General features: G+C 46.9%; 1 protein-coding gene across 1 annotated transcript; it reads right to left on the bottom strand.

The window, feature by feature from the left end:
- Positions 1-95,430: 95,430 nt before the first annotated feature.
- PLAGL2 (PLAG1 like zinc finger 2) lies at positions 95,431-220,438 on the bottom strand. The gene is made up of 4 exons (XM_069651012.1): positions 220,326-220,438; positions 132,372-132,476; positions 105,695-106,017; positions 95,431-105,522 (listed from the first exon to the last, which is right to left on the bottom strand). The coding sequence occupies exons 3-4, from the start codon at positions 105,958-105,960 to the stop codon at positions 104,304-104,306; spliced, it is 1,485 nt and encodes a 494-aa protein (XP_069507113.1). The 5' UTR covers positions 105,961-106,017; positions 132,372-132,476; positions 220,326-220,438; the 3' UTR covers positions 95,431-104,303.
- Between the last annotated feature and the right edge of the window lie 67,920 nt (positions 220,439-288,358).

The raw sequence follows: 288,358 nt of genomic DNA, 5'->3' as shown, positions 1-288,358 counted from the left end.
GGCCAGCTGGGCCCATGTGAGCCTGGAGCCGACGAGCGGCTCTGGACATCGCCCTGTGTGCAGTGCCTGACCTGTCAAGCACAGTGTTTAGAATGAGATTCATGCCCCCCCCCCCAAATAACCGGGATCCCGATGTATCTCAGAAGTAGGCTATTGATATCATCGAAGAAGTCGGGGGTGTCTATGCTCGGGGCGTATGTGTTGACCAGGAGGCACTCCGTGTTAGCTAATAGACAATGGAGGATCACGTATCTACCCTCTCGATCTATGTGGCTAGTGCGTGAGGAAAATTCCACTGATTTGTGAATCAAGGTTAGAACACCCCTGGACTGAGAGGAATATGCAGTGTACAATTTATTGGCGCCCCATGCCGGTGCCAGAGAGGAAGAGAGATGTGCAAGTGCGTGGGTTTCTTGTAAAAGGAGAATATTGGCCCCATGCCTCTGAGCGTATGCCGTTATCCTGCGGGCCTTTGTGAAATTACTGAGCCCCCGAACATTCCATGACATTAGCCTAATAGCCATGTTACGCCTTTATGGGACATCCCAGCATCGCATAGCTTTGATTGTTGACCATGTGATGATTACCGATGCAGTGACACCTTTCCACCCTCCAAGCCACACTCTCCTTGCCATTTTTGAGATAACATCCCTCAACCTTGCCACCCCCCACCCTCACTGCCCTCCCCAACCAAGCAGTGCATAAACCCCCCCCCCCCCAAGACCCAACAAAGGCGCGCCCAACGGAACAGGGGCACACCTGCATGCGCGCCCAACTGAGGCGCATCCAACGGTCATAACATGCCAAACTCGGCATTGCAGCTGTAGCGGGGGTCGCTGTTACCGTTAATCCAACTTGAGTGTGAGATTGGTGCAACGCACCATGTATCATGTAGCGGTATCAATTAGTGCAATTCAGGGAGCCAAAACAACAGGTTACACTTTGCAGAGGATATAGAGAATGCAAGGTTCATGAGTACAACAAGGGAGATATAGACGATGCATGTGTTAGCAGCGCATAGGGTGGACCACCTGTGCGGGTCGACGTTCACCTCTTCAGCCATCAGCTATTGGCTCCTCGACCAAGTCGGGAAGCGGGATGCCAAATCACAGGCCGGAGGGGCCACAAAGTCCAGTTTATCGCCCCGGGCCTACGGTTCCGCAGCAGTTTGATAAGTATAGGGACCCCAGATCCGGTGGGACACACGTTGCAGGCAAGCCCAGCGCGGGTTAAGCACACAGGGGCTCAGCACAACCAACCGCAGCCCCCCACCTCCTCACCTGCTGGCACAAAGTTCAAGTCTTTCAGCCGCGGCCAAGGCCTCAGCCGTCCCAGACCACTCTCAGGGGATCGAGAAGAAGATATGCGGGTGGGCCGCAGTGTCCAATTTCGTGGCGTGTGGCCGCAGTCAGCACAGCACCATAGGCACCTCGTGGGGAGGGCGGACGGCGGGCCGGGCGCAGGCGGGGGAGGCTGTGTTATCTCTCCGGGACGGCGGTATTGCCTCGGCAGCCCCAGTGGGGCTGAATGAGTGGATGAGTCAATGGGGCAGCCAACAGCCGTAATCACCACCACACCACCGGTCGCACCCGCCGCGCCCACCCGTCCTCAGGGCGAGCCAGCAATGAGGAGCCGCTCGGGACAGCAACAACTGCAGGCACCCCTCGCCTCAGGGGGGACAGGACCGGGAGAGAAGCACCGCCCAAGCGACGCGCAGAGGTTCAGTTACGCAGGCGGCCAGGCAAGGAGGAAATATAGTCTGCCGCTCCAGCGGCCTCCGGAGGGCCAACCCTGCGGCGATAGTGTGCGGCTCCACAGGGCACCAGAGGCAGACAGCCGCTCCTCCAGGTTTAGGAAGTCGAAATCGCAGAAGCATACAGGGGCCAGGCCCGCAGCAACAACACATGGCCCGGTAGGCCTCAGTGAGCGGGAGGCCAGGTCAGGAGAAAGAAGGGTCCTGCTCGGTGATAAAGTTACGTTTTTCACCCCGACATGGATCAATATGTCGCTCCGAGGACGGCAAGCACGATCCGCTCACTCCCAGCGTTGGATGGTGCAGGGAACCGCTGATGCGGGCGGATATACAGCAGTCGGGCACGGAGCTTGAAAGCTAGGCAGCCATCTTGCAGGCTTCTCAACAGCGCCTGCCTCAGATGTATATCTTTCTTACCACCACAACAGGTTGATGACAGATGAAGAGTTCCCTGTTGATTCCCCAATGATCTGGCAGGATTATGAAGGCGGTGAGCAGCAATCCAGGTTTCTACCCAGACGGCATGCGGACACCTAGGTAAGTCCCAGTTGTATCCTCAAACCTATCCCGACAGCATGAGGATGCCTAAAGCACCTTTCATCAAGCGTCTCAAGTCCTGGTGCTAGGTAAGTCCTAAGTGTGAGACAACCAGGTGGAAGGAAATTGAGAGATGATGGAACAGGCATCTAAAAAGTGGCAAGATGAAATGTTCCTTGATATGATAATAAAGACAACAACAGTCCGATAGGTCTTTCCAAGTATGACAACGTGCGAGCAGCGTAATGTACAGAACGTGTGTCAGTAGCAATCTGTGTAGCACTCCGGGCCAAGTAACGTGCAAGCAATGAAGAGTTCAGGACGTGTATTGGTGGCAATCCGTATAGCACTCTGGGTCTGGTAACAAAAGAAGGTTGTTAGGGTTTCCGGGTCTGGCGTTGTGCTGGGAACGTAAGGAACAGATACGGGTGGCGGGGGCAATCCAGTAGCGGTCCGCGTCGGAATCCGGGAAGTCAGACAAGAGTAGGTTCGTAGAAGGCAGAGGAGGGAAAGGCACAGGATACGAGGTCGGGAATCAATAACGAAACAAAAAAAGACTGTGCGAGGGATAACAGACAAGTCTGTCGGTCAAAGCCAAAGCAAGAACCAAAAAGAGGTCTAGTAACTTTAATCAGAAGCACCGTTAGCTGCAGGGGGTGGGTTTACATAGTGCACTGCGTGCGTCTTTGTGCAGCGCGACCCACAGCTGATGAATTACTTCCGGAATCATGACGGAAAGCGTTCTTTGTCTCCATGGCAACCTGTACCGGGACAAGAACGGTGAACGCTGTTGGAGCAAGGAACGTGCGTGATTTCCAACCGCCCTACCTTTGATAGCTTTAGCATAGCTCTCAACCATTTGTGTCGCAAAGGCGGGTGAAAACACCCGATTTTATTTTTGGCGGGTGAGAGGCCCATTGAAACGAATGGGCGTGCAGGAGGCTTGGCGGGTGAGTCAGCTGTTTACAAGGCGGGTGACACCCGCCAAAAGCGTGTGAGTTGAGAGCTATGGCTTTAGTTTGATCTTTATGCCTGGAGCGGACTTTCTCTTGTGAATGGAGGTGTCGAACCCGATTCCTGACACAGAGGAACCATTACTTGTTCATCCACTGGTAGATAGGGACACTGACTTGGGATAGGGTACAACCAAGGGAACACCTCAGATGAGGCACCAGCTGTTCTCTGCCGTCCCACAAGGGAGAGCAGGCCTGTTATGAAATTAAAACATAATTCACAAGTGGTCAAGAGTGAGGTTCCCATTTCCTGTTCCTCCTTTCTTAGAGCAGATTTCTGGGAATTCATGAGTACTGTGGGAGGTGCCTGAGACTCAGGGTAGTGGGTGGTAACTAGTGGCCTCCAGATCGAAATCATAACTATATAGATTTATTGACCTGGCCAAGGCTATCCTCAGGGCGGAGGATAGCTCAAAGGGGACGGGGCATGCAACCCCCTTCTATGGGGCAAAAAGGAGTGAAGGACCCCCGCCCCGGCACGTGAGACAGGCAGGGGACCCTTCAAAGCAAAACAAAGAGCACCAGGCATGGTGCAAGTGGAGCGCTGTTGTAAACGGTTGATGAATGCCCACACCTCACACTGGAGCATCAAGCTGTTACTCCATTGAGGGCTTTCGAAAAAAACAATACCTGGTTGATCCTGCTGTCAGTTGTCTACGGCTCCCTGTGGCCAGGAAGGGCAACACATAAGACTACACCGAGCGGCTCAGGTCTGTGCTTTCATGGTGGCCCATTGAAAGGAGGGGTGCTGTGCTTCTCTACCACCACCGAAGTCCCTGGCTCACTGATTGGTGTTCCCCATGGGGATGGGGAACACCCACTGTCACTGCCGCCTGGCTGGCAGCTCCTGTCTAAAGGGTGCTCTCCATCAAGGAACGGGAGCTCCACATGAATACTGCTGTGCCCACCCTGGTGAAGGTAGTCCCATTGACTCCCTGGACCACTGCTAAGCCTGGGAAATTCTCTTTTATTACGCCTTCCCGGTTCCCCACAGATCATTACTCCAGGATGTTTCTGAATGGTCAAACTGGACATATCACACTTAGACCTTTTGACAACATTAGGTGCTTTTAACTTTGAACAGTCTTTCTCTAACCCCTCGATTCCTGTTCAAGATTCTATACAGGATTGCGAAATACGGATAAAAAGTTTGTGGTGCCACTGACCCCTGCCAGGAAGAGAGAGGCCACACAGAAGGTAAGTATGAATTGTGGCACCCCACGGTTTATTGTAACGGTCTACAGCACTCAAAACACGAACATTCTCAGCCAAGCGCGCGCACACACGTTCGCAGACACGCACGCTCTCACCCGATGCTACCACACACCTCCCTCCCTTATTGCATCAACAACTAAATAACTGGGAAGGAAAAAGGCAGTGGGGAGAGGGGAAAAACAACTAATGAAAGGAACAAGAAAACATTTCAGTAAAACCAACATGGAGCAAACTTGTCAACACTTTGAAGGAAAACTTGTCAACCTCTATGTGACCTGGAACGGAAAAATGTTAATCTCCAATATAATTATCCAACTTCCTTGACGGCCTTCTGACCCTACTGGAACAACGTACGCCCGTCACTGCAGTCGCAGAGTCCCCACTGACAACTTCCCTGCTGACAGCTGCACGCCCAAAAGATGCCCGACTACCGCTGCCGGCATCATCACCCACCTTTGGTCCATGCGCTCCTCAACCCTATCAAATGCAGCTACTGGACCATCACTTTATTTATTTATTTGTAGCAGCACGCTAAGCCAGTGGGCGTCAAGGCGCTAGTTACAGATGAGAAGGAAGGAGAGGAGCAGAAAAACGAGGGGATAGATAAGAAGGAAGCCTGTTAATTAAATAAACCATATCTTCAGATGTTTTCCGAAGATGATGTAGGATGGCTCCATTCGCAGGGAAAGGGGGAGTGAGTTCCAAAGCGTGGCAGCAGTGACAGGGAAGCTGGAGCCACCGGCTCTGCTGCGCTTGAATCTTGGAATGATGGGAGCCACCCGCTCTACTGCGCTTGAATCTGGCAATGATGGTTGTGATTAGATCGTAGAGGTCTGGAAATGCAGTGTTTCGTGAGTCTCTGCGAGAGGTAGGATGGGGCAGTTTTAGCGAGTCAGCGGTGGATGATGGAAAGGAATTTGAATTTGATCCTTTCTTTGATATAGAGCCAGTGGATATTTCATCTGCCATCAGGGACGTGGTCATGTATGCCAAGGTTGAGGGCAGCAAGGAGTGCATTGTTCTGGATAATTTGACGCTTGTTGAGGTTTCCTTTGGTGGAGCCACATAGGAGTGTGTTGCAGTAATCAAGGTTTCAGCCTATGATGGCGTGGGCAATGTTAAGGAGATTTTCAGTGGGGAAGAACCGTTGCTGGCATTGATGAGCTTGGTGACATAGGCTGCAGTGGAAGCAATGTGGTGGACCTGCCGCATCATGCTGGAGGTGGCGTCTGGGTAGATGGGCCATCGATGGTGAATGCCTTATTGGCGGGAGCAAGTTTGGCAAGATGGGCTGGAGTACCAACAAGTAGGATTCCTGTTTTGTCATCGTTTAGACAAAAGAGGTTTGTGGCCCTCCAGGTTAAGATAGCCACAAAACCTTCACAGACTGCCCCACCCATTTTGTCAGACAAGCCACCATCTGTCCACCAAGCGCCCAACACATCTTGGATGGCAATCCTCCTCTTGCTTTGCACAGTCCCATCATAAAAACCAACATAATCTTGCCCCACTCCAACCACCTTATTGGAGAAGGGGGGGGCAAGAAAACTGGTAACCCCTTCTTTACAAAACGGGGGCTCCTCACCGGCACCACGCCACCCAAGCCGACAGCACACTCCACACAATGCCTGTTTTGTCACTCCGCACATGCTTTCTGCCTTTCCCTTGCCAAAGCTACTATAGCCCCCCAGATCCACCTTCGACGGTGTGCCACCACCCCACCAACAAAACTGGAGTTTATTGCCTCTCCGCCTACCCCCTAATAAGTTCAAAAGGTGCACACCCTGTGAGCCTGTTTGGAGTGTCCCTGCTCACCTTGACAGCGTCCACCAGAATCAATCTCCAATCCAAACCATTTGCTAGGGACAACTGGATCACTTCCTTGACCAATGTGTTACCATGTTCAACTAACCAATTGGCGCTGGGATTATGTAACACTGTCCCATGGTGCTCAATCCCCCTTTCACTTAGGAAATCCATCATCTCCTGCAAGACAAACTGAACACCATTGTCAGTGAAGATGCTTTCCAGTGCCCCCTCACTATCAAAAACTTCCTTAACCCTTTAAGTGCCATGGGTATTTCCCCCAGTGCCAAGGCCTTTTTTGGTGATTTCAGTATGTGGCCATTCAATGCCTTGTAACTTTTTTGTTACATGAGATATCTTGGTCAAATTTGGCCCCTTTTTTTCCCACATGTAGGCGGTCGAATCCTAGGTTGCTGTAGGGTGGTGAGAGAAAATAACCAAAAAGGGCGAATATTTTGTGTTTTTTCAAAAAATGCGAATAAAATGATGTACAAAGCAGCCTGTGTTTTTTTCCTTGTAAGAGCTAGGAACAAATGGTTTGCTGTGCTGAATTCCCCAATTTCCTGGCTTTCAAGAACAGGTTGAGTGGAATCGAAAAACATTATTCTGATGTGGTTATCAACCGTTTTGTGAGAGGTAGGCGATTTTGGCCATTTTTGCCAATTGGACATGCATGGACGGAATGGAAGAAAAGGGTAGGAAAGCCGAATTGGAGGACAGAAAGACATACATTTCTGAAAAGTAGCCATAATTCCAAGTTTAGGAAGGGGTGATTTGCGTAGGTCAGGCAAGAACTAGGTAGGGGAAAATGCTATAGATTGGGGGAAAAGCGGGAAAATGACCGAAATAAAAGGTATGTGGTGGGCATGGTTGGCTTGGTATGGCAATGGCTTCTATGAATTTCGAGAAAAACAATGCTCCGCTACATTCCCCCGACTCTTGCAATTAGGAAAGTACACATTTTTTGTATTGTTTCACAAAACAAGCAATACCACAAGCCAAACACTGAGCCATGGTACACAGGAGTCTTATGCTTACGGCCTGAACAGAAGTACTTAGCATGTGTAAATCAGGAAAACCAATGTGGTGAGGAATGGCAAGCATACATGTTGTGAAAGAGCACAGGCAGACCTTTTCAAGGGTAGGTGACTTGAGCAGGTTACAAAAGTGTATGGTGCTTAAAGCAGCGACTAAATGTAGGGCACATTTGTGAAATTGTCAGGAAAGGAAGAAGGTGATGGATATGGCAGGGGAAATGTGCACAAAATACACAGTAAACAACCTTGAATATAACAACGTGCATTCAATACCCAAGACTCGTGTATACCACTATATGAAAAGGAATGTAGGGTAAGCACTTAGAACCTCCTTATGACTGAAAGGAAAGTCGGCAAACTCCTTACCCACTATGCTATTACAGATACTGACAGCGCTAAGGCCACGTAGAGGGCAAGCAGTGACAGAATCTGTAAGCTGACACTCTAGACGGTACTGAATAAAGAATTTGGAAACAGTACTCACAAGGACCGGAATGACCACATGAATGCCAGTACTCACGAAGACCGGAAAGACCACTTGGATGTCCGTATTCACGAGGACCGGAAAGACCACTCAAAAGTCAGTACTAACCCACAACCCTGTAAATCAAACAAGAACCCAGAAGGCAGTAAAGGCAAAGATTGAGGATGACTAAATACCTAAGCCCAAGTCAAGAGGCAAGAAGGAATAGTACAGTGTGGAAAACAAAAGATAATCACACAGGAGCTAGTTATAACAGCTTCCCACACCTAATAATAAATAGGAAATAAATGTAAAAGTGTAAAGGAAAACATGGCATGGATCCCAATAGAAGGCAAGGATCAGGAGCAGTGAAAACGATATCAAAAGGGAAACTTTCCCACCCATCCAAGGTGAAAAGGCAGGAAACTAAACCTGTAAAGGAAAGATTAATGCAACAAGTCTTTCAGTAGCAAAGGACAATTTCTAGGAAACAGTGAACACAGGCAATTGGGCTACAGCAAAAGGAAAGCTCAGAGAAAGGCTGCCTGCAGACAGAGAAAGGGAGAAAGGGATTTCCAAACGGCAGAAATCAATTAGGCATACAAATACGAATTCCAGGACAAGGAACAAGAAACACTAACTAGAAACTGGGCACAAAAACTAGGAACCAGGAACAAGGGACCAGTCAAGACAGGAACGCTGCAACAATGACCAGTGCTGGACTGAAGCAGACTGAGGCTTTTAAAGCTGCTTAACGAGCACACCCCTCAGGCGTGTCGCCTGCTGCACCTGCAGCCACAGGTGTTGCCTATCCTCCACCCAGCCTTGTCCTGCAAGGGAGGAGGTGAGGCAGTGAGCCAGGCATTCTGGGAAGCATAGTCATTTGATTAGAGTAGCAGTAGCATGCTGGCTGCCAAAAACCTGGAATGGATCCGGAAGGGAAGTAATTTGGGAAATAAGGTTTTAGCGCTCCCAATTCATCAGGACACTGTAGCATAAGGTTCGGAGGAAATGTCCAGTAGGGAAGAAACCCCAAAACATGCCCCCAAGTGGCGGGAACGGGAGCGAAGGGAGCGAGCCGTGACACTATACCCCCTTCCACGGCTGACTCCAGGCGGCCGTTACTCGCACAAAACATCTTCTTTCCATGACAGGAGCGCTTTGTCTTCAGAAGTGGCACTGACGGAAACGATGACCCACGGGCAGAAGCAGAAGGACTGGAATGAATAGAATCAGGCCGCAGTCTATAAGAGCCATAGGTGGGTTTTCGGTGAGGAAGAGACTCATGGGTCGAAGAAAGGCATGAAGGACTTGCAGGACCCGAAGCAGAGTTGGAAGGTCCAGGAAGCTTAGTCACTGAAAGAGGATATGCATACATCCTTGAGGAGAGAGGCAGGCTGGTGCTACATGCCTTAGACAACGCTAGAAGTTCTGTTAGCCTCACTGCCAAGAGTGGACACACAGGAGGTGAGGAAACAGCAGGTTTCAGGAAATGTTTATGTTCGGAAGAGGAAGGTGGCGGCTGAGGTAGAGGTTCGGATACTCTGTCATCCATCTGGGTAAAGGTTTGTGGTTGAAAGTGACAAGGATTCGCCTGCATAAGTTCCTTGCCTTGGAGGTCTGGAGATCCAATGGGTTGTACGAGGCTGGCACTCCCATTGACAGTCATGTAGCCAGTCAAGTAGCCACCTTGTTGCACGTGGGATACAACCGCAGGAACGTTTGGCATACTGATAGGAGCGTTAGACACAGTACTCGGAACATCAGGCATACTAGCAGCGGGAGCAAAAACAGGCACATCTTGAACTGCAGCAGACATTCCCCTCCTTTGGCTACTAGCACCCAACTGGCGCTGCGGCTGGAGGGCTGTGCCCGTCCCTTCCCTCAGGCTCATGTGGGATCCGGCAACAAAAGGGTTGTCAAGCGGTTGATCCAAACCGGACTCCAAACGCGGACCGTCCAGCCCGCTATCCTGGTCGGCTACTCGTTCGGTGACTGGGCCGTGGTGGATGGCATCCGTTTCTCTCTCGTAATACTCCAGGCAAGTCCAGCGGCCTCGCATGTAAGGCCCTCCCGAGTCGTGAGCCGGCTTGATGTTTCTGAAGAGAGAGCTGGCAGAAGTCTCAGGCTCAGATGTTGCATATTCGGGAGGCGCTGATGCTACAGTCAAGTAGTTGGGAGAATTGTTTTGTGTACAAGGCAGACATTCTGGTGATCCCCCTGAAGCATAAGAAGGGCAAGATGGACGTTCATCAGTAAATGGTTGGGATTCAGGAGGAATCTCTGGAGCAGAGGAATATGCAGCAGGATCTGAGCGTGTAGACAGGTACACCTCCGATATTGGCAGCGAGGCTGAGCAGGATACAGGTCTCCCATGAACTGAAGCCAAACTAGCAGTAGGCTCTGGGACCGAAGACATGCACTTAGAATGTACTATCGGAGGCTCCATGGCTGAAGGATAATCTGCTGGATGAGTCACTGTAGCCGAAGACAAACATGCCAGAGGAAATTCTGAGGCTGAGGGCATGCAAGTTGGAGCCGCCTTGTTAGCTGAAGACAAACTTGTCAAGGTCTTTGGCTCCGACTGCGTACATGGTGAAGGCTCTTGGGTGACTGGCAGACATAGCACTCCTTTATTGATCGAAGATACGTGTGCCAACGATGACTGCAGAGCTGTGGACAGGATTATTGAAGAGTCAATGGTAGTAGGAGGACAGTCTGAAGTCCCAGAAGTTGACAGACACACTTGTGGTTCAGGAATGGAAAGCCCCTTTAAGGCAGTTGACCCTTTGGCACCAGTAACCAAAGTCTGAGCTGTACCCCTGCCGTCCCTCTCCTTAGTGGAAGACACAGAGTCTCTTCCTTTGTAGAAGTCAAAATCAACCAGAGGAATCACCATAGTAAAGTCTCTGTTAATCAGGATTTCGTCAATTGACCATTCCTCTGTCTTAGCTTCTGAAAGTGGCTGATTAACAATCAACAGTTCAGGGATCGCCTGCCGGGTTTTTGGTTCAGTAATCTGTGGAATGAGTCCATCAAAACATGAATCCTGCACTGTCTTTGACTGCTCGTAGTGACCGAAATTGGCAGAAGGAAGAGCGAACACAGAGGTAGCATCGTTTTCCACATCAGCTTGAATGTCTACTTCAGTCTCAGCAGCTAGATCAAGGGCAGAACCTAAGCCTACAGTTGTGACTGATTCTGTGTATGCCACCATTGTGGATTGTGTTTGGAAATCAGAAGCATGTATGTGTTCAAGCTCAGAGTTATGACAAACTGCTACACAGGAAGCTTCAGGTAAAGGAGTGGCTTGTGAATCTTCAGCTAACAGCAATTCCTGACAAACGGTAGGACAGTTGTCAGAACCTGTGCCCTGAATAAGCGCTGTGCTTAAAAAAAGACTTTCACTCCCATTAGATCTTACATATTGACAAGTATCATGATTTACAAAAGTCTCCGCACTCAGGGACTGAACAGTATTCACTTCATCAACGGATAAAGTTGGAGGTGTATTCAGAAAAGACTAACATCTTATTCTCCTCTTTTAAGGAAATGTATTCTTGTTTTAACTCCTCAAATTCTCTTTTAGCATGTCCCGCATTAACTGTACATCCCTATCAGTAGGCACAGGGGAAGGCATGGTGGCATCAGGGCTGGATCCTGCCCTAGCCATCTGGAAGTGCATTGATTGTATATTGTCATCTACTGCTTGCAGGTCTTGTGATCTATACTCACTCTTACCGACGTGGTCTGTGTTTCTTTTAAGCAGACTATTGGCATCAGACCCCTTGGCATTAGTGACCACAGTAAGAATCTGTGCAGAGGAGTAAGCTGTAGACTGAGGGCAGAAAACAGAAGATATGCAAGGAACCCCTCCATTCTTCATGCTTGAATCATGAAACTGTTCAATCTGAGGTAAAGCACAACCGGAGTCATGGGGTTCAATAACAGAGGTACTTGTGTGTATAAATTCTAGCAGTGTGTTGTTTTCCACTGCTAAGGCTTGTGCGGACAGACTCTGGATCAGAATTAAAGACAGAGCTAGGATCAGGCAATGTACGATGGGCCACCCAGTGGGAAAAATACTTTGCACGTAAATACCCATTCGTGTCAAGGAGTTAATTTAAGTCAGGAGCAGAGATTCGATTTTCACAGGTAATTTTAAGGGAAGCTTTCTGTATAAACTTGTTAGAGGCCTTGCTGCCTTTCCTTCGTAATCTGGCCATGTTCAAACGGGAACAACGGCTGGTCATTCTGTCAGGAAAGGAAGAAGGCGATGGATATGGCAGGGGAAATGTGCACAAAATACACAGTAAACAACCTTGAATATAACAACGTGCATTCAATACCCAAGACTCGTGTATACGACTATATGAAAAGGAATGTAGGGTAAGCACTTAGAACCTCCTTATGACTGAAAGGAAAGTCGGCAAACTCCTTACCCACTATGCTATTACAGATACTGACAGCGCTAAGGCCACGTAGAGGGCAAGCAGTGACAGAATCTGTAAGCTGACACTCTAGACGGTACTGAATAAAGAATTTGGAAACAGTACTCACAAGGACCGGAATGACCACATGAATGCCAGTACTCACGAAGACCGGAAAGACCACTTGGATGTCCGTATTCACGAGGACCGGAAAGACCACTCAAAAGTCAGTACTAACCCACAACCCTGTAAATCAAAAAAGAACCCAGAAGGCAGTAGAGGCAAAGAGTGAGGATGACTAAATACCTAAGCCCAAGTCAAGAGGCAAGAAGGAATACACAGGCAATTGGGCTACAGCAAAAGGAAAGCTCAGAGAAAGGCTGCCTGCAGACAGAGAAAGGGAGAAAGGGATTTCCAAACGGCAGAAATCAATTAGGCATACAAATACGAATTCCAGGACAAGGAACAAGAAACGCTAACTAGAAACTGGGCACAAAAACTAGGAACCAGGAACAAGGGACCAGTCAAGACAGGAACGCTGCAACAATGACCAGCGCTGGACTGAAGCAGACTGAGGCTTTTAAAGCTGCTTAACGAGCACACCCCTCAGGCGTGTCGCCTGCTGCACCTGCAGCCACAGGTGTTGCCTATCCTCCACCCAGCCTTGTCCTGCAAGGGAGGAGGTGAGGCAGTGAGCCAGGCATTCTGGGAAGCATAGTCATTTGATTAGAGTAGCAGTAGCATGCTGGCTGCCAAAAACCTGGAAGGGTTCCGGAGGGAAGTAATTTGGGAAATAAGGTTTTAGCGCTCCCAATTCATCAGGACACTGTAGCATAAGGTTCGGAGGAAATGTCCAGTAGGGAAGAAACCCCAAAACATGCCCCCAAGTGGCGGGAACGGGAGCGAAGGGAGCGAGCCGTGACAGAAATGAAAGGGTTGTGTGACAAAGGGCACCAGCAAATGTGTCAAAACGTTATGAAAACCACACAAACACAACAAATGTCATACCTTCCTGCGTTCCCACATGTGTCCCGATGAAAACAGTACCTCACATGTGTGGGTGCACCTACCTGGGCGCCAAGGGGAAAACCTAAACGACCCCTACCCCCAAGTCTGTTCCGACAGCTGAATTTCACACTTTTTCCAGACGGGCACACCATACAGATATGGGCCTCGGGTGTCCAAGCCACCAAGGAAAACGGGGAACCCCATGCATTTCCGAAAAAAGGACACCCGTGAGAATCCGCAGAGGTCTGACTTGAACAAACCGGCCCAGAATGTATTACCCAGAAACCCCGGCAAAGACCCACATTGGAGAAGGGTGCCCAAGGCCAAGGATATTACCGCCGACTTTGCTGGAGCCCTGGCTGCCCTGCGTTACAGCTTCTCCCCACCAGGGAGTCCCAGCAGTGTGCCAATACCTCCCCGAAGGGAAAAGCTGTAATGCAGCCCAGCCGCAACTCCAGGACGGTTGGAGGTGATGTCCCTGGCCTTGGACATCCATGTTCCATATGGGTCTACCGTCCCCTAAGCACAGAAGCAGCTCCAGGGAGCCCCGGCAGGATCCCCATTCCTTCCCGTAGGTGACATCTGTAACATAGCACAGCCAGAGGTGGAGCCTGGGCTTGCAGACGGACAACCCACATGGGAGGGATCCGTTCCCAGGGAAACACCAATGTTCTGCTGGCATGGGGGGCAATTTGTGGCCTGCCCCTGCAATTGTGTTCCAGCCCACCAACAATCCAGCACCAGTCTCACCCACCCCACTGACAGTGGGCCCTAACCATAAAATAATAAAAAACAGTACTCACATAACGTTCCAGCTGCTCGCGTAGCAAAAGCTGTAAACAAAACAAAAACCTTGTGTTACCTACGGTCCCACCAGCAAAAACAAATCATTTTCAAACATGCCCCCCCTTGCAAGCCATCCCTGATGGTCTGCTGAACCTCACCCCCCCCCCCCCAGTGAAACCCCATATGCCCCTTCATACGGGTAGATATCTGCCTCCAGGGCTCCAGGCAGATTGGTGTGCCAATCTGGCCCCGGGGTGCCCAAACCTTACTGCCCCACCCACTGGGGAGCCTGTCCCACATTTTTTGGGGGCCCTCTCTCCACTCACCCCAAATTGGTGGCGGGGGCATGTCATGCAGGCCTCCATGGGCCTCCTACAAACGGCTGCTTGAGGTACACCCCCCTCCATTTGGGGTGGGGGGAAAGGGCCCCTGAAAATTGGGGGGCATGCCCCCCAGTGGGTGGGGCAGTAAGGTTTGGGCACCCCGGGGCCAGATTGGCACACCAATGTGCCCCTCTGCGCCAAGGCAAGTTTAGTAAACAAAGAAAATAATTCAAAATGGTACACTACACTTAAGCAGGGGCTGAGGGGCACCCTACACCGCTGGGGAATTTTCTAATGTGAAGGGGGTGCACCTCTCCACCCCCACCCCAATTGGAGGGGATGCGCATCTCATGCAGCCCTCCCTGGGGTCAGATGCCCCTTCCAAGGAGCAGATATCTGCCCCCAGGGAGAGCTACAAGGGGTGCTCCAATTTCCCCTTGGGGTGAGGGGGAGATGGCCACCCCCTTTTCTGTAAAATAAATCCCTGGTGGCTAGTGGCCCCCCCCACTCCGACCCAAAATTCCCTTTTTTCCCTTCTCATTTTGCCCCCCTCCCTGCAGGCCCCATCCTTTGGGGGCCTGCACACTTATTCCTGGTGGCACTCCCCCCACCCGCAATTGGATGGGGGGCCACCTCATGTACTCCTGCCTGGGGCCATAAATCTGCCCCCAGGGAGGATACAAGGGATGCCCCCCCTTTCCACTTGTTGTGGGAGGGGGAGGGCCACCACCCTTTCAGGGGAGCAAAAAAAAAAAAATCCCGGCCCAACCCAACCCCCATCCCCGTTCCATTACATTTTTTTTAAATTATTTTTTTTGCCCCCTTCCCTGGGGGCAGATGATCAGCCATCTGCCCCCAGGGTTGTGCACATATGTGCCCTCATGCTTTGGGGGCTGGTGGGGGGAAAGGGCTACTTACTGTAAGCAGCCCTCCTATCCCCCCACATCACAAACGTATCCCTGGTGGTCCAGTGGCATTGCTGGGCGCGAATCGAGCGCTCTGCGCCAGATCTGCGCCCATCAATGCTGTCACAAAGGGTGTCGTTGGAAAGGGGAGAATCTTCCCTTTCCAACAACACCTCCCTCGATCTCTGGCTTGAAATACAGCCGTAGATCGAGGGGGAGAAAGGTGAAGACTCGCCTTCTATTTTCACCGCAGCAGCCCGAAATGGCTGCTGCGGTGAAAATTACTTTCACTTCGGCGTGCTTTACGACCTGCTTTGCAGGGATCGCTCAAAACAACGTGCCAAAAAGGACAAGCTATCTAGTCCTTGGCACCCTGGAGGGAATTCCAAGGATGAGATACCTCCTCCTTGGCACTGAAGGGGTTAAAGAACCCACTCACTCTCTCAGTAATCACTGTCCTTACAGGCACAAACTCAATCCACCTCGACATGTAATCTATCAGAAGGGAGTAGTTTCTTACCTGTAACTCCCTTTCTCCAGCATTGGTATCTTTCAAGGAGATCCGAGAACCACGGCTGCCTGGCCCAGAATGGAGCCACCAAAATCACATGGCATGGGTATCTCCGAATCCACTGGAGGGTCTGTCGAAGGAGCGGAAACAGAGGAAACGCATAAGCGAACAGGTCTGTCCAAGGGAACGAGAACGCATCCCCTAGAGACTCGGGATGAGCCCACCTGCTGGCAAACGCCTTGCACTGTTTGTTCTCCCTCGTTGTGAAGCGATCCAACGAAGGACGGCCCCATTTCCGGAAGATCATGGACACCTGTTGCTCCTTTGGCTGCCATTCGTGGAGCTGGCCTACCTCCCTGTTGGGCGCATCTGCCTGCACATTCAACACTCCCGGCAGATGAAACGCCACAATGCCAATGTCGTGCAACAGAGCCCAATGCCAAAGTTCTTGTGCTTCTTTCGACAGCACCCTGGAATGCCTGCCCCACTGCTTCCTGAGGCAAAACATTGTGGTGGTATTGTCCGTCAACACCCTCACCACCGAACCACGTATGCACGGCAGAAACAATTTCAGGGCCCAATGTACCGCTCTCAACTCGAGCACATTGATGTGGAACCGCAACTCCACCAGAGATCACAGGCCATGAACCTGCGAGCCCCCATCCTGTCTGAGAGGCATCTGTCACAATTGTAAAGTGAACTCTGGTTCCAGCAACAGCATGCCCCGAACCAGATTGTCCGAACACTGCCACCATCGAAGAGCTTCCACCAGACCGCCGTCGATCACCACCTTGTCGGACCATGATCCAGGCTTCTGAGCCCACCGGTCGGTGAGGAACTCCTGCACCGGCCTCATGAAGAGAAAACAGTTTTTCACCAGCGGAATGCAGGACGTCATGGCCACCAGCAGTGACATGTAGGTCCGGACCGACACCCTTGTACCGATCTTCCACTCTGCCACTCTCTGCCGGAGCTTCAGAACCCTCTCGCCCGAGGGCCTCATAAGACCTAGCTGAGTCTGAAACTCGGCCCCCAGAAACACCAACTCCTTGGAAGGCGACAGAACGGACTTCTCGAAGCCTAGCCATTGCAACAGCTGCATGGTAGCGCCGAGACTTCCCTGCGCCTCCCCCAGACATGAACCGCAACCAGCCAGTCGTCCAAGTATGGCTAGACGTGATGACCTTCCCGTGGGAGCCACGCCGCTACCGGTGCCAAACATTTAGTAAACGTCCTGGGAGACGACTTTAAACCGAACGGGAGCACACAAAACTGGTACTGATCTTCTCCTACGACAAACCGCAGAAACTTGCGGTGCCGTCGACGCATGGGAATGTGGAAATACGCATTCTGTAAATCAAATGAGGCCAGAAACTCGCCCGGCTGTACAGACCGAATGACTTCCCGAAGCGTGAGCATCTTGAACTTCAGGCGTTGCAGAGTCTTGTTCAACGCCCGAAGATCCAGAATGGGTCGCCACTTGCCGTTGGGTTTCTTCACCACAAAGTAACGGGAATAAACCCCTTGGCCTTTCTCGGCTACTGGAACCAATTCTATAACCCCTTTCTGTAGCATAAGTACAACCTCCTGCCGTAGGATGTGAAGGTGAGGTTGCACGTTATACACAGGAAGAACGGGAACAGGGTAACCCTGGAACTCCAGCGAGTGGCCCAGCCGCACCGTGTCCAAGACCCAACTGTCTGGCGTAATCTTTCACCACTCGTCCATGTGCAGTGCTACCCGGCCCCCCAGCAGATTTCCTTGATGACAGTCATTGCTGTGGCTTAGCCTGTCTCCCCTTGGAGGAAGAGGCCTGCCCACCTCTTTTCCTGGAGGCCTGAAAATCCTGTCTCTTCTGCGTCGACTGCGCCGACCTTCTATACCCCCCTGTGAGGAGTAACCAGACCAACCATAACCACGGTCTCTGGAGGAAGTAAACCGGGCATTTCCCGACGCCCCACGGAAGGGACGAAAGGAGCGAAAAGAGCGCTCACTCTGCAAAGCTCCCAACCATTTAGCAGTCTAAGAGTCCTCCTTTATACCGTTGAGGGCCTCATCAATTTTCTCACCAAACAACTGCTCCTCCTCACAGGGCATGTCCAGAACCTTATTATGCACCTCCGGGTGAAAGTCTGTGCTCTTAAACCAGGCTTGTCGATGCATCACAACGCTGTTGTTTATTTGTTTAAAAACAGACTCCAAGTCCACGGCAATATTAATACTATGATTAATACTCCCCTTCGAGTACCAACAGCATGGCAGCTTTACAGTGTTCCTCTGGCAGATGTTCCAACAGAGGCGCTAGCCGATGCCACATCTCCCGATCGTAGCGAGCCATGATTGCTAACGAATTGACCGCTTTCACCGTCGCCGCCCCATCAGTCAAAACTTTTTTCCCAAGGCATCCTGTCTCCTGGCGTCACTGTCTGGAGGGGTAACACTTGTGCTGACTGCTGGCTTTACGGCTAGCCGCCGCCGACACCACCAACTCAGGCGTGGGCTGCAACACTAAGCACTTTGGTGTAGAGTCCAGTGCCTTAAACTTCTTCTCCAGCCTCCCTTTGACAGCCGATTCCATGAAGGGATGTTGCATCGTGCGCAGGCCCTCATGCCACACGTGGTCCAGGATAGGCATGGCAAACACAGCTTTCCATCTCTTGCCCATGTGGTCAAACAGGAAGCACCCCTTCCACTCTTCCTCAGGAGCCAACCCAAATTCCACACACGCTTTCGCCATCATAGCGTGGAACGCCCCAACATCATCGGGAGGAGACGGTTGTGCCAGGCTACGATGCAGTTCCACCTCAACATTCGAATCCCAAGCCGATCCCTCAATTGCGATGAAGAGCCTGTAGACATGGTCTCCCTAGGCACACTGTCCGACTCAAGAGTCCAGCAGCTCACCATCTTGAGGATGGGAACATGGACAATCTTCACTCACCGGCAGAGCCTCCTGCAACTCAGCCGCAGCCGTCAAACATGGAGGAACACCTGCAGCGTTGACGATAGGCCCCACCAGAGCCACATTCAGAGGAGGCAACCTGGAATCCAACTGGGCCAACAAGGATTGCAGCATGGACAGGACCTGGAGCGACAACATCGCCTGCGGATTCACCAGCGGGTAACTGGATGGACCAGCTCACACACCCATCGACGTCAATGGACCAACACACTGCAGGCCCAGGGCCGACGGACCCAACACCGGCTCTTGTTCGTCCTCCATCTACGATGACAGCGAAAAAGCAGCAGTCTCTTGATGTAGAAGGGTGTCAGGCAGAAGCGGGTCAAAAGTAGAAGACTGCCACGCAGCACTCGCCGGTAGCAAGCTATCTGTATCCATCCTTGAGAACATCAGGCCTTTATCTCCTGTTGTCGTTGGAGCCGATGACACAACCGTCGATGATGGCATCAGAGCTGGCAGAGAAACCGTCGAGGACGGGACTCCTGTCGACGATGACGTAGTCGGAACCGCAAGCTGCGGTGTAGATTTTCCTGCCGATCCTGCCTGCCTGGCCCCACTGGACCGGTCTTTAGACGCTCCCTGTTAGAGGACGACCTGTGATGGTCCCCTGAAGAGGAGTGTTTCGACGACGAGTTCTTCTTTGCCTTCACCTGTGACGCCGACTTCTCTGGCCTACCTCCAGACCCTCGGGACTGGTGCTTGGATGAAGACACCCCCTTCGACAGGTGTTTACTCGAATAGGAGCGACCACTCTTCCCGACCTCCGCCTGAGGGGCAGGCCGAGACTTCTTAGCCGGAGGCTCAGCCGACGCCACCCATCGATGATCCGCCGCTTGAACAGGCCTTTCAGATGCCAGGCTACGAACCGACCCCACCTCCGAGGTAGGGTAGGTACCCTCATTCAGCCAACATACCAACCGCTGATTGCGGTCCTTAAACGTCTTCTGCAAAAACCCTTTACAGATCTCGCAAGAATCAGCTGAGTGATGGGGGTAAAGGGAATAGAGGCAGTCCATATGCCCGTCCCCCTCATACACCTTCTTCAGCCCGCAAGTCGCACAGGACCAGAACAGAGACTTCTTCAGTCCTGAAGACTTTGCAAAAATCAATAGCACAAGCACGTGCAAAAACCACAAAGAACACAAGGTGATCCCAACACTTTGGAGACGGTTGAAATCTGAAGGGAAGCCACGGGGTGGGGGGGCTATTTATACCCTACGTCCTATTGGTGGTGGTTAAAGCACCAAAAAAAGGACATTGGTAGGACACTGAAGTGTCAAGGTTTTCCATAGGAAAACGCTAAGTTAAAATGACCGAGGTTCCCAGCCTGACGATGGGGAATATTCACAGCTTGTGAATCCATGAAAGATCCAATGCTGGAGAACAACGATTAATCTATTTCCCCCTCCTAACATCTCAAACTGCCCCATTATATCCAAAGCAACTTTTCTCTACACTTTGTCTCGAATAAGAACTGGGAGCACAGGCTGCGCCCGGACCACTTGGCTCCTATCACTCACAGCACAAGGTACACAATCCCTAACCACATGTTCCACGTCGCTGTCCATGGCAGGTCACCAATATAATACTCTGAACCTCTTTTTGATTAAAGTCTGCCCCAGTTGCCTCTCATGGGCTAAAACTACCAACTTCCCCCATACACACACAGGGGGTACTTTATGTTCTCCTCCAAATCCTTGCCTACGGCCCACCTCTGTCTCAAACCCTTCCTTACCCAGGTTAACTCTGGGTTCTTTCTAGTCTCCTCCCGCCACTCCTCTTTGTCCATCACTGGTATCACGCATGTACACTACTTGCCTCTGAACTTCCCCTACTAGCCTATGAGACTCCCCCACAGGTGCTGGCAACTGGGATAAACAATCATCAACCTCGTTCCTCTTACCGGGTGCATACTCCACCACAGAGTTGTATTCTTGCAGTTCCACCATCCAACGTGCTATCCTAGTGGACACAGAACCTCAACCTCTAATGGTAAGCGCATGAACCAAAGGCTTATGGTCGGTCTTGACCAAATAGGGCAAACCCCACAGTAATGTACAGAAATGCTTGGATGCCCAACACATCGATGGCACCTCCCTCTTGATTACAGAGTACCTTGTCTCTGGATCACGCAGCACCCTGGAAGCAAATGCAACAGGACTATACTCCCCTCCTTTCAACCGTGCTAACATGGCTCCCAAACCAATTACACTGGCATCGACTGTCAACACAGTCTTGGCCTTGACATTGAATGTCGCCAAGGAGGGCGCTTAATCCACACATTTCGACACTGTATCAAACGCCACCTGACACCGCTCACTCGATTTAAACACCACATTCTTCTTGAGTAACTCTCTCATGCAGACGGTCTCCGCCGCATACCCTGTAATAAACTTCACCTAATATTCAGCCATGCCCACTAAAGTCCAAAGCTGATCCTTGGATTCCGGAGTAGGCATATTCTTAAACACATCCACTAAACTCCCCTGCCCATCAATGGTGTGCCCCAAATAGGCGACGCTCTGCACCTTCAATTTACACTTACGACAACTTCGCAGTCAACCACTTCTCTTGCAACACCTTCAACACACAATGCACTCTCTGGTCAGGTTCCTCCTCAATTTTGCCAGACACCAGAATATCATCCTGGAAATACAGGCCACCAAACAACTTTCATCTGATGCTGACAAACTGGTGCCGCAGATGCCAATCCAAATGGCATCCTGCAGAACATGTATGCACCAAACTGCGTAACAAAAGACGTTAAATGTTAAAAGTCCTCATGCAGTTTGATCTGATGGTAGGTTGAGGACAGGTCATACATTAAAAACTATGTTATCTGCCCAATGGTGGTTAACAAATCATTGATATTAGGAAGAGGATGCCTGTCCACTAAGATGTTTGCATCAATGTCACGCAGGTCCACATATTTCCCCAGTCCTCCATCCTTGCCAAAACAAGAGGAGACAATTCAATTGACACAATTATCCCTTCACACGTTAGTCTGTCCAATTACGCCTTGGGCCCTTCCTGGGCAAGCACAGGGATGTTCCTTACTTTGTGTGCAACAGGTTTCACCCCCCCCTCTTTAACACAATCTTGTGTGCAAAACCTTTCAGTTTTCCTAATTTGTTACAAAACACTACTGGATGCATGCTTTTGAGGCTCTTGCCTGACCCGCATAGAATGGGCACAGCCCTTCCCGGGCATATCTGAATGTCCAATGCCACCTGCTCATCCCAACCAAGTACACTGGCCCCTTTGTGTGTTATGTATAACTTCCCTCTTGTTTGTCTGCCCTTGAACTGGATATCCACCCATTCATATCCTATTAAACAACCAATAGCGGGAACCGACAAGACATAGCCGGCCGCTCGACAAGACGCCCGTCTAGCCTGCTTATTTCACTTCAAATACTGCAGTTCTGGGGGCTGCACCCTAATTTCCTCCAATGTTGTCAGCATTGTGTGTGGGAACGGTGAGCAGAATCACCGGATAGTACAAGGTAAGCCCACCTGAGCCCCATTCCACAGTGCAACCATGTGCACATTGAAGATGGCTGCTGTCAGATGATCGCAGCATTGTTTCTGTCTTCATCAGTGCCCTGGTGCCTGGAATCTGCCTATGATCCATGATTGGCTCATTCTCTGTTTAAACAACCTATCGCAGGAGGCAGCGAGGTGAAGCTGCCACCCTTTCGACAAGGCCCCTCTCTGGCCTGCTTATTTCATTTCAACTACTGTAGTCCTAGGCCCTGCATCCTCATTTCCCCCCATCTTGCCAGTATCGTGTATATTGTACCTGATGGCACAAGGTAATCCCACCTTGGGCCCCATTCTACAGTGCAACCATGTCGACATTGAAGATGGCCACCACAAGATGATCAGAGCATTGTGTCTGCCTTTATTAGTGCCCCGGTGCCTGGAGCCCACCTTAGAACCATGGTTGGCTCAGACACTTTTTAAACAAACAATTCACAGGAGATGGCGAGGCGTAGCCAGCCCCCCTGTCCACAAGGCCCCTGTCTAGCCAGGCCGCACAGCTCCTCTGCTGGTTCTTCTTTCCTTTCTGCCCTGAACTTCCTCTGGCAGCCACACTCTGCACCTGGATCGATCTGGCACACTGGCGCCCGATTCCTATGGTAAGAGCTGACGTCTACCGCCTTACCTTTCTTATGGCTACAGTCTTGGAGCCTTGGTTCACTGCAAGCCAATTCTAACCCTCTCCACCTGCAGTTTGACTGTTGGCACCTTTTCCCCTGTAGCTCACCCATTCTGTTTGGGCTGTCACATTGACTGTTAAAATTGTTCTGCCTCTGCCATTATTATATCTCAAATGCTGGCTTTTCTCATGTGTGAATTTCTAATGTTAGCATCTTGAAGGTACACTTGAATTTCAGATCTGGTATTTAAAGCTACTGCCCTGCGCGATTCCGGTGTATAGCATCCGCTTAATCTGCGCCTGCTTGGCTGCTAGGTTGTCTGGTGAGTTCTGTGCCCTGTGCAGCTCTCCCTCTCCTGGGCATCCTCTGTCCCGCCCTCACCCCTCAGCTCCCCATTATGCTCTCCATCTCCCCTATCTATTCCAACTGCTACTCTATTACCTATCCTCCCTCTCATCCAAAGTCTGGCAAGAAGAAGTTTAAAAAGCCTCCTGGCCTCCAACCCAGGCCTGCTCATTGCAGACACCTACATCAATGCATCCCCCAGGAAAACTATCACTGACATCCTCTTTCTCACTCCTTCTCCTAACCTATGGTCTCCCCATATGGTTTCTGTCCTTTACCCCTTCTCTTCCTCACCCTTTAATGATTGCACCAGATGGGAAGTGCTCTTGGATCACTTCTAATCATGTAGGTGCATCATAAATGTCTATCGGAATGGCACTGTCATGGCCCAGGGCTCTCAGCCCAATCTCCTCCTTCTTGATAGGTGTCTCCAGTCTCTCATTAACTTCCTCCCTTCTCCTTCAACTCCTACAGCCAACCTCCTCCTGGCCACTGTCCCCTCTGAGGGTGGTGCCCCACCCCTGTACACCCCGCCTCAGAAATCCTTCAAAGGGAGAGGGGGGCCAATCAGCTTCACTTAGCTACTCTCAACTCACGATCTGCTGTTAAACACTCCTCCAACATCTGTCACCTCCTTGAAGAGCTTGACGTGCTAGCTCTCACTGAGACGTGGCTCAAGGCCAGCTATGTCATTCCTTTTGACACTCTTCTCCCCGATGGCTACAAGATCCTCTCCAATCCTAGCCCAACCGGGCTGGAAGCGGTGTGGCCCTGATTTTCCCAGAATGGGTTCCTGCTACTATCATTCCCACTCAATCCTATTCCTCCTTTGAATGCCTCGTCTCTAGGCTGGATGTCTCACCCACCATCTCCCTCACTATCGCCACTATCTATAGGCCCCCTGGACCTACCCCCCTTTTCCTCTCTCGTTGGGATGAGCTCTCCACCTCATACAAACTTCTCTTCCTTGGGGACTTTAATATCCATCTCGACTCTGCAGATATGGCCACTGTACTTTTCTGTGACCTCTAACACTCCCTTTCCCTCACAATTCTCCCCTGCGGCCCAACCCACCCTACTGGTCAGAACTTTGGATGTGCCTCATCTCCATAGACAACCATCTCCCTAACCCCCTCTTTTCTCCTGGTCTGACCACTCTCTCCGCTCCTCCCATCTGGAGCCTCCGAGCCTCCCGGCAATGCCGCTACCCGCACTGCCAGTCTCCTTCTCCGTCATTCAACTGATGAAGTGTCAATCGCAGCTTTTGCCGCTACCTTCATTCCTCCGGCCACCTCTTCTATCGACTGTCATACTGACGCAGCTCTTGCTAACCTCCATCTCTCCATCTCCAACACTGGACATCATTGCCCCTGTCATGAGGATCCGCATGAATCCTGCCTCAAAGAGCAACTCGTGGTATAACTCTGACTTGGCCACTCTGAAACACAAGTGCAGCGCTGCCAAGCGGAAGCGGCAGGCCTCAAGCACATCCTCTGACAAACTGGCCTGCTGCCTGCTCCAAAGGCAATACCGACTCTACATCTAATCGAAGAAGAGGGCTCATGTCCAAGACCATATTTCAGCGGCTTCGAACTGCACAGCTGAGCTTTTCAAAATCTGCAAGGAACTTGACAATCCTACTGCAGTCTCCTCCTCCCCTCTTTCCTCCCAGGCCCTCAGCATTGCATTGGCCTCCCACTTCTCCACTAAAACTCTGGACATCTTGTCCTCACTCTCCTCTACCCCCCTCCACATCACCCTCCTCTACTGCTTCCCTTGGCCACCCTCTTACTCCCCTCTCCTCCTTCTCTCCCATTGCACCGGATGCGGTCTCTTAAGTAGTCTACTCTATGAAAGTCTCCTCCAAACAGGTACTCCCCTGCTCTTCCAGAACTATTAAGAACATCTCCTCTCTCGCCCCTGCCTTTACTGACTCGTGTACTCATTCCTTTGCCACTGGCTCCTTCTCACAACCCCTCAAGCACTCCTGTCTGCTGATTTCTCCTGCCTGGCTAACTATCGCCCCATCTCCATCACCCCTTTCCTGTGCAAACTCCTGGAGAAGTTGGTCTTTCCCCAGCTGTCCTGACACACTGAGTTTGCTGGCTGTCTCCATGACCATCAGTCTGGCTTCAAAGCATCCAGGGGTACAGAAACTGCTCCCAACTCTAGATTCCAACTCCCCGTTCTGATCCTTCTTGATATTTCCTCTGCCTTCGACATGGTTAATCATGCCATCCTCATAAATTGCCCCTGTGATACCCTAGGCATCACAGACCAGGCACTGTCCAGGCTGACCACCTTCCTTTCGAACCAACCTTCTCAATTGCAACAGGGCCATTTGTTTTCTTCAACCTCACGCTCCACCTGCAGCGTCCTCTTCTTTATCTACCTTGCCCACTTGATCTCCACCTTCTCTCCTCACTTCCAGTGTTTATGCGGATGACACACAGCACTCCTTTAAGCTTCCCTCCTCTCACATACCTGACTGCTATTCAGGCATGGTGCTCTGCCAATGATCTCTGCCTTAATGCCAGTAAGACCAAGCTCCTTATTGGGACACTTGCTCCCTGTTTGCCTCCCTCTCTCTGGCCGCACTCCTTGGGTCCCCTCCCCTCACCCTCTTGTGAGGCAAAAAACCTTGGGGTCATATTCGACTCCTCTCTCTCCTCCTCTCCTCACAGCACGGGCCTTGCCAAGAAGTCCAACTTTCAGCTCCAACTCAGAGGCATTCTCCCTTTCCTCACTTTCCCCAGAAACTCAATGTCTCCAGAGCCCTTGTTCTATCTAGGCTGGACTACTACAACAGCCTCTTCCTCAAACTACCTGTTTTCTCCCTTCATCCTCTTCAACTAATCCAGAATAAGGCTGCAAGACTCAGCCTTGGCCTCAAGCCCATGGACTGTATCTCTCCAGCCCTAAAATCTCTCCACTGGCTCCCGGTGGCTGCACAGATCAAACTCAAGACCCTCTGCATCATCTACAAGGCTTTTTGGGGCCTGGGTCCCCGCTACATTCAGCTTTCTCTCCCTAAATACCTCCCTGGTAGAGTCCTTCAGTCCTCTAGCTCCAACTCTCTCCAGATCAGACGTTTCTCCAAGCAGAGAGTGGGAGGTAGATCTCTTTCTTGGGCAGGAGCCTCTGTCTGGAATGGCCTCCCTGCCCCTCTCAGATTTGAGCCGGAGCCCCTTAAGTTCTGAAAACTTCTTAAGCGTTTCATTTTCTCCTCCCCCTTCCTCCTCCCCCGCTAATGTCCCCCTGCTGCCGAGACCGGTGCCTGAGGCCAGGCCCTCCTTGCCCAGTATGACTTAGCACCCCATAACCAGCACTTCCCCGGGCATCCTTTCCCTTACTGGTCTTAACCTCGACCACCCCGTCCTTGCATTTGTTGACCGGTATCCCTTTTTCTCCACTGCACTTGCCCTCCTGGGCTCCCCTCAGCACTTGCCCATCCATGGGGCCCCCTCCCTCCCACACTTCTCCTGCCCCTTATCTCACCCTGACCAGCCCCCGTCCCCTGCACTCATTGTCACTGTGCTTGCACGGTCCAAATGCCACAATGCGTAGTAGGACCGTTTATGGCCGTTTTCTCTTCTGCTCCCTACCCCCATTTTTTACCTTGTGGCGCCTGGAAATACTTGTGTATAAGCACCATACAAATGTCTAATTTAAAAAAATGCAGCATTAACTTTTCTTCCACTTCTGGTGTCTTGCTCCCCTCCAGCTCTTCCACCATGTTCACGTTTGCTCTGGCAGGGGCAGAACCCTTCCCTGTCCACCTTGCACTGTCTCACATAGTGTGCCCTCACACCACAATGCCTGCACTTCCCCACCAGAGATGGGCATTCTCTAGCTCCTGTAGGATGACTACACCACCCACACTTGGCAAAACAGGATTTGGTACTTGCACTCGCCCTTGCCTGCCCTTTTCCACCGTGTTCCTACTGAATCTGCCACCTTCTGCTTCTTTGTTGGGGTATACAGCTTACACGGCCAAGGGAATGCCTACACCACTTGATACCACATCCTTGTGGGCAGGGCCGGCCTTAAGGGCAGCAGCGCCCTGGGCGAACTGACGCCCCCCTGGTTAACAGGGGGCAGGGCGGAAGCGGGCGGGGCCAGGATGGGCAACTTAATTATTATTATTTTTTTTATCCTCGCTCAGGCGAGGAGGTCAAATAGGTGCCGTTAGCACCCCATTGTCATTGAATGAGCAATGAGGCGCCTGCCACACATTCTGCCACCACGCCAGCTCGGGGGAGCGCTTGAAAGACTCCCCGGAGCTGGCGTGGTGGGGGGCTAATGGCGCCTTTTCTTGTGAAAAGTGTCCACGGCGGAGGGGCGCATTTAAATGCACCCACCGCGGCGGGCACCTTTTACAGTAAAAGATCGCCTGCTGCACCTTGTCCCACAATGCCAGCTCGGGGGATCCTTGAAAGACTCCCCCGAGCTGGCGTGGCAGGGGCAAAGGGCGCCCTGCGGGGGGGGGGCACGTGGCGCCCCAGGCAGTCGCCCAGCTCGCCCCCCCTAAGGCCGGCTCTCGATACTCTTGGCAGACACCTCAATAGCCCTGGCCAGTTCCAATGCTCTCTCCAAAGGTGGGTCCTTATCTATCCACTTCTTCTGTATTTTGGCCTGTTCCCATCATTATGCAGTCCCTGATGTATTCACCCAAAACACCAGTAAAATTGCATGTCGCAATCAGTGTCCTTACTGTGGTAACATAGGTGTCCATAGATTCTTCAACCCCTTGCACTCTGGGGGGGGAAATGGTATCCCTCGACTGCGACATTCAGCTTCTTGCCAAATCTTTTGGTACGTTTTATTTAACGCAGTTTCATAGACACTGACAACACTCTCACCCTCCCCATATAGCTGCACAACCACATCCTCGCCAGGTTGGCTCTCGGTCCCTAAGCAAATCAACAGGGCTGCCTCATTCTGGATGTCTGTGTAGCTTGCCCCTCCTGCCACCCTGATATACACCTTGAATGAATCCAGCCCAACTCCCAAGGTATGGATGGGTTCCCCAGGGACAGGCAGAAAAACATGGTGAGTTTTGCATGGGTGCTCTGCATGCTGTATCAAGTTCTGGTTTGCGTAACACCTGCTAACTCTTGTGGAGCACTACTGTTCCTGAAAAAGGCCACCGGGTGCCAGCAAGCTCACGATACAGGCCTTATGGTACCTTCAAATACCACTGGGTGTCAGCAAAGTCTCCGTCTTGCAGTCCATCCCCCACATTCAACTTCCGTTGTAATGCTCTGCCTCCTGCGCAACCCAGCACAGGCCAATGGCAGATCTCTGGAATGGTTTCTGGCACCACAGTGAAGGCCGCCGCTCACCGGCTCTCCACCCCGTACCACTGCCGGGCCCAGGACAGACACAGCAGCCAAAGACGCACCGGCAGTGGGTCTGCTGCTGTGGAGTGCCTTCCCGTCATCGTCACGATGTGGTGACATCCCCTCCTCCCCCTGGACGAGGCCTCACAGAAGGATAGTCTGAATCATGGCACCCCACAGTTTACTGTAACCATCTACAGCACTCGAACATAAAAGTTCTCACCAAACCGCACACAGGCGCACACGTTCGCGGACCTGCACACTCACACACGACGCAACCACAAAGTTACCATTGTTTAAACTTTGCTCTTATTAATTGTAGATCAATAAATAATGCAACTAATATAATTATGACAAGGCCAGCTTTGTCACCCTGTAAAAGGGGGTGGGGAGTTGGGGGGCGGCCCAAAGCAACACAGGTGCCTGAATGCAGGCAGGCCACCCCACCCCTACTTACCTGCAGTGATGGTGGCTTCGAGGCAACCAAACAGGTGACATGAGCACCGCAACACCAGCCATCTAACAGGATGTGGAAAGGAACTGCAGAAAACCAAGGAGTGCTGGAGCACCCACAACATTGGCTGTCACAAAAGCAAGGCTACAAGGGAGCATGCACTGGAACAAGCTTCCACTAAACCATCGAGAACTATTCTTTAAAATAAAGGACTCCATGAAGGCCTTTACCCACTATGCCACCAGGGATGTTTTCTAAGGTAGAAAGGCCCTACAACTCAGTGCCCCACTCAACCACGATGGCCTCAGGGAGCCGGTATAGGCTCCATGTGAGAAATGCAGCAGGGGCCATGTTGGAAAGGGGCAGGGCTTAACAGCCCTTTTAAACCCTCCCATTACCATTCCCTGTCACATCCCCTGGAGCCAGGTAAGTGATTGGACAGGGTGAGTATCCAATCCTGGGAGTGGGTGGGGTATTTAAGGAGGAGTGCATGAGTACAAATGTGAGCTTGTTGGATGAAGACAGGAGGCGATGGAGGACAAGGGGAGGCGAGAGCGATTAGAGTGCAGATGCTATTGTTAAGGAGTGTGTGTGAGAGAGGGGAGAGTGTGAGTTGCAGAGGTAGAGTAGTGTAGTGGTGGTAGTAGTCGGGAGTAAGGATAGTCGGCAGGGCCAGTAGTGAGTGAAAGAATGAGGGGAGAGGAGGGGGGGTGGGCGGAGGGTGTGTGTGTGTCAAAATATACCATTTTATTAATGAAACGATATAAAGAAAACCCCTTGCATGCCCTACTCTACAGAGGAAATCCTTACTTAGTCTAAAGACTAAAGGGACAGTCTCTAGCATGGGAAAACTGACCCTAACACTAAACAACACACATACAGAGGAAATTATAGAACACCATATAATGACCATCTCCTGTCCTGGCTAAGATCCCTTCCCCAGGATTCAAAGTAAACTCCAATATGTTCAGCAAAAGAAAAGAAAAGTTTTGAACCAGCTCTTAAAAGTTCAGTCAATGAAAAAGTTGATCAAACAAAAGTCCACCGGTAACAACTCTTTGTTCCTGGATGAAAATATCCCATTCCAACTTCCAGAAAAAGAAATGGCACCTATGATAATTATTGTTATGATATTGTGTCTCTTCCTTCAGATAAATTGCCACAGTACAAAAGAAGGTGCACTATTTCCCCAATGTCAATAATACACAATTCTTCAGGACTTCTTCAGTTACAACTTTACATTTGGTATATTTGTCAGGATGCTTTCTCTGTGCTGCTGCTTCTATTTGCCAACAACCACACTTCTATTGTTGGTACTATGAAAACAGTCACCTTTGTCCCATAGTACGTTACTGCTTCAAACCACTTCAATGTGACATCTGCTGAAAACTTAATATACCACCACAGTTCAAATACTACTACTGCTGCTGCTGCTGCTGCTGCTCAATACTTTGGAATGGTTAGTCAGGCTCTGACAAGGCACTTCCACCTCTTCAGGTAGGCAAGGCACTCTTCCTTTTAATGACTTTCTAAAAAGGGGCCTCCTCTGTCTGACTGCCTTAAGAACAACCAGCTTCTTCCCACAAGACTCACTTCCTTCTAGCTTCAGCAGACTTTAGCACCACAGGTTGTATTTTACTTCAAGGTATTCTACACAAGCATTTGTTTCCCCTTGCTAAGGTTTACTCCCACCTTTCTGCCAGTCATCAGCCCAAGTAATTATCCAGAAGCCTATGTGCCACTCTCTTAGCTTCATGTAATAATGGTATACTGGTTTCTTAGGCCACTTGACTGTTGACAACTCCACAGTATACTTAGATAGCTCTTAAACTCTCGGCAAGACTGGTTTCACTATGAAAAGGGGTTGCCTCTTGGCTTGGGTAACACGTGTTCTTTTCAATACTTTAGACTCTTTAATTCTATGGAATGGAACCATTGTCCCTTCTGGATACAGTATATGATTCAGTCTTTCAAGTGAAAACACAATTGGGCACACGCAACCTCTATTTAAGGCGCATTTTAAGGTTTAATATTGAATAAAGAACCGTATTCCCATGTTATGTTATAAAAGATGAGATTCTGTCTTCCTTTGGGAATTACAGATAGGCACGCAAGACCTCCTTTTGATGTGCGTTCCCTCTCGTTAATTAGGGACATGCGACCATTCCGTTAGGTAATAACAGTCTTTAAATGTTTAAACAATGGTTTTCAATCATGTTAGCTTCTCGCACAAGTGCTCGTCTTCAACGTTATATTCGCATGCTACAAGTCAATTGTTAATAGGAGTTCAGATAGAACGAACAGCTTTCGCTCAGATTAGGCAATACGCTAGTCACTTAGGAGCTGGCTACAGTTATCGGCAAGGCTTGCGCAGTGTATTTGAATGCCGTGCTTCACTGACCGGCCTCATTGACACTGGTTTTGCAGGTTGCACCGATTTCCTGACTTCTACTGCTTCTGGCTCTCTAGGGACCCAAACCCATCTTCAGCAAGGGTGTCTTCAGTCCGGTCACTTGATTTGTGAGTTCCTTTTCCTCCGGGGACCCTCAGCTTACGTTCTGATTATGGCCTTATTCTCCGCACGGTCACAGCTCTGCAACCACAGCAATCAGGCTCACATGGGGAAAACACAGCCTCCTGCACGTCAGGTTTTGGGAGAACAGGACTTGCTCAGAACTCGCAGGTGAAATCTGCTGTCTCCACATTCCGGCGTCCCTTTGTAGAAATACATCCATTCTGTATTGTGTTATATTAGCCTAAGTGCACACACATTGAATCGTGCTATTGCGCCTTTCGAACTCCACATCTTGGTTGTTTTGCTCACTTTACCGGGTTTTCATTCCGAACGCAGTAAAGATTCACAAAGTAACCACTCCGAAAGCTCTTCAAACATGCCCCTGCACAGGAATGCTAAATCTGCTGAGTGCATTGTTTGTCTTTAACTTAGAGCCTTGAAGAACTAGCACTAACGTAGCTAATCTGTAAATTAGGCGTCTTCCTGACTCTCTTGGCTTTCCGCAGCTAATTATGAATGTGCGTCTGGCTGTTTAAAGGAAGCACAATTCATGGCATGTGTAGTTCTGAAAGACCGAGCTACCGAGTCCAAATGCAGACTGACCTTTTATTCTAGGAACAACATAGATAAAAAAGCATGAGGAATGTTACCCTGTGTTAGGAACAAGATATACTCCTACACCCCACTGTGCTCTGTTCCCAGACAGTAAATTATCTGAGAGATGACGCAGAGTGCTGGTGAATGTTTCAAACTGACAGTACTTGATATTTGTTTTGTTAAATATCCTACACGTAGGATATTGGGCAGGTAAAACTGTCTTTTTAAGAAATTCCTGGTTTTAGTAAGTTGTCATCTTGTTGGGCAACGCTTTGTTGCAGTAGAAGACAACCGAATGGTTTGGAACATAGTCAAACGACGTCACCCGCAGGGTCGCCGGCATATGACATCTACATAAAGTTTGGTTTAGGATCTACAGTGTTCAATAGTATTTGGCATTGTCAAACCAGACATGAACCAGAACTTCAATGGCCAGAATTGGGAAGTTTTGAGTTGGCTAGAATTCAACATCTAGAGTCAGTATTGTTGCACAAGAAAGTATGCAAGGCCTGATGCATTTGACGTCGTTAGGGATTGGCGAAAGGAAGCCACCCACGCCTCAAAAGCAGAGAGAAATACGCACGTAGACACATTACTCAAGACGGAAAAGCTTTAGCTCATGACCAGCAAAAACAAGAAGAAGCTATTAGGAGTATGGATAGGGGGTTTCAATTAGAAGTGCAGAAGATATACCCGTCAAAAGAATTGCATGCATCCGATGAATTGATAAATAAGTTATTAAATGAAAGTCAAACATTCCCTACTGCACTGCCTCCATATGTACCGTCACAAGCACAGCCGCCATTACCTGCACTAACCACACATTCTGAAGATTTTCCTTTTCCGCCTAGTGCACACAACTTACTCCTACTTTCGTTACCGTCTGCGTCTGCTACTCCACTTTTGACGCCTGACAATATCGCTAGCGATCAGAGCATTGTAACACGTAGCATGATACCTCCTGCATGTAAGAGGGAGTTGCGGGATTGGGCAGAAAGGTATATAGAAGAGGTGACAAAGCAGCCACTCTGGCTTCTCTAGCAGACCTTGGGGGGATCCCTGAACAGAAAATATTGATAGAACAAATAGGATTATACATAGCCGAGGTTTGGGGCGATTTAACCGATTCAGCTGTTCTGCAGGGATTGCAGGATTTAAATTTCTTATCCTGTACTCGAGATACCGCATTGAAAGTGCGTGAACTTATGAAAATAATTTTTCTTTAAACATGAACTTGATCGCTTACTCCGAATAGAATTGGACAAAGGTACACGACATTGTATGTGCAGAAAAGCTTTTTGCCTCCACCGAAACCAGTTAGTGAAGAAATGCGCATATGAACAAGAAATACTCTTAGATGGATTTCAGGTGCCTCCATTTCGCCTATTGAGGTTCATGACACGTTTATTCAATATTCTCCACTTAGGCAAAGAAAGGGGTTACAAGTTATGGTAGAATATTTACAGGATGAATGTAAGAGGAGAACATTGTGTGTCCAGCTGATATTATGGTAATTTACAAACACAGGTTTTCTGCTGACACTGCGCTAACTTCATTGTCACTTGATTTGGCTTTATTGCTCAATAAACGTTCAGAACTTCCCACTGTACAGTTGCCTATGAGAGAGGTTCCTCCGACTCGTGTGCCGAAGGTAGAGATACCTGGTACCGATGGAGCAGCTGCAACGACTATTCCAGCGCATTATATTTCACAGTTTGTTCATGTTCCGTTCTCATGGCAGGAAGTAAACACTCTCAAGCAATCTATTCCAGACATTAGAAAGAATCTTACAGGGTTCTACAAAGAAATAGAATCTGTTCTGAATTAGTCGGTTTTTACTTTAGGTGACATCGACTTATTATTCCCTGTGATTTTGCCAGCAGATTTGTGGAAACAAATTAGAACCGTAGATGATCAACCTGCTATGGGCGATACTTGGGTTGCATTAGAACTAGCAGATAGATCTAGGAAGGCTGGTGAAAAACCGCCTCAGAACATATGAATTCAACAAAGGTAGCAGGCGCCCCTCTCTCGGAAGAACAAGGCATGATAACCTGTTCAGTGGTTGTTAACCACATTGAGAGTTCGCAGCCATCTGCTTTTTGCTCACTGTACCTTTCACAGATGGGAAATATACATTTGCATATCAGTCTTTGTCCCGCCCACACGGGCAGTCCAGCACTGAAATGCTATGGTAATTCCTCTCTGAACAAGAGTACCAACAGCAACCCCATACACGTGTTTCAGCCTTGTTGGGCATCATCAGTGAAGGGAAGCTGAGCCTCTCTAAGCACAGTGAGCAGGGAGTCCACGTCTGGTTGTCCCCAGGTAACCTAGGGTGACCAACCCCAAGTTCCTTCAAAGAATTCAACAAAGGTAGCAGGCGCACCTCTCTCAGAAGAACAAGGCATGATAACCTGTTCAGTGGTTGTTAACCACATTGAGAGTTCACAGCCATCTGCTTTTTGCTCACTGTACCTTTCACAGATGGGAAATATCCATTTGAATATCAGTCTTTGTCCCGCCCACATGGGCAGTCCAGCACCGAAATGCTATGGCAATTCCTCTCTGAACAAGAGTACCAACAGCAATCCCATACACGTGTTTCAGCCTTGTTGGGCATCATCAGTGAGGTGAAGCTGAGCCTCTCCAACGACGCAGACTCTGCTACCACTATAACTGTGTAGTACAGGCTTGTACCAAAGGTGAAATTGTAATGTCACTTGTAGTCTTAATTGTGTGTGGTGTTCCCAAAGGGTACTGCATATAATTCTTCTTAACAGCTAGAACAGAGAAACAAAAACAGAGAAAAAAAAACATTGAACATTTAAAACAATAGCTATGGGGATGGGATAAAGGGGTTATAATGGGTAGAAACAGGGGGACTCCCCCCAACAAAACAAAAAAATATGAATTTAATATTTATTCACTTATTTCTTTCGCGGAAAAAAACATTCCGTTATGTATTCTCTGTATTCACATGGAACACTCCCACTCAGGTGGCCACTGCCTGGACCTGATCCTCAGTAGAAACCTTGATATAAACGCAGTTCTCACATTCACAGTCTTGTGGAGTGATCACTTCATGACAGGTTTCCAATTTTCTAAACAGCTAATTCTTTGCCTGTAGCTGTTTCTTCTCAGTCCACTTACAGGTCAAAACACACTTTCCTGAACATTTCCCCAGCCACATTTGCGGCAAAAAATTCTGTATTGTAATGCAGAAGTAGACTGCAACACATATCTTACCCAGTGTTGCCTTAGCCCGTATCCTATCATTGAAGAGTATGCCCCTTTGAAATTGGCCAAACCTAAGAAACCCCCAAAACCTTGGTTATTCCCTTTCTTAATGGCATTAAAAAACAGGCCAGAAAAGCAGAGTAAATCTGCCATTGAACGCAGAATCCCTCTGGTTTGTCTTTTACTCAAGAAGACCAGCACAGCTAAAGAAAAGGGATAATTGTAGTCAAATCTCAATATATTCACAATCAAATCTTAGCTGCCAACAACACACCCAAAGAACTTTTCACTATTATTAGAAATTTCACCCTCTGCCTTGTTTATTGCCTGTTGTTAACCCTCAATTAAATTGGCACATGTCTTCAGCTCATTTCGCATCTCTAAAATAACAGATGTCCAAAGCAACCCATCTGCAGCTTGTGACCTGCCTACGGTCAGCCCTAACTTTGCATTAGTCTCATGTTCTACACCTTTTGGTGATTCTATCTTACCAACCCGGATTGATTGGGTGGTAATCCCTGCAAAACCTGCTGCTTTCACTTTTCAAAAAGTGTCAGAAGATGTAGTACTCCCATTACTTCAGAAACTTAAATCCACACAATCTAAACTGAATGTTCTTCCAGCTATAGTTGCCTGCCAAGTGGCCCCACTCCTAGACAAGATAATCATGCAGATAACCAACTTCTCGCTCATGCAAGGCAAAGTACATGTTTTGAAAAAATGTTTTAACCACATCCCTCAGGAAAAAAAAAAGAAAATCTTCACTGGACCCTTTTCTGATTAACAGCTTCAGGACTATTGCTAACTCATCATATTTGGAGAAGATCCTGTCACCTCTCAACTCCAACAGAACATCGAAGACAACTCCATCTTGGATCTTCATCAATCTGGCTTAAGCCCCAAGCACAGTATGGAGCATGAGGAGCATGGAATGCAATACAGACACAGGGGACTCATGGTTTTGGCCAAAAACTTTTATCAAAATTAAAAGTGGTTGGGAATTGCCTTTCTGTCCCTACTCTAAAGGATGTTTCCCTACCTAAAACAAAACTAAGGGTCTGTACAATGTCAAGATGTCCAAAGCAAAACATCCTGTGTGCAAAGTACTATACTATTCTGGGCCTCACATTCTAAAAATCAACTCTTAGGTGAAAAGGAAAATATCTTTGTATTGGAGTTGCATATTTCCCTTTTGAACATTTGTACACTACTTCAAGCCAAAGTTTCCGGAAGGATAGAGTTCCTTGTTCTAGAGGGTGGTTCCCTTTCCTTGGATCTCTCTTCACTCTGGTTTATACGTTCCAGAACATCAGTTCCTAACGTTTCTCTTGATCAACAACACAACTGGTATACAGAAAAACTTGGCTGTAAGTCTGTGTCTCGGTAGGATACCTGGTGTACTCTCCTGTCAAGCCTTCTCTCCTCTTTATCATGCTTCAACACAGCTTTTTGCTAGTCTTGATGTATCCTTATCAGGACTTCCTTAGGGGATGTATACTCTCCTAAGAATCTCTTACATTTATTCCATTCTGTCTCTAAGAAATATTTGCCTACTTGTTCTTTCTCATATACTTCATTCACTGTTATTTGCTTTCACCAGGGTTGCCAATATGCGGGCGCGTGTGTGTGCGTGCGTGAGTTTTTTTTTTTCTGCCGCGGCAAGCTTGTGGTAGCTCTTCGGTGCTCCGTTCTCTCTCGCCAACTCTGCTTTCCAGCTCCTGTGCCTCTCGAGGCTCCCGCTCATCTGTTTGTCATTTGTGCAGGCTTTGCCGGTGTAGAGGCTGCCTTTCGGTACCTGCAAACGATCTGAAGCCTTTCCTCTGCTTCTGGCATCCTTGCAGCATGCCCTCCTCTGCAGCCAGCTCTCCTCTGCCTCTTTGGTAAGCTAGTTGGCTGCACGGAACTCGCACCAGCACCACAGTCCCTCGGTCGACACAGAGAGCATTGAAGTTCTACAGCTAGTGTCACCTTGTCAGCTGGATCACCTGTTTAAATATCCTGGCATTAGTCCTGTTCCTGCAACAACTAGAGTGCAGCTTCTGCTCTTGGCCTTCATTGATCTTCATTACTCGGCTCATCTTCTTCATTACAGTATTTCATGTTTAAGGAAAGGGAAGTCAGTGCTTGATGACTTATATGAAAAGACTGTGAAAGTGTTCCCTGTAGTCTTGAAAGGCAAATCTGGTTTTGATGACCTGTATACAGAGCATGGGAAAAGGTTTTCAGCAGCCTTCCTAGGTAGGGGAGGGAAGGTATGACAATATGCCATTAAGGCATGGGGAATGGGGGGTATGTTCAAAAAGAAAAGGGGGATACCATGTCTCGTCTGATGTCATGTCACTCCCCCAAAGGTCCCCACCATGCCCCTAATGTGACCCTCCCTTGTTAGCCACCCCAAGGGTCAGGGGGTGGCTGCCTTCTCCTGGCCACATGGGGAGGAGTTACCGCTGGGAAAGCAGCGATTTCACCCTCGGATTCATCACAGGAATTTGCATTGGTCATAGGTTGAGACAATATTTAATATTTTTATCGCAGATGGCAGCCATCTCATTGTCCATAAAGCTTGAATTGTCAGCAGTGTTTGACCCTTTGAATCATGTAAACCTATTGGGTCATAAAAAACTGACTGGGATAAACAACAATGTCCTTAATTGGTTTGAGAGCTTTCTTACGGATCGTGTCCAAATGGTACATTTGTGCCCTTTTACTTAGGGCCCAATCAGCGTATCCTGTGGTGTTCCTCGTGGATCTCCTTTACATTCCCGCCCCTTTTGTTCAATATTGGTAGTCAATCCAGGATGTGTATTTTAAATTTAACTTGCAGAACCATTTGTATGCAGATGATACTCAAATAATAGTCAACGTTTCTGGCTCTTCGGATACCTTTCTCCCTCTTGTTGTGGGCCTCTCAAAGTGCATGTATAGTTGACTAGTAAGGGGTTACAATTGAACCCCAGCAAGACTGAGATTTTCCTGTATTGGCCAATGCACATACTCAGAGATCTGCAATGGGTCCAGTCAACCATGCAGCTTTTTGGCCTCCCTTCTTCTTGGGCAACTAAAGTTAGAAATGTAGGGATCACCTGGGAATCTTATCTTGGACTCCTTAAACAGACTGTCCCATTCATCTCAAGGGATGATATTCCCTCCTTGGTTGGTACACTTGTGATGAACTCATTTCTTGACTTTGGTAATGTGGTCTTCATTGGCCTTCCTAAATGTCTTGTGCATAAACTTCGAAAGAGTCAGAATGAGGCAGTGCTTCTCATCTGCCATTTCAACATATTGTCACAAACAACGCTGGTTTCCTCCCCCAAAGGGTACTCATTAAAATACTATGCCTGATCTTTAAATGTGTACATGGCCTTGCTCCCCATAACTTACCTCCGTTCTCAATTGGTAGCAGCCATGTAGAAATCGCAGATCAGCTACAGGCAACTTGATGGTTTTCCCATGGTAGCATTGCATCTTCTGAGGCGAATCATTTTTCTGTAGCTGAACCAAAATGATGGAACATTCTGCCCATCAATATACACACAGCAGGCTCATTTGATATCTTCTGGGGGAACACTCGGAACGTACTTGTTCCATTGATGGTTGTTCCATGAATTCTCTGCAGGTATCAATACCAGCCCCTGGCATACACAGCCCGACCAGGACTTACTAAAGGGTCCTCCCTCGCCCTCACTATTGCTAAACAGGTTTCCTGTGGTATACATAAAAGTACTTTGCAGCCCACTCCACACTGCTGCTGTCCTGCCTGCCATGTATAAGACCTAAGACCAGAACAGAAGATCTGACGCAGAAAGGATCTTGCAGCAGTAGCCCTAGTCAGTCTTCCCCCAAGGTTTTTGTATATAGTTTGATGATGTAAAGTGTACTTTATTCTTTTTGAAGGACTTCTTTAAGTTTACTGCAGACATGTAGGAATAGTGTTAGTGTTGTATAGTTTTATTGTGATGCCCCTTTTAATAAATCAAAAACAGGTGGTATACTGAGACAGAGGCAAGATATCAATATTCAAATCAGTAACTCAACAAACCCGTACATCAGCATTCCTTTGTCTGCCTTTCTTCGTGTGGTATATTTTTCCTCTAACCTATTGTTTCTTCCTAGGGGGTTTGGGGAATCCTTCCAACTACTGACTTTCCTGACTGCATCCTTTTTCTACAGTGGTACACCCAGGGTGATCCGGACACTCAGGTAATTGGGGGTTGTCAATGACAGTTAAGAGCCGTTTTAAGTATTTATGAGTAGGAAAAAGTGTGCTGCCGTGCCCGCCAAGACCGGTCTCCCACCAAGTGAGTAAGATGCACCCCCTACCCATCTACAAAAAGCACATAGGAAACTTGTGGCAAGGCACAACCTGTGCCCAGTGAGAGACCAGATTCATGATGTGTGAGTAGGCCATTTCACCAAACAGTGCAAATTGAGAAGTCAGTTCCATGAAGCAGCAGTTGATCACAGGTCCGACGTATAATAATCCAATATAACGAATTGGGTTAAAGAACAAGGCTAAATGTAAATCTGCACAACCATACTGCAAGATCAAAATAGAAGAGAAATTAGTCAGACAGCGAACAGAGCCAGCATTGGACAACACTATCGTCATGGTGAGATCTTTGGTAAAACATGGCAAAAAATGTATCCTCTCAGGAGTGTGCAGGGCTGCCCAAAAACGTGTGATAGGTTACGTGTAGAGTTTAAAAAGAGATACAAACTGGGGAACATATGCGCAAATCGGAAGGGTGTTTCATTTCTGTGAAGGAACAATCAGAGAACAGAGTTTCAAATGAAATCCCAATGAAGGAGAACAAGTTTTGATAGTGTCCACATTGTGACAAGGTTACATGCTGGGTTTGGGTAGTGCCAAGCAGGGTGACCATAACACCCTCCAGATCACCTCTGCAACACCCCTTCCTCTTAGTTACATAGCTCACATGATAGCAACTGATCCATGTAAAAGAGCCCCACACTCAATTAGCCAGGCCATACAGGGGGGCAGATTAGAAAAGAACACTACTTTTCCCAGAATCCCCCTCTGGGTCAAAGTGAAAACCTGGACTGGATCCAGGTACGACAACCTTTGATACCAGTTAGAAGACACCATGCGGAATGTCCAGCATGCACACAGAAAGCCAAAAGAACACAGACCTTCCCCCACCCAGGGTTTTTTAACAGGCCAGCAGGAACAAAATCTCCCATAATCCTGCGAGTTTGCTACACAGACTGGACTTCAAAATCGCAATTATTGTTACAGGGAAAAGAGAGCTGCGTGAGAGTAAGTCAACCCATCAAGGTGCTTCAGACCGCAAACGCGAATCCGCACTCCCTGCCTGGAGAAAGGGCCTCACCTCCCCTTTTTAAAACCAAAGGGGGAATCCGTTACTTCCACCTCCATCTCTGTCCAAAGGAGCTCATGTTAGGACTGGGCTGACTAAAACAGGAAAAAGGTAAAAAGCAGTTTCAGGGGAAGAGAATCTTCCAGAAACAGGCAGGGAGTGAGAGCTGCAAGCGGACAGAACGAGGAAACACAGAATAGTGAATACGATGCACTTCCCCCAATTCGTAGAGCCAATTTTATTTATTTTTACATTTGTAGAGGGCGCTAAGCCCAGGGGCATCAAGGCGCTGATTAGTACGTTCAAACATTATAAGGTTAGGTGGTTAATCACCACGGTTAGTGTGGGATGGGAACGCATATGTTACTTTAAGGTGGAGCAAGGGAAAGCAATGGTGTTTGCAAAGGCAGTTGGTGCAATGTTATTTCTGGTCCTGGTTGAAGAGCCAAGGTTTTAGGTGCTTCTGGAAGGTTCCATAGGAGTGTTCTGCTCTTAGCGTAAGTGGGAGGGCATTTCAGTTTCTGCTGCCTCCTGCTCGTTGCAGATTAAATCTGGGGATGACAAGACGATCCATGTACATGGTGCAGGTAGGTCTGGTAGACTGCATTTTGTTGTTGTTGTTGTTGGAGAATAAGTATCTGGGGGCTGTATTAGAGCGGCATTTGTGTGCGATGGTCAATGTTTTGATCAAGATACGCTTGCGAATAGGCAACTAGTGCACTTTTTTCCTTGCAGCAGAAATGTGGTTATTTTTAGGATATTCAGTGTGGCTCGTAGGGAATTGTTTTGTATGATTTGTTGATGTTTTGAGTACTCGTGCCTGCGAAAATAGATTTGCAATAGTCGAGTCTAGATACTATGAGGGCTCTGGTGATGAAAGTGCAACTATCTTTGGATAGAAAGGGCCTGCAGGCATTGATACATTTAGTGGTGTAAGCTGCTGATGAGGCAATGGCGCGGACTTGTATCGATAAAGAGTGGCTGGAGTCTAGATAGACGCCAAGAGTTTTGACTTCCTGAGATACTGGTATAGGAATGACGTTAATGGAGAATTATTTGTAGGAAGTCTCAAGTTTGTTGATCTGGGACTGTGAGTCGACCAGGAGCAGCTCTGTTTTATCATTAAGACACAGCAAGTGATGTGCCGTCCAAGTCTTTAGTGTTGAAGATTGATTCCAGTGAGAGTCTGATCTAGTTGCCTGTGATGGCTAGAAGGGTCTGTGTCATCTGCATAATTTGTATGGGCGATTCCCTGGGTGTCAAGTAGGTGGAAGAGGGGCTTAGTAAAGAAATTGTACAGTTGGAGACACAGGAGCCTTGAGGTACACCACAGGTGACATGTGCTGGATTGGCTATGGCTAGCTGGAAGAATACTATGGATCTGTTAGAGGAAGGAAGAGATCTAGACAGTGGCTTTGTCAGAGAAGTGGGCTGCCATGGTCAAGTGCTGGCACAGGATTTGGTAGTCCACCAAGTCAATGGCAGTGGAGAGGTCTAACAGTAGTAGGAGAGCCATTTTTCCGGCATCCCCGAGTTCATTCATTTGATTTTTTAGCTCATGGAGTGCAGTTTCTGTCCAAAAGCCAGGCCGAAAACGAGACTGGCGTGGGTTTAGGAGGACATTGTATTCAAGGTGATGCTGAATTCGAAGGTACCCTGCTCTATCCAGAATTCTGAGGAGGAACAGTACTGTGGTGATTGGACAGTAGTTAATAGGGCTATTAGGATCTAGAGTTGTTTGTAGTAGGGATAAGAACTATGCATTCTTTAGGGTATTTGGTTCAGTGCTGGCAACAAAGGATGAGTTGATGAGTGAGATAATGAAAGGGACCAGTGCATCTACCAGTCTTTGATTACTGTGGCAGAAAGGATGTCTCCTTGGCATCTAAAGGGTCTGAGCCCTTTGATTATTTGCGTTACCTCCATCTCAGTGACAGATTGAAATCAAAGAGGTGGATGTTTTAAGTGTGATTACAGTAAGGAATAGCCTGAGGGAGTGCTGTATTACATTTCTTTAGTGATCATTTTTGGAGGGCGTTTAATTTGTCAAGCAGTGCATTTTATATGTTGGTACACAAGGTAACATTGCAGTTGTCAATGAGAGGGACTGGGAGTTTCCAATTCAATTCCCGGAGTATGGCAAATAGTTTGCGGGTGCTAGAATTAGCTTTGCTTATGCATTCATTAGAAGTGGTATTCTTAGTCAGGAGCATGGCTGACTTGTCTTTTTTTGCGAGGGTAACGAATAAGGTTTCGTTAGAGGTTGTAGGGTCATTTCTCTGTGATTTTTCAGATGCTCGTTTGTTTAGGCAGATTACTCGTTCAGGGGTGAACCACGTGTTATGGTGTGCAAAGGGTTGGCTTTGTGTTTCCTCAGTGGTGCTACTGTGTCGATGGCGTGCTGAAGGGCCCGATTATAAGTGTCTACTATCTGGTTTTGTGGTTGGTGAGAGCCTTCAATAGTGGCAAGATACTGGTAGGTGTAATGTTTCTCGTATTTCTGGTCGAGGTGGCAGGTGCAGGCCTGGGTTTGGCTACAGATAGGTATATTGAAGGTAATGATGTTATGATCTGACCAGGGGCAAGGTTCGTTAGATAAAATAGTGGTGTTGCAATGGAGGTCGGTCACCAGTCAAGTGTCCAACCTTTATTATGTGTTGGACTGGTGAAACATTGCTTGAAGCCAAGGGAATCCAGATTGTTGGATCATGTTAGAGCATTGTGGTCAGAGCCATCATTAAGGCCTAGCTTCACATCGCCCATGAGAAGGGTTTTAGTATTTGGTTTTGCTTAGGTGGAGAGTAGATGGATAATGTCATCCTCAAAGGATAGGGTAGGGCCTGGGGGGTCAGTAGATCACATGTATGTTCAGCGTGAAGGGGTGTGTGGGTGACCACTTGATCGACAGAAGATCTCCTGATGGGAAGTCATGAGATTTGCTTCTCTGCATCCTAGAGTCTTTAGTGATTAAGGCCACACCTCCTCCTCTGGAGTCAAGCCTGTCTTTGCGGAAGATGGTGTAGTTGGTTGGGACTGCCAGAGAGAGCAAGGGCCCAGAGGCTGCAAGCAGCCAAGTTTCTATAATGGCCAATAGGTTGGCTGGTTTTGATTAAATCACAAATGTCTAGCGCATGGGTTGGAAGGGACCTAGTGCTGATAAGGGCACCTCTGATGGGTAGATTGGGTGAGTTGATGGTCTGGCTGTGTGTGATCCTTGGGCTGGGCGGGGGGGACTAGTCAAGGTGTCTTGTGTAAGGTCCATGGCTATCCAGCTTGACGTTGCTAAGATGCGAGGCTGGCTATGAGCAGAGGCTGTAGCGAGGGGTGTGTTAGCAATGGGCAGGAAGTGCTGGGGAGGCATATGTCATGGATGTTTGAAGGCATTAGGGAGGACATGGTAGTAGGTTCTTGAAGGCTTATGACATCAAGAGAGGTCAGTGCATCATCAGAGGGCATATGGGCACCAACCAGGTGTTCGTCATTGGGGCATGTCGCAGCATAGTATTGGTTGCTGTGTATGGAGTAGTAGGTAAATGACAAATGTTTTGATTGGTTGGTAAAGGGGTGTGGTGCGCTGCTTGACTGGAGCAGCTTGGAAGCATGTGTAGTGGCTGAGCCCTTACTGGTGGGGTGGTTGACTAGACTGACTAAGCTCCAGTATGTAGGGGAAATTCACCTGAACGAGTAGTAGATTGTGCATACATGATGTTCGTTGCGGCAAAGGAGAGGGAGGGCAGTATGCCGGTCTCGTTCGCAGCGAGTGCTGCTTAGGCTGGTTCGTGAATGGATGCTACATTTGTTGGTGGGGAGGGAGTGGTGGCCAGATAGCAGTTGGGAGGAAGGTAGTGGGGGGAACAGCATTGTCTAGCGGCAGTACAGAAGGGGTAAATAGCTGGAAGGCATATTTATGTGAAGTGATCTTAAGGAGACATACCATGCAGCGAGAAGCGTCAACCTTCCACGGCCTGACAGGAGATGAAAATGGCATTAGCAGTTGGCCTCTGCAGGGGGGGAGGCGTCGCCATCCGGGTCCCTGGGGCTTGGCCATAATAGCAGAGGCCGCCCAAACGGCAGTGTTCAGAGGCAGGCTGCCTGCCTGATTAACATCCATGGAGAAGCTAGAGTGATTTAAGGCGGCCATTTTGGAAGGGCTGATTTCTGCATTTGGCATAATCTCATCTGGGGGGGCATTTTGCACCATAAATCCTGGGTGGCACCAAATGTGGGCATTTTGGTTTTGGGTCACCCAACAGGGCCAATTTCTGCATTAAGAATCTTCACATCTGGGCAATTTAGACTGGATTCATGGAAAAGGTCACATGTATGCATTTCATTCCTTTGTGGTTGTTGATGTGCTTTCAGCGCAGGCTCCACATCTCAGGGTGCAATTGGTGGATCCCTGCCCTGCAGTCAGAACTGCAGCCTATTGATTTGGAAGCCAGCCCAGAGGTGAGGTCAGAACATAAAAGCTGCTCCAAATCCAGTCAGTTTGTGACTTGCTGTAGAGGAGCGCAGGAGGCATTTGTAAAGTGTTAGAAAAAGAGCAGTGTGGAACAGAGGAGGAGTAGGCTCGGAAATCAGTGTGTGGTGGAGAACTTGCATCATCTTAGAGGGGAGACAGGATAAGGAGGTTGGGGCAAAGTATTGAAGGGGAAAGAATTAGCATCAAGGGGGTTGGAGAAGCTTAAGAAAAGAAAAGGATGGGGTGTGGCTATCCAGGGAATCCAAGCGGATGCTTCCACTGAGAGATCTGTCGCCCATGGCCTACCAGAGCCCCGATATCTGTCAGACTGGAGCCCCTTTAACAAGCCGCTTTGATGAAGGTCTGGTGAACCTCTCTGGAGGCATCCTGACCAAAGAGGATCAACCTTTGAGCCTGGAGTGAATGGTGGTGCAGGTCCATTCACTGCCTGAATAAGGATCCAAGATGGTGGCCACGGCTCGGAACCCACAAGGCCAAAACCACAGACTGTCGGGCTGTAAAGGATTCCAAGCATGGTCGCACTGAGCCCTGCACAGGGAATTCACTGCCTTCACATCAACCCACGCTGAGTACCGGAGTAGTCCATCCTCAATTAGACATGAGCCACAGGTACAGAGAACAGTTAAAGGAGGAGAGTGGTGTCAGGGACACAGCTGGTGAGCCCAATTATGGTCAGCAGAAGAACAAGTTACTTTCTTACCTGGTAACCTTCTTTCGATGGGATGTTCCTCCGATGTATTCCACATCTATGACAGGTAATCACCAAAGCTGTGCTGCTTCGGAAAATTTTTCGCCGTCTGTGTCCTATGTTGATACGCTGTCCCTCGTGGGCCTCCGTCGAGAGCCGACGTCACCGGATGTTATAAGTAGGACGCACAACGCCTCTAGCCTCAGTTGTAGTTTTTTTCCCAGAACGTGTGGGACCAATCTTTTGCCAGAATGACTACAGAAAGCCTTGCGGAAACGTAAGATGCAATCGCATAAAAATTCTGTAGAGGGGCAGGCTGGGAGGGTGCGATGTGGAATACGTTGGAAGAACATCCCATCGAAAGAACGTTACCAGGTAAGAAAGTAACTTGTTCTTGGAAGGGATTGTGTCCTCCGAAGTAGTCCACATCTATGACAGACTCCCAAAGCAGTACCAACGTATGGAGGAGGTAACAGAATTTAGAATTCCCAATCAAATTGAAGAATAGAGGACTGCCTTACCAAAGGCTAAATCTTGCCCATGGATGGAATCCAGGGAATAGTGTCTGACAAAAGTATGGAGAGGGGCCCATGTGGCCGCTTCACAAATAGTACGAATGGGAACACCCCTCTGCAGAGCAGTGGAGGCAGCCACACCCCTATTAGAATGAGTCCGTAAGCCCACCGGAGGGTCCTTACCCGCCAGACAGTAGCATTCAGAGATTGTCAAGATGATCCAACGGGACAAGGTCAGCTTAGAAATAGCTTGACCTAAATGCCTTCCAGCGTATCCTACAAATAGCTGATCGTCCACTCCGACACGGGACATGCGTGAGATGTAGAAACTTAAAGCTCTCCTAGGATCCAACCTATGGAGCCTCTGCTCTTCCTTACCAGGATGCGGAAGAGGATAGAACGCCGGAAAATTACCTTCTGGCTCAAATGAAATTCTGACACAATCTTCGGAAGAAAAGAAGGACAAACCCTAAGGACAACCCTGCTCTTATGGAAGACCGTGCAGTGTGGTTTGGCGGATAGTGCCTGCAACTCACTCACTCCGCGAGCGGAAGTAACCACAACTAAAAATACAGTTTTAAAGGACAACAGTCTCAATGGACAAGAATGTAAGGACTCAAACGGAGCCCCCATCAGGAACTTTAAAACTAAAGTTCAAATCCCAACCGGGCACCTGGAAAGGTGATGGAGGAAACACATTAGTTAGCCTTTTCAGAAACTGAGAAATCAAAGGAATCTTAAAATAAGAACACTCCTCAGACGAGCGCTTAAATATGGACAGCGCTGCCAGGTAACCCTTAATGGTACCAACTTACAGGCCCTTGTGGGCTAAGGAAAGCAAAAAAGACAAAACCACAGGAATGGCACATGAAAAAGGATCCACATTCTTCACCCTGCACCAGTCACAGAACTTTCTGCAATGGCACCGGTACAGGGATTTTGTTGCTAGCCTTGAGAGACTTGCCCTCTGGATGGAGAACCCTCCCCCCCCCCCCCCCCAACACCGCACCCCTCTCCCCCACACCCTCCCCACAACCCCGCGCGGGCAGATCGTCTCGGTAGGGAAGACGGCGTGGAGGGCAGATGGACATGTCGAGAAGGTCCGGGTACCACGCTCTCCTGGCCCATGCCGGGGCAATGAGGATAATTCGGGAACCGAACCTACGTAACCTCTGCAGCACTTGCGGAATGACGGGGACTGGAGGAAACACGTACAGCAGTGGGAAGGACCACTCCACTACGAACGTGTCTTCTAAGGCTCCACTTGGAGGAAATTCCGCAAGCAGAATCTTTTGCACTTCCGGTTAACACTGGTGGCGAAGAGATCCACTTGTGGGGTCCCCCAAATGGCGAAGATCTCCAAAAGAACTTCCTGAGCCAGCTCCCACTCGTGAGAGACCTTGCTCTGCCTGCTCAGAGCGTCCGCCGCCTCGTTTTTGTCTCCGGCTAGATGAAATGCCGAGATCGAAATTTCCTGCTGGATTGCCCAGAACCAGAGCTGAATCGCCTCTCTGCACAGAGGGAGAGACCCTGGTCCCCCTTTTTGTTGAGGTAGTGCATGGCCACTGTATTGTCCCTCAGAATCGGGACATTCTTCCCCCGCACAGACGGCAGAAAAGCCTTCAGGGCTAGCCTGACAGCCCTCCGCTCCAACAGATTGATATGGAGTCTGGACTCCGACGGAGACCAATGACCGCTGACTGTCAACTCGTTGGCATGAGCTCCCCATCCCATGAGGGATGCGTCTGTCGCAATCGTCACCTCTGGCCAGGGTAAAAAAAAAATGGAGCTACTTTAATCAGATTGCCTTCGATGGCCCACCACAGAAGATCCTGAGCGACCGAGGGCAGCACCTGAAATGGATCCAACATCCTGCCCGAGGACTGCGACCACTGCATCTTCCGAGCCCACTGCAGAGATCTCATCCGCAGCCTGGCCTCTGGCACCAGTAGAATGCAGGATGCCATGAGGCCGAGCAACTTCAAGAACTCTAACGCCGGGAGACTCTGGGCATGTTGAAACTTGTCCCTCCCCATCTGCAGGATGAGATGAGCCCTCACCTGGGGAGGCGAACACTGCCCCAGGGATGTGTCGAGCACTGCTCCAATGTACTGGAGCCGCTGGGTAGGTGTCAAGTGGGACTTCTTTAAGTTGAGGGAAAAGCCCAGCCTGTGAAGGGAGTGGCAGGTGACTGACAGATGATCCAGGACTTGCTTGGGAGAGCGCGCCCTAATCAACCAATCGTCCAGGTAGGGGTAGACGTGAATCCCCGCTTTCCTGAGATACGCTGCCACCACCACCATTAGCTTGGTGAAGACCCTCGGGCGGAGGTCAATCCGAACAGCAGGACCCGAAACTGAAAATGCGAGTCACCAACCGCGAACCTCAGGTACTTCCTGTGCTTGGGATGAATCGGCACATGAAAGTAAGCATCCTTGAGGTTGAGAGACACCAACCAGTCGTGAAGTTGAAGGGCCTGGAGGACTTGAGAGTAACGTAACCATCTTGAACTTGTCCTTCCTGAGGAGCTTGTTCAAACCACGCAAGTCCATGATGAGTCTCAATCCCTCGTCTTTTTTCGGGATTCAAAAATATGGGGGAATACCATCCCTTGTTCCTCTCCGCTACAGGCACCAGTTCTATGTCGCCTTTCTCCAGCAGGCATTTGATTTCCTGCGCAAGGAGCGGATCCAGATTCTTCAAAGAGAGCTTCCCCAGTAGATTGTCGTGAGGCCTCTGCCGGAAAGGAAGACAGTAGCCGTGGGCTATGATCTCCAGAACCCCCACATCTGAAGTAATGGCACGCCATTCTACAAGATGCTGCGCCAGCCTTCCCTCAACCGGCGAACTATGGGACATTGCCTCATGACTGAGCGGAAGCGGCTGCGGTAGTGCCTGAAGGCAAAGAGGCAACTGCCTGTGCGGCTTTGGCACCTCAAGTACCTTGTTTTCCACCTCTGGTACTCCTACGTTGCCCCCTTTGACTAGCAGCCCCCCCCCCCTCGATCTACCAAAGGAAGAGTAGTATCGAAAGGAACCTCCCCTCCATTGCTGTCCCCTAGGACGAAAAGGCAGAGGTTGACGACTTTGCTGCAGCTTCGGAGGGCTGCAACCTCTCAATGCTCTCGTCAGCCTTGCTGCCAAAAAGATGGACAGCATCAAAAGGGCATGTTGAGAAGCCGGGACTGTACATCAGGAGCAAATCCCGACTTCAGCAACCACGCAAACCTGCGCATCACGGTGCTCACCGACATGGACCGGCTGACACAGTCTGCCACATCCAGACCCGACTGAACGGATTCACACATGGCATCCTTGCCATCCTGAACAAGGGCAAGAAAACCATCCCGTTCCTCCCCTTCGGGAATATGTTCAGCCGCCAAAGATACACAGTTCCACAGAGTGTGAGTGAATCTTGCTAAGGCACAAACACAGTTGGCTTCCTGTAAAGCCATACCCCCAGATGAAAACACTTTCTTCGCCCAACCGTCAAAGCAATTGTCGTCCCTATCCGGAGGGATGGTAGGGTATGCAGCCTGCTTTGCGGGGGCCGTAGCCGCCTGCACCACCAAACTCTCCGGAGTGGGGTGTTGTAGACAAGTAGCAGGAGTCACCACTGGCTGGACGGTATTTTTTCGGTAGTGACTTATTCACTGCCGGAAGACTCTCCAGAGCAGTCCAAGCTGCCGCCGCCACCCTTCTCTGTAGCAGCACCTGGTCAGTGGGTGGACCTTGGTCCAAAATATCTGTCAGGTCATCCTGCAGAAAATCCACAGGTGGAACAGACCACCCCAAGTACTCGGTCACCCTCGACATGAGACGCCTGTACAAAGACTTGGCGTGTGTACCATGCTCAGGCCTGCCAAACTCAACCTCCGGAGAGGTATCCAGACCACTGGTGTCATGTAAGGATTGACGCAAGTCTTCCATCTGGCTATGACCAGATAACAGGTCATCAGGAACCTTAGGAGGAACAAACCACTCCACATCTGACTCTTCATCCATCTCCCGAGATGTAATCGAAAGGCTGGAATAAATCCCTGGATGAGGGTACAGAAAAAGGCTCAAACACAGGCCTCACTGATTTACTCATTGCCTTCCTCGGAGTGTCCACCGTCCTCCGGGGCACCTCCGATAAAGCCTCCTCAAAAGGCGTTGACGGAATCGGCATTGAGCGAGGCACCAATGACTTCGACAACGGCTTTGAGGCCGGAGCCCCGAGCGTGTCCTTAGACTGCCTTTGCGCCGATGGAGTCGACGACTTCCTCGAGGCAGAGCCTCGAGAGAATCTCTAGACGAACATGATGCAGACAGCATCAATGCCTTCTTAGAAGGCCTCACAGGCTCCAACGGTCTCAAGGGCGTCGAGGACCGGGACCTGGCACGGCTAGTGCGATCAACCTTTTCCGATCGGGACCTCGACGGCTCCCGATGATCGCGCCGACTGCCCGAAGGCGTGCGAGCAGCGGCCCTAGCGCGTTCCTTGCCGGCTTCTCTCGAAGGTGTGGACGGAACAGTGCCCTGCGATTCAAAAATCGCCATAATCTCCTTGCGAAATGCATCCCATTCCGCCGGAGATGAATGCTTCTTGGGACAAGCTACCCGCCGTCTGGCGGAATCCTCGGACGAGGAAGGCGACCGGTGATGGCGCTTCCGCGAATGCCTAGAAAAGGCAGAGGAATGGCAGGAATCATTCTGGGACAGAGATCCCCTAGATTTACACCGACGCAGAGAGTCACCACTCAAATCGTCCGTCGAAAGCCCCGCAGATTTTGACTTACGAGGTTTGGAAACCCTACCTACAGACAACAACTTCTTCCGCTCCTGCAACGCCTTCGACGTCAAGGACTGGCATTCATCACAGTCATCGGTGGCGTGGCTCTCGCCGAGGCACCACAAGCAGATGTCGTGCGGGTCCTTAAGCGACATCTTGGAACCGCAGTCCCAGCACTTCTTGAAGCCCGACCTCGGGGTAGAAGAAGACATTTTTCACAAATAACCAAGTACAAAGAACTGATTCAACAGGAGAAGAACCGAGGCGCGCCGAGATTCTGAAGCGAACACGTTCACAGAAAAAATGGAACTGAGGCTAGAGGCGTTGTGCGTCCTACTTATAACATCCGGTGACGTCGGCTCACGACGGAGGCCTTCGAGGGACAGCGTATCGACGTCATCGATGTAGGACACCGACGCTGAAAAAATGTCCGAAGCAGCACAGCTGTGGTGATTACCTGTCATAGATGTGGAATACATCGGAGGACACAATCCCTTAGAACATCACAATATGTTTCAATGTTTCAAGATTTTCCTGCGAGGCACAAAATCTACATTTGGAATCTGGTACTTGTCCAAATAGTTTCAAAATGTGTCTCGTTGGTTGGGTGTGAAAACGAAACCTCATGAATTGCAATCTGTACCATTCCGATGGGAAATGTTTCAGGTAGTTGGGAAAGGAGTCATAGGCCTTCATTTCATTCTTCAGGTGACTTTGACAAAGGTATGATCCCTTTACCTTCATAGTCCCGATCCAGTCATCTTCTTTGAAAAGTTTTTTTGAGTTTACCCAGGTATGTTGAAAGGGTGTCGAAACAAGTACCAAAGGAGTCCACAAGGCATAGACATGTTTAACCCCATTTGTCTAGGAGCTTGTTATATTTCAAATTTTTTTTGGTGTTAAAATTAGATAAGGACTGGCCGCCAGGGGGCGCACGGATGCAGAACCCCTCCGTGTGAGCTCCGCTCCCCTAACCCCCAAAAGTGCTTTGAGCCCCCACTTTTGGCCCCCCCACCCGAGCAACAACGACGGACGGAGCCCCCTGAACCTGGCCCCCGACTTCTGGGCGAAACTCCAACGAGAATCGGAGCGTTGTTTTTCCCACTGAAATCGCCCCGATTTGGGCCGCCCCCTTCGGGCCTCCTGCGCAGCACCTCCCCGGAGCACTGAAGCCGCGGGAACTCGTGAACGGCCTGCTCGGCCTCCCGCACTCCAACGCACCACCCCCGCCGGCCGCCCCCCCCAGGATCACAGAACTCTTGCGGACCCCACGGACTGGCTACAACCGGGTCGGGTGAGTGTTTTCCGCCCGCATTACGCGCGGGCTTCCCAGGGCCCCCGAGAGGCGCTCCCGCCCCCGAGTACAAGGGCTGCCAGCAACGCCACCCTGCCTGCGGAGACACGGCGCTCCCTCCCCCTGGGACCACAACAAGTCGCCTCCTACCCGCGCCCCCCCTGAAGTTACAACAGGCGCCGACCAAGGAGACCAGGAGCCCCCCTCCTCCATCGACATAGCGGAGGCGGACCCCAGAGGCGCCGAGTAGGACACGAACTCTCGCGTCCCGCACGAGGGCCCCCAGGGCACCTGGAGGATACGAAATTCTTTGCTTCCCCCCACTCAGTAGGGAATGGCTCCCCCCACGCTACAGAGCTTGGCCCACACATTGAGGGCCTAGCGCGGAACTCCCTCAGCAGCCAGGCAGCATTTCGAATGGGGCCCTCCCCCCACAAGCCTGATCCGGGCCTCCTCTAGCCCCGAACTGTCCACACCGGACCCCCACGAGCTCAGTACAGTCCAGACAGGCCCCAAAGGCTACACCAGGACAGTGCAGTGGAACCTGAGTGCCAGAGGATACCAGACTGGAGACCACCACCGGAGACGTACTGTGCGAACGGAGGGTAGTGCCCCTGACCCCAGGGCGTGTGCCTCCTCTCGTCGCCCACTCCAGTTCACCGGGACACCTGAGTCACCATCCCGCATCCTACGCCGGCAACCAACCAGAGCCACGGTGCAGAGGGAAAGGCCCCCCATCATAGGGGCGCGTGCCTCCTCGCACCCACACATCGCATGAGCATCCGCAGCAAACTCGCCAGATTCGCATACGTCCCCCCATACCCGGACCCCGATACCAACGGAACGATGTCAGCTGAGCCCCCCGAGGCGGGTGCGGCAGCCACCAAGGGGGACATAGCCGCCCTCCTAAGCGAGATCAGAAGCATGGGCGCGAGCTTAGGAGGCAAGATCGACAGAATGACCCAGAGGGTCGATAACATAGAACAGAGGCTTGAAGGAGTTGAAAACAACCAGGTCTCGATCGATGTAATGGAAGCCCAACTGAACCTCAGAATGAGCAACATGGAGAAAAGAGAAGAGGACATCCGGCTAAAAATTGACGATTTAGAAAATAGGGAGCGCCGTAACAACCTCCGCTTTTTTGGGATCCCGGAGCGCGAGGGTGAAACAGAGTCAGATCTTAAACACACCATACACGATATCATCAGGATATTAGTCGCAGATGAGAATGTGGACGAACCCGCAATTGAGCGAATACACAGAGCCGGCGGCCCATCAGGGGGCCCAAGATCCATCCTAGCCAAGTTCCACAGGTACCAGGATAGAACAAGGATTCTCACGAAGGCTCGATCGGCAGACTCCCTCACCCTCAGCGGGGCCCAGATAACCATTTTCCAAGATCTTTCATCACTCACGTTGGCTCTACGGCGTCTCTGCAGCCCCCTCACGAAGTGGCTCACGGACCGAGGCACAAGGTATAGGTGGGGATACCCCTTCTCCCTCAACTTTGAGCATGAGAGCAGGCGGATAACGCTCCGATCTGAAGATGACATCCGGAACTGCATTGCGGATCTCATGGGCCCGGACCCACGGGAGGAATCACACGGCGACTCGGCACGGGATGGAGCGAGGAGGAGACCCCAGGGCCCAAAGCGGAATAAAGTCAAGGGAGCGAGAAAATATAGACGACCGAATGACTCCCCGGACGTAAATGGATGAGGCAGCACCCACCCGCCATTTGCCCTGGGGAACCTCACTCGGGACCCATGGGCCAGGGAATTGGTACCTAGCGGTGGGACGTCGTCATGGACCCGCCGGACACCCCACATCGTGCGCTTTCCACTGATGTCATAGCTGAGGGTCGACCGGCGAATGACGTCCCTCGAACCCATACGTATCATTGCATTTTTTTTCTATCTTTTACCTGTAATAACAGTTCTTGTTGCTTGTTATTCTGTGATTGATGTTCAGCAATCAAATTGGGGGGGGAGGGGGCTCAAAACCATAATATGCTACCATGTGGGGGGGGGGGGGTTGCGTGGCTATAACCCTCACGGGCGGTCCGCTGAAAGGCCGGCTGCGTACATCTGGTCCAACGCAGGCGCCATCACCTTTAAGACTCAGTTCCACATGGGTTTGAAAGATGCAGGACTCAGATTGAAAACGGGAACACTGGGTATGATGACCAATACCCAAAGGGAAGGGGAGGTGGGTGGGACGATCGCAAATGCAATGCCTCACGAGGCACGAAACACTTATCAGTGTACTTCCACTGTGGCAACTAATCCTCGAAGACGACGCGACACACACGACGAACACACTATGTGCAACAATGTCCACGTAACGTAACAGGCACGGCACCCTTAAAATCGGCACCCTCAATGTCAAGGGCCTCAATTCCCCCACTAAGAGATCTCTAGTATCCCGCGAATTCAAGAGGGCAGGCTTTGATATCCTCTTTCTACAAGAGACTTGATACTCCAGAGGCGAAGAACGGAGAGTTTTACACCCCAAACTAGGCTCCGAACACTGGGGTTCTGGCCCCCTGAAAAAGGCGGGGGTGGGCATCCTGATTAACAAGACCCTACAATTCGAGATGAGATCTTGGTCCGACGTGAGCGGTAGAACTATTGTCCTTGTAGGCAATATACAAGGCACCACCGTCACGCTCGCATCCATTTATGCACCAAACACCGGCCAATCTCGGTTTCTTCACCAAGCGATCCCCAAGGTTATGACTGAGGCACAAGGCGAAGTAATCCTGGGTGGGGATCTCAATACGTGGATGGACCCTGAACTCGACAGGCAAGCCGGCGACCCCTCCGCAAGCACCCCAGTCACCAGCGCACGCTCGAGGGTGGCAGAACTGATGGATGTATACAACTTAACAGATGCCTGGAGACATCAGAACCCGTCACACACAGGCTACACCTTCTATTCGACTCCACACGCCACGTACTCCAGGATAGACTATATATACACCTAACGCCTGCACTCACAACGGCAATGACGGAAACCAGTATATCCCCGGTCTCCTGGTCGGACCACGACGCGGTGACGGTCACATTGGATCAAATGGCCCTTCCCCAGAGGTCGACCAAATGGCGTTGCAATGAATCGCTTTTTAGAGACTCGGTCTTCCGTGAGCAACTTGAACAGGACATCACCCACTACTTTGAAGAATACAACACAGGTGACGTCTCCACGAACACAGTCTGGGAGGCGGGCAAAGCCACCTGGAGAGGGGTGCTCATCAGGGAGGGTGCGGCCAAAAAGAGGGAACGACAACTCAGAGTAGGCTACGGACCGAAATCACTCAACTGGACCAATCGGCGCAAACCGCGACTACGGAGAGGCTACACAAGATAGAACAAGCCAATGCCAAAAGGGAGGAACTGCGCCGGCTCGAAACAGGGGCCATTGAGCACCGACTCCAATGCCTAAAGCAGAGGCACTATGAACATGGTAATAAGGCGGGGGCACTACTCGCTGCTAGACTCCGAGGCCAGCGTCGCGAGAGGTGGGTGCCCACTATACAAGAAGAACCACTCCGAGTCCGTTGCCCCCCCCAATATCCCTGAAGCCTTTGCCACTTTCTATGAGAAGCTCTACACCTCGCAAGAAGCCCCCGGCTTGGAAGCAATTACGGATTACTTGTCGGCGGTCTCCATGCCTTCTCTTCCGGCAGATATAGCACAGGCACTGGACTCCCCCATTACCGCAGAAGAAGTAGAAAACGCCATTAAAAGACTCCCGACAGGGAAGGCCCCCGGGAATGACGGCTACACGGCAGGATTTTATAAGACCTTTCAAAGTGCCCTCCTCCCCTTTATGGTTGAACTCTTCAATAACATTCTTCTCTCCGGAGTGGCCCCCGCGTCCTTCTCGGAGGCACTGATAGCAGTAATCCCCAAAGAAGGAAAGGACCCGAAGTACTGTGCCTCATATCGTCCGATATCACTGCTGAATACCGATGCCAAAATATACACAAGAATCCTCACAGCCCGCCTAGAGACGCATATGCCCTCGATAATTCATAACGATCAGGTTGGCTTTATTCTGGGTCGACAGGGCGCTGACTCCACACGCAAGACCCTCCACCTTATACATGAATCTAGAACATCTCCAGATATGCCAGCATTGCTGTCAATTGACGCGGAAAAGGCGTTCGACAGGGTCGAATGGCATTTCCTAGAAGCCACGCTGAAGCACATAGGCCTCGGCCCTGTCCTCCGCCAAGCGATTAAAGCTGTCTACTCGACCCCGAAAGCCTCAGTAATGGTGAATTCCCAATTTTCGCGCTGGTTCCCACTAACCAGGGGAACGAGACAAGGATGCCCCCTTTCGGCGATACTCTTCGCACTGTCCCTGGAACCACTTGCCAGAGCTCTCCGGGCGGACTCCACCGTGGAAGGTATCCGAGTGAACAGTAGGGAATACAAGTTGGCCCTGTACGCAGATGACATCCTGCTGCACGTACTCAACCCCCTGTCGTCAGTCCCGCGGGCGATCCATCTCACTGAAGAATATGGAACACTCTCCGGCTTCAAAATCAATAGAACTAAGTCTATCCTCTTCCCGCTCCACGTACCCTCCTCCGAAGAACAAGGAGAGCTGGCACACCTCGGCCTAACCATACAGGAATCCACACTACGCTACCTGGGGATTAATATAACAAGATATCTTTCACAGCTCTACGAGGCGAACTTCCCCCAGCTCCTAGCTGCCCTAAAGGCTGATTTACTAAAATGGAAGCCACTCACAATCTCCTGGATGGGACGCTTGAATGCTATCAAGATGGTGACCCTCCCACGCTTCTTGTATCCATTTCAGGTCCTTCCCGTCATGATCCCAGAACACTTCTTTAGACAGGTCAAGAAAGTTATACTCGATTTCCTCTGGGATGGAAGAAAACCACGAATAGCATATGACATCCTGATACTACCGAAGGAGCTGGGAGGAGTAGGTCTTCCAGATATAGAAATATATTATCAGGCAACACAATTGAGGATTCTGGTCCCACACCTACGAGACAGGAAGGACCTCCAGTGGGTCCAACTCGACAATGACTTCCTACGCAACGTGACCCTCGCAGAATGGCTATGGGTTCCAAGATCGAAGCTTGTAAAACCACTGCGCCAACACCCGATATTGGGCACCATGTGGAACATTTGGAAGAAGGGAAAGGGTATGACAGGAGTTACAACATGGCCCTCACCCCTGAGCCACCTCTGGTCACCTGGCATCCGTGAGAGGATCCCCGAACACGCCAGATATCAAACCTGGTTTGATGCAGGTCTAGAAAGAGTCGGTCAGCTGTGGAGGAAGGAGAAATTTATATCAATCTCAGAACTGGAAGATGCCCTCCAAATCCACCCGATCCCGATCTTCCTGTACCTACGACTGAAAGGGGTGCTGTCAAGAGAGGAATGGAAAGCCGCCACACGCAGAGAATTAACGCCCTTCGAAATGATCCTTGACACGACCAACGCGACCAAAGGGTTGATATCCCGGATGTATAAAGCTCTGATCACCAAGGACCACTCCCCGATCCTCCGCCTCAAAGGAAAATGGGAAAAAGATTTCGGCAGGGAATTTGACCAGCAGGCCTGGGACCGAATATGCGGTACGCCCGCCAGAGTGTCTATTGCTACCCAATACAAATTGCACGCTGTAAAGCTACTCCACCGTTGGCAGTATGATCCGCATAGACTTTCAAAGATGTTCCAAACCTCCAGCCCCAGATGCTGGCGCCATTGCGGAGCGGACGCCAACTACTGGCACATGTGGTGGGGGTGCCCCAAAGTGCGCATTTATTGGCAGGAGGTCCTAGGGTGGATTAAGCGTCTAGATGGCATAGACAGAGAATCCTCTCCCCTTTTGATGTTGTTCGGTCTTGAAGAAGACGATGACGAGCTGGTGCATGTGAGAGGACTGGTATCCCCCCCCCCTCCTATTAGCGGCCAGGGCAGCCCTAGTTACAAAATGGAAATCTCCACGGCTGCCAAACGAAAAAGACTGGCTGAAAGTCGCCACCAACATCTACACTATGGAGAAAATAACGGCAGCCCTGCACGACAAGGCGGCGAAACACGAAGCGTGGAGTGACTTTGCAAGCCATTACATGTCAAGACCGAACGCCCACCCAACATCTAGTCAGTAAAAGCATTCACCAACTGCCTTTCATGATGTATGAAAATTGAGATCCTTATCACTTAAACGCCTGTGCCTGTCACACACCCGATCACATTACTAATGATTTACGATCCATAACGACAACGACCTTCGGATGTTGCCGCGTCGCAAGTTTCTTCAGACTACAGCAATCATCATGCCACGGAAGTGTTATGAGCAATTAAAAGGGGAGGGAGGGAGAGAAGGGGAGTTATATAGTTCACTCGTTAGGAGTGGACCCATGCTTGACTGTACTGTCATAGTTATGCTATTTGAATCTGAGTTGGGGAAAGAGGCAGAAGCGATATATGGTTCCTATGTATGCTCGACTGTGCTTCTAGCTCATGATTCACTTTTGCTGTTTAAAACCAATAAAATTGAATTTGGAAAAAAAAAAAATTAGATAAGGCGCAGGCTTTGGTTCCCAAATGCATTTTCTGAATTAATGATAGTCATTTCCAGACTGAGCTGGTAGAGATCAATATCAAGGCAAGTTTGTATCCGATCACCACTATTGGAACATTTTGAGGTAATCTCAGTATTTTACTTCAAAATAATGCCTCTAGTTTCCCCCAGCTTTTCCATAGAGTAATGTGCAAGCCTCTGCTTCATTGATCAATCATGTCACAACCTATGTTTTGTAGAAGGACAATATCAGTAAAATGGAAAATCTGCAGTATTTTTTTTATATATCAATCCGCCCTGGGCCGCGAGAGCTTTTACTTTTATTTTCAGACCTTTCTGGCGCAGAATATCTGCCAAGCTAGAATTTATTCATATGCCAAGGTACATTAAGTAAGAGACCTGGGATAAAACCTGGTTGCCCAAGTACCATTTAAAGGATTGCTTTGGTCTACCCTTCCTTGAGGTGTAGACTAGAATGTTCATTTTGGCAACATTTATTTCTAGGCCATTCCTTTCCATGTATTTTTGTAAATCGGTTAGTGCTCTCTGCAGGCCTATAGATGTTTGGTCCTTAAGTACTACATCATCTGCATATACAATACACAATATATATTTTATGGCCATCTATCTGTGGGGGGAGGTGTATGTTGGTCCCTGTTGGCCCTTAAATTGCTAGAAACAGGTTAAATAAGGTAGGGGTTAGGGGGGCTCCCCGTTTTAATCCTGGATAGGTGGAGATTTCTTTGGTTAATGTTCCCTGGTCATTCAATCGAATTTGAACTCTAGTAGAGGAATACAGGGCTTTTATAGGTCCAAGTATCTTCTTCAGGCAATTACAAGCCTCGTTTTTTGCCCATAGTAATTTCCTGTCTATCATATCAAACGCTTTTCTCAGATCTATAAAAGGGTGTTATATTTTCATTACAGTTGCTACAGCTCACCCTTTCAGGATATTTATCAACAATGGGTTTCGCTCCGTCCCCACTCCTGGGAAAAACCCAGATTGACATGGGTCTGAGCTATTAGTCTCTTCGATCCAATGGTTTTAGCAACAGCGCCACAACAAGTTTCCCCAAAACATCCAGAAGGGCGATAGGCCGGTAGTTCAAAGGATCGGTCCGATCGGATCGCCCTTCTTAAAGATGGGGGCAAATAATAGCCACATCACGACTCCAGGATCGTCCCTGATATCATAACCAGAGTAAAACGATTAAAAAAAATAAAAATGGCAGCCAAGCCTCCCTTTATCATCACATTCATCAGTCCATCCGGACCCGATGCATTAGCTTTCTGTATTAAGATCTCTAGATCAAGCATGTCCCTAGGACGATTCCAAGGTAAATTCACATCGATCTCAACTTGCATCACACGGCAGTGTTCCAGCCCATAAAGTTCTTTGTAGAATTTGCAGCATGCCTCTTCGGTCACCACATTAATTAAGGCAGATCGATTTGCGGTGGTAAGGCTATTTAGCCATTGCCAGATCTGTTTAATGTCTTTCTTCGCTAGGGCCCCAAGCATTGCTTCTGCATCTTTTTGAATTGGCTCCGCTTTATAGTCTCACATCCAGTTCCTGTAGCTAGATTTTTCTCTTTTTCAGTAGGTTAAAACATTGTTGCCAGCTTCCCTATCAGTTTCAGATCTTTGTTTACAAGTTTTTTTCCTACATAATCTTTCCGTGGTTCACGCGATTCTGGGGAGGCTGCTGAGCCCTTTCGACTGGAAAATTTCAACAAGGGAACATAATTTATGTCCGCTAATTGTTCCCACGGTCTGTCAAAATTTTCCATCAAGGATGGGAATACCTTCAGATCTCCATCTGGTTATTGTGGTGGTGACCACCACCCTATTTTCCCATTTTTTTTTCTTGCTCCCGTCTCCCTCCCTCGCCATGATAACCTCAAAAGGGTGTGATCACTACTTTGTTTTGGTACCACCTCCATTAGATGGATATCTAATAATATATTTGAGGAAACATATATAATCTAGGATAGAGGATTGGGTGCCATTTGACCAGGTCACCTTTGCCAGCTGATCTCACTTGATTTGGCCACTAAGCAAGTAAAGGTTTTTAGAATACCTTGTCCTAAGCCATGTTGTAGCTCGTTACATTCGTCCATTAAGACGTACTTCTTCAATTAGTCCCCCGTTCATCAATACAAGGAATGTTTAAATCACCTCCCAATATCACAAATGTATGCTTTTTAGTAAGTCTAAGGTTTCAGTTCTCTCTTTCACAAGGGCATCTGCTTTAATCACCAGGGGGTTCCAGCAGACGTTAATAGCCCCATGGAAGTCGTTTGGCCTCACCATCCTTTATCGTCACTTGTACTATCTGCAAGAAGGGGTTCGGATTTCTGACCTTAACTACACTCATGCCAGGTCTGTTCTTTATTAAAGTTAGAAGGCATGCTGCAGGTCTACCCTTCCCACTACTACAGGCTGGGTTTAAATAAGAGGCGCAGCCATCTAGGGGTTCCCTCAGCCACGTCTCTTGGAGGCATATCATGTCCATGTTCTCCCCATCAATATCCTTGTCAGATAATAAGTGTCTATTGCCCCCCCCCCCCCCCTTTGTATTCCAGCCGCTTAACTGCCATGCCTTCTTTCATTGTTAATGGGTATGCCTGGAAAGGAGGTTTATAGCTCCAAGATTTGCAGTTCTCTGCGATTCCCCATAGGGTGTGTCATCTATTTCTCACTTCATGTTCGATCTTTATTAGTTTTAAAGGACACTTTAAGCAAGCCCTTTTGGCTCCACTTGGTGGTATTATGCAACTCACTAGTCTTTCCCTGTACATTGTCTGTCGTTTCTGTTCTCATGTTAACTCTGTTCTTTCCTGCTGCCGGGCACTTTAACATAATTTCCATTAAATACTAGTGCATGGGTTCTTTCCTCCAGTAAGTGTCATCCCAATCTCTTGGCTTTTCGTACTCAAACCAGTCTGATAGTTCAAAGCCCAATGGCAGCAATAAATGCACGATGTCCAGTAAGGCTGCCTTTAGCAATCCTTTCGAATGTGTAGGATTACTTAATCTTTGACCGATTCCTTGGGAAGTCAACTATTTTTATATTTTCCGATTTGATGAACCTTGATATGTTGGAAGAGGTTCATCACGTTCAAACGATTGCGGATCGATCAATCAATCCTCCCCTGGGAAGAGGCATTGGAGTTGTACTGCATGGTCACTGGTGTTCTTTTTCTCTTTATCACTCATACTCTCATAATATTTTTTTCTCTCTCTCAAAAGCGTTATCCCCACTATTCTCCAAGATTGCATATTGCTAGTTTCAATTTATCTCCATGATGTCAATCTCCCTGTTCCTATTCAGGTGGACACAAACGGTTTTCCGTTCCAACGTTAGAAAGTGGGTCGTTACGGTCGAGTTATAGGTCTTTTTCTTTCTTTCTCCATCTCGTCCATTGTACGATGAATCAATTCCCAATCCCTTTGATTGGTTTCTTTTACTTCTTCTATATTGTCATTTCCTTCTCTTTACTTGGCCGAAGGCCAGAGTATAGTTCATTAGTGTATATTGAAGGGTCCAGTAAATCTATGTCCTAGTCTACCAAAAGTGTTAACCCTCTGAAAAGAACTAGTCACGAGTGTTCCATTCTTGTAGGCATTCCTTAGTTTCCACTACTTTTAGACTTGTTGACGGGAACCCTTCCATTTTTAGGGCGGTGGTGTTGTAATGTTACTTACAAAATTCTTTGCCCTGTTCGACTTCCTTTTTTTTAGCCAACAGGAGATTTTTTGGGCCCCATGAAATTAGGCCTTTTCTCGTTAACTAAGTTCGAAATCGAAAACAGACAGGACTTCTGGGGGCAGAGACAGGCCTTTTGTGTTCTCGAAGATTGTGCCAGTTGCTGTGGATGACACTTCCGGGATCCACCCCCATTTAGTCTTTTGTTAGGGTCTCCATTTGCAAGCATTTATCTTGGGATGTTCCTTCAATTCCTGCACTCCAAGGCCTCGTCACCAGTGTTTCTCCCATCCCCATCAGACTATTGGCTTTTTGATGCATTTCACCCTCCACCATCTGCTTTCCTTTCGTGTTTAGCGAAGTGCTTAGTTGCCTATGTGAAACCTGTAACGTTATGCGTGTGGTGGTTGAGGTGATTCACTTTTTTTTTCTGTGTCATTTTCATCAGTGATGTTAAGACTGTTTTTTGTCTTGGCGTTGCACTTCCAATGTCACCTGCATGATCCTTTGTACTTGGTTTGCTGTTGCTGCCTCTTGGTCGACCCATGTCTGAATTGAGGTAATAAAGGCCTCAATGTAAATTACTTTCTAATGGACCATTGCAAGTAGGGTGTCTTGATCTTTAAAAGCTCTCCTGCATTGCTTCTTATCATTTTACAAACAGTGCAAAAGATATAATTAAGGATGACATCAAGCTGTTTTGAGTATTTATTGTCGGTGCTGTTAATGGATGTAAGCAATCCTGATTTTCTTTTTTGGCGAGAAGGTTGTGGAAGAAGGAGCAGGTCTAGTCCTTTCCACGTCTATGGACTCTGTAACTTATTAGATTTAAAGTTGTAGAAGACATCTGGGTCATTCCTAGGTATTCCTTGTTAAACGGGACCTTGCTCGATGATTTATCTTCACTGACTTCTTCTCTCCTGCTGGACTGTGCCTGATCGGCGACTTTTATCTTCCAGCCATTAGGGGCTGCAGGTGGTGGGTATAATTTATTTCCCAACAAGTATTCGATGTATGCCATGTCTCTGGCTAATCTTTGCGCTACAGGTGCTCGTTTTCCTTCTGACTCCATTGCTTGTATTGCTCCTGAAGAAGGATGTCTGTTCTGGCAGGAGTAAAGAGTTCTCAGAGGGTACCAGACTTCATCTTATTCAAAGGAGTGAAAAGGATAACGCCTAGTGGTTCAGGATTTTTCAATACTTGTGTCTCGATAAACTCGGGATTTTTAACTTGGTAACATTTCAGCATCAGTTAAGACCAGGAGTAGAAGTCCTCACCTTCTTTTCCTCTTTTATTTCCTTAAGATGTCTGGTTAAATTGCCTGTTCCTCCCTTGCCGGCAGTAAAGAGTATTTCCGGTATCAAACATGAGGCTGAGTTTAAGGGTCATTTATTTCCTTTTCAGTACTTTTGCCAGTCCACCACAATGCAGACTCTGTTGGGTCAGCTTTCCACCTTATATATCTTTTCTATCCGTGTTGAAGTTTGAGTCTATCCCACAACACCTTGGCCCTAAGGCCACTAACGCCAATGGGTGGGGAAGTTTGCTGTTTATTTTTAAGTTTGCCTTTCCCTTCTGCAGAGCGTTTGGGTCTACCTTCGCAGGGTTGTCGGTCCTCCCTTTCCCTTGCGGCCTGACAATCGGCAGCAATCGCCGGCAAGTTCCAAAGAGGAGTCTCAGGGGTTAATAAAAGTGTGCTATGCGGGATGGAGATCGCACTGGACACCTTCACTTATATTCTATATGAACAGTGTTTTCTTATGTCTTGCAGACTTACCATTCACTGCAGGATCTTGCAAAAGCAGCAGTTGTCAGTTCCCTCACCTTCTGCACCAGAATTCCTGAGGCACTCTGTGACAATGTTTTAACAGTTTCAGGAACGTCACAGCAGGCAGTAGGTGGTGAGGGAAGACTGCAGCAACGTTTTCCACAGCGTTCCCAACACAAAACACTCTGTATCAATCAGCTAAAATAGCGCTATACGCTGATATGTTGTTGTTCCTGGAAGACAGTGAGAACACTACCCTTGGTCTTGGGTATTCTGGAGGAATTCAGGGAGGACTCAGGATTTCAGATACATTATAGAAAATCTAAAGGGCTTAATGTGAATGATAAGGAACAAGTTACTTACCTGTAACTGTTGTTCTCCAGCATGGGTCTGGCATGGATTCACATGCTCATGAATATTCCCCGTCGTCAGGCTGGGAATCCTCGGTAAAGAAAAAACCAGTATCAGTTTCGTTTCTGATCTGTCTTTCGTAGTAATAACCAATCACTGGTCTCTGCGTCATACTGACCACAGCCAATGACTGCCCTCTACCTAAGCACCGCCTCTGGCAGCCATCTTCAGATTTGGAAGCACGTGAAGTGGCAGTATGACCAAGTGAAGAGCCGCAGAGGGGTAGGCGGGAGGGTTCGCATGTGAATCCATGCCAGACCCATGCTGGAGAACAACAGTTACAGGTAAGTAACTTGTTCCTTCTCCAGCATGGGGTCTGGCATGGATTCACATGCTCATGAATAAAGAATACATAGCAGTACACACATGCACAACCACGGGAGGTGGCAAAGGCTCAACATTAAGCATCACATCAACTCAACATTAAGCATCTTACCTCCTCACCAGGCTCACCTCAGGCGAACAGGTTGCGCAGCACTGCTTGGCCGACCCTGGACTCCTCCCTGGAATCCCGGTCGACGCAGTAGAATTTCGTGAAGGTGTGCGTCGACCTCCACGTAGCAGCCCTGCATATGTCCAGCAGGGGCACACCAGATAGGAACGCCGTGGTAGCTGCGATCGCTCTGGTGGAATGGGCTCTCGGACGGCCAGGCAGCGGTCGGTTTGCCAACCGGTGACAGTACATGATACAGCCGGAGAGCCATCTGGAGATGGAAGCCTTCGAGAGAGCCTTCCCCTGATTGACAGGTCCAAAGTTCACAAAGAGTTGTGACGTCTTCCGAAACCCCTTCGTGCGGTCCACGTAGAACTTCAGCGCTCTAGCTACATCCAGCGAGTGCAAAGTCCTTTCAGCCGGCGACGAAGGCGACGGGAAGAACACAGGTAACACCAAGGGTTCGTTGAGATGGAAGTCCGACGGTACCTTGGGCATGAAGGAGGGGTGCGTCCTGAGCACTACCCTCGTGTCGTGGAAAGTCAAGTACGGGGCCTTGCAGGAAAGGGCCTGGATCTCTCCCACTCGTCGTGCGGAGGTGATGGCCACAAGAAAAGCTGTTTTCCACGATAGAAACTTCAACGGGGCCGAGTGCAGAGGCTCGAACGGAGGTCCCATGAGCTTGGTCAGCACCACGTTGAGCTCCCACGCCGGGGCCGGAGCCTTCACCGGCGGGAACGATCTGAACAGTCCCTTCATGAACTCTTTCACCAGACGATGAGACCACAAGGACGTCCGCCCCGTGGTTCTGGTGTATCGGTAGATCGCACCAAGATGAATCTTGATGGACGCGTGTGCCAAACCAGCTTTGGCCAGCGTCAGCAGGTACGGCAGTACTTGGGGAGCCGTAATCCGTAGAGGGTTAATCTTCTGTGCGTGGCACCAGACAGAGAACCTCTTCCATTTGTGTCCGTAGCATTTAAGAGTCGAGGACGCCCTGGCCTTTGCAAGAACCTCTCTGCAATCGGCCGGTATGTCGTATCCTCCAAACTCTAGCGCTGCAGGAGCCAGGCCTGCAAGTTCAGCGACTTCGGGTCGTGGTGGAGGATGGCGCCTCCTTCCCTGGAGAGTAGATCCGCGTCCGCCGGCAGCTTGATCGGCGGGGACGCTGACAAGTCCAGAAGGTCCGGGAACCATATCTGCCTCCGCCACGCAGGTGCGACGAGGATCATCCTGCACCGTGACCTCTTGAGCTGGTTGACGAGCCGGATTAGCAGAGGCAAGGGAGGGAACGCGTAGAGGAACAGGCCCTCCCAGGGGAACGAGAAAGCATCGCCCATGCTCCTCGTCTGGGGAAACCTGCTGGCGAACCTCCGGCACTTGGTGTTCGTCGCCGTCGCGAACAGGTCGATCTGGGGTGTGCCCCACCGTCGGAAGAGGCGATCCACCAGATCCTGCCGTAGTTCCCACTCGTGGCACGAGCGCAGCTCCCTGCTGAGTGAGTCGGCGATGGTGTTTTTTATCCCTGCCAGATGAAACGGCACCAGAAAAATCCCTTGGGCGACGGCCCAATGCCACAGGTCCTGCGCCTCCTTGGACAGCGCTGGGGACCTGGTTCCGCCCTGTTTCCTGATGTAAAACACGGTGGTGGTGTTGTCGGTGAAGATCCTCACCACCTTGCCCTTGAGGGACGGAAGGAAGGACCTGAGGGCCCAAAACACTGCACGGAGCTCCAGGACGTTGATATGCAGGGACTTCTCCGTCGGGAGCCAGAGTCCCCTCGCGTGCAGATTTTCGGTGTGCGCTCCCCACCCTTCCAGGGAGGCATCCGTGGTCACAGTCTCCTGGTGGGCTGGGGTCTGGAAGTCCATGCCCGCCGTCAGATGCGCGCGGGTGCCCCACCACCGTATCGCTCGTCGGAAACTCTCGTCGAGCTTGATCCTTTCCTCGAAGCTGCCCGTCGTCTGGATCCAGCGCGCATCCAGGAATTCTTGCAACGGGCGCATCCGGAGCCTGCACATGGGAATGAGGTAGATGCAGGAAGACATCATCCCGAGGAGGGACTTGATGGATCTCACTTTGGCCGCGTCGGCCACCAACATCCGTTGCACCTTGCCCAAAATGGTCCTGGTCCTCTCCTCCGACGGGGAGGCCAGAAGGGACACTGTGTCGAGCCTCGCTCCCAGAAACAGTGCGACTTGTGCGGGCACCAGGTGGGATTTGGCGTAGTTCACGGAGAATCCCAGGTCCGTGAGGAGTTGGACGGTTCTTGCCGTGTGGACCACGGCGAGCTCCTTCGTCTTGGCGCGGATGAGCCAGTCGTCCAGGTAGGGGTAGACGTGAATCCCCTCGCGGCGCAGCTGCGCCGCCACCGGTGCGAGGCACTTGGTGAATACCCTGGGTGCCGACCGTAGTCCGAAGGGAAGGGCTTTGAACTGGTAATGACGCCCTTGGACCACGAACCTGAGGAATTTTCGGTGCCCCTTTAGGATGGGAATGTGGAGGACGTGCTGGAGGGTGACCATCCGGAACTTCTGCGCCTTGATGAACTTGTTCAGCCGTCGCAGGTCCAGGATGGGGCGCCATCCTCCCGTCTTCTTCTTCACGAGGAAGTATCGCGAGTAGACTCCGGAGCCCCGAAGCCTCTTTGGGACGAGTTCGATGGCGCCCTTTCTGAGCATCGCCTTTACCTCCAGGAGAAGTTGAGGGACGTGAAGTTCTTTCCTGGCCACGGGGGGGACGCGTGGGCACCTTCTTTGAAACTCGAGCGCGTGGCCCCGGGCCAGGGCGTCCAGCACCCAACGGTCGGTGGAGATGGACTCCCACACGCTGACGAAGCCCGCCAGCCGGCCTCCCACCGGGGTGCTTCGGTGGGGGCCCGACCCCACGGCCGGTTCAATCCTGCTTGGACGCGGCCTTGCCGCCTTGACCTCCTTGGCGACGACGGCAGGGTCCGCTAGACTTGCCTCGTCCTCTGTAGGCCTCTTGCGACGACGAGCGGGCCGCTTGACGGTAGGAAGCGAAACCGCCGCCGGAACCTTTGGAGGCGCCCTTGCCTCCGCCGCTCCGAAAGGGCGTCCGTCGTTGCTGCAGGACTCCAAGGGCCCGGGCCGTCTCAGTATCCGCCTTGATGGCCTGAAGGGAATCGTCCACTGTCTTCCCAAACAGGTTGTTCCCGTCGAAGGGCATGTCCAGGACTCTGGTCTGGACGTCCTGCCGAAAGTCCGTAGCTTTGAGCCATCCACGACGTCGAAGGCAAACGCTGTTGCCCAGCTGGCGGAACCCAGTGTCGGCGATGTCCGTCGCCACGGTGATGGCGTGGTCCGAAGCCACTTCACCTTCCTGGAGGATCTCAAGGGCCTCCGCCCTCTTGTCGTCCGGCAGAAAATCCAGCAGGGGAGCTATCTTGTACCAGAGCTCCCTGTCGTAGCGGGCCACGATAGCCAAGGCGTTGGCCGCTTTAATCGTCGTCGCTGCCGACGAGATGACTCTACGTCCCATAGCATCCAATTTCTTTCCCTCGCCGTCCGGCGGGGAAGTCGATGTGGAGGCCGCACCCCCCCCCCCGCTTTCTTCCTGGCTGCCGCGGAGACGACGGAGTCCGGGGTAGGCTGCGCCCGGAGGCATAGGGGGGCCGTGTCCGGGACCCGGTACTTTTTCTCGTACCGGTCTCTTCTAGCTGGCGTAGTGGAAGGGTTCTTGAGGAGGGAAAGGCCCTCATCCCAAATGTCGTCCAACAGAGGCACTGCGAGGACCGTCTTCCTCTTGGCCTCGCGCCGCTGATAAAGGAAGCCTTCCTTTTTCTTCTCCTCAGGGCAGAGTTGGAAAAGCTCGGAAGCCCTGGAGATCATGGAGTGGAAAGATCCGATCTCGTCGGGCGGAGAAGCCCTGGTGGGGGGCGACGACGGAAAATCCTCGTCGTATGCCTCGTCGTCCGTACCCGTCGCTGCCGTGTCAGTCCCCGTATCATCCCCTCGGGTGGACGGGGAGGAGGGCTGGACGGGGCGCAACGGTTGAAAAGGAGGTGGAGGATGGATCCTTCTTTTCTTGGTAGGGGGAACACCAGAAGGTCCCGGTTCTGGATCCCCCGACGGGAGAGGTTCCTCCGTCGGTAACGGTAGCCTCGTCCTTATCTCGGTGCATAAGGACTGTATGGCCAACAAAATGGCCGCCGAGTTGTCTCGCGGCGCTGGCAGAGGGGAATCCGACGGGCGAGCAGGGGCCCCGTCGGTATCCTCGACGATGTCGTCGTCGTCACCCGCGTCGGGGTCCATTCCGACGGGCTGGCCTTGTTCCACGCCTAGGCCGTGGCTTAAGACCTCGATCAGCTCCTCTTCTGAGGTAGAGGCCGAATCTACGACGACGCCCTGCCCCCCCCTTCTTCCCCACGGAGGGTTTCACGGGGGTCCTATCGATGGGCACAAAAGAAGACTCCCTCCGAGGAGGCAGGGAGATTCTGGGCCCTGAGGTCGCCACCACTGGCGCAGCCTCCACAGGCTGAGCCAGGGCCGCCGCGACCGTTTCGATAGAGGGCTTGGTCGGATGGATCAAGGCCTTCACCACCTTAGGTGCGTTCACCGCCTTATCCTTGAGGGAGGGGGCACTGCCACGCTCCTCCTCTGCCTTAGAGCTCGACCGGGGCCTCTCCAGGAGCTTCGCCGGGTGCTCAGCCTTCCTCTTACCCGACCCAGAGCGTTGGCTCGTGGTTGATGGTGCCGGGGAGGGTGCGCCCTGCCTGGCGCCCGTAGAGCCCGACCGTTCGGCGCTCCCGGTGCCAGCGGACTCGCGGTGCTTGGCCTTATGTTGGGCCCCCGTCGCCGGGGCGCCCTCAAAGGTCTTAGAAGACCGCTCGGATTTCTTCTTCTCGCCAGACGGGCTCTTACTCTCCAGCCAGTTGGCGAGACGTTGATGACGGTCCTTCATGGTCCGTTCCGACATGTTGCCGCAAAACGCACAGTCCTTCTCCACGTGCGTTTTGTCCTCATGAAGGCAGTAAAGGCAGAAAGAGTGTTCGTCTTCCTTAAAGACGTTCTGCAGCTGGCATCCAGGGCAGACCCTGAACAGCTTTCCGGGCGTCGAGCTTCCCTTCTCCTGGGCCATCTCCGAGACCGGGCCTGAGAAGCTTCTGGAGTCCTCCGAAGTGTAGCTCGACGAAATCTTCACCCTTGAGGGGCACAGACGAATCCGACACGGGTCCCCGTTGATCGGATGTAGGATCGGTGGAGCTTGAGGCTCTTTTGACCGAAAGAATTGAAGTTTTTTGTGAAAAAGCGCGAAAAATAGCACTAACGCTCGAGAGCAATAGCACGAGGATCCCAACACATGAACGTGCGGTAAAAATCTGAAGATGGCTGCCAGAGGCGGTGCTTAGGTAGAGGGCAGTCATTGGCTGTGGTCAGTATGACGCAGAGACCAGTGATTGGTTATTACTACGAAAGACAGATCAGAAACGAAACTGATACTGGTTTTTTCTTTACCGAGGATTCCCAGCCTGACGACGGGGAATATTCATGAGCATGTGAATCCATGCCAGACCCCATGCTGGAGAATCTGGATTTAGTGGAGCAACTACCCAGAAAATACACCCTAAATTGACTATTTATGGGGTTAAGCTATCTGCATCCTATGAGGGGCTCTGCAGTGCTAATACCCCAGACCTATTGAGAATGAGGACCTAAATATATGGGACCTACAAGAACTCACTTAGATGGCTAGAGTAGCCACGATAAAGATGACACTGCTGTCAAGAGTTTTATATATGGGCACTCCCAATACCAATGGGAATGGTCAAACGTTTACTGGGGAAATAGTTTGTTCCAATGGAATAGGAAAAGACCTAGGAAAGCATCTCCAGGGCCCCTCTTCTAGAAGGTTTGGGCAGGCCACATATTAATAAGTATCTGGCCACTAGGCAAATAGCACCCATGCTGGAATAGACATTGAACAGGGAGTTATATGACATAAATACGTTGAAAAGAGCACATCTATCTGCTAGCACAAACTTCCCTTCTTGGATGTGGTTGGGAAAAATAAAGGAAGGCAACTTTTAGCTTCTACGGCGTGTTCATGAACATATCGGTACAGAGCCTTGCGCTCTCGAGGCGCACCACTGGGAATTGGGCCCATCTCGCCACACAAACCATAATCCTGATTTCACACCAGAATTTGAAGGCTACCTACTTCAAGGGATGGGAGCGGAATGGGACGAGTCGCCTTTCAGACTTCTACATCAAGGTAGACCAGTAACATTTGAGGAATGCAAGAAGAATGATAACATTGGGGAACAGGAATGATTCCACCATTTCTAAAGCTAACGTTGGATCACAAACAGAGGGGTAAAGCAGGCAGGAAACAGCCCTCCAGTGGGGATGGAAATCTCAATGAAAGAGGGCATAGATCAGGAATGGATCTCCAAACTCTACCAGCTGCTTGATGATACCCTGGGAGAAAAATGACCCCACACAACACATCGGTAAGCGGAACTTGGGAAGGATATTTCGCAGGAGGACTGGGAACACATATGGGAGAGAGCAGCCAAATCCAAACACAGCACAAAAGAAACAATGTATAAAATATGCTTTCGTCAGTAACTTACCCACCAGAGTTAGCAAAATGGCACTGCTGGACAGAATATGGCAAAGTAGGAACCTGGGGAAACATGTTGAAGTTGTCGGAAATCCAAGTCTTTTGGAAGAAGATCCCGGGTCAAATCAAGAACATAATCATATTGTTGCCCATGCCCCCAATAGTGGTGTTTTTGGGGAATGTGCTGGAGGGGTCATATAGCAACCTCGATTACACACATACTTAATGCAGCCGGTTAATGCTAAATTCTGGAAGAATGTGGAAGGTCGAATCATTGGGCAAAGGTGGGTCAAGGTATGGGGGTATTCACAGGAGAGAAAATGACTGCCCTGGCCTTGGGAGGGTTTCCAACTTTTGTTAAGACTGTGGTTCCCCATATAAGGAATTTGTGTGAGAAAGGGAACAATACTATAATAAACCAGGTGTAGTGAGGAATTTCTCAATATGGAGAAAACCCTTTCCTAGGTTATGGTGGGAAATGGAACAGTTAGGGGCTGTAGGGACTCCCTCAACTTGAGTAATTGATGGAGGGGTGTGCTCCATGGGACAGCACCTATAATAACACAAAGTTAATGCTTCAGGGAAATGGCTGAACCCAAATCTCATAGTCACCAGCTGAACAACAACTCTACGGGGGCCTGGATTCAATGCAAACACAATGGCAGCTCTATCCACCATTATGGTCCCATTTACAAAATTGCATGAGTCGATTAACGACGAATTAAGCAACACTTATGGCTATGACGCATGCCAAAATGCTTTTTAGAAGGCTTCAAGAGGAAGAGGTAAAACGGCAGCAAGGGTCTTCTGTGTGCCTTACCTTTGTTGGAGACATCAGAAACTTTGGGTACGACTGCTCAGAAGCAACTCCAACCAATTATTAAACCTACTACTCGGGAAAAGCCATGCGATACCAAAAACAAAGCGACCCAGACGTACTATGCTCCAGCGACGATGGAAAGGTCGCATAGGAAGACAAATAAGTATGACATGGTGAACCTTGCAGATGTTTCACTAGCTCTAGAGTTTACCAGACAGCCTCTCTGCCCTGGTGGAATGCCAGCTGGCAATTATTTACTACCTCTGATAATGACAAAAGCCCACTTGGATACAAACAACCTTCTAGGGAGTTGGAATCGTCAAACATTCAAGCTGCCAACATGACCACGAATCAATATCCACAAGAGAAGCCGCCAGCCCAATCATCTACAAAGGCCCCACACGCTCACCCAGATGTGAGTGAAATCCAACATGAGGAAACGTTGGAATGGAGATATCGAATAGCCCCGCTCCCATCAAGTATGGGAAGGGCTCAAGCCCTCAACAGCAATGGGAGGTCTACAGAGGGCAGTAAAAGAAAGGAAGAAAAGCCAAACAACTAATGAAGAATTAAAATATGCCAGCATTGCACCAGAAAAGGAGTAACTCAGCAAGAAAATGTATAAACAAACTATCAACAACTGAGCAAACCTTCAAAGAAGACCAACATGTCTGGTTTGACGCCAACCTCGGAATAGAGTACCAAATCTGTGACTATATCGGATTCCACCAAAGAAAACCTTGCAGACAAAAATTACAACCTTCATAACCCACCATACTGCTAAACAGCGGAAAAAGGCCTTGAACCCCAGGAGGAAGACGCTCCGATAAATGATTCTGAGGAACACAGCAGTTACTGGAATTTTTGGGCTTGGAGAGTAAGGAGACTTTACGTCACAGCCCCAAACTCTGTGTGAGACAGGTCCTATATTATGACTTACAGCAGTCCAGTCCTAGCCAGACTATGCCTGATCCACCTGCTTTTCCTGCTGTGGTCCCTAAACCCTTGTGTTCCTCAATTACTTTGTTGGCATGGATGGCTATCCCGTGCATCTTTGGAGAAATTGCACTTAATAGGGGGAATCTTTTGGAGATCTTCTCAAGCATCCCAACCCTCCATTTGCTACACAGATGACATGGTGGCCTTCCCGGAGGTGGTGACCAACGACTGGTCCGCCATTTACGCTCAAACCTTGGCTCGCCTGGTCTGGGAGCAGAAAGAAGCTCCAAAATCCTTGGGCTAGGAATTGTATGAACTGAACAGTCCAGGAGAGAGGGTCCATAAGTTAAAAGGCCTGGTTGGCTACACAAGCTCTATAAATAAATCCATGGGCAAGACACCAAGCTGGCCCGTGGCTGCCTAAACTACTCAGGAACAAGACAGGTCGTGGTTGGAGGAGGCAATTAACAGGTTAAAAAAAAATAGAGAAGCTCCGAAAGGACCTGTAAACCATTGCCAAAGTGAACTATTATGTCGTAGAACATATGTGGTCTTAAAAACTTACTGAAGGCCAGCCACAGGGACACTTTCTCACAACAGGTATTTTCTTATGCTCCAAGAAACCACGGCTACCAAAGATGTAGACATTGACAGGTGTTTCTTTCACCAAGGCTGCAAGGAGGGGTACAAGAGGCAGACCTAGTGGTGGTTTGCTTATCTCTGTGGACCAGAGCCTAAACGCACAATGCTCTGGGATACCAAACGTCTACGACAATGTACTGGCAATTCGAGTGACCCCAGTCATCCACGGGGAGGTCTCTCCTGCTTGTGAATGTTTATTGTAATCCAGCATCCACCACCAGAGCTGGAACATTTGAGGAAGTGGGGGGCATAATATCCGATTGGTTGGAGGCTGGGTTCAGTCAGAGGGGATTTCAGGTCAGACTATTGTTCGGGGTTGACCCTGAGAAACTGTTTGACAGACGAGGGACTTAACAGCTTGAGATGGAGAACACCAGCAACATCAACTTTTCACAGTGGTGAGTTGAGGGCAGGTGCTCCGTGGCCCACCCCCTTCCTGTTACCCTGTGATGTCCTTGTGTGTCCCCCCCAACTCCCTTTCTTGCCCCTCATTATGTCCCCCCCCCACTCCCTGCTTGCCAGCTCTCTTCTTCCTTCATCCTTCCTGCCATCCCCCTACACCTCTTTCACTACAGGAGTTGTTTCAATTCACTATGGTCTCACCATGACGGAGCTGTTGCCAATGCTTGGATTAGACTTTATGGATACATTGACTTGGTGTTTCACCTTCACAACTCTCATGCTAGACCTCCCCAGGATCTCGCACTAAGGGCGGCCCTGAACCATGCTGTGCCCTTCTTGATTCCTTACCTACATTCTCTGTTCCCTGCAACATTAGGTGTTTTACTGACCTCTGCAACTGTTTCATTCTCCCCTCTGCTTCCCTGCTCTTGTTCACCGTTTAGTCTCTTTTCTCACCTCCTCTCACTTCTCCCTCCCTCCCTTTCTTTTCGATGCACTTATTCTATCAGAATTGTCCCTTGACCTAGTATGATAGCAACGTTTGTCTCCTCCCCCTTCCACACTTGTCCCCCCCCTTCCAGCACTATCTGAAATGTCGTCAGGCCTAGTACGATAGTCGCTTGTTTTGTTCCTCTCCCTCCTTCTCATCCCTTCTCCCTCTCCTCTTGTAAAATTCCAGCTCTACCAGAAATGTCATCAGACCAAGTACGGTAGTCTGTTTCCTATTCCTTCCTATCAGTGTCTTTGCACTTGCTCTATCTGAAATGTCTCAGGCAGAGTACGATAGTTAATTTCACATTCTTGTTGTTCATGACCTGTAAGAATGTCATCGTATTTTTTCCCTTGTTCCCTCCCTTGCTGTGAAGCGCTTTGAAACACATTGTAAATAGGCGCTATATAAATAAACTCATATCAAGGTGACACTACACCCTGACCCAGTGGGGCCTGAGCATTCGTCTTCCAGAGGGAACACAACTGGTTCACCCAGTGTGCGCAGCTGCAGGAAAAGGACATGGTCAGGAAATCAATGGTGAGAAGGATTCCCCCAAACAAAAAAAATAGGGGAGCAGCACGGTCAGGGATAGACTATATGTTTCCAAGGAGCTGGAGGCCTGCTGCTCGCCTTTGACACTGGTTCATTTGGGCTGCAGTGACCATTTGACCCTGAATATCACCTGCAATTTTCCAATAGGTCTCCATGCACTTCTGCCTTCAGCCTTTTTAGATGCTGGGCGGGGCGGCCTATCAATGAGATGGAATGTCTCAAACTGTTTTGCCTTTGTGGGAACATTACAAAGGGTGATTGATATGGAGTGGACAATGTCGATGTTAAGATTTACGGTGCCTATGGGTTGTTTCTAGCAGTAAAAAAACGTGTGCGGTGTGGGACACGTCTTCATGCCCCAGACTCTAGGATTACCTTAGCTAAATGAGAAAAAACGAAAACTAAGAATTAAGAAAAGGGCTATCCAACGGTTGAATGCTATTTTAGCGTAAAGCCTACAATCCAATCCAGATATGAGTCATCTCAAATCCATCAGATTGCATATGTCAAACAACAACTGGGGGATGCCTGAAAAGCTTAAATTATGTAATCACATTGACCTCTGGGCAATTATTAAAAAAGACCGGTAGTTCTGTGCCCGAGCTTGTCAGCAGGATTCCTAAATAAACTTGGGGCAAATATTTCTCAGTGAAATATGTGGCTCTGGCAATGAATCTGAACTGGGAACTGAGCGTAATTTCCGTCCCCCTGGACGGTGGAGGATATGACCTGGGCCATTAACAAGTCAAAGTCCTCTCGGGCGCCAGGCCCAGATGGCCTAGCGTCATTGGTAATTAGAACTGATCCTCAATTATGGGCTTGAGTACTATATCCCCTGTTTAAGGCCATTTGGGAGACTCGTCAGACCCAGTCATCCTTGTTGGAGTCGCTTATCAGCCCTATTTATAAGAAAGCAGACGCTGGGGACCCTAGTAACTACAGACCCATAGAAGTGCGTGACGCCTCAAGCAAAATCCTTGACTCTCTTGCTGAATGAGGTCAACTGGATTAAGTCCATAACAGAAACAACATTGCCAACTCCTTGAACTTTAAAGAAAGCTGGTGGATGCACAAACTGAAATCCACCACCACTGGCCTCAAAGAAGTCCTACCAGGACTATTTCACATGTAACACATTGGCCCCAGGTAGATCCACCATACCCAAACCTTTACTGAACCCAAACCCCCCCCCCCCTCCATCCCCCCCATCCGGCCTGCCTGTGTGTGACTCATTATACTTAAAGCATGCCTCCAATGTTTGTTACATTGTTACAGATTAACCGTGTACAGACACGTATAATGCCTACTGAACAATCAGTACTTCCCACTTTACTGGGAAATATGTTTTGCCTGCATGCGATGCCCTTTTTTGAAAGGTTTGTCTCGCATACTCCTTACTTTATTGGGAAATGTGTTTCGTCTTCTTTAGACGCCCCATTTAATGTTTACCTCACATATATGTGCGGCACGTCATGTCGCACTGCCCATGAGGCCATATCCTTAGCACCCATTCAGCACTCACCAACAATGAACTCTGCCCTGTTCCCCGATTTCCTTCATTCTTTGCAAACCCTTCATGGTTGCCGTGTGTCCCTCCCACACGATCTAGTTTCTCACGACACTAGGTAGCTGTCCGTTCATCAATTCGGGACACTGGCGCCTTCCTATTCCAATATTGCCTATCTTCATCGCAGTCAGGCAGCCCCAACTGCGCAGGTCAATTTGGCACTGCGCTCTGAGACACTTATCTCCAACGCATGCGCCGTTCCAGGCAACTTCACTGCGCATATCATTTTGGCACAGCGCTCCGAGACACTTTCTCGAGCGCATGCGCCTTTCCACGCTACCACCACTACATGAGACACTAGTCTCCAGCGCACGCGCCATCACGCTATCTTCCACAGCACATTTAACGTTCTCTCCCTAGTGACAGCACAGGCACCATTTTGCGACGCCTGCACCTCGCTACTGCCCGCCGATTTGCATTCCAGGTACGTGTCTACCGATTTTCTCTCCCCCCGGAGCACAACGCACTCTGTTTTTAGGCTCCCCTCCCCCATGCACCCAGCCCGTGCCGACATTCTTTTTTCCTTTTTTGATCCCGTCCCCTTGTGTCTTTCTACACAGGGCTCTATAGCGGGCTCACGTTTCTTCTGAAATTCCCCAGCCTTGAAGACTTGAGCTCCAGGCTGCCCCCCAACGTGGACCCTCCAGCTAATGCACCATGTGTTCCAACTTCCAGGCACAGGTAACATTCTTTTTCTCGTTTGAGCATTGGCCCCTATAGTTACCCCAAATTCCCAGTATGTGGGCTTTACACAAAACCTTACTGCAGCCCTGCTTACTGATGCTTGCCCCTTTTTACCATTTTTTCTTTCCAGTCACCCTAACGTGACGCTCCCAGCGGACCCTCCTCGGACCCCAGTTACCGCTCCAGGGGCTTCGGATCCATTCCAGACCAGGGGTGCCTACCACCAACTTGGCCCCCTCTCTTGCCCCTGCAACGTCATTCTGCGCCTCCACCTGCTCAGATTTGGATCCCCCACACACCCACCCCTTCTCACTGGAAGCACGACCAGTGGTGAGTGGACCCTTCTTTTAGGAACCCTTCCCAGGACTTGTGTTTTTAGTATTGCATACTCTGGATCGACCCACTCCAGCACTATGCTGCTGATTTTAAACACCTTTTTCCATTTCTTTTTTTCACTTTTTTCTTTCATGATTTTTTCTTACTTTCTTTTCCTCACAGAGTCCTCTGACTTTTTCTGGCCCAAGAAGGCGGCTACAAACTATACTGCCGAAACGTCCGCAACACACTGACCCAGAGTTCCTATGGGCATTTGTCATGTTGTGTTGCCCTTCTAATTTCTAACATTATTTCCAGACGTAGACCGAATATAAGGTCAGACTTCAGCCGGGCAGAAGAGACCAAGACGTATTGTCTCTTTCACTCACACTTTCATAGTGTGCCCTTCTTTTCCAATGACATGGGACATTGTATTTTCAAGATGGTGTTCACGTGCACAAATTACTAACCCACATCCCATGTCACAAATATTACTCTTTAGTGAATGTCTAACTATGTACATGATTTTATGACATTATGGTTTGTTACGCAAAGTAATTATGCAAAGTAACCCTTGAACTACTGCACAAAAAAAGTAAATAAACAGCTCACAACCCCCTTGTTACAGAATGAGGTCAACAAGGCTTTCTCGGGGCTATGGATACTTTGCAGACATCAACTAGGTTTCAGAGCTAGAATGGGCACCACTTTAAACGCAATGTTTTTGGCCCATCTTGGGGCTCTGATCAAGAGGGTCGGCCAGGGTCAGGCCTATATGGCCTCCTTAGACATGAGTTCTGCCGTTGACGGTCAACCGGACAGTGCTGTGGATGAAACTGTTAAACTGGCAGGTTCCACCACACCTGGTACGGCTGCTGGAAAGTCTCCACAAAAAACACACCGGTAAAAGAGAGGCTGAAAAGGATCTTCTCAGGGCCAGTACTGTCTCATTTTGGAGTTACGCAGGGGTGTGTGTTGGCCCTGCTACTTTAACGCCTACATCTCCGACAGTGCCATGCTGTGGGCAGAGGAGACCACTTTTCCATTCCAAATGGGTTACATGAAGCTCGAATCGTTGGCTTGGCTGATGACCTCGTCTTTTTGATAGAACCCTTATAGGCCTTCGGCAAAAGCTTGATTTGCTTTCCATCTATGCAGCAAAAACAACTTGCTTGTAAACTGCTCAAAATCAAACGGTTGTGGTGTTCACGAACAAGTCAAAGCCTAAAATCATGTGCTAGGTAGTAGGAGAACAAAGGCTTGAAAGAGTTCTGTCAACCGACTACCTGGGATATCGCACAGTTGTTCCTTGGAGGAAGCAGGTGCTCAACTAAAGTCGAAAACGAAACCGTTAGCTTCACAATTAAGGAGAATCTACTTTACACTTTGTACATTTTCTCTTCTGCCACTAATTGAATTCTATCACGCCAAGGTGTTTGGTTTAGATCTTTCACTGTTGGATATGGGTGATATTCTGCACTCCATACAGCGTGTGGTCTGGAAGAAGACTCTAAACCTTCCCCCAGGATTTCCCAATTAAATTGGCAGGCACGAATTAGGACATCTCATTGAGGTCCAGATATGCGTGGAGACAATTGAGCTCCTATTGCCGAACCTGTGCCAGAATCTCTGTACGAGGACTTGGGAATCATCTTTCAACATGAATAGGTCCGCTTGTTGGTCTCTAACAAAAAATCTATGATCAGTCTTTTCTGGGAAATCAACTCGTCAGTAGAGGAACTGGTGAACAGGCCATCAAAGACCAAGCAGAAACTGTTCATGTATGATTGGGGGCAAACAATCGATAAAATAGGCACCTAACCGTCTTACAAAGAATACTTAACTTTCCTAGGAAAAAAGGTGACTTACCCAAATACCTTTGTCCGTTTCCATCTGCAGGGCAAGATGCGTATACTTACGGTTCAAATTAAACATACGCTCTACATTGGACTGTACCAGCAAATGGAGTAGTCACCCAAGGGGGACCTCAACCTGCCGTCTGTGAAAGCAGGCATCTTCTGTGGAGACACAAACATCTCACGCTTTTGTCCCAGTTTGACAGAGCGTAGAACACTATATTTTGAGGGACATGTGACAAGGGAAACAGTGGCAGAATTGCTTTGGGGGTTCCATGTCATTTCATCGCAGGATGTTTTTCGCAGGTTTTTTTAACGTGGATTTCTTTTCGAAAAAACTCAAATTTTTATTTTTATCTTTGGGGTGGTTCGCCCCAAAACACCCATCCCCTTTAATTTTTTAGTATATCCCAAACACCCATACCCAACTTATATATTTTTGTAACCCCCCAAAAAAATTATTTTTCAGCAAAAAATGTGCAGTAAAATACCCTGCGAAAAAACCTCCCACGATGAAAGGACGCTGTACCGTTTTGGGCTACCCTTATGTGGGGGGGATAATATCTCCCTTGTTTTAGCATTGTATAACTTCCTATAAGTAACTTTTGATAAGCTTACCATAAGTTCTTAAATGTATACATTGTGTTGGTTTTATATGTAATCACTGATGAAATTTGTAACACTATGATGTATTTCCTTTATACTGTTTGTGAAATGCTTGCTCAGTACAGTGTCAAGCCATAACACAAAGGTTCATGCTGAATCCCGTCACTTTCAGCCCAGCTGACAACCTGAAGCCGATCCATAAGGCTGGTGGCCTGACAGTCAGGTGTGGTAGCAAATCCAGTGTAATCATGAATCACAAACAAAATGATTATAATTGCATACATCCCAAATCCCCCATTTACCAAATTGCACAGAAAAACGTATGTTTAACGAAATAAAACAGAAACGTACTCTAGTAATTTGCACACTAGCCCCAGGAAGGGAACAGGATAGAAAAGACTAGGAAGGTAGTAGGCACAGCAAAGGATGATCTCAGTAGTGACTGAATGCAGCAGGATGATGATCTAACGCAGTTGGTGTGCAACAGGTGTAGGCAGGCACAGCAATACACTTTCTTGATTATATTTAACCTGCCTCTTGCCTGTCTCCAGCAACCCTGCTTACCGGACTATCTGGTTCACCCAGAGTGTGAAGCTGTAGGAAAAGGACATGGTCAGAAAATCAAGGATTCCCCAAACAAGAAACATCAGGTTAGAGGAAATGTAGGAAAGGCAGACAAAGGAATGCTGTTGAACAGATTAGCTTACTTACCGATAGCTTACCTCATTCTCAGTACAAAAGCAGTTTTTTGTACTTTTTACATAAAAAGGGGGAATTACAATTAACATTACAGAACAAAAACATTATTCCTTAGCGGCTGCAGTAAAAAAAAAAAATAAAAATAAAAAGCCCTTTAAAACAAGTCAATATAATGTGCACTACTATGAAACTATATTAGAACAGCCTTACTTGGGAGACAGTCTGGTCAGGGTCGCCTCAAGTACCCTTCTGCTGTAGATGTTATGTTCTGGGCTCTAAGGTCCTATACAAGGAAGGCTAGGCAGCAGCTGTGTGGAGGGGGCACCAAAGCACTTTTAAGCTGGGATGCATATGCCATGGGCAGCCTGGTGCATTAGAAGCAGCAGGGGGTACCTTTTAATAAGGCCTAGCCAGGATGTGTGGGCCAGGGGCAGCCGGGTGTTGATAGCAGCAGAAGGACCCAGGAGGTCTTTTGACCAAGGATGCAACTGCCAGCACCAGCCCAGGGATTCAATGAGGCACACCTTGACAGGGGGCCGGCACCATGGTATTCACATGGTGCTCCTCTTCCTTTTCGAGGAGCTCCAAGTAGTCAGGCGCAGCTCAGGCAAGCAGCAGTGAGCCAGGTGCCAGGAAGTGATGGTAATGGTGGCACTTCCTATCCCCGCAGGAGCGCCAATCAGTGAGACCGGGCCTGCAGCATTGACAGAGGCACAGCACCCCTACTACCAATGGGGGGACGACGATATAAAATCAAAATCCTAGGCTACAGTGGTGTAGCCAAACCTTTTGCGCGCAATGAGCCACATTTGCATATAAAAAGAAATGGTGAGCAACATCCATGCTTCGACAGAAGATATTGCACTTAGTTTTTGGGAAATTGAATGCAACACATTCTACAATTAATAAATAACATCACTAATAGGACATTTTAATTTTCAGTACTTAGTTATGTAGACCATGTGCCTTTCTAGTCCAGGAATTAATTGTCCAATGACCTTTAACTTAAATTTGACATTAAGTGGTTGTTTACAGAAAATGTTGAGGGAATTGAGGGGGTAAGTGCAACATTTCTAGACATTTCGAGCCAAGTTGTTCACAAATAAGGTAGGATTAAATAAACATTACCAGGGACTTTCGGTTTTTGCTGCAAATGTTTGGACATAACAATTGATCCCAAATTGACCGCTGATTTTCAGGTATACTTTGTAGTTCTTCCAAAGGCATTGTTGTAAAAAAGGAAAGCTGACTATGCATGCCACTTTTACATCATTCATGCACTTTCTGGCTGCACAACTGAAAAAGTATTATCTCCAGGACACGAACATAGGCACATTGTATAATTATTTTGCACATTAATTCATTTGGCAGCTGGGCAAAACATCTAAGAGGGCAATGACACTGCAACAAGTAAATACCGTTTCTGAAAATAATTTGCATGGTGACAACAAACTCAAATCTTGCATCTACAAAAATAAGCCAACTGGAACTACCAGGCTCATTGGCCAACATTCCTGCACAGCTCAGCAGTCTTGGCTATCCTGCTATGGTTCACTCATCCCTTCAGCACCTCCTTCCTGACCTCTACAGCATGGCCCTCAGCAACGGGCAAGCAACATGTTACTCCTGAGCTACACGTTGGGGGGATGGGGGGGGGGAAATCACTGGGATAGGGAATAAAGTGGGCACACAAACTCTGTTATGCATTAACCTTGCAACCAGTTTCTTCCATTTACCCTCATCACCAGAAACAGGGAGGATGGGGTTGCACACAGGTCAGTGAACAACGGAGTGCTGCTCGAGAGTGGTTGTCGCAGTGGACCCTGTCTTTTTCCCATGGCTATTGTGAGGAGGCGGGAGACTGGACCTGATGAAAGTATTTACCCACATTGGAGTGCTGCACTGAGTGCTGTTCAAGTGCGGTTGTCATGGCTTGCAGTGGTACGCGTGGGAGTGCCATTATGCCAGTGTGAAGCTGCAGTGTATAACCGGAACCTTCCTAAACTGGTGAGCGCCTGCATTCCTCTCGTTCTATTGATACATTGCTACTGAGTAACCAAATGAAAAGGGTCAATCTTGCCTAATCGATTATCTCAAGAGTATCATTAACATATAGTAGACAGACCTTTTTTAAAAAAAATAAATGCTTTTATTCAAAAGGTGGTGACTACATCACCCCTTTGTGTCATTTGTCCAAACTGTTAACCATTGTTCCAACACCATGTTTAGAAATTGTATTAATTGTTGTGACCCCTGTTGTCGTCTTTCTTTACAACAGTAGGTACTTAAGTATTCAATGTCAATATGTACTACAAATGTGAGTCAAATCTCAAAAAATGATTTTTACACCACCATGCATTTGGTTCATGTTCAGCCATCAATGAAATGTTCTGTGTATTTCGTGTGCTAATAGACCAGTAGGTCTCCACCTTTTGAATATAAACATTTATTGAAAAAAAAAAGGATGTTATGTCAATGATACTCTTGGGATAATCGATTAGGCAAGATTGACCCTTTTCATTTGGTTACTTACTATAAAGCCCTCCTGGGCAGAATAGAGTCTCAACCTGGAGCCCTTGCATACTTAATATTGCTACTGAGACAACACACTGACCCCAAGAGTACTTGTTCCCTTGTGGCAAATAGGCTGTGACTGCCGGCCCGTGTGGTCTTTGAGCCACCTATTGGTGCACTGTGAGCAGTGCCGCTGTCCCAACTGAATTGCATCTTACATGATTTTAGAGGAACTAAGGAGTTCATCCACCTAATTGCCTATTAGCAGCAACTGTTGACCATAGTAGTCTTTTGTATTGCAACAGTCCTCTGCACGATACAGAGCTCTGCTTAATGGGCTACTTTAAGACAACCATGCCTGCTAAGATGCGAAATAATAAACAAAGGGCTAATGCTTCAACAATAAGGGGAGATAAGGGACGGTGTCAGTACCTGCACCGATACACCGTCGGTGCTTAAACCTGAAATACCCAAAATGACTAAAATTACAGACTTCGACAACGGCCAGACTACAAGAATTGGAATTCATCCTTCACCAAAGCCTAGTGAAATTCTGATAAGCGAAATAGCATGTACAACGGCTGAGTTTGATAATAACAACTCCCTACTGATTCTATGCTATAGCCTAGAGGGTCAAACATCAATCTGGAACACAGCACGGTTAACAAGGAGCCGGTACCTAATAAGGAGATCTCTAGATGTGAACCAAATCAATTAGCAGCGGCCAAAGATGATCCTCCAGCGCATCTATTATGATCATCCCAACTCACAGGGTTGGCTGAGAAAAACTCCAAAAACACGGAGGACCGATTTGACCTCAGTGCAGCCTCAGACCATCATGAATACTCTGAAAGTCTTTACAGTGAGACATTTTAAGAAATAGACGCCCATAATGTGGCAACAAGTGCCTCTCTAAATGTATTGCTGAAATAATCCCATATTTCTTGCCAAGTTAAAAAAAAAACACAAGTATACTGGCTGAGTTGAGGCTGAAACAAGTCAACCCCAATTTCGACTTCTTGAGAACAGAACCGAAGGAAAATCCTATTGCCACCCTGCTAAATGACATACAACTGGACACTAATCCTGAATCTACAAAAAAGGTAGGGATCCCGATTGGTAGTGTTGATGACGAGGATTATCGCTTATCCAAAAGAGAAAAAAGTTAGAAGAAATTAAAGGCCAATAGTGAGAAGAAAAAAAAACAAGCGACCGGAGATGGGGCTAAGGAACAATGGGAAAGTGAGCAAACTCGAATTGAAGCAAAAAAGAAAAAAAAAAATTTAAAAAAAAAAAAGCTGTGCGTAGAGAGCAAATTGCCCAACAGTCTGGCAACCTATAATCTGGCAACCTAACTAACTGGTTAATCGGCTCAAAGGGGCATAGAGCTAAAGCAATAGTGGTGCCTCAAGACAGGGAAAAAGTCTGACTACTCCAACACCACACTTTAAATTAGTGGATCATCTAATGTGTTAAGTGTAAACGTGAAAGAGTCTGAAAGGAAACAAGTAGCAGATTTTAACATTCCAACTAAGAAAAGTAACAGAGGAAATAAAATCTACTAGTAATGGTCCTATTTTTCCCCAAAAAGAGTTCACAATTAGAAGTGTGGCGAGGGGTAAGAAAAAGCCCATAAATAGAAGCAGACTCCTCAAAATTTTTAACAACCTCCTGCCTTTAAGGAGAATAAAAAGTAGCGACTTTAAATTTGTGGATCAATGTTACAATTGTGTAACTAAGGTGCATGGGCTATCTGAAGAAGTAGTTGGCTTGATTAGGGCAAATGCGGTCGACCTAGGTAGGAGGGGATATGAACTGATGGTCTTTCTTTATTCAGATCTTTATTAAGACTAAGTGCAACTAAGGGAGATTGCAAGAAGTTAATAGCCAAGGGTCAATATGCAAAAACGAATTTGTGACAAGTGATGCTAATGTGAAATCTCACTCTAAAACTTGTGGATAAAGTAGCAACGCTACAATTACAGACACATGTGTTGGAAAATAGTATTTTTCATGAAAAACAGTCAGGGTTTCGCAGTTTCCATAGTACCGAGTGCACCTTATTGGATTTGCAGACATATATGCTATCGGGTTTGGAATCTAGAAAGTCAGGGCTGCTGAAGTTATTAGACCCATCGGCAGCTTTCGACTTGCTGGATCATGGGATCCTACTGCATCGGATCTCCACCGTGGGAGGTCTCTCAGAAGAGGCAACGACCTGGCTTAAGTCGTTTCTTGAGGGACGCAGCTCCCGAGTGCATTGGGGCGATAGTGCCTCCGATGCCGAGATTACCATTTGTGGAGTTCCTCGGGGAGCTTGCCTTTCCCCTCTGCTTTTTAACATTTACATTATTCCACTATGTAGGGATCTTGACAACTCAGATCTGTATTGACTTTCAGCTGGCACTGAAGGTTCGTGGAGACCATAATAAAGACCAACAAACATTGGATCAGGCCTACCAAAAGGTGAAAAGCTGGATGACAACCAACTGGCTCTGCCTTAACGCCACAAAGACCAAACTAATGATGTACGGCCCTAAACAGGTTAGAGAGAAACTGGATCCCCTGTAGAGCAGCTTCCTGGTTGATGGAAATCAGATTCCAGTGGTATGTAAGGTCAAAACTTTGGGCACTTATTTGGAGGCCAATGTGAGAATAATGCTCACGTAGGTGCAATCATAAAAAGCACCAATTATCACCTGAAAGTACTCCGCCAAGTAGCCCCTCTAGTTTCAGAGGAAAACCGTACAAAATTGGTCCGGGCTGTAATACTACCAGGAGTGGACAATTGCAATGCCCTCCTGGGAGAAGCCAAGAAGGTGGATCTTCAGAGACTTCAGAAGATTCAAAACTCTGCAGTATGCATTGTTTTCCAGAAGAAGCGCCTTGAGCCCACATCAGCAGCCAGGACGACTCTCCACTGGTTGCCAGTCTTGGCCAGGATTCAATTCAAACTCCTGACCATTTGTCAACAAATGTGTCTACGGTGACGCACCTATATATATCTTAAGAACAAACTGAGATTGTATATCCCTAGAAGACCACTTCGGTCAGCTAAAGATTGCCTGCAAATAGATCATTTTAAAAGAGCTGGCGAAATGGTTGTGCTTTTCATGTACGAGCCACAAAGGCTTGGAATGCCCTGCCCGCTCCTGTACGTAACACAGTCAACCTCCTGGCTTTTTCGGAAACAGTTGAAGACATTTCTGTTTATTTAGTCCTTAACCTGCCACCTGGCTTAGATAGGGTTCTCCTTTTTCTTCTATGGCGCCCGGACACCTTCGGGCTTTGGCGCCTTATAAATAAAATAACATAACTGGAGTGGCTCTGTTCATTCTTACCTCCAATAACGAGAACTTGATCTAGTATTGAACTTATATCCTGGAATACTAGAGGCCATAAACAGCTGTTCATCCTAGAAGGCTCATGTAGCCTATTCAATACAGCCAATATAATATTCCTACAGGAAACTTGGCTCCTTGGTACGGCCCAATTTGATGGCTATACCTCATACCTTCTCCATGCGGCTAGGGGTCTTAAAAGGCATCCATTTGGATGAGATTGATAGTAATGTATTAACGGTTGAATTACAACTTGATACCAAGCAGAAACATCTGTTAGTAAATGTATATGCCTCTCCTGGTGGGGATTTCCCATTGGGAATACAGCGGAAGATATTGGCACAGGTTGGGACGAAATATGCTGAAGACCCTAATGTGTACCTTATCATAGGCAGAGATTTAAACGCCAGCCGTATTACTGATGTTGCTATAAATATAAGTAAAACAAATGCTCACACATTTTTGAAAAACTGAATAAAGAAAACCAGGAGATGAAAAATGTTCTTTGATAACCTGGATTTAAAGATCATAAAAAGGCACAGTTAACAGAGATATGCTACATGGCGTAACAGCATCCGTTCCTCAACGTTGGACTATATTTGTGTCAGCAAAAAAAAAATATATACCCAGATAATAGATATGCATTTCAATGAATTTAGTGATCACGCTATACTCTCACATAGGTATTGCCTATTAAGTTACTTACTAGGATAAAGCTGGCACATTGGAAGTGAATCAAAGTGGGAATAGAGTGGACGGACGGAAATTTGAAAAAGTGAAAGAATGGACAAAGAATGTCAATGAATATCATCATATGGAAAATGCTGATTGTGTTATGGTTTTCTTATATTTACTGTTTTCTGCCGATGGGTACATTTATATCTGCTAAACAGGACCAAATACGAGAGACCATTCGACAAAGTCAGATTGCATATTGTATTGCTACCCTCTATCTGCTGCTGTGTGTTTTTAGATCATTCTATTGATTTAAGCGCGATTTTTTTTAATGAATTGCTAATTTGTTCATCGTTTCATCTGTTTGCTTTACCTTACCTTAGTCTTCCTGTACTGCAACTGCAACTCATTGAAGCTCTACTTTAAAATCGCATAAGTCTCTGCATGCACCGGCTACAAGGAACTATAGTTCCCACTCTTTGTAGTTCAGTCCCGTTTATTTTTAGATCCCAGGCATCACCGCGCCCAGAACAAACGGGGCGGTTTGTGCTGAGAAGTGCTGTCTGCTGCCATTACACTGTGATTCAGCTCCTTTCTGAGTCCTCCGCCAAGTCCACACATTTTTCTCTATTAGCTGCCATCCAGAATAATCTGCAGGTAAGACTTGCTGCCTCACTAGAGAACTTACTTCCCCCTCCTACATCTACTATTAAATTGTCGGCTACCGTATCACATGAGCCTCAGGATACCCTTATTCCCATGTCGTTTCCTCCCTGCCTCAGGAAAACTATTAGTGTTTCAACAAATAAGGAGATGCCTAGCATAAATGCCACCATTTATCCTAAATCTGAACCATCTAAAATCAGCCGTTCAAACACGTTTAAATGTGTACTAACACCCGATCCCTGATCTGTCACACTGCAGAAACCGCCGATTTCATTCTCGAGTTTAAACCACCAGACATCAAGGCCATAACAGACATGGCTTCATGATGCAGCTTTTCACACTACACGCTCCAACTCTCAAGGGATATGACATTTTGCATATAAACCGGGCCACAGGTCACGGGGGAGGTGAAGCCCTGATATTTCGCAAAATTTTTTAACTTTTATATTTTCTTATAAACCTCATCTAAATAGCTGTGAATGCATGTTGGTGAAATTACAAATCAATTTAGTTACAACTTTTGGCATCTTACTTCTTTATAGACCCCCAGAGGTAACGCCACTCTTCGACGAACTACTGACCCTCCTTGGCTGTACCACCAAGTTGAAGTCTCCCCCATTTCGTGCGATTTCAATCTCCAGGCGAATAATCCTCAATGTTGAGATGCTACATCACTCGTAGACATGCTAGGTAATCTTGGACTCATACAACAGGTCACTGAACCCACCCACACTGGAGGAAACACCCTATTAATCAACAACATGGATGTTATTAACTTAAAGACCCAGATCTGTCCTTGGTCAGACCATTCATTGCTCCTTTTTGACTCTCACATTGACTCAGTGATGATTAAACCTCTCTCCCATCACACAAACTGTTACCGTCAGGAACTCGAAAGGCATAACCCATGAGGTTTTTGCCTCTACTGTTCTCGCATTACTACCTCCCCTGGAGGCTGAGCTCCCTCTTGACGTCTTTTTGTAGCCCTTAGGAAGGCTGTTAACCAATCATTTGAATCCCTGGCTCGCCTTAAAGAGTTGCATACGAAGAAATCACCCTCCTTCCAACTGTGGTTTTCTTCAAACATTCTAAATGCCAGGGAAAACAAAAAGGAGGGCTGAATTCCATTGGCGAAAAAATCATTGACGACTCTCTGAATACATATAAGGCAGCTGTGAAACCGTTTCAAAAACTCCAATTAAAAGCCAAAGAAGATAAACTTAATGCCAGGATTGAACTGGCTAAATCCAAGCCAAGAGAACAGTACACAGTGCTATCTGAACTAAAGGGCAGTTCCATAGTTGCTGTACAGAAGCAGATAAAACATGGTGTGAACATATCCATGACTGCTTCGCCCAGAAAGTTACTTTACATCAACAAAATATTTCAAATCAATTGGATCCATTTCAATCTCTTGATCAAGCTACGTCAGCATGTTCTGCATATGACCCAGCTTCTCGTTTCTCCTTTCATGAAATGTCAGGTGGTGAGGTTCAGGAGTCCATATCCAAGCTGAAACCTACATCATGCAAAGGGGACAGCTTCCCTGCCTCACTTTTTCAAGAATTTCAAGAGACGTTGACACCCTGGGTCATTATTCTTGTTAACCGGTCATTTGCCAAGGCTGTTGTCCCAAATAACATTAAAGAGGCGTGGATTACGCCCCCTGCCAAAAAAGGAGAATCTTGACACCAGCGATCCTGGGAACTTCCAGCCAATCACCAATGTCTCCTTCTTGTTACAGTTCTTAGACAAGATTGCACTCGACCAATACCAAAGTTCTGTCATACAAAGTGACATCCTTGCAACTGGACCATATGGGTTCAGTGTGAACCAAGGAACCAAGACGGCCCTACTCTATCAAATCTAACATTGTGGACATAGTTGGCAAGGGCTGCCAAGCATTCATTGCTCCTTTTTGGACCACTCGGCCACCTTTGATTTGGTCAATCATGTAATTATGGCTGATGGGCTGACCAAGGTGGGCAGATATCCGAGAAAGCAACCTACCGGCTTCGTTCCTTTCTTGGCCACGATCTTCTTTTGTAACCAAGGACAATGCACAGTCTCTTAAGGCGATGCTAACTTCTGGGGTCCCACAGGCATCCTGCCGGTCTCTTTTATTCAATATTTACATAAAACCACTGTGGGATCTCCTATCCTCACTGGTGGTCTGTTTCGCAAACTATGCTGACGACACACAGATCGGGATGTAGGTGTTAGGCCTCTAGAGCAAGGACCTAGAGAAGGTGAACACCATTTTTCAAGTTATTCAACTTTGCATGGCCAAAAACTCTCTAGCCCTCAACAATAAGAAAAAAACTTATTCGGAGCACACCGGCCAAACTCAATCATCTGGATCCTTCTTATGCCAGTTTCTGCATTGCAGGTAATACCATCAAGGTCTCCGATCCTGTGAAAACTCTAGGGGTTTATTTTGACTCCCACCTCACATTTAAGAAACATGTTTCACCATCTCAAGTCTTCCTGCTCCTTCTATACTCATATTATGGCAAATTCACCCCTATCTCAATCCATGATTGCAGCAGTCATTATTAACACCAAGTTTGACTACTGCAATAGCCTGCTCATTGGTTCTCCCCTTGCCAATGTAAAAAGCCTACAAGTGACCTAAAATGGGGCAGTTCAGGCTGTCGGCGGCCTCAATGCACCCGTGTCACTGAGGCCCGCAGAAGATTACACTGGTTGCCCATCAAAGAATTAGATTCAAGGGCACCATGTTGGTTCATAATTGCTTAGCAGGCAAAGCCCAGAGCTATCAGTCAGCTAGAATCTCTAGAGTACCCTTTCGAAAAACTCTGCTCCAACAAAGATATTCTTCTAAAACAACCATGAATACCGTTGAAGAGGATTGGTGGCTCTGGCTTTCATGCCTGGGCCCCAGATCTCTAGAATCCGCTCCTGTCGACCCTCAAGGGTTGCAAGTCTACCACCCAGTTTAAGAAACTAAAAACACACCAGTTTAACCTGGCTAGGTTATTTTCCGCCTCTTGGTATAGACTCTCCCTCCTGACATAGGCTATCTGTTTTCTTGTTGTATTTGTCATGTGAGCACCTTGAGGCCCATGGTTGAATGGCGCTATACAAGAACATAATAGATGGATAAGTACTAGAAAAATGTTGATCGATTCAAGCTGTTGAGTGTGGAAATGATTGCGAGAAAGCATAAAATAAAAAATGTCTACAAGAATTTGCTAAAAAGATACAGGGTGTCTGCCGACAATGTAGTGTGGCAAAATACGGCTAAGGTACTATTGGATGGGAGTACAAAAAAAAAACTAAGGGCTAAATATAAAATGGTGACTAGTAAGGGTGACAAATAGATCCTCTATAATATCGACAAGGCATTGATGGGAAGAATCTCTTGAATACATTTTCGGGTAGTAAAAGAATAATGGAAAAAAAGACCCATATTGAACTGAAAATGGACCATGATGACCTTATGTTAATAATTAAGGGGCTGAAATCCTCCAGAGCCCCCGGGCTGGATGGGCTATAATACAATAATCGAAGCCAATCCCATTTTATGGGCAGACATCCTAATGACCCAGTTTCACAAAATAATAAATTTGGGTACATTTCCTGAATCATGGAAGATATCCCATATTATCCCCGTCTTTAAAAAAGGGTTGAGAGCTTTACACAAGAACACTCGTATGCTAGCTTTGACAGATCTGCCAAGTAAAATCTTCAGTACCTTAATACTAACTGAAATTAATCAATGGATAGACAATGGTGGTATTTTTATTAGATTTCAGACAGGTTTTAGAAGAGGATGCTCTACAAATATGAATATCTTAATAAACACTCTTCTCGAGCAGGCAAAGCTTAAGGATTCAATGCCGTCGTATCTTCTGTTTGTAGACCTTACGTCTGCTTTTGATACTGTTGACAGAGATAAGCTATGGGCCAAACCTAGAAAAATGGGAATGCCGGAGCACCTGCTATATGCTTGTAAATTGATCTATGAAAATAACGCTGCCAGAGTTAAACTGAACAATAAGGGTGAACTATCTAAACAGATACCTGGAAGGGAGTGAGGCAGGGCTGTGCTCTTGCACCTGTTCTGTTTAAGTTTTTCTAGTGCAATTTTGGTAGTGCAGTCCTTGAAAAGTAATGCCTTCCCCAAAGTAGGGAGAAACAAAGTAGGGCAGATTGATCTGATAATCATGGATAATACCTTTTATGGGAATATGCCATAGTGCCGAGACCACCCTAAAATATGCATAATCAAATGGTTTGAAAGCAAATTTTAAAACAAGACTCAATTTATGGCAGCAGGTAGACACCGTGCAGGGAGGTTTAGTATCGCTAGTCCCCTGGGAGTAATTGAAAGAGTAACATGTTATAGATACCTGCGATACAATTTAACTAAGTAAAGAATAACAAAACACTACTACAGAACAAGAGAGCTAAAGCCTTATCTACTATGTCAGCATTCAGCATCTTTTTTTTTTAAAACCAGCAGGTTATAGCTTAATGGGAGTTATAAATGCATACAAGCAGAAATTATCAGCAACTTTTTATATGCATTGGAAACGTCCTTTGAAGATCGGGGTAATTGGGCAGATAGACTACAAGGATGTATATGGAGAAGGATCCTGGGTCTTACAAACAATACTCCTGTTGAAGCTATAAGGCTTGAATTGGGTCCGATTGCCTTTATGTCCATCAGTGTTGCCAAGGCTAACTATACATAAGGATACAACTGGCTAAACCTAATGCCATACTGGATATTGTAAAGTTTGCACTGGTTGAAAACAAATGTGCTGCATTGCAGAAATTTCAATAAATAGACATTCTTTGTTAAGATTGGATGGACACCTCAATGGGAGTATGGGGAAGGACCTCTTATGAAAAACAAAGAACAGTGCAGAAAAATGGGATTGGATTGCTAGTCATGAGAAAGTGTCTGTTATGGAGATCCTTGAGTACATATGCCAGGATGTATGCTTACAAAAAGCCCCAAATGTAATTAAAACTTTTGCCCGCTACTGTAACACAGAGGATATTTGTGGCCGTACGTCTTAATGGAATGGAGGTACTGGAAGTAAGGGGTGCATGGCCTGGGCTTACTAAAGAAAAGCGGATATGTAGACAAACGATATACAACAGAGAATCAGCGAGACATGTCCTGACCTCTTGCCCTAGAATGAAAGCACTACGTGCGATATTTGAGTAAATGCATAGCAAATATGAATGCTATCTCAAGAGAAGTATTCTGGTTGAGATGTGTATCGGGATACAGTCGTGGCCTTACCATTGCAATAATCCAAGTCAGGAAATGTGTTCGAATACATCTACAAAGTTTTGAAGATGTGAAATTGCTGTCTAATTTGTAAATATAGCTAAATGAGATATGTGATTGTAATTTTGTGAATTTATTTACCTTTTATCTTATATTCTTGTCTGATTAACGAAGGGTGTAATGTTTGATAATGATGCATTTTATGAACTGTAAAGGAATGAACTGACTGATTTGTAATTTTGTATATTTCTTTTGTGTAAAAGATGGTTTGAACTATATACGCACAAAAATAAAGGACACACAGTTCCCACCATCACAATTAATCTAGGAAGACAAATTAGCACAGAAACAGCAGCCTACATATTAACAGCAAATGCAAGAAAGCTCGAATCTCTTCCTTCTTCATGAAATGCACTCCTCTTTTGTCTCTTCTATTCAGTTTGGTCACACCGCAATGAAGTTCGACATACGTTTTCACCTTAGTCATTCTCCTCTCTGCTTTATTCATTTCCACCTATTCTAAACAATCTCTTTCGGGCAGAGGTCAAAGTACCACAATGCTTACATCTCCATCAGTGGCGTTTGGTATGGTGAGCAGGCTTTCTTTATTCCAGAAGCAGCACCAAATCCCCACATCTTGACACGCTGGGCGCATGCAGAGGCCTCATGGAGGAATGCAGCTCTCTCTGCAATAAAGGCAGAATGGCGGCACATAGTATTTTGAGCAGCTGGATGCTGCCCCCCCCCTACCCCTGCCCCCACCAGCCCCAGGAGCTTCCTCTCCCAAGTTTGATATATTTTATCTAGAAGGATTTCACTGCATGGGCTGATACTAGTAAACACTGACTTTTTCTGTACACTAAACTATTTCTCACTACTCATTCTGAAATTTAAGGACATGTTTGGGTATTGGCATCAACAACCTGCTTTATACAATTCATTTAGATAACATTTCTTCATTAAAAAAAAGAAAATTACCTCAAACACTTCGTCGTAACAGGGTTCTGCATAAAGATTCAGTGTAGTAAGACTGGGCCCTTTGAGGGGAACATTTGGTGATTGGAAATGCTACCAATATTGCCTACTCTGACCAAAAAACAGCTAAAAAAACGTGTGTGTGGGCTATAATTCCTTTTTAGAGGACAGGTCAAAGACACAGGCTTTAGCAAGTGGGGTGCTGCAGTCTAAAGGCTGGCCAATATTGCCACGCAGCAGCAGACAGAGTCAATAACATCAAAATGTATCTTCCAGATGCACAAAATCAAACTTCTTCCGCCTCCTTAGATGGACATTACAAGACAGGCTGTTACAGCCCTGCAACCAGCATTTCAGATCACACATGTGCCAGGCTCCAGTAAAGGTCGTCATCACCCAGAATACTTAGAAATAAGACACAGAGAAGGTATTATTTTCTCACTCTTGAAAACTTAATTCTGTGGAACACGAACAACTAAATTTACAAGCCTGAGCTGTACATGTCATTACTTTTCCTATTTTACAGTAAAAACATATAAAGCAAAAAATAATTCAATATAAAGAGGTTACTCACTGTGTTTATAAAAGTGCTATAAAGTTACAAAACTGTCCAGCATGAAGGAGGTGAACAGGAGGGAGCCTAGTAGCCATGGGCTGAGGGACTCAGGAAACTGATTTCATAAGTGGATGTATGGTCAACTTTAGCAGAGGTTTTGTAAATCCTCTATCTGCAATGCCTTCCGGATGTTGAGGCAATCTATAATTACGCACCAAAACATGGAGGATACGGGGCAGTTGGTGAACTTAAAACCAATAAGTACTTGCAGTAAAAATTTGAATTAAATACTGCAATGTTAAAGCCAAGATTGGGATGCTCATGCTCTCTCTATTTTGTCGGAAGGCATGTCAAATCCCTGCCCAAGTAGCGTTTAGACAGAGCTGGTTCTCCAGCATTGGTTTTCATTGCTTATGGCACTCACCATAACATGCATGAACCTCTCCAAGGCCCTCTAACCTTGGCACTTTGAGGGACAGGGTAGATTAATAACCACAAGGAAAAATGTGAGCTCCCTCCCAATGACCATTCTTCTTGCAGACGGACTCCTAGCTTCATTGTCTTCATGAGGTGATGTGTTGTGTCTTCCAGAGCTTCCCTGGCATTTTTGGGACTGGCAATCCCAATCCAAGGCATAAAATGTATCTTGCATTGTAAAAATCCTGTGTACATTGTTAGAATGATACTGTACAATATAAAATGTTACAACATTCTGTTTATACTACACAACTCCTAGGTATTAGGAGAAACTAAAAACAAGAACAAAAGAACAAAAAAGGAGACGAGAAACAGTACCCAACCCACAATCCCCAAACATGGGAGAAGAAACTGGATCAAGGAAGAGTCTAGGTTCCCGCCCCTTGGGCACACAATTATCAACAAAATGCAGCTGGGAACTGCCAGCATTAAAATGAATGCAAAGCTGTAGTCCCATACATGGAAGCATAAAAAACAAAGTAATCCCTTTGTGGTTAAGACATTTGAGTCTGCCACTGCCATTTCACTCAGCCAGGGGTCAAGGAGTCGAGGGTGGAGATGGAAGAGCTTCTTGCCACCCCAAGTTTATATTTCACAGCATCACACCAAGCACCTTAGGAACTTTAGAACATACCTTGCAGTCAAAGTAACACGAATCAATGTTTTGCTATTTCATCAGAACATGATCCTAGCATGCCCAGATAAAGCTGATTTTCCAGTTATCACATGCATGCTAAAACCTATCCCAACTTGGAAATAAAAGGGCCCTTGTGAAGCAATATTCATAGCGAATCGGGTTAGTGCCATTTGTGTGCAAATGCACAGATCATGTAGGGGGGGAGAAGGGGGGGGGTAACGGCACGCAAACATCCAGGTTGTTGTGTGGTGCTACACAAAGGCAAAATGTACATCTGAGCATTTAAGGGTGCACATGTCCTAATCATGTACAATTGAAAAGCGATCAAAGTATGTTCGAATGGTAAGCATTGCCAATATTTGCAAGGCTTCAAGAGAATGAGGTCTGGTTGGTATGTGTAAACTGGCTACATGAAAGTGCTTACGAACAAATATATGCTTGTAAATCAGGTAAGGTACATTAAAAACGGCACGATGAAAGGTAAAATTACTTGACATCAACAACAAAAATAAAACCAGTACGTGCTTACAGAGTTGTGCCAAAGACTTTAGGAGATGACTGCCTATTTTATGGGCAATTTTTATTTTGGACTAAAACGGCAGGGTATCCTTATAAATGTTAGTATTAGAGACACAAGGGATTTCTAGGCACAACAATGAGCATCCATCTAAAACTCCGATTTTGGTTTTCACACTTGCAGAAACCTTTGCAATAATATATTATCTAGTTTTATATAGCGCTATAAACCCGCAGGTATCCAAGTGCTGAAATAACAGTTGATATTATGCCAGTGAGTGGTACTCAATGTATCAACCTCAGGAGGATGAAAGACTGAGTTGGCCCTGCCAGGATCCAAACTTGCATCAGCAGGAAGCATACAGATGTCAAAACAAGTACTTAACTCGCTGTGCTATATGACCAGCAATACGAGACGTTTCTTGGAAAATTAGACGTTTTAGGAACCCAAAAAAACAGTCATGGAAAACAAAAACACAAGGAACAAAGAAGCACGTTTGAGAAACACTATAGCTCAAGTCAAAGGAAGCAAATGTTTGGATACATAGTACCTTGAGCCATTTAACTGTGTCTAAGTAGGAAAACCAGATTCAACCCCACAGGGGTTCAACATATGGGAAGCAAATTAAGGTTACCCCCGGGTGTAGTGAAGATTACAGTCCTGCCAGTACTTTAACTCAAAAGCAAGGCTAAGGCCCCATAGGGGCATTAAGAAGAAAGCTTAAGACTCCAAAGGCGTCTTTGAATCGGGCACTCTCTGGTCATAAAGAAATAGCATGAATCACACCCCACAGGGGCGCGATACATTAGGCTTCAAGATTAAAGAACTATGATAGGCAAGATGCAGATAACATTGAGAAACAAGAAAAGGCAATTGATGTGGTATCTGACTGATGTAAACTTTCTAACCGAGCATAGGCCCCCTCAAGCAAAGAAATGTTGAAAATGTAGGTCCCGCTCAGGGAGTACAAGGAGCATGAAAAACACTAGCACCAAACACTTTAGGGATGTAAACATTAGACCCGAAAAGTGGCCCAATAAGAGGAAGCAGGGAATTGCTTTCAAAAGGTACCAATGATTCCTGCATCCATAATGTGAAGAAATACGTATTACACTAAGGCACGGAGTAATTCTAGTGAATTAGCATTCTGCCTTGAAGAGGCGCAAGGAAGGAGAAACAAGATAATCGTGCCAGAGAGGCACAATAAAAGGCAAGTTAAGAACTGTTTGACAAAGAACCAGCAAGAATCCAAGACACAATGTCCCTGCTTCAGAACACTTTGTAAGAGGAAAAAGAAAGCAGAATTAAGCCTCAAATGGGGCAAGAAGTTAAGTATTGCAGTCTGACTCCATAAAGGCTTAAGATGCATGAATTATACCATCAGGCCAGAGGATGGATAGAAAACAGGACGACACCAAATCCAGAAATATTAGACAGAGCAACAAGAAAGGAGAATCAACCTTCTAATAAGGGGGATCATGGAACAAGAGACTGACGTTTTTGCCAAAGATCATGCAAGCGTAGATGCTGCACATACATAGTAAGATTCAGATCCTTCAAAAGGAGGTGACAGAAAATGGCTAATGTTAGTGAAATGCATGAGGCTGCAGGATTCAGATAAAGTATCTCAAAACATTCGGGGACCAAGATCCAATCTGTGTTGAGGCTTAAAGAAGCAAGATTCAAAACGTAAAGGTTTTCCATGCGAGAACCCCTAAGGTCTGAGTAAATTACACATCAATCTTGGAAAACGTACATTGAACCACAATAAAAGTAAACGCAGGGAACGATATAGGTATACATTACCAGAGAACAAAGAAAGGAGAAAATGGGGCAAGCCTCAAGAGACGGGTCCTTTTGGATGCCTTATGGTATGTAAAACTGGACGTATTGACCACAACCTTCTAAGAGGTAAACAAAATATGTCCACTGAAAAAAAGAAATGTGTTTTGCTGCATTAATAATGGAAATGTATGGTGTTTCTGTAGCTTAAAAATGTATAGGTAGATGGCCATTAGTGTGTTCAAACAGAACATTATAAACTAGTACAACAGAAAATCAACATGGCAAATGGAAACAATAAGAGTTAAGAGCAGGAATTTTAAAAATGTGCTAGCAGTATGACTTGTTATAATTGGTTTAAGTCTTAGCGGGCTGAAAAACAGCATATTTACTGTCACTCTGCACATATGGGAAGAAGGCAGTCAGCGAGAGGCGGCATAAGAAAAAAGTGGCAATCTAAAGAAAAGGCAAGTGCAAGATTTGGGAGGCAAACGGATTACAAGTTGCAGGCCAGTACAGTTTCTCTGTGGGAATGTCATACAAGGCACATTGTATCCAATTCATTATGTGAAATGGGTGAATTGCAACCACTTGACCTCAAACAGAAGGAATCTCATAAGCGAAGCAGACTGGCTTTCTCACCAAGACATTAACTAGGTTATGAACGGGTGAAGCAGAAGCTACAAAAAGTCTTCAATGAATGGTAGCCATACAGTGGAGCGCAGGAGTAAATACCTATAAAGTGCCACATGAGAGTGGTAGAAATGACTTTGGAAACAGTTAAATTGGTGGCTCCTGCTTGTAGGCTAGAAAAGCCAGTTAGCTTGAGACCTACATCTACTCTTCACACCCCATGCCAACTGGTGTCATACAAACATACTTTTGTGACATTAACTCTGGGAATGTCTATACAAAAAGAACATACCTGGGTGCATGGGAAGCATAATGGGTCATATACAGAGAACACAAAATTGTTTGCATCTCATGTGGAAGATTTACAGCACACATTGTACTAGCTGCCCAGTCCCCATTTAGCTCCTGCTCATCTACTTATTTTGATCCACGTTCAAGACTAAACGCCCCTTCAGAGAAGAAACTCAGGAAGACATAAGACTGAATTTGAGCTGCAAATTACCAGCTTCCTAGTTCTATAGTAGAACAGTTTTAGAATAATGGCTCATCTGGTGAACCCGAAGAAATGACATTTGAACATTTACATATTGCAATTATTCTTGGCCTTATCTACGAGAGCCTCAAGATAAACCTCAATTATATTGAAAAGCCTCAATTCATCTTTTTGCATCACAAAATAAATAATTAATAGCTTCTTAAAATAAAAATATCAAAGCATTTACTAAAAAAATCTTGAATAGCTAACCTTTAAGCAATTTCATTCATTCAACATCATGGAATATTGAAACTTTACTGAACCCTAATATCTCTCGCTCCGATTCATTTGTACTTTACACATCAAAGCCTTCTCTAATGCAAGAGCCAATGAAAATAGAATGAAGGGGGTGATGAGAATAAACATCACACCACTGAGCTACATATGTATCATATGCCCAACCTGTTACGGTGCCAAATTCATCTCAGTTTGGTATTTTCATGAGGAGAAACATGTCTTTCAGAAAACTTCATTATACAGTAATTTTAATAGTAGAGTTTCTCATGTTTTAACTATGGCTCACATACGAAAAAACTAAATTACACATGTATTCGTGCCAGATAGCAAGCATAGCTCATCTTAAAAAGTCTGTCTAAAAACATATATGTTTTTTTTAAAGTGTGGATCACGACCGAAGTGGATTTCCTTCAAAATACTATGAAGCTGTATTTCTGGTAGGGTTGCCAGTCATTTCTCCTGACTTGGAAGTTGATAGCAATTATATGCATAGGACGAACTGACCTTTCTAGGTGTTTCCGTGGGTTTTTAAATGCATTTATTGGAATATAAATAGCATACCAAATGTGTTTTCTTATAGATATGCTGCTTGCAGCGAGTCCCAATTTTATGGAGAATACAAGGAAGAAAGTGGTTACCCTAGTGGGATATGACAAACTTAGTGGAGCAGACAAGCAAATACTTATAAACTATAGGATATATATATATATATATATATATATATATATATATATATATATATATATATATATATATATAAAAATCAAATTGAAAGGGAAGGCAATTCAAAAAGGAAAACAAAGGAGGAAACTGGCAAATGAGAGCACATTCATAAACGACTATCTATAGACGAAACACTAAGCTTAGCTACAAATAATAAAGGACGAGGAAAGATTGTAATAATCCGAAGTCTTGATGCACATTCAGGTAAATTATACTTGGTATGAGGCACTCATTTCTGTATATAACAATGAAATACATGAGTATTAATTTAGTGTAGTCGTATGTGATACACAGATTGAGAAAAAAAAAAAACTTCAATACACATACCCAAGGGTTCGTAGCGCTATATAAATGCCAAATTATTAAAAGAGAATTAACTCTCTAATGACTGTGTAGTGACTTGTTCAACAAAGACAAGAGTCCCCTGATGAAAGTGTCAGACTAAGATGAATATGGCAAGAAACAAATTGGGCAAAAGCCATATGATAAATGATATGCAACGCAATGCTATAATAAAAGAATTAAAGGAGGGTGATGTGAATCAATGTTTTCCTGTTTGTTTACATAATAGAATAATGTGCAGATTAGTAAAACTGCAGATAAGCCCAACAAGTGTGAAGGGTTCAGAAAACTGTTGTATGAATTGGTTAAATCTGAACTACAGAAGGCCTCAGAATTTGCACTGGCCACTAACAAGTGATAATTGGCTCTTGGTGAGTAGTAAACTGTGTAAATGAATAGTTCAAGGGAAAATGACTTTATGCCTGGCTAGTAGTTTGAAACTTGACATTTCTATCCCTGAGTGAAAGTATTTAAGGATTTTTAGCTAACAGTTTTATATGTTGAAAATAAAACTACAACTACATATATTTTGTGATGCAAGGTGAATTATGTCTCATCAGTATAATAGAGGGCTATCTTGAGAATTACAAGCACAAGTCCCAGAATAATTTCAATGCGATTGACCAAGGTCGTTTTAGTCCAAGAATAAAAGTACCCATCTAAAAAATTATAGGCGTCAATATTTACACCTAGACCTCTGTGGCAAGGGCTATTTCTAATATTTCAAACATAGGTACCAGACATCCAGGTTTATTTGCACATTGTCAGTCTTCGAACAGCACAGACAGCCAGTTGGTGGAAACCCATACTGTTATGTCAATAGGACAAGAAGTAAACTCGCAATGGCATTCCCAGGTCAGTTTCCAGGCGCTCAAATGCATTATAGATGCGGCTATCGCCATCTCCAATAGCCATAATGGATAGAGATTCATATTAAACTATGGACAATAAGCCAGAGTACTGCACAAAATAAACTAAGTGCATTAACCTTATTTTATTGGGACCAATCAGAAAGAAAAAAGGAAACAATTTCCTTACTCAAGGAGAGGACAACCAACAATAACATTTTACAGTGCAAGTGCAGCAGAATAGACTGCAAACACATGTAATGTTAGAGAACACTTTCTGGAGAAGAGGTGGGCGAAAGAGTACAAATTTACCAGTGTGCTGAAGGTTTGCTAGGGCTTTCCTCATCAACACTGGTGGATGAGCAACAGAACCCAAAGGGCTCTGGACAGACAGATGTGCAACAGCAGTGTGGAAACACAATTGAAGTGTGTTAAGTTTTGAATCAATCAACATTATTATGGTCGTTTAAATCTGTTCTCACCAACACATCCCCAGAGATGAGTTGTGTTTGCATTAGATTAACTCTTTAGCTCATACAACACCAGCAACCTGCAAGAAGACTGGATTTAAAGAAGCAGAAAAGCTGCCCAAGTCCAAGGTGCATTAGTGGGCATAGAGCATCCCTACCATCCACCTCTTGGCGAAGATCGAGCGTGATTGAAGGGTCATAGAGCCTAAATAAGAGAAAAACAAAAAAAGGTGACAAGACTATACAGCTATTCACTATGAAATGTCCCAGACCTGAAATATCCAGTCAGAGATTAAATTAACTCTGTCCGAGTCTAGAGTACTTTTGACAGATGCAAACTTTTTTTACATGGCCTTCTAGGCATTTTGCATTTGTTCTACAAAATCCTGGATTGCAATTCACCCTTATGTGGCATGAAATATTGCAATGAAATATTAATAGGATCAAATCAGACATTGCACACAATGCACTACAACCATTTGCACAGATTGGTTTAAGGGGTAAAAGATAATTTACCGCCTCCCTAAAAGACAAGAAACAGGGAGGGTTTGGCTCACCACAATATAAAAATTTTAAAAAAACACTTCAGTCAGAGGGATGGCAGGGCAGATTTAAGTGATGTATGCAAAGAGGCGATTGAGCAGAGCGTAAGAAGGTGAATTAACCAGTCTTTGCCTAAAATAGTGATACACAGTAAGGGTCCTGCATCTCAAAAACGGATTTGAAGGACCTAGTCACATTAGGACTTCCTTTGGAGGATGTGTGAGGACAGGCCACACTCCACCACCCCTATAACTGACAGTTTACAGGGGTTTATCTGAGATTACGCCAAACAATTTCTTTGACGCAGTTCACTTTGGGTGTGTCTGGCTGCAACTGTCTGAGGTGGCAATTAGTCTTCCCAGTCTAAAACAAAACAGGCAGAGACCAGAATGAGAACATAAAGAGCAGGAACAATCCTTCCATTGGGAAGCAGAAGGAGGGAAGAAACGATTGGTTTATACATGTAAACTCGAGCCTAGTAGTAGAGTGTTAAGGAGTATCAAATGCTGCCCAATTGTTTTGTCCACTGACCGCACATCTCTGCCCCCCCAATCCTCAAGCAAACCAGCTTCACCATAGTGAGGATCCGGAGAAGCAAGAAATGTGCATCTGGTCACTGAACTTGCTTAATAATTGTCTGTTTTGATTCACAAAAGTGTTGTTACAAGAGCATTACTCTCAATTGAGGCTTTCCTTGAAGCTTCGCCAGAAGCAGAAAGGCATTCCTTTATGGCAACCTGCACGGTCTAAATACTTTGCACACACATACCCGTGTGGAGGAGAAGCAGCAAGGTCTATGTGGTTTGTGGATTACTTGGGGGAGAAAAGGGGAATTTTCCCCATTTAAAAAAATATATATCTTCAATAAGGAACACTGTGGCTTTCCTTTTCAAGACAGGTCATATCCAGTCTCAATAAGGCATGTACAAATTAACATGATTATTGTGCAGTAAGGCTCTTCAGGTACCCACAGCAGCTCCCGCTCTCTGAAGTCTTGTTTCACCTACTGGAATGCTTGGTGAAACCGTGGCAGGGTGGTGGTACTCAAGCTAGAGGTGAAAACTGGGGGAAATGAGTGAAGAGGCCCAAAGTTTAGGCCCCCCCCAGATCCTGTGGACTCTTGAGGTTGAGGTTGCAAAGTGGAAAGCAGTGACTGGGCTTCCCCCTGTGAGTAGCCCATTAGTAGCCCAGCTGTGGACACGGGAGAGTTGCATGGAGGTAGGTTCAGAGGTAGGAAGCCTAAAAGGTGTCCAAAGTCCATGTTAGCAGCACAGAATGTTTCTGATAGGTTGGCTGGGCTTTTGGACAGCAGAGACTCGTCAATTCCAAAACCCTGAGGTTGAGACCCGTGAAGCTCATTGGACAAGGGCAAAGAGCCAGGGGGCTCTGCCAGGAAGCTGTCAATATCGCTTTTGGACAGCCGCTCAGGCAGATATGAGGTAGATGCGAGCTGGTATTTTGAAGTGTGTGTCATGTTGGCGACGGATACTGAAGAAGAACACTCCAGGGGGTAGCTCAACCCCATTGACAGAGAGCCCGGAACTAAGGAGTGTGAGATGCCAGAGCTTGGCATGGTTTGGAGATGAGAGCTGTACATGCCCATTGGCAGCATGCTTGGAAATGTTTTGCCCATCATCTCTCGGGACTGCATACACATAACTGGACTCAACTCCTCCTTCACAGCCACAGAGGAGTTACAGCTCATATAGCTAAGCATGTCAGCAGGCTCTACTTTTATCCTTATCTGATCCTGTAAGTGGCTCTTTTTCACGTGCCTGGTTAGGTGATCCTTCCTCCCAAACCTCTGGGCACAGTACTGGCATTGAAAGTCCTTGCGCCCTGTGTGCACCACTAGGTGTCGGCGGACATCTTTACGGGTGTAGAAGCGTCTGTCACAGTGGTCACATGGGTGCTTCTTCTCCTTGTTACCCCCAGATGCCTTCCGCGAGTGGGCTTTCAGGTGCTCCAGTAGAACTGGAGTGCTCTCAAAGACTTGTAGGCAAACTCTGCAACTCAAGTCACCACTAGTAGCAGCATGCATTGCGAGGTGACGCCGGTAGCCAAGCTTGGTGTTGTAGTTCTTTCCACATTCCAGGCACTGGAGGGCCTCCTTATTGGGGTCATGTGTTTGCAGGTGGTTTCGCAGATGGTCTTTTCGGTGAAACATTTTCTCACAGTACATACACTGATGTGGCTTCTGGGCAGAGTGTGTAGCCATGTGCCTGAGGTAGGAAGAGAACTTTATTAACATCTGAGAGGATTGGGAGCACTTATTTTAACACTTCACATTATTGAAAACAAAATCATCCCACCTTCATAAAACCCCCCAGCTCAGCATTCCCCAATGTTAAGGTTGTGCAATCAGTAAGGTGGCAGTGCTCTGAATCGCCTTACCTGTATAGCTTGTACTTTGATGTAAAGGCCTTAACGCAATGTAACTGAGGGCAGGTATACGGTTTCTCTTCAGAAGCTGTTATCATAGAAGTCCTCAGCTTATCCACATGATGGATAGGGGTGCCAGGGAATTCGCAATGGCATGCCCCTGGTCCTCCTACTTCCCCACATCGCTGCCTGGGGATTAGTCTCCACAATGTCTCATTTGCTGCATCCTGTTTTGCATCTTGAAACCAGTTGGGGACTTCGACTGGAAATGTAGTCATGGCAGGTGAGTCCTAATGGGGCCACACCATATCACCCAGTTCTCGTGTGGTCTTGTTCTGCAATAGAAAAAGACACATTCAGTGATGCATATAAGAAACACCCCGGTCCATCTGGTCCACTTAATCCCAGTCTACTGTATCATAGCAGACCTCGACCCCAAGACTGCCTTAGCTGTTCCATACATTGCTTCCTATGATGTCTTAATACATATACATAAAAGGATTTTTTTTTAAACTTATAGTCAGAAAAAGCAGCATGCATTCAGTGTTCACAACCACAAGCAGCACCAATATTGCTGTATCACACAAGCTCGAAGGCATCATGCATCAAACTCCCCTTCGTGCACAGGCTACTTTTCCACCTACCCTTACCACTCGAGAGCATTTTATTCTCAAATCACCCTGGTTGTGGAGACTTGGAGTGCCCCAACCATGATACAAGACATTAAAGCATACTTCAACATGAAGGGTATGCAGGCGGTGAGGAATAAAATGAGAATGGGTGGAAATAAATGGAATCACAGAACCTGGCCCGAGTGAGCACAAAAGGCTGGACTAACTTAGTTGCGCTCACTGAGACATTAAGATGTACCAGAGATTTCATCTAAGCCTTACCAACTCTTGTTTATTAACATTGAGTGACAAGGTCTAACTGGTGCATGCAAGAGAACAAGTCTTAGGTAAAAGTCAGAACTCCTGCCTCACTAGAACCACTAGTTATATTAAACCACATATTTTAAAGGTCATGCAGAAGGCTCCAACATTCCCATCAGCGGTTGATCCGAGAAGCTGCTGTGTAATTCAAGAAAGTTATGCATTTTAGGATAACATTATTTCTGATACGTACTGCAGATTCGTTAGCTTTGAAATACTTGGCCATCAAGCTAGAAACAATGTACATTTAGTCACGTTACAGCACTTTAGGTTACAGATGGGGATGTTCACTCCCCCCCCCCCTTTCTCTCAGTTGCTTGGGTAATTCATGCCACATCTCGACTATTAACATTGAGGGGACGAGGATGGGCAGTCAATGAGAATCTCCAGAGGAAACCTCGATCAGAACTAAAGCTCCAATAAAAGCAGCCCCATAGATAAGCAGTGCAGTGCAGCAGCCACTTATTCCCAACAGACAAAGAGCCCTAAAGAAATGGGGAGTCAAAACAAGAAGTGAGAAACACTGACTCATTGGAGACTGCCCCCAAAAACACTGCTCCATGCATATGTCCATGTCCACATTAGGGGTACTAGTAGAACAGTGCCACAGCATAGTCCTCCAATAGGATTACTGACTGATTTGAAGAGGAACTTAAAGTTAAAAGTGCGTATTAGGTGCAAAGAGGTATGGCATGCAAAAATAATGGTTCTACAGTAAATATAGTTTCATTGGCCTAGAAAATATCTGAAGTCATCTGAAGTCCTACCTAAAAATGTTATGCACTTTTCTTTGGGATACAATGTTTTATTCGGGAAAGAAAGCAAGTAATTACATCACATGAATACACTGAGGAACATGCTACTATTAAAAAATTAGATATGAAGATAAAACATTAAAATACACCTCCATACCAAGGTCTTATTGAACTACTACAAGAATGCCTAGAACATGTATCTGACAGCTTTGGCCTTTCAGATGGTCTGGACGACAGCTTCCACAAGCCCTAACAAACATATCCACGGTGAGGGATCATGGGAGCCATACTAAAAAATACATCTGAGAAGGAGTAGCTTTCAGACAGGAGGACAGAATAAAAGTAAAACTCTTAAAGCAGAGAGTCGAAGAATTGGAAAAAGGAAGAACTGTACAGATGCTCTGATGTGCATTGCTAATCGCGTAAGTCAAGTGACCACCAATCACACCCCAGGATTACATATTATATTATCTGTGCAAATTCCCATCATCCCAATCCAAACAATCACTTGTCATATGCTATATCTCCCATAACCTGGATTGGGCTATTCCAGCCTCAATCCAGATCACAAACCTCTGCCTCATCTTACTTTCCCAGAAGCATAGGATCTCTATTTTTGCAACCATCACTGCCCTGGGAAATCAAGTTCACCGAACCGATCCAATTCAGTCAACCATTCGTGAAGGTGTCAAGATCATCCAGGTAATCATAGACAAGACCACACCCCAACACCAAGCTTATACTTTCCATCACATCCAGCCAGAACTGTATAAGCTTCAGGAAGTCCCAGATCATATATCAGAACCAGAAACGCCCTTGCAATTCGAACAACTGTCATTCAAGGACAAACCCAGATAATGCATCCTATCGGGAGTCCACTACGTCCTAACGATTATCCGCTGCGGTGTACATTTCAAACACAAATCTAAAACGGACTGTGTCAAGTCTAGGCCCAGTTATGCACACCATAAATCCTTTTGCCCGGTAATAGTAACTGCTTCCCAATCAGAGAAAAGTCCAGACGCACAGGTAGGAGTCCCAGAAAAGATTAATCGTGCAGCGATACCCTAAGCAAGCCTCCCCCCACACATACCAGCAGTTAACTCATCCAATCCTTTATTAGAGACCAAAGTGTAGACAGCGAAGCTCACTGTACCTACCCGTCTTTCTAACAGCCAGTCAGGGGTACATATTTCAAGTTTTAAGCCAGGCAAAGAAGTTACTTGCCCCCTCAGTTCGCCACACGCACACCATTCCTTACTCACACAGTCAGCAATAGAATATGCACATTTTGAACCTAGAGTAGGCTAATGCGGAAAGACAGGACTGTATATTTTGAATATCTTCCATTTTATTAGATCACAGATACACAGGACTCCAGCTTTCTTCCAGATAGTCCCGGAAAGCTTCAGGTTTCCATCAGTCAACATTAGGTTGCCAGAGCACATCATATAAGACATTCTGAAATGTGCCGAGAAAGTTTGAGTGTGGATGCTTGACAACAAGCTCCAACTTAATCCCAAGACCGAGATAATGGTCTTTAGTTCCAAGAAGAAATTGGAAACTACCTTCCAAAATGTTCCATGCACCCCCAAATCTGGGGTATAATCTGCATGTTAATCAGATGATTAAATCATTGTATTCCCAATTGAAAATGTTGAAACCGCTTCTCCCTCTTATCATCAGAAGGGGATTGAGCAATTGTTGGCTCACTTGCTAATGCCAGGCTGGACAAATGCAATGGCCTCCTTGTAGGTTTGTCCTAAACACCAGTTACAACGCATTGCAGTGGCACAAAATTCAGCAAGGACTCCAGGGGTATTCAAGACTTTAGTCTGTGTTAGGAAAGTTTCTCTTTTAGAGAACTTTCCCTCCATATTCCATGGACCTCCAAACATTTTGCTTCACACCTTGTCCTGACTTTACAGTGAGGTGAAGCCATCAGCTTCACTCCACTGGGCTTTTTGCTAATTTGTTATGGGGAAACGGACTAGTCCTTCAGACTGCAGTACTGGTAAACTAGGTTGCCCTTTTTGTCAGGTTATCTGTTTGGGTAACTTTTTCATATTGGCAAAGCATCTTTCAATGCAGTGCAATGGGGATACTTTATCACTCCAGACTCCAAAGGGGATTGATGGTTATGTGCCTACAGACAAGCTGGTGGGAGCAGTTACATTTTTTGCTAAATTTTTTGTTATCCCTCCTGTTTAGGTACTAACTGTGGCGGGTGACCTAAGATGGCCGTGCGACAAGATTTTTCATGTATTCTTTGGCCATTTTGTTCTTTGGCCGTCTTGCCTTCTCAGGTCAGGAATTCCCCGTTATGGTCATGCATTTGCCATGCATTTCGTGGGCTAGTGCATACCTTGTGTGCTGGGATTCAGGAAGTGGTTTTGGACTGTCTGGTCCCAATCCACATACTGTGCCAGTGTGTCTATTGTGTATGCCTTAGTCAGCCCCACAATGGTCCCAGATTGGACCACTGCTGGTGTGCATATGTTTGGCAGATATTTCCATTGTAGGGCTTAGTCTGATCCCTCACGTGAATTTGGGATAAGAAGAGGAGTCCTTGGTTAGGGGAGTTTTCCTAAAGTTCCCCTGGAGGTAAGACTCTATAAAACTATCCCTTGGCATACAGGGCCCAACTCTTAAGCCTTACCCAAAGGATTTGGTAGAATGGCAGAGCAGCCAGGCTCATCCGATGGAGGAGGATGTGCGCTGTACGCAAGTACACTGAGCCCAGTCAATACAATAGCCCAAAGAAACTCTTACACTGTTATAAATTATAATAAAATACACAATTTATATACACAAGACAGGCAATTAAATACTTTAGACTAACCAATAGAGCTAGAAATTATTTAATTCTTTTAATTGGTGACTGAGTCAATGTAGTTGCTCGCGCTTACAATTGTTACAGAAAATGACACTAATGACCGATCTACCGTACTACTTGTAGTGTCGCGCAATCGCATTTGTTACAGAGAAATTATAGGTTCATTCATTAAGTAAAGTTACATCAGACAGTCTGTAGGAAGGATAACAAGGGCTATTCAACACTTTAGCAGTAATTCACTTTATAGTAACCCTTTTCAAGGCTTATGCTTTGGCAATCTAATCCCTCACTATCCAAATTTCAGTGTAGGAGTGGAACAAAAGTCCTATGTAGCAGCATAAAGGCAGTTCCTCAGGATACTTAAATTACTAAAATAAACATGCTTAGCAAGATAAAACAATGTATAGGGACCCTGCCTGCAAAGGACACAAGCTGGGAAGTCTGGGCCAGAGGCATGGGTGGACACCCAAAAACCTTGTAAAGCACTCCAGTTACACTGGAGTGACTATTTGGCTTTAGGAAAGTTCTACCTTTAGACCCACAGTACCTTAAGTTAGAAGAAGTAAAGGCAGCTTGATTCTTTTCTGTGCAGCAGCAACAAACCCGGTCTCCCCATTCCTCGGTCTGGTGATGAAAGGAAAGACTCTGTGTCTCTGGAGGTCCAACTAGAGCTCAAGGTTCTGAGTGGATTCGTCCTCGCAAAGACGTTGCACTGGAAATGGGCCAGAGGTCATGTTATCAGAACCTCTTAAAGCGCAGCGTTGACCCGGAGGTATCTTGGCGCTGAAACTGAAGGAAAGTCAAAAGGAAAAAACAAGAAGACATAGGCCCAGGTAAAGAGAAGAAAAAACAGACCACACAAGCTTAACTAAAAAAAGGATGTCCCCTGGCATTTGCGGTTTGCAGCCCTGGAAGTCACAGTACCTCACTGCCTTCCCAAAACCACCTTCCTGGCCTGAAGAGTCCAGACTATTACGCTTGGTGAATGTGTGGATCGAGGACCATGTAGCAGCCGCACAAATATCCTGAATTGGGACTCCCATCAGTAAGGCAGAGGAAGTAGCCATGCCCCTAGTCGAATGAGCCAAGATCCTCAGGAGGATCTTTTCCCGCTAATCTGTAGCATTCAGAAATTCCTAAAATGATCTACCTGGATGAGGTTTGTTTTGTGACCAACATACCCAACCTCGTGTAACCAACGAAAAATTGATCATCCCATCTTAACTTAGACATCCTAGATATGTAGAAGCCAAGTGCATGCCTTAAATCAAGTCTCTGTAATCTCTCCTCTTCCTTTCCAGGATGAGGTGGACGATAAAAACAGAAGTATGACCGAGTTAAATGAAGCTGACCATTTTTGGAAAAGATATTTAGATTTAACTACTCTAATCTTAAAGAAGACTGTGTAAGGAGGCTTGCAAGACAAGGCTTGAAGTTGACTCACCCTACAGGCTGATATAAGAGCAACCATAAGGATGGTCATTAGTGTTAGCAATCTTAGCGGGCAGGAACGAATAGACTAATGAAGAACACATGAGAAATTTCAAAACTAAGTTAAGATCCCAAACCCGGGACTTGAAATGGGATCAGAGGTAATACATTGGTCATTCAACTCCTCAAGCCTTGCCTCTCTCCCACGAACCTCATCCCTCTGTCCTTTACTTCTGCTCAGTTTCGCTGACTGGCTGCCTTGGGTACCTTCAGAGCCTCACAGACCCCAAGCCTTCCTCGCCAGTTTCCTGCATTTGCCCCCAGGCCTTGCACTTGCCGCAGCACTACTGCACTGGTTACAACCCATGAGAGTGGTATCTCTCTGCGCTTAACCTATGTTCTGACTAGACTGGGCACACTTGGTCCCTTTTGCCCCACCCCCGCTTGCACTTCCTGCTCTGTTCACCCACATGATCTGAATGTACCATGCCTAGTAAGATCTGTCTCGTCTTCCCTAGGTGTTACCCTCCCATGCATGGTTGTGCTTTGAAACACTTGTGTATAAGCACATAATAAATAAACAAACCCTTGAGAAATTGCATCACTAGTGGTATTTTTAAGAAAGATATCTCTTCAGAGGAGCGCCTAAAAATAGATTGCGCTGCCAGATACCCTATTATTGTGCCAACCTGGAGCCCCAGATTAGCCAGGTGTAACAAGAACGATAACACCATAGGTGTGCTGCAAGTTAAATGGCCCACATTCTTATCCCTGCGCCAGCTGCAGAACCTGTTCCAACGGTATAAGTATTTCGTTGCTGGCCTTCTGGGCGAAAGCAAAATCTCCATTATGTCGTTCGTGAGGTTCCATATATCTAAAGCCTCTCAGAAACCATGCGTGAAGGTAGAGTGTCTTCACCTCTGGATGGAGAACCCAACCCTCATCTCGCAAGAGAAGGTCCTCTCTTTGTGGAAGATGTATTGGAAGGTAGATGGACATGTCCAGAAGGTCCGGGTAACACGTTCTCCTGGGTCCGGAACAATTAGGATCATGGCTTTCCCAAACTTTCTCAACTCCCAGGTCACTTGAGGAATGACGGTGACTGGAGGAAACACATACAGTAGTGGAAACTCCAGGTCCACTACGAACGTGAATTCCCTTGAGCAGGACAGCTCGCACTTTCTGGTTGAAACTGGTCTCAAACAGATCCACTTGAGGGGTTCCCCAAAGGGCGAAGATCTCTTGAAGGACTTCCTGCGCTAGTTCCCACTCGTGGGAGACTCTGCTCTGCCTGCTTGGAGCGTCCGCTGGCGTGTTCACTTCTCCGGCTAGGTGAACTGCAGATGGGGGGATTCCTTCTTGAATTGCCCAGAACCAGAGCTGCATTGCTTCTCTGCACAGTGGTAGTGACCCTACGTCTCCTATCTTGAGATAGTATATGGCCACTGTGTTGTTGGTCATTATCAGGACATTCTTTCCCCCATAAAGAGGGCAGAAAGGCCATCAGCGCTAGTCTGATTGCCCTCTGCTCCAAAAGGTTGATGTGTAGTTTGGACTCCAATGGAGACTAACGACCGCTGATTGTCAGATCATTGGCATGTGCTCCCCACCGAGTGAGTGAGGCGTCCGTAACAACCATTATATCAGGCCATGGTTGCCAAAAGGGTTCTCCCTTCAGAATGTTTCCCTCGAAAGGCCTACCACAGAAGGTCTGATATCCTGCCTGAGAATTGGTACCATTGAGTCCCGAGAGCCCATTGGAGTCTCTCATTCTCAGGCGATCATCTGGTACCAGGAAAATGCAGGAGGCCATGAGGCTGAGCAACCTAAAAAAAATGAAACTAAAATAAATCTAAGGCCGGAAGACGCTGGGCACTCCGGAATTTGGTGACCATCTTCAGCATGTCTTGAGCCCTCACCTCGGGTGGCAAGGCCTTTCTCCCCCAAGGATACATCTAGGACTGCCCCGATTAATTGGAGCCTTTGAGATGGTATTATGTGTGACTTCTTGAGGTTGAGGTCTGGATGGAGTGACAGGTGGATCTAAGATGTTCCAGGACCTGTTCGGGAGAACATGCCCCGATCAATCAATCGTCCTGGTAGGGGCTTACATGACTGCCCCCCCCCCCTCCCTCTCCAGAGACTCACTGCCGCCGCCGCCGCCACCACCACCACCACCACCACCACCACCACCACCACCATGGTGAAAACCCTCAGGCGGATTTCAGCTCAAATGGCAGAACTCTAAACTAATAATAAGAGCCACCAACGGCGAACCTCAGGTACCTTATGTGCTTGTGGTGGATTGGCACATGTAAGTAAGCATCCTGAAGGTCCAATGATCCGAGAAAGGGAACCATCTTGAACTTGTCCTTCCTGAGGAACATTTCCAATGATACCATCCAGTCCTGAAGCTGGAGGGCCTGAAGGATCTGAGAAAGGGAACCAGCTTAAATGTATCCTTCCTGAGGAACTTGTTCAAGTCTCTTAAGTCCAAGATGGGTCTGAATCCTCCGACCTTCTTGGGGATTAGGAAGTAAGGGGAGTACCAACCCTGGTTCTTCTCCACTACAGGTACTGTTTCTATAGCACCTTTCTCCAGCAGGGTCAAAATGTCCAGCACAAGGAGCGGATCTGGAAATTTGAAAGAGTTGTTGCCTGGTGGTTGATCCCAAGGCCTTTTTAGAAAGGGAAGGCAGTAACCCTGGGCTACTGTTTCCAATGCCCCTACATTTGAAGTAATACCCTGCAATTCTTGCAGATGCTGCAAGTCTCCCCCCCTCCCCCCCACAGGGGCTTTGTGGACTAAGTCCTCAGAGAGGTTGTGAGGCGGCTGAGGGTAAAGCAGCCATTGCCTGGACGGTCTTAGCACCTCTTCCCAGTACACCATGGGGGAATCTTCTCTGATCTCTTTGATTCGAAAGGCCTCTCAAGCTTTCAACTGAGGAGTAAAAGCAAAAGGATCTTACCAGCCAAGCTGTTCCAGCGGCTGTCTGAATGCTGCACAAAGGGATTTGCCTGCTGCTTTAGAGGTCTGCAGCTTCTCCATGCTCTCGTCAGCCTTGCATCCAGATAAAGGTGTGCTGTCAAATGGCATGTTAAGTCTGGATTGCACATCTGGAGCAAAATCAGGCAATGCTGTGCATTAAAGTGCTAGACGGCATAGCTCTGATACCATCAGAGTCAAGACCAGTCTGAAGGGATTCGCACATTGCGTGCTTCCCATCCTTAATATTTGTGAAACCGTCTTTCTTCCCCCTCCTGGGATATGTTCAGCCATCATCGAGCTATATTCCCATAGGGCAAATGTGAATTTAGCCAGTGCACACATGGCATTTGCTGACTTAAGGGCCATACTTCCCAAAGAGAAGATCGTTTTTGCCATAGCATCATAGCGTTAGTCATCCCCTGTCGGGGGTGAATTGTTGGGGATGCATTCTGTTTAGATGTGGAGGCTTGTACCACCACACTTTCTGGAGTTGGACATTTACTTAGATAACATGGGTCACTGCTTGAAGCCCTGTATTTGCTTGTTAATTTTGGATTTACTGCTGGAATTAATTCTGGCATCTCCCAGTTGGAACTGACCTGCATTTGTAAGGCTACGTGGATGGGCAGTATAGGGTCCTCCTGGGGTCCCATATCTACAATATCTGTAATATCAACCCGCTCAAAAAGAGCTGCAGGTCTACTCCATCCCAAATATTCTATTATTCAAGACATTAACTGTCTGTATGACCCATCAGCATGGTCTGAGGGATCTGGCCTTCCAAATTCAATTTCAGTAAAGTGTCTATCCCACTTGCAGTCTCATGGAGATCTTTTATCCTTGAATCCTCCGACATCAGAGCCTCTGGAACACCTTGTGTCCCATATTGCAATCCAAAAGGACGCGATTCATCAGAAGAGGTCTCAATTTCCTCATAAGAGTGACTTAAAGTCTTTCCTTGGTAGTGGGGGTAAAATGCTCCAGCTTTTTCAAACTCCTTTGAGAATTCTTTAACATGCGTCAACAATGGCATCGAAGTCTTCGACCCAGACGCCGTCGAACAACTGAGGTGTCAAAGATTTTTTTGACAATGACTTTCCTTTCAAACGTGATGGAACCTCCGAAGGTTCCGGATTATTTTTTTCCTGGACACCCGGGCTCAAGGGCGCAGAGGTTTTGTCTTTTGCCTTCTCTGTTGGGTTTCTCGACATGGGCATGACTCTTGCTTTTCTTAGAGGGGGTTGGGCCGCATTCTCAAATACTTGAAGCATTTTTAGTCTGATTTTCTCCCATTCAGGCAATGAGGCTGATTTGGTTGGGCAAGTGACCCACTCAGAGGAGGAACGCGACGAAGATGGCGATCTGGGATGCCTTTTGTTCAAATGCCGTGAGGATGACTCACGAGATCTTTTAGCTTTCTTCCAACGAGGAGAGTCGTCTCTCGACTAGAGGATTGCTTTTCGACAGTTGTTGAAGGGGATTTATGTGACCTACACGTCGCTAACTTCCCTCTACTCTCTTTCACGGCTTTCACTGTTATCGATAGGCAGGATCCACACTCCCATTTTATATGATTGGATCCCAAGCACCACAGACAAACCCGATGGGGGTCCGTAAGGGACATTTTCACCCTGCAGTCGTGGCATTTTTTAAACCCTGAATTTGGGGCCAATGATGCCGAAAAAGATGGCATTTTTTTTTTCTCACAAAGTTCGATAGTTTTCTCGAAGGAAACTAAGTACGATCTTACAAAGCGATGGCTCTCGTGGAAAAACGGAACTTAAGCCAACGGTTGCTGCGCGGGCTATATACCAGTAAGACGTCGACATCCAGTCGACAGCCATGGACGGGAAGTGGCTGCTGCTGGAAAACATTTCTGAAGCAGTTAAAGTTGGATGAAACCAGTTACTTACGTGTAACTATTGTTCTCCAGCCTGGGTCTGGCATAGATTCACATGCTCATGAATATTCCCCATAGTCAGGCTGGGAATCCTCGGTAAAAGAAAAAAACTTTCACGTTCGCTCTAAAACTGTATTTCTCCTCTAAACTAATCACTGTCCTCTGGGTCATAGTGCCCCCATCCAATGAACGTCCTCTCCTTAAGCCCCACCTCGGGCAGCCATCTTAAGATTTAGTAAGAACGTAAAATGGTAGTATGACCAAGAAAAGCTACAGAGGGGCCGGAGGTAGGGTTAGCATCTGAATCCATGCCAGACGCATGCTGGAGAACAATAGTTGCAGGTAAGTAACTTGTTCCTTCTCCAGCATGGGGTGTGACATGGATTCGGATGCTCATGAACAACAAATACACAGTAGTACACAACCACGGGAGGTGGCAAGGCTCAACAGAAGTAATCAACACTTAACCCTGGAACAGACTCACCTGAGGCGAAAAGGTTGCGCAGCACTGCCTGACCGACAAACAGACTCGACTGTTCCCTGGAATCCCCATCGATGCGTTAGAACCTCATGAAGGTATACGTGGACCTCCACGTCGCAGCCCTGCAGATGTCGAGCAGAGACACACAGGAAAGGAGCACAGTTATGGCAGCAATCGCACTAGTGGAGTGGGCTTTTCGGACGGTCCGGCGGAGGCCGGTTAGCCAGCTGATGACAGTGCATGATGCAGCCGGAGAGCCATCTTGAAATGGAAGCCTTGGACAAGGCTTTCCCATGGTTCACAGGACCAAAGTTAAACAACTGGCGAGTCTTCCCAAAACTTTGTGCGTGTGACGTAGACCTTCAAAGCACGCGCGACTGCATTTTACCCACACATCTGGCTGAGGTGATGGCCACGAGGAAAGCAGTTTTCCATCAGAGAAAGAGTGGAGCTTGATGCATAGGTTCGAAAGGTGCCCCCATGAGCCTGGTCAGAACCACGTTGAGGTCCCATGCCGGAGCCTTCACCGGCGGATAAGATCAGAAAAACCCCTTTAGGAACTCCTTGATGAGTCTGTGGGACCACAGCAAGGATCTTCCCAGGGATCTGGTGTAGCGTGAGATGGCCGCCAGGTGTACCTTCATGGATGCATGAGCCAGTCCAGATTTTGCCAAGGACAGCAACTGTGGAAGAATCAGTGGAACCGTTCCCCTCAGAGGGGTCATCTTTTGCGACCGGCACCACACAGCAAAACGCTTCCACTTATGGCCATAGCACTTTAGAGCCGACAACGCCCTTGCTTTAGCGAGGACTTCCCTGCAGTCTGCTGGCAACTCAAACTCCAAGGTTGCAGGAGCCATGCCCTCAGGTTCAGTGATCCTGGGTCGTGATGAAGGATTGCACCTCCCTCTCTGGTGAGCAGATCCGGACGTACCAGCAACTTGGCTGGAGGCAATGCCGACAGGCTGAGTAGGTCCGGATACCAAATCTGCCTGGGCCACACCGGGGGGGGGATGAGTTGCATCGACACTGTATGAGTGTGGTGACATGTAGTAGGAGCTAAAACAGGGGGAAGCAAACAGAAACAGACCATCCCACAGGGAGAACATGTCCCCAAGCTCCTCGGCTGGTGGAATCTGCTGTCAAACTTCTGGCATTTGGAGTTCGTTGCTGAACATTCCCTGTCCGATGGCCCAGTGCCAGAAGTCCTGAGCTTCCTTGCTTCCTTGGAGAGCGCTGGGGATCGAGTGCCCCCTTGCCTACTGATGTAGAACTTGGTGGCGTTGTCCGTGAAGATTCTCACTACCTTGCCCTTCAGAAACTGTAGGAAAGACTGAGGGCCCACTGCCCGTAGCTCCAGGGCGTTGATGTGCAAATCCTTCTCTGGGAGCCACAGACCTCTGGCATGTAGGCGTCTGCTGTGAGCCCCACTCCCAGCTTTCCAGCGAGGAGACTGACTGGGTGAGGTGGGAGCACCCACCCCACCCCCCACGGAACTCCTCGTTCAGAGGTATCTTAACCACAAAACTCCCAGACACCATACCTGCCTACATTTGAAAATCAAAATTCCGCCCACAGTCACACAAAACTCCGCCCATTTTCACATGGCTCTGCCCACATGTCAAAATAAACTGTTGTAATGTGATGCAACGTCAGAAATTTGCAGTTCAAATTGAAATATGCATATTTCATTAAATTGCCTTTTCACAACCACCCAAATTGCATAGGACAAAAGACATTTGCCTTCCATAAAATCAACACGTTCAAATGTGCACACGTAAACTCCAAGAACCAATACAAAGGTTTTCCGTGACTTTTGCAGTGCCAAAATTGGACATTTCACCTTAGTTAGTGCAGTGGCGAGTTGTCCAGACTGCAAACCGGATGGCTGTGGTTCAATGGGGCCGAGTCCACCCTAACCTGGGTAAAAAGAACGAAAGCAAAAAGAAATGCGCGTTAGCATTGAAAGTCAACAAAAAAGAATGAAAGGTGAAGCAAAATAAACTCGTTTTTTGCTGCTTCACCTGCATTCTTTTTGCCAATGTGCTGGCAGCGTTAGTCATTGCTGCAGAGACAAAGCCACACACAGGGAGTCTACAGCAGCGCAGACCTGCAAGCATAACAAAACCAAACTAATCAGTGAAAGCTGTCCCCCACCAAAATTCCTGAGATTGCAGGAATGGTTAAAATTCTTGAGTCTCCGGGAAAAATCCGAAGGCTAGGCAGGTATGCCGACACTTGTATCCAACATGCACCCAAGAACTTCTGTAGGGGGTTGCATCTGCAACCTGCAGACACAGAAGAGGTAGATGCAGGATATGGTATTGTAATTTATATAGCGCCCATACACAATGTGTTTCAAAGCGCATCAGAAGACATCATGCCCAGCAACGATTTGATGGCCCGCACCGTGGCAGTCATCAGACGACAGCCGTTGCACCTTCCCTTGAATGGCTGCTAGCCTCTCCTCGGAAGGTGACGCCAGGCAAGTCACTGTGTTGAGTCTGGTGCTGTGGAACAGCACGTTCTGCGATGGCATTAAGCAGGACTTCGGATAGTTTACTGAGAATCCCAGTGTTACGCTCACCTGGCTCCCACAGAGGCATCGATCGGAACTTGACAGCTGCGGTCTCCACGAATGTGACGCATAGGGCCGAGATGACGGACTGGACTGGCCCACCTAGCTGCGTTTGCTTGGCCCATAGGAATATTCTTCTGCAAATGGAGAAAGGGAATTAACCACCCGTGGAGTTGAGCGTAAATCCCCCACCCCCGTTGTTCTCCCCACAGATCGCCTTTGATGTCCCCCCTTATAGCGTCACCTGATGGTTTAAAAAGATGAGCTCTCCATCCTGCATTGAGCACAGGGGCGCGTTGATAACCAGTTGCTTCACTGGCTCGAAGGAATTGGTGAGTTCCAGAACAATATTGACTCCGAGATTCCCGGCAAGACGCTGTGAGTATAAAGTTCGTAAGAGTTCAAATGCCTGACTTTCACTCTTGTCCGATTCCTTGCAGGTTGCAGCTTGACCCTAATGAAGAGTTCCTCGTGGCAACCGGTAGTATTCTGGTAAGGATTTGTATTTTCCAACACAGTTCGATAAAATAATGTCAATATGTAACCTGTTGCTTTCTCCCTTATTCAGGCGCTGAGAGAAAGTATGAAGTCTTGGGGAATAATACCTCCGGCGGTAAAATCAGGTAAGTCTATTGTGGTGAGGAGGGTTCCCCTTGTTAGTCCCTTTGTTTCACCTTGCTGTTCTTTTGTTTCCCCTTAGGGGCCGGGGTTCGGCGAAGATGCAGTGGAAGCTGCGCCGACCCGTGAAGAGGAATAGTACCCCCGGTGATAAAATCAGGTAAGTCTATGGAGGGTAACTAATATTCCTCTGTGTATTCCCTTGGCTCACCTTGCTGTTCTCGTCTTCTCCTTAGGTGCCGGAGTGCGGCAGGAACATGCAGGAGGATGCCGTGGAATGTGAAGATGCTGCGAAGGCCGGTGAGTTCAGCGCAGCGCTGCTGCAGGCGAGTCGACGCGCATAAAATAACTTTTCTTCCAGCTCGAAGGCGCGATGGATCGGGAATTCAGTTAAGGATTAAAGGTATTGCTCTTGTTCTAACCTTTTCTCCTTCTTTCTCCCTTTTTCTAGGAGCTCCAAACTCGAGGTGGGTGTGGCAGAAGGCTGGATGCAGACTTGCAGGCACAGTGAGCGTTACGCTGCTGGATGCAGAATAACGCAAAGCGTGTGCTGCTCTTCGGGTGTGGTTTAAATAGCCTCCAAAGTAGTCCCAGGTAAGTATTCCTCCCCAGCACCGCCCGAGTAAAAAAAAAAAATAGTCCCCAAGTAATAGTAGTCCCTTCCAAGCCTCTTTTGGCTTGGAGCTCTTGCAGCATGGTCTGCATCAGGTAAGTTTTAATCTATGAGCCTGGCACCTATGGCGCCAGGACTGGACCCAAATAGCCCCTAGCAGGGGTTGTTGGGCTTGCTTAGGATAACTTGATGCCTGCTTCCGGGGTTGCTGGACGTGGTCTGGGCCCCCGGGAGTAGGCATCATGACACCCAGCTCAGTTAGACATCTCCTTTGTGTGCTCATCCGCCAGTTCTTGTGAGCGGGCGAGTACCAGTCAATCATGCAGGTATGGTTATACGTGTATGCCCTGCAGACGCAGATGGGCCGCCACCGGGTCCAGTATTTCGTAAACACCCTTGGGGCCGATTTCAGGCCAAAGGGCAGGGCCTTTAACTGTTAGTGCTGGCCTTGCACCACGAATCATAGGAACTTTGATGTTTCCTGTGTATGGGGACATGGAAGTACGCGTCTTCCAGGTCCAACAACGTCAAGCAATCCCCTGCCTCTAGTTGGCCGAGCACATGCTGCAGCGAGACCATCCTGAATTTTTGGACTTCAGGTACCTGTTCAGACGGCACAGGTCCAGGATGGGTCTTTAGCCCCCTGTCTGCCTTCTTACCAAAAAGTATCTGGAATAGATTCCAGAACCATTGGGGGGAACAAGCTCTATCGCCCCTTTCCATAATATGGCTTGCGCTTCTTCCAGGAGATGAGGGATATGGACCTGATGGGAAACCTGTGTTGGACTTCCAAGGTGTCCCTGGGTGAGAGCGTCCAGCATCTGTCAGTGGTGATCTTTCTCCACTCGTTGACAAACCTAGTCAGCCGGCCTCCCACCAGGGTGCATGAGTCTGGGCCGGTTCAGGCTTTCTTGGGCGCTGGTGCCCTTCCCTGCGAGCGACAGCAACGTGGACCTCGCTACCGTAGGCCTGGGAGCGACCTCTGTAGGCTTCCTCCGTGGAGGATCAGGTAGGCTGTCTGTATGGAGAATCCCTTGGATGATTTCCTCAATTTAACCCTGGAGGAGCGGACGAGCAATGCTGTTCAAGAGCCCCAAGGGAACGGGCTGTCTCTGCATCTGTCTTTATGGCTTAAAGGGAGTCGACCGCATTCCCGGACAGATTTTCCCCGAAGGGCATGTCCAGCACCTTCGCCTGAACATCCTGCCGAACGTTTGTGTCCCCGTCAACAAAGGCAGACACTGTTTCCCATCTGGCGGAAACCTGTGTCAGCGATGTCCACTGCCACCGTAAGGGCATCGTCGGACGCCACCTCCCCTTCCTGAAAGTGGGCGAGAGCTTCCATCTTCCATCAGGCGGCCGACTGGGTCTCAACGCCTCACGACGCGTGTTCCCAGACCAGAGATGCGAGAGGGCGAGCAACGCTCAAGCAGCAATATATATACATTACATATAATCGTTACAAAGGCAATTCGATCCGCCCACAAACATGTCATTCAGGCTAGGGTTCGGTGATTGACAAACATGACAATTATGACACGTTATGACAATTCTTCATTCAGTCTAAACATAGTCATTCTAGCAATGGCAGCAGAGACAGCTTCCTGTTATGGGGAACATAGAGCTGTTAGCTCAGCAAGGATATAATGTTCTTAGTAGAGAAACATGCCTTAGTACGTTATCTGTGTGTCTCGGTTCATGAGCTAAGGGTCAGACAGTTCTGAAGCAGAAAATACCACTCTCCGCGAAGGAGCACCGTTAGGAGAATATAATTCATGGTTTAACTGCCTTTTACTACAGCGTTTGCAAGACAGGTCAGCACCTGGACTACTGATTAGATGCGGCTTCTGCTCGGCTTCAAGGACTTATTGAGAGAAAAACAATGTATTTCTGCATAGTTTGACATTCCTATCTGTGTTAGTATTTCAGCATTCAGGCCATGGCCTCGCACTGTGTGCGAGTTCGAAGCATAAAATACATTTGCAAAGCATTTTGACAGAAAAGAAAAAAAGCAAATGGCCGACATTTCACAAAATGGACGCCCCCTGCTTACATTGACGATTCTAGGATTGCGATGCTAGCCACATGATGTGATTGGTTTCTGGCCAACATACTATACATATTATAGGGCCGTTTCTGGTCTAACAGGCCAAGTTCCTGCTAGAGACCCATGTATAAGTAGCTCAAGGCATAAAATAAGCAGTGTAGCATGGCAATTTGCTATGCAATTCTGTAGGTTTGCTAATTAAACGGACACTTGTGTAGCAAAGCTAGCTATTTAAGTTACCATGTTCAATGAAAACACGCTCACCCTGCATTCCTCTTGCCCTCAAGGCTCGTTCCACCAACTTTTCTCTGTTCACTGTAAACTCAAGTGGGTTAATGGAGAGAAGTGCAGCAGTAATCATCTCCTCCACTCTCCAATGACAAAGGCCTGCGTGGGAGTCGTAAAAATCTTTAATAATTGCAAGCCAGGCGTAATCAGGATAATACATGTATTAAGCTAACTAAATCCTATATGGCAAAGGCCAGTATGTGTTAACTTTATTTCTTTAAAGACTGATGCAAATCTTCCTAAAAAATATAAATTGTTACATAATGCATAATAACAGTATTGCTACTGTAAAACACTGCATTGTCTTAATGCTTTACAGTAAAGTTTAGGTTAGTGTATCTAAATCAGTGTCAACTATATTTCATTTTGTTGGGGAAGACTCATAACGAGTAAACATTTGAACATGACTTATGGTGTTATTTAAAAAAATGTATTTGAGCTTTGCTAATCAAATGGGTTGGGTTGCTAAGCAAGACAATTTTAATTAGCAAACTGCTAATTATTTTCAGAAAAATAAATGTATGCCTTGTAGCTTGTGGATGGGCGCTGTCAAGGCAGTCAGAGTATGCGAGTCAAGGAGACCGATGTGTCCAGCTAGACCGAATTTGTACTGTGTGCATTTTGTACTGTTTAAGATATGCGTGCCGTTGAAAACAGTGCTGGAATCCCCATTCTTCTACAGCAGTAAAACCAAGCGGTAGGGGTGAAAAACATGGATGTTGATGCATGTGTTTTTTGAACTTTTATTTTAATTAATGGGTTGCATTGCTAAAGCACCTTGTTAATACAGAGTGAAAGTACTGAAATAAAATGGATTTTAACCAGCTACACTCCATGACAACAAAATCACATTGATGATTTTTGAGAGGATTACTAATACCTAGTCTTCGTTCTCTCAATAAAAGTGTAATAAATTGGTTGAGGATAAAAAAAAAAAAAGAATGCGATCTTCAGATGCAACCTCTAAAAAGATTCACAGGCTTTTCATTGATTTTTTTTTGTGAACACAATTAACTTTTTGGGGGGAGAGGATAGCCTGAATGGACGTGGTGCTACAATCTGGTTGGGTGCATGTATTTATTTGGTAAATATTTGATAATGCATGCCAACCAGCCCCTTGCCATTTGAGACATGCTCATGTAGTTCTGCACTTCAATGCATTCAGGAACATTTAGCTCTCAAATTATAAAGGATAGAAAAAAAGTCGGGTCCCACAAGGCATACAAAAAAGATCTCTCAAAGGAGCTGGAACATTTTCTTGTGTATGCTATTGGTGGAAATAACCCATTTTTGGAGCATGTTTGTAACCATCATGGTTGCTCCTTAGTATCTTGCCCCAATACCTTGCGTTTACTGTAAAAGGAACGTAATGCAACACCAGAAAAGTTGCATGTAAAGGGGAGGATGAAGAGGTATTCACTAGCTTGCATACTGTACTTAGAGTTTGACAAGTAATGGAAATTTCACTGTTTGTCACTTCTTTAAGAGTTGACAAAAGGTATTTTGTTAGTTGCTACCAGTGGCAGCATGTAAAGGGCAAAGGAGGCCCTAGATAAGACTGGTGGCAGGGGTAATGATGGGGACGACACCTGAACACACGAGGAAGGAAAAACAAAAAAAAACAAAAAAATCATCTTAAATTCAGTAAACTCTAGAAAACTAGATTTGCCTGGGGGAGGTTTTCTTTGACTGTTCTTTTGTGCCGGTCTTGTCCGTCTGCCCTGTAGCGCCTGGATGCCTATGGGCTTTGGTGCTTCAGAAATATATAGAAAGAGAAGAGAAATGAGGACTACATTAAACATCTGATGAAATAACTGGCATCAGATACCATTACTGGGATATTCCAGGCTGTGTTTGGCATACAATAGCATCACTAAGACCATATGAGGGAGCAACTTAGAACCGTTGACTATACCTGGTAGACAAGTCATTAACTGGTATTATACTCCTCTCGCGCTAAGTCAGCGCTTTAAACAAACAAAAAAATATTGCAGCACTCAAATGATAGCAGCCCCTGGACATGGAAGGCTATACCTTACATACGATCACTATATTTGATATATGAAGAACTGCAATTATATGCCACTGTTAGGCAGAATTGCATGCAGTACCCTCTGGGAACACCACATACAATTAGGACTACAGGTGTAAGCAAAACCAACCTTTGGTATAAGTCTGTACTACTCAGTTTTGTGGTAGCGAGCTGACCTGCCAGGCGTATCTCAAGAGGGAATGTAAGCAGTACAAGAGGTTACATAGAGGTCTTACAATCCCAGTGTTTCGAGTAGACACTTGCACTCAAGGTTTCTTGGTAAAACACTTATTAATTTATTACACAATCATTTAGTGAACATGCACTAGGAGGCAACTTAATATTATACACAAACACTTGAATAACAAACAAGAGTTTCTGAACAAATTGGGCTCTCCTGAAATGGGAGCAAAATGGCATTTCAGTTACTTTTAAAGGGAGTAAAAAGGCACAAGTTAGCAGAATGGATCACAAATACTTTCTTAGGCAGTGCAAATAGTTTTACTTCACTAGAGGGCTCGATTCAGTTCAATAGGCCTAGGCCAAATTCAACGGACTAGTGTCTTGGATAGGAAAGAACAGTTCTTGAAGTAAATGGTAAAGTGTTTGCAAAAGTTCTCAGAAGTAGGTTGTACGAAAAAGAAACATATGTTGGGTCACAAGTTGATTAGGCCTGCAAGTCGGGAAAGTTTCACGAACTTTCACTGCGAGAGATGCGTTCTCTCAATCGGGTTGGCACAGTACCTCATTACGAAGCAAAAGATGCAGCTGAAGACGTTGGTTCCTGGCAGTTCCTGAAGATCTCACTGTTCCTGAGCCTCAGTCGTGGGGACAAGAGGGAGGGCGTTCCGTGGACTCTCGCACTGCATCATTGGCAAACGCTGACAAAATGGAGTCACTTCAGTTCGAGTAGCTGTAATTCCAGCACACAAGCTGGTGTCTTCCCCCCCCTGGTTAATCCGAACCAGCTTCAAGAATGGTATCTAGGTGGCTTACGAGTTGATTGGTCCCACCAACTCAAAGGAAGAAGTCGTCCTTGAAGGGGCTTCTCCGTCGAGATGAACTTCGCAATTCGGACCTGCAGCAAGGCTTCACTGGGCAAACCAACGGTCCAGGAGTTGCAGCAGCCGTCCTCTGCCAGCTCGTCTTCTGTTCTTTCGTTCCAGTGGTCGGCTATGCTTTCCAGTCCAAGAGACTCACCTTTTAAACAGTTTTCTCCCATTCATTCCAGCCTAGTTGCCACTCACCCGGCAGGGTGGCTGTCCTTGCCGGACAGTCAGCCAGCCAGCCAGCCAATCACGCCAGAGTGCATTTGGGTCTCCTAGGAGACTAAGCACAGGGAGTTTCGGGCACCTCCCTCACTTCCTGCCCACCCCAGACACTCAGGTGCCAGAGGCGGTCTTCAGTTCTGAAGCCCGCCAAAGGTATAGAAACAAAGGGACCAAACTTGGTTTGATGCGCAGAAACAAGCACTAGAAGGACCTTTCCAAAAAGAAATGGCGAAAAAAGAAGACCGGGACCTGTTTAAAGAAAAAGGGGCTAAGGCGCCATCTTGTAAAACATGGCTCCCGCGATTCTTAGCTACTGGTGTTCGCGGTCAGGAAAAATCATGGTAGTTTGTTGTAAAACCACTGCCACCAGCCATTTCGATAGAAAATGGTAGCATTTGACTGCTACATGAGTTTCTAGACAGGGGATACCAGGTAGTCCCTCCAGCACCCTATAGGAAGATAGTGTGTGCTGGGTCTAGGAATTTAAAAAAAATACTATTAAAGTCAATTTAACCTTACATTCTCTGGGAAACAGTTTATCCCAGAGAAGGAATTTAAACCTTTGGGAAGTCTAAAAAAGACATCCCTGTGTCACTGCACTAAGTGTGCTGTGTAACACATGAAAATATGCCTATTGAGTTATCTTTAAAACTCTATATCAAAGAACACAATAGTAAAACATACATCAAAATACATGTGTGGGAAAAAAGGCTCACACTCTTTCCAGGTTAAAAAAAAAAAAAAACAATCAAGTCCTCAAAATCCTGCAAAGTTGCTGGGGGTCTCTAAGGTGAAGGGAATTAGCACAATTTTGAGAATTCTCCCCAACAGGCACCACAGGTGCTACAATGAGCATAGTGTTTTTAGGATTCATACTGCCCACTGTTGCCATTTGCATAGACTCCACCTGCTCTGGCAGATCGGAAAAAATGGCAGTGGGAAGAGAGGAGAAAGTGCAAGGTAGATTTGCTGTTGTGCTGCTGCATGAAGATCATAAGTACCCTGAGCCCTATTTTTAAGTATCATGTGATGAGAGAACAGAGGCATTTGTATCCAGAGTGGCACATTGCATGGCCATATTGCTCGGATGCATTGGCAAGGAATGCGCTATGTTGACTGTAGATCTCTGATGTCCATTGGGAGGGTTATCCGAGAGCTTCAAAATGGCCCGCTGACCAAATAGCATCCATTGCCTGTGGCCATAGTGACATCACTGAAGGTATGCACCCTGGGCAACGTCTCAGCATGACTGGCTCCTAAATACTCCACCATGACCCCTTAGCATGTGGATTTGTTCCTATGTAACCCACTGGAACTCTGCCCAGTCTGGAATACCTACTGTGAGTGTCACTCACCGTTTAGTACCCAGTGCTGCATGCTCCCTGTGTCCTCCCACTGCCATTCATGATCAGCGCTGCGCACTGTCAGAGATAAGAGTCCTCTCAAGCGTTCCCGGGCATATGCATTCCCGTACCTTACCCAAAGTGCTGTATTAAGTTTTTAATGCATTTGAAGACACTGCTGGCCTCTGAGTCAGCAAAGCTGGAGCCCTTAATTGAACAGCTTATCCGTCAGTGGCAGTGCTCCCTTTTCCATGGTCCATGCATAATCGACAAACCAAAGACACGCTTCAAACAGTTCAACCCTAATTATCAAATTTGGGTTTCATATTGCCTACTTCTAGCGAGATATCCATCATGCAAGGTTTCATTACGAACAGGCACTGATGGGTGTGGGGGTTGGGTCGCAGCGGTGCGCTTTCTTCTGTGTGTTCAGAGCGCTCAAGCTTCCAGAGCCATGTGTGAGAAGGCCGCCCAATCACGTTTTTGATGGACTACTGGGACTTGCAGTTTTCCTAAATTTACTTACTACAAGTCCCAGAATCCAAAATTTAAAAAAAGAAAGGGGATCCTCCAAGGCATCCATTTTTGGGTGGCGGGGCAGTTTACAGGAACTCAGCAATTAGATACTCCCCCGTGGGTTCCCCCGACATCACCTCCCTATGGTGTTTGGTCATGATGGCTACCTTTTCGGAGTCCAGGCAGCGAGGTATCCCCTCTCGATCCCAAAGGACTGGGATGGTGCTCCTGGTGTGCAATTTCTTCAGTTTATGCACAAGCAGACGGTTGGCCTTATTGCTATTCAGGTAGTAATATTGCTTCGTGAATGTTAAAGCTCGGGCCGTCCGATCCGCCAAGTGCGTTTTGAGGACTACTTTTGCTTTACAGAGCTCACTCCACGATTTGGTCGACTGTCTCTTCTTATGGGTTGCTTCTCTCTCTGTAACTGCCCTTTCGAGTTCCTCTAGTCTCAGCTGATGCCTGCGTTTGTGTGCTGCCGCGCAGTTCATGGCCACCCCTCTGATGACCGGCTTCATAGCATCCCATAACACCGCCTCTGTGGAACCTTTAACCGCATTCTCTGAAATAATCAGGGCCTCTGAAATCTCCTGGCTGTCTGCTGTGTCTGTCAGGAGGTAGTCTTGCAGCTTCCAGGTTCTCGGTGGCGGATCCGGTAAACCCTCTGTAAATGTGCCACCACTGGGGCATGGTCGGAGATGACCCTCAGTCCTATATGGATGTCTGATGCAGGGGAACAGGGCGCTCGAGAACAGGGTGGTCAATCCTCGATAGGCCCCTGTGAACGTGAGAAAAAGGTGCAGTCCCTTGCTTTGTTGTTTGCTAATCTCCATGCGTCGAAGTGATGCGTCCCTCAGGAATTCAGCCAGTCCCAGGGCTTTTGAAAAGTCTGATCCGTTGGGCGGCAGGGACTTGTCGATAGTTGGGTCAGGTGTGAGGTTGAAGTCTCTTCCCCCCCCCCCAATTAATAATTTCCCCTCAGCAAAGGTGGTTATCACTGGGAGCGCCCTGTGTAAGAAACGTTCCTGGGCCTCGCTCGGGCAGTAGATGGCCGCGATGGTGATCGGTAGTTCGACCAGGAGCCCCTTGATCAGCAGGAATCTGCCATCGGGGTCACGTTTGACCGTGACTTTGGAGAGCGCCACCGCTTGGCTAACCAGGATTGCAACCTCTCTTTTTCTTGCCACAGGTTGCAAAGTAGCTCTTGGGGAATCTGTGGTACCTGATTCACTGCTAGTCTGCCGCCAGGCGATGGGTTTCTTGAAGACATACTATGTCCACTTCCAGTTGGGCTAGGCAATGTTCCACAGATTTTCTTTTCCTGGGGGAGTTCAGGCCCTGGACGTTCCATGTGATCAGTTAGGTTTGTAGTGGGTGGCCCCATTTCTGAGGATAGGATTGCTGATCCTTATTGCTGCCTCCCTTCCTTCTCCGCCACTTCGTATGGGTAGTTGTCATTGTGGCTGCCCATCTTTGCTGGGTCGTTTGCTCTTTTGTGGGGGGCCTTTGATTCTCCGGCACCGCCTCTCGACACGTGACCAGGCCTGGTGGGGGTCCTTTCGTTCCTCCTGTTCGGAGGGCGCATCTTCGTTGTCGTTTCCCTCCCCACCACCTGGGACAATAGCTTTTCTGCCTCGTGGGCGTTGTGTATGTGGCGGGTGCTCCCATTCCAGGCGAAGATTAAAGCAGTGGGGAACCCCCAGTGGTAAGAGACACGTTTCTCCCTTAGCCATTCTGTGACTGGCTTCAGCGCCTTCCTCTTTGCTAATGTCACTGCCGCTAGGTCAACGGGAGGGCCGTTGGCTCAGATGTTGCAGGTGGGGGTGCAGTGGAGTCTGGAGCCCCAGGGAGACACTCTCTGGCCAGGTTTGATCAGGTGAGCTTTTGCCAGTAGAGAGGGGGGGCACCTCCCATCTGGTGCTTAGTTTGGTGGGGCTGCCTGTATCCGGACTGCGCTCAGCTGCTCCCTCAGGGCTCCACCAATCCGGTGCTGGGTTAGCCTCCAACCCGCTCTGCCTCCAACTTCCGGTGCTGGGGGTGGGCCCTGTGGGGCTTATGTCCTCAGATGGCCTCTGCAGCTTTCTGTGTCTGGGCTTCTGCGTGTCCTGCAGACTCCGGTGCCGACATGGGTGGAAGGAGGTGGGAGTGTGAGCTCCTAGCTGCGGTCTCAATTCCCCCGGCTCCCTCTCCTCAGCAGGGCAGGGGTTGCCGGGTACGCAACACCCACCTCTTGACTGGTCTCCTCCGTGGCTTGATCCTCCGCGGGCGGGGGCGGCAGGGGGGGTGGGGGGAGGGGTCATGCAGGCTCTGGTCAGGCGGGCTGCAGCAATGGGCTATGCCCCCACACCGCTCTGCTTTCATGCCTGGGCTATGGGGAGTGATTGCTCTGGGGTAGCTCCCGCAGGATCCTCCTCCCCCCTCCGGCCCCCTGTGGTGCGGTCTCTGTGCCGCGATGATTCCGCTTGGCCTCCACTGGCGGCTGTGCTCACTGCAGTGTTGTAGGGTCGGGCGGGCCAGGTGGGGCCGGGTCCCTGCTCCGACAGGCCGCTTCGCTGCCTCTGATCCCTCCGGCTGCGACTGCTGTACCTGAACTCACTTGGAGGCGCTCTGCTTTGCCAATCCCGGTGCCCCGCTCAGGTCAGGTCACAAATGGCTACGCTCGGCACCGTGACTTTTGCCGGGGAGCTGCTGTGGGGCGCGCCCATTTGCTCTGTTGAGTGCTGCCGGACTGTTGGTGCTACGCAGGCCCGAGTCAGTGTCGCATCAGGGGGCCGCCATCTTGTACTCCGCGCACTCCCTCGGTGCTTCTCCTCTCGAGTCCATAAAGTGCTCGGAACGGCCGGCACCAGAGACGAGCGGTGGCCGGCTTAGGGGCTCAGCAACACGATTCTCGGCAAACCAGGGTGTAATAACCTCTCCGGTGCATTTTGAAAAGGTGGGTGGCTTCAGCCGGGAGCTCTTACAGAGCCGTGCCGACCGCCATGACTCCAAGCCAACGTGCATACCTTTTAATATAAACTCACAATATTATTTTCCAAAGATCACATACCACCCTGTGAGGGTGCACTTCGACGATACTACAGCGCACACATTTTTATTTCTTTAAAATGCAAAAAGGCTGCCCAAAACGTCTCAACCTTAGTGATGTATCTGCCCAAGGAGAGACAGTCCTGACAGTCCTGCAAAGTGATGTGTGATAACGGACCTGTAAATGCAGCGGATCTTATTGTATGAAGCACATTGATTTCACTGCCTTATTTCCTTCCACTGCGATGTTTGCATTTGAAGCAGCTTTTTCCCCCAACAACTTTGAGCTTGGGTTATCGGGTCCAAGCAGCGAACGAGCAGTTGGGCTCCTAGTGCTATGGAAATGTTTCATCTAACCTCTTTATGTGGATTCATAAGTGGAACAGTAGCACTATTCGAGCACTTTTCTTGTAATCTAAATATGCATTAATAATCACATGTTTATATAGCACTTAATGCCAGACCCCTCCAACTTCTAAGTGCTTTAAAACTAGTTAATTGAATAGTACTTGTCTGAACTTCTGACATGCAGGACATCCCCATGTCTGATACTAGCATTTAACTCGCAGGGGTATCTTCCCAGCATAAATCCATTGTATAACTATTAAGAAATATGACACAATGTTAATGACAAGCTGCCTCCCCAATCATATGGCAATAGCTGTATTTTCAAACTTTTCTCGGTCAGTGCTGGGGCTAGGGCTACACCTAATAGCCACTGTTGGAAGCTGGGTATGCAGCGCAGCTCATCTCATCATGCACCGCATTTATTCAGAAATGGGGGAAGATTAACTTGTGTGGCTAGTAACTCACTACCTGAAATGTTGCACCCTGACGACATTGAAAGCGGAAGAAAGAAATTGCAGTGACATATCTGGGGCAAAGGAGGAAAAGGAGAAAAAGATGTAACCGTCATCAGCAAAGGGGTAATGGTGAAAGCGAAAGGACAAGAAGTTTCCCTAAAAAACTAACAAGGATGGAGCAACCATGTTTGGGAACCTCGGTGTCATTTGTTTTATGTATAACACTTACCCGTTTCCACGTGTGGGCTTCCAGAAGACGACTTGTGGTTACCAGGTCACAGATGGGCGGACAGGCAGCAGACATCTTGAAATGTACTATGGCATGCAGTTCAGTCTGAAACGGACACAGAAAGAGAGAGTAAGGTAAACAGTATTCACTCATATCGTAAGCATCAATCACTGTATGAAAAGAACCCTTTTACAAAGTACAAGTGAGGACGGTGGAGCATTGCAAAAATGAAGAGCAGCCTAGAAAATTAGTCGAATCCATTTCTTAATCATTAAACTGTTATTTTGGCTTGAGCAAATCGTATCTCCCGGCGCCCAGGACATTTTGTTTCAAGTGAAGGACAACAGGTTTTAAAATAAATTTTGTTGGCAGGGCAACTACATTGTCTTGGCAGCTTTCACACAGGTCTGCAATTACTATGTGCATTTTTAAAAGGTGATCACTTTGCTTCTGAGAAGTCCACAGGAGCAGTGACCCCGAGCTTCAGCTGCTTAGCTGAAGACTCGCAAGAGCAAGAAACTGTATGATATGATATGGCATTTATAACGCGCCTATATACAAGTGTTTCAAGGCGCGACGAGGGAGGGGAAACAGAGGTAAGACAGACAACGATACTACTAGGCAGGTGACATTGAGCTCACGCAAGTGGGGGGGGGGGTGAAAAGTGCAGGGGGCAGTGCAGTAAGTGTGGCCAGCTCGTGGCAAGTTCAACAGTAAGAGCAGACATCTTTTTGGGGGCAGTGCAGGTGTGCATCTGGCGGGGAAGGGACATGGGCCCGAGATCAGAGGGTAGCCAGATAACCAGTGCAGTTTCTGATACAGCCAGGAGATGAGCAGAGGAGGAGAGAAATCGGACGCAATGAGTAAGGTCTTGGAGGGGCGTCCGGAACCGGAGATGGTTCTCCTCAAGTTTCAGAGAGGCAGGGAGGCTGTTCCAGAGTGAGACCCCAGCAGAACAAAGATCTATCTCCAACTCGCTGCTTGGAGAAGCGGCTAACCGTGAGGGAGTTGATGAGCGAAGAGCTCGAGAGGGAAGATATTTAGGAAGGGAGAGTTGAAAGTTTTGAGGTCCCAGGCCCCAGAAGGCCTTGTGGACAACGCAGAGGGTTTTGAACTTCATCCTCGACACCACTGGAGCCAGTGCAGAGATTTCAGTCCTGGAGAGATACGATCCCTGGGCTTGAGGCCAAGGACAAGTCCCGCAGCCCTGTTTTGGATGAGTTGCAGAGGACGGAGAGTAGAGGCAGGCAGATTTAGAAAGAGGCTGTTGCAGTAGTCCAGCCTAGAGAGAACCAGAGCTCTGGAGACAGTGAGCTTCTGGGGGATGGAGAGGAAAGGAAGAATACCTCTGAGGAGGTGCAGCTGGTAGTCTGACTTCTTAGAGACGTCAAAGATGTGAGGAGAGAAGGAAAGTGTGGAGTCGAAGAAGACCCTGAGGTTTATAGCCTCACAGGTGGGAGCAGGAAGAGGGCCAAGAGAGGTCGGCCAGAGTGACAGGAGAGGAGGGAGCAGGTGTGCCGATGAGTAGACTCAAGTCTTACTGGCATTAAGGCAGAGATCATTGACGGCACACCACTCCTGGATGGCCGACAGATGAGAAGGAGAAGAGGTGGCAGAAGGGAGCCTGAAAATTAGTTGAGAGTCACCTGCATAGCACTGAAAGTTGGGGCAGAGCACGGCAATGTAGTGGGCAGGAAGCGCCAGGTATTGGTTGAACAGCCAGGGAGAGAGGTTAGACCCCTGGGGAACACCACAGGTAGAGAGGGAAATAGAGGCGAGGAAGGACCCAAGTTTGACCTGGGAGGGTCGATCAGAGAGGAAGGAGGTCAGCCAAGCCAGGGCCTGATCAGTGATACCCAGGTTATCACGGAGACGGTTGAGCAGGTTGGCCATGTCAAAGGCATAAGGAAGAAAGATGAGAACACAGGTGGTGTTGGAATCAAGGTTGGCGAGCAGGTCTTCACGGATGTTCAGGAGAGCAGTTTCCGTGCTTCTGGCAGCTCTGAAGCTAGACTGATGGTCATATCGACAGCCAACTGATTTAGTGTGAAGATTAAGCTGGGAGATGGCCAGCTTTTCCAGGTGTTTGCCCAGGAAAGGAGTGATGGAGATTGGACGATAGTGAGCCGGGCAGGAAGGGTCGGCAGAGGGTTTCTTAAGAAGAGGGTGCACAAGAGAGTGCTTCAGGAGGAGGGAAAGACTCCAGTGATGAGTGGTTGCAGAAATCAGCCAGAGCAGGTGCCAGGGTGTCAATGTGGTCCTTCATGGTTTTGAGGAACAGGGTGTTATGTATCTGATTATATCATTAGTCACCATGTTTCTATTAAATAATGCCAGGAGACAAACTTCATGTCTCAACTCCTTTTATTCCATTTCTTAACTGACTGCTCTTCAATCCTTTTCCTGGCATACCCATTCTAGTTCTATTCTCTCTTCATTCCACATTCTACAAGCCACAACATCCCCCCCTTGCTCATCATATAGGTTCTTTCCCCATCTGTCCAGCAAGATCACCTCTACATCTGCTCAATCAGACGTGCAGGCTTACGAGTATTTCTTTGGGGGCGAATATTGACTGTCCCCTGACTTCCCTCACCAGCTACACATGGTGGAGAATGTCCACAGTCTTTGTGACGTGACAGGACATCAACAGGTTCTTCATTTCCCCGTTCCGCATGCACCTCTTCATTTCTTCTCTCCTCATATGCTTCTTCCCCACCTGAATCATCTTGAAACAATGCATGAAAGAACGAATCCCCGGACACTTCATCTCTCCTTGCAATGATCACGGGCCCTTTACACTTGTCACAAAGAGAGGCTCTGACTCATCATTAAAGGATAGTTCCGGGACTTTTTTTTTATTGTCCCTACGGTTCGGCCATGTGTTTTTAAGCATAACTCGGTAGATCGTAGAAAACTTTCCTATGGACCTTACCCGACTTTTCGTCCATTAACGCACTCGAAATCAGCCGCCATTTTCTGATAATCCTATCATTTCCCCCCATCGCCCTGGCTCACCTGCTTTTGCGGCACTAAATCAAATCCCCCGCCCCTGAAACAGACTTTATTAAAACATTCATATTCCCCGCCTCTATCAGTGACGTGACTGAGCTGCGTAGGCAAACGCGCCCAGGCGTCTTCTACGCGACTCCACACAGAACCCGGAAATCAACACAGATGAGCTCACACAACACAGCGCGCCACAATTGGGAATATGAAACTGTACTTTTAAATTAAACCGCAAGATTGTAAATTTGGTAAAGTACATTTATTTGACATCAAATGTTTTGAGAATATTCAGCGATTTGCATTTTTATTTGCTCACGTTCCAAAAAGTTCGTTTTGAGGCACGCGATGTTCCTTTGCTGTACACAGGGTCTTAAATCATCTCACAATACAGCGCCACAATTCGGAATATGAAACTGTGGTTTAAAAGCAAACGGCAAGATTGTACATTTGGCAAAGTACATTTATTGGACATCAAATGTTTAGAGAATATTTAGCGATTTGCATTTTTCTTTGCTCTCGATCCAAAATAGTTCGTCTTGAGGCAAGCGATGTTCGTGTGCAGTACACAGGGTGTTGGTTTACGATAAAATAAGCTCTTCGGTCGCACTGATAATCGCATGGCTGTTCCAACAACGAGGCACTAGGCCACCACAACGGTCTGTATGTTGCATCTAGCCGTTAGTACCGCGTAAGGGCATACTTGTACTTGGCGATCGTCCCATAAAATGGTCAGGGTGGTAACGTTGTTCACGCGGAGAAGCAACTGGTGGTTGAAAAACCCATCCGCCTGTGTCTGGTACTCGTGACATGCAATAATGAAGGATGTACCTGTTTGAAAAACATAAAAAATGAAATAAGTCTCACCATCAGATCTTTATTAAAATTATTCATTTTATATATTCGGTCGGGAAATTATTTCATAGCTAGGACAGTGCAACTGGGTATTATACATCAAGGGGGGGGCTGTAGGATACTGAGACAGTCCCCCAGTGCAGGGGTTGACACGGAGGCAGTGCAGGTGGAGAGTGGAAGGACCCAGGACCGAGGTCGCAGACAGTGGACCAGTTGTAGCAGGGGAGAGGGAGAGAGAAAGCAGAAGCAAAGAGGAAGGTTTTGAGGTGCTTCCGTAAAAGGAGATGGTTCTCCTCAAGATAGTGCGTGGTACAAAACAATATGCCACATAGAACGAACAAGTACAACTTAACCCGTCTTTAAAGCTACTGTATAGTAATCAAATTGCGGTATAAACTCATCTAAAGAGTTACTTACATTATATTTGCATTTTCCATTGTTTCTGTGCGTAGGGTAGCCCCGAAATACCACTCCTATGCCGACGTTATTTCTTCTAATGAACGAACATTAAATGGCTATCGTTTCTGAAATTTTATTCATTATCGTTTCTTACGTTATTGCCCCACACCCCCAAAAAAGTCTTTCGGGATGGTCCCGGCCTGTCAAGGTCAAATAACAATAGAACCTTATACTGAGTCGTGGGCCATTCCGGCACCCGAGCAAAAAATCAAAGCAGCTGACCTTCACTTTGAACGAGCACACATTCCTAGTTAGCTACATTCAGTGTAAGGCCATCTCACAGGACTTGAAATTTACACTCCATCTTTGCATTTTGTCTGCGTGCTTTGCAGCCCCAGAGAACCATAAATACGGAGACATTCTATATTTTTTGAAAAATGATTTATATTACTGTTTGGTTTAATTTAATGCGCAAATGAACAAGGTTGGATAGACACATTGCATGTACACTGAGAAATCACTTTTATTTACACATTACATAGATACACATATTCAATGGGCCTGCGACATGAGGAGACTCGAGAGCAAAGTCACAGGTGACACCCGGGTGGTTCGCACTACTGCACGGTGAAGGGAGGGGCAAGGGTGGAGAGACACATTGCATGTACACTGAGCAATCACTTTTATTTACACATTACATAGATACACATATTCAATGGGCCTGCGACATGAGGAGACTCGAGAGAACAGACAATCAAATTACAATCATTTAAACCGTGATGTGTATTTCTCAATGAGCTCTTCTTTAGATGGACATGGAACAGAGGCAATGTTGGGTGGCAATTCAGTTGTCCCCTGCACAGGTTCGTTCACAACTCCATGTATGTGCCTATCTAGGACATCAACAATAAGTCTCTCAAACTCATATTGCATATCCTCAAACACTGGTTTGATCACCCATTGTTTACTTCTTTTAGTGAAGGCCTTATTGTAGCGAAGCGTCCCTAAAGTTCCGGTCGTCCTACTTTGTTGACGGCCAACATTATGGTTATGTGCCAAGACCGCTAGAAGAGTCAGATTTATCATGCCCTCCATGCCAAAATGCAATCGTTTTGGCCTGTACTTTAGGCACATATTGTGGAACACCTCCAAATATCCTGTGTGGCAGAATTCCGTGAGTCCCCTCAAATCTCTTGTTATAGTTTTATCAAATACAATCTTTTCAATGGCTTTGTGAGTGGGTGATGAAGGAATCAACCACTTCTTCTTCCGTGCCTCCTCTGTGGACAAATGGCCATGTTCACAATTGTGGAAATGTTGGTTTGTGTTCCAACGGTGAACGTTGGTACAGTGTAGCATTACTGACCGCCATTTTTCCAGTAGAATTTCCAATGACCCTCCACATGTTTTTGACCTCCACCAAAGATGGTTGCTGATTGACTTGGACCACTGTGAAATACCTTGCATATCTTTTTTTTTACCTGCAGCCGACATTTTTTTATTGATTGTTTTTGCAAGATGCCAAACGTCAAATTGGTGATTTATATTTTTGTACTCTTCTCTCATTGTCTTGGCAATTGAAACGTGTCTGTCCGTGGCTATCAGGTCGATCACCATTCCCCGCGATTGTAGTTCTTGCAATGATGCTACAAAGCCAACTTTCTCCATGGCCACTGAGGATGTACTTTGTGACACCTGCACGACCACCAAACTCACAATTTTCTTACTTTCCATGTCCTGAAAGTGGTAGGTGCAGTACTTGGCTGAAAATCCTGGGCTGTCGCACTGTCCATCACCGGCTAGCCTGAACCGTTTGCCCGCGAATGTACTATGAATAGACATTTTTTCCATTCTCCAAGCTTCGCTAATGGCTGGAAATAGATAAATCGGTTTGGTATTTGTAGAACTGAGTTTTCGCAATGAAATGGATTCCCACAAACTGAAAGAAAGACTAACTTTTTAAAACTTGAACCACTAAAAAGTGCAGCCGCTGCACAAAGTAGATTGCCTGCTGGCAGTTGCCCCAGCATGGGTTGTGCAGACCATGAGAAAGGATGATATTTTGTACAGGTGGCATGTATTTTAAGGTTAGTGCCTCGAATTGCACGAGTCACGTTAATCAATGGCTCCCCACATACTTCCCCACCAACCGAATGCCCACATTTCATCCGAATAATAATATCAATCAAACAACTATCGAATACAATGAATTTGGCCTCTTTCCTTATACTGTCACTCTGCATCCCAGCTGGTTCGGCCTGTAACGTTGAGGACATGTCACTCACATGAAAGGTAGAATCTCTGATATCGTCTTCCGCTATGTTCAGTGATATTGATGGTGTTTCATTGTCGTCCACTTCATTCTCTTCCATTGCAACATCTGTTCCTTCTCCGGCGATGGGTGAATAAAACAATTTCTTCAACTTTCTCGCGGTCTTAGTTTTTGCGGGTGTGGATTCTGTGAATTGATCTCCGACTGCATCCGAACTACCAGGAGGACATTCACTATCAATGGCTGGTGGTGGTATAGCTCCGTTGTCAATCACTTCATATTCTTCCCATTGGCACGATGCATCTCCAGTCTCAAGTCCCTGCCAAAAGGTTTGACAAGCAACATCACTCGTTCGCTTCACTGTCTGTGTAGATCTAGTTCGTACACCCACTCGCAACTAGAGGACAGATTGGAAAAGGGATGTTCAGTTTAAACACAACTTACAGTATTGAACTATTAACAGTGAAAAAAAACATAATATAGTGACCAGGACACTAACCTTCTTTTGCTTTCTTTTCTTTGAAACTTTCTTGCCTCGAACTTCAACATCAGGACGCTGTTGCTCCGACTCGTGTGGGCATGTCTCCACTTCCTCTTGCGCTGCAACGACTATATTTTCATGATAAGCACATCCATCACGCACTGACGCTCCATCGACTCCCTGAAACATAGAACTTTCATTAGTATGTATAATAATATCGAAAACACAAAATGTACTTGGGGACCAATACCCACGTACATCTCAATAGCAAAACACGAATGAACGCTTTGTGTAGAAAATTCAAACGACAATTATTCACGCATTGTTTATCTAGTTAGATGGAACTGTCAAGATCCATACCTCGGGCTCCTCATAGACTTCCATTGATGATATTATTGAAGATGATGCTTCAGTAACTCCCTGAAACACAGTAATTGCATTAGTATGGTTTTCCATTTTGTTTAAAAGAACATAAACTTTGTGCAGGCGTCAACAGCTCATCTAAATAGACCTGCACAAATGATCAGTTGTCTAAAATAAATAATGGATATGTAAATATGATTCCATTTGCTCGATCGTTGGAAGTGTCACCACCCAGAGATCTGCATCAACTACTAGGGGTGATGTTCTTGTAGAAGAAGCTCCGTCATCTCCCTGAAACATAGTACTTGCGTTAATAAAGAAGGAAGTATAGCGGATGTAATCACGTCATATGATTTCGCTTGATCGAACTGTCAGTATCCATACCTCGAAATGCATAAGAACATCAAAGGACGATGTAACTGCGGTGCACACTTCTGCAAGCTGTTGCGCCGACCCGTAACTGCATGCTCCCGCTTCTTCTTGGACTAATGCTCCATCGACTCCCTGAAACATAGGACTTTCGTTAGTAATGAACACAATATTGAAAAAAGAAGAGACATAGGAGGGTGACGACAAAAGGACATATCAATGACTAAAAACGAAAGAAACATTGTGTGTAACAATCACGCTACAAGAATGCAAGATCTGATGATCTCCATCGATGGAACTGTCCGGAAACGTACCTCGAGCATCTGAGTGACATCAACGGTAGTCGTCAATACGTTGGACTCCTCAGCATCTCCCTGAAAGACAGTACTTGCATTATTTTGGATAACAATAATTATAACTGAAAACAAAGACTAGAGGACGAGTACAGTCAGTGGCAGAATAGCCAAGTAAGATTACCCGTTAGGCGCTTGAAGTGGCTGATGACTGCAATAACGACACGGATGGAGAATCTTCCGCCTTCATATTGAGTGGATACATAAATGGGGAAATTATTGTTAGCTAATGCTACACACTACCGCAAGGCCGAGAGATAAATACGTAAACTTGACTCACCAGTGGAGGGATGTGGACGAATAGAGTGGGAATAGCGGTTGAGAGCAATTTTCGCCTCGCTCGCGGTGTGTTCTTCTTTATTAGCAATGATGTGGAGTACATGTCAGAGGTAAAGTGCCTGCTGCAGATGCGGTATCGATCACCCCTCTTGTCCGCAAAGACTTCTAGGACTCTACTTTCAAGCTCAGACGGTGGATATCCGCAATATCGGACCCATTCTCGTATCTGATCTATTGTCTTAGGGAAAACATGCATTATAGTACCTTCAGATTTATTATGGGTCTTCGAAGGGCAACCGCCAATGGAACAGGCAGGCATTGTGGAAAGTTCTGAAAAGTAAAGATCAACAGTTCTCTATGAACACCAATGTGTTAAAAAATTAAATGACACATAAAAGGTTCAATGCAAGGTTCGTTTTGGTTCTTGTAACTATACACGTTATTCACATGCGGATAAGTATTTGAATAACTTTAAAAAAATAGAAAAATAATTTGACTAAACTCAGAACATGTGACTAGTTCCTTGCATGTACTGTCTTGAACGAAAAGAAATTGGACGCAAAATGATTATGGTACATGGCCTTACCTTGACGAACAAACAGTTAGATGCAGGGATCAGAGCAGTTTGTCGTAGAACAGGGAGCAGTTCACAGGTTGCAAACTGACGAGTTTCCTCAAAGTGGTCACCGAAGTTCGCAGAGACGAAGAGCAGATAACCAGCACCTTCACGGGTTGACTAGCAAAGCGCAAAGAAGTTCTCATTAGAAATATGAAGTGGGTTATAAAGAATTCGAAACAGGGGTGTGTTTGTGAATGAATGACGTGTATATGTCGTGGCATTATGCGGTTTGCAGGGGGCCGTCCAGCATGAGGGGGGATGCTTGGCAGGAGACACGGGGTCTGGAGGTAGACATGGGAACAACAACCCATGCTCTATAGACCACTTTGAAGTGTACATGGTCTTTGGCACCTCTTGGCCTTTATCGCTCCCTGACAGCTCCACTTGGCAGCGCAAGTACCCCGGTGAGAACTGCCTTTGATAGGGCGGGGGGTGGATTGGGGCGGTGGTCGTGCAGACAAGACACAGGAAGACTCGTGAATGGAGACACACTTATGCGGTTTGCAGGGGGCCGTCCAGCATGAGGGGGGATGCTTGGCAGGAGACACGGGGTCTGGAGGTAGACATGGGAACAACAACCCATGCTCTATAGACCACTTTGAAGTGTACATGGTCTTTGACACCTCTTGGCCTTTATCGCTCCCCGACAGCTCCACTTGGCAGCGCAAGTACCCCGGTGCGAACTGCCTTTGATAGGGCGGGGGGGGTGTGGATTAGGGCGCTGGTCGTGCAGACAAGACTCGTTTGCCGCAGGGTCTCACCAAGGAGAGGTCATCTCACTGCATGTAAGAGGCAGGCTGAAGGATCTAGTACATGGAAGGCAGGGGGGTGAGTTTATAAATACCTCAGCCTCCCAGGAGAATATATGGGTGCAGTTCACCCTGGAGACCCTGGATGCCTAGGCAGTTATTCAGCTGCAGGCTGGCCTGTGGTGGCAAGGCGGCATGGGCCAGAGGGGGGTCAACTCTGTACCCGGTGCCCAAAAGGATGATTTATTACGATCAACCATATTGATTATTTTTTTGTTTTGTATCAATAAAATCCAACGGCCTTTTATTGCCAACGCTTGAACAAAGTGGTGTGGTAAGTATTTTTGGGGGGGAGGAGGCAAGGCCGGGAGGCTTGATGCCAACCCGCAAAATACCATATGTATGTCTGCTGCATATGGGTTCAACGGTTATGTGGATTGAAGGTGGGCGGCCAGCGTGAGGGAGGATGCTGGCCAGAGACATGTGGTGTGACAAGACAAGGCACAGGAAGACTATTCAATGGAGACACACTAGATTCATTTAAAAAATCAAAACGACCATTGTTAAAATATATGTTGGGTTTTATTTTAGATCTTTATTACAATTGAACATAAATAATAAACATTACACATTGTAAAGTTCCGGTTGCGGCACATCCAGGGAAAATCTGCGGTATTGTCCACTGTCGCTGGGGAAATGTTGTCTAATGGCAAGTACCGCACAGGCAGGTATTACTGTCCAAACGCGGTGTCCGAGCCTCCCGTGAAGCCACCAAGTGAAGCAACGATAGGCCACCAACCTGTACCACCTGTGAAAATGAAAGATGCAAACTGTATTAAAATGACAAAACTTTCTTATCACTGTCGATTCAGGTAAAAAATGTCATTCTGCTTTGAAAAAAATTCTATCTAGAAAATGCACAATATGGAACCAATTTACATGCGTTCAAATGATATGTAGATGTAATTTTATATGTGGGAGACGACCATGACATAGTAGTGGCATCACTGACATCACAACCAGAGTATACTTACTCGTTACTCGGATTACGCGGACGAACAGTGCCGCGAAGTTCATGCATAAGCACCATCATCATCCTCAACACGGTCCGTGAGAGGCAGGCTTCCCTGAACTCTGGCAGCTCGGTGATGCATTGCGGACTTGGCTCGCCTTCCGAAATGTAGGCCAAGCACCCGGAATTTTCACGGCAGCAGCAGTTCTCATCCTCAGTTGGCATTAGCTCGCACCGATTGCACGTGCACCAGGTGGAGACGCCGTCCATGCGACATGGTCCAGGCTCTTCATCCGTTGACTGGTCCTCCCAACTGCCGTCAGAATCCCCATCGTTTTCGCGTGCTTGCCTTTCCAGTAGTTCCTCTTCGGTGTACTCGGGCTCGTACATATACGGCATTATTGTAGCCATTGTGTGGTAAAGAAAGTAAAATAATTTACAGAGATGGTATAGGTGTTCACAAGGCCTAGAAGCGGCGAAGGTAGCTGACCAGAGCACAGAAACGAGTCACAGAATACTCAAAGTAACACACAGAGTAATGGAATCGAAAATCTGCTGCTGTGTGTTGTGAAACGGCGTGTTTATACTTATTGAGGAAAGAGGCGTCCTGCCATTTCCATGGCGACACTTCATTAGCTGAGGCGCAGCGATTGTTGACACGAAACGTGCTTTGGCGTTGGGAAATGGGCGGTATGCGTCTGCTGATGTCAGGCTCAGAGGCGGGGGATTTGATTTAGTGCCGCAAAAGCAGGTGAGCCAGGGCGATGGGGGGAAATGATAGGATTATCAGAAAATGGCAGCTGATTTCGAGTGCGTTAATGGACGAAAAGTCGGGTAAGGTCCATAGGAAAGTTTTCTACGATCTACCGAGTTATGCTTAAAAACACATGGCCGAACCGTAGGGACAATAAAAAAAAAGTCCCGGAACTATCCTTTAAGGTCTATCTTCTTGACCATCTTCCTTCGCTGCCTTTGACCCCATCGCATACTCATCCCCATCCATCAAATGTTCCTCATGTTCCTCAACTTTCCTCTTACCAGTTGTCCAAACTCTGTCCCACTTTACTACTTCCCTTTCAATGTCACCATCCTCCTCTCCATTTACACAATTATAATTTTCACACCCTGGGAAGCAGTCTTTTCCTTGGTAGCTGACCATTCTTTCACTGAGAGCACATCCCGTCGCTTTATGGGAACTCCTCCGGTGACTTCTTAGGGTCTCTTCCTGAGATAGCCACTTTCTTCCAACCATTAGTCCTCGATCTGGGGTGGCCACATCATTCTCGGAACACTCCATCATTAGGCATCGTTTCCCATTCAATATTGGCTGGGCATCAGTTCCACAGGTCGACAATAGAGATGTTCTCCCTTTACACACGACCAAAAAGTGATTTCTCTGACCACATCCCACACATCTTCGACCAATGGCCGGGCATCGACCTTTGTGTGGAAACATAAATCCACATCTAGAATACAGCTTTCCTTGACCACTTCGGTTTATACCATTCCATGTGATTTGAGATAATATCCTGCTCGAGTATTGGGACTGTTTTTGCACATTGCATCTGAAGCCAGCCAGTGTCTCCAACTTCCCGTCGCTTTCCATATCTTCTGCTTGTTTCTCAAGTCTTTCATACATTCTCGCCAATTCCAGATTATCTTTCAATGAGAGGGGCGCTCTCAGAAGATGTCTCCGCAACTCTGACGATGTGCAGCTTTCAATTATTCTTAACCTAATAGCTTCTTCATCATCAAACTTTGCAAACTCACAATAGGTTGCTTTCTCTTGCAATCGTAATACAAACTGTGCAATTGTCTCCTGTGGTCTCCGTTTGCATTGGTTAAACAGATATCTCTCATAATCTTTGTTAGGAGGAATTGTCAAGCGTTCCTCTAGAGCAGCACGAAGAAGCTGATACGATGTTCTCTCCTCAGTTGTTGTCAATGGTCTTATGATACTCCTCATTTCTACTCCCACCAAATTCATGAATATGTCTAATTTATTTGGAGCATTCTCATTTCCTAGCGCTCTCATGAAGGCCTCAAATTCAATCACCCACTCTTGCCACCGCCGCCCTTGATCATCATATGGCCCAGGATTGAATGATTCTGGACGGTGTAGGTAATTAATTAACCTCAAGGATATGGTGGTTTCACATATGTCCTGAGCTAGATTTAAATCCCCACTCATACCCTCAGATGACATTTTGAGCTGGTAGTTTACAGAAAAAGAAATCTGCATATCTTATGTAAGACTGCTGTGATAATACCGGATCTGCGCTGAAACAGGATTAAACTTTGTTTTCTATCCATGCACCTCAGCCATTCTGCATGTTTAATCCTCAAGATCCCCTCAACTGTTATTGCTGGTTTTGAATTGACAGTCTGTCCCTGTCTTGTTTTGATATAGCGCAGCGTTATTGATTTTGCTGTTCTGTTGACATTGCTGTACAAGTGTAGGTGTCATTTCTTTGATTTTTTTGTCTGACATTTAATTGCTGCAACTCCGACACTGATGTGTCATGCATTGTCACACCTACATGACTGTGTGGCTGTGACGGCCCTTGTAATATATGTTGTTAATCCGCAGCGTATTTGTCAGTGTTATTTTAATTTTTCATTCATGCACTACGCACTATGCTGCTGTGCACACTGCAATGAAGGTATAGGCATCATTATATCACTTTAGGGCTTCAAATATGGTCTTAGAAATTAATGTTCAGTGTCTTCTCAACGAGTTTGCTTTGCTTTTAACAAAGTGTTGACAGTGTGCCCTTGGGTTTTAGAAACCAATACTTCTTTAGGATGGTAGAGATCTCCCTTATTTGCTAATCTGAGCACTCTTGCCACTGTATGCGCATGGCCTTTATGTCATCTCATAAATTCCTTCTTCCAATATTCGCTTGAAACCCTTGCTTTTACACTGCGTTGCTCTGGCAATGTTTATATTGTCATGTTAACTATCAATCCAAAATAAAGTGACCGTACTTATTTGATGTTGTTAAACTCTTGCTTTAAACTTTAATGTCTGTTCAGATGATTTTATTCTTTATTATTTCTGGTCCACACTCAATATCTGTTTGTTTTGTTCTGCTTCACAAGTGCTGCCTATTCGTTTTAATAATTTTTCTTACTGCATTAGTGTATAAGTGTTACTTTAAACGTGTGCACTAGACGGCTTATTATTGCTTACAAAGTCCAGCAGGTGGCGCCAGTGCTCCATGTAGCCTCCAAGAAACACGAGCCACAAAAAAAAAAGAATGCTCCATGCGTCAATGTAAGGAAAATGAATTCTATCTGCTTTTCCGCTCAGCTGGGTAAATGATTATTTCTTCATTTCGATTTTCTTTAACGCTGCAAACGGATCAGGGCTCACTTTCATTTGCATGCCTTACTTTGTTTGTCTCCGATGTGTTGCTATGACAACATTCCGATTTCACTCAGGCAAAACAAGTATGGCTGCACGTTTTCTACGCAATGCCTTTATTACCCTCATTATCTCGAGTGCTGTGCCTCGCACATTGTAAGTTCCACATCAAAAAATGCTTTCTTTGTACAGCGTTCCATGTTACATTTTTAGCCTTTGTATATGCCCTATATTTGGTCACTCAAGCTTTAAAGTTCCGAATGTAAAATAAAATAAGTAACTCTGCTGCACAGGCTTACCGTCACCACAAATATTTCCTCCTCCTCTGCAGTCTTCACATTTCTGCTATATTTCCCTCCGAAATTTCTCCTGCTTGACTTTCAACTCCATCCTCGGATAATTTATCTGTTTCTTTGATTTATTCGCCTTCTTCCGCTTCCATTTTTCGGTTTATCTTGTCTTTATGCTATTTGGCTCCTCACCAGTCATTTTGTTCCAGTCACCTCCACAGACCATCTGTGTCTTGATCGTTTATTTTTTCCTGTTTTACAGCATGAGTCAGTCACTACCTCGTCGCCAAATGTTATGTATCTGATTATATCATTAGTCACCATGTTTCTATTAAATAATGCCAGGAGACAAACTTCATGTCTCAACTCCTTTTATTCCATTTCTTAACTGACTGCTCTTCAATCCTTTTCCTGGCATACCCATTCTAGTTCTATGAATCTGTTTTGATGAGACTTTCATAGATCAGACTAGTCTAGAAACCTCGTCTGAGGAGAACAGGGGAAAGGCAGAGAAGGAGGGGGGTTGGGGGGGGTGGCCGAAGAAGGGCCAGAGGAAGAGGAGGGGGCGAGGAAGAGAGAGAGGACAGGATGTCCTGAGTTTCAGAGATGAAATGAGAAGCCAGGGCTGTGCCGAGGGTCTGGGAGGGGACATAAGAGGTAGAGACTGCAGCATGATTGGCCAGCTCCTTGCAGATTTTAAAGAGTTTGGCCGAGTTGTTGGATGCTGCAGAGACGCTGGCATGGACATGGGCTCTCTTCTTGGTGCAGACAGAGAGCCGGTATTGCCTATGGAGCAGGCGGCAGGCTAATTTGTCAGAGGATGTACTGGAAGCATGCCATTTCCTCTCAGTACTTGTGTTTAAGGGTGACGAGGTCTGAGTCGTACCAAGAGTTGCACTTGGCTTTGGGTTTCAAGCGGATACTCGTGACGGGGGCAAGAGCATCGAGAGTATCAGATATAGCAGAGTGGAGCATGGAAAGGGCTGTGTCAGGGTGTGAGTCAGCCAGGGGGGCTGAGAAAGTGGCAGCGAAAGCCTCAACTGGCACACGCTTCATGGCTCGGATAACAGAGAAGGTAGGTGGCAGTGCTGGAGTTGGCTTGGCCTGAGGGGTAGAGGGTGAGATGGGAGGAAAGGAGAAAGTGATCACTCTAGGAGAGAGAAGTGGTGAGGGGTAGAAGAGAGGGTCTGAAGAGATCAGAACATCCAGAGTGAGTCCGGGGGAGGGAGAGGGGGAAGAGAGAGAAAGAGGGGGGAAGAGGGGCTTCACCTCACTGATGCCCAACTAGGCTGAAACACGTGCATGGGGTTGCTGTGGTACTCTTGTTCAGAGGAGAATTGCCTAGTATTTCGGTGCTGGACTTCCCCTGGGCAGCACAAAGACTGATATGCGGGGAAAGTTCTTCTCTGTAAAAAGAACAGCGAGCTAAAGACTTGGCTGAGACTCTCCAGGGGCCATCCACCCAAGAACAAGTCAATGGGCTGTGTTAGCACTGGTAGAGTTTCCCAGAACCCCCTATGTTCTTAATATTATGAAATCCGAGATATATGTATATTTTTTTAACCAAAAACGTTCAGGCTTTGATTGCAATGGAGACATGCCTATTGTCTTCCATTTATGAAATTGGGTGACCTCACTGCACCTATTCACATTACCACATATTATTTTATAAACAAACTTTGTTTTACGATGGCGCCCGAGTAAAATTGACGGTGTGCCAAGCCATGATTTCTGCCACTTTGGTTGTTCAGTTATATCAACATTAACACGGCTACCTTTCCTGGGATTGGTTAGGGGGCGGCCTCCGACAGGCTTTTCCCAGCACCAGTGTTGTCATCCTTCTGCCCTACAGTTCAGTGTAGGTTACGGGGTCGTGCATGTCTGCTATGATTCCAATTGGTGCTTCCACTGATAACTTTTTTTTACCTCAGGCAATGCATTTCAGTTTACTGCCAATCTCATTTAACAGCTGTCAAATCCCTCAGCTGCGCTGCTTGGGGTCTCTCGTTTGTGGTGTCAGCCCCCTACTTTTATCCAGGTTTTGGAATTTGTTTAGAACCCAATATCCTCTAGGAGGTGCACATTTAGTTACTTTAAAAGCAGCAGCGCATATTATTCGCTAGCCCGCAAACGCTTTAATTGCAATGCGGTCACAAGCCAGATTTAAATTTTTTATTGGTTCTTTATGGTTTTTACAATTAAAACCTTTCACCAATTTGTTAATGTTCTTCTTACATTTGGCGTCTCAAAACATGTACAAACGGAAGCCAAATTAACAAGAAAAACAAAACTATCTTTCCATAGGAAATCCCTATTTGGAAACCATCAATAACTGTTTAAGTTTATCAGGCCTCTCAAATATTACCTTCAGGAGCTTTACTACTGCGATTGTCAGGCTAACTCGTTCGCCTCAGCAGTTCTAGCACCATTCATCATATGATCTGTCAGCATAGTTCGTAGTAATTTCTCCAAGCAATAGTCTTCTTTTCCCTTTTAGACAGATTTAGGTTTCTGGCAGTTGTGGTAGTTATTTTTGGTCCATCACTTTCCCCACTCATTAGTCACTTGATTTCATACAGCATTATATTATTTTGTGGCCAGAGGTGGATTAGGAACCAAAGATCAGAACTTTTTTTTTCTAAAGTGGCTCCACATTACAGGGTGCGTAGTGAACAACCTAATCGAGCGGAAGAGCGTTCTCCCAATGAAGTCTTAGAAAAAGTTGACAGGGTGCATTTCAAAGCACATTTTCCATAACGCATCCTGCCTACCCACCTTGCACAACACAAAACCCATTCCTTGCCTCCACATAATTCCACAACATACAGCCCATACCTTGCTTCCCAGTTTAGAGAGATAAATCTGAGTAATAATAATAACCTGCCATCATATTTGAGAACGTTCCCATCGTCCAGATATAGGGACATATTGATGCGATGTAGGCTAAACATTCTTCCATCCTTACAGTTACAATATCTGAGGAACAGATTACACTTCAAGAAGCTGGATGCCGCTTATGCAGCAAACTGGAAGCATTGAAAACAACGAGACATCTGATGTCTTCCCCAAGACTCTCAAAGAAGGTGGTTTTTGGGCGAGTGGGTGGCACAAATTAACCAATCTATGGAAGAGGAATACTGGGAGAGACTGGTGACAGACAGGATTGGGCGCACCTTGGATGCCCTCAAATTTGTAGAATGGATTTTGACAGTGATAAACGATGGGGAATTACTTTATAAATTACACAGACGGAGTAGCTGTACTGTTACTTAAGGCTCAGATAAGCCCCAATTTAAGGGTCATGAAAAAGGACTTCTGTTAAAGGTTGAAAATTGTTTTTCCTTTAACCAATAAAACATTAAAATAAAAAAAAGTAATAATAATAATAACAATGTGCTTGGAATCAAATTTAAGAAGGCGGACCGTAAGCTGCACTGCACAAAAACAGCCCTCCGCGCCGGCGCAGAGTGCGGCTTCGAGTGTGGTTTCCCATGGTTCTGAATCTTTCTACAGTGAATACATTTTGCACTGGAAGCAGACACTAAGCTGTACTGCACAAAAACAGCCCCCAGCACGATAGCGCGGCACAGAGTGCGGCTGCGAGTATGGTTTCCCGTGGTTTGCCGTGAGGAGACTATTATTTCTTTACTCCGCACTGAGACCCAAGAACTTTATTTAGCGTGCCATAAGAGAGCAACGAGATTGCCACATACCATTGGAAGGTATCTGGTAAAGACCTGTAGACCTAATCCACGTGCACCCAAATGACATTCATTTTCCTTTACTTCTATGTGATGGAGCACCTAGTGCATGATATGGAACAAGTTACTTACCTGTAACTGTTGTTCTCCAGCATGGGTCTGGCATGGATTCACATGCTCATGAATATTCCCCGTTGTCAGCCTGGGAATCCTCGGTAAAGAAAAAAAATCATTATCAGTTTAGTTTCTACATACTGCCCCAAGCCAATGACTGCCCTCTCCCTAGGCCCCTCCCCTGGCAGCCATCCTCAGATTTGGTAGCACGTAAAGTGGCAGTTGGACCAAGTGAAGAGTCGCAGAGGGGTAGGAGGGAGGGTTCGCATGTGAATCCATGCCAGACCCATGCTGGAGAGCAACAGTTACAGGTAAGTAACTTGTTCCTTCTCCAGCATGGGGTCTGGCATGGATTCACACGCTCATGAATACCAGAATACAAAGCAGTACAAACATGCACAACCACGGGAGGTGGCAAGGCTCAACATTAAGCATTCCATAAACTCAACATTAAGCATCTCTTACCTCCTCACCAGGCCCACCTTCAGGCGAACAGGTCGCGCAGCACTACCTGGCCGACTCTGGACTCCTCCCTGGAATCCCGGTCGACGCAGTAGAATCTCGTGAAGGTGTGCGTCTACCTCCACGTAACAGCCCTGCAGATGTCCAGCAGGGGCACACCAGATAGGAACGCTGTGGTAGCAGCGATCGCTCTGGTCGAAAGGGCTCTCGGAACGGCCGGGCAACAGTCGGTTTGCCAACCGGTGACAGTGCATGATGCAGCCGGAGAGCCATCTGGAAATGGAAGCCTTCGAGAGGGCCTTCCCTTGGTTCACATGTCCAAAGTTCACAAACAGCTGTGAGGTCTTCCGAAAACTCTTTGTGCGGCACACGTAGAACTTCAGCGCTCTAGCTACATCCAGCGAGTGCAAAGTACACTCGGCCGGCGACAGGAAGACAACAGGTAACACCAAGGGCTCGTTGAGATGAAGTCCGACGGCGCCTTGGGCATGAAGGAGGGGTGTGTCCTCAGCACCACCCTCGTCTCGTGGAAAGTCAGGTATGGAGGTTTGTAGGAGAGGGCCTGCATCTCTCCCACTCGTCGTGCGGAGGTGATGGCCACAAGAAACACTGTCTTCCACGACAGGAACTTCAACGGTGCCGAATGCAGAGGCTCGAATGGCGGCCCCATGAGCCTGGTCAGCAGCACGTTGAGCTCCCACGCCGGGGCCGGAGTCACCGGCGGGAACGATCGGAACAGTCCCTTCATGAACTCCTTCACCAGGCGATGGGACCACAGGGATGAGCGCCCCGGGGTTCTGGTGTAGAGGGAAATGGCCACCAGATGGATTTTGATGGAGGCATGGGCCAGCCCAGCCTTGGCCAATGAGAATAAGTACGGCAGCACTTGAGGGGACGTAATCCGCAGAGGGTTAATCTTCTGTGCGCCGCACCAGACCGAGAACCTCTTCCACTTATGTCCATAGCACTTGAGAGTTGAGGACGACCCTGGCCTTTGCAAGTACCTCCTTGCAGTCTGCCGGGATATCGCACCCTCCAAACTCTAGTGCTACAGGAGCCAGGCCTGCAAGTTCAGCGACCCTGGGTCGTGATGGAGGATGGCGCCGCCTCCTCTGGCGAGGAGATCCACGTCCTTCGGCAGCTTGATTGGGGGGGGAGGGGGATCGGGGCGCTGACAAGTCCGGAAGGTCCAGGAACCAGATCTGTCTCGGCCACGCCGGTGCGGCGAGGTTCATCCTGCACCGGGATCTCTTTGAGTTGGTTGATGAGTCGCAGCAGCAACGGTGGGAACGCATACAGGAACAGGCCATCGCAGGGCAATGAGAAGGCATCGCCCATGCTCCCCGGCTGGGCTGGCAAACCTCTGGCACTTCGTGTTCGCCGCAGTCGCGAATATGTCGATATGGGGGCGGCCCCATCGTTGGAAAAGCCGATCCACTTGCAATGTGTTCTTTATTCCTGCCAGGTGGAAGCGTACCAGAAACAACCCCTGGGCGACAGCACAGTGCCACAGATCCTGGGTCTCCTCGGATAGGGCTGGGGATCTGGTGCCCCCCTGCTTCCGGGTGTAGAACATCGTGGTGGTGTTGTCGGTGAAGATCCTCACCACCTTGCCCTTGAGGGACGAGGGCCCAGAACACGGCTCGGAGCTCCAGGACGTTGATATTTAGTGACCTTTCCTCGTGGAGATCTCCGGTGTGCACTCCCCACCCCTCCAGGGAGGCATCCGTCGTCACCGTCTCCAGATGCGCGCGGGCACCCCACCACCAGATCGCTTGGCGGAAGGTCTCGTTGAGCGGGATCCTTTCTTTGAAGCTGCCCGCTGCTTGCATCCACCGGGTGTCGAGTAACTCTTGCAGTGGCCGCATCTGCAGTCTGCACAAGTGCACTAGGTAGAAGCACGAGGACATCATGCCGAGAAGGGACTTGATGGACCTCACCCTGGCCACGTCCATGGCCAACAGCCGCTGCACCTTGCCTATTTTGGCTGTCGTCCTTTCGTCCGACGGGGAGGCCAGTCGCGCTACTGTGTCAAGCTTGGCTGCCAGAAACTGCGCGACCCGCGACGGATCCAAGTGGGATTTGGTGAAGTTGATGGAGAAACCCAGATCTGTGAGCTTTTGGACGGTCTTCGCTATGTGCCCGACGGCGAGTTCTCTTGTCCTTGCTCGGATGAGCCAATCGTCCAGGTAGGGGTAGACGTGGATCCCCCTGCAGGCGCAGCCGCGCCACCACTGGTGCTAGGCACTTGGTGAATACCCTGGGCACTGACTTCAATCCGGAGGGAAGGGCCTTGAACTGGGCGGTAGTGCCGCCCTTGGACTACGAATCTGAGAAACTTTTGATGTTCCTTTAGAATGGGGATGTGAAAGTAGGCATCCTCAAGTCCAGCGGTCGCCTTCCTCCAGCTGCCCCAGCACGTGCTGGAGGGTGACCATCCGTAACTTCTGGGCCTCGATGTACTTGTTTAAATGACGAAGGTCCAGGAGGGGACGCCAACCGCCGGTCTTCTTTCTTATGAGGAAGTATCGCGAGTAAACTCCAGACCCCCGGAGCCTTGTTGTCGATGGCCCCCTTCTCCAGCATCGCCCTTACTTCCAGCAGCAGTTGAGGGATGTGGTTTTCCTTCCTGGCCACGGGTGGAATGCGTGGGCACTTCTTCAGAAACTCGAGAGTGTGCCCGCAGGCCAGGGCATCCAGTACCCATCGGTCGGTGGCTATGGACCCCCACACGCTGACGAACTTCGCCAGCCAGCCTCCCATCCGGGTGCTCCAGTAGGGGCCCGACGCTACGGCTGGTTCAGTCCTGCTTGGCAGCGGCCTTGCCGCCTTCTCTGTAGGCCTCCTGCGACGAGGAGCAAGCTGCCTGGCGGTACGTCGCGGAGCTGCCGCCAAATTCTTTGGAGGCACCTTGCTTGCCTCCTGAGTTCCGAAAGGGCAGCCGTCGTTGCTGCAAAACCCCCAAGGCCCGGGCCGTCTCCGTGTCGGTTTTGATGGCCTGCAGTGACACGTCCAATGTCTTGCCAAATAGGTTGTTCCCATCCAAGGGCATGTCCAAAACTCTGGTTTGCACATCCTGGTGGAAATCAGTCGCCTTGAGCCAACCACGCCGTCGAAGACAAACACCGTTGCCCAACTGGCGGAAACCAGTGTCAACAATGTCCGTGGCCACCGTCATGGCGTGGTCCGACGCAACCTCGCCTTCCTGCAGGATCTCTAGGGCCTCCGCCCTCTTGTCATCCGGGAGGAAGTCCAGCAGAGGAGCTATCTTAAACCAAAGCTTCCTGTCCTAGCAGGCCACCATCGCTAAGGCGTTGGTCGCTTTAATCGTCGTTGCCACCGACGAGATTACCCGTCGCCCCATGGCATCCATTTTTTCCCCCTTCGCCATCGGGTTGGGGTCGCTGGGGGGGGAGGGGGGGAGGGGTAATGGTTGGAAGCCGTAGCCCCTGCCGCCTTCTTGGTCGCTGCCGAGACAACCGAATCCGGGGTCGGCTGCGCCCTAAGGCACAGAGGGGCGGAATCAGGGACCCCGGTACCAGGAGCAAAAGCCCCTCGTCCCAGTCGTCAAATAACGGGATCGAGAGGACCGTCTTCCTTTTAGTCTCACGCCATTGATAGAGGAAACCTTCCTTCTTCTGTTCTTTGGGCCAGATGCCCTGGCAATCATGGCGTGGAAGGAGCCAATTTCATCGGACGGAGAGGGCCGAGGAGGTGGTGGTGGTGGTGGTGATGGAGGGTCCATCCCGTCACCACCGTCGTCATCGTCCCCGTCGTGGCCGTCTCTGTTCCCATGTCATCCCTAAGATCAAGGGAAGGAGATGAAGGCTGCGAGGGCCGCAAAGGCTTGAAGTGCCGGTGGGGGGGGGGCGGGTTGGAAGGGTTGGGGGTGAACTCTTCTCTGCTTGCTTTGAGGGCTCCCGACAGCCAGGTTCCGCTGGATGGTCCATTGTGGCTAAGGGCAACCTTGTCCTCATCTCCGTACATAAGGCCTGGATCGCCATCAAGATGGCTCCCGAGTTGTCCTGAGGCTCGGGTACCGGCTGCGACGGGCGTGACGGTTGGGAAATGGAATCCTCCGCCTACACGGGAACCCCGTCGGCACCACCGTCGCTCTCTTCGTCCGCCTTGTCGGGATCCCTCCCGTGGGCCCAGACCTCCTCGAACTTCTTGTTGAGGATCTTCACGACTCCAGCCAGCTCCTCTTCAGAGGCTGTATCCATTTCCGTGATGGCCACCGGCCACCACCCCTCTTTTTCTACCGGGCTTCTCACGGGGGTCTTATCGATGTGCTGAAAAGAGGATTCCCTCCGCGGTGGCAGGGAAACTCTGGGCCCAGAGGTCGCCTCCACTGGGGTCGCCTCCACAGGCTTCGCCAAGGCCGCCACGACTCCCTCGATAGAGGCCTTAGCCGGGTGAATCAAGGCCTTCACGACTTTAGGCGCGCGGTTGAGGCTTTCAGCTTGGGGGAGGAGGGGGAGGTCACTGCCACGCTCACCCTTGGCTGTTTCCGTCAGGATCGACCGGGGCTTCTCCAGAAGCTTACCCGGGTTCTCCGATTTCGACTTCCCCGAGCCAGAGCGTTGGCTCATGGTTGATGGCATCAGTGAAAGCTGAGGAGCCCGACCGTTAGACGCTCCTGGTGCCTGCGGACTCGCGGTGCTTAGCCTTTTGTCGGGCCCCCGTCGCCAGTACGCCCTCAAAGGACTTAGAAGACCGCTCGGACCTCTTCTACTCACCTCCCGCTGGGCTCTTCCCTTTCAGCCAGTTGGTGAGGCGGATACACCTCTTGGTCCGTTCCGATATGTTCTTGAAAACGCACAGTCCTTCTCCACGTGCGTTTGGTCTTCGTGAAGGCAGTAGAGGCATTTAGAATGCTCCTCCTCCTTGAAGACATTCTGCAATCCGCATCCAGGACAGTTCCTGAACAGCTTGGATCCGGGCGTCAAGCTTCCCTTGTCCTTGGCCATGTCCACGGGGTAGGCCTCAAGGTCTTCTGGAATCCTCCAAGAAGCATAACAAAAACTTCACCCTCGAGGGGCATAGAAAATTCTGAAACGGGTCCCTGTTGATCGGAAGTAGAAACAGTGGAGCTTGAGGCTTGATTGAAATTTTTCTTTTATTCAACTCTTTGGAGAAAAAAAATAAATAAATAAATAAATAATCGCAAAACGCAGTAAGCTCCAGAGCTATAGCACGAGGACTCCCAACACTTGAACGTGCGATAAAAATCCGAGGATGGCTGCCAAGGGAGGGGTTTAGGGAGAGGGCAGTCATTGGCTGGGGGCAGTATGACCCAGAGACCAGTGATTGTTTAGTTTCTGAACTCTTTCGTAGTAGTAACCAGACTGATTTTTTCTTTGCCGAGGATTCCCAGCCCGACGACGGGGAATATTCATGAGCATGTGACTCCATGCCAGACCCCATGCTGGAGAATAGCTGTCAGACTCTTCACGGTGCTTGGCATGAAGTTTTACTGTCTGCCAGCTTAAGTATCGACTCTTGGCCCGCGTAGCCCTGGAGTTGCTTTGGACATCTTGATTATTTGAGTACTGCAGGGACTGCGGGCTGGACTGGCCTTCGAGCTGCTTGATAAATCTGTATTATCTGTGTGAAGTGAGTGTTGCACCACATCCCACCGGGTTCAGGGGAAAGGGGAGCCGATTTACTGTAACCCCCACACACAGACAAGGAGACGACAGCTGAACTCTTGCATTACAGTATCTCCCTGCTGAACAGCACGATACATTGCATCATTTCTACCTTTTGGCAGAAATTCAGAATAACTTCTATAAATATGCCAGGCAAACTCAGAGGAAAAACCAACAACTACACCTTGAGCAAAAATCCCTTTTACAAAAGACTAGGCTCACCATCTTGCACCAAGGGCAACAAAAGTCTTTTACAAGTGACTAGACCTCCTTGTAAAGCGACAGAAGAACCAGCTGTCGGGTCTTTAACAGGCTATTTCTCCAAGGGCCAACTGCCTGCAAATGAATAGTTCAATTCTAACATGGGAGGGCGGAGGAAACCCTGATATAATTAATTTGACAGGACCATCCTTCTCCCTGTCAGAACTATGCTATACTATGATAACTGATAGGTTATTTATAACGTACTTAATATCCAGAGGTTTCCAAGCGCGGACCCGGGATCGAACCTGTGGTGCTGTGTGTCATCTTGCTTCCAAGGCGAGCACGTTGCCCTGAGATATCCTCCCGAGACAATACGTTAAGTATGCCTGGTGGAAACGGCACTTGATGCATCAAATACAGTGCCGGCCGAAGAAGTGGCATATGGAGACATACAGGCACAACTTTCAGTGATTCAATTTGCTATGAAAGTCCTATTACGAATGAACAGCAACATTCTGGCGGAAGCAATAGGTGGGTTCCAGAACATAAATATTCCACCAGATAGATAGAGACAAAGATCTGGATAAATTAATCATTGCATTGGAACTTGATAGACGCAATGCCGCAGGGCGGCAAGAGGAAATGCTGATCACAGTTCCTAGCAACTTCAATGTAGAAAATGTGGCAATTGAGGACACCGCAAACGAAACAAGTGAAATCTCCATCATACACCATACTAGGAAATAACACAGACAACAAAAACGGTGAAGGACACAAGTTCCTTCCTAAAATACATTACCCTATGAAACAGGTCTAAATAAAGGAAGTAGTTGGTGACTTCAAGAACAAGTAAAGAAAAAGAAAAGTAAACTAAATAAGAAAAGGAGACATGGTGCACAAGGGAACACTAACGAGTTGGCTAGTGAACGAGCAAATTGTAAGTGAAAATGAAGGGAATTATATCACAGACATTAGCTCTTTATCAAACTATGACCGGACTGCTGTGAGTGCATGCCGTGCAGAAAGAGTAATCCCGGCTATAAAGGTGCATGAGCCGGAGCCCGAGTCACCGAATGCCATCGCTCTTGATGATAGGGCCGCCAGTGGGGATAACGGGGAGTAATGAGCCGGCCTTCATCATAAAAAGTATGAAACAGATGGCTACGAAACAGAAACCACACATTAATATAGCAGAATTCCTGAAGGTGACAGATTTTGCCACCGAGAATACTAGACATGTCAGATTTTGAATACTTCGAACCCATTAAAAACTCACGGCAGCAATGTAGTACACTGCACCTCAACAAACTGCAAACATGGTAAGACTATAAACCCAGATACCATGAGCTGGGATATGAATTAGATGCAGTGATAGAAGTAACAATCAACGGTATCCGTGAGCTTGCCAGTAGAGCATCAACAAAGGCCTCCACTAGCAACTTGGGGTTAAATAATTGCGACTTCACTGCAAGAAAATATAGTAAAACGCGCCAAATTGGGTGGTAGAGAACAGCACCCAAAAAGCCACTGCAAGCAATTGAAATTGGCAGTTGAGTACATGGAATATCCGCAGCTTCTCCCATATACTGTCTGTAGAAGGCTCTCAGGAGATATTACTGAAACATGTTATTTTTTTTACTGCAAGAATGCTGACTATTATCAGAACCGAGTATAGATGGTTACCAGATATTTCAAAGAAAAGCAGGCAAGAAAGTGAGAGGACAACTCCACTGAGGCCTCACCATCAGAGTCAGAAACTCAATACAAGCCACAAGAATTCATCTGGAAAAGTGCTCACCCTTTTTGCTGCCAGTGACAGTTACCTTCCAATCCCCTGGCATAAATCTTATTATTAACATATATGACGCCCTTGTTATGACAAATACAACCTCCATTATATAATTAGTGGAAGAAATGTGAAATAAATACTGTGTATCGAGGTGAAAAGATAATACTGGGAGGGGACTTATGCATTTGTAAATCTGAGCTGCCAGAAACTGACTGTCCATGGTCTACCCGAAATGGTTGATAAAATCATCACCCCGAAGGGTTAACTTTGGGTTGAAGCATTCAGAGATTGGGACTGTTACCTGCTTAATGGACGTGTAATGGGAGACAGCCCAGCAAGGGAACAATGCCACAGCCAGACTAGACTCTCTTTTGCAATACTGATACGATTCCATTGATCAGGATGTTGGAAATAGTACCAAATAATTTAGTGACCATGTCATGCTAACTCTTACACTGGTGGCTATGATTATAAGAAAAGACCTGCGATTTAGATGTAAATGCAGTAGGTAATAGGAATGTCTGACCAGAGAAAAACCTCGAAAAAAGCGAGGTTGTTTGCCAGCGAAATTCAAACTAGCATGCCATAAGTAAAAGAATACATGTCAGTTGAGGAAATTGAGGCTTTCATTAAGGAGAAGATGGGGAAACTGGCAAAGCAAAAGCTGCTACACACTGCTATCTCGACCTGATCCTAGACATCACTATCATGGACCAGAAGAGGGAGAAAAGAAATAGCAATGAGAGCAGAACTTCAGAGCATAGAAAGAGCTGGACCGAATTCCCTCAAAGATCAAGCAAAAAGGAAGGTGAAAAATAGATACAGGAACCGGGTCAGAGGCTAGCTGAGGGTAGGAAGAAATGTAGAATGGCAATATTTGCTTTCGGTCGTTAAGGATACGAGGAAAATATGGAAACTTAAGAACGTTTAACACTCCGAAAACAAAACAAGTCATCTGTAATATAAGTGAACATGATTGGGCGGAGCACATTTAAGACCTTTAAGACAGTCGTACCATGAGAATCAGAACACAGCTCAACAACAACTAGCTTTGCAGTGCCTTTCAATCTAGAAATAAACACCAGACACTGGAAACTATCTAGAGCACCTGGCCCCAATGGCCTCTCAAACGCTGTGTTGAAGGGTTCCCCTGACTTCTGGGCAAAACTCCTGAAAATCCTATACACCAAGGTATGTGCAGAAGGGGCAATACCGCAATAATCGGGCTGTGCAATACGGATTCCCATCCATAAGAAGTGTAGTAGAACATTACCCGAGAATTACCAGCTACTGGCCATGCTGGAGATTATAGGCAAGATCTTAGCTTTCCTTGTACTAGGTCATCTTGAAAAGTTGACTGCTAGGGACATTCCAGATGGGCTTTAAGAAGGGATCAGGCACGATACAATGTATTTGCCTTACGGACTTACTAATAAGGGAAGCTAAGACCAAGGGTAAGCCTTCATTGTACATTTCCATGATTCACTTCCAAGTCTGCCTTTGACACCATTGATAGGCAGAAACTATGGGCAAAAATTAAAGGGTATGGCTGCTCAGGGGAATTGTTGACCGCGGTGCAGGGTCTCTAGGAGGGAAAAACTGTCCAGGTGAGAATGGATAGTGGTGGTGCCATCAAGCAACAAATGGAAACAGAGGGGTGAAGCAGGGCTGCGTGCTGGCCCCACTACTTTTCAATATGTACCTGGCAGATCTCTCGATTGCTTGAAAAGTGGAGACCTCATGCTCACCCATAGTGGCTGGCAAGAAAGTCTATTGTCTGGTATACGCAGATGACTTGCATGTGTGCGACAATACATAAGCAGGGCTAAAAAGATAGTTGACCTCGCTTAAGAAATATGCCGATCACAGCCTAAAAATAAACTATGGCAAAACCAAGTTGATGCTTTTCACAAGTAACCAGGGTAGTGCTTTACCGATGGAGATGGAGGGAAAACAAACACAGTATGAACAATTTAAGTATCTGGGTTGCGAACTATCAACTAGAGGCTATTAAGCAGTAATCAGACAAAAAACGTAAAGCAGTTGCCGCTACTACGCAGGTGCATTAACCTATACATGTAATCATGACCTTGTACAAACAGTTTCTGTCCGACTATACTATGCGGCCTTGTGCCTGGAGGATATCTCCTGGCGAAAGATAATAGAGGGGACATTTTGCAGTCCTTTTTTTGAGACCTAGTACACGGATACAGTTAATTAGATTAGAGTTGGGACTAGGGTGGTTACCCTCCATGATATTGAAAAGATGCCTCATATTAAAGTTGTGTGCACAACCTACTTGGCCACTGCTAAAACTGCTGGGAAAATAAAGTAAATCCCATCCCAGAGGCAGCTTCACTACCTTGGTCAATAAAACCTTCATAGATAAAGACTGGGAAACAAACCGGGATGACGACTTCTTGCTAATAAAAAAATTTAAAAAAAGGCCTTCGCCTCAAAACTGGAAAGATGGGATTGGACAAGGAACCATGTACATATGGCTACATTAAAAACCTATGACCCTGTGATGCCGAATTTGGTACACATATTCCAAACCCCTCAAATGCATCTGAGAATCTGTCCATATCCGTCACCAAGTTCTATTATTGCTCAGGCTGAACAAAATTACCACTGTTGGAAAACATTGGGCCTGAACTGAATATTTCCAGAGAAAATAGAAGTTGCTGCTTATGTGGTGGTATAGACAAAAAGGAATCTGTGCGCCATGTCCTAACAGAATGCTGTGCGCACTGCCCCCTTTACATTCGATTTCTAGGCATGTATGTGGAATATTTATAAAGAGTGATCCTTTCTGGCAATAGTGCCGGAATTCGGATAGTAGGAAATTCCAAATAGACCTATGCAAGGTGTGGAAAGGAGTGTGCAAATGGGAAGATGGATAGACCCGAGCCTGTTGATACCCGATCTTCTGAGACCGACTGTATCCTTCACCATGCGAACATTCAATAGCGGTAATTAATCTGATACGGATTTGAAAACGAATGACTTGAAAATTAATTAACGATGGAAACAAATTTGCATGTTAGTTATACATTTTTCTATTGACTTTTAGAATGTGATTTTAAAAAACGATACAACTATTTATAAAGTATTGTCTTATACAAGTATGTAAAAGTTCTTTGAACTGTATACATAAATACATTTAAGAAATGAAGCTGAGATTGTATCCCAGTCTCTACTTTATACACTTGAACACACCCCCTTTCAGGATGACAAACGTGTGGCATAAGAGACTTCTTTAAAAGGACACATCGCATTATAAATCGAGCCGATAAGTAGGAGTCACCATGTTAAACAAAACTAGTATGAATATAGCTTTGTTTTTCTCCTTTCTAAATGCAAGCCTACAAGTACCAGGATAACAAGTACCAGCATACAAAGGAAGGTCACCTTAAACTTCCTCTGGGTAGTTATTATGCACAATGTCAGGGTCGGATAGATTTGGTGGTATTGGGGAATCTTTCACAAGAAATCTTTAGGAAAGGTTGTGGGACATGGAAGCCCTTGCTGTATTTCGGCAGTGCCCATCATTTCCAACCATAGATTGAGCGCTCGTAAACTATGAGCCTCCGGTTACTGTCCCTTCGGTTTCCTTTCACGCTCGGTGCGTTTTGCCTTTTCGGCCGCCCACGCGCACCCTCACACACATTTCAGCATTCTGTGGTGAACCGACAGCCCTCACAGGCAGAAGTGGGAGCCGCTCGCATTACTAGTCCTTTCATCTGTCTCAGGCGCTCACACAACGCATTTCCTTTGAATTCAAAGGATTTAACAAGCACGAGAGCCAGAGACATTCGTTATTGCAGCTTCTGATCCTATTTCTACTTGCATCTAAGTATTAACACCAAAAATAAATAAAAAATTAAAAAAAAGTAGTGGGACAGAGAGAAGGCTGAAGTTAATTGCCCACTGACAAAAAATAAAAATAAAAAGTATTGCATTAATACAATGGCAGCCCAAGACTCCCCTCTGGCTAATCAGGAATGGTCAGAGGAGGAGGGAGTGCATGAGATAGACTACGTGGTCATGGCAGCTTCAACAGACTGCTGGGATCCTCAGCGGAGACCATCAAGAAAGGCGTCTCGGACATGCTCATGCCGATCCAACAGTGCTTGGATAGCATGGAAGCGCACTTGCAGGCAGCGCCCCCACAGGTGAGAAAGAAAATGCAGAGGAGAAAATGCACTTCTGATGGGGGATGTACACGGGCTCGCAAGAGTGAGGACTCTTTGACCCACCCCCCCCTGAGCCACCCAGAAAAAGCCATGACAGCCATCACAGATGCCTTCTACAGGCTCAAGAAAGCCTTTTTGACCAGGAAGGAGACCCCTTCAGACCCTAGACCATTTCACCCCGAGGACAATGCGGGTACCAGACCCTCGAGCCCAGAGGAGTACCATCAGGGCACGGTTGACAAGTATGACAATAAGGGGGAAATCCGCAATGACGATCAGACCCCCCCCCTATCCTTGGAGGAAGAGGATGAACAAGAAGACGTAGGGTCAAGACCCTCTACCTCTGGAAATGTGGCAGCCTCCATTTCCAAGCAGCCATCAGGCGAAAATTCGGCTCTCGAGGGAATGTTCGAGCCGGAGGATTGGATTCATCCCAGGTCATCGGACTGGGCGCCGTCATCCAAGGCTACAGAATATATCAAAGCAAAACTGGGCCCCTAGAGGAGCTGGTCAGGGCCAAGCTCAAAGCCGAATGCCCCCGCCCGCAGATCCCTGGGTAGGTAGCTCTAATGCCTGAGCTAGATACAAAAATGATTACTTTCCTCGGTAAGAACACCAAGGACCCCAAGAAGGGCATCGACCGTGCCTGGAGAGCTTGCCAGGATCAGTCCTGGATATCACAGGGCCTCTAGCAAAAATGATGGACTTTGCCAAAAAGGCCATGGACACGGGCATACTGATTGACCCAACTGTCCCATCATCAGGATGGTCCAAAGAGCACTCTGCTTGCTCGACAATGCCAACTGCGCCATCTCGACGGAAGGCAGAAGGGTATTCTCTTAAAAATGTACCCCAAATTGGGAGAACTGGCCAATACCAAATCAGGCACAGCAGCTCAAGGACTGCTGTTAGGCGACCACTTCGTGAAGGAGATGTCCAAATTGGTGAGTACCTTCACCACCTTAGACAAGGCACAGGCACCTATTAAAAGATTATTCGCCACCAAAAAATCTTCCCGGGCCAGACAAGGTAGGGGGGTCGCGCCTCCGGCCGTTACTCCTTCGACAGAAGGCCCCAGCAATCAAGGGACCAGCAACATTTTTGGCAAGACCAAACCGACACCTTCTTTCCATCCAGAGGACGAGGAATGGGCCGTGGCTGTAGAGGAGCGGCAAGATACCCGGCTCACCAGGCATGCATCAGGTCAGTGTAGGCATGACAGCACCGCAAACACCCAATGGTGGTTTTGGGGGAGGGGAGAGGTGGGAAATAGCACTCTTCACACAAGCTTGCGACACCTTATCAGGAGATGCCTGGATCAGGGACAACCCACAGGGGTTGCGTGTAGAGTTCTTTGCCCAACCCTTTCAAGCACGTTGTCCAGCACAGATAGTAATGTCAGGCGCAGACGTGCCAGCGATACAGCGCGGTGCACAGTCTACACCAGAAACATGCCATATGCCCTTGTTCGGTCTAGGGCAGATTTTTCAGCCCAATATTTCTGGTCTGCAGGAAGCAAAGGGTTCGACCAGTAGTAAACCTCAGAGCCTTGAACGACTTCATAGTTTACCACCATTTCAAAATGGAGGGAATACACATGATCAGAGGCATTCTAAGACCAGGCGACTGGCTCATTCGCAGAGACCTCAAGGACACTTATCTGGCACATCCTTCTAGGAAGCTGGAATTTCTGGGGTTCATAGTGGATACGCAGAACTTACAGCTCCGCCTGCCGGCTCCCAAGATACACTCCACACGTCGGGAAATCTGCAGGCTCTTACAGAGGAACATCCTCCCCCTCTGGGAGTTAGCAAGGGTAATAGATATCCTGTCATCTTCCATTCAAGCAATATTTCCCGGCCCACTTCACTACCGAGAGCTAAAAGGTCAACATCGGAGGCACAACCTTTCATACTCACAGCGTCCAACTCTCGCGCCTCAAGCAAGAACAGAGCTTGTCTGGTGGCTTACACATATGGCAGCCTGGAACGTCAGAGCGATCTTCAGCTCCACCCCCGACATAGCGATCAAGTCGGACGCCTGTTGTCTAGGTTGGGGAGCAAGATGTGGCCTGGTTGCCACAGGAGGGGATGGGGGGAGGTGGGGGGAGACTTGGTCTCCTCAAGAACTAGAGATGCATATAAACTGCCTGGAGCTCCTAGCAGGCTCTTTCGCCAGAGGCAGAGTGTGTTGTTGCATCTTGCTGAAAATTGACATTTCAGCAGTAAAATACATCAATCATCTAGGTGGCACCAGATCAAGGCCTCTAGCAGAGCTAGCCAAGGATTTAGAACACCAGATTTCCGTCATGGCGGAATACCTTCCGGGACTCAGGAACAAAGTCACGGACTGGCATTCTCGCCACTCCACTGACTGGAGGCTCAGAGATCTTCAAGTGCCTACAACTAATATGGGGCCCCCTGTCCAGGGATCCGTTTGCCTCTCGCCTCAACACCCAACTCCTGGAGTTTTACAGCTGGAGACCGGATCCAGCGGCTGCGGCCACAGGTGCTGTTCTACAACTGTACAGGGGGGGCGGGGGAGAGAGAGAATCTCTTACGCCTTTCCCCCCCATTTTAATTGTCACTGTTCCCTAGCCCCAACCTGCTCATCAGAGTATGTCAGGAGGCTGCGAATCTCATGAAGTTCCTCATGGTATGAGGAAAATGCACCATAAAGGCAGCATTTTCTTGCACAGAAACTACTTGGAAGGAGGTGTATAAGTGACAGCAAACCTCTCCATTGCCTTCATCTGCCACTTGAAATGTTCTGCTGTATTGCAAAAGGTTAATCACACAGCATCAGCCCAGAGTTTGAAAACTGCAACCATGCAGATACTGGGGCACCGACAGTGAGGAAGTATGGAAGCCGTGCAGCATGTGAGTTTTCGTCCTTCACTGTTCAAACACTATAGCCCACCAAATTGGGGACAGGCAGTAGCCGTGCTGGAAAGACAGGGGGCACAGACGGACGCGGGGAGCATGCAAAATTAATTTCCATCCCTGCCCAGGTTGTGCATACGAATGAGCTGTGCAGTCTTTGTCACTCGGCCGAAAGCATGGTACTGCCCAATAGGCCCAGCCACTGACTGCGGGCTAGTGACACTGCGCTAAAATTAATGCACTGGCCACATTGCAATACATTTAACAGTCAGATCGAAGTTAGGTTTGCAGGAGACGGTGTCCTCGCTCAGAAACTAGCTGCAAGCTGGGTGCTCCCTATTTCAATGTTTCCAGTTGTTAATCTCACATTTGCGCAATTACTAGTTGGTAATGGCCCTCACCCATGTTACACCAGAGCAAACCTGGGCACGTCAACGCGGACCATGGGCTATTACCACTTTAATTCCTTATAAATGGCCCAAGGAGTGGGGAATGATTGCATCATTTTACACAGTGAGGGTTGAATGATCTTTTCAAAACAACAAAAGATAAATGAACAATGGGACGTTGGTAGGGAAGAATACCAGCCGCTAGACATTTACTGCCCTCTGACTGCATTATGCAATGGAATTCCCAACTATCCTAGTGTTTTTCCACTTTAAATATATGCCCAAGTGCAGTGACAGTCTAACTTTGAACACATTCAGAAAAATGTAATTCAAGCTTTGTGCATTCGTTTTTTCGTGACATGGTAAACAATAAAGCCAAATATTCGGAAGAAAAACATTTCTATTACAGGTGAGCATGTATGTTCAAATCATGTTTGCTTGTTATGCAGTTTGATAAAAAAAAAAAATGTAATTCATGTCTCTGTGTGCTATGTAACATAGCACACAGAGATTCATGTCTCTGTGTGCTATGTTACCAGCAGCCTTTATGGTATCTTGTCATCCTATCCCCTTTTCTTCCCTTCAGGTTGACCCTGGAAATGCCATTAATGTAGTGACACTAGGTGTAGGTTGAATAGGAGGATGTTTCCTTATTCAGAACAGGTAAACACGTCAAGACCCTAGTATTGTTTCAGAGAAACATCGGGCCAAAAAAAGTTAAAAACCAATATTTGTGCATAGCCCCACATTTCCCTTGTAATAAGCCTACCCTCCCCCTACCTTCATAGGTTATTGCCAATCATTTCCTTCTATTTCCTCTGTCATACCACTCTAGTATTGGGACAAGGAAGAAGCGACTAGGAGTTCTACACACCAATATGCAGTTACACCACTACGGAGATGAGGAAGATACCTGGAAACTATTGTGAGGGTCAGGTATGTCCAGAGAACACCAGTAATTGTGGTCAGGCAATTGAACTGAAGAGCTCGCACCTACAACCAACCCAACAGGTCACAGATGCATAAAGGGTGGAGCCGCCAACAAGGAAGCGGAAACCAGCAGGAGAGAAGCCAGGCTGGGAACTGCAGGGAGAATTGCTGTCCAGAAGAGGGCTGCCGAGGAGAGTCCTGCCTGGAGGCTAATCAATTTACGGGTTACCAGTGGTCCAGGGATGAATGTTGGTTTCTAAACCATCAATCAGCTCCACACCTCTAGTACACCAGAAGGCATACGAATCAGAAGTCCATTATAAACATTTGTCCAATTTTGGTAACGTGGACGGAACAGCAGACTTGTCTCTGCAAGGTCGTGGATCGTTGATTAGTTGCAACACAGTGAAAATACAATTACCCAGTGATGAAAAGGGACTGTTCAGTCAAGGTTGCATAAAAATATCTATTTTACAGGAATGAAGAGGACCGTTTTCAAAGAAGGAAAAGGGATGCACTCTGGATACTGACAGAAGGGGTAGTCGGTAAAGTAATTTATTGCAATAGTTCAAGAATAGATGGTTTCAACACAAAGGGATCAATGGGTCATAAAATGTCAGTAGGGGCCTTCGGAGAAGGAACAGGGGGACAGAACCACAATGTACCTTGTGCTGTAGATGTTCCTGGTGCTCGACCTTGCAGCTTCTGCGACAGAGTTTCAAGGCGGAAGACAGCTGTGGGTGGCAGGTAGTTTAGCGAGCAAGGCTGGACAAGCGGCTGCAGGCTGGCCTACATGGCGGCTCTGGGTCAGGAATCGGTCTCAGTGCTGGTTGCGGGTCTGAAGCACTGGTTGAGGAGTCTCGGACAGCACTGGCGACTGCGGCGTAACACAGCAGTGCTGCCGGTTGCAGCTCGAGGGGGTTTGCCTGGCTCAAAAATGTCCTTTAAGGCGGGCGTTGGTGGATGCTCGTCGATGCACTCCTACTTTCTTCACTGAGCTAAGGAGAGTGTTGCAGGCAACTGCCTTGTCCTTGGTTTAGAGACTCTCTGGCACTTCCCACCTAGGAAGCTTTCTGCAGAGCCTAGCAGGGCACGCTGTGTGCGGATTGGGTACCAGTTCTGGAGCTGCTGGGGAGTCTTCTGGATTCAGTATCTCCCTCTGTTCCCTGGGAGATGTTTAGGGGAGAGATCTTGTTTCCCCGCTTAGGAAATCCTTGCCTTCCTTCTCTGGTGGAAGCTATAAGGCAGACTGTACCTTCAGCCGGGGTTGAAGGAAGAGTTCTTCATGTTACTCCTTGCAAAGTCTTCAGATGAACTGCCCAAAAGAGGGACTCAGCCCTCTTTTAATTGAGCCAGAGTGATTGGTGTAGGAAAAGCCTACTTTAAGGAACCAATCCTGGGTCCCCACCAACAATCTCCTGTATGCCTAAGGTCATAACCAGAGTGTTTTGCAACAGAAAATATAAAGGGGTGAAAACCTGCAATACTAAGCCCCACCCTTTTTCCTGTCTGTTGTGGATTAAAGGGTGTCTAGTTTATGGAGCGCTCTGTGGTTTCTGATTAAGTGGCAGATCTCCTTTGAAGTTGTGGCGAGAGCAGACTAGTTTCCTACAAACCACATTCTCATACCTTCTGAATGGGCCCCCCCCCTACTGGGGTTGCCTACTGTAAACAGTCCCAGACATGACAGGTCACTGTCCTTGATACCGAGAGGCAGGAGCTGGCTTCAGGTTGACGGTGCATATCCAAGGTTGTTGGGGTTCCCGTCTTTTATTAGTCCTGTGTGTAGGGCCCCCCTGCCCCCAGCATGCCCGTTTGAATGAACTCTGATTAGTATGCAAAGCTGCCACCAGCAAACATAGGGACAGGGCAGATTCATGGAGCCTTTGTAAGTTAATTAGGCTGGCAATGGCAGGAGGAAGTTTTTGCCCTCCCCCTTCTGAAATGCCTTTATGTACTCTTGGCTGTCATATCCCAACTAAACATGGCGGGGGCGGCACCTGTAGGCTGTGTCCACCCAGAGTACACAGGTCTATATGTATGTCGTGCAGTGAGCACAGGAAAAATGTGTGCAGATGACCCTCCTGGAAAATGTGTGGGGCTATCTACCATCATTCAGTTTCTTTTAAAATAAAAGAAAAGCAGGCGAGCGCACACCTACCGTGCGGATGGTCGCATTCCTCACAGCCAGGACGCCAGTGAATGCAGCGGAGAGACCGGCAGAGGCTCGAAGCGGTTGGAGTCTCCTCTGCCTTGTGCCTACAGCCAGAGCTGTGGGGCACAGAAGAGTCCCGACCACCGAAGGCCACCGCTAGCATCCTCGTGTGGAGAGCAGAGCTACCGGAAACCCATAACGAAGATTGTACAATGCGAGTGCTGCTTGTGTAGCTCCCAAAACCTGTGGCGTAGCTGGCGAAAGCCAGGAGAAAGAAGGCCGCCCGGGGGAGCCACCAAGGACCGGTGAGTGAGTTGAAGGGAACACTCGTACCAGGCGCTCCTGGGGCTACAACTGGGCATAGGAGAATGCCAGATTAACTGAAACATGTTTGCAAGTCTTAATGAACCCAAAGTGTTTTTTTTTTTTTAACATTGAGCAAACGCTGAACTATAAAGAAAGAAAATGGGAATTTAAAGCAAGCCTTATTGAATACTTAACCAAAGCAAAGTTTTGATAAACCTGAAAATGAAAGCATGTGTGAAACACACGTAATGAACATTTAGTAAGAAATGAATACATAAAAAGTGATAAGCCCTTACAAAATGAATCTTTATGAATATAGTAAAGCAAGTTATGAGCACTTATGAAGAGTGTGAAAGCAAAGTGGTGGAAGAGAGTGAGCCCACGAAGTGAGGCGTATGCAAGAACACACAGTGGCAAAGCCAAGAGATTGTCACTGTGGTTGACAAGATTGAACTTTGGTTGACTTAAAATGATGCTGGTAATTCAGTGTCTGAAAGGGAGGCCTGCTAATCATAATGCTCCATGCCAAAATCAGTGTACTCATGTGCCTTTGCTGTGACCATCTGACATGTGAAGTATTGCCATCTGGTGATAAGCTTTTTTGATTTTTAATAATTATGTGAGTAATACATCGCTGAAAGGGTGGTCTGGTGATCAGACCCCTTTTTTTAAATGCTCTGTGCCGAAAGTATAGTGCACTTATGCACCCTGCTGCATCAGTCTCCAGCAAGATGGATTTCTAAAATCTGGCCAGGATGACAGATTTCAGGCGGCCACCGAACAGGGGAACTCAGAGGTTAGCCAAACCCAATCAAGGTAAGCGTGTGGAGTGGTCAAGGCTTAGTCTCAGGAAACTCAAGTGAGATCAGGGGTCCACAATGAGTCCACACAGTGAAATACACAATGATTCTGCTTAGGCAGGCAAGTACAAACATGCATTTTAGGCCCAAAAAAACAACTAGTAAAATGAATCAAGCAGGTAATACTATCACACAACAATATAGGTCACCTATGGTTTGCAGAAATGCATGCAATTCCATTAAACACCTGAAAGAAAGGTAAGTAATTATCTAGCCGGAAAACCAGTTCACAAGAATGAAGACCCCAACTTTAAGTCCCATCCCTTTGTTGAATGGGGCCTTGTGCACAAAGGTTCCATTAGGAGAGGGGAAAAAGTCAGGAAGAATACTTGGTGTTGAAAAGAAGACCAAGGATTTTACAGGCAAGTAAAATACTTTTTCTCTTAGAACAGTTTTAAAACATTTAAAAAGCGAGGAAATTGAATAAACCAAAATTATTCACGAAGGTTATAGGTGAGATAGGGGCGTCAATACGTTTTATAGGTTTTTCCAATTATTCGCTGACCGTAGTCCGATTTTCCCAACTTGACTTGGTCGACTGAGTCACTCTAGGTTCTCACCGTTGGATCCAGTAGAATATGCCCAGGAGCTGCGGCTGCAAGGAAGATTCCGGTCAGGTACAGTAGCCGAGTGCAACCCTTTTCGATGAAATGCAGCTGGCACTGATGCAGGACACTACCAGATGGATGGAAGCCAGTTCCAGTAACAGTCACCGCAGAAAAGGCGACAGCAGGAATCTCCAGTCACGAACATCACTTGACGCTGGGCAGCTGAAACTTGTCAGGAAGCCGACTTGTAGGGCTAGCTGTCAACCACCGGAGTTCCAGATGAAAACTTGGAACAGTGATGCTTCTGGTGCAGCAGCCCAATTCAGAGCTGGTAGGTCCACTTTGTAGTACAGAGACGATTCCGAAGGCTCAAAGCTGCAGGAGCGTGAGAAGACGCATCCAAATATTGTGTGTATTTATTAGTTTAAAGACCTATTTTATAGCACCTTGGTTGGACTAATGTTTTGATATTACTCTTGTTTGTGTTGCATGTATGCCAGCTCACGCCCCTCCCGAAAAGTAAAGCCTAGCCTCGGTCCACATTACCGAAAGAGGCAAAGCAGGCATACCAGTTGGGCTGTGCCGTTTCCATCTTTGTGATTCGGATGACTGCTTGTTTAGTAGTACTGTGGAGCAGAGGAGGAGCTTTACCAACTAACCAACCCCCTCTACTCCTGCAGATCAGTAGTAATTTCCACAACAAAAATTGAGGGACCACCTATGCCCAATCATGGCAAAAGTCATGGCAAATTCTACAGGCTATCTGTAATGCCTCACTCAAATGTAAAACATCAATGCCCGAGACCTACAGTCCCATTGTTGATCCCACGAGAAGGTTTATGCAAGACGCACACACTACCCTTCTAAAGAACTCGCAGTCCAGCCCTACTCATAAGTGGCATCCCACTCACTTTACACCAACAAAAACACAAGGCAAATACTCAAAACGTAAGCGTCAGAACCTCTAGGCATGAATTTCTGCTGGCCCCATAGAGAACAGGTACAGATCAAACATGAAGGGCAGGTCATCACATGACCTATGTGAACCAGGGGGCACAAAGTCAAGTTGAAATCTACTAGCCATCCATAATAAAGTCACTTGCCACCACAATCCTATACATACACACATCACATTATTACTCACCAAGATGCAAATATCACTAGCCAATGGCTGGTGCAAACTATGCTCTCTCTATGAACCATTAGCCTCTGCTGGCGGATTAAAACACATAGAACATTGCAGTTTCCCTTGAACGCAAACAGAAAAAAGGGAAATCTAGATTTATAAAAGTTAAAACGTGCGAGTTTGTGGCTTGGCAGAAAATGACAATTCATTCAACCTGTAGAGCCTACAGTCGTCAACAATCCTGCAATTAAGTTTGAACAAACGGACACGTCTGACAAGACACCCTCCAATGCACCAGGCCATTGAATATTCACAATACTCGCCCTCTATCCATTCACAGGATTATATGCTTAACTAAAAAACTAAAATAACCTCAGCATAGCTTTAGAAACAAACCCCATCTCTCTACACGCCAACATTGCGATACTTCTCCAAGTATTCCAAAGAAAGTGTACATACGAATAATTTCAGCAGATGGCCCTTCAAGTAAATGTCGACGTACTTAATCAGCAAGTACAATAAGCCTTTTCAAACTTCACAAAAACTGCAGTGAAAACTTAAGACCCACCCAATTTACCAACAGACAGCAAAAAGTGCACCTTGCACATGGAACACCGAAACATTCCATTACTTAATTCTGCACGGGGAAAGTACCAGTTCATAATTTGCTGGCCAGTGTCTACAACTCCCATGTAGAGTAATATTGCTGCCAGCAATTCAGTTACAAACACCAAAAGTAATATAAATAGAAGGTTCGTGAGCCGTGAAGACTTATGGATCATTTGTTGCACAATTTTGCAGACAAAATCTTGGGCTACTGATCAACTGCTCTGCAGTCACCTTCCTTATCAATGTGCCATTTTGGTAGTGAAAATGGTGCCTCAAATCCTTAATACAACAAAAGATCCACAATAAAAAAAGTGTACATATGGGTTATCCAGAAAACATGCAACTCTCCAGATACTGCCATTGTTAACACAAACTGACGGACGCAAAATAAATACAACAGACCATGATCCAAATACACCCCATTGTTTGCCATTCCACGGGACCACTTAAGTCCCCAAGTCCCTAAATAAAAGATCACAAATTGTTCTCTGCATCATCTTCACCGCCACAAAAGCCACGAAAACTGTCTCTTCCCACTTTCGCTAACAGTGATCATTTCAAGTCATTGGGCCCATTTATCACTCATGAAAGGAGCGACTAAGGGAGCTGTTAAAGTCTGTCCCAAATTCGTCTCCTTGCCTACATATAACTTACTGCAGAGTGATCGACAACATACACCATATTACTGCAATCTGTGTGCCCTTAATATCCATTGCTTATTAAAGTGCTCAAATTTAGACGTTTTTGAAGTAAATTTGCACACATTTCGCAGTAGGGCATTGGCCATGTGAGAGGAGGTTCCACATAGAAATCGTTTTCTCCTTCTCTACTAGGCAGACTACTATAACTAGTGTGTTCCAGGTTTAATCTTTTTTTAAATAAATCAAAAATGTGTCTCTAAATTACAATTCTTACTTTGCAATATATGCCAATTTTGTAAAGAATATATAGGTTTCCTCAGTTTTAAAACAAAATGCAAACCATAGTCACCCAAACCAATTTATGCATTTGACCAGTTTTCTGTGCATTTCCAACAGTGTGTGGTACGATCTGTAAATCTTCCACTTTTTATTGCATGGCTAATTTCTTAGGCCATCGCTGAACAGCAACTGTTCTGTATAACCTGCGATTGCTTTTTAAAATCTTCCAAAAAAAAAGTGCAAATTCTCAGATCTCTTAAAAATTGATCATACATTTTCCCACATAGCTTCAGGATGATAACTTGAAAAGGATTAATCTGTAGACGTTCTATAACGCGTTAAACGCAAGAGACCATCTACTTACTGAATCAAGGAAACCGATTTCAGTTGTACTAGCAGATGATGTAACCTCAGACAACGGTTCAATCCATTGCACAACAACCAATTATTCACATCAAAAACAGAACCAGCCTCAATGCTAGTCAAACAAATTGGCTAATTACGGCACAAGGAATTCCCCCGTAAAAGGTACCATTTATTTTCGAGACTACCAGCTTTAAAAACAATACACATTTTTAGTTGAGGCAATTTCCAATACTTCCAGCAGGAATTATTGTCGGGACACTATACAGTACTGTTCTATTTTGTTTTTAAAGTATTCCTTCAACGCAGGGCTCGAAATTGAGGGGAGATTTTTAGCTCCCATTGGTAGCCTAGGAAGAGTCTGGTTATCTTGAAACCAACAACTACCAGGAGCTCTTCGACTCGCGAGGCCAATTGGTGCCTTACAAAACATGCATATGTGACATTAACTGAGTGTCTGACAATGCTATTACAGAGACATTCTGACATCTAGTACACGTTTAACTATAATGAATCATACATAGTGGACAAAAAGTAAATAAAACGTATGCTTCTCATGGGGGGGGAGGGGGGGGAAGTTATATTCACTGTGCGCTTGGATACCCAGCAGCAGCTCCTGCCTCCTAGATGCCGGACACTAAGGATCTGGTTTTATCTCCAGCACATAAAATCTTATGTTCGAACCCTGAACACATCGAATGCCTTTCCCTGATGTAGGTTTGTAGGTTAAGGATTCAACATCCAATGCGATTAAAATAACTAAAAATGTCCAAACAAACCCTTGCAGAAGGACAATGATAACACTTGAGCTCTGCAAATACAAAACAGGTTTCAATTACCAATGCTTAATAATATAATCTAGATTTGGTAGTACGTTCCAAAATAGTTGCAAGTTGATAAATTACACTATCGTTAGGCCTTGGAGGATGAGTTTAGTTAAAATCGGATTTTAAAAAAAATGTAGGCCTAGAACCAAATTGTGGAAAAGATTCATATTTAATTTGGCATGGCAACGAGACACATTTTAACACATTTCAAACATACTTGAATGACAACAAGATGGGTATCCAATTCTCCTGCAACAGTAAGAGAAAAAATGTTTTGGACACAAAACTATGAAAGCAATAATCAGATTATGTCCAGAACATTTAGAAAACTGACGAATGTCAACTCAGTATTGTTGGAAAGTAGCCGTCAGAAGCGGTGCGATACAAAACAAATTGGGGAATATGTGAGAGCAAGAAGAAATTGTAGAGCTAAGAATTTTAAGTATGAATGCAACATTTTGGATTAAAGATTCAGAGAAAGAGGTTACAAGGAAGAATGCCTGGTGAAGGCAAGAAACAAAGGTTTGCGTCTAACCAGACAAGATTTGTTACAGCTAAAAAGGTCAAAAATACAAACAGAGAATTTTAAGATGGTGACAATTTTTGACGAACAGTAAACATTTTTACAATATGCTACGTAAGCATTGGAAACTGCTTATGCTAGATGCTAACCTAGTAGAACATTAGTACAAAACATAGGATTGTGTGCAAAGCAGCACCAACATTGAAGAATCATTTATGTCCCTCGTTCCTACAACCTGTGATTAAAGAACCTACATGGTTACATTATAATGTGACCATTTTTCACAAATGTGGGCATTGCTCTATGTATCAATACGCATAGTAAGGTCGGAGTGAACATTCACAAATTCATTAATTGCTAAACCAAATTTGTAGTGCATGCCATTACTTGTGTGTGTGGATTAGTATACATTAGGCAGTACTATAAAAGGAAATTGGGATTCAGGGTGAGAGCATGTCAAAACCTTACAAAGAGAATGTGGTGTTGTCACTTCACCCATGTCACGTGGGAAGGGACACGGGGTGGTGGGGAGGGGCAGGGATCAGTTAAGGACCGTCATTTGCTGTTATATGAAAGGCGAATAAAGACATGTGTGTGAACAACTCTCCTTGCCTCCGTCTCCTCGTGTGCATGATTGACGTGGAGGGCCTGCATGACTTGAGCGTTTGAACACACCTCAAATGTGACATTGGCGACGAGGCGAATCCCCACGGCACCGGCACCCCCTCTCCGCCGGTTCAAGCCCGAGGCTTGCAGCGCCACTCGAGTTTTGGGCAGTCGGCCCGAAACGGAAAGCGACGAAGAGGTAGGTGGGTTAGAGTGCGAAGGCTCCCCGCCATCTGGCAATTTTTCACTCACATTCCGACAGCAACGAGGAACACCTGCGGGTGGAGCGTGCTGGCTCCCCGCCATCACAGCACTCCGGGCGGTTGGAGAGTTTCTCCCACGAACGGCAACGTTTCTGCTGAGAGGCAAAATTAGCGGTTGAGGTGTGGTCCTCCCGTTCACACGCGACAACGGGTGTCAGAGCGCACGCACTCCATGTTTTCGGATAATCAAGGCGGTTGGAGTTGGATTCAGCCGCCTACAGGCACCACCAAGTGGTGGGAAAACCGAAAAGCATGAAGGTTCTTTCATTTACACATACCAATCTGTGTAGCAGAACACTACGTGGCTGAAACACTGCACGCATTTCGTGACAACGTTAAGGCGGTCGGATGGAAATCTCCCGCCTACAGGCGCCACCAAGTGGTGGGAAAGCGGAAGGCATGAAGGCCTTCTTTTCACACAAACAACCTGCCTAGCAAAAGAAATACGCGACAGAAAAACTGCACAACAATTCCATAGCATCACAAGTCTTCAAAGTAGGACCAATCATTTGTGACACAAAGAAAATAAAAAAAATTCACACAGCTGGCAAAATAAAATTACTGACAAGTCTGGGGAGGATTCACTAACTGTACAAGTTACACCTGCATGTGCAATACCCACAAAGATGTCTGACAGCCTACTAGCTCAACTGCCATCAAATTTTGATCTCAGTGACACTGGCACTCTAGGGCCACGATGGAAAAGATGGTTAAGAGATTTTGAAGCATGCCTGAAAACAGTGGGTCCACTTGATGACGAGAAGTAAGTTTATTAATCCATGCAATAGGTTCAAATTTGAGGGACATAATGGACGAACTCCCAGAAGGAGACAAATACACAAATCTAAAAAAAAAACAGACTATTTTACACCTTACACGAATGTGGATTATGAAAGACACGTTTTTCACACCACTAAACAAACCAAAGGCGAAACTATGGACGCTTTTGTAACCAGACTAAGGGTAAAGATGAAACATTGCGTCTTCAATAAATATTCCAATGAAGAAACTCTCCGCTTGCAGATCATAATTGGATGCGAGAGTCCTGATCTCAGGAAATGGCTATTACAAAAACTACGAAATCTGGAGGAAATTCTATGCCTAGCCCGATCAGACGCGGCACTAGCAGCACAGGTAGAAGGACTGATAATTACAAAGCAGTCCGTTTCATATATCGTAGCAAAATGTGAGGCGTTGTGAGAAACAAACGGCACACACCTGACAGGGATCAGAGACACATAAGCCCACCTCGTGTGTCACACCACCAGAGCAACCTCGCACGCTGGAAACATCGAGAGGACCAGTCGGACAAAAGACCCTCAAGCGAGTGGAAAGACAATAAGCCTGCATCATCAAAACCGAGAAGATCCAGAAGTTATGTCAGATGCCTGATAGAACAATCACAGTCAGACAGCGCGTCCAGTGCCTCTTCAGAAGAAAACGCTAAGAAAAGCGGGAGACAAAGGAGAACCAAGAAACATTTACTATTTATACGCTTTAGGAAACCCGACGGCCAAGGAAAACAGCCCGACCCTTAGGATACAAGTCAACAAAAAGGCAGCAGAATATTTGGTAGACACTGGAGCCACGGTTAATGTAATCAGTGAAGACGTATACAACAGCATACCTAATGCCCCCAGGCTACAGCCATCTAGAGCACTCATTTTTCCATATGGATCAAAAACACTGTTGGCCTGCAAAGGTTTTTTCACAGCGTCATGCGAGTACCGGGACCATGCCCATGCATGTCCTTGAAGCAGCCACGGAGAGCGGATGCATCCTCAGCTACAAAGCAGCCATAGAAATGGGTCCTATACAGACTTATGGTGCATAGGTACCTGGATCCCACAGCGAGTATTGAACAGGTATTCCCGACTTTCTTTAAAGGACTGGGCAAGCTGAAAAACCATCAAATAGAACTGCACATTAACACCAGCATTACTCCAATGGCCCAACACTACCGAGGAATCCCCATTAACGTACAAAAACAGGTTGAAAACGAGCTAGTCAAACTGCTAGAGGCTGATATCATTGAGCCGGTGGAAGGCCCCACACCACGGGTGTTACCCATAGTGCCTGTTCCCAAAAAGGACTCATCTGATGGCATATGCGTGGAAATGCGACGTCCAAATGAAGCCATCATGAGTGAACGTCACCAAGCTCCCCGAATCACAGATATGGTACACCTCAACGGAGCTACAATCTTCTCGAAGCTGGACCTCAACAAAGGGTACCATCAATTAGAGCTCAACAAAAGGTCCAGGTACATCACAACATTTGCCACTAATCTAGGTCTCTACAGGTACAAACGACTCAGCTTTGGAGTAACTGCCACTGAAATTTTTCAGTCAAAAATTCACAATGTGATCAAACACGTACCCAACTGTCTGAACTACAGTGATGACATATTGGTATTTGGTCACACACAGTAACGTCATAACGAGACGCTCATGAGAGTCTGCATGGCATTGGAAGAAGCTCACTCTAAATAAAGACAAGTGTGAATTTTGGAAAAGGACTTTGCGATTTTTCGGTCACATTTTCTCAGAAAAGGGAATGACACCTGACCTCATGTGCTGAATCACCGAATTCTGTCACCGACCTTCGATCATTTTTGGGTTTGGTAAGTTACTGCACGCAATACATTAAGGACTTCGCATCCGTCAGTGCGCCACTCAGAGCACTCACTAAGCTCAACTCAGAATTCAAATGGTCCGACGAGTGCCAAGAAGCATTTCAAGCGATCAAGGAGCGCATCGCCGATGCTAAAAACATGGTTTACTTTGATCCCAGGAAGCACACGGAGCCAATAGTAGACGCAAGCCCTATAGGTTTTGGGGGCCATCTTGACGCAACTAAATGACAAGGATGAACAAGCTAAGTGTCATATGCAAGCCAGAGCCCCTCCAAAACTGCACAGGCCTACTCACAAGCCGAGAAGGAAGGTCTTGCAGTAGTCTAGGCTTGTGAAGATGTTCTTTTGTTTTTATATAGGAAGCCATTTACAGTTGTCACGGACCACCAGGCACTACAGAATAGCACGCTGGGCATTGAGACTACAAGACTACCAATTTAACATAATGCACAGGCCAGGGAAGGAACACAATCCTGCAGATTTCCTATCAAGGTACCCAAACAAAGAATGCAAGACAGCTCCATCCATTGCAGACCAATACATCAGGTATGTGGTTCAAGGGAACACACCACCAGGCCTTGATGTGGAACAGATAGCACGGGAATCCAATGCAGATCAAGGACGTCAAATCATAATGAGATACCTAGAAACAGGCCACTGGAAAAACTCAAAGAAAACGTGGGGGAAGAAGCAAGTCAAGACATCACATGCTTGCTGGCTGTAAAAGAAGAGCTTGCAAAATCTGATGGCGGTCTACTGCTGAAAGGCACCAAGCTAATAATCCCTTGCAGCCTAAGACAAAGGGTCCTTGAGCTGGCACATGAAGGACAAAGAGGGATAGTATCCACCAAAAGGATAATGCGACAAACTGTGGTTCCCTCAACTTGACGCACATGTGTAAGAACTGCTCAAAAACTCACACGAGACCGGAACCCCTCAACATGACGAGTTACCGGAAGGCGTCTGGGAGGAATTCGCCGTGGATCACTATGGCCCACTGAAGGAGGTGAACACATCATGGTTGGCGAGTACTCACATTTCCCGGATCTACAAATTGTGCCATCTACCGCAGCCTATCACACCATTCCTGTGTTAGTTAGAACGTTCGCCACCTCATGGCATCCCCAAAATTCTAAAGATGGACAATGGGCCTCCTTTCACCAGACAAGACATTTGTAGAGTATATGGGTTTCCACCATCGAAAAATAACTCCACTCTGGCCTCAGGCCAATGGTACAGTAGAGCGATTCATGTGCAACATTAAGCGCACCACTCAAATGGCTCGAGTCACAGGAGAGCCTTTGGAGAAACTACTATGCCAACTAATGAGAGACTACAGAAACACCCCTCACAGCACCACAGGGAAAACACTGTCAGAAGTGATGTATGGAAGAAACATAAGGACTCGACTGCCCCATTTGTCTGCTGAAAAAGACCAGCACAAAGGGGATCCTGAGATGAGACAACAAGACCCCTCCAAGAAGGCCGATCTGAAGAGAGTTGCAAATTAGAAATGAAGGGCGAAGGAAAATGATCTGGAACCAGATGATGATGTCATTGTGAAACAAACGTAAAGTCGTAAGAACATGGCCGCATTCAACGAAGAACGCCTCACCATATTGGGAACAAAAGGTTCTCTGGTCACTGCTGAAGGAAACCAAAAGACCATAACAAGAAACTTCACACTTCAGGAGAATGCCTGGACTTATACCAGCTACAAACCCCAGATCACTAGAATCTCCATCAGATTGGGACGCACCCTATGAAGGGAATCAAGAGGACTCCAGCTCAGAAGCTCTACCGTGCAGGTCACCAGGACTGCCCGAAGAAGCTAGCCGGAGACCACAAAGGACTCGGAAGAAACCACATCGGCTCATCGAAGAAATGTTTTGAAGTAACAGAATTTTGTTTAGTAACAGGGGGCGGGGGGTGTGTTGTCGTCACTTCACCCATGTCACGTGGGAAGGGACACGGGGCAGTGGGAAGGGGAGGGGCAGGGATCAGTTAAGGAACGTCAGTTTCTGTTATGTGAAAGGCGAATAAAGACGTGTGTAAACAACTCTCCTTGCCTCCGTCTCCTCATGTGCATGATTGACGTTGAGGACCTACATGACTTGAGAGTTTGAACGCACCTCAAATGTGACAGAGAAGACATTAGGCTACCCTCGGCCACACACTGGAAAACCAAACCCCAAATGGTGAATAAGACAGTGATTCGATTTATAAGTCTAAGAACAGTTCAAGAATCCAAAGAGGAGGGGACAGAAAGAACTGCATAAATTGGAAGCCAAAATGATTAGCAAGTACAGAACGGTGTTGATTGGTTTAAATTCGGATCATGAAATGGGTGTCTTTCTGTGATTGTGCAAGGCAACCTCATGAAATTTGAAATAGATGTAATCTAGAATTGGTATTTGTGAAGTAGTCCAGTTTTTGTCTCATCTAAGTCTGTTTGAGTACTTTTATATGATGTATCCATGTTTCTGTCATTCAGGTGCCCTCCAAGCAGTTTTGAAGACCATTTCTGTTGAGAATAGGATTCCAATATATGTTACAGGATTTAACATACTTAAGAATAAGCATTGCCGGTAAAATAAGAATACATAAGGAGCAGCACTAATCCAGCACTAGCTTTAATCATCTTAGCAATCAGTGAATCATAAATAGCGAACAAGTTATACTGAAAGAGAAATGTGGAAAGATCAAGCCCTTAAGTATAAAGGTTGAGTAAAATTTACGGGATGCATTAGCCCATAATGATTGTAAGCAGATTGGTGCCAGAGAGGACTGTCTCTTAGCAACACATGCGCATTTAATGTGAGGGAGTTCTATTGTGGTTGGATTATAATGTTAAAACATGCAGTACGAATTGTCGATTGGTAGGTAGCATGATTGTAGATGGTAGGTAGCATGATTAGAGAAGGAGCACTAACAGCTCAGTAATGAGTTTTAATTAATTGAATACAAAGTGAATAATAACAAAAGGAATATACAACAATACACTTTCGCCTTGGGAAGCGGACCGTCCAAGGAAGCGGCAGGGCAGACGGGAGGTCCGTGCACACCAGGCATACAAGTAAGTGCAACAGGGGCACCATCTGGGTCTGGTCTCGTATTATCCATAATCCGTTTCCTAACTACTCAGGAACATATGTGGAGTGGTGTTCGCATCAGAGTAAATGCCCCCCTCACTCCCCCTCATTCATTTGAGGGTGCATTTGTTTGATAAATTACTCTACCTGGCATCTTCTTTTCGTCCTTGTGTGCATTTGGCAAAATATAAAATGCTGGCAAGCGTGGATTATGAAGGTTAAGAAAATCAATTAGAGCAAATTAACATTTTGCAATGCAATCTCAGTAGCATAAGAAACGGTCAACATCCGACCATTAGCAGAGATCTTTATTCAATAGTGTCTATACCTAAACAATTCAACAAACAAAAGACCTCTCCGTCATATCTTACACTATCCCAAATCATCATGCCTCCACCTTTGTCTGTACTTTTCATGGCAGATATTTTCATCGCTATAACTCTGCTCTAATCCGACAATTTGGTTTAAATAAAGAGATTTCAAGATGGCCGCGCGCATGTGAGCACTACGACCCCGTGCTTCCAACCAGAGGCAGCAATAAAAGCACAAAATGCAGATGATCCAGCCCTCCCCAGGGCCTACAGCATATTGTACACTGCACCGGCGCAAGGAGTGACTCTGGTGACTAAACCATTTAGCCCCGAGGTCCCCGGGCACCGCGATAAGTAGGGCACGCGGGCCAGCGAGTCCGTTACCTTCCTGACTGCGGCGAATCCGGTGGGGCACTCAACGATGCACAACTCCCGATCAGTGCGGCAGACCCCAATCAATCCCAGGTGCGGACTCCCCGCAGCGGTTCCGCCCGCAGAGGAAGCTCCCTCTCTGAACCAAGAAAGGACTAATCGAAAAACCGCCATGCCCTGGCGATGCCAGCGGTCTGTGGACCGCCCCCTACAAGGAAGGGTCACTGGGAAGCGTTGCGGCACTGCGGCCACGCTGGCCACCAGTATATCAATAACCCCACGAAAGGACAGTCACTAGGGTGGGACGCAGTCCCGCAAAGGAACAGGGAACCAACGGGTTGGGACCTCATGGGAGCGCCCCCCGCAGGGGACATCCGTTCTGGGACGGACGCAGCCCCACCAAGGAGGAAGCAAGTAAACACGGACGCAGATCCCAGGAGCAGTCCACCCATCCGAAGATCCATGCTCCCCTCCGGACGCCTTTGGAAGCGGACCCGCGTCCAAGGAAGCGGCAGGGCAGACGGGAGGTCCGTGCACACCAGGCATACAAGTAAGTGCAACAGGGGCACCCTGACGAGAACCTGGGAGTCAGTCGACACTCCTGGGATGCAAGAACACCAGAAACACAGCCCGACCTACATTGCTGAGCCGGGCAGGGCAGAGAAGCGCCAAGATGCAAAGCTTCGAACACGACCAGGAAGCCCAAGGGCTTAGTAAGCACAAGGTCCCCACTCCTCTGCCTCTACCCGGAGCCCTGCATTAACTGTACACAACCGAAGCTCCGGGTCATGCAACATGTGCCGGGAACCTCCGCCACAGCTCATGCACACATCCCAGAAACTCTGGCATTGGCAGATTACCCTTCGGCAGGCGGCGACCCCTACCCGGATCAAGACATCCTAACTGGGCCCCGGACACAGTGCAAGGCGACCACGAAGATCTCTAAAACCCAAAAGGGTACCCGCTGTCAACCAGGGGGCACATACACCACCCCATACTACAGAGTCCCACTGCCAGGCAGTGGTGGAAATATTGGGCATCTCCAAAGAAACCCTGGTAGAACCGACCTACCTACCTACCTGCCCGAACAGTAGGCCGATTCCCCCAAATAAACCCTAGCATAGGTGCTGGTCCCAAGGCTGGTTAAAGCGTGCACCGCCATCGGGAGACCCCAGCAGGGACCACGGGTATAACAACCAAACCAGCGATGCATCACTAAGGGGATCCCAGAGGTCGCAAGGGGCAGAAGGCCCCACAGAACAGATACAGCGCCCGGAACTACAGACTTTAGGCCATCACCGACCCCAGAATACACTTGGGGTAGACAAGTTAATCCACGGGCCAGAACCTCGACAAGCACGCCTCGCGATGTCCAGAAACAGGAACAAGGAGACCCTGTCAGCACTGAAAAACCCTAAAATAAATGGAAATCACAGGACGGAACCCTAGCACAGGTATGGGCCAGAAAAACGGACCCACCAAGGTGCCACACCACAAGCGACTGGGCTACGGAAACAGAAATGGCCTGCTTGCAGAAGACCAGGAGAGACGAGTGACACATGCCGCACTCAAACACCTCCTAGGAGAGATAGTGGAAAAAAAAAAGAATCACCACAGCGGACAAAAACAAATGGATTCTCAGAGAGGATCTGGCCGAAGGAATACAGGAAAGAAGAAGAGATATTAACAAAATTGAGGAGAGAGTGGACACCAATGAGAGGGCCATTCAAGAACTAACGGATGACACGAGGAAAGCAGACACTGTTGGGAGACCCTTGCAGTGGCCACCCACAACCTCGAGCTACGACAGGAGCCCTGGAGGACAGGTCCAGGAGATCCAACATTCAGTTCAAATGTTTGCAACGCAAGATCAAGACCTAAATCAAGTTCTGAAAAGCAACTTCTGGGACTTGCTGGAATGGGATTGGGAGATCCTGTGTGGGGCAAAGACTGGGGATCCACTAGGGTTCAGCTCGCATGACAACAAAACGAGAGGGGCTGGGTGCCGCTGAACCCACCCAGTAGAGGTGCGGGGGAGGAGGAAGGGGAGAGAAGATGCAGGGTAGTTGACACGAGAGGAGTACGGGCACGACAGGCACCAGGAGTTCCAATGGTGCATCATCGAAACTAAAAGGGGACACCAGGCAGACAACCGTACACCAAGGGAACAAGAATGGCTAGTACCGACCAACTAAACGCCAATGGGCTTAACTCACCGTTCAAACGGAAAAAGTGGAAAGATTCCTGAAGAGGGAACCGCTGCATATGGTTAACACTCCAAGAGGCCCACATCCAAACCACGCAAAAAAATAGGGGCATCCTCTTAGCTCTGAAGGACGGGCTGGACCAGACGGTGAAGGGCGGGAAAGGGACGACCAGGGGAGATTCCTAGCAGTAGAGTTGGAGGGCAGGGGAGAGGCCGATACGGATTTGACAATTTACGCACCAAACACTGGTCAAGATGCCTACACCCAAAAAATAAATAAATAATCAAACTCACTAGATTAGAGACGCGAAATCACCCATCATTTTAAAAGGGGATTTAAATTTGGCTTGGGATCCCAGAGTAGGATTCCCCAGGGACCTCTGGTGCGACCCTCAGGGGACCTCAAATGCAAAGTCCAGGACCTGGCCCTAATTGACATGGAGGAAGTTGAAGGGGACAGGGAGGGGTACACCTTTTATTCCCACGCACACCGATCACTCAAGGATCGACTGCACATGGCTCTCCAGAACACTGCTTGGTAGGGCAAACAACTTGACACTGGGTGCTATTACACTCTCAGACCATACCCCGATGACACCATCCTTAAAAAGGAACCTGGGCCCACCCAGTCTCTGGAAGTGGCGCTCTCCGGCCCTGCTCTTTAATGACATAACACTGGTCCGTGAAATAGCAGAAGTGGAGGCCTTCACGGAGAATAATAAGATAGAGGACAGTACCCCCCCATACTTGGTGGGACACCCTCAAAGCAACAATAAGAGGTAGGATTATAGCCATAAAACCAAGACGGGCAAGAGAACTGAGGCTGCAAGAATCTCATCTAGAGGAGAAAATATAAGACAATGGCTAAGATGGGCTTGATGCAGACCACCGCTATTAAAAGAATACAGGACGATACGAGGGCAGCTAGATCTCATGCAGGGCGGCGGAGCACAACCTTCTGCATCTTAGGCAAAACTACTATATCAAAGCAAATAAGTCAGACCACATCCTAGCCAGAAAGCTGAGAAAGGAAGAAAAGGACAAAACAATCCTAAAACTTCAGCTCAAGGGACGTCAGACTAGCATTAAAAATGAGGACATAAGAGAAAGAGTTAGTTCAGTTCCATGCCAAGCTATACAGCTCAGACAATCCGTCACCTAGACGCCAGGAAGCCTACTTAGACAGAATTGAACTGCAACCAATAGCGGGGGAAGAGAGGGAAGTCCTGGAAGGGGAAATCACGAGAGGTGGTCAGGGTCCCAATAAATTTGCTACCAATTAATAAATCCCCGGGGCCAGACTTCATTGTCACGGAATTCTATAAAACCCAAAGAAATACTAATTCCCTACCTCACGCATTTATTTAACCATATAGGAACATCCAAAGCCTTACCCAAATCAAGAGACTAAGGTGATATTAATTCCCAAAAAAGGCAAAGACCTCACTGAATGAGAGTCTTACCATCCCATCGCGCCAATTAATGGCGACACGAAAATTTACACGGAATTTTATTAAAGGGAGGCAGACAGGAGACAATGTCAGGAGAATAGAACATCTGATTGAGAAGACCTAAAAGAGAGGAATCCCTGCTCTCCTCCCAGCAGTGGACGCAGAGCAAGCCTTTGACTGGGTGGGGTGGGGATTCCTCTTTGCCACTATGACCAAGATGGGTTTCGGGCCCAACTTTCTGGGCAGAGTTAGAGCCAACTACCAACACCTGCTCCTCCGGCTCGCCATAAACAGCCACATCTCGGACCATATAGCGGTCGGGAAAGGCACGAAGCAGAGCTGCCCCCATACTATACGCACTACACCTAGAACCCTTCCTAAATGCTATAAGAGCATAGTAGGAATACCCTTCGGGGGAGACACCCACAAAGTCGCTACCTTCACGAATTACATGCTGACGACAGTGACACAATCAGAAACGTCCCTGAGGGCAGTAGAACTCGCACACTTTGGGGCAGTGGCAGGACTAAAAGTGAACAAACAAATCCGAAATACTCAGCCTCACAATCACGACTAAAGAAGAGCAAAACCTCAAAAGGTCCTTACAGTACAGATGGGTAGATAAATCCATAACCTACCTAGGGGTAAAACTATCAGTGGGGGGAGGAGATTTTATCAAGGGAACTATCCACCCAACTGACCCCTTTTGAGAAGTACCTAAACACAAACCCTGGGTACAGGAGAGTGGTTGCATCCATATACAAACACGTTAAGGAAGGAGAGACCCTCACGCCCCAACCAGAGCATATATGGAAAAATGGGAAGCAGGTACAGGTTGCACTATAGAGGAAATAGAGTGGATGAAACTCTGGGCGCAGATTCCCAAATTAGCAAGATCCCTCCAAATCAGAGAGATGTGGCCGAAACTAATTCTGCAGTGGCACTTAAAACCAGTCAGGCTACATGGAATTTATCCACAGACCTCACAACTTCGCTGGAGGAACTTTGGAGGGGAGGGCAGCTGGAGCCATATATGGTGTGAATGTCCAAAACTAGACCAATATTGGACGTTTATCCATGAAGCAATCGAGCAGGTAGTAGGGATCAAGAGAGGCGGGAACAGGGGCCTAGCGATGATAGGACTGAACGGTGCTTTGGAAGGCATCACATCAAAAGCAAAGCGTAAACTTTATGTTACGATGATGGCTGCAGCATTGGTTCTGGCATGTAAATGGAAAAGTAGGGACGCTCCTCAAGATCACGAATGGGTGTTGAAAATCTGGTCATTTGTCGCAATGGAATTGCTTGCATACTCGTTACAAGGCGTGCACAACAGGTTCAACAGTGACTGCTCAACTTTGCTGAGATACTTAAGGGACGGAGTATGCCGGGTGTGGTGTCCTAGGTCTAAGAGTCTCCTGGGAATAACAGCCCTCCCGGGGGAAGGCGACCTATAACAGTCACAAACCGGAGGAGCAACACAAAGGGAGAACTAAGAAAGTCACCAAATCCAAAGAAGCGCTACTCGACAAACATTGCCAGAGCAAAGACGTCACCCGGATCTGGGGGGAGGGGGGAAATCGAATGTTGGAAGATGTTATTGTTCAATATTGCAAATAAAAATGTATTGAAAAAATAAAGACAGATTAGCCAATTTTGAAAAATTTAGCAAATATTTTCAAAAATCACAACTTTAGAATTAAGATTACTTGAGACTAAAAGTAGAATTTGATATAAAATGTAAAGTAGCACAATTAAAACTTGTTCCCTGCCAAAATATGAGCGTAACCAGACCCTCCATAGTTCAGTTTATAAGGTGAAAATGTAAGGGGTTTGCACTGGCACAAAAGAAACACCCTCTATATACACAAGCCTATTTCAATGTATTTAAGACAACTCTCCAAAAACGTGTGCGCGCGCAGTGAAGGTCATGGCAGGGATGGGCACGTGTAGGGATGGCACTTGCAGTGGTGGGCATGTGCAGTTATGAACATGACACATAGCAATAGTCACACGCGGTGATGGGCTTCTACAGTGATGGGCATGTGCCGTGATGGGTTTGTGTGGTGATGGTCATGTGCAGTAAAAGGCAGCTCTTCTGATGGGCAGATGCGGCGATAGACATGCCCAGAGGGGCATATGCAGTGAAGTGCACCCATGCTGTGGATATGTGCAGTTAGACGTGTGCAGTAACAAGCACGTGCTGTGATGGCCATACATGGCCTTTGTGGGCTGGACCTTGCAGGGTGACGTGCTGTGCTGCCAGGAGCAGAACCCCAGCTCCCCATAACCTTCCTACGTCGGGTCAAGTGCCCAGTCTTGTGGTCTATATTCACTGGCTGCTGTCCTGGGACAATGAGTAGATGATGGACTGCGGTAGGCACTCATGGGACATGCAGCTCTACCTCACCATCTGCCAACAAAGTAAATTGAGCAGGAGCGTGTGAGATTCTGTGTGTTAGTTTGCGCGAGAAGTCGGTAATGCCGATTTTATGCATGCATATTTCGGTTTGGTCTTCTGCTGATCTTCCTAGGTGATAAATCCCAGCCTCCCAATTGGGTGCATTTTCGCTTGTAATAAAATGCGTGCGTCTTCTTTTGCACTCACGCTATTTTTTCGAGCCAGTGACTAGGAGAGTGTGTTATCATTCAGCCTATGGAATAACTGGTACGTAGTTGGTGGTCATATTTGGCAATAGAGCAAAAGGTCTTTGGCAAAGTGCTCTGCCGCCACCCAGTGGTGAAAGTGATCACTTCAAATTACATTGCACGCCTATTATTTCTTACCTCACCCCAATGTCAATGCGAACTGCGAGTGGCAAATGTAAATTGTGTGGCCTTGTGAAGGGGTTTATGTCCTTGGGGATCACGGTAAGCACGCACTGGGAATTGCTGCAGAGGAATATTGAACGTCCAAGGGTAGCATTAGGTAACATGGGAGAATTCTGGGAGAGGTCCCCAGCCTCGGTAATGCGGCGGATGGCATTGGTGAACAGGATAGCTTTGCCACGACTGATGCAAGTCTTTCAAATGATGCCCATATATGATATTGATCAAACTGCTGTGGAAAAGGGGAGGGAGGAGAACACAGCCTTAGACACTTTGCAGTTACCTGCTGGCAAGGGGCGTAACGGGATGCCAGATTCAGGTCATCTTGTTGGTCTTCTGTGCTTCAGCACAAGGCGGACTGTGTGTCCGCCCCCACATGGTCTCCATTACTGAATGGATCCAAGTGGAATGGGCTACATGACGATTTATGGAACTGCTGGGCGCTGTCGGCAAGACGGTCAGATGCTACCTACACCAGCAAGTACAAAAATCCAGATCTGGTGGCAGGCTACGAAACTCTCGGGCGGAGGCTTCCATTTATGACAGATGTATCCAACTTGCAGTAGGTTGGGCTATGTATTTAAAGGAAGGGTAAGGGGATAGCATAGGGCGAGTGGGGCATAGGAATAAATGGGAGACATTTATAGAGATGATCGAGTCATCTCGTTTCAGAGGTTATGGGAGGGGATCCAACTATTTGCCTTAATGGTTTAGGTTTTGCTAAACTGATGCCGGGACCATGCAGGAAGGTTTCCCCGAGAGGCTGCGGATCCATAGAATTAATGTAAGACTGATGCAATTGGCTGATGGTAGTCAGCATATTTCTGAGATGTATGCTGCGGACAGAGCTGAAAAGAATGTTGAGGAGGCGATCTTAAGACAAAAATGGGAGGGAGATGGAGGGTACCAGTTCATGGACAGGGAATGGAGCAGAGTGTTATTACACATGAAACAAGTATCCAGGAATATGAGGTTCCAATGGATCCAATATAAGCTAGTGATGCGGGCGTATGTTACCCTGGAGACAATGGGAAAAAACGACACCAGGCTCTGATCCGTCATGTTGGAAGTGTAGGAAGGAAATAGGGTTGTACTTACACATGTGGTGGGAGTGCGGGTCCAAGTGGTTCTGGGATCGATTATGGTGGAGGGGGACTGTTTGCGCTGACAGATTAGGGCTCCGCTGACAGTGAAGCAGTGCCTATTGGGGCTCCTCCCTAGTAGAAAAGTTAAACGTAATAGGATGCCGAGTACAGCGATATCGCTGGGACCGATTTGTCAAAATGCACCATAGCAATGGCATAGAAGTGTCAAAGATTGGACTAAAATTGCTGATTGGTAGAGTAAATGGATCAGGGCAGAAAGGGATGGTCTTTTACCATGGGCTCCACCGAAGGGGATGTGCCTGGCATGAAATTTAGCACTTGCTGCAAGCCCTCTCGGACTTGAGACCAACTATTGTCTGGCAAGAGACTATGAGGGTGGGGGGGGGGGGGGGTCTATGGAATGATCACATGCAGGTTGGTCAGGACGGTATGCAGTGGTGGGATGTGGGAGGGTGACCAAGATGGAGAGGACTCAACATTATTGCATATGTACTGGGTGGCCTATGGGTGCTGTGGGAAAGGGGGGGGGGCTGAGGGCAGTGGAACTACACCGACTTGAAGGGACATATGAAAGGAGCTAGTCCAGCAGGATGCCCAGATATGTAGCAGGGATAAAAAATGTATACGACCGCTGTGCCCCTCTCCTCTTCCCTGACCCCCAGCCACACAGGACATAGGGGGGAGGAGCATTCATTGTTTAATGAACATATGCACAATATGCAAGCATCTTCCGTTGTTGAACGTATACAATGTTGCTCGAGATATTGTTAAATGACACCATAAGCTGTATATGCTAAAAATCTAAAACATGTTACAGTTGGCAGCTTTTTTTCTTTTTTTGGTCTATGGACAGAGTTTTTGAGCACCTATTTATATATTTACTTGTTTTTAAAGAGCTCACACAGCCCAGGGGCATCGAGGCACTGTTACAGGATTTGTCTTAGTTGCGTATTTATAACGCACTTAAAAAACCCAGAGGTTTCTAAGCGCGGTCCTGGGGATTGAACCGGTGTTGCTTCGTGTCATCTTGTTTCCGCTGAGCTATACTCCCAAAGTGTGACTTTTTAACTTTTATATTGGGCTTACACCAGCGAGTGATCAGGGAGGTAGTTATGCCCGACATACCCTTTCGATCCCTGAATGCTCACGGAATAAATTCACCCGCAAAGAGAAAATCTGTTGCAAGACTCAGGAAACAGGGCATCAATAATGTTCTTGCAAGAAACGCACCTGATATCACAAGATAACGGGATAATCAGTAGCAAAAGTATTCAACGTGATTCAAAAAAGAAAAAATACATTTTTAAAAATTTCTGATGCTGAACACATGCTATTTGTTAAAAGGGATATTAGAAAAGGCCTTTGATGGCAGATTTATCATAATTATAGAAATGCAAAATGTTCCCCAATATCAATATATGCCCCCAACGAAACCCAAGACAAATTATTTGGAACCATTCATATTTGGAACCTTGACAAAACTTCCCAGCTCTTGAACATATAAAACGAAACCTACAGGCCCTCCCTCCCCACCCCAACGGAGTAGCTGGGTGCATTTTGGCCACAGCAGCCATAGATGCCACAGACACTGGATTCCAATGTAGCTGCCCACTCCTCCCCCACCACTCAATTCTGATTGGTCAGATCATGAAAATACAAAAGAAAAATGAGCCGATATGTCAGAGGTCTGTGCTGATGTTGCATTGTCCTAATCACTTGCTAAGATTGCTTGTGCTCACAATGGCACAGTACTTCCAATGGAAGGTCAGCTCGACAGCGTACGGCCCCTCCCCCTCCCCCATCTTCCCCACAATTAACATGTGGTGGTCAGTCTGTTGCTTGCTGTTGAGCTTGGTTCCTAGGGAGCTGAGATAGGCACACTGCCGCACTCATGGTCTGGAGTGTGCAGTGACTGGTGCTAGCAGTTGTGTTCACCTCACAGGCCCGGACATATGCAGACCGTCCGCCTCTTCCAGCTCCATTAAACTACGTTACAGAGAATATGTGCATTTTTTTCAGCCTCTTGCAAGGTTTCTCTTCCTCAAACCTGGCTACCAAACCTGCCACACGTGTTACAAGTTTATACATTCCAAATATAAATACATTGATAGAAAATTGGTCTTACTAGTTCAATGCCACGTGAGTATCTTCATTGCAATAACTGCATACAAGTCTCTGTGTCGGCACCACTTTGATATCTTTTTTGAGAAAGCAGAAGCAGGCCAATTCCTAGGCAGGTTATAATTCCTAGGCAGGTTATCTCCTTGGCTCTCAGTACACACTCATCTTAAAGCGGCTCCGGAGCACCAAGACCACCATCATTAGCTGTCTTGAATGGAACCCTCCCACAGATTGACTTCTGTGTAAATGGATTTAAACTGGTACACTGCAGGGAACTTGCAGACAGTGCATACAAACATTTCAGAAATTACACCCGACCACAGGGTACCATGAAAACGGTACTCATCTCGCCTAAAAAGTAATGGTTGAGTGGATTTTGCAAGCCCCATTTACAACACACAAATTGCCCACGGGTGGCTGCCACAGGCCTAGCTGTTAGCAAAGCATCACTAATTGGGCCAGAATTCTCCTCGTTAGCACAACTACACACCCAAATCAGCAGCTAACCTTACCCTCAAGCACTGTAGTCCATGATATCTTGGGCTCTTCTCTATGGCGAAGATACTCCAAAGTGTCTCTGCTAATGAACTGGATACTGCACCCATCAACAGTACAGGTTTCATATCTGCCTCTACCACCAATAATCACGCACCCTTTTTTATTACAGAGCAATGGACAGCGCAGCCATGAAACGTGGTACAACACTATACAAGACCACTTGCATAGGAATAGACAATTATATGCTAGCCAACACTCACTAATGTCATTTCTAGAGACTCCTTTGCCATATCAGTTTGTGTATCCAGCCGTCTGGAACAGTTTCACCCAAAACAGGCTATTTGGGTTCACCTATAGCAAAGCCTTTTTCCTTTCTCCGGTAAGACTCGTAACCATCCAGGAGAACAGGACCCGCCCCCAGTAAGGCAAGAAGGAGTCCTCCATGCTTCAAAGGACAGGCTCTGCCAGAAAGAGGGAAGTCGCACCAGGGTGGTTACTAAGAGAGAGACTAAAGTAGTCAGACAGGGGAAAAGGACGGAGATAGTTGCAGTCCAAAGAAGGGTCCCACCATCTTGGAATCTCACAAGGTTCCCACTCTTCAGCAGCCAAGATTGGACCCTTACAGAGGGAATTAAATGGACGAATCCACTGACAGATGGACTATAAAAACGGGCAAGTTCACCCCTTTAGTTTAATCATTTTTGGACTTCAGACGAAAGTGTTCACCTGTATCAACAGGTAACAGTCTGCCCAACGTCTTCTGCCCTATGGTTGTTCCTTCCTTGAATCCCGTCTTCCCTTCTATAAGGGAAGACATGATTCAAGGAAAGATACAGCCCCTCGCCCAACCATCCCAAATAAACAAGGTCTACCTGCTGCCCGAACATGAACTAGCATCCTGCTCACGGGAGGCGACATTCCCTGCAAGTGCTCCCTGGCACCCTTCCTCTCTGGGAAAGGCGACAAGGATTCACCATCCCTGGACAGGTTCCCCCAGTACACGGGTTCAAATTTCCAGGGAGTTGGCACAATTAAGCTCCTGTTTTGGGGTAATCCGCGCCTTGTAAATACCTCATCAATGGATTGCAGGAGCCGTCATGAGCATCTGCCTTGAAGACAGTGTTATGGCAAAAATGGGGCCGACATCTCTTTCCTGTATGGCTGCATGTGTTTAATACTTGCATTTTTTTCCATTCGAATAATGCACAAATACACTGTTTGAAATCATTTTATACAACAAAAAAATAAATATGGATACAGATGGAAATGGCCGAAAAATATAAAATAGGGAGCCTTAATTGCAATCAAGTATCAGTGTCCTATCAAAGGACCATAATATATCACTATTGTACTAGTCTTATCAAAAAAAGGCAACTGTACCGAGTTGCTGTTAAACCCCTATCCTACCTCTTCATCCAAAAAGGGAGAAACAGTATATTGTGAGGGCATGCTGGTAGCAAAGAAGAGCAAGCAGCAGAAAGAACATGTTGACTGAAGAGACAGCAACAGATGTATTTACCGTATAATGGAAGACAGCCAGGGAACAGAGGTAGCAACAGAGGGAGGCACTGAATCAAGACAGGAAATAAAAGAAGAGTGAAGCAAAAATAACCCACAAGATATTGACCACAACAGAGTGATGGGCAGAGCGAAGTAGCAACAGAAAGAAGGGAAGTGGGATGTGTGCATTTGGGGTTCGTGTGCCATTGACTGCAAAGGAAAGTTCCACCCCTGTGGGGTGCAAATTAGGCCCCAGAGTAACAAATAAAAGTCCAGGAAAGCCCCCAATTTGCGAGAGTAAAGCCGGCTGATGGGCGAGACCCATTGGAACATGCAGACCAGTTCAAAACATGGTTTACCAACAGGAGGCCTGGTGAATGAACGAAAAAGGGGCCTCCCTCAACTTTGCCAAAATGGAAAGGCAGGAAGAGTGCCTTAGAGCTGAAACCCTGAATGTTCCCAATGCATTCCAAAAGACATGTGTTTCTGCAAATCTTAACTCCATAGAATGTGAAAAGGAACAATTTGGCTGAGAAAGAGATAGCAGCTGTTACATTGAAGTTATGCAATACAAGACTGATCTAGAAATCTAAGTGAAGCCAAGTGACATTTCATTGACACAAACAAAAACCACTTACAGTCCAACAAAGAAACCGACATTAAATGGAAAAGCAGAGTTTTAAAATAGACATCAGTTTCCCATGTTAAAACTGCGGCCTAGATGTGAATATACCGAAGGCCCAGAGGCAACGTACATTTATAATACATCTTCTCGATTTCAAATTCTATTTTTCTCAGAATTATGCACATAACTTTCTGCTGCAGCTTTCCATTACTGAACTGTCTGGCTGTGTATCTGGATTTTGGACCTCAGAAACCTTTGGCTGAGTCCCACCAGGAAGACAGGTCGGTTTCAGTTGAATCAAAAAAAAAAAAAAAAAAAAACACAACCGTTTTTACATCACAATTGCGGAAGGTTCAGATAAGGCAGCCAACAGAACTGTCAGGGCCCCAATAAACTGCCTCTCAGAGAATCCTAATGGAACTTCACAGACTGTGTATAAACACACAACACGGATAAGATGTCTAAGTCATGTGAGTGGATAAAATGAAACTGTTGGGGGGTGATCTGAATGTGAAACTGGAGGCTTCTATACGTTAAAGTCTTGCCATTCAAATAACATGGGACACCTTTTCATTAATAATCAGAGAACCGTGTGTCGTAATGGGCTCTTCAGGACTGATTTCAAAGATCACCAAAAAGCATGTCAGTTCTAGGTAATATTAACAATATGCAATGTGTGTAATTTGAGTAGGGGATAAAAAAGGGTTTGCGACACTTTAAATCAGAGAAATTCAAAACTCGGCAAGCTGATAGAAAATAAAATGTTGTGTTTTGTGAAGTTTGATGTTAATAACTAGTTCAGCTCATGAACCATGAAAAATAATGGCTCCCCCAGGAAGGTCGTGCCGCGATCAATTTAGTGTCCCCAGATCAGACAAATTGTAGAATCCAAAAATATATACTTTGTTGTAGCAAACGCGAAAATTGCATAAAGTTGTCATGTTCTGACTTTCTGAGAAAACAAAAATGTAATTAATGTCATTTTAAAATGATACACTTCTCTCCTCCTCTCATTACTGGATTGGAGCGAGATAAAGTAAATTGCATGTCCAACCCAAAGCGTGGGAATATTCATAATGTGGATGTGTCAAGACTACTAAATAATAGTTTCCCCATCTACAAAAAGGGAGAACAAGGGAAAACCAGTGGAAAAAGGGAAGACCAAAAAGGGAGAGAACCAAACCCACTGAAAGACAAAAAGACAGAGCAAAAAGGAGACCCATAGACACTAACTGGGGGACTTCTGCTTGGAAAACTGGGACCCCTATCTGAGAGGTCAGTGGTTGGTGAGATCTTGCAGTGAATATAGGCCGGAGGTTGGCCTCCTGAGCTAAGAACAGAGATCTAAGTAAGAAGATATCTCCCAAAGCCATCCAATGTGTGGGGAACTACCTGCCTTAATCCTTTCCATTTAATTTTGGGTGTGGGGCAAAACTGTATAGACTCTTGGCATACTTAAGTAAAATTAATTCAATTCCCCTATAGAAAAGATCACGGAATGATTCTGGTTAACATTTGAAATGAACAAATCTCGTTCCCAGTGTGTTATAGCCACTATAGCCAATAAAATAATTGGGTGAGCCCATTTTCCTGTAACCCCTGATTTCCTTACAGAAGAGGGGTGCCATCATTCCAAAACCAGAATTCCCAAAGCACTGCATTTCATTTGAATGTGTTACAACACAAACATTCTCATTGAGTTCCCAAACCTTACCTTGCAAAATAAAAGACAAAACGAAAGTCCCAATATATTCCCACTCCCTGTACCTTGCCTTCAGAACCAAAGGGGTCACATAACTGATGCCGGGGGGGGCAGGGGCTAGCAGTGCTGAGAGAAAAGAGCACTGTGATAACTAAACCTATGAATGTGTTTTTAAAGTTTCCCTATGTGTTAATGTGCAATGATCCCACATGTGCTCTGATTTGAAATTCAATCTGTGTTGTTGCAATTCAACGTTTATTAAGAAGTGCATGTCAGGGGGCGTGGCCAGGAGCGCCAACGATGTGATTGCTCCTCTGATGGCCTCCGTTCGAGACCCGTGGCATCTGACAATAAGCTAACCTTCCCGTGGTCGTCCAGTAGTGATCTCATCAATGGCAACAATAACGGCAGAGGCACCCTCGACAGGCTATAGGGGCTCATAGACTCCCAGGAACCCCCGAAACGGACCAGATTTACGCGTGCCCCCTGGCCCAGAGTGCAGTTTCCAAGATGGCGGGCGGGAGAAGCTAACTCCATGCGACATATGGAGACGTGGTGGGGGAGCTCTCCCGGGAGTCGCAGCGGCTGAAATACTGCTCGGAGGGGACCTGGAGTGGAGGGGAGCCGAGTGAAATGCTCCGTGAGACCAGATGGGGGCCGGCGGAAAAGCAAGGTGACAAGCAGCCCCCTCCCCCTCTCTCTCAACATAAGCTAAAGTCGTTGCGCGGCCCCGGAGAACTGCAGACCCCCACTGCTGTGTGGCGGCCGTGAAGAGAGAGAAGCGCTATCGCCCAACGAGACAAAACCCACGCTACTCCCCAGGAAGGTGGCGGATGCTGCTCCTGTGACCCGGCTGACACCCCCAGAGCCGTGCCCAGCCTGCACCTGCCGCTGGGCCTTAACGGCCCCCTGCCGGCAGCGGCCCTGGGGCTCCCGATGTCAATGTGAGAGCCTGGCGGCAACAAGATACATGCCCGGACCCCGAAGCGTCATACCAGGGATCCTCACCCCTCCCGCCAACTATATCTTGCTCACTGTGCCCTCGGAGGCGCCCGCTACATGCCGCGGAGCCTGTGGAGGAAGAGGAGCAGACAGAGCGGCAACACCGGTGGGGCCCCGGAGTCGGCCTCTTAGCTGCAGAAACGAAAACTTCACCCACAGCAACCCCCCCCTACCCCGAGTCCTCCGGACGATCCCAGCTGAGCTGCATGACCCAAGCAGCGCTCCACCTCAGAGCCTACCCCGGCTACACTATGGCTCCTGCGCGGCTCCAGCCACGCCGACTCTCTGGTGGCGTGCTCACACTAAGCCCTTCAACCTTGCAGCTTCCTGGGGCGCCCCGGCCCACTTTCCTCCCCCTCATGTCACTGGTGATATGAGGCTCCATTTTACCGGCTAGGAAAGATAATCCCACCTCCACCTAGGCCCAGCTGGGGGTCTCGCCCTAGGGAGCACTCGACGGTCTGCCCTAGGGTGCTCCCCACTACTAGCCACCAAGCCTCTAGCAAGCCCGGAGCCTGGAGATCCGCTCACTGAAACCCCCCTGGTTGGACTTCCGACTCCCAGAAAACCCCAGCTAAGGCTTCCCTTTTAACATAAGCTGGCAACACGAGGGCCCCCGGGACTAGCCCTCCCGATAACGGATGTCCCCGCCCCGCACAAGAGTCACCACGCACTTGGACTAGCTGCCGTATGTTTTTGTCCAAGAAAAACAGACAGCCACAACTTTGGAGTACAGGGTTGGGGTAAACCGCCCTCTGAGACCAGCCGGCTTCACACGCGCAACCAAAGCTGACGCGAGAGACCCGGAATCGGGCATAAAGAACGATGTCGAAGCTTGTTAAAGCAACCAAAAGCTCAGACATCTCCACCATGCTGCTGGCAGCGGACAAGACTAAGAAACCGGACCCCCCCAAACTCACCCCACAGAAGACCTCCGAAGATCAGGGAAGGTTGGCAACCAAGGAAGACATCCATGCCTTCATGCCAGACATTAAAGCAGAGTTCAGATCTGGCATGGCTGAGCTCTTCACGAAGCTGGAACAAACAGACCAAAGAGGCAGAGCAGAGGCTAGACGATGTCGAGGAGCTGACCCAGAGTCACGACGCAACATTGGTGGAGATGCAACGAGCGATCCAGGCTCTGCGGAACAGGAGTGAAGTGCTGGAATTTAAGCAGGAGGACCTGGAAAACAGGGCTCGAAAAAACAATCTTCGTATTCGAGGGGTCCCCTCAACAATACAAGATAAAGACCTACCAAAATATATAGGCAACGTCTTTCAAGCCCTGCTCCCACTCATAGACAAGGCCCAACTCATCCTAGACCGCACCCATAGGCTGCACCCAAGATGAGGGGTAGACTCGGACGCCCCACCAAATGTGATAATAGAGTCCATTTTTACATCACCAAAGAGGCCACTTCAGCAATAAGCCGCACCAAGGATGAGCTGCCCTTTTAGGGTGCCTCGCTCCAGATTTACCAAGACCTCCCCCTGATAACTCTACAAAAAAAAAACTAAAAAAGTTATAAAAAAAAAAAAAAAAAAAAAAAAAAAAAAAAGAGCCCTGAAACCTTTAACCCTATTCCTGCAGAACCAGCAGATCCGTTACCAATGGCTATTCCCCACTGCTCTCAAATTCACCTATCAGGGAACCAGGGAACCCAACACAGAATAAGCCACCTGGAAGACGCAGAGACTATTTTGCACCCTCTCTCTCCTGGGAACTCGCCCACTCACAGTCCACACTGCCCACTGAAAGAGCCAAACCAGTCCTCCCTGAAACAGCCTCAACCTGCCTGGTCCAAGGTGCAGAGGCGCCGGAAGATGAGACCTGCTGTGACCTGCGGTCGGGAAACGACAGACCGCGGAACCAAAGATGGAAACAACAATGCTGCGGGCCCCGAGCGGTCCATACATTACTCCGAGGTGTATGCCATCAATCTACCCTTGGAGGCGAACTCAGTTATTTTCAGTTGTCCTGGCCCCGTTGGCTGGGAGGACAGATATGGCCCGGTTGGCCATGGGAGAAACCGAGTTGAAAAAAACGGCCTCCTGCATTACCTCTCCCGTTGGAGGTCACAAAACCCAGCCACAGGAGAACTGCACCGACACCAAGCCTGTATATGATGACCGAGTCCCACCGCCCCCACCCTCAGGTTCAGCCGCATGTGCTAGAGGTTACTTGGGAGGCCCCCCATCCACACCAAAAAATGAACTTCCTGACGATAAACATCAGAGGCTTAAACTCCCTGCAGAAGAGGAAATCCATGCTGTGGCGCTTGCAGAAGGACGCAGCCTCTGTCTTCCTCCAAGAGACTCATTTGATCCCGGCAGATTTCACCCGGGTTCGCAATAAACAATTCCTGTTGCAGTTTTTGGCATCAAATGGCACAAAGAAAGTTGGGGCGGCGGTGCTCTTTGCCAAGGGCCACAGACCACAAATCTTGGACACTTTCATAGAGATCAAATGCCGGATCTATGACCAACTCTACTCACTTGTCTCAGTCTACGCTCCAAATGACAAACAAGAGGAGTTCCATTTAGCCCAAGAAGAGGCCCTCCAACAATTCGTTGAGGGCCAGACTATCATTGGGGGAGATTTCAACGGAGTTCCAGATCCAATCAAAGACAAATCACACCCTCTGGCACGAAAAGATCTTAGCTTAGAGGCAGCACTACTCAAATTATTCAGAACCCTAGATGTGGTGGACACTTGGAGAGTCCTGCATCCTGAGGAACGAGACTATTCGTTCTATTCATATGTGCATAGAACCTATTCTCGCATCGACCTCCTGCTGGCTTCCCCCTCAAGTCTTGGCTTTCACAGACAATGTGACCATTGGTCCTAGGGTGCCATCAGATCACGTCCCAATCACTAACGCTTAGATCCCATGACCCTGACCCGGCCCCAAGGTGCAGGTGGAACCTATATGATTCGATCTTGGGAGACATGTCACTAAGATGCTGTGGCGAAATCTATCAAGGAGTTCTTTAAGGAAAACAAAAACAAAGATACCTCCCCAGCTAACACCTGGGATGCAATGAAGGCGGTGGTGAGAGGAGCCCTAATCGCTCAAGGAGCAGCTTACCATAAAAAGAAGCGACAAGCCCGCCAAATGCTGGAGGACAAGGTACAGGAGGCAGAAGCAGTGTGCAAAGCTAAAAAACTGGACTCCGAGAACCCACCGGGCCCTGCAGGCAGCCCGGAAGAAGCTAGAAGCTCACTATGCGGAGGATACAGCCCAGCTTCTAGCCAGAACAAAACAAGGCTACTACGCCAAAGGTAATAAAGGCAAACAAATTCCTGGTGGAGAAATTAGCGAAGGTCAGGAAGAGAAACACCATCCTAGGCCTGCGTGATCCTCAGGGTAGAGTCCAGTTTGCGGATGGTGACAAGCTACGATTAAGCAGTGGCCCACCTCACAGATACTATGTGGGCATCTCCAAGATTGCACGAAGAGCAACAAACCCATTTGCGAGATGCAGCCCTCCCTCATATCACTCCCACGATAAGAGAAGAGCTAGGGGTCCCGATCACATGCAAGGAGGTCGACGCTGCCATCAAGGGTCTCAAAGCAAGAGCCCCAGGAGGTACTCGACCCGATTCTATAAAATCTTACGTCCCCAGCTGCTGACCCCCCCCCCCCCCCCCCCCCCCGACAAAGCTTTTTAATTCCTTCACCATCTCAGGGACGATCATCCCGTCAATGCAAGAATCGATCACAGTACTCGCTCTCAAGCCGGGAAAAAACCCGAGACAACGCGGTGTATAGACCCATCTCCCTACAGAATCTGGACGCTAATATATATTCGAAGGTCCTGGCAAACCGACTGGCGAGAGTACTCCCGGACATCGTAGACCCAGAACAGACGGGATTCATAATGAACAGAGCTACCGCAGACAACATACGCAGGGTCCTCAATTTGATTGAGGTCGCAAAATTAGATTCGTGAAAATTTGCTGTACTAGCCCTGGACGCAACCAAGGCTTTCGATAAAGTCGATTGGTCGTTCCTCCAACTCACCTTGGAATCCTTTCATTTCGGGCCCTCCTTTCAAAAACTCATCCTAGCGAAATACTAAGCCCCAAAAACCCATCTCCGGGTCAATGGCCTACTATCCAGTCCAATCCCCCCCTAACATGTGAAACCAGGCAGGGATGCCACCTTCCCCCCCCCCCCCCCCTTGCACTTCGCCCTAGTTATGGAACCCCTGGCTCAACGAATCCGCCTCAACCCTAGAATTAAAGGCCTCCAAGTAGGCCTCTCAGCAAAAGGTCGCGCTATACGCAGTCGATGTAATGCTAACCATAATGGACACCTCTCAGTCTTTGAGGTCTTCCCTAGCAGAAATTCATAGATTTGGAAGGGTATCAGGATTTGCTATTAACTTCACAAAATCATCCGCCCTGGGGGTGGGGCTGGAACCAGAAGACAGACTCCTTCAGAGCCCACTGCACGATCCAATAGATCGAAAGGTCGATTCCTTACCAACGGGTCCAGATCCCTGCTCGCCCCGGAAGATAACCATCAGACGAACTTCCCGCCATTATTCAATATCTTTGAGAGGGACCTCGCTGACTCTCACAGGAGATTTCGCTATTGGGTCGCATCACGGCCTGTAAAATTAACCTCCTCCCATGGTTCCTTTACGCTTGTTCAGCCCTCCCAATCATGATCCCTCACCCCCACCCCCCCCGCTCCAGAGGAAGGTATTGCGTTTTATCTGGAAAGGCAAAAAAGTCAAGGATCCCACAGAGAACAATGCTGAGCGGCCCAAACCTAGGAGGCCTGGGGGTCCCTGATCTCCAGAAATACCAGATAGCGGCGCAGCTGGCTCACACTCAAGCTTGGACCATCAGCTCGAGGCGCCCAAAATGGTCAGATTGAACAAACCCGCTACCCCTTCCCCTCCGCTTCCTCGTGCATCTTCTTCCCGCCCTACGTAGAACTTGGCCGGCCACCTTGTCCTCCACTAAACACACCTTAAAAGCATGGGAGCGGGCACGGAAATATAGAGGCATCCCGAGAGACTTGAGCCCGTCCGCCCCAGTTTTACATAACCCTGACTTATCACCGGAAGCCTGCCCCTCAAACTTCAAAAACTGGATCGCCGGGGGCCTTAGCTCCCTGCGTCAGCAATTTGGGGGGAACCAACCACTCACCTTCGAACAATGTAAGAGCACCTTTTGCTTAGCGGAAACTGATAGGTTCTCATATGCGCAATTACGACATTGGTGCTTGCACCCACCGACCTGCTTAGCGGCCACACGAGAACTAGACCCCATGGAGCTGACAGCAGCTGATCCGCCGAACCGGGGACGAATCTTGACGATATACAGACTATTGCAGACTCGCCGCTAAAGCGACATATATGCCACAGTTGGAAGCAGACTTATGACACCCGATACAGGACCAGTCCTGGGCAGACATTTGGTCACAAACTCAGTCGTCGTCCCTTTGCATTACCAACCGGGAGTGCGCGCATAAATTACTTCTAAGGTGGTACTACCCGCCGCTCCGACTACATCACTTCAATCAGGCCCTGGACCCCCGATGTTGGCCCCACTGCAGCTTTCTGGGCTCTTACCTGCATATGTGGTGGTCATGCCCAGTGGTCGCGAACTTCTGGTCCCAATGCATTGCCACCATAGCTTACATTACCCAGATAACGCTGCCATTGGAGCCAGAACCTATTTTGCTAGGAGTCCCGATCCCAGGCACATATCCAAGATCTGGCAAGAGGGCGACCCTCATAACACATCTTCTCCAGGCCAGTAAAATCACAGTGGCGCAAACCTGGAAATCCCCGGAGGGCCCCCTAATGATCCTGTGGCGGCTAAAACTCTGGGCCATCTTCATAGCGGAAAGGATCACAGCAGCAAATAGAGGACTTCTTCACCGCTTCACAAACATCTGGTCGCCCGTGATAGACTATGACCAGAGCTACCCAGCACTAACATATAAACCACGCTTAGTGGCGAGAGCCCTAATGGCCAAGAACAAGGATATGGTCCAACGATCGGAGGAGCGAGAACTTGACAGCAATTAAGGGGTAGAGGGAAAGCTTAAGGGAATGTGAATATATGGCTTAATAAGTTGCAAGTACTTAAATATCTAATGCATTGTGCTCCTGTGTGCTGTTCAAAAATAAACAAGAAATGTTTTTTTTTAATGCACGTCAGTCTATAAATGCAAGTAAATTCCATATGCGATTATTGCATTGTGCCAGGGAGTTGGTGGCTAGTGATTGTGATGAAGCGATTATCAATTGTGTACATTTAAATCAAAATATATTATTTCTATACACTGGCCCGGTTCCTGGCTTATTGGTGACATAGGGGGTACAAGCAGAGTGGTAGCATACAGGTTGAAAACCCGACCAACTTTGAATTTGCGACACCTTGATTGGGGCAAAGCGGGGCGGGTGGCAGACTCCCAGAGTTGAGTGGCTATCCAATAAACCACGACACCCCACAGTGACTTTTGGCATGTGCAGCTCTCAATTTAAAACTTCTATATGTCTCTATACACACACCCTCTCTGCATTTCATACATTATTTTTTGCTGCTTTTTCTTATACCTCATTCATTACACAAACAATGCTAGGAACACATTTACAGTTTTATGCTTTAATAACAAACCTTGGCCTGGGAGTAAATCCTGGTCAGAAGGAAATCCCTGAAACCTAGGAGTTACAATTAGCTCCCGCATCATGAACCCCAATTTTGGCTCCTGCAGTAACTCGGAAGACAAGGTCTCTGAAATCTGATCAATGCGAGAGAGCAAACAGATTTAACTGTTGGAAGTAGTCTTCAAGCCACTGGAGGCCAACCAGAGCTGCTCTGACTCTTCTCACTTTTCGATCGGATACAAGCAGTTAAGCTACTGACTTGGCCATTGCCGGTCTGCGATCCGGCCCATCACCAATGAAGAACCGCCTCTCATCGTTGGAACTTGTACAATCTTTGAGGGACAGACTCATCTATCGGCTGCCTGTTCTACACGCAATTCATGCCGATCACTGATGCAGGTATGCATCCCAAGACCATGTCAAGCTGACCCAACAGTCTCAACGCACTAGATCCATTGGGCACACCAGACTAACATCTCAATGCAGACTCAATCCACTGCAAATCACCTAGACCCCCAACTTGCCGCTGTTGAACCTCAAGAAAATGCACACAACATTTTTTTTTAAAAAAAGAATAGTATTTTAAAAAAAGAATAGTAGTGGTTCTGTCACACTGGCCTGTTTTAAACTGACATGCAAGACCCCGCCCATTACCTTTTTAAATACTCTTCACTGAATGTGAACATTGCAGCTGCAAATATCATCTGTCTCCTTTCTTCAGACAGAGTACCCGCTTTCATTCCAAAGTCTGCATATTCTGCGTCTTTAAAAAGGGGGTTGTATGTATTGTTAGCGTAATATCTTTTTTTTTTTGTAGAACCTTGACCTGTCTGACGAATCACATGGTGTCCTTCTTCCCAGGGTGTGGGGGCCCTTTTCCATGAAGCTGGGAAGGTGCGGCCTCTACCCAATAGCCCGCCTATCAGTGGTTTACTGCAGGATGACTTCATGGGAGGGACTCCCCCTGTGGGGATAAGGACGATCGCCTGGGGTATTGCCCAATGAATGTTGCAACTCCCAGACATTCCTTAGCCTTTCCTAATGTCCAGAGCCACTACACTGAGAACAAGCCTGTGTATTTTTATAACATAGTGCCCAAGACCAAAAGTACTAGGACAAGGAAGAACACAGGAAACAAATATCAGTAACTGGGATAATACTGGTTCGGGGTGTCCCCAAGGAGGAATGAGGATTAAGCCAAGAAGATGGACTTGTGTAATCTGCGTTGGAGGCACTGGACACAAAGTATGAAAATGAACGAAGGACTGTTCGATCAGAGAAGACTGGTTGTGGAGCCGAACACAGCCATAACAAGAAGCACAGTGAAGGCAACAGTAGCGGTGTCCAGGGAAAGCAGCCGGCACCCGAAGTCTCCAGGGTGAGAGATTTGAACGCCGACTGACAGCTTTGGGAAAGCGGAGAGCAGCAAGAGGACAGCGAAGAAATTATCTGCACGCCGAGTGAAGGCGGACCACATCCTGAAGCCAGGAAGACAGCACAAAGTCACAAGTGCAGAGGAGAGAAGGCCACGGAGCTGGAGAAGTGCGCCCGGGTCCCAGGAAGGTACCAAAGCCCCATAAGAGGTAAGGGGAGGTACATGCAAACCGGAGGGGAACTAGGGGTTGACACAAAGGCTAAGGAGGCTTTTCCCTCAGCCTAGTAGTAGCAAGGACGTTAGGGGAATTTTCCTAAAGTCCTACTGGTAGCAAGACTTCAGTAAGTTATCCCAGTGGTTTGTAGATCTCCAACTCTTAGCATGAGTCTGTACTAACTCGGGAACTTGGTAGAGCGGCAGAGCAGTCAGGCTTATCTTAAGAGGAAGTGAGTTATAGTTAAGTACATTGAACTTAAGTTAGACCTGCACAAATTACACTTCTAATTTATGTAAAATTATATTTTCACCACAATCGCTTTAAATACATGATACCTTTATACTAGAAAACTAGACTATTTTAGAATACACTTCAAAGGACACTTCACTTTTGCGTTTGTTCGCGATTATATTTGTAGCAACGTTAGAAAGTGAGTAAAACAATGCCATTGTATTATTGGTAAACAAATGCACATGCAGTTCTTAGCAGTTTTACTGCAAGACATTTATTCTGCAAACGAATATAATAAAGTCACTTAAGGAAGGAAAATGGTTAGAGTAACATTAGCCTGGTTCTAGAGAGGGTTTCTTCACAGAGCAAGTATTAATTCCAAAAACGCAACCCTAGCTAGAGACAGTTCGGAGAGGGCTCAAGGTTTTGACAAGCAGCAGAATATTCTGTGGATTTCTTCAAGTCTCAAACATTATAGAAGCAGTAAGTTAACAACTAACGAAGGAGACCCGATTAAGGACTCTAAGGGGCACAAGCAGCGACTTCAGTCAGGGGTTGGAGGGGGTTGCCCTGGACACCTCTATATGCACTCCAATGCTCTGGAGCAGCATTCTGGAATCAGGTAAGCAATATCATTTACCCCACAGTACCTTAGGTTAGAAGAACATTTTGTGCTGGATGCTCTGCAATGTTGCAGCTCTGGACCAGATTCCTTGGTCTGATGACTGAAGGCAGGTCAATGGGCGGGATCTCTCAGCAGCAGCATCGAGGGAGGACCAGGGGCATGACTTCTTGTTTCACTCTGCGGTTTTGGTCCCTTTTCTGCAGCACCAACAAAGGACACAGATCACCCGGTCAATCTTATTAACTTCCTGCAGTCCCATGCTACGATGAGGGAGGTCTGGGCGAGTTGGATCAGATCTCGAGTGTCCTTATGGGTTCAGCAAAGATTTGGACGGATTCAGCCTTTCCGCAAAGACGCACTCGAAATTGGCAGGTCCCCTGGTATTGGGGTTCCGCAGCACAGGAAACTCCTAGGACCTCGGGTGATGGCTCAATTCATAGTTAGTCTTGGGACTGGTTGTCCCCACCAGCCAAAGAGGAGGAGGAAGCTCCTCCATCACACAGAAAATGGGGCTGGGAAAGCAGTGGTCCCTTCACTGTGTTGCAAAGGGACTGCAGGTGTCTGTCTTTTTCGGTTACATCTGCTTCCAGTGCTCGACTTGCTTTTCACTCCAGAAGCCTCACTTTTTATACAGTTCCAGAACATACTCCGCTGCAATCTCTCAGCATTTTACAGAAAGGGGCGTTTGGCTGTCCAATCAGGACAGCCAGACCACCTGTGGGCGCTGGTCCTATTCAGGCACTCTGGCAGACAAAAGCACAGGGTTGTGGAAGACACTCTTTCCTCCCCCACCCCCACCCCCCACTTCTTGCTTGCACAGACACTCTGGAGTTTAGGCGGGGACACACAAGGGTTGCCAACAAAGGCAAAAAACACACACACTGACCTCCCCCTCCTAGGACAGTAGAAGAAGGGCTAACAAAGAACAACCACACTAGTAATGGTGAAAAAAGAAGGGAGGCCCCAAGTTGGTGTTTGGGTGCTCCTATTGCGCACTACCGGGGCAATGGACATAGCCTGCGGTACATAAATTACACAATAGTTGGTAGAACACGTCCACTGCCACCAGCTATAACAGTGAGAAAGAACTATATCAAACAATACCAGGAGAGGGAGTCATTCTCCCAGTATCGGACAACGCAGTGATAAAGACACCAGGGGAAGGGAGTCTTCCCCCCTGACCTTGTGGGTGAACTATATGAAGTAATGCCAAGAGAAAGGAGGTATTCTCTCGGCAATGGGCTGCGAGTGGTACTAGAGGCACCAGGGGAAAGGGAGTAATTCCCCCTGGTTCTATTGGGAACTGCATACACAGATCAGCAGAAGGGGTAATCCCTCCTGGACATTGGATAAAGATTGGGTGAAGCCTGAAAGCCAGGGAAATGTACTATTGAAAGAGAACATTTGTTGGGAGTCATTCTCCTGAAGGAGGAACTTTGTTAGTTTATTCTTTAGATTTAGTCTGAGGGTTAGAGCAGAATTTGACAGATATTCTGACAATTCCCTTAATTTTACCCCTCTTAGAGATGGGGACGGTGAGATATTTTTGAGAAATAAAGTTTATAACCAAACCCATGGCACCTTTGTGTCAGCTTCCTTCTAGGACACCCATTACATTGGACATTTCCTTTAATGTGGTATCACAGGACTATTGCCTGTTTACAGCCCACCCCTCCCGGAAAACAGTCTAGCCTGCCCTCAACCTACATTACCAGAAGAGGCCCAAGAGGCATTCCTGTCTGGGTGGAGGGGGGGTGAGGACCGTTCCACCTTTACGTTTGTTATCACTGCTGGTGTAGAAATAGTGTGGGGCTGATTTTGTTGGTAAATAAACTTATAGCTGGGTTGAATACCATTTGTGGTGGTGAAAATCCGAAATGGGCCAGTAAAGGTCTTACAGGTTTGGAGGATATTTTTTGTGGCAAAATCATTATCAATTACGTAGTCTACCGTGGTCTCAGAATTCATTGCTTTTGAAAATAAATATATCCCCAAAACTGGATACATCACCCAGCATTAAAGCAAAGTAATTTGAATGCTTTCCTACATTTTCCAAAGTCAGGCTCTGAACTGAGGAACTGCAGTTTGTTCCAGATGTTTGGGCCTGGCACAGAGAAACAATCTATTTCCTACAGAATGAAGTCTAAATTTAGGAGAGGTCAGAAGATTTAACATGAGGTTGGTTATAAGAATAACTAGTCAGTCTGTTGGGGAGGGATATAGGCCCCCTTCCATAAACATACTTTTGCACCATGATGTACATTTTAAATGTGACCCGAGAAGAGACTGGTAGCCAGTTGTGAAGTTTTATGGCAGGATGTGCCCATGGTAAGAAATGTTCATAACAATTTCAGCTGTATTATTCTGCAGAACTTTAAGCTTACAGCAGATATATTTTGGTGACCCGACGTATAACAAGTTACAGTAGTCCAGTGTTGAACCAATTACTGAACCAACAATTAACAGATGGTCAGGAGAGGAAGGAGCAAATTGGTTTAAATAATCTCAGATAAAATTAGCTATTATTCAAGTGGAGTAATTTGCATAGAGAAATCCAGTAATGGGTCAAGGTAAATATGTATTGAATTCATGTTTAGCTGCGGGGTAATACGCAAATGCAACTGAAGATATGATATTGGGAGGTCAGTCCCCGCAGAAGAGTGCAAGGATGTACCAACATCAGCTCGGTTTTCATAGTATGAAGGCTAAACCAGTTATGCTGCAGCCAAGTATGTCAGACAGGATCTTGCCATCAGACAAGGGACAGTCGGAGGGATAAAAAAAAAAAAAAAAAAAAAAAAAGAATTACAAAAAAAAATATACAAAAAATTGGGCGTCCTCCACATAGCAAGGAAATTCAACATCCACCATAGTAAGTAGATTGTGAAAGGTCTTCCAGGTAGATATTGAGGGAGACAATATCTCGAGGCAACTAAACCAGTGGCCACACTGTCCAGGGTGAGACCAGCGCTACAACCCATAATAAAAGATGCAAACCAAGGAAGAGCCGACTCAGTCTGGCAACAGGCGAAAAGCCTCTGGAGAAGTACCCGATGAACTAGCATGTCAAATGCTGCCGACAGGTAAAGCATTATTACAAGTGATTTGCAATGTTTATCCATGTTCCAGGATCCCTCCCTCACTTCCAAAAGGGCAGCATCTGTGCCATGTAGTGGACGAAAGCCAACTGGCGAATGCCCAGCAATTGATGAGACGCCATAAAGTCTTGCAGCTTCAAAGCCATTACCTTTTCAATGAGCTTCTTGAGAAAACGGTAAGTTGGCAATAGCCCAATAATTGCTTGCCAAATTCGGGTCCAAAGAGGGTTGTTTTTTTTGGTTTAAAGGGGGGAGCAGTCCAAACCTATAGTTCAGGATGTCTAAAAACTGAAGATGGTGGTATTAACAAAATTAACTAGGTAGGGAACAACAATTTCCTTTGATTCTTTAATCAAAACACAGGGCAAGGATTGTCTGGGCAGGAGAAGCACACCACAGAACGAACTTGCTCATGGGGCAAGTTCATCAAACTGAAATATTGGAGAGGGTAAAAGGAAACCCATGATAACAGGTTACGAACCAAGCGAGTTGCGTATTTGAGGATTATTTCCATGCATTGAAGATTATCCTGGAGGCATTCAAAAGAGATGGGTTTCCTTGATTTAGGTAGATTTTCATTGTCCAAGAAAAGTAGTTTTGGAAAATTGCTTTTTGAGAATTACTCCAGGCCTTGTAAACTGTTAAAAATCCTACTAGACCTGAAGGGAGAGTTCCTTAATTTACAAACTCGACCCAAAGAGAAATGCATTCCCCCCAAGGGAACTGGTGACAAAATATTTCCCAGTGCTTTTTGTAAAATGGTGCATGTCGCCATAAACTGTCAGGAACTGTGAATGGAAGCTTTGGAAGCGTTGACTTCCGTGCGCTCTAGTCCTTACCCAATATGGTGGCCGTGCCTTTAAATTCTGGCACCTCCCACAAACTGATGCATTGTATCCGTTACACTACGCTCCGGTTCGTGTGGAAACTTCGTTCGTGAATTTCCTTCCTGCCATTCCTCTTCTGCTGCTGCCTTTGCCTTCCCTGTGCCTACCTTCTGTTCTCGCTTCCAGCATTTTCCTGGGTTTCCTGTTTCCTGGGCCTTGCAACTTCTACCTGGTTTATATTTTTCCTCCTCGCCTGTTCTGACGGCTCCGCCTTGCCTGAGCGACTGCCTCCTACGTCTCGGTTTTCCGCCGTAGCATTCTATTTTAGTGGCTCGGCGCTTTCAGACTCGGCTGCTCAGCGCTGCTATGCTTCTCGCTTGCAAGCGTACTCTCGCTCAGCAGGCATATTCCTTTTCCTTTCTACTTGTAGCCTGGGTATTTTCTTGCACACTTTCTATACTTCCTCTTTTCCCACCATCCTTTCACTATTATTTACGGGCATTCCCGTCTATTCTTTCATTCCTTGAACTTATTATTTGTTATTTTTGTTTCCTGATTCTTTCCTCTGTGTGCCACTATTGTGTATAGCATTTTGAAGAGGTACCTCCTACCGCTTCTCCGGAAGCCTGCACTAGCTCTATTGTCACTGTCGAGCTTAACAGACTTTCACCATCGGTGTTGGAATCCGACTTCATTTGGTTTGAGCTGAAAATAGACCTCCATTGCATTGTGAAGGGACCACACTGCTCCCTAATTGAACCCATCTGGAAACAGGGTTTTTTCTGCCTATGTTCTTTCCCCCCCCCCCCAGAACTAGGACTGGCCCCCTGGTGGTCTCCGCGGACAGGGTTCCATCTCTGCCAAGGTGGCCTCCGGAGGGGCCAGACCCTATCTACACGAAAAGAAAGTCAAAACATCAAAGGACAAGACTCCTACAGGAGGAAGGACCGTAAGACGACGGAGTCGAACCCGAAGGAATCCGCCACTGAAGATTCAGGTGAGGAGGAAGGGGAGAAGGCCTCGAATCTTGACATAAGCACACTTCATATTTGGTGCAATGCTGCCAAGCATACACAGTGAAACTTGCATTTGACATTTAATGCAAACAAAGTGTTCGCAGGAAACGGAAAATGAGTATCTAACATCCCCATACTCACAAGCAAGGCCGAGTATCAGGCAAATGGTACTCGTCCCTTCATAAAAACGACTTGCCAATGCTAGTGGGCAAGAAGATTTTGCGAGCCCTGTACTCATGTGGTGGATTTTAGAGGAGTCAAATGGGGATCAGCAACCATACACCTCTTCCCAGATTTTAGCCCTCAGTCCAGGTTTTTTTTTCCTCTCTCTTTTTTTTTTTTAAAAAGGGGATGGGGGTCTGCTACTCAATGCTGTTTCCAGCCAAGCTCAAGGTGGTCCAGGAGGGCAGAGTCTCCTTCACAACACCAGAGACTGTGGAGAGGCTTGCCATCCATGGACATCCCGGACCAGAGGGGATCTCCCCGTTGACCGCCCTAAAGCCGAGTTAAAACTATCCAGGCTGGATTTTTTTTTTTTTTTTTTTTTTTTTTTTTTTTTAAACGGCTCCGGCACCCTGCTGCGGGATGCCTATTGGTCTTCTGATAACGGACCCCGGAAAATAAGGATTACAATATCGTTTCAGGACAAAGCAACACGTTGGTAATTTGCCTTCAGCTTCACTGAGTCAATCCAGCCGCTGACAGCCCCCCGTGCCCAGCAGCTGAGAAGGCACCACCTGGTGTAACTGGTTGGGGAATTTAAGGGGGATGGGTGGGATTATGAGGCTGGTATGTTTTTGTTTCTGCCGTGGGGGGATTTATAAGGGGGTTATTTGAAAGTACGGCATGGGAGGCAAACACGACAGTACATGCCATTTATTGACAAAACCCGAGGCCTAAGAGGGCGAGGTGAACGCTGGGTGCAAATATACACTACACTACTAACTGGGAGACCCTGACCAAGCCAGGGAACCTACGTGAATATATATCTAATAACCTGGAATATACAGGTTTTACTAAACCGTTAGAAAGAGCACCTGATTAAGAACTATGCTTAAAACTGGTTAATCTCTTATGCATACAGGAAACACACCTGGCACAGAACAGTAGACTTCCCAATCTGGCAGGGTGGGGGGGTCCACAGATACTGCTCCTCTTTCTTGACACCCTCCCGGGGAGTGGCCACCTACTTCCTACAGTCCCTAGAATTTAAGCTCCACGATCAGATAGGGGATGGAGTGGGTCGCTATTTATTGCTGGTTGGCAAGATAGCCGGGTGCGAGTCCTCATCCTTAATATGTATGCCCCAAATAATGACTGTCCAGACTTCTTCCAGCATCGTGCTGCCCCATCTGCGTGCTTTCCAGACCTACGAGATTATCTGGACGGGGGGGGGGGGGGGATTTTATCCAGGGAATACACGTATTACTCTGGGGTGCACGGCAGCTCATCTAGAATTGACTACTCCATGGTGTAATCAGAGATGGCGCGAGAGATTCAGGAGGCCCTGATACTCCCTCGAATCCTATCTGACCATTCCCCAGTCGTGGTGAGGTTTTCAAGGTCCGAACCCCACCCCGTCCACCAAGACTTCTGCCCTAGTGCTTCCATGCACATGCGTTCCAGGATGCCGTTTTCCGTATGGAAATAGGGCAAGACATACAGACCTTTTTTCAAGAGAACGTAGGCTCAGTGTCTGATTTTGGTGTTATCTGGGAAACCTTTACGGTGTACCTCAGGGGTTGTTGTATAGCAAAGGAGGGCAGAGTCCAAGTCCACACGCTGATCCATATCCACACTTGTGACTCAGTGTTTCAACAGGGCCTCATGGACTACCAGGAAGGTATGCAGTGTGTATATCGAATATTATATATTCAAAGACTATATACTGAATATTTTATATCAAAAATGTTTATAGTGAATGCATTTAGGGGGTGGAACACCACCCAAAAACCAAAAAACAATACATCCACTAAGATTTTTTCGATATATAATAATTCACTATGTAATCTCTCGATATAAAGAGTGCAGTCCCAAAAACTGGTGGGCAAGAAGAGATGGCTCTTTTGATAACCAGGAAGACTTACCTGGGCGATTCCATAGCTACCACCACCTACACGGAGGCAGATCGACCGAGCAGAACATTGGCTTTGGCGATTAAACAAGAACGGCGACTAGATCCCATAATGGAAATTGAAGATGCAGAGGGGGGCTTCTACGAAGCACCGTCGCAGAACTCTGTGTTCTATGAATACTACGAGAGATTGTACAGCTCCCGCTTGTTTATCAGATTTCTTTAATCTGATATTTTGGTGGGCTTCTGTGAGACCAAGGTTCGTTTTAGGACATGAACTTTGCCCATCTGCTATCAGATTTGACCGTGTTTCCTCAGATAGAGGCTTCTGTGGTGGTACTCGGGCCTGTGTGTTGGTCAAAGCAACAGTTCATTTGTGTGCCTTTGAGTTTGGCATCCATCCCTGGATAATGAAATGCAGAACTTCAAGTGTAGGATTCCAGATTTTCTATCAGGTAGTACAATTCGCAAAATATCTCTTGCTGTTAATCAGAAACCATACCAACTAATATTTCCTCTTTTTGTCGTCTCAGCTCGAGGCAGAACTGGTCATTTATCCTCCTCACCTTCTATATCCTCTCATGTATTTTGTTATGCAGTTCGGCGAGAGGAATGGAACTTTTAGTGAATCCTTGGCCTACTGTAAACAAAAAAAGAATGTATATTTAACATATCCTTTAGAACAATTGGCCAAGAACGTTGCTTAAGACCTTGCAAAGGAAGCACAAAAGAAATGTAATCTACAACTAAGCCTAAAACGCTTCAAAGAAAATTAGACTGACTTTCACGATCTTCTCTTTCTCAAAAAAGCCTGCTCAATGTGCACCAAAGTTTCTGACCCATTACATTCAGCAACATAACATACAATTAGCTGGAGAATTATCTAGACCGGTGCTCTCCAGAAAGTTAATGGCTCTTGCTAAAACCGAAAAAAGCAAGGGGAAGAAAAAAGTACTAAACTAGGTGCATCTTCACAGATCATGTTGGTGAGGTTATGGTTACATCCAACAATTGCTGAAAAACAGGATATGGAATTGATAGAAGAAGATGTTGCTGCTTGTAGCCTAGGAGAGCCTGGTAAGCTTGACTCCCACAGCCACCAGGAGCTACTTTTGACTCTTCAGTTCATAGTGCAAGACAGACATACCCATGTCACATTAACGGTGACGCAAGCACAGATGGAGCATTGTAGAGAGCACCCTCTGAATATTTGCCATTCCAAACTATGAAAACTTTTCAGTCAGTGTTGTCAAAAACAGAAATATTATGTTGCTTCGAAATGCCACTGAGCATATCACCGAGCAACACGGGCAACATTAAAGGACGTTATCAGATTCAGAAACATGGCAAAGACTTTTCAATTTGAACAAAAAAAAAAAAAAGATTAACTTTTTCCGGTGGACACTAAAAATTGGACCTCAGCGCCCTCTTTTTTGGTGCAAATTGTATTTGTGTTGCATGAAGTTGGTAACAATGGAGTATTTGTGGTTACTCAACCCTGTTTTCAGAAAAATATTCAGATTTGGTGGAGAGGGGCCTAAATTCTGACAATGAGATGTCCTCATTTCTATGAAAATGTAGAATAAGTACCAAATACTGTTTCACAGTGTTCTCTAAGGGTGGGTACTGATATCACAACCCATGTATGTAGTAACAGGATTTATTAACAGCATATTTACATGCCACTTAGAATTGGCACCATATCACTAATCGATTTATTCAGGTATCCATATAGGAATATGGTTGAACACCACATCATACAATGGGATTTCGACTGTACCTCAATTAGATGAACGCTATTTGTGATCAGTAAAGGTTAAGGCCACATTATTGATTCAAGTCAAACAGACAGTTCCAATACTTTTGTGTTTAACCTATAAGTTTGGATAGGTTATCAAAATCAAATAATTAGAACCTAAGCAATAAATGGAAAATAAAATAATTAAATATGAAACAATCGTTTGAAAAAATGAGAAGGGCAAAGCAATGAATCCTGCGATGTAAAACCGAATAATATAACAATTGCATAACATTTCGTATTGTTTATTGCTAAGGGTCAGAAATGGTTTAAAGTAAGGAATGACATTTGTAATAAAAGACCAGTAAAAATCAAAAAAGAGCTACTACCCTTCGAGAGCCACCTCTGACTATTCAGTCGGTAACCATAAGAAGGCGGCCGGAATAGACATAGAAGCAGGACTACAGCGGTTGGTAGGTGACCGCAAGAACAACATAATGGGCATGGATTTCAGTCCGCTGGCGAACGCGGACACTAAAGTACGGACGTCGGGAAACTCGAACATTTTAGCCCAACGCGGGTGATTGAATGTACGAATCGGATCATGATCCCTGCTTTTACTGATCTCAGTTAACATTTAACTGCACCTACCATGTAACAATAAAAGAGCGGACCTAAATTCACAAAACAAGGCAGTTATGTGAATAAAAGCCTAAATACTTTGCTAAACATTGTCCGCCCAAGACTGCTAACACCAGCTTACTGCCCTACTTGCACTTTGACCTACTCTGCATCCCTTATTAACTATCCTGTAAATCACTGCCTTATCGATATTCGTTTGAATGTATATTTTGTAAATCTTCCTGTAATAATCCTGTAATACTCCGTCACATTGCCTTGTCATGCTTTCATCTTGTTGTAACTAAGTTAAGCGCCCGGTTGCCCCTGGGCCTGGTGCGCTATAGAAATAAATAAAATACTAAAAAATACTAAATACTAAACCTTGCGCTTCAAGCTCTATGCAAATTCTGCAACCTGGCAAAGGCTAAAACGACAGACAGCATGGGCCAATTTCAGCCGATGCGTGTGCAGTACATGTCAGTTAGTGTTTGGCATCTTAAACAGAATGAATTTGTAGTTTAGTTTTAAACTACATAAACCAGTTGAAAGTCTCAAACAAGTGCATAGATGCAATAACTCATAATATCATATAAGAGGTAAATATGAATAGGGTTTGTAACCAGCAAATATGTTAGGATGCATATGGACACAATATTCACCCTAAGTTTGTTTGGCAGGCTGGGATTGAACCCATGACTTTACACATGCTGAAAGGCTTTTTTTCCAATTGTCAAGTCATAATAATCGGGTAAGGAAGTGTTTTTATAACCATACTTTAGTTTAAATGAACAATGTCAAGGCTATAGAATGAAACCAAGATGATTCACAAAACTAATCAATGTTTTGTATTCTCCCTTTTCTTTGCATTTTGATTATTCTTTTTCACCCTAATTAATCCACCCCAACACTTTGTGCTTAATGTTTGTGTTTACCATAACTCATTGCTTTTACATGAATGTTCATATGTATGTGTTCTTCCTATGATGGGTATCACTATGGTTGAATACTAAGTACAGCTCCGATTTGAAAAAGACGGTGTGTTCCGTCGAAACACGTGTCACCTCAAAGGGCAAATATATTATCTATCATTACAAAATAATTGAGCCAAGTCTTATTCTTTTTTGTTTCTTGGCGCATGAACACAACAAGGTAACCCAAATTGGAATATTCTTTTCAATTTGACTTTGCTTTTTGGAACAGCGTGGTTTCAGAATAAAAATCACGCAAGACAAACGAAGCAAAAGAACGATGCCATGAGTCTTTATTGTGCTTAATGATCACTACCCAGACTTAATAACAAGGGTGCATTTCAACAATATATATTATTACAAATGATTACATTATAATACTGTGTCGACTGCTTTAATTGTTTTAAAGCAAATATTGAAAAATAGTTCATAGATAAACAGAACAGGGAAAAGTTGAGATGCATTCCTAGCAGAGCATCTTCTGCATTTGTGTGCTGACATGTAATTGAAGAAATACGTTAAGAGTGTGTTCTTTACCCGCGAGAGCCCCTGCACTGGTTTGTATCGCTAGGGGAGACGTTTAGGGCACACGTGTGCGAGACTGTCTTTTACCACCAGATGCCTGTCTTGTGCATCGTAATGCAAGTGACGCTCCCTATGGAAAAGACGTATCGCTATAAGGTGTGAAGCAGGTGTTATGACGACTCATGGAAAAGACTATGGAGGCGATGAAAGAGTACCACTGGCAACGTGTCTCAACTCTTTTCTTAATGGATAGTGTGCAGTTTGTGCTTGAAGGCCTTTATGCAAAACACATGTAGGCCAATTTCACACAAACATTTTGAAATGGTCCTACCACGCATCGTCAGCCAGCCATCGCCTATGAAAAAGGGGAGAGGGCAAATGGCCCCAGTTTAATATTCTGGGCACTTAAAGCCCCGAGTGCGTGAATATTAAAAATCTTCTCGTTCTAAGCAGTGTGCAGCTAGAGGTTTTCTGGTTATTTTCTGTATGGACCAGGATCGTTTCATGCGCTAGTTCTCTCTGGAGATAATTTTGGGATGGTCCCCCTTTTTCTGGCGTTTATGTGATTTTTTTTTTTTTTAACCGAAGATGGATTTCTGGGGGCGGGGGTCTTTGGCATCTGGTAGGAACAGGATTGTTGGCTACCAGTTTTGTGAAAGTGGATTACTTGCTGCCTTTGGAGTGGGCGTTTCCCAGTATTAGCCCTTTGGTGTCGGCTAATACTGGGAAAAGCTGTGCATTTTCCAGTGAGCACGGTAGGGTAATTTAGGGTTGCATTGCAATGTGGGTTCTTCCTTTTCGATGTTCCCAGACGTCAGCATGCACTTTGCAGGCTTGCTACTCTGAGGTGATGAGCCGAGCATTGGGTTATTCCCTTGAAACCCCGATCTCTAAGGTCAGACCTGCTTAACCTCCGGATTTTCATGCTCTTCTCAGGGGAACAGCATGAAAGCTCCGAGTTTTTCTGCGCTGCAATAAAACGCGTTGGCTGTCTTCCCTTTGAAGTGATCAGAGGCTGCCTGCAACAGTACACAAAGCCGCTCAGGCAGAAAAGTCCACAGGGCTCACACTGGCACATTTAAAGGATTAACACCTTTGTTACTAACTTTCTGGTCAGTGATAAGAGCTATTTGCACCTGATAAATATCCATGTCTGCGCTTCATTTCAAGACAAAAACATTTAAAAATGTCATGTTTTTATTTTGACACAAAGGAGGTTGTGCGTCGATACTGAATTTAATGTTTATTCATACTGCATTTAAATAATCAGGATGCATGGGGTAACAAATAAGCTGGCTAACGCATCACAGTATCCATTGTTACGAGGCATTAAGTGTTGAGAGCACATTTGAAAACACGTAAAGGACAGGTTTTAAGCTTGCAATTCGTTGCTTTCTGAAACGTGTATTCGTCCATTCAAGAGCAGAGGGCAAGAAGGTTAGGGTGGTACAATTATACTGTTTTTACTTCACAAATATAAATCCTCTTAGAAATATGTTAAGCTGTTTTATTTGGATTTCTGCACTTCATTTTTACAATACAGATTAATCTTAAAAACCAAACATTCTCCAACCCACTACTACGGAGAAAACATGTGGCCATGTGCTTATGTTGCAGACTGATCTCAAATTCCAGCTTCACCACTTCGTTAAAGTGTCTGATCCTGGGCGAAAATTATCTTACTATGCCTCATTAACAGTTTTTCTTACAAAAATGTGTTAGCCCTGCATATATGTTGTTATGATTGTTTTTCGTTATGAAAAAAAGCAGGAACGTTTAAATTTATCCAGATAGAAATACATTAGAGATGCCAGTATTTCGTTGCAATGCATTGCATGTTCAGTTGGTGGTGGGGTGTTTGAGCGGTATACAATCTACATAGTAAAACTGCTGCGAGTCGCAGAAATCTTATGGTTTTTCATTTTCAAACTTAAGTAAGTCTGTCTAAGCTAATGTGAGCACCGTTTCTGGTGGGGTTTGGGGGAGACACTATTTGCCTCCGATGATGGATGGGGTGTGGGGGGGTCTGTAGACGTTTTGTGGGCTGTCTTAATCTTTTCTGCTATGTGGGTGGTACTCCTGCTGACTTTGATGCGTGGGCGGCGACTGTGTGGGTTATGCTTTCGCCATTACCTCTGGGGTTTCTAAGGTATTTTAGGGGCGGTACTATTTCTAGATTATTCCACTTCGGATGCTCTCGTGATCACCATTTCGTACTGTCTCCACAGGTGGCATCTAACTGCCTCTTAAGGGATTCGCTCTGTGCGATCCCTTCCAACTTAGTTTAAACAAATAACTTTCTATGTGAAAATCGAGCTATTTGTTTAACTTGTATTTTTGGTTCTTAAGTCTTCGGTGTTCCCAAACGTCAGTGTGCACTTTGCAGGCTCGCTATTCTTTGAGGTGATGGGCAGAGTATTGTGTTGCGACCGATCCCTAAGGCGTTCCACAATGCGAGCACTGTTTCTGGTAGGCTTTGGCGGGGAGAAACCATTTGCCGCCGACTATTGGTGCGGTATATGGGTCTGCAGACGTTGCTGTTCGGTTGTCTTACTCTGTTCTTCTACGTGGGGGGTACTCCTGCGGACTTTAATGTGTGGGCGGAGACTGGGGGGGTCGGGTGTCACTATTAATTCTGGGGTTATTTAAAGTACAGAACTCCTCACGTAACCACTCAGGTGACAGAATGGTGGCCCCAAGCTACTCCACCCTCCTTACCTAGACCGGCGATTCCCGCGAATTTTAGGCCCCAGGCGGCTCCATTGCCCCCGGCGGCTGCGAAGAGTGAGCCATAGCGCGCGGCATCCTGGGAGTGACGTAACCGCGCTACCGCCACGTTCCGAAACTGCAGGGAGGCTAAAAAGGGGATAAAGAAATCTAAAACTGGAGTTACGGCGGTAGACACAAAAGAAGGACTGGCCCAGTCAGTGAATGCGGACGTTTTGCAGTTGCATAATTTCATGTTTCGCTCACAGCCTCAGACTACGAAGGGACACTATACGGATAAATAGTTGAAATCGTTTTCAGAGGATCGTGTGGATATTTTTCAAGCACTAGTTCGAATTCTAAAACATCCAATTCTAAAAGTATCATGGGGCGATATATTCCAGTATACCGAGGGTTTACAAATACATTTTGTTTCTTAATGTTATCACCTTGAGACCCAAAAGTATTTGTCTTTTATGAAAAACTGGTGAGTTTCAGTCGCGTCTTCCTTTCATAAACGGCAACAGAGGTTCGTTTCCGCGATCGGCGGAGCGGGTGTTAATATTGTCCCTCTTCTGTTTTTCCTTCAAATCGTTCAGAAAAGGGGTGGGGACCTGGCGGTCAGACGACTTCTTCGAAACTTCAAGTTCAAGAAGACTCCTCCATTGATTGACATCTCACGGATCTTGATAGTCTAGCCGGCACGTATTATACATTGCTACAGCTATTCCTAAAGAGTACCGTTTTTATCACATCGAAAATACTAGAGATTCCCGACATAGACACAAGAAAGTAGTCGTAAATCCTTGCCTATCAATCACACTTGTCAAACATACAAACTTACATCATGTGTTGTAATTAAACGCTAAACATTAATGAGAATTCAGATTTTCAACACATTCGTTCCAGAAAGTCACAATTCTTCTTCCTCTTTCTTTGCTGCTCCAGCAGCTGAGCTACATCTGGACAGGATTATGAATGTTGGCAGATGCCACACTTAGATGGAATTCTTAACTTTAGCCTCCATCTGCATCTAGACAGGATTATGAATTTTAGCTTGCTCCACACTTAAATGAAACTGTGAATGATGACAAGTGCCACACTTGGAAAGAATCGTTATCACTGGCTTGCCTCACATCTAGACAGAATATTGAAGATTAGCAAGGGCCATAGTCGATGGAATTGTGAATGATAGCAAGCATCACACCTAGACACAATTGCAAGGACAGCAATACCAACTAACTAATCCACTAACAATTTCATCCCTCTGCATACATCTCTCAAACTGTAATCAAACACAACCACGAACCTGAAATACAGCAATCCGCACAAACTTCACTACACTGCAACAACAAAACAGACCACACATAGACTTGCACAATAGCACACGACGACTACCGACCGTAAAACACCCCACGCCCAGCCAACGGACCCACCGGGCTGAAGCTGCTAACAGCAGATCACTGCTCTCTTGCACTTTTCCAGCTTATTCCCACTAACTCACCCACCCCCCCTTCTCCCTTTTTCAGAGCCGCTAGAGCACCACTCTGGTGGTGATAGTGCACAGTACAAATATCCTTTAGCATTAACATTCATTGATATGTTAGTATATGTGTGTTTGTGTGTTATGGTTTAATCAGTACGCGCGCGCGTAGAAGTAATTGATTACCAAATGCTTAGCGCGTCAAGGGGACTCAGTGGAGCATATCCGCGCTAGTTTTAGAACGCAACAGGCCTTTATGTTCCTACGTTAATAAACATCCTTAGGAGGCACTCTTCCACGGAGGTTCACGCCGGGCCCGACAGGACTTCTGAGGTTCCGGCACCAGTGCGAACTTCCGTTAGAGAGTAGATGCGCAAATTTGCATGCATCATATACTTCAACTAGATTTATCTATTTATCTAAAGAGCCATCCGGCACGGCACACGCAGTGATGTGATACCTGTCAGTGTGCAAGACAGAAGGGGGAGAAGCAGACGCCACCTAGTGGGCGATAAGTAGCACCACAGGAAAAATCTGTCACAGCTGCAAATCTGTAAATTGACAGGCACAGTCCAAAACCAACTGTTTTCAGGCCTCCATATCTGCCAAAAACACGAGGTAAAGCTCGTTATAGAGCAGCCACATCATATATATATATCCAAAATCATATAAGAGGGGCACAGTCCCAGGCAAAACTGCAAAGGTATAAAGAGACCCGCCTAGCTACGAAGAAAAGTATATTATTTGACGGGGGCAACCCAAGATAATCTGCATTAATAAAATACACGGCACAACTGTCATGATGCCTACCTCTAAGGAGCCAGGCCGGGCCCAGCAACCCCAGAGGCAGACATCATTTTCCCCAGGGAAGTCTCAGCGGGCCCAAGTCGGGGCCCTTTGGACTCAGTCCTGGCGCCTTAGGCGCCAGGCTCATAGCGGACCCCAGTCCTGGCGCCTTAGGCGCCAGGCTCATAGAAGAGGATATGTGTTTAAGTGCTTGGGTGCACACTTACCTGATGCAGACCTTGCTGCTTCATCCAGGCCCTCTTGAGGCCTGAATGGGACTACTTAACCTGTAGGACTACTTCACCACCCGGGTGTGGTCGGGGAAGGATACATACCTGATTGGTGGAAGGATACATACCAGGAACTTCTTCCAAGGCTATTTAAACCCCACCCGAACAGCCACACATGCTTCGTGTTGTTCTGCACCTAGCAGCTGGACGCTCACCGTGTCAGCTCCTGCATCCTGACTTCAGCCACGCCTGCCAGCACCCTGGAACACCTGCAAGGGGAGAAAGGAAGAGAATAGGAGAAGAAAAGCCCTTTCCTGCTAAATCTGCATCCCAGAGTCATTTCTCCAACGGCCCTGAAAAGGAAGACATCATTTTAAAGGCATTTCGTTTCGATCGCTGCAGCGCTGCATTTTACTCACCTTTGCAAGGCGCTTCCATCTTCAGCAGCGATCTTCCGGATTCAGCTACGCCCCGGCGCCTAGAGGAAAAAAGACAAGAACAAAGGTGAGAGGGAGAAAAGAAATAAGGAAAGCTCAGTTTCCTTTTAAGTCTTACCTGTTGGATTATTCCCACTGCATTTCGGGTCCTGCCGCTTCCTGGCATCTCCGGACCCCGGCCCCTATGGGGAAAAAAGACAAAGACATTGAATGAGTGAATGCAAAGACATTACCTGAGCGCTCACCCAGAACTGTTTCACTTCGGGTCGGCGCCATATCTCCGGCATTCCGAACCCCGGCCCCTAAGGGGAAAAAGACATAAGCATTAGCGCTTGCTGCAATTAGACAACGAACATTATTATTAAGCTTGAACTTTTGAACAGAACTTTTACAGCGCCTTACCTGAACAGTCAAGCTTACCTGAACTCCCATCAATCCTCAATCCAGTGAAGTAACTGGGTTTCAACGCGCCCCTGCATCAGAAGCAGGATGGAGAGCTCATCCTTCCAAACCCTAAGGTGAGGCTTCACGGGAAATCGTGGAGGAGGTATCGTGGAGGGTTGGAAGGGAGTGGGAGGCTTGAGCATTGTTCCACAGTTGGTAATACTCCCTTTTCACGCACAGGAGGGTATCCAACGAGCCAGGGAAGCCAGAATAGAGGGGCCCTTCCTGTCCATCTTCAGAGTTCTGCGCCTTCGACGCCGCGCCTCCGTGGGAACCAGGTGAGCGTTACAACAACTGCATCAATGAGTGGTTACTCAGAAGACTCAGAGGCACCTCATGTTAGCGGTCTACGAATGAGTCAGACGGTACAGAGAATGGATAGTGCCGGCAGACCCCACAGGAGAGAGGGAAGGGGCATAATGGAGGACCTGGCAGCTTTATCTCGGAGCATCACAGATCTGAGTAAAGCGCACAAGGATATAGGGGGAAGAAAGGAGAAGACCAGCAGGGCATGTAGTGCCCAGAACCCCCCGTGTTCATCAAAGAGGTACAAAACTGGCAAGAGGAAGGCGAGGTCATGAGACAAGTATGATTATTGTTCAGATGACACATCTGATGAGGACTGCAGGAGCAGTACCAAATCAGACGACCACAGTTCGTCAGAATACCAGACCTCCTCAACAAGTGAAGGGCGAGAGCCCAGAAACAAGACAGGCATAAAGGAGGATGAGAGGCCAAGGGTTGATGAATTTGACCCGAATGAGTTGGTGCACCCGAGGTCAAACGAATGGGAACCCCCAAAGAATATAACTGAATATACAAGGAAGAGACTCAGAGCACCACTAAGAAGCAGGCCAGAAATAAATTGAGATCTGAATGCCCCAGATCAAGGGTGCCGGATGGGGTGGCAGAAACACCTGAGATCGATGAAAGAATGCTGACCTTCCTGGGGAGGTACGGCAGAGATGTGAAAAAGGGCATAGACAGGTCTTGGAGGTCCTGCCAAGACAAATTATTGGACATGTTGGGCCCCACCACAAGGATATGGCAAATTGCAGAGGAGGCCAAGCAAAAGAAAGAAGCAATTGACCCAGAGATCATTGCAGGCTGGGCCCAGAGAACATTATGTCTGCTGGGTAATGCAAATACTGCAATTTCAACAGAAAGAAGGAGATCCATCTTGATGAAGATGGACTTGAGATTAGGAGAAATCGTCACATCAGAACAAGCGACAGCGGGCAAAGGAACATTATTTGGAGAATTCTTTATAAAAGACATGGCTAAGTTCGCCAATACCTACGCATCCATGGATAAGGCTCAGGCATCATTCAAAAAGATTTTTGGAAGGAAGATTTTTGCCAAGGCTGGAAGAGGAAAGGGCCGCTCGTCCAACCGCTATCAGTACCACAGGTCCAACAGTGACAGATATCACTGGAAGGAACAGGAGGCAAACCCTTTCTTCCCTTCCAGAGGAAGAAGCAGAGGTAGAGGCAGCAGCAGACAGCAGCATCAGAATGCCACAGGTGAGACGAAAAACCGCGCTAGCGAAAGAGTTAGAACCAGGCATACCTCCAGTAGGAGGGAGAGTGAGACTGCACATGAAAAAATGGGGGGAGATATCCTCAGATGCTTGGGTCATTCAGACGGTTCAAGGTTTTCAGTTAGAATTCTGGCAAGAGCTGATTCAAGAGATCATACCCAAACATATAAGATTCAGCAGGGAAAGGAGAAGAACTTCTAGACAGAGAAGTAGAACTGCTAAAAAGGAAAAAGGCAATCAGCCCGGCCACAGAGGGACAGAAAGGCTTTATAAGCAACCTGTTTTTAGTAAAAGGCAAGCACAAGGTAAGACCAGTGATAAACCTCAGGGGTCTAAATTATTTTCTTATATACAGACACTTCAAAATGTAAGGGATTCACCTGCTATGGGTCATCCTACAGAGAGGGGATTGGTTAGCGAGAATAGACCTCAGGAACGCCTATCTAACAATACAGATTCATCAGAATAAGAGGAGACTACTACAGTTCCTCTGGAAAGGAGAGAGATGGGAATTCATAAGCTTTCTGTTCGGTCTGGCATCAGCACCCTGGTGCTTCACCAAACTATTGAAGCCAGTGATAGGACACCTCAGAGAACAGGGAATCAGATTGATTATATACCTGGACTATATTTGCCTAATGTGCCAGAACAGGGAGACTCTGGTGGATCAGATTCAGAGGACAACAGAGTTACTCCAGCAGTTAGGATTTCTAATAAACTGGGAGAAGTCAGAACTGGAGCCAACCCAGTCGATGGAATTTTTGGGATTCATCCTAGAGCCGGTTCAGGGTACACTCAGATTACCTTTGGGGAAGGTGAACTCCATCAAGAAAGAAAGAAAGAACTTAATGACAAGACAGATGTTTTCTCTGAGGGAGATAGCCAGGTTGGTAGGGCATCATCGATACAAGCAATTTTTCAAGGTCCACTGCATTACAGAGCATTGCAGAAGTTGAAGATAGAACATGTCAGGAAGGGTCTATTTTACGAGCAGAAAGTGACCATATCCCAGGAAGCGAGAACGGAACTAGAATGGTGATATTTCCACATGGAGGCATGGAATGGCAGGGCGATATTTAGATCCTCCCCGGACCTGGTCATAGAATCGGACACCAGCCGAAGGGGCAGGGGAGCCAGGTGCCGCGATCAGTCGACCGGGGGGAGTTGGTCGGCCGAGGAATTGGGCCTCCATATCAATTGCCTCGAACCTCTAGCGGGATCCTTCGCAGCCCGTTGTTGGACACAGGAAGGAGTGAGATGTACCATATTACTCAAGATGGACAACGTCCCAGCAGTCAGGCACATAAACCGGCTGGGTGAGACAAGATCCAGGATGCTATCGGAGATAGCCAAGGAATTTTGGCACCTATGTCTCCAGAGAGGAGTCAGCATGACGGCAGAACACTTGCCGGGGTAGCACGACCAGGTGGCAGACTGGAATTCGCGATACCTGAGGGAACCCAGCGATTGGCAGCTGGAGGAATCAGTATTCCAGGAGATCATGCATCGGAGAGGTCCATGTCAGACAGATCTGTTCGCTTCGAGGTTGAACAAGAAGATCTCCAGATTTTTCAGCTGGAGACCAGACCCAGAAGCGGCGGCAACAGATGCATTTGTCCCGGTCTGTGGACCAGCAAAGGTATACGCTTTCCTGCCATTCGCCATGATAGCTCGCACTGTGGCACAGTACAAGAGGCAGGAAGTGACTGTGATTTTAGTGACACCCGATTGGAAGGGTCAGCCATGGTTCCCAGACCTACTGGAGATGTCGTACGATTTTCCAATTCTATTGCCACACAGACAGGACATAGTGTTAGGCTCAACTGGAGAACTTCACCCGCTAGTGCAATCAGGGAACCTGAACCTGGTAGCATGGGCGATTTCAGGAAATCCTGGGACAAGCTAGGTCTTTCGGGGACAGCTCAAGAATTTATCAGAGACTCTTGGGCCCCGGGGACCGGGAAGGTTTACAGAGTGGCATGGCAAAAATGGAATAATTGGTGTATGGAGAGGAAGGTTATTCCCATACGAGCGGATGTAATTCACGTAGTGAATTTTCTAGCAGGCCAGGCGGTTTATAGTCATTCCATTATCAGCCAAAGCATCTAATGCCATACCATCTAAAAAAAAAAATCTAATAAAAAAAGCATCTAATGCATTTAAAAAACAAAAAATTTAATGGGGGGTACCCCAACCCACTTTTTTTTAACCTTTAAAACAAATTTTAATTAAACTAAACCCTTTACCATCTAAAAAAATGCATTAGATGCTTTTATTTTTTAGATGCTTTTTTTAGATGGTATGGCTGTCGATGCTTTGGTTGTCGATGCAATGACTGGATACCGGCCAGGCAGCACAGGCTAAAGCATTTAGAACAATGAACACGTACAGGTTAGCAATATCTGCAGGGCATGAGTACATAGAAGGAAAACCAATAGGTGAACACCCATTGATATGCAGAAAAATAAAAGGAGTCAGATGCATGAGACAACTGACGCCAAGGTATTCACGTCTCTGGGATGTGAGTGTGGTTTTGAGGATGTTCGAGTCCTGGCCACACAACAAGAATCTATCTAGGAAATCTCTTTGGGCAAAATTAACCACTTTGTTATGCTTAATCTCTTCTAAGAGAGTGTCAGAGGTCAAGGCATTAGAGACAGACAGGAAATCGTTTTCTCCTAGCGGTGTGATATTTTACATTGAAAAGAGGACAAAGACGGGGATTAAGACGGTAGAGTACATGGCTTTTCCTGAAAGGCCCAGATTATGCCCAGTTAGGTGTCTGAAAGCTGATGAGGCCATGGCAGATCGGGGGAGACCCACAGGTGAATCTCAGCTGTTGATAACGGTCAGAAAGCCCTTTAAAGCGGTAGCGACAGCCACGTTGGCTAGATGGGTGAGATGGTGTATGCAAAAGCAGGCATTGACATAGGGCAATTTGGGGCACATTATACTAGAGGCGCTATGGCATCATCAGCTTTTATGCTATGGGCTCGCCTGGAGGATATTTTGAAGGTGGTAGACTGGTCGAACGAAACAACCTTTAAGAATTTCTATTTTAGACCAGTAGACCAGATAGCCTCGTTTGTGGTAAGTAAGCTTTAAACAAGCATAATCAGAGCCTCCGAGTCTTGACATGGAATACAGATTTTCAACGCATTTGTTACAGAAAGTCATGATTCTATTAAAGACTCAGAGGTGAAAGATTATTCCACCCATTCAATCGCTGTAATGTATGAATGATAACAAGATATATATCTTTAGAGAGTTGGAAATGTTGTTATACTGTTGATATTATGTGATTGCCCACCCGTTCAGAAGGAGATATTTAGTGGATTTTATGATTTTTTGATAGGAACAGAGAATAAGACAACGGCCTTGTGAGGAAGGTTCAAGTTAAGGAATAAGAGAAGTCGTCTACCGGTTGGGGCGCAGGTTATTCAGAGTTCGATCAGCGTCAGAAAGAGGAAGAAGAATGAAGGTTGTCTGTGTTTATAAGGGAAGGTCTAATGTGATTGGTCTGGAAAGGACACATGTTTTAATGGTCATATGAAAAACTAACTACAAGTTCACTTCGGTTCCTCGGAATTGTAGTTCATTGTTAGTTATTGTTTTTCATAATGTTTGTTTTGGTATTTGCTGTTCGAGAAGTAACGAGAAGAATTGAGCATAATCTTTTGCATCTGAGTCTTTAATAGAATCATGACTTTCTGTAACAAATGTGTTGAAAATCTGTATTCTATAAAAGACACTAGGCAAAGAATTATGCTTTCTCTTTCATTTTATTATTCGATCTGCCATGAACAAACCAATAATATGATAGTAACAAAGATCAAACTACAACTCCAAGTTTTGGCAAAGTCTTTGGTAGTCCCAATATTATTGGTCTCTGAAATGACCACGTGACAAACATAACCAATCATAACTGTCCATGTCCATAAACACACTGTACATCCTACATTACTTCCTCTTTCTTTCCTTGATCTAAACTGCGTCCAAACTGGTAACCACAATCCCGCTGCATGATCAGTTCTGTTCCTCAACTCCCAGACGGCATGGAATCCGCCACAGTACCTAGTATGATAAGATATACTCGGTGAATGGAAGCCAAAAGGTGAGACAATCGTACTAATGCAACAATTAAAATCATCAGAATAATATAGTATGGGTAACAATGGCATCAATGAGCATACGATTGTAAGGTTGGTATAATCCTTCACCTCTGTGTCTTTAATAAAAATATGACTTTCTGGAACGAATGTGTTGAAAATCTGAATCCTATGTCAAGACAGGAGGCTCGAATTATGCTTGTTCAAAGCTTACCCACCACCAACGATGCCATACTCTCCATCGGTTTGAAATAGAAGTTCTTACAAGTAGATTCATTTGACCAATCTGCTGATCTCATAATGTCTTACAGTCTATCACCTATATTAAAAGCCTTGGCGGCCATCGCTCCTCTCACGGAGTGAGTGCTGTAACTGATTGTGTCAATGCATGCTTGCACCATCACCCATCTCAACCATCTGGCTATTGTCGCTGGTGTCACAGCTTTATATGGCTTGCATAAGGCTATGAATAACTGAGATATCCCTGGGGGTCTCACGTCCCTCGTAATATCTTTGTATGCCATCAAATATCTAATCGGGCATAGTTTGGGCTGATCAGGAAAGGAATTATAGGATACAGACTTTAATCCTGTCTTAGTCCTTCTCGATTTAACAAATGTCACCCCATTCAGCGATATACATTTCCTGTTGACCTCCAACGCTCTAATGTCCAACGTTCTCTTACATAATAACAGACATAGAAGCATAGAGAGTTTGGCCGATATGGCCTTCCTGCATAAGTCAGGGCTGTCCGGCCATGATGAGAACAGTTTCAATACTGTGTCTACATCCCACACCTGAGATTACTTCTCCCAGGGAGGCCTGGACATTCTCTTTCCTCTTAGCAGCCTGTAAATCATGGGGTGTTCACCTATAGCAACCCCCTCGATCCTGGGATGGCCTGCCAATACCGCAAATCTGGCCTATTGATGGTCCTATACACCTTCCCTTGGGCTGCCATCTGGGCTAAGAAATTGGCTACATGGACCACACCTGTTCCATCAGGATGAATGTCCCTCTCCATACACCAGCTGTTCCAGTTAGCCCATGCAGATTTGTAAGCTCTGTGTGTTCCTGGTGCCCAGGATTCGTTAATGATGAGCTCAGGTTCATTCGATAGACCTGGCCTAACACATGCTCCCCTGAAATCGCCCACACGATCAGGTTGAGTTTGCCTGTCCGCACGAGTGGATGGCTGAGTCCTCCGGGATCCCGTACAATGAGCCACTGGATCATGATATGATAGTTCCAAGAGAGTGGGGAACCACACCCGACCCCTCCAGTCTGGTGTAATCGGAACTATGGATGCTTTTTGCCTCCTCACTTGGGCTAGCATCCTCACAATCATTGAGAAGGGGAGGAAAGCATAGCTTATTTCCTGACCCCGTACCTTTAGGAATGCGTCTGTTGCTTCCGCTTCCAGATCCGGCCTCCAGCTGAGTAAGCAAGGTAGTTGGTTGTTCAATCTCGATGCAAAGAGATCGATTTGGCATGGACACCACCAGACCATCAGGTCTCAAAAAAACGTCCTCGTCCAGTTTACAATCACTGGCGTCTCTGAGATATCTGGAGTTCCACACGGCCACCTCATTCAGGTGGCCTAGTAGGTACTCTGCTGTCACCGAGATCTGTCTCTTAAGGAAACGTTTCCAGAATTCCTTCACAATTTCTGCCAACAACTTGGATCTCGTGTCGCCTAGCCTGTTTATATATCTGACTGCCGACACGTTGTCCATCTTGATTAGAAAGTTCATAAGGATTTGGTATAGCAATCCGGTTATACTTTATCTTGAGTTCACTAACAGTTAGAGATGTTCAGCTTCCTTCTAATCCCTTGCTTCCCTTATTAAGACACATACCATTCAATTTACACATTGTTATTCTATTATTTAGCAACGTCCTACCTTGGTCCAACCCCCTCAATCCCTGTCTCTGTCTTTGGTTATACAGATGTATTTTTGGTTGACAATTGATGTTACCGTATTCATACCATAACATGTCATGATGTGCTTTTTTGATTTTTATGATTGATTGATACGTCAATGAGGTAATTGTCTGGCTGGGAAGAAGGCCCAAGGCCGAAACACATGTCGCCTTAGAGACTTTACCTATGTTGCAATAAACCAACAGTCAACTGGTGCAAATTGTGTGTTGGCTAATAACTTTATTTCCTATTTAGAAGGCAGTGGGAACCTTCACTGCCTGCACGCTATGCGACAGTAGCCAACATCAAGAAGGAGGCTTTTGGTTCTGATTTACTTTCACTAACCCTGGTTGTGTTAGCAGTCCTTCAGACCAACCCACATCTTGAGTAGAACACAACATTGTGCTCTCTTTTGAGTCCAGCATCTCACTGCGAAGGACCCTGCTAGCAGTTCCAGACCAATCATGTGTAGGGATGTCTCTTGCTCTGACCACCTGCCTCCTGTCGACAGGTTCCCGCATCAGGCTTCCCAGCCCCATCTGCTGGTGTCAGATTCTATATTCAGGGCTGAGGACGAGCCAAATATAGCTCTCCCGTTCCAAGCATCCATATAATGTAGCCACCATTCCAACTCCCCTCTTACCTCCTGCGAAATTGGAATGCTTGATTCGTAAGATGCGCCCCATCTGAGGTGTTGGATTTTTAACCTCTGAAGGGCTCTGTAATATGACTTGAATCGATGACGCTAAGCGTCCTACCAGCCTTGCAATGTCTGTCAGCGACATCTCTCTCCATGACAAAGTCTGTCTTATTTGTTTATTGATGTCATTTACTTTAGTAATTGGTAGGATGAGAGATCCCTGGATTGTGTCCACCACAAAGCCTTGGAATTCCATGGTCTGTCTGGGTGTATCTTGTATTTTTCCCAATTTATTAGAAACCCACTTTCTGAAGTAGTTCTACCGTCGTCTGCACTTGTATCTGGAGCATCTCCCTGTCCTGGCACATTATGCATATATCGTCCAGCTAGATTATGAGGCAGATGCCCTGCCCCCTCAGAAGAGTCACTACCGGTTTCATGACCTTGGTAAAACATCAGGGTGCGGATGCCAGTTCGAAAGGTAGGCAACATAATTCGCATGTTGTCTCTCCCCAGACAAATTTCAGAAACCCCTGGTGCTCTGCCACTATGGTCGCTGTCAGATATGCGTCCTTCAGGCCTATCCTGGCAAGCCAGTCGCCTTGTAATAATATATCCCTTGTAAGGTGAATCTCTTCCATTTTGAAGTGTCTCTATATCACAAATTCGTTCAACCCTTTCAGATTGATGATCTGTCTTACTTTGTGTTTCCTTCTCACTAGGAACATGTTACTTATAAACTCAACTGCAGAGTCTGTCACCTGTCTTATAACCTTATTGTGCTCTAGTTCCTTCAGCTCTTCCTCTAACAACTGTAGGTCCTCTAAGTTTAGATATATGCACCTTGGGGGGGTTCGATTGCTGTGATGTCGTCATGTTACAGTCTATGTGGAAGCCCTAAACTGTCCCCCGGACCCAAGTATCTCGGGATATGTTGCGCCAACATTCTATATGCTCTGCTAATCTCCCCCTACTGCCGGGGTAATTATGCTTAAGGTGCACTGGAGCTTGCTTGCCCTCACCTGTTGAATTCTGTTGACGCTCTCCTTTTCGCCAGCCTCTGCCCCGTCCTCTACCCCTGGAGGTGAAGAAAGGGTTCTGTCTCCGATCCTCCTGTTATCTCCAGTGTGTTCTATTGTTGTGGGAACAACAAGGGGTTGGTCCTGACAGGCAGAAACATGCAGTATCACAGTGGAATAACTCACTGTAGGTTTTCTCAATGAGTGGCTGCAAAGGGGGACACTATGCACACTGTGTCACTACTTACACTTAGTGTGGTGTCCTCTTTTTACCGCTCTAAGAGAAAGAGCTAGAACCTTCTGTTAATAATTAACATGTGGTATAATGTCCTCGTGTGAACCCTCAGGAAGGCAAGAGGGCTTTACACATCGTGCTGAGTCCTTGACATAAGTGCAAGTCTTAAATATATTTTTTATATTACATAATGAAATATAACAGATTCAATACATACAAGTTGTTGCAAAAAATTTCATTAAAGCACAAGCCTGAAATAAGAGTCAGGAGGTTTAGACATAGAAGGGTAGAAATCAGAGAAGTCAAGACAGTAAAACTGTTGTTCAAAGTGAACTTCTTAGCACATCACAGATTGCACCACATGGTGTGCACATTTGATTTAACAGAACATTCTGACCCAAACTGAATCTATAGACAATGTAAAGTCTCCTTGTTAGACGTGTAAAGGATTATTTCTAACTGTGAAGCAGGAGACTGTCCTTTTGGCTGTAACCAGTACAATAAGGAATACTTGTGTTATTCAAAACAGATTACGGTGTCCTTTGATAAGTCTCAATATCGGTTTGGTCAGTTTGGGGTCTACGTATGGTGCTGGTGGTAGTCTGGAGCAGCACACACCTCTTGCATAGTGGGTTAAGGACGCAAGGGTTTTTATGTTTCGCCGGTGTAAGGTGTTGGCCGCCTTCCTCAGGACCAATGAAGTACGTGTTAATGACCTGACCCATAAGGAAAAGATAGAAAAAGACACATGAGCCTTATTCAGTGAAGCCTGCAGTCTGATGTAAAGCCAAAAAAGGAAGGACCTGGTTTGTCAGGCCATACATTTTAGACAGGAGCCCCATCAAGCTAAACATAGCAAGAAATGAAGGCAAGAGGGCAGGGCCAAGGTGCTACACAGTTAAAACCACATGTTTGGTATAAAAACTGGGCATGCAGGTGAAAAACAAATAAATGTGCAGAGTTAATAGAGCTGTATTAAAATACTGACAGAAAGTGTACTGTGGAGTGCCCGTAAATGTAATAGCATGTGAACTAATTGAGGCAGCAAGTTTAAGCCCAGCTGTGTTGGAGTCATAGACGGCATATTACAGGGTGGACTGGATAAATTACCAGTTACATTTGTATAAAGTACCTTTTGTATAGCGAGAGGGGTGAGCCCGTGGTGGCTGCTGGCAAGATGATGCTGGATAGGCAAGCCTCTAGGAGATAAGGTGCTCCTGGGTAGGTAGTTTTATGCACTGAAGGGTAACTCCCTCCTCTGTCTGGAGCTGGGAAGGAAAATCCAAAAGAAACAAGAACGTCCCAACAGGAAAGTTGACTTCAATTGTAGCAGTAAAATAATTTACTGCACACTGTCTCAATGTGTGATGGTTAAGAAAAGATCACTATTACCTAGGTGCCACTAATCACTACCTCTGGTAGGGTCCTTTTGTCGGCTCCCTGCTCAACAATACACCATCTTAATATGGAGTTAAATCACACATATTGATTCGCAATTACGGCGATTTGTCCACTGTAGTAATATACATACACTCTGTATTGATCATACAGTCTATTCATGAAAAAATAACAATTTATTTCAATGATTATCAAAGTTCTGCAAATTCAAATATTAGCAGTTTACAAAGAATGAAAGAAAACAAAAATAAAGAATCACTAAAAATCTAAAATGATCACAAATGGGAATTGATGCCCAAGCGTTATTCCAGATATATCATTAGACTAATTCAAAAGCAATAACAAAAACAGAAATAGAAAACAACAGATTACATAAAACAAGATCATAACCATAATCTATTCATTTAGAAACAATATCTCATTTTTCCATAACATTTGTACATGTTTTATAATTACACTAGATAATGCAATCCATTATTTCACAAGTCCATTCAAAGTCATTGTTTTGTGACAACAAGACTAATCATGAGAAGGGAAAATCTTAAATTCTGTACAACATTTTGAGCAAGTAATTTAGTTCTACCGCTAGGTAGAATTCAATGTTTTGCTAATCTACTCGGGGTCTACGTATGAAGCCTATATAATTCTTAAAGGGTATTCCACTCGTGCATAGTTGGGACTCAAAATGCAGGGGTGAGGTACGTATCGGCGTGTGGATGAAATAACTGCCTTCCTCAGGACCAAGGTCAGATATGCAATGGGGAGGACCCCTGAGGAAAAGGAATAAACAGGGGAAAGGGATATATGAGATTAAAAATATAAAATCTTAACAAATGAATCAACAACCCAAGACATCACCAGTGAATGGACTACAAAGGAGGCATCTGGGACAGTGATAGAAAACATTCCAAGAGCTTAAAAAAGTATTATTTCTGAAAACTACAGCCTAAACAGACATGCCCAGATAAGAACATCTTTTTCTATATGCAAGGCTAGAAAACTGCTGGATATTGTCAGAGAGTATTTAGTCGAACAACATATTGTCCCAAATTCAGCCACAAAGTGCATAGACAAGGGTAATTGGCCCAAAGCTTCCAATGTATTTCAAAGGTGGGTACACAGTCCCAAATTTATGAAGTATATACTCATCATTCATAACAATTAATGGCTTGTTTCATGGTCTACACATGAAGACTAGAGATACAAATGAAGATGAAATAAACTCACAATGCCTACGAATGTTACGAGGCTAGGGTGCGCTGGGACTCTTCCTTACTCCCAGCAAGACAATCTCAAACGCAGAGTCTTCATAGGTATTTCAGCTACTCTGATGTCTCAGGTTCTGAATTATATACCCAGGACATTAGAGCAAAAAGGACAAAAGCAAGAGACCACCATAAGATCTTATGTATATGACACACTACAACCTAATATGTTCTCTACATGAACAGAGGAAGGGCAAAAACGATAAACCCTACAGGCACCAGCAATAATAATGTGCCCAGTCGTAGTGCCCAGCAACGGTTCACGGTGTGTTAATGGACAAAGCAGAAGGTCGCGTGCTTCAAGATTTGAAGTGCTCCGCTCGACCGGATACACTTATGTCATCCGCGGTCAAAATGTACCGTCGATATGAAGTCCAAACTCACGTTGTGCTGTAGATTTAAAAGCACATGATCTTTGCATGAGTGTTGCAGATACCCAAAACATGCAACCAAACGTGCGTGAGATGAATATTTTAAATTTGCCCTCAAGACGTGCGTAGTGCTCCTGCGTGGCATCTTCCCCTTTTGTAGAGCATCCAGCAATTAATGCATAAAGTCAGCACAAACCTCCAAATGTTAAAACACTATGGAGTGAATGAAACAAAGCCAAACATGAGGACAAGAAATCTGAAGTCGTACCATGATACATGCGTCTGCTAAATGCTAGCGTTTACCTTGTAACTCGTGAGTTGAAAACCGGCAGAGTGTCTACTTCCCGTTGGCTTGAATCACCATAGGAACGTAGTAGATTTGCAGCGGGTTCATAAGCCAAAGTGCGCCATATAGCTGTAGAGGCCACATCATGAACTGCATAAGGATTCATGATATAGTCCCGTAAAATAATAGCAGATGAAATAACACCAGCTAGATGATGACGTGGCTACACTGGAAAATTAGGGAGCAATGAGAGTCAAAGTCTCAAGCTTTACCACTCTTATGGGGTGAAAAAAAGATAAAAGCTGCAAGTCTTGAGATAGAAAAAAGACAATGGTCACAAATATGAATTTTATCATAAGTCCCAGAAATAGGCATGTAATAATCCTGCCCATGAAGGGAGATCAAGAGGAAAAAGTATAATCACGAGAGCCTATGTGGAATCTCTTCATTCAGCCCTCTTGATTTATCCAATGTTTGTAGACAATAGATCCATCTCGATTCTTTATTGTTCAAAACTCGCTGGGTGTTAGGGCTGTTTTTAACAGTGTCAATAATCCACCATTTCATATCATCTGGTGAGTGTGAGAAGGCAATGTAGTGTGAAACCATTGGTGCTAAATGGTTCTTGCATCTAATTCTTGAGCGGTACTCATTGATTCTCGTGTGGACTGGCCTTGTTGTCTGTCCCACATATCTCAGTCCACAGGGACATTCGCTGCAGTACACTACATTGCTGGTTTTGCAATTAGATAAAAATCGTATGTCCCACACTCTGTTCTCGATTTGAAAACAGGTAGTTTTCTTGGTGAGTTGACAAGCTCGGCAGTTTCCACATGGAAAATGTCCCACAAGGGGGCAAAGAACCCTATGGCTGGTATTAGATTTAACCTGGCTCGAAGAGTGCAACAATTGGTCTTTCAGGTTTCTTGACGTTTTGAAGGCAAACAAAGGTTTCCCTATGTCGGGGAGACACGTATTCATCATGGGCCAATATTTTAGTAGTGTTTTCTTGATGGCAAATGATTGTGTGCTATATGTTGTAATGCACTTTATCCTTTCTTGGGTTGGGCGTTTCAGACTCGGCTCCAAGAGGTTTTCCCTGGGTGTAAATCTTGCTCTCTTGAGGGCATGTATCACCAGTTTCTTTGGGTAGCCTCTTTCTCTCAAGTCACTGGCTAATTTGTTCGCATGTAGATAGTAGTCTGAAATTGCAGTGCAATTTCGCCTGAGTCTCAGGAATTGACTATAAGGCAAATTCTCCTTTAGTGACCTTGGGTGAAAGCTTGTAAAATGTCGGGTGGTGTTCCTGTCCGTTATTTTCTTGTATAAAGTACAAGTAAGGTGTCCAAATTCCACTTGGATATGAAGGTCCAAAGAGTTAATCGACGCCCTGTCATATTCCATAGTAAATTCAATAGTAGCATGTTGGCTATTGAGATAAAGAAGAAAATCATTAAGAGACTCAACGTTGCCTTGCCAAATAAAGATTACATTGTCTATAAATCTGAACCACTTCCTAATGTGTGGTTTATAGACATTACTTTCTGAAAGTACAAATTGATCCTCAAATGCTGCCATGAAGAGGATGGCCAGGCTGGGTGGAAACGCAGCACCCATCGCTGTGCCCCTTGTTTGTAGATAGAATTGTCCCGAATAAACAAAACATTTTTTTGCAAAGCAATGGTCATGAGGCCCACAAGGAAAGCCACTGGAACTCTATGTTGGGTTGCTTGATCGGTAAGAAACCTATGGACTATTTCTATCGCCTCCTCTTGTGGGATATTCGTATAAAGCGATTTTATGTCCATAGTGACTAGGAACTCTTGTTCTTCATTAAATGGTTCGCCTTCAAATATTTTGATGGTAGCAGTCGTGTCTTTAAGATAGGTGACCGTTGTTGACTTGTAGGTTGTAAAAAGAGGTCTATAAATTTACATAGAGGCTCCAATATGGAGCCGTACCCCGACACTATCGGTCTCCCTGTGGGGTAAGTCTGATGTTTATGGATTTTCGGGAGGGCATAGAAGGAGGGGGTCCTTTTATCCGAATGATTTAAGTACTCCAGTTCCTTCTGTGTGATCCATGAATGATCTGCTGCAAATTGTGTAACTTCCCTGATTTCCTTTTCAATTTCCAAAGAGGGATCTTTCTGTAAGGGATAATAGCTCTGGGTGTCCTCCAATAGGTCCATCACCATGCGGTTATACTGTGCCCAAGAAAAGACAACAATCCCACCCCCTTATCCGCTGGTTTAATCACCAAATATGGATTTGATGTTAGTTCCTCCAATGCTTGTTTTTCACTATTCGAGAGGTTGTTTCTAGTCTTATGCGTTTGATTTTGGAGTCTTTTAAGATCGTTCATAACACACTTCTCAACAGAATTATTTCATGTGCGTAAAAATTATTTGTACAATAAAAAAAATAAAAGAATAACACATGCACAAATGTTATGGAAAAAAATGAGATATTGTTTCTAAATGAATAGATTATGGTTATGATCTTGTTTTATGTTATCTGTTGTTTTCTGTTTCTGTTTTTGTTATTGGTTTTGAATCAGTCTAATGATATATCTGGAATAATGCTTGGGCATCAATTCCCATTTGTGGTTATTTTAGATTTTTAGTGATTCCTTATTTTTGTTTTCTGTCATGATGCCTACCCCCGGAGCACCAGGCCAGGCCCAGCACCCCCGGGAGCAGGCATCATGCCCCTGGGTAAAAGCCCAGCAGCCCCTTATAGGGGCTCTTTGGACTCTGTCCTGGCGCCTTTGGCGCCAGGCTCATGTTGGACATCAGTCCTGGCGCCATAGGCCAGGCTCATAAAGGAAGGTGTTTTGTACACTTACCTGATGTAGACCATGCTGCAAGATTCAGGCCTCCCTGAGACCTGAAAGGGACTATTTTTTCATTAGGACTATTTTGCCACTCGGGCGTGGCCAGGGAAGGATACTTACCTGGAACTACTTTGGGGGCTATTTAAGCCATGTCCAGACAGTAGCTCACGCTTTGCGTTGTTCTGCATCCAAGCAGCTGAACGCTCATCGTGTCTGCAGCCACGCCCGCCTCGATCCTGGAAAACCTGTAAGGAAAGAAGAGAAGAGAAAGGTGAAAACCAAGAATTTTATCAAAATTCTTACCTGCATCCGGAACCTTCACGCCAGCGTTCCTGTCCTCGGGAGTTCTTCTGGCTCCACCGCGACTGTCTGCACCGGTCGCCACATCTCTGCGCCTAGGGGAGAGAAGAAGAGACAAGAGGTGAGCAGAAGGAACATATGAGGAAAGCCTAATTTTCCGCCATAACACTTACCGATCTTCTGTTGGTGGATCATTCCTCATTTCGGGTCGGTGCCGCTACGTTGGCAGGTACCGCACCCCGGCCCCTATGGGGAAAGGACAAAAGAAATTACTGGAGGAATTTAAAGACATTAAGAGGGATCGCCCCCATCGCTAACTCACCTGAGTTTACCATCGGCAAGTCAATCCCTCAACGCATCGCCTTCACTCTGCACCTGAAATAAAGGACAGATCACAGGTTAGGAAGGCAACAGAAAAGGAGGCTCAACACTTGAACTTTTGTAATCTTCATACTTACGGCATTCCGCTCGGAAAAGTCAAGTGGATTTTGCCAGCGCCATTCTGAAAACCAGTGAAGTAACTGGACAAACACGCGCCCCTGCACCAGAAGCAGGATGGAGAGTTCATCCTTTCAAACCATAAGGTGAGCTTCAACCGGGGATTTCGGAGGAAGTTAGAGAATAACGAAGGGGGGAGGGGGGAGCAAGCACACTATTCTGCAGACTGTTAATCCCCTTTCTCATCTGCAGAAGGATATTCCTATGGGCCAGACAAGCAAGATTTGAGGGTCCTGTTCAGTCGGTGTTCCGAGTTCTGCGCATCACGCTCGAAGAGGCCACAGCAACCCAGACTAGACCAGCGCCTCCGTGGGAGTCAGGTGAGCGTTACATTTTCGTTCATTCTTTGTAAACTGCTAATATTTGAATTTGCAGAACTTTGATAATCATTGAAATAAATTGTTATTTTTTCATGTATAGGCTGTATGTTCAATACAGAGTGTATGTACATTACTACAGTGGACAAATCGCTATAATGGTGAATCAATATGTGTGATTTAACTTCATATTCAGATGGTGGATTGTTGAGCAGGGAGCCAACAAAAGGACCCTACCAGAGGTAGTGGTTAGTGGCACCTAGGTAGTAGTGATCCTTTCTTAACCATCACACATTGAGACAGTGTGCAGTAGATTATTTTACTGCTTCAATTTAAGTCAACTTTCCTGTTGGGATGTTCTTGTTTGTCCTGGGTAGGTATTTGTAGGAGTCTGGCGGGTGGCACATAGCAATTGTGCTCAAACAGTATGCCTAAAATGGTATGAAATATGCATACGTTTACAACACACGGATGTGACATGTACGTGTGTATACTGGCATGATTTAGCCGTTACCACTGTGTGTAGTCCTGTACCTGGAAGCAGTGAACAGATGCGGGCCATGGATTATCTGGTTCTGTGGGGTTCCAGGCAGGCAGAATAATTACAGGTCTGGAGCCTCTGCCACATGGAAGCACGCCTGCTAGGGACGGTCTTGGAGGTGATCCAAATAACAGCTGTGTTCAGCCGCTCGCATATGGGTTGTGAGTGCTAACATGGCCTGCGGGGCATAGAAAGGGGGAGGTCAGGGGACATTCGAGCGAATGCAGGTTGCCTCGGGAACCGGGAGAACATCCGGAGTCGTGTATCTGCAGATTTATGACTCTCAACAGCAACATCATGTAGCTGTGGAAGTCTGCAGTATTGCATGTGGCGGTCTGCAGTATTGCATGTCTGTAAAGCTGGTGGGAAACCCAATACATTTCAGTGATACTAACCTTTGTATAATGTGGTCAGTTCTGAGAAAGGTCATCCAGCAATATCATTGTGAGCAAGAAATAAATAAAGATGTGGAGAGGGCAACACAGTCCTAGAGTAGAAATATTCTGGAGGATACTGTGTATAGAGTTAAAATGAAAGTACTGGCCGTATGCAGAGCACCAGAATGAGTAAGAGTATGGTAATCCGATTGGTATAAGGTACCCCTGCTACTGTGGACAGGGTCGTAGGGGTGGCTGAAGACCCACCGGGTCAAATAGCTCAGTGGGATAGTTGTTAGTTATCGTTGTGTGGCCTGTTGTATGGGAAACGGCTGGAAAAGCAACCCCTTCCTCTGCCAGCCTTCCTAAAAATGTGTCTCCTGAACACTCTCTTGAGCGAAGCTTGTGCTTTATCAAGTATTGCATAGGAATTTGCAAATTTGGTTAATTCCTTGATGAATTAATCCCTAAAGAGTTTCCCCTTCGTTGTGGTTGCTGCCTCCGAAGAGGCTAACTCACTTAGTTTGGGGTCTATTTTGACTAGTAGGGACCTCCTCCTTTCCGTGGTAATAGCGCAATAGGCATTACCCAACATACAAATGGCCCTCTGGGCCCACCGGGTAAGTACCTTCGGGTCCACTGGCTCGTTCTTTTCCCTGGCCTCTTCGCTCATTTGTAAGATCTTATTGAGTGGGCCTACTATATCCAGCATCTTGTCCTGGCAGGAGCACCAGGACCTGTCCAAGCCTTTCCTCACGTCCTTGACATATTTCACCATAAATAGGACAATTTTCTTGTCTGTCTTGGGAGTATCTGCGGTTCCTTCAGGGAGGTGTGGCCTCTGCATCCCACCCTCAATTTGCTTCTGACTTCTTTTGTCTGAGGTGCCCGTAAGCGTTTTTAAGATAGGCTGCTATCTTTTTTGGTGGTTGCCATTCAGAAGACCGGGGGTGTATCAAGGCTTCAGACTCGAAGTCATCACACCCACCATCCTCTTCGTTATCAACTTTCTTTTTCTTTGGTGCTTTGCAGCCTTCCTCGTCTGAGTATGATATTGAGAAAACCTCCTCCTCAGAATATTCATCCTCCCAGCCATCATCCTCCTTGTCCCAGGTATCGGATGATCCATCTTGCCACCTGCTAGGCCTTGGTCTGCCTCCCACCTTCCTTCTCTTACCACCCTTCTTTTATGGTGGCGTGCCCAGCAGGGTCGGACTGGGACAAGAAATAGGCCCGGTCACACAAAATAAAGTGTCCCACCCCTCGCCTCACGACCCTTGACCTCTAATGACTTCACCAGAAGTGATGTCATTTGACCGCATCCCAAAGTGACATCCCGGGAAGCAATGAAACATGACCTTTCACCCCCTGACAAAACAGGAAGTGGCATCAAATAGCATTGTTCCTAAGTACACTACGAAAAATATGGTAATGATTTCACTAATGTAATATACATTTCATACAAGAATGCATCACCATATGTATCATTAATATCTGAGTGTATAGATCCATATTGTCAAATTACTGTGAATCCAAGCAGACGTCCAAGGCCAAATGATAATATGTCATTGTATAGCACTTATGATTAAGCTCTTTTTTTATAGAACAAATATGCATACAATATCACCCAACCTGTGTTGGTACTCATTCATCAACCTAAGAAGGATGAAAGGTTTAAAAATAAAAAAAGAAAAAGAAAATAGAAAACAAAATATATTTTTCTTTCTATTTTTTTCCTCAAACCGACCCAGGCATGGCCAGGAACCGACCCCCCACTCCCCAGGCATGATTTGGGCCCGGCCATGGGCCGAGGGGCCAATCCGACCCTGGTGCCCAGGGGGGTATGGGCCTCATCAGCGCAACATGCTGTTTTTCTGCACCCTTTCACTCTTCCCTGTGCTTTAATCCTTTTCTGCTCTTCTAGCCCCTGTGAAAACATGAGCCAATCCTCCATCAGAGCAATTTGTTTAGGGCCCTGCCCCAACAAGACTCCCGGAGCCTTCTGTAGCACTTGGGTCATGTCTGTGTGACCTCTCTTTTGGCTAATACTAGCCTTTCTCTCATCACAGGAGAAGCTCATCATTAGCACAAAACTACAGGGATTATATCTTGTATAAAGAGGTTGTTTTGGTCTGTCACCTGTCAAGATTGTGTGTGTGTGTATATATATATATATATATATATATATATATATATATACACAACCTTGTTTCAGGTCAGCCAGGTGCACGCGCGTGCGTTTGTGCGTGCGTGCGTGTGTGTGTGTGTGTGTGTGTGTGTCAAATTCAGTGCAACAAATACTTAAAAGGAGCATTACACTTACTCTGCACTAATAACAACCTATCCATATTATGGTTACAAGTAAAACCAAAAAAGAAACAGCAATTCTCCACGTATGGTAACCTAAGCAACCATAACTCGCCCCACCACGGTGCACTGCTAAGACTAACCCATGACATCACAAATGTCATTGAAGACATCACTGATCACATCACATTTCTGGCTCCCTCTTGTTTTGTTCACTGACATCTCTAGGCCAGGTGGTTTTCTTCAATGACTGTCAGGAACTAAAAAATCAAAAGGTACTATATTTGTAGACCTTATCCTTTTCATATGTTCTTACACTACTTTCCTTAGGGTTCAGTCACATCATATGATACATATACATAGGGGAAGAAGCAAGCCATAACGGAATACACCAACAACAGAAGTGACGTCTCCCTTCAACAATCTTACCTCACTGCTACTGTGCATGGGAACAAAGAACGAACGGCCAGAGTAAGGACGGCAAAGTACTAAGACCAGAACATCACTGCAACGTAGCAAGCACACTACATGTTGTCTGATAATTTCGCGGGTGGTGCAGTATACAATAGTACAGCAGTAGAACGTTTTTATTTTTTGTATGTTGCAATGGCAAGCACCTTACAGTGGCTGGAAGAAAATGTCCCTCATGACGCAATGACTTACGATACTAACCCCATTAGTACTCACAGCAGTGTGAAACGTAATTTATGTAGTACATATTGCTTCATGTACACCTAACACATTTTCCTTTCTGTAAGAGAACATATTGGAAAGGAAAGCAAGGCAGCACAATCGGCACCCCTTCCACAACAGCATAGGAAAGGAAAGAAACTCTGTAAATAGCAAAATGGACAGCCTGGAAGACAAAATGGAAGAATATTGAACAATTGTGCCGCCTTAAAAGATTACGTACAAGGGTATATTATGGACAAAATGAAAAAGCCCTGGCAGACCTGCACATTAACCCGTTCCCCATGTCACAGGCCGCCATCCCCCCAAAATCTGTGTGATGGGAGACGTTACGGTGATACCTCAATCCCTTCCTCCCATCACGACCAACCTGTGCAAATCCCCAATTCCCCACAATAAGTATCCACTTCTGCTACCCCTTCCCTTTCCTAATGGTGTATGAATGTGTGCAAGTAAATGATGATATGAAATTGTTGCTTAGTGTATATGTGGTATTGTTTTTTTTTTTAAATGCCGTTATGACTCAGCAGCGAATAGTCCTCGTAGGAATGACAACAATTAAGCAAAAGATAGGTGTCCTAAAGACACTGCATCTGCCGGCCTATCCGCAATGACAATGGAGGCATCCGTACGACACCAGCACAACCCGCATGTCCGCATGTTGTGCACCACCTATAATTACATGTGGGAGCGGACATTTGTTTGCTGTGCTAGTACACTGTTCCTCTGTGTCCTGGTAACACCGCCACTGTGCACCATATGCAAACGCACGTTAATTAGGTCGTGCTGCCCACCCACGTCCTACAGGTAGCTATACAGATAAACATCCCACCATCTCCCATAATGGTTGGCACACGTGTGTCGCACTATTCATCAGTAGAGAAGTGGCAACGGTGTGCATAGCACACCTATGCACATGCGCACAATGTATGCCTCCCAAAACACGTCCTGCGGACAGCTGTCCAAAGGGAGAAAAGGGGCAACGTCACCATGGTACCGCACCCACAGGCGTGGGCCCTTATGTCGGGACATGATCCAGACCCTCAGACAGTGGAAAAGTACAGTGTTGTGCAATGTACATAGTCTTTTTCGGAAAGTACACGCTCACAGCACACCACATTGTGCCTTTCCACATATATATGTTTTTGAACAATGTAGGCCTGTTTTCCGGATGCAAGTTCTCCACAGCAGCCCTACAAAAGGCCACACCCCAGAGCTGCTCTGTAATCTGTTTGTAGCTTTTCAGAACAGAGTAGCAGGCCACATAGGTTTGCCCTGTAAGTGATGGTGGACCAAAACTGCTGAGCTACATTGCCTTTGCAAGCAATGGCAACCATGTCAGCCCGGCTCAGTACGCACAGTAATGGAGAAAAGTATTAAAGGCCCTTCCTGTGACCCACACCCTCAGTTGTGATGGTCCCCACTGTCCCATTCCCATGGGTAGCATGCTGAAAACAGTACTATGTGGCACGTGCATTTCCCCAAGTACGGCGAGGGTCATGCCCCAATAAAGCAGAAGCATTCCTTCTTCCCTTTCCACTTTCTTCTTTCCAGCACACCATCATTGGGTACTGTTAGAATGCTCCACACGCATCCACCAATCACATTGAAGAGCTCTCCATGTAACAGTATCATGTCTGTACAACAGTCCTCTGCGTACACACCACACCCAGAAACGGTATTGCGCAATACCTCAGGCTCAAAAGTCTCATTTCCATGGCCATCCTCAAAATCCCCAGATATGGATTTCGTGCTACGTGCGGGTGTGGGGGAATAAATTGCAACCAGGCTAGGGGAGTTCGTTTTTATTGGCGGCTCTGAAAAGAGCCTTTTTTATTTTAGGTGCTTCTAGTGAAACACCTTTTTTCGGTTTTTATTTAATGTTGTGTTTTCTTATGCTCACATTGTTACAGTAAACTCTTCAACGCATCCTGTAGATGGGCAAACAAAACAGCATTACCAATGGGTGACAACAAAATGCCATTTGCTTGGAAAAACTCTGCATTTCCACAACTAATGAGGTCATTGTTGCAGAAGAACATCCCACCAGCGGACAAAAAAGTATACATACTTCTGTTGATGAGACACCTTGCAACCTCTGGCTCGGAACAACATCCATGAACATTGTCCCATACTCTTCTTGGTGTTATGGATGAGAAAAGCACCTTGGCAGTGGGAAAAAGCCTCTTCACTACATTGAGCAACCTCTTCAGTCAACAGAACAAACCTAAACAAGCCACGTAACCCAAATGCATGCCACCGTAGTGCATGACGACAACATCGACTGTAGCAAAAGTGGCCAGTTCTCTGCAAAGTGCATGCATATCAGTGAAACTGCGGTCATTGACAGCGCACCACAAGGCATCCACTCCTTCCATACACATCAATGTGTCTTTCCACGGCATACTTGTGCAGATCTATCACAAAGGCATCACCCAAAGTCAACACAATGGGCCTCATTACAAATCCGGCGGCAGCCGCCGGAGTTGCATTTTTACCGGCACCCGCGAATGGGCAAGAACCGGGTCATGCCTAGTTCGGTGGACCCAGTAATTGCCCATTTGCGGGTGCTGGCAATAAGGGACTGCCCATTCCCATTCTGCCCCATAGGGCTGAATGGGAATGAGACGTGGGATGCACCGGCACCATTCAGAATGGTGCCGGTGCATCGACGTGCTGTACTCGCGGGTGCCGCTCTGCCTGCCAGGTCAGACCTGGCGGGCTGACAGGCGCCCACGAGCACAGCTCTTAGTATGGTGGTCTGGGAACTACGGTACCGGCATGCTTACCAGTACCGTAGTACCTGGACTGCCAGGGTTGTAATGAGGCCCAATGCATTTCTCCATGTTAGCCAGCCTCACTACGCAGAGTAATGTAATACAGTATGACTGCCCCTTCCTGTGAACCGCACCCTCAGTACCTGATTGGATAATCTCCACAGTCCCATTTCCATTGGCCAGCATGATGAGAAGCGCAGAATGTGGCATCTGCACTTCCCAAAGTACTGCAAGGGCCGAGCCCCAGTAAAGCAGCACCAGTCCTTCTTCCCTTTCCACAATTTCTTGTCCACCACTACTTCATTGGGTACGGGTAAATAGTCACACATGCATCCACCAATGCCATCCAAGACGTTAGCATCTAACATTGTGAGCTCTGCACAACACTTCATTTGTACTGTTACAAATTCAGCCTCCATGTGTCTTGTCATTCGAAAGCACGTCCAGTAAAAAGTTCAGTAAAAGATTGCAAGATTTGTGCATCCACATTCATCCACATGAGCACCCATCACCACAAAATAGAGGTATGAATACTTTTTATGCAGTATGTTTACAACTCTGATAAAAGTGCTTCTGCGCACGGTATCTGCCACAGAGCGTTCATTACGTTCTTAAAAAGCAAACTGTTTTTTTCTCCCATCCCCTACCATCAAGTGGCACTTCAATGGTATGTGCTTGCAACTTTTTCATTTACCCATATCATACATTGTAATGTCGAAACAGAAACTCTCTGCCTTCCTTCCGACAATGCTACAAATTGTTTTCCCCACTAACCCATCTGTTTTTCCCCTACCATCAAGTGGCACTTTAATGGTATGTGCTTGCAACGTTTTTATTTACCCATATCATACATTGTAATATCGAAACAGAAACTCTCTTCTTTCCTTCCGACAATGCTATGAATTGTTTTCCCCACTAACCCATCTCCTGTATAAATCGTAAAAAATAAGGCACCAAAACCAGCACTGAATGTATCTTACCAACCTAAAGCAAGTTCCCAAAATGTCACTGTCTGCACAGCTGTGGTTCTCTCTAGGCTGGATTATTGCAACAGCCTCTTTTTAAGTGTGCCCGCTTCTACTCTCCGCCCTCTGCAACTCATTCAGAAGAGGACTGCGCGACTTGTCCTTGGCCTTAAACCCAGGGATTGCATCTCTCCTGGACTGAAATGTCTGCAATAGCTCCCAGTGGCTCACAGGAATAAGGTGAAAACCCTCTGCATTATGCACATGGCCTTCTGGGCCCTGGCGCCTCAATACCTTCAACTCTCACTTCCTAAATATCCCCCTGCTCGAGCTCTTCCCTCATCCGCCTCCAACTCCCTCGGGGTCAGTCTCTTCTGCAAGCAACCAGTTGGTGGTAGATCTCTTCTTCGGCTGCATCTTCCCACTGAAACAGCCTCCCTGGCACCCTGAAACTTGAGGAGAACCATCGCCGGTTCCGGAAGCACCTCAAAGCCTTTCTCTTTGCATCTGCTTTTTCTCCTCCGCTCCCCGGCTGCAACTGATTCTCCACTGGTTACCTGGCCTCTCTCTGATGTCGGGCCCAGGCCACCTCCCCTCGCCAGTAGCACCCCTGCACTGCTTTTCTGGCAAACCCTGCACTTGGGGACTGTTTTCTGTATCGCTACAGTTCCATCACCACCTGATGTCTGCACTCATCCTTCTACTGGGCACAATCGGGATGTATTTTTACTTATTGTCATTTGTTCTTCTTCCCATGTACTGCACTTTCCCCTTCCCCTACCCATGCACTTAGGCGATCAGAGTGACACCTGGCCTACTAGGTTTGTTGTCTCTGTCTCCCCTCTGTTCCCCCTCTCTTGCCTCATTGCACCTTGCAAAACTTTTGTATAGGCGCATTATAAATGGCATATCATACAATTTCACATCATATAATATCATACACACATCACATTCATTACAACAGGATGCCTGCCACTTAGCTTGTACACTTCACAGTATTTTTTTTCTCGCAGTACCCCACTTACTACAAGCTTTTAAAAAATGATCGTACAAAAGTAGCATTGAATGCATGTTACCAACTTCAAACACGTACATACAGTGCATGCATTACAACAGGATGCCTGGCCCTTACCTTTCACACTTCCACCGTAGCCTTCTGCTCTTCTTTCTACAAAGAGATCATCTGTGTTACGCTCACCTGGACCCCACAGGGGTGTCGATCGGACCCGGACAGCTGCGGTCTCCGTCAACGTGATGCGTAGTGCAGAGATGACTGTCTGGACTGGCCCGCCTAGTTTTGTCTGCTGGACCCGAAGAAGTATTTTCCTTATGTTTGTAAAAGATGAGCTCTCCATCCTGCGTGTCTTGCAGGGGCGCGTAGATACCAGTTACTTCACTGGTTTGCAGGCGTTGGGAGAGTTCCGGTAAGCATTGACTCTGACGTCCCAGGCGGGATTGGTAAGTATCAAGTTCAAAGAGTTCAATGTGCCCGATGTTCACTCTTGTCCCCTTCCTTCCTTAAGTTGCAACTGAGTTCATAAGAAGAAGGTCTCATAGCTGCTACTGGCGTTCAGGTAAGAGTCTGTGTTACCCAATGCTGTCCGGTAACTATTGCATGTGTTAACGTGTTGTTTTTCTCCCTCTTTACAGATGTGGCATATGAAGATATGGAGAATAATACCGCCGGTGGTAAATCAGTTAAGTCTATGGTGGTAAGAGGTATTTGTTGATTCCCTTGGCTCACCTTGTTATTCTTGTGCCCCTAGGTGCCGGAGTACGGCGAAGAAATGATGGAGACAGTGCCGGATCAAAAGATGCTGTGAGAACTGGTGAGTATGGTGCCGTGCTGGAGCTGGCGAAGCGACGCGTGCAGGACTGATGTACTTTGCAAGTCGGGAGATGAAATGGATCCGGAATCAGGTGAGGAATTTGAAATAAGTTTGTTTTCTAACCTTGTCCTTTTCTTCCTCTTTATTCTAGGAGCTCCGGATTCGAGGCGGGCGTGGCAGAAGACTGGATGCTGGCTGTAGGCACACGGGCGTGGCAGAAGACTGGATGCTGGCTGCAGGCACGGTGAGAGTCACGCTGCTGGATGCAGAATAACACGAAGCATGTGCTGCTGTTCGGGCGTGGTTTAAATAGCCTCCAAAGTAGTGCCAGGAAAGAAGTTCCCCAGGACCACACCCGAGTAAAAAATAGTCCCTGTAGTAAAATAGTCCCATCCAGGCCTCATGTTGGCTTGGATTTATTTGCAGCATGGTCTGCATGAGGTAAGTAATGTCTATGAGCCTGGCGCCTATGGCGCCAGGACTGATTTTTATTATGAGCCTGGTGCCTACGGCGCCAGGACCGAACCCAGACAGCCCCTAGCTGGGGCTGCTGGGGTTTTTGTAAATGTCTGGATGCCTGCTCCCGGGGCTGATGGGCTTGATCCGGATGCCCGGGGGTAGGCATCATGACAATCTGCCACAGCTTTTGCGTACACACCACAACCACAAACCTTATTGCGCAATGCCGTAGCTTCCACAGTCCCGTTTCCATGGCTCCCATCCTGAAAATGGCCAGATGTGGCATAGGTAATCCTGAAACTACAGCGGAATCCGCTGAGTTTTTGTGCTAGGAAGGGGGGGTGGTGTGAATCAGGCTAGGGGATTGGGTTTTAGTGGTCCCTGTTTTTTATTTTGTTACATGTTTTTTGTAAGTACTTGCAAACAACCTTTTTTGTTTCTTCTCTTTTTATGAGTTTCTGTTTGTTTCTCCTCCTTAAATTTTCACTTAATTATGGACAATGATTCTTGCACAGTGTAAAATAAAATGGTATTGCCAATGGCGTTCAAGGAAATGCCATTTGCATGGAAGCAGTGTATATTTTGCAACTTCATGCTCGCATAGTGGGTGGAGAACATTCCATCAGTGCACATAAATGCAGGCATGCTTCTGTTTATAAGACACCTTCCGAGCTCTGGCTGGAGACAAATCAAACCGTCATGGTCCCATACTCCTCTTTGTGGAATGGATGAGAAAACGACCTTGGCAGTGGGATCTGCACCACTGCATTCATCAACCTCTTCAGGTGACACAGCAAACATCCACACAACATATAACCCAAATGTAGACCTCCATAATGCACCATGACTACTTGACCAGTAACGATAGAGGTGAGATATCTGCAAAGATGAACCATCCCGCTGAAACTGCAGGCATAGAGACTGGCCCACAAAGCGTTCACTCCTTCCAACCCACAATTAGAAGCAACGCCTCTTTGCACGGCATACCTGTGCAGATCTTGTATAAATGTATCATGCACGAGCAGCACTGTGCGTCTCTCCATCTCTACCAACCTCAATACACAGAGAGTATTGGGAAGAAGTAGTACCGCCTCTTCCTGTGAACCACACCCTTCACACCTGATTCCATAAACTCCACTGTTCAATTTGCATGGCCACCATGCTGAGAATGGCAGGATGTGGCACGTGAGCTTTCCCAGCTACACCGAGGGCTACACCCCAGTAAAGCAGGGACAGTCCTTCTCCCCTCTCCACTGTTCTTCTTTCAGCACTCCTTCATTGAGTACTGTGAAATATTCACACATGCATGCAGCAATCACAGCCAAGAACTCTGCAGCCAACACTATCATTTCTGTCCAGCACTCCATATTTACCGTTGAACACTCTGAGTACATGTCGCGTGTACTTCCAAAGCACCGTCAGTACAAAGTTCTGCAAAAAAGTCCATGATGTCAGTATCCAAAATCATCCAGAGCGGCACCCTGCACACCTTTGACCATACACACAAGAGTCTACTGCTTGCCCACACCCAGCACAACATAATGGAGCCATGCATGCAAACATGTGGCCAGAAACCACAATCCACAAACGTAACATAGCCAACGGCACTTCTATCCAACCCCAGCACCATAAAACAGCGATGCATGGAAACATGTAACTGTTAGCAGAGTCCACAAACATACCATTGCCTTCGCCACCCCTACCCACTTCCATTCATAAAGTATTGTGTCACTGCCAACCAGACCACACAATCTTCACAACATTGGGCCTACTCCCAGGAAGCTACACAAACCAGAATATCCAAGCACATAGAACATTCACTTCAAGCCTATCCTCTTCTATACTGACAGTGTTCCAACACTGCATCCAGTGGGCACACTGCAGGACTTTTCAATGCACAATCTCCAGACATACACCAAAAACCATAGGAAGTTCTAGCAATGACCACACCCATGGAAGCAACAATATATGCATATGCATATATGCGTAGAGCACTTCTGGTGCTCTATGAAGAGTAAAATGTGCTCTACAACCATTCCGTAAAGGTGAGCACCATCTGACAGATGCAGTCTAAACTGCATTGCTGAAGTGGGTGTGGGCAAGGCCTAGACTATTGGGTGCATGGCCTACGGCTTTTGGCCATGCACCCAATAGTCTAGGCCTTGCCCACACCCACCACAATGTAATGCAGCCATGCATGGCAGCATGTGCCCAAGTACCACTCTCCACACACGTACCACAGCAAATGCCACTGCTACCCAACCTCCGTATCTTAATACAGCTATGCATGCAAACATCCAACAGTTAATAGATTCTACGAACATACCACAGCCTCCGGCACCCATACCCACTTTCATTCACATAGTATGGTGTTACTGCCAACCACACCAAAAGCAATACCTCATAGTGCAGAATAGTAGTCAGCACTGCGCGCAATGGACAGTACACAATTCTATGAAATATGCAGTTTGCCCCTATCCACTATTTGAGCATTGCACCCACTTCACACACTGCAGTATCCATGGACATAGAAGATGCACTTCAACCGTACCCGCTTCTATACTGAGAATATTCCAACACTGCACTCAGTGCACACACTGCAGAACTATCCACTCCATTAGCTGCAGCCATGGAGTAAGCTCTGGAGGATGTCCTAACAAGCACCACACCTATGGAATCAACAATGTATGCAATGCTGACGAACCTCACACAGAGAAGGCAACAATGTTAAACCTAATTGCAACCATGACACATAGTTGTCGGTGCAAAGCCTCCATCCATGAATTGAATGAGCTACGGCCTTATCACATGCAACACACTGGAGTACACGCTATCTTACAATGTGCATGTCATGTGCAGTGCACTCCCCTATTGCAATTGAGCTCCCACCAGTCACCACGGAAAGAGGTCTCTGCACCATCTGTCCTGCCATACCGAAGCCTGCCTGCATTCAGCACACATGGTAGTGGCCTGTGCAGAGACCTGCAGATTGGCGCTGTACTCATGGATACTGCAGGCATTACAACATCTTTGTCCACCTATTGACATATCTCAAATGAATCACTTCTCACTCCCCCACCCTTTTCATCCCTTCTTCCCACCACCATATGGCGTAATATATGTTTCCCAATGCACTGCCCTTCAGCAAATCAGCTGCCACCAGTCACCATGGTAAGAGGTCGCGGCACAAGTTATCGTGCTGTTACGAAGGCTGCCTGCATTCACCACACGTGGTAGTTGCCTGTGCATGGACCGGCGAATTGGCGCAGTACGCATGGATACTGCAGGCACACCACCATCTTTGTCCACCTAATAATCACACATCTCAGATGAACCACTTCTCTCTCCCCCGCTCTTTCCATCCCTTCTTCCCACGGCCACATGCCTTACATTATATTTCCCTGTCCCCTTCGGCCCAGCACTGTCCTCCGATACACCATGGCAGCGTTTCCCAAAAACGTTGATGCACAGCACGCTTTCCTCCAGCCAACCACCTGCTGCATCCAATGTTCGCTGACATCACGGCATACAGCAAGCCAATGAGCTTTAGGTCCGTAGAGCGATCAGGGAAATGGGTCCACGGAGCGGAGCCAGATATCGCTAATTTTTTAGATGTATATTTCAGTTCTTTGCAACAGAAGTAGTGGTCGGATTTCCACCAAACACAGAAAAGCACACTTTGTTAACCAAGCTCCCACTTCTGCCGCAAATTTGGTTAAAATCCGTCCAGCTTTTCCCCATTCACTTTATGGAGAAAACAAAATGTGGGACCCCCCTATAACCTTGCCCCCCCCTCCACGAAACCTCACCCAACTTTCCACAAGAATTCAGCGGGCCGCATATACTTTTTTGGCAAAGTTTGGTGAAGATTCGTCCACGGGTGCAAAGTTATAAACTGATGAAAAAGCAGTCTTCCTATGGGTTTAGCAACTTAACCAAACATATATATATATCTATATATATAGCAGGTTTTACCTGGGACTGCACCCATCACAATAAAGAGCTGCAGTGGCTCTTGTGGCTTGTAGGGTTGCTGTTCTCACCACTTGCGATCTAACGATCGTGTTGCTGGGAGTGTTAATGCTCTTGACAGCGCAAGCGTTATCCCACAATCAGTTGATAGATGGTTAAAATGGAGTTTAATACTTCTAATTCCTCTATGTTCTGCCTTGATGATTCATCCGACACAGTCATTGATGAAAAATTGAAGTGCTGGAACTACACAGTCCCGCCACACTTTCCTCTTCCGTGACCGTGCTGCCCTCTGTGGACACACAACGTCGTTGCAGTCCCCAGAGCCCCAGCCTGTCGTGGCCGCAACTAAACTGCCAAAACTCCTTGTGGGTCTGCTCCGCCAAATAACCCTATGCTGCGCACGCCTGCCCGCACACACTATAATAATCATTAACAGTTTGCACATTCAACAATACAAAAAAATAAATGTGTACTTAACTCGCTGCCAAGCAGCAAACAAAGAGGACGTAATGGAGGATGTACAGTCTGTTTATAGACATGGACAGTTATGATTGGTTTTGTTTGTCACGTGGTCATTTCAGAGACCAATAATATTGGGACTACCAAAGACTTTACCAAAACTGGGAGTTGTAGTTTGATCTTTGTTACTATTATGTTATTGATTTGCTCATTGCTGTTCGAGTAGTAAAATGAAAAAGAAAACATAATCCGAGCCTCTGGTCTTGACATAGAAGAAGGAAACAGTGCATATTTGGAGGCACAACCAGAGCCAAATGCAATTTTAGGTGCTGAAGAACACATCCAGACATGCCAACTATAATGTCTGGTGCTGTGTCTAGTTGTTATACTTGCTGTGTCCGCCTCATTCATTAGAGTGAGTGTGGTTCACTCAAAATTGGCCTGGCCTATACGGCCTACACAACCCTGAACGCAAGGGGCCAGCGACCCTGCATGCAGTGGCTGCTACTCGGGGTCTGTTTCTGGTGGCTTTGGCAGCACAGTGTGGAAGAGCGCGCCTGGAAGTCCTGATAGCTCGTGCCCTGCCATGTGATGTCTTAACGGGACTCGGAAAGCATAGTGCTTCATTTTCATGACGCAGCCTGTCTGCCGTTTAAAAGCTCAACAGAGCCCAAGAGAAGGCAAGCACCATCCCTGCTGTTGTTCTAGGGGACTGCCACCTGCCTGGCAGCACAACAGAGACCTCCTGCTGCTACAACATTGTGTAAGGAGACACAGCACGATTTTCTCACACAGAATACATAGCGCTGAGGCTAGCAAAGGCAAGGCACTACCCAGTGACACACCATAACATGGTCCCAGGCGGTATACAGTTTGGAAGCAAGGTTGGGAAGCCATGGGGTGCAATACTAATCTAGATGTGTCTGATCAGGACCCACCAAGATGTCTGAGGGAGACATTCTTGCCACAGTGTTGACAAGAGCATCCACAAGCTTCCGACCTCAGATCAGTGAGCAGATGACGCTACAAATACCAGCCGTATTTGACTTGAAAGATACTAGCAGCCTAGGCCCACGTTGGGTTAAATGGCTGAGAGACTTCAAGGTACACATACATCCCATGGGGCTGCTGGACGATGAACGGAAGAGAACATGTTATCACTCGCTGTAGGACTGGCAGTAAGGAATATCTTGGAAGAATTACTTGATAATGACAGGGCAACATTTGAAGAAATGTGGGAGGCACTGTCCACCTATTTTGCACCACACACCAATGTGGACTGTGAAAGACAGCATCAACGGGTGTTGCATCCTTATGGAACAAGTTGTGAATTTTACTGTTATTGAAAGACTTGACTGATGTTTTGAATTGAACCACACCACAGAGTACTTGTAGTAGTGTTAGGAGATTCATCCTAGCAGGAGAGTACACCAGGAGAGGGATTGTTAGTGGTAGTCTTGGCAGGTTAGTGAACTAGGAAGAAGATATTGCAGTACTGCATTGCGGTGAAAGGTTGTGGTGGAAAGAAAGTGTTTGATGAACTGTGGTAAAACCATCCTGACGAAAACATTGTTGTGTATAAAGAAGAAGTGAAGGAACTTTGTGTTGGAAACAGAACTTGGCTATTAGGAGAAACCTTTGTGTGTTACCCTTTGAAGTAGAATCTGACTATTGTAGGGAACTTTATTCATTGGAACCGATATTTGAAAATTCTACTTTGATCCCGGGGAAGGGGATCCGACCCTGGTTACAAGAATATTTGGTTCTAATTATTATTTTGTTGAAATTGAACAGTCATATGAATACCAGAAATACTTTTGTTGTATGTATAAGTGTGAGGGACAGGACAGATATCCTTGTGTATTAGAGTGTTTCCTTTAGTCTTAGTTTCATAGACAGGGAATCCCACTGTAGAGGAGGAGCCAAATGTCCCTATCAAGAGCTCTGCCCCATGGGTTGGGAAATTGTGACACGTGCAGTACCAGTGAGGATGCCTATACCGCAAAGAATTTTTGAAACAAGGTATCCACTGAGACAACCCTATATACGTTCACAAAGAAATAATGTTCTTCTGGACGGAGTCCCAGAAGAAGTATGAAAATGAGTGAAAAAGAAGACTGGCGACTTCATGCGAAGCAGAACTGAAGCACCCTGGAAAGAAACTGTGAGGAGGTGAGGGTGGACGGGGAGGAGCGGGACGCACGGCTAGAGGAGCCCGCTATGCCGCGGGCGTGTGCGACGCCGGGGGCGGCCGCCGAGGAGGCGTCCCTGTTGAAGGGAGAGCCCTGTCGGCGGCCCGCGATAGTGCCGGCGTGGCGGCCGCGGCGCCGCGGGTCCCCGCAGCCGCAGAGCCGCGTGTGTCCACGAGGACCTGGTACACTGGCGCTGCGGCTGGGAGACCCGCAAACCCAACAGGACTCGGCGGCCTCCGGCGGCGAGCGGCGGCGAGGCTCAGGAATTCGAGAGCCCGGCGTGTGCCGACCGCTCGGCGTCGGAGGTGCGCCAGACAGCAGGACAGGAGCACAACAAGGGGAACAGAGAAGAGCCCCCTCCTTACCTCAAACGGGGCAGACCCCTAATAGCAACCTGGGGCCTCGAGCAGTAGGGGCCTCCGGGAGGCATGCCTCAGGGGAGACACCATGGGGAGGGGGCGGGGCCAAGGGAGAGGGCGTGGCTGACAAAGGGGAGGGGGAGCCGGAACCAGGCAGCCAGAGTAAGGGAGGAGGAGGAGAGGAGGAGGCAGCTCTATTTATAGAGGGTGGGTGCCTAGAGTCCCCACCAATCAGAAAGGGGGGGAGGGCAGTTGTCCCTGATTGGCCCTTTTTCCCTCCAAGCACCAGGTATAAAAGGGACTGGCCTAATGGCTTTTTGGTTGCTTTTTGCAGGGAGAAGGAGAGGAGAGTGAGAGCAACTGGTGGGCCTATCCGGGTCCGGGAAAATAGGAGACACTACCAGAGAAGAGGAACTCCTGGATCCCTTTACTCACAGTGAAGTAACTGTGGGGTCAATCCTGGAGTTCAACTACCGTGGTTAAGACATTACATTTAACCAGTGTGTAATAAAGGTCTACAAACCTCCACATCGGCTACTGTCCTGATTTCTACAACTGGCGTAGTCGGCAGGATTAAGAGAACGCAATGGAGAAAATAATACAGACACTGTCCGAGGGGCAACAACAGTTACAGCAGCTCTTCCAACTTCAGGCCCAGCAGGCGGCCGCGGATCGCCAAGCCTTTCAGCAGGCAATACAATTACAGAGTAACCTGCAGTCCACCTCTCAGGACCAACATCAAGAGACGATAAAACACCTGACGGATGCTGTCACCGACACCCGAAACCAGCCCATGGTCCCTTCCGCAGTGTTGCAGAAGTTCAAGGAAGGCGAAGACCCGGCTTTCTTTTTTACCACATTCGAGAGGATCGCCCGAAACGCTCAGTGGCCGGTGGACCGCTGGGGCCAGTATGTTGCTCCCCTTTTGTCTGGCATCATGCAAGGTGCCTACCAGGCCGTTAACCCAAACGGAACCACGCCTTACGCTGAAATCAAAAGGCTGTATTGGACCGGTTGGGACTTGATGAAGAGGCCTACAGAATGAGGCTGCGCGATACTAAACTCAGACCAGGGGAGAACCCACGACAACTCTTCTACCGGGTTAAGGACCTCACCGAGAAGTGGTTACAAGTACCGGGAACAGGCCTCCCAGAAGTCTTAGAAAAGGTCACCCTCGAGCAATTCATTGAGGCCCTACCGCCTCCGATGCAAAGATGGGTCCGACAACATCACCGGCCCACCTTATCTGAGGCTGTGGACATCGCGTCAGCCTACCAAAAGGCAGGGGGAACGTGTAAACCTTTTGGAGTCGGATCTCCCATTCGCAACCCGACACCACCATTAGAACCCCTCACAACCAAGAGCCTGCGAGTAGGGCCTCCCAAATGGAGAGCCATGGAAGGACGCCCTTCTGGATCCGAGGAGAAGAGGAGCGGACCCGACCCACGGTCCACCCCGTTGTCCACAGGGTACCGGCAACCGCAATGTTATGACTGTGGTGAGTGGGGCCATATAGCCCGGTTCTGTCCCCGGAAGAGAGGCACCGAGCCGATGGAGATCGGATTCATGCGGACCGAGCAAGGACCACGAGGCCAAGGTCTCTACGAGATGGACGTCCGGGTAGACGGGAACCAAGCCAGGGCCCTACTCGACAGTGGAAGCAGACAGACAGCGGTGCTACCAACCGTAAGTGATTCTCCTTATCTCACCAATGTTAGTATCCCCATTCGATGTATACACGGGGATGTGAGAACCTACCCCATGAAATCCATAACAGTAGAGGTGGGCCCTAACATTACAGAGATGAGAGCTGCCGTCCTCCCCTCCTTATCCGCCCCAGTGGTGATTGGGACCGATCTGCCCCACTTCCACCAGACCATCAAAGCCCTAGACCAAGGATGGTGGGAAGAAGCACGCTTTGCCAGGGAGCCCATCACCCCGAACACCCAGAGACGAGAAAAACCCGCCAGAAAAAGAAGGGAAGCTCGCCTTGCTCAATGCGCATCCATGTATGCTACCCAACGGATAGCCTGGAACCCGGAGGACCATGAGGATTCCATCCGGGGAGAAACCTTGACGGACCCTTCCTTAACATTGGCCCGCGAAAGAGCCATCACAAATGGGGACCCCGATCTGACCAAGGGAGCTGGTTTTGCATCTAGACAGGGCCTGCTCTATCGGGTCTACCAAGAGGAGGGAGGAGCACGAAGGGAACAACTACTCCTGCCCAAAACACACAGGGGCATCGTCCTACAGTTGGCACATAACCACCCGTGTGGCGGCCACATGGCCTCCCTAAAGACACAGCAAAACATTCTAAAACGTTTCTACTGGCCAGGGGTCTATGGGGAGGTGGCGAAGTTCTGTAAGGAATGCAAAATCTGTCAGTTGACGAGTGGGGAAAAGCCAGCCAAGGCGCCTCTTCAGCGGATGCCCTTGATCACCATACCCTTTCAAAGGATAGGTATAGACCTGGTAGGCCCGCTCGAGCCAGTCAGTCGTGGATATCGATACCTGCTAGTCATTGTGGATTATGCCACCCGGTACCCCGAGGCCTTTCCCCTAAAGGGGACGTCGGCTAACCAAATATGTGACCAACTCATCCCCTACTTCGCACGGGTAGGTCTCCCCACCGAAATCCTCACCGATCAGGGTACAAACTTCATGTCGGCGGTTATGCGACAAGTCTGTGAAAGACTACAAATCAGACGGCTGCGTACCTCCGTCTACCACCCCCAAACGGATGGGTTGGTGGAGAGGTACAACCAAACGATAAAGAAAATGATGAAGAGGGTAACAGGTCCGGAGGGGAAGGACTGGGACAGAGTTATACCCCTGATCCTGATGGTATTAAGGGACACCCCCCAGTCCTCGACAGGATTCTCCCCATTCGAGCTGCTGTTTGGAAGACAGCCCAGAACAATCCTAGATCTGGTTAAGGAGGACTGGGAAAACACTAAGGAAACGTCTCTCACCGAGTACGCTGAGGACCTTAAGAACCATCTGTCTACTTTGAGGGGACTAGCAGGATCCCATCTAAATATAGCCCAAGACCGTCAGGAGAAGACATACAACAAGGGTTGTCGCTTAAGAAAACTAGAAACAGGGGATAAGGTACTGGTGTTACTACCCACCAGTACGAACAAAATGTTGGCTCAGTGGAGAGGTCCTTATGTAGTGAAGGACGTGGTGGGGCCAGTGAATTACCGGATACACCAACCTGACCGGAGCCCATCACATAAGGTCTACCACATAAACCTGCTGAAAAAATGGACTGAGCCTGCCCCGGTCGATATTCTAGCCACCCAGGATACGGGGTTGATCCACGCAACCGGCCAATTGGATGCGGTACAATGGGGTGAAACGCTCACTGAACACATGAAGAACGAGATCCTGGAGACCCTCAAACCACATAGCAACGCCTTTTCCCATTTACCTGGAAGGACCAGCTTAATGGAGCATCGTATCGAAACCCTAAACGGACAGACAGTCCGGCTGAGACCCTACAGGATCCCAGAGGCCCGAAGGTCGATCATTAAGAAGGAGATCGAAGAAATGATCAGGTTGGATATTATTGAACCATCAACCAGTGCGTGGTGTTCTCCGATCGTACTCGTACCCAAGCCAGACGGGGCTGTACGGTTTTGTATGGACTTTAGGCAGCTCAACACGATATCCCACTACGAAGCCTATCCCATGGCCAGGATGGATGAACTACTGGAAAGGCTGGGTGCTGCCCGCTACCTCAGTACCTTGGACCTCACCAAGGGATACTGGCAGATCCCCCTACGAGAAGCTGACAAAGAAAAAACCGCATTTGCTACACCCCAGGGGCTCTTTCAGTATAAAGTACTACCATTCGGGTTGCATGGGGCTCCGGCCACCTTTCAGAGGCTGATGGACATCCTCCTACAGCCCCACGACAAGTACGCTGCAGCCTACCTGGACGACATCGTGATATACAGCGCATCATGGAATGACCACCTGACCCATCTACGCGAGGAGGTCGGCACCCTGACCCGGGCCGGACTACACATCAACCCAGTGAAATCGGTGCTAGGGACCCAGGAAACCAAGTACCTCGGACATATAGTCGGTGGCGGCGTGATCCGGCCACAGGTGTCCAAAATCGAGGCTATTCAGGGGATCCCAGTACCAACTAACAGAAAACAAATCAGGGCCTTCTTGGGGTTTATAGGGTACTATAGGCGCTTTATTCCTGGTTTTTCTTCCCTGGCTGCGCCACTGACCGAGGCATTGAAAATCGGGGGTTCCCCGGACCTGTCCACCAATCACGCAGCCATACTGGCCGTTGAAGGGTTGAAGCGCAGTATCTCGTCCCACCCGGTGTTGGTATGCCCGGACTTCCGGAAGCACTTCTTCGTGCAGACGGATGCCTCGGGCGTGGGGTTGGGGGCGGTCCTGACACAGGAGGTAGACGGGTTCCTAAGACCAATCTGTTTTGTGAGTCGGAAGCTCCTTCCACATGAGTTAGCGTATTCCACTATTGAAAAGGAATGTCTCGCCATTAAATGGGCGGTGGACTCTTTGCGATACTACCTACTGGGGAGGAAGTTTACGTTGTATACCGACCATGCACCACTGCAGTGGTTGGCGAGACACAAGGACTCCAACCAACGAGTTCTGCGATGGTTCCTGTCCCTCCAGCCCTTCGACTTCGTTACCTTGCATAGACCTGCCAGCTTCCAGCTGGTGGCGGATTACCTATCCAGGAGTTCGATCCGGCCCGACCGGCCTGGATCCGTGGTGGGGGTATGTGAGGAGGTGAGGGTGGACCGGGAGGAGCGGGACGCACGGCTAGAGGAGCCCGCTATGCCGCGGGCGTGTGCGACGCCGGGGGCGGCCGCCGAGGAGGCGTCCCTGTTGAAGGGAGAGCCCTGTCGGCGGCCCGCGATAGTGCCGGCGTGGCGGCCGCGGCGCCGCGGGTCCCCGCAGCCGCAGCGCCGCGTGTGTCCACGAGGACCTGGTACACTGGCGCTGCGGCTGGGAGACCCGCAAACCCAACAGGACTCGGCGGCCTCCGGCGGCGAGCGGCGGCGAGGCTCGGGAATTGGAGAGCCCGGCGTGTGCCGACCGCTCGGCGTCGGAGGTGCGCCAGACAGCAGGACAGGAGCACAACAAGGGGAACAGAGAAGAGCCCCCTCCTTACCTCAAACGGGGCAGACCCCTAATAGCAACCTGGGGCCTCGAGCAGTAGGGGCCTCCGGGAGGCATGCCTCAGGGGAGACACCATGGGGAGGGGGCGTGGCCAAGGGAGAGGGCGTGGCTGACAAAGGGGAGGGGGAGCCGGAACCAGGCAGCCAGAGTAAGGGAGGAGGAGGAGAGGAGGAGGCAGCTCTATTTATAGAGGGTGGGTGCCTAGAGTCCCCACCAATCAGAAAGGGGGGGAGGGCAGTTGTCCCTGATTGGCCCTTTTTCCCTCCAAGCACCAGGTATAAAAGGGACTGGCCTAATGGCTTTTTGGTTGCTTTTTGCAGGGAGAAGGAGAGGAGAGTGAGAGCAACTGGTGGGCCTATCCGGGTCCGGGAAAATAGGAGACACTACCAGAGAAGAGGAACTCCTGGTACCCTTTACTCACAGTGAAGTAACTGTGGGGTCAATCCTGGAGTTCAACTACCGTGGTTAAGACATTACATTTAACCAGTGTGTAATAAAGGTCTACAAACCTCCACATCGGCTACTGTCCTGATTTCTACAGAGACACAAGACGAAAGAACATAGACAGTCTATAAAATCTGTAGAGGAGGTGTCAAGGATGAGCAACACTTCGGGCTCGAGATGAAGATGCTCATGCAAAGAAACGCTGAAGAAAATGCAAAGTCATTTTACACTTGTACACATGCAGTCACGCAAGTAGACAAAGTGATCTTGAGGCTGGCTACGTAGTGAATAGATTGCAGCGATACACCAATGTATATACATAGGAGTGTATAGAACCTGGATGTTCCACAATGATCTTTAGCAAGGCTTGAAACCCTGTGTATGGAAAGGTTTTCAGTGTGGCGCAGTTGGAAAAAAGCTAATGGCGAATGAGAACTTCAAGGAAGGCTTGGCAGGCCCAGTACCAAGAGTCGAGGCCACCTTGAACCTGGTTGTACATCAAGTAGTTACATGAACGTGAGAAAGAAACAAACTTCTGTTTGAGGTGAAATGGAAAAAGACTGAAGATGCCAAGAGTTCATCAATTAATAGTATTATATGCAGCGAAGAGCTCGAAAATGTGGTCTCCAATCACATGGTCAGATGAGAATAGCTTTGGGTCGAGCTACACCAAAACCAGAAGATAAGACCATGTCATACTCCCTTTTATTCGCAGGTGCAGAGAGCTTCTGCAAGGCCAAGTTCAAAGCCTTAATTGAATGGCAGACCGCAAGAGTGATGATAGATGTTGGGCTAATTGGGAGGGGAGGCATGACCAGGCCAATCCTCCCAGCACCTGAGGTAGTAGCCTGCGTGCTGCTAGCATGTGGAATATTCCAGAAGGGTACAAGCGTGCCAACCAATTGTAGAGGGCCACGTATCAGAGAGCTATATAGGTTGTATAACCAATGAATCGGCGTGTATTTTATGACAATGAAGATGACTTGCACAAGAGGAGGGTTTAGTTGTCCACCTGATGTTAGAGACCCAATTAATACCCCCGTTAGTATAGAACATATACTTATATGTTCCCTGTAAGCCTATAACATCCCAAAGTAGGTATCTGTAGTTTGCCACGTAGTGTGATGTCAATGACGAATATTGACTATAAAAGTTATGTTTTTTATGAAATACATTGAAAGCTCGAGCGAACGTCAGATGATGTCCGTTGTAACCTCCCTGTTTTAAATAATTGCAAATAAAACAGAACAGAGTTTTGCCAACTTCCTGAGTCGGTTTGATTATGGATGTATGAGTAATTTCTGCATCCCCATGGGTTCACGTGGTGGCAGAGGTAGGATGGTTAAAGATCCGTCGACCCAGTAGGCTTTTAAGGGGCTCAAGAATATCGGATGTCCTCCGCCATTTAGCTGGAGGACCTCAAGGCTCCCTGTGGATAGCGGCCAAAACAAAGATCTTGCAAGACACAATGAGATAGGTGGGATGGATTCCTCTTTCATGGAATTCCCTTCCCGGTTTCTACAGGCAGCTGAGCGGACCGAAGGCTAAGGTGGCCGGTTGAGGAGGAGATGATCCCGAGGGTCAGGAGCTGAAAAGCAAATGGTGAGCAGATTGAGAAAGTTGGGAAAAATGATACATGCATAATAAGTGGGGAAAGTGATAATAGAAAGAAAGTAACAGAGGGTTGGTGGGGTACTTAGTTAACGACAAAGAGCGTCACATAGAGGTATATGTAAGACGAGGAGCGTCATAGAATAAGCCCATAAATCCTATGTCCAAGGGACGTCTAGAAGAAGTTATTTTAAAATCCAAGTGGATATACCTAGGCTACGAGCAAACAAGGTTTACACTCCAATCTGAGTATTTTTTAGGGGCAAGAATAAGTAGCGTGGAGCGCTAAAACAAGATATATGTTGGGGCCAGCCAGTCTGTCTGGTTGTATATTGTATGTGTTCTATGTATTAAGAAAATTATGAGATGTCGAAATGTGACAAATAATAGACTGTTGTAAAGGCTGAGAGTAGATTATTTATTTATTTAGTTGTTAATGGTGTCGACTGAATAGGTAGAGTGAAGTAAAGTGAGACATAGAGGTTTGGAGCGGCGACGATTGGTGAACGCTCATATTGTATGGTTTTTCTGAAAAGTATCCTTTGTGTAAAATAACGGTAAGTATTGACAGTCGATTGGGACTTGTCATGATGGAAGATGTTACTACGCTCATGCACCTGTACAAACAGCTGCCAAAACATGCACCCAAGCTTAAGCAATAGCAGATAAAATGTTCATGCCATGGCCACAAGGAGGATCACTGTCAAAAGCAGTTTTGCAACACATGACCACATACTTGCATGCTGCGTACACGGGAAAGAAATTGGAAAAAAGGTTAGCTAGCCTAGAGCTTTGGAAAATGTACCAGGAAGAACGGGAAGACCCACCTAATGAAGACTGGATGCTTAACCAGTGTAAAGAGGGGGGTTTTGAGCCTTCTGCTTCACCTACCGCGCCTGAAGTAAATGGCGATAGTACGAAAAATGAAGGATTGTATCTATTAAGAGAGCTTAAAGCAGCAACAGGATACAGTAATCTGATACATAAGCTACCTGCGTATAGCAGTGATGAGAACCCAGAGAGAACCCCAGAAAGATGTGATCTCTAAAGTCCCATGGGACAAAGAAATAAGTGAACGGCTGATTGTGACTCTAGATATAGAACGAGAAATTAAGAGATGGAAGGGAGAAAAAGATGAAGCTGACGAGATAGATACAGAACGAATCGATGGGAGTTCAGATATTGCTCTAACTTGATGGAAAGAGCATCAAGGAAGTACGGCAAGAAGAAGATCAAGAGGAGCAAGATAAAAAAGACAGCGAATGAGAGAAACGATTGAAAGAAAACGAGTATAAAAGAAAGAGTAGACAAAGACAGGAACAAATGCATCAGGAAGAACAGTTAAGAAAAGAAGAGCAGAAGAGCAAAGAAAATATGACAATAGGCAGAGCGCGATCAAAGAACGAGACAGGCTAGAAAAGAAAGGAGAAGAAGAGGAAGAACGGAAATTAAGAGATAAAAGAAAGCAAAGACGCAGAGATGAAGAAGTACGTAGGGCAAATGAGAGAAGAGAAGCAAAAAGACAAGAAGAGGAAAGGGTTAAGGAGGAAGCAAAGAAACAAAGAGAATTTGATGAGGAAAAGGAACGAAAGAGAAGACAGAGGGCATGCAATATTGATCGGATTGAGAAAGAACTAATGGAACCAAGTCCAGTAGTATAATTGTAGGACATAGAGGAGTTCCTCCCATCACAAGAACCTGTGCCAGGACCCTCTAGAGCAAATCTAGAAGAGAATTTTGAGATAGGACGTATCGGGGACAGAATCGAGAAGGCTTATCTGGAGATGAGGACAAAAAGTGAATCGAGAAATAAAGGGACAGACGATCGATCTTAAATTGCCCAGTCACGAGGCAAGGAGGGAAACCTGTTTAATCTCGAACATAGATCCTTGTCTTTTGACAGGCTGACTCTAAACAGAGATGAGAAGGATGACAGCCATACTAGTTGGGGACAAGATATGTCAGACGAAGACAGGAAAATCTTCCATGGGGAAGCGGGTGTTGGTGCATGCGGTCCAGAGGGGTGTTTTCAGACTGATAGAGAAGTAAGATGGTCAAATTTAGACCAGCCCTAAGAAAGAACGCTAGAGCCTATGGCGTGACCAGAGCGACCTAAAAGACGACCTCTTAGTGAGAGGGGGAATCGCCACCATATGTGAACAGACTGAGGTCATTACCAGGAAGAAGGCGATTAGGAGCCATTGTCCCCACTATGGATAGGGAGATGATGCAAGCTGATTGCGATTATGGGATTTCACAATTTCCCTTGTTAGAAAAAGGAGGGGCCAGACCACAGTATATCCCGTGGCTCCAGGGGTAAAAGGATAATCTAAGGTGTAAGCTCCTGAGTTTGACTTTGGTAGCCAGGAAATGGATCTCTGAATTAGAAAAAATGACAGGAGGAAAACACGTTAGCTATAGGGAACATTAAGGGTCTTCTAGCAGCAATCCTTGGGGAAAGGGCGGATGACATTTGGACGAGAGCAGGATACTCAAGTGTCACGGCACAGAACACATCGCATGATGGGGCGCCGTTTAATAATCGTAGAGTGGCAGTCTGGAAAGTGCTTAGAGTACAATGTCCTGATATGTCCAATTTGGGCGCAATTATGGCACAGTGTCAGAATACACCTTCAATTTTCACACGTAGTGTAGCCTACGGATTCTTTCTAACAATACAACCCACTGTCTCGATAAAAACACGACAGTAGGATTTATTCTTTGAAAGAATGGACCCAAAGCGATCACAAGGCTACCTAGCATACAAGAGAGGAACCAGTTTAGTATGACCTCCTTATGACAAGGATATTACCAGAATCTAATTGACCAAGAACTAACCTCTATATCAAGTATGCTGCTGAGGGTGTCACCAGACTGCCTGAAGAGGTATATAAGGTAGGTAGACTTTTCCTTGAACATAGGGTAAGGACTGAATGACCTCAATGTTATTACCTACAATGGCTTGCAGATTCTGTTTGACCCAGGCCTGAATATTGGACTTCATGGACACCTGTAGAGTGCAACCACAGACAACCTGATTAGGCAATAGCAAGGCACCATTATCAGTACGTTGCGTGGTATTTCCAGCAAGGCGTGATAAGGCATCGGCCTTAGAATGCAAAGAACCTGGGCGATAAGTAATCATGAGATGAAACTGTGAGAAGAACTCTTGCCACCGAGCATGACGTGCAGTAGTGCACTTCACGGATTGCAAAGCCAGGAGGTTACGATGATCTGTATACACAAGCACGGGGTAGCTGTTCCCAACAAATGATGCCTCCAAACCAGGAAGGCGGCACAGACCGCTAACAACTCTTTCTCTGTAACAGTGTAATTTTGTTCATAGGTTGTCAGTTTCCTAGAGTGGTAGGCCACGGGATGGAGAGCATTGGTGTCTTTACAATTCTGTGACATAACAGCCCCTATGTTACGCTCACCTGATCTCTGCAGAGGCGTTAGCTGCTACTGGTCCTGTGCTTCTGCGTGATGGACACCTTCGCTCTGGTTCCCGGACTATGATGGTCCCGAACAACCTCCCCAGCTCTGCTCCTGATCCTTTCAGTTCGTACCCCTTGGGGATGGGCAAGCTGGGTGGCTCACCTGTTGTTTTGCAATGATAAGCTCTCCGTCCTGCTGTCCTTGCAGGGGTGCTAATCTTCTGTTACTTTACTGGTTCCTAGTGAGGACTGACCCAGGCCAGCTGTGGCGTAGTCCTTAAGTGTGACTTTTCCCCTTTTTTAACAATACCGGTAAGTATTTGTGATACAGTGAGTATTTTGTGCCTTTTTATGTCCTTCGCATCTGTTGTAATGTTGTTTGTGCTCACCTTGTCTCTTTTCCGGGGCGCAGTGCGATATGTTGAGGCGACTGCGATGAGGGACAATGGGTCCCTGTATGTCCACGGCGCGGTGTGCAACAACACGAATAACAGGTAAGTGAAGCTTTTGATGTGAGCTCGAGCAAACTTGGCATTGCGCGTGCTTTAAAAGGTGTTGTGCTAACCTTTCTCTTCTCTTCTTTCCAGCGTTGCAGTTATGACGTGGTGATGGATTTGCGGGTGAGTAATTGCAGATTTGCAGGTTTCCAGGTTTCTCTGCTCGTGTCGAAGATGACAACTGTGCGCCTCGAGGTAAGCAATTGTAGGCTTCTTGGTTTCTCAGGTTGACGGAATGATATCTGCAGACAGAATCGAGGTGAGTGTCACGTTGCAAGGCAAAGTAACGCGAAGCACGGACTGGAGCAGAGGCAGGGCTTAAATAGCCTAGGCTGTAGCCACGCCCACAGGCGACTGGGCACGCCTTGCCCCTCCCGGCACGAGATGCTGATGGGCACACCCTGCCACACCCAGTGCACACTGTACGTGTACAGTGTGCCTGGGAGGTTAATAGACCTATCGGCCGCAGGGTTCCAGATAAAGGACTTCTTTTTACTGGTGAGTACAGTAAGAGGGGCAGCAATCTCTGAAAATGACCTCACAAACCGCCTATAAAAGTTGGCAAAGCCAAGAAAAGACTGCAGTGATTTTAAACTGTTAGGGACTGGCCAGTCTAATATGGCTTTCACTTTGGAGGAACTCATCTGTATTCCTCTATCAGTAATCTCATACCCCAAAAATGTGATGCTTTGGACGTGGAATATGCCTTTTTCCAGCTTTGCGTACAACTAATGTTCCTAAAGGCATTGTAACACTTGGGTGATGTGTTTTATATGTGCCTCAAGGGAGTCAGAATAAATCAGAATATCATCGAGATACACCAACAAAAACAGATCCATCATGTCTCTGAACACATCATTGATAAAATGCTGAAATGTGGCAGGGGCGTTACATAGGCCAAGCGGCATAACACAATATTCGTATAAACTGTATTTGGTTTTAAATGCTGTTTTCCACTCGCCCCCTGACCTATTCTGACCAAATTATAGGCTCCTCTAAGATCTAACTTTGTGAAAATCACTGAAGAGCGTAACTGGTCCAGGAGAACTTAAATCATGGGTATAGGATATTGGTTTCTTATGGTCACAGCGTTCAACGCGCAGTATTCAATGCATGGCCGAAGATCGCCCTCCTTTTTCGGCACAAAGAACAAAGGTGAAGCCGCGGGAGAATGTGATGGGTGAATAAAGCCTGTTTTCAGTTACTTATCAAGATATTCCTTGAGGATCTGATCTTCCTTCTGTGTTAAGGAATAGATCTGGCCCGATGGTATCTTCGCCCCTGGCTCTAGGTCTATAGGGCAATCATAGGGCCTATGTGGGGGTAATGTTTCAGCACCTTTGACGTCAAATACGACATGATAGCCCCTATCGCGGGTGTGTGGAGCAACAGTGGTCGGCATGGATTACTAATGGTTGTATGAGGACCCAGACAACCGGTTTCACAATGTCTAGCGACGAACTCCACCTCTTCTGCCTGACAGTCTACAACAGGTTTGTGAAGTACTAGCCAGGGTAGACCCAAAATCAAATGATATTGTGGTGCTGCAATAAGATCAAACCAAATGATCTCACTGTGACCAATGCCTATGGTCATCATGTTCATTGAGTAACCAGTCCTGCGTGGTCCCATCTACTGCGTTCACTAATTCAGGATATGGTTTAGGGACGATGGGAATACCCAGATCCTTGGCGAAGGTACAATCTATATAGTTGCCAGTGGCTCCAGGGCGAGCACTGCATCAATGGCCCACTCAGAACCGTTGAGAATCGAACACTGGCTGGAAACAGTAAAAGGAGTTGACCTAATGGAGTCTGAATGCACATTTCTCGGTAGTCGGACTCCCTCTACTGCCGAGCTCTGGAATTTCCCTGCTTCCTAGGCTTTTTGTTGCATGCCCGCAAAAGATGTTCAGAAGAACCACAGTTAAAGCAAAGATTCTTCTTCTTCCTCAGTTCCCTTTCCTCGGAAGATAAAGGACCTCTCACAACTCCTATTTGCATGGGCTAACTGTTCCCTGTGGTCGGGCTGGCTGCAGTTATGGCCGCTGGAACTGATGCTCTTCGTTTGCCCTTCCGTTCCGCTTTTCTGGCATCATTCTGTAGTACTAGATCAAGGAGCTTGGGAAAGGCTGTGGGAACCACAGGGACAGTTGCAAGGATATCTTTCAGAGTGTCCGACAAACCCTTGTAAAATAGGGACACCTTCTTATCATCCAGCCAACCTGTCTCGGCTGCCAGCTGATTAAACTTAGCCAAGTAAGATAGCAGGGTTGAGTCGCCTTGTTGCAACCCCAATAATTCCAAGTCTGTGGCCTATGTCTTGTACCTGGTATCAAAGATACGACCCATGGCTTCTATTAAGATATCGCAATCAAACAATAAAGGACTCCCTGATTCTAATAAAGGGTTTGCCCAAGATGCAGCTGTGCCTCCTAAATGAGACAAGACAAAGGCTGCTTTCGTGGTTGAGTCAGTGAAAGAGTTAGGCCGGCTTAGAAAATGCAGATGACATTGGTTCAAGAACGTTTGAAACGTCTTGGGATCCCCATTAAAGCTCTCTGGAGGTGCCAAAGGGAATTGGGCTGTCATATAGACAGGGCCTGCTTCTTGTGGAGGGAGAGACAGCCCATAACCTGACGCCACAGTAGGCATGGAAACAGGGGGCGAGGTAGGTTGCAAACCAACCTGCAGCTCATCAATGCGACATTGCGTGGAAGCATGAGCAGACGCCATCTCAGCACGTAATTCTGTAATTAATTGCATTATATGAGCCAAGGTGTTATTGGTGTCCATTTTGTATAGGCTTCTGAATATGTCAGAATCCGCCTTCAATTTAGACACGTAGTGTAGCCGATGGATTCTTTTGAACAATACAACCCACTGTCTGGATAAAAGCAAGACAGTAGATTTTACTCCTTGAAAGAATGGACCCAATGCGATCACCAGGCTACATAGGATACAAGAGAGGAACCAGTTTAGTATGACCTCCTTATGACAAGGATATTACCAGAATATAATTGACCAAGAATTAACCTCTATATCAAGAGAAGTATGCTGCTGAGGGTGTCACCAGAGTGCCTGAAGAGGTGATCAGAATCCTACTGCAGTTGTGTCCCTTCTGAATGGAAAGCCGTGGGTATCTTCAATACATATACCGTATATTATTCTGATGTACAGTGTTGGGACTAAAACTAGAATGATGTGATAATGTAACAATGTTGATATTGTGTCTTGCTGTAGGCTCAAAAGGAGTTTGCAAGGGAAGAATCCTGAAGACACTCCGGAGCAGCCGAAGCACCAAGAAGGATGGAGCAATTCCTGCGGTCACTATCCCCGACGGCACAATGACGCCTAAAGCGTAAAGGAAGTCTCTAGTCCCAATACGCCTAACCCGATGAAACGCAGACGCCTGACGGGATCACGCTAACACACAACGGAAGTCTCTGGTCCGTGTGTAGCAGGATGAAGGAAAGGCAGTATAGGCAATGCTCCAATGGTTACTTGGTGTGGAGTCCAAAGTAGACAAAATAGGTCGACAACAATGCAGAGAAAAAAATGACCGTGGGAGAGACAGAGGCAAATCCAGTAGCGAGGTCCGGGTCAGGCAGGATAACAGGCTCGAGGTAACCGAGGCAAACGTAGCAGGCAAGGACCAGACGTAAGGGAAGTCCAGGAAACAGGCGAGACAATCCAAGAAATAAGGTAATCCAAAAAGCAAGATAACAGCGATAATCCAAGCGCACTTCTGCAAATTCAGAAGCACTGAGGCAATGGGAGGAGGTGCTTAAGTGCTATGGGTCATATCACGTGACTGATGTGTGCGTCGTGAGCCAGAAACTGGAAGTGAATCAATACAAGGTCGCCATACCCTCCATGGTAACTTCCAATTCCTACCGTAGCACCCTCTACTGCAGACACGCAAGCTCTCGGGGATCTGTAGTAGGAGGATTGATTAGGAGAACAGAAGTGTATGTTTCTATATATGGATTGCAAATGTGGGTGAGAATGGGTTCTGTAGATGTGTGCGCTCACATTATGTAAAGACCCTGTGTTATTAACATGAGAGAGAGGTGGCTTGGACCTATTGGAGTCTAGAGTCCTGACACACGGAAAATGCAAGAAGGCGAAGATCCGCTTGCTTACATTCAGAATGTTCAGGATCAGTGGTCTTTGGAAACTCGAAAGCCTTGTGGGAAATGAAAACCTGTATTCTATCATTTTTTATGTCAGGGATTGCCAGAACAGGTACAGAGGCAGCTTAAGTAGCTGGTGGGTACGGAAGCAGAGCCAGGCTAGAAATACCGCTGACCATTGCGACCATTGTCGATTGTTGCAAGAGAAAAATTGAAAGAAAGAAGATGCTAGGAAGCTCGAGGAAGCTAAACTAGTGCAGAAGAAGCTGTCGAAATATGCTATAGAAGGGGTGATGTTGACTAGCAGAGAAGGGCTAGGATCACAACAGACAGCAGGTATGCCGCAGGTGAATAACCAACGGCAGTTGGATCAAGGAGGGAGCAGACTTATGCTGAGAGGCAGGGGAGGCTTCCGCGGAAGAGGAGGCTTTCAGAATAATCAGGGAAACTTTCAGAATAATCAAGGTGGCTTTCAAAATATGCAAAATGATAATCAAGGCGTGCAGGGAGGGCAACTTAAGAGACCCCTCCTGTGCGTTTGACATGTGGAATGACAGGTCATATTGCACGAACAAGTGGGAGCCAAGGGTATGTGCAGAATGGGCAATTATCAAGAGGGGGCACAGCGTATCCTCCAGCATATAGCCCACAAAGTAGGGATGGGTTTGCCCGAGATCAGACAGTGTATCAACCACAAGCCCCATTGAATCCACTGCAAGGGAAGTCAAAGCATGCACCCATGCAGATACAGCAAAGCACAAACACAGAACAGTTATTGACTCTTAGAGTGGGGGGATCACTTTCACAGGTACGGCAATAAGTATGTACCCAAAATAGGGCAGCTCACAGGGTGACTCGATGTGTTCAGTACTATCAGTGATGCCAAATCCTCAAGAGGAACCAAGGGTTGATGTTATCATAGGAGGCAAATCCTTTTCTTTGTTAGTAGACACTGGGGCAACTCGCTCATGTATACGAGAAGGACACATTTTGTTATAAAGAAATGCCATGAATGCCAGGGTTCTCTGGAGCTACAAGTAGAGTTCCTTTTACTGAGAAAGTGCCAGTCTCTCTAGGAGAGTGTGATATGTCTGTCCCATTGCTGTATTCAAGGCAGACACCAGTTAATATATTGTGCCAAGATTTAATGACAAAGCCAAATATGACAATTTCCTTCACTGATGAAGGCATAGTGTGTTCAACACCACAAATACCTTATTTAAATGTGGGCAAATTTATTATGGCATTTACAGGACAAATAGCCATGCAAGGAACGGGTGAGAGCCAGATGTTTTTCACTATGGGATTAACATTTTGTTAACGCGGTTACCTGGTTTAGTGGGCAAGATTATGAGAATACCTGATGAATTTCTGATCAGGCCACAGATACCTATGGACAAAGAGGGGGGACAGTTTTTCCCTTGGAATCTTAGGCAGCCATAGTGCGAGGGGAATTGGCCATGATTGAAGGATTTGATGATGAGGGCAGACCATGGAGAACAGTGATTGTTATTGGGGAAGGATATAGATTGACTGATGTCGCTGACGAGGATATGTTTAAAGATAACTCGTCAGACGACGAAGTGGTGTTTGAAATTAGCATTACATATTGGATCAGGACAGAAAGACAAGAGGTTCCACAGAGGATGATGATAGTGCGGCAGCGCCCTGCATTTTTTGATGAGGATATAGAGAAAGTACCAATTTCTTTATGGACTACGGGCCCTTATGACATAGGCCTGTTAAAAGGGGTGGGAGAAGTAAAGATTAAGTTGAAATACGGAGCTATTTTACCTCGAGCAAGACAGTATCCTATGTCTCAAGAGGCAGACAAGGGTATTTTCAAGACTATATCAGCTATGATGGAACAAGGCTTCGCAGTGACGTCAGAGCCACCATGTAATACCGCAGTGTATTCGATTAAAAAATCGAAGGGTGGGTCATGGCATTTAATTCAGGACATGAGACCGATAAACCAGATTGTAGAGGCCGAGTTTCCTCTAGTTCCGAATCCTGTGATGATTTTATGTAGCATTCCCCGGAAGCACAATATTTTACAGTGATTGACTACAAAAATGTGTGTTTCTCAATCCCGTTGCATAAAGATTCCCAAGATCTTACATCATTTACGTTCCGCCAGACTAAGTTGAAAAGTACACATTTGCTCCACAGGTACTGTGAGTCTCCATTGATTTTCAATAGGGTCCTGCAAATGGACCTAAGCAATATTTATTTGCCAAGTGTTGTGCTGCAATACGTAGATGATATTTTGGTGTGTAGCACAACAGAAGAAGAATACAGACAAGACTAGATTCAGCTAATGATTATTTTAGCAGACAAAGGATATAAAGTGGATAAAGAGAAATTGCAGTACTGTCAGGAAGAGGTGTTTTATGTAGGACAGTTAATCTCACATGACAGAAAGAAAGTTACACCTGAAAGAGCTGAGGTGATATTGAAGATGTCAAAACTGCACACAATAAAGCAAATGCAACAGTTTTTAGGACTGTGTAATTATGTAAGAGCATGGGTATTTGATTATAGTTCATACACAGGACCCTTGTTGCAGGCTCTGAAGAAGGCAAAGGTGAATCAGGAAAGAATTGAATGGACGGAGGAAATGGAGGAGGGGTTTGATGAACTAAAAAAGGCAATTAGCACAGCCCCAGTTTTAGGAATTCCCACTTATTCTGAGGAGTTATTTGTATTTTCACACACAAATGGGACAGGTATGACAGCAGTACTCACACAGAGAACTACATTGTGGTGCAAACCCTTAGCATATTACAGTGGGATCCTGGACCCAGTTATGAGCGGTCACTTCCCTTGCAAGCAATTGCTGGCAGCAGCCGTGTTCGCTATCGAGAAATCTGCAAGCATGGTGATGGGGTGTTCCATGATGTTATTTGTTGAGCATGCTTTGTTTGCTGGTTTGGAGAAACCCAAGGGTACACTAACGTCTCAAAGAGCCTCTGCTTATGAGGTGGTTATATTGAACCCAGCGATCAAAATAGTGAGATGTAAAATGGTGAATTCTGCCACGTTTGTAGCTGACCCACTGGAAGAGGGTAGCAAGTGCATGATTGCTCAAACTATGAGGAGTTTGATGACGAGATTCCGAGAGTGAAGGAAAATGCTCTAGCAACTGGCTTCTCTTTATTGGTGGTTCTTCAAGGATCGATCAAACTGATGGAGAAAGGCATTCAGACTCAGCTGTGGTAAGACACAGAGCCAATGAGGAATTTGAAGTGGTAGCAAGTACGAGACTACCGTTTCATTTTTCAGCACAGGCTGCAGAATGGGGGGCGCTTATTGTCACGCTCGAGAAACACGCAGACCAGGAAGTAACAGTATACAGTGACTCTGCCTACGTGACGTCAACCTGTTAGAACACATTGCTTTTTATGTAGTAAATTGCATCGTATGTCAAAAGGTTACTGCTGGGCACACACTGCGAACAGTCAGAGGAGTAATTCCTCAACCAAATGGTCCTTTTCAGCATTTACATATCGATTATGTTGACATGCTGCAGGTTTGTAACAGCTATATGTATATCATAGTGGCAGCGTGCCTGTTTTCGAATTGGATTGAAGCTGGTCCATGCACACATCCTGACGCCACATGCGCTCGGAAGTTTTTAGTCCGAGAAGTATTTCCTAGATGGCGAGTATGTAAGGTGCTGAGATCAGATAATGGCCCCCATTTTGTGAATGAGGTCTTTGAACAGATCAGCTTATTGCTTAGCATTAAACACAAGTTTTCTTCTGCTTATCACCCTCAAGCAAACGGAATATGTGAGACACTCAACGGTCTGCCCAAAGAGAGAATAGTTAAGTTGAAATTGACACTGAAAAAGGGGTGGCTGCATTGCTTGCCCCTTGCATTATATGCATTGAGAAATCAGCCCGACTCTGACCACCACCTCACACCCCACACCCCATGAGTTAGTTACAGGGAGGCGAATGAGAATGCCTCTGACTAGGAGTGATGCCCAGACAACTGCAGCACTTCTAGGAAATGAGTTACGTGATTACTTAACATGTATGACCACTAGTATCTCTGTCATTTCATATCAAGTCAAGTGGACGGGGTGTCGGTCTCAGAACACAGATGAAGACCATACAGCAACTGGACCTGAAGGACTATGGGCCTCATTACGAGGTTGGAGGTAGCCTTGCCAGTAAAACCGGCAAGGCTACCCCCAACTCGCATCCGGGTCTGGCACCCGCGAATGGGCAATTACCGGGTCATGCCGAGTTTGGCAATGATTATTAATTAAATGATTATTTAGACAGTACAGCACATTTGGGGAACAGAATGTAGTATCAGCACATGAAAGAGGTGAGAAGAAGTACCTCCGAAGAGTATTGCTATGTATATGCGCTCCTGCCTTATGCTATGGAAAAGCCTAAGATATTCATAGCTATTGAATAGACAGTTCAAACAGCTCATTGCCTTACTCACCTTGCACTCTGCCATACAAGAGGTCAGTTCCAGGGCCGAACGGCATCCTTGGTATGGGTGACAGAACGGACATCCCCAAGACTTAAAGACAAGAGAAAGAGCACGCACCAGAAATCATGTGATCAGATATGAACAACCTGGCATGAAAGGAGCTGGAATCAGATGGGAGAAAAACAGGAAACTCAACTGTCAAGGGAAGACGGATGAAGACGTTTGAAGCTGCAAGGAAAGAGGCCAGATGTGAATCTGGAGAACAGTACTTTCTCCAAATGGCTGGAAAGAAGGCATAGTCGTATGCAGAGCTGTGGCAGTAACTGGTCATCACAAGTCAGTTATTGAACCAGTGGAAAATGGATGCAAACCTCTATGGCCGAGGCATGCAAAGCTTCTGACGTGGGCCGAAGACAGAGGAGGTCCACTACAGATATTGCCTTTGGCTAGTGCAGACCTGTGTTTCAGAATAAATGGCACGAGAACAGTTGGAGAGAATCAACAGTTCCGGTGAATCTTTGATGTACCAGGAATGACGGACGGGACAGTGGTGATAATGGATCATTACTGGGCTTGTGGATCCAGAGCTTACTTGAAGCTGCCCAGAGATTGGGGAGAACTATGTTCTATAGTGAACGTTCATGGTCCAGCATTGGTGATTCCAAAGAGTGACCTGAATATTGGCAAGTTTCCAAAAGCTGATGCTCACCTGAGGAAGTAGAGATCTGCTGAGCTCTTGAATCGAATGAAGAGAGAAAACTATTTCTCAGCCAAATCGATAGCAGCCTTTGATGCTATTCCATATGAACATAGACTGTTCAGCAAGACTTCTTCAGTGTTTACTGTTAGCTTTATGCCTAGCATCCAGATGATGGTGAATACCAAGTGGATACAGATAAGCAAATGGGAGCTTTACAGATGATCAACACCATCATAAAGGGATTCAGTGCTATCAAGGAGGGGCTGAGAGCCATACGACTGATGACTCTTCAGAATAGATATGTCTTGGATATGATTATAGTTATGGATGGAGGTGTTTGTGCCAAAATTGGAGAATCATGTTGGACATTCATACCTACTCATGATGATGAGAATGGCACCTTGATGGAGGCCATAATGATGTTGACAAACCTACACGTCAAGATGGAAGACGAAGTTGATGACAGCTGGTTTGCGTCAATCTTCTCATGGGTTCCACAATGGATGGTGAACATTTTTAAGTTTCTTGGAGCTCTGTTAGTTATGGTCATGTTTGGATTCTGTGTAATCATGATAATAATCACACAATGCAAGAAGACTGCGAAGAAAACAGTAGGAATGAAGATTGTGATTGATGTCGAATCAGGATCCCAACCTAAAGAGCTGACAGATGAAGAAATCAGAGACTACGTTGAGGCCAGCATTCATGCACCTGAGGAAACGAAGTTCCTGTACCCGAAGAATCACAATAAGTATGTGGGGAAATGGATGTACTGCAGTCCCAGTGGACAATGCATGCTTATGACCTGGAGTGTTGATGAGCATGTGCAATCAGATGGATGCCTGAAAGGAGTCATAAAGGTATGGGTTCCAAACAAGCACTTCTTCAGACAAGGATGTCTAGATGTGAAGATTGATGCGAGAGTGGTTGATGAATCGCCAGAGGGGGCAGTATAGAGGAGGAGCCAAATTCCCCTATCAAGAGCTGCGCCCCCATGTTGCCCATATGTTGGGAACCGGAAACTGCGACACGTGCAGTACCAGTGAGGATGCCTATACCGCAAAGAAATCTTGAAACAAGGTATCCACTGAGAAAACCCTGAGCGAAAAGACTGGTGACTTCATGGGAAGCAGAACTGATGCACCCTGAAAAGAGACAAAAGAACATAGGCATTCTATAAGTTCTGAAGAGGAGGTGTCAAGGATGAGCTTCATTTCAGGTTCGGGATGAAGATGCTCATGCAAAGAAACGCTGAAGAAAATGCAAACTCATTTTACAGTTGTACAGATGCAGTAATGCAAGTAGACAAAGTGATCTTGAAGCTGGATACGTAGTGAATAGATTGCGGTGATGCGCTAATGTATATACATAGGAGTGTAGACCCTGGATGTTCCACGATGCACTTTAGCAAGGCTTGAAACTCTGTGGATGGAAAGTTTTTCAGTGTGGCACAGTTGGAAAACAGCTAATGGCAAATGAGAAATTCAACAAAGGCTTGGCTGGCCCAGCACCAAGAGTCGAGGCCACCGTGAGCCTGGTTGTCCATCAAGTAGTTGCATGAACGTGAGAAAGAAGCAAACATCTGTTTGAGGTAAAATGGAAAAACACTGAAGGTGCCAAGAGTTCATCATTTAATAGTACTATATGCAGCGAAGAGCTCGAAAACGTGGTCTCGAGTCACATGGTCAGATGAGAATAGCTTTGGGTCGAGCTACACAGAAAGCAGAAGATAAGACCATGCCATACTCCTTTTTATTCTCAGGCACAGAGAGCCTCTGCAAGGCCAAGTTCAAAGCCTTAATTGAATGGCAGTCTGCAAGAGTGATGATAGATGTTGGTCTAATTGGGTGCGGAGGCATGAACATGCCGACCCTCCCAGCACCTGGGATAGTAGCCTGCGTGCTGCTAGCGTGTGGAATATTCCAGAAGGGTACACACGTGCCAACCAATTGTAGAGGGCCACGTTTCATAGAGCCCTATAGTTTGTATAACCAATGAATCATTGTGTATTTTATGAAGATGACTTGCACTAGAAGAGGGCTTAGTTGTCCACCTGATGTTAGAGACCCAATCACTACCCCCATTAGTATGGAACGCATACTTAGATGTTCCCTCTAAGCCTATCACATCCCCAAGTAGGTTTTTGTAGTTTGCCACGTAGTGTGACGTCAAGGATGATGAATATTGACTATAAAAGTTATGTTTTTTATGAAATGCATTGAGAGTTCGAGCGAACGTCGGATGATGTCCGTTGTAACATCCCCGTTTTAGATAATTGCAAATAAAACAGAACAGAGTTTTGCCAACTTCCTGAGTTGGTTTGATTATTGATGTATGTGTAATTTCCGCATCCCCATCCATCTCTAAGTATTGCTACCTCATCTTAAAGGGACCAGGTCTATGGGTTCACCACGCTAGATAAGGGAAAGCTCAGCATTTATCAGACCCTTTTAAGGCTTCTTGTGAAAAACCTTTACCAAGTTGTCCACCTCACATTTAAAAAAAAAAAACATTTATTTAACATAGCCGCAGACATTAGTGCCAACCCATGTGGACGGAGAGATAACGATATAATAAAATACAAACATTGAATTACTACTGTTTGTCAGACTATTAGATGACATATTATTGGCTGCAGTACATTGTCCCATACTTATAAACGGTAGAGGGTCGATCCAGCTGTTCCCTCCCCTTCATTTATTCATAACAGATAGTCTCGGAATGGTCCCCAAATGTCCTTCGGTATGCATCTGGGCACAACCATTGCAGTGTAGTCCTCTTCCTTTTGTTAATATAGGTTAGTTCCTTGAGCCATTCAGTTACACTCGGGGCTGTTCTGGATTTCCAGTAATTCAGAATACATTTTTAGTAATCATACAACTCAAACTGAAGAACCTATGAACATTTACAGTGACCTCCCCGATGTCTCCCAGCAGGTACTTAGGGGGGGGAGAGTACTAGAGGTATTTTGGCAATATCATATAAGATGTCTGTAACTTGAATTGAAGAATTGAGTAATCAGCGGGCAGTCCCAATACATATGGAAGGAGTCTGCAGCAGCCATAGCACACTTCACGCACTCATTAGTAAGATTCAGCGCAAATTCTGAAATGCGTGCAGGGGTGCAGTGCAATTGATTCAGTATTTTTAACATATAACCTTTTATTAGCATTTTCACAATTTACCAACCATTTGTCAACCACCCCATGCCCCCCGTAGTCCGATCGGGGTTGAGAGGCCTTCCTTTGAATTGTCCCCAAACTTAAACTCCTTAAGTCATTTGTCTAGAAATATTCACAGCAGTCCCAACAATCTCATTCTCCTCGGCACCAGATGCTCCTCGTCCCTTTCTGAAGGAACTCCAATACCTGAGACCAGTCTGCCAAAAATCCTTGATGGTCTCCTTGTAGAGAGTAGGTTACCCATTCCAGGGCTGCAAAGTTCCAAACGTTTCCCACCCATTATTGCTCCATAAGCGGTACCTTCGATTTCCATTTTTGCACCAGCACAAGCGCCTCTGCCATCATTAGGATCACGTATAGCTTACGTTCTGATCTGGAGGACATTTCCTCAAATGGACCTCCTAGCCATAGGATAGACCATCCTTTATTGCCCCCTCCTTTCAGACCCAGTGCCTTCATTAGAGCCTCCCACATTGCCCTCCAATACTCTTGAATATGAGGGCAGTGCCACTATATATGATTCCACGTCCCCACCATTCTGCATTGCCTCCAGCATACGTTAGGCACTGAGAGACTAAAATGTGAGTAAATGTAAAACTTGGTGTCCGTATTGATTAGGGCTATTGGCCTGTAGGTCCCACATACCATCTGGTCCTTGCCTTCCTTGGGGATGAGAACTACTTTCACCTCTTCTATGGCAGCCGTAATTTGTCCCATAACCCCAATTTCGTTCAGAAGAGGGACCATATATGGTAGCAATGTTTCCCTAAAGGATCTGTAAAATTCTGCAGTAAATCCGTCCGGGCCAAGGGACCTATTGCTAGGTAATGATACAATGGCCCTCCGCAACTCGTCCGGATTGATATCTAGTTCAAGTGCTTCTCTTTCCTGTTCTGATATTTCTATCAATTTCCATTTTTCCAGATAGTCGACTTGACTCTGTTCAGATGGGTTCGCCGAGCTCTATAGTTCCGGTTCTATGAGCGATGTTATTGTCTTTGCTGCTGGTTCCCCCCTTCCACCTATAGTTTTAAAATAGTTTTGGCCTTCTCCTCCCCTCTCACCATCCTAGCTAGAAGTCTGTCTGATTTATTTGCCTTGATATAATTTCTACTAGGTCTTTTTCTACGAGACTTAATTCCCTATCCCTGCGGGCCTTGATCACAATGATTTTTCCCCTAATTATAGCCTTAAAGGCATCCCACCTCGTCTGCATGGATGTGTCCTCGGGTTTGTTATCCTCAAAGAAGCTCACAATCGCTTCCTTTGTCTCTTTCCTCAGGGTTCCGTCCTAAAAGAGGAAAGCAGGGTATCTCCATTTACAAAGTGCTGGAGGGCCTGAACTCCTAGCAACTGTCAGTGACAGGGGAGCATGATCTGATAAGACTATTGCCCCCAGCGCTATAGCCCTTACCCTTCCCAAGAGAGCTCGAGATGACCACACATAGTCTATTCTTGATGATGAACGATGGACATGTGAATAAAATGCCTAGCCCTCCTTGTCCCCTTCCTTTTCCCTCCATACATTCACTACTGCTAGCCGCTCCACTTTCTCCAACAATGCTTTCGAGGGTTTCCCCTGCGCTCCCTTGGTTTTCGTAGACCTATCCTTTTCAAGGTCCCAGGCCATATTAAAATCCCCAGACAACACTATAGGTCCCAAATTTCTCAAGTTTAACCAGGGAGCGTGGGATGAAGGCATCTTGTCCCGTGTTTGGAGCATAAATGGTTGCTACTGTATAGCCCCCCCCTTCTTCAAATTCAAGGCTAAATATCTCCCCTCGGCATCCCTATCCATGTCTGTAACTAGAAGATCAAGATTATTCCCGAAGGAGTATCAGCACTCCTGCTTTCTTCTTCTGTTTTGTGGACTGGTAAATGTGGCGAAAGCCTTGCAATCTCTATCGTTGCCTGTCCTTAGTCAGTATGTGGGTCTCCTGTAGTGTTATTATGTACGGACCCTCCCTCCGTAGAGGTCTCTCCAATTTATTCCTCTTTAGAGGGGAGTTTAGTCGCTTGATGTTCAAGGATATTATGCCTAGTTTCTTGTGACTATCCATTATCAATCCAATAGCAACCATTTTTATGCCTCCTCACGCTGTCTTGATCGGACTATCTCCCCCCACCCCCTTCCCATGCCCTCACCACCCCTCCTCCCTCTCCCCCATACCTCTTACCATCCTCTCCCCCTTCCTTCGCTGGAAGGGCTCAACCAGCCTCTAGCCCCCCCGAATCGGTATAACATAGTTTCATCGCCAGTCAATTTTACGACTGCCTTTTAAACAAGTACAAAATTACTAAAAGGGTTATCGCAAACTTTTGGGGGTGGGAAAAGACAGATAAAGGGTTGGGGAGTCAGGAATAGTTAAAAATAGGCGGTGGAAACCCCCCAAAAAACATTCAATGACTTTTTTCGTTATTTTGTACTCGTTTAAAAGGCAGTAGTAAAAACGACTGACTATGAAAGAACAGAGAACCCCCGAATCGGCCTCTCAGTAATTGAGCCCCTTACCCAATCCTGCTTGTGCATCAAGGGTTCTCCCCAAACCATACGGGATTCCACCCCTACCTCCCCCATCCCCTTGGGGCTTCATATGTTGACCCTATAACTCGCCCTCCCCAGGCTTACTAGTCATGTAGCCCATTGTACCTCTTGTCTGTCTCAGGATATTCTATCTTTCGCCGGATGTGATCCCTTCTCCTGTTCTCATCAGAGGGTTGGAGCTTTCAATTGGGGCTGATAAACCCCCTTTTTGTTTCTCTTCGGTTTTGATCAAACTTTGAACTTTTGCCTGCGGGACCCTTAGCTCCATATCTTCATCCTCTATCCCCAAGATTCTTGCTCCCTCTTCACAAGAAGCTATCTGGTGTTGCTTCCCCTGTCACTCCAACACCAAGCCAAATGGGAACATCCAACAATATCAGACGAACTTGTCTCGTAGCACCCCAAAACCGGGGTCATTCTCCTTCTCTTGCTCAATGTTACTTGGGACAGGTATTGGAAGAGCAGTAGGTCAGCTCCGTTATAAGTTATTTGTTTTGCCTGTCTTGACGTTTGCAAAATCTGTTACTTTGTTTTGTAGTCTTGCAGGGCCGCCAGTACATCTCTTGGCCTTGCTCCTGGCTCCGCTCCTCGGGGGCCCACTCTATGGATTCTGTCAATCCTTATGTCTGACTGTTCTTCTGCATCTAGTAGGTATATGAAGATACCTTTTACAACCATTTCCAGGTCTTTATCTAATATGTCTTTCGGCAGGTTCTTAACTCAGATGTTTGACCTATTTTCTAGGTCTTCAGTCTGGAGCTCCAGGTTGTGGGCTGGGATTGCCATTTGCCCAACCATGTTTCTGTCTTCCTTGAGTCCTCTGTCAATTCTTGTATAGCTTTATCTCCTGCAGTGCTGATGCCAAATCCTCAGTCATTATGGTCATTTGTTTCTTGACTGTGTCAGCGATTCTATCCCCAAACACACTAAAGTATTGTTTGAACAGTGACTGTGTCAGGGCTTAGCCAGGAGCCCTTTTTTTCAGCCAGTCTGCACTCAAGCCTCCTGCACCTGTGATTTCTTCTAGTGTAAGTGGTTGATGGAGTATTGCTTGTGCCTCATCGGAACGGCACGGCAGAGAGACGCCATCCAAGTATTGGGCTAAACCATCATCAATGCATTCATCCGTATTAGTACATAAAGCCTCATAATATCAGTGGAATTCTCCCTTAATTAACTCATGTGTAGTTAACATGTTACCTGTCTGCCCTTTAAATCCGCAAATATATTGTGTCCCTTTTTCACCCCGGATTACACCTGCCAAGAGACAGCCTGGTCTATCCGCTTCCCCATATCATCGTGCTTGGGCAGGATGGCTCATCAAGTGAACCTCTCTATCAGCCAGTTCTCTAAATTTCAATAGATTCCCTTTAACAAGTCCCAATAATGCTCTGTCATGTGAAGTACCATAATCATTTTCAAGTTGCCTCAAATCTGTTTCTACCATCCTCAACTCCCTTCTAATCTCTTTCAAGCTTCCGGCAGTCATACAAATCATTTCTCCACTCAGCCACACCTTGAAGGTCTCCTAGACAGAAGAGTAATGGGGTACAGATCCCTAATTTCTTTAAAAGAAATCCTCAATCTTATCCAGTAGCAACTCTAACAAGTTTGCATCATGTAAACACAAAGAGGGCATTCGCCACGATGGGTGGGGACTACCAGGACCCTCCCACTGTATCAGCAGTTGCACTGGTGAATGATCCGAGATGGTTCTTGGGTGTATCAGACAGTCCCGCACTCATGGCCTCCACCTCGCAGAAACCAGCCAATAATCGATCCTAGACTGTGCATCGTGGACCGACGAATAATAGATTAACTCACGCACACCACGGCTACGGTCTCTCCAGACATCCACCAGCTCCATCTGTAACATAATTTGATGTACTATGCGCCCTGCACTAGACAGACTGCGCTGCATATCTCTCAATCGGTCCAGTACACAGTCCAGGATCGTATTAAAGTCACCCCCCTAAATGATCGGGTGGCGGATCCCGCCAGCAGGATCTCTGATACTCGCCCGTAGAACTCAAGGTCATCAAGATTGGGGCCATATGTATTAACCCACAGTACAGTTACACCAGAGACCTTCCCCTATAGCATCATATATCACCCTTGAGGGTCTATGCATCGTTTATCCTCTTGGAAGCATAATGAATGCTGTACCATGGTCATCACCCCCTGGCTTGCGATGAGTAGTCGGTATAGCCTCGCTGATCCCCCCAACTGGATGCAAATACCTTATTGAGCACCCCCTGGACATGGGTTTTCTTGTAGCATCACTATCTTTGGACTATTGCGATTTAAATATGCAAGCACTTTCCTCGCCTTAATAGGGTCATTAAGCCCAGAGACATTCCATGTCAAAAAAGAAACCTTGTCACCCATAATGTCCACTTGTCTCACATAATAAGTACATCACACTCTCATATTTGTTACAGGGTTCTATTCTCATGCTTGTTAGGAGACATGTCTGCTCATTTTCGAAATATAACACCTCAACTTCATTCCCCACCCAAACCCTCAACATTTTACAGCCGTATCAATCATCCACCCCAACTTGACAAATATCACCCACACCCCCCTCATCATCAACCCCCACCTTGATTATTTGACCCAATAGTAACTGTGGAAACGTCCTGGGGAGCATTACGAACAGTCGTACAATATGTATACGTATTGCGAGTGTTCTCTAGCCAGTGCCAGTGTAACTTAGTCGGCATTCAGCTCATTCTTATGTGGTCAAGGACTGCAATCCTGACTGTGGTCTTGCTGCAGGAGAGGGATTGATGCTTCTACATATGCAGTGGCCTCCAATGAATTCTCAAAGAAGTGTACTCGACCTCTACGTTGGATCCTCAGTTTGGCCGGAAACATAAAGGCATATGGGAAATGCCTGATTCGAAGAAGCCTCTTAACCAAGTCGTATGCTTTCTGTAGAGCCTGTACATTAGCAGCGCGGTCCGAGTAGATGTGAATATTTTGGGCCTTGTAGCAGAGCATGCCCTGCTCCCTGGACATCTGCAGTATAAGATCTCTGTCCGGGTAATTAAGTAGATTTGCAATGATGGTATGCAGGGGAGCTCCCGGTCAAAGGACAGGTACCAGTACACAATGGGCCCGTTCTACCAAGAAGTGTGGAGAGAATTTTGCAGCATCGAACAGCGTTTTCAATAACCCCTCGACAAATGTCTCCATGGGCCCCCTGCATGCTGCCTCGAGTACTATTATGTGAACGTTATTTTGCCTCTAGCGAGACTCGAGGTCATCGCACTTGTTGCGGATTCTCTTCACCTCCAACTTCAGATTTATTATGTCGCGGTCATGTCTGTTGACCTTATCTTCTGCCTCCGCGATTCTGGTCTCTGCCTCATTAATGCGGCCGCTCTCTTTCTCCAGCTTGGATTTTAATGAGACAATGATGGACACAATGTCATCTAGCTTCATATTTACTGCCAGCAAGCCATTTTGCATTGCTGCCAGTAGATGATCCTCACAGGGCATCTCCAGAGGTAGAGCCATGGTTGTCATTGGTGATAGGATTTTAAGGTCCAGAGGCCTTTGCCGGAGTGTTAGTGAATGAATCCATGAACCCCTTATTTTTCCCCCAGCCCCTTTCGTCATGATTTCAATCTTATTGCAGGCATTTCTGGTACCCTAGAATCTGGTACACCAAGCATACACCAAGCAATTCATGTATCTGGGCTTCAGGACCACAGGCAGGTGGATGCGATTGTAAGAGGTCTGTTACTGGAGCACTCTTTCAATTCCAGGGCAATGTACTCTGTGAGAAACATGAGGGTATTCTCCCAGTAAGACCTCGAGGATCCATTATTCAGGTGGTCGGGTCCATCATCAGGTGAGACTCCGTATTATACCAGAGAAGGAGAGAAGGATTAAATATCTGAGGCTTTCATGGGCTGTATTCCATATGCCTCCCTTCCTCCTGTTAGATCTCTCTGGCCCAGATCCAACAACCCCACCATATATAATCAATTATCTAAGGTCTCAAACTCGGTTACACCCAAAAAGCATAACTCCCAGAATCCCTGTTTCACCAGTCTCCATTCAAATACTCCCTATCCATCTTCTTTCCGTTTCGCTGATTATCATTTTCCGAAATTCCCAACCTGATCAACAAAACACTACCGTTCCCACCATCCCCTATGTTCTCTTCTTCATCCCGGTCCTTTTCGTCCATTTCACAAACCTTCCCTGTCCCGTCCCCTAGGACATTCTGACACTCCAACCCCTCCCCTTTCTGACATGACTATTGGGTTCACAATGGACGTGTAATAGAACTGTGTACCCAACATATCCCGACAGAAGGGTCAGGCAAAGTCAGGCAATGAACTTGAACCAGACACACCTCACGGTCCTTCTGTGTCCAGGCAACATCAGGGATAAAAGGTGGAGCAAGAAAGCGCTGGACGAGCAAGACGAGTACAGCAGACAGCACGACAAGACGGCTACCACGCTGCAGTTCAAAAGAAGGCAAAAGGAGTCAGGAATCGAGAGGGAGGCGAGGAGAGAAGTAACCTTGCCCTTTTCATCCCAGACCCGCACAACCTTCATGAACCAGAGCCTAAGACCGCGAACAATAGGACAAGTGTCCTACAGTAGATGGCAACGGTACACAGAGCAAGCTTATGCCGATAAGCAGGAGTGAGGGAAGCTTCTGCGCCCGTGGTACCGGCCTTGACTCCAGAGAAGCGAAAAGCCAAGTGGTTCATCACAGCCAGTGAGTCGAGGGGCGAACCGATAAGAACCGGGCTGTGTTGAGTGACAATCGCAGGAGTGGCAAACTTCGAACC

The sequence above is a fragment of the Ambystoma mexicanum genome, chromosome 3p (genome assembly GCF_040938575.1).
Source record: "Ambystoma mexicanum isolate Mex_15411 chromosome 3p, UKY_AmexF1_1, whole genome shotgun sequence".
In the NCBI taxonomy this organism is placed as follows: domain Eukaryota; kingdom Metazoa; phylum Chordata; class Amphibia; order Caudata; family Ambystomatidae; genus Ambystoma; species Ambystoma mexicanum.
Note: the sequence above shows the minus strand (reverse complement) of the source record. Positions and strands in the feature narration are given on the sequence as shown.

What these genes read in the sequence shown, in the direction of transcription:
- PLAGL2 (XM_069651012.1), bottom strand. Translation starts at nt 105,960, where the DNA reads ATGACTACATTTCCAGTCGAAGTCCCCAACTGGTTTCAAGATGCAAAA. An exon ending in TCAAAGTACAAGCTATACAG is followed by an intron (nt 105,523 to 105,694) that starts GTAAGGCGATTC and finishes TTCCTACCTCAG; the next exon opens with GCACATGGCTACACACTCTG.